At 37.9% G+C, this 288,358-nt stretch overlaps 1 protein-coding gene across 4 annotated transcripts; it reads left to right on the top strand.

Annotated features, from left to right (window-relative positions):
* The first annotated feature begins 95,152 nt into the window (after window positions 1-95,152).
* On the top strand, window positions 95,153-222,698 carry CABCOCO1 (ciliary associated calcium binding coiled-coil 1). 4 transcript variants are annotated; one of them, XM_082611051.1, is made up of 8 exons: window positions 95,153-95,445; window positions 105,625-105,728; window positions 111,909-112,078; window positions 127,636-127,780; window positions 133,032-133,104; window positions 215,130-215,252; window positions 215,664-215,804; window positions 222,622-222,698. In XM_082611051.1, exons 1-8 carry the CDS (start codon window positions 95,365-95,367, stop codon window positions 222,649-222,651), a joined length of 867 nt encoding a protein of 288 aa, XP_082467177.1. In that variant the 5' UTR covers window positions 95,153-95,364; the 3' UTR covers window positions 222,652-222,698. The 4 variants fall into 4 exon arrangements, with proteins under 4 accessions (XP_082467177.1, XP_082467176.1, XP_082467178.1 ...); XM_082611050.1 differs by lacking the exon at window positions 222,622-222,698 and adding an exon at window positions 220,778-222,542; XM_082611052.1 differs by lacking the exons at window positions 215,130-215,252; window positions 215,664-215,804; window positions 222,622-222,698 and adding an exon at window positions 200,830-201,033.
* The last annotated feature ends 65,660 nt before the right edge of the window (window positions 222,699-288,358 follow it).

Genomic DNA, 288,358 nt, shown 5'->3' with positions numbered 1-288,358 from the left:
GCATTTAGGTTGCTTCCATGACCTGGCTAATGTAAGTAGTGCTGCAATGAACATTGGGGTGCATGTGTCTTTTTGAATTATGTTTTTCTCTGGGTATATGCCCAGTAGTGGGATTGCTGGGTCATAAGGTAGTTCTATTTTTAGTTTTTTAAGAAACCTCCATACTGTTCTCCATAGTGGCTGTATCGATTTACATTCCCACCAACAGTGCAAGAGGATTCTCTTTTCTCCACACCCTCTCCAGCATTTATTGTTTGTACATTTTTTGATGATGGCCATTCTGACTGGTGTGAGGTGATACCACATTGTAGTTTTGATTTGCATTTCTCCAGTGATTAGGGATGTTGAGCATCCTTTCATGTGTTTGCTGGCCATCTGTATATCTTCTTTGGAGAAATGTCTATTTAGTTCTTCTGCCCATTTTTGGATTGGGTTGTTTGTTTTTTCGATATTGAGCTGCATGAGCTGCTTGTATATTTTGGAGATTAATCCTCTGTCAGTTGCTTCATTTGCAAATATTTTCTCCCATTCTGAGGGTTGTCTTTTCATCGTATTTATAGTTGCCTTTGCTGTGCAAAAGATTTTAAGTTTCATTAGGTCCCGTTTATTTTTGTTTTTATTTCCATTACTCTAGGAGGTGGGTCAAAAAAGACCTTTGTGTGATTTATGTCAAAGAGTGTTCTTCCTATGTTTTCCTCTAAGAGTTTTATAGTGTCCAGTCTTACATTTAGGTCTTTAATCCATCTTGAGTTTTTTTGTGTGTATGGTGTTAGGGAGTGTTCTAATTTCATTCTTTTACATGCAGCTGTCCAGTTTTCCCAGCACCACTTATCGAAGAGGCTGTCTTTTCTCCACTGTATATTCTTGCCTTCTTTATCAAGATAAGGTGACCATATGTGCATGGGTTTATCTGTGGGCTTTCTATTCTGTTCCACTGATCTATATTTCTGTTTTTGTGCCAGTACCATACTGTCTTGATTACTGTAGCTGTGTAGTATAGTCTGAAGTCAGGGAGTCTGATTCCTCCAGCTCCATTTTTTTCCCTCAAGATTGCTTTGGCTATTTGGGGTCTTCTGTGTCTCCATACAAATTTTAAGATTTTCTGTTCTACTTCTGTAAAAAATGCCGTTGGTAATGTGATAGGGATTGCACTGAATCTGTAGATTGCTTTGGGCAGTATAATCATTTTCACAATATTGATTCTCCCAATCCAAGAACATGGTATATCTCTCCATCTTTTTGTGTCATCTTTGATTTCCTTCATCAGTGTCTTATAGTTTTCTGCAAAGAGGTCTTTTACCTCCTTAGGTAGGTTTATTCCTACGTATTTTATTCTTTTTGTTGCAGTGGTGAATGGGATTGTTTCCTTAATTTCTCTTTCTGATCTTTCGTTGTTAGCATATAGGAATGCAAGAGATTTGCGTGCATTAATTTTGTATCCTGCTACTTTACCAGATTCATTGATTACCTCTAGTAGTTTTCTGGTGGCATCTTTAGGATTATCTATGTATAGTAACATGTCATCTGCAGTGACAGTTTTACTTCTTCTTTTCCAATTTGTATTCCCTTTATTTCTTTTTTTCCTCTGATTGCCGTGGCTAGGACTTCTAAAACTATGTTGAACAATAGTGGCAAGAGTGGACATCCTTGTCTTGTTCCTGATCTTAGAGGAAATGCTTTCGGTTTTTCACCATTGAGAATGATGTTTGCTGTGGGTTTGTTGTATATGGCCTTTATTATGTTGAGGTAGGTTCCCTCTATGCCCACTTTCTGGAGAGTTTTTATCATAAATGGGTGTTGAATTTTGTCAAAAGCTTTTTCTGCACCTATGGAGATGATCATAAGGTTTTTAATCTTCAATTTGTTAATATGGTGTATCACACTGAGTGGTTTGCGTATATTAAGAATCCTTGCATCCCTGGGATAAATCCCACTTGATCATAGTGTATGATCCTTTTAATGTGTTGTTGGACTCTGTTTGCTAGTATTTTGTATCCTGCATTTCTATACAAATAGTATCACTGTATAACCAAATAGTAGATGAGAAGTTTCTTTTACTTTATGGAAGAACTCTAGCTAAATATGAAGAAAGTAATGATAGAATTAAGTATCATTTTGCAGCCCCTAAATGACTTAATGGATCTAGGAGTTGATCACCAGAGACAGAGAAAGAAGAATCATGTAGTATATGCCTGCTGATTAAAGAACACAATACTACCTTTGAAGAAGTCTTAGCAAGACCCTATATCCAAACACCCATTTGCAAGGAATAGATTGATCAGGGAAGCACATTAAATGGCATCACAGGGACACAATCTATAAAATGCCAACTATCAGAAAATCTACAGGACAACCAATATAGCTTTATCGACAAAAGAAAAAAAATGGCACCAAATACAAAAAAAAAACTATGAAAAGGGAACCTGTAGATTGAAAATATTTTTAAAGAAAAAATTGCAGTAGGTGGACCTTATTTGTGTTCTAGTTCAAAAAGGGAATTCTGAAAATAAATGATGACCTGTAAGCTTAAAGTCTTTATATTTGCCGATTTAATAATTGTGTTTATTTTTTGAGATTCCTTATATTTTACTTGCTAAAGTATTTATGGATACAATAATTTAGTATTTTGGATTTTGCTTCAAAATAATACAAGAGGAGGAAAAATGAGTCAGGGGTGGGTAGAGATGAAAAACATGAGCCATTAGCAGATAATTGTGAGGTTGGTGGTGAGTCCAGGGCACTTCGTAAATTTTTCTTCTGTGTGATTTTAGTATGTTTTAAAATTTCCATGATCACACATTTTTATTTATATTACAAATGCATGGTAAAGAATACGTGTTCTCTGAGCTATTTTTTAAAATAAATCAATAACATTTGTCCAGTGATTTTAAAAAACATGTACTTATAAAAGTGAACGAGAATAATGGGAAAAAACAGGGATAGAAGCCAAACTTCTTAGATTTGTAGATTTAATGTTGGGGCCATAAAAATATTTTACATGATTGTAAAATAAAATTCAATCAAAAAGAAATCATTAAAACTCTAAACATGAAGCTAACTCAGTCTCCAGTTGGTGGCATAATCATGAAGAGAAGAGCTATTCCAAATAACTTTAAGACACAGTCATTTCATTTTACTCTCTCAGTGGGAAATAATCTGAGAATAAACCATTTTGGTAATTGTATTTTTGGTGGTAGTAATGGTATTATCATTCTACAACTGGTGTATTTGTAATCTGGGGTAGAGTAAATGAGTAATTTTTCTTTTTTTTTTTTTTTGTCACTGAGAACTGAAATTTTCAGCATGGGAGAAAACAAATACCGGTGTAAATTTAATGAGGATAAGTCAATACCCAGTAGTTCTAAATTTGACTTGGAAGTAACAGTACAAACACATAATGTATTTTGTATTCTAAAAATACATATATTGTGAAGCAATTATACTCCAATAAAGATCTATTTTTAAAAAACAAACAAAAAAATAAAAATAAAATCGTGCACTTCCCTGGTGGTGCAGTGGTTAAGAATCCACCTGCCAGTTCAAGGGACACGGGTTCGAGCCCTGGTCTGGGAAGACCCCACATGCCACAGAGCAACTAAGCCCACACACTACAACAACAACAACAAAATACCCATCTTTCTCTGCTCTAGCCATGAAAAGTCCTAGAAACAATGACCAGTATCAACAATGTATTAGATTCCTATTGCTGCTGTAACAAATTACCACAAACTTAGTAGCTTAAATAAGCACAAGTTTATTCTCTTACAGTTGTAGAGGTCAGATGTCCAAAATCACTTTAACTGAGCGAAATTCAAAGTGTCAGCATGGTTACTTCCAGAGTCTCTAGGAGAGGAAACGTTTCGTTCTTTTCCCCCCACTTTCTTTCAGGCTACCTGCGTAACTAGGTTTTGGGGTTCTTTTTTCCATCATTCCAACCTTTAGCTCTCTTGATCACAACTCCTACTGGTCATCTTGCCTTCTCTTATAAAGACCCTTGTGATTACATTGGATCCAGCAGCATAATTCAGCGTAATTTCATCATCTCAATTTCATCATCTCCTTTCACTACCTAAGAGAATATATTGCAGGTTCTAGGGATTGGGGTATGAATATTTTTGATGGGCTATTATTCAGCCTATTATAGTCTTCTCTCTAGCCCCCAAAGATTCATATCCCTCCCATATGCAAAAATACATTCACCCCCATCCCAAGATCACCAAAAGTCTCAACCCATTAGAGCATTTCTAAATCCAAAATTTCTTCTAAGTCTCATGAGTTCAAGTCAAATATCTCATCATCTATATTAGGTATGGGTGAGACCCTAGGTATGATCCATTTTGTAGAAAAATTCCTCTCCCCTTGTGAACCTGTGAAACTCAAGGGACAAGTCATCCTCTCCCAAAATACAGTAGTGGTACAGGCATTAGATAACAGTCATAGATATTCCCATTTGAAAGGGGAGAAAATGAAAGACAGAAAGGGAGTCATCAGTCCCAAGCAACTTTGAAATCCAACTGGGCAAACTCCTTTAGCTTTCAAGTCCTGGAAATAATCCTCTGTGACCCACAGCTCTACCCCCCAAACAGCTCTTCCCTAATCATCATCCTTCCTTCCTTATGAAGGGTAGCATATGTTTGCAACCAAGTAATTTTATCTGCCTGTTTCCTGCTTGTAGAACTTTAGGAGTCCAATAGCTTTCTTTCATTTTGTCCTTTCTCTATCCCATTCAGTCCAAGTTTGTCTCTAGGGTATAACATGCTCAAAAAACTTGGGGGTCTTTCCTGTATTTCATGGGGATTCACTAATGTTAGACAACAATGATAGTATCAGTGAGTCTCTCTAATACTCAGATTGTAGTCCTGAAACCATTTCACACCCAAAGACACCAGATTCATTGTAGAAATGGCTAGTGGTTTGGGATAGGAAAGTTTACGAGATTAACATACCAGGAAGCTTATCATACCAAGAAGCAGAGAAGTTACAAAAGCCTACTACATTTAAACCAAAAGGGTTGAGAAGCCAACCTGGTCTAAGATGGGACTATTTGAGCATCAGTAAGGATAGTAATGGAAATGTGTTGAAATACATCAAATGTGTTTAAATCCATGAGTTTATAATGATGCCAAAATGAATAAATAAAGAAATGAATGAAAGAAAAGCAAACAAAACAATACAAAATAAAAATGTCACTGGCCCTTTTTAAACAGATGCTGTTGATCAATTTCATATTTTGAAAACTGGTAAACAAAGTGAAAGAATCAATTTATTCTGCTTTTCCCATGTGATCTGTATCTCAGTTAACAGGCTTCACAAAAACAGACACAATCACATACTGTGTATCTCCAAATGAAAATACATACCATCACTTATGAAATTCTTTTTAAAAAACATGTACTTGAATGTAACCCAGACTCCAGATCTATCAATTTACATAAAATAGGAGGTTCAGAAAAACATATTAAGAATACCACAGGGAGTAATCATCAAAATCTAAACTGAAAAAGTTTATGGAAGAGGGACTTCCCTGGTGGTGCAGTGGTTAAGAATCCGCCTGCCAATTCAGAGGACACAGGTTCAAGCTCTGGTCCGGGAAGATCCCACATGCCGCGGAGCAACTAAGCCCGTGTGCCACAACTCCTGAGCCTGCGCTCTAGAGCCCGCGAGCCACAACTGCTGAGCCCGTGCACCACAACTACTGAAGCCCTCGTGCCTAGAGCCCATGCTCCACAACAAGAGAAGCCTGCACACCACAACAAAGAGTAGCCCCCACTCACCACAACTAGAGAAAGCCCACACACAACAAAGACGACCCAACGCAACCAAAAATAAATAAATAAATAAATTGATTTTTAAAAAAAGTCTGTGGAACAGATGACCCATTTACTTCAATTAAAAAATGAAGGAGAGAGAGAAACAGGAGGGGCTGATTGTAGTGTTTGTTATGTTTTAATATGTATTTTTAACAACTGGAGTTCCTATGAAAATGCAGACTCAGATTTGGTAGGTCTCATGTGGAGCCTAAGATTCTGCTTTTCTGCCTAACTTCCTTGTGATGCCAAATCTGCTACAACTCGGAGGAGCGTGGCCAAAAATATGAGACTTATAACCAGTCAAACACAAGCACATGATTTAGACTCTGATTTAAACATATTGTGAGGAAAAAAATTATAGACAATTAGGAAAATGTGAACACTGAGTACTTGATTACATAAAATAATTATTTGATTCTTTTAGCTCTTGATAATTGCATTGTGGTTATGTTTTTTTGTTTTTGTTTTTGAGGTATGCAGGCCTCTCACTGTTGTGGCCTCTCCCATTGCGGAGCACAGGCTCCGGACGCGCAGGCTCACCGGCCATGGCTCACAGGCCCAGCCACTCCATGGCATGTGGGATCTTCCTGGACCGGGGCACAAACCCGTGTCCCCTGCATCGGCAGGCAGACTCTCAACCACTGCACCACCAGGGAAGCCCTGTGGTTATGTTTTTTGAGTTCTTATCTTTTAGAGATAAGTCCTAAAATTTCATGGGTAAAATGATATGAAACCTTTGATTTGCTTCAAAATAATCTTGGGAGTCGCAGTGTGGTGGGCATGAGGATGTTAGAGATACAACAATATTGCCACTGTGTTGCTAACAGATGAAGGAGGATGGTGGTACATTGGTTTTATTATATTATTTTCTGTTTTTAACTTGATGGAAATTTACATAAGAGTTTTACAAAAATCATTAAGGATAAGTAAATGTAAGTATTATTTGTACGTTAAGGCAAGCACCATAGAAACAGAGAACCAGGTTACTAAATAAATTTTTTTAAAAGAATACATAGGTAAAATTTTAAACCAACAAAAGGAAGCCTGATCTACCCAATGGAAAATAGAAAGAAAAAAGTAAAACAAATAGAAATTATTAAATAATAGTATGAAAAGAAATCCTAACATAACACCAATAAAGAAGCTCAGCAATTAGAGTCAGAGTCTCAATTTGAAAAAGATAACATATTTTCTGTAAGAGACACATTTAAAGCAGAAGGAATCAAAAAGAGTCTAAATAATTGAAAAGTTACACAGCAAATATTATGGACCAGAAGTTGTGATAGCAATCTTAAATCCTGTCAAAATAAGATCAAGTCAAAAATTATCACAATTCAGTATGATGTAGGTGAAAACAGTAAAGAATATAATCCTAAACATAGCCTCATTATATAAAGTGACAACTGATAGAAAATGAAGATTTTTAATACACCTCTTTTAGAAATTAATAGATAAAGCAGATAAAGAATAAGTAAATGTACAGATTTCTTGATATTCTCTTGATTCATTTAACTGAATAATACAATTTATATGCTTGAGTTGTTAGCTATACAGAAATACGTATACATGAGAGAGAGAATACTAACCTCTATGAGGCCACATGGAACATTTGCATTTATGTTTCTTCTGCAAAGTAAGTCTAAAAAATCTAAACAGTCAACATCTTACAGATGTTTTCTGATCATAAAGCAATAAAAGTAGAAAATACTAAGAAACACATTGCTAAAAATCAAATTTTAGAAAGCAAATAATATATTACTTCATAACCCTTAGAATAATTAGCAATGAGAAGGGATATTGTAAGGTAAAAAATAAACAGTACATGTCAGCATTAACAACATTTAGAGCTAACACAATATTTAGAGGAAAAAACGTAGCTTTAAATACATGTATCAGAAAGCAAGAAAGGCTGGGAACAAACGAGCTAAGCATTTATTTCAAGAAGTTTTGGGGAAAGGCAATAGAGCTAACACACACACACACACACACACACACACACACACACACACACACATAAAATAATAATGGTAAGGACAGAACACATCCCCCAATGGAGAACAGAGAGAGAAAGTAAAAAAGAATGAAAAAAGCAGTTACAAAAAAATACAAAGTGAAAAGAGAAAAATTTTAAAGTGCTATTAAAAGAGCTGTATATGTGTAAATTAGAAAAAAAATCTATATAAAAACTGATGAATTTTTGGATACCCTAAAAAAATAGGACATGGAGAGACAAATGAGCATTTTAAAAATTGACATTGTAATCAAAGATACTTCCCTGAACCCACACACTTACAGAGGTAAATTCTACCAAGCTTTCAGCAACCAAGTAATTCTTACAAGTTGATCCAGATAATTGGAAAAAAAAAAGATAAATTTGTTTGGCTCACTTTATGAGGCTAGCATAACTTTTTCAACACAGGAAAAGGAAAAGAGGGGGAAAAGGAGAAAAAAGAAGAAAAGAAAACTTTCGGTGCACGCTACATGAAACATAGTTGTAAATATCCTCCATATAACATTAGCTATCTCAATTTCACATTGTATTAAAAGAAGACATCATGATCCTAAGAATTCAAATATAATTTTCATCAGAAAATCCATGAATACATTTCTCCAGATGGAAAAAAAATAAGAAAGAAAAATCATGTCATTACATCAATAGTTTGAGAAAAATAATTTAGAAACATCAATGCCTATTCATAATGTTAATACATTAACTCCATTGGAGAAACTTTAGATATCATCCTTTCAGGTTGGGAATACCACACAGATACCCAATTTTACTAGTGTTACTTAACAAAGTACTAGAGGATGTGGTGAATGTTTTAAAGAAAGAAAAATAAGTAGGAAGCATAAGGATCAGAAGAGTTCCTTCCTGTATTTACTTTCAGACTTTTTAATAATTTGAAAAATGAACAGATCCAAAAATTATAAAACTGAACATTCAAGAAAGTTAACTAGACAGAAGATCAACTTATGAAAATCTAAAGCATTTTTTATGAATACATATGGCCATCAAAAACATGTCTAAAAATGTTCATAGAAACTTTACTCTCAATGGACTCAAATCAACCAATCCAATCATCAATAGGAAGATAGAGAAACAAATTGTGGTATATACACCAATATATTACTCAAGAATCAAAAAGAATGAACCATCATAGATAAATCTCAAGGCATAATGTTGAACAAAAGAATGCAGACACAAAGGAGTACATAAGGTAAGGTTCCACTTGTATAAAACTCAGATAAATGGTACAAGACATGAAAGAGACCTTGGAATCCTACAAAGATTTCCTAAGTTGACCTCAGCAATAATTACATGGCTATATACAAAATAAAATTCATCAAGCTATAATATTAAGATTTATACAATTTACTATATGTAATTTATACCCCCATTAAAAATTGTTAAAAATCAGTAACATTTCTTTAATAAGCAATAATATAAAGTAAAATATAATAGGGCTTCCCTGGTGGTGCAGTGATTGAGAGTCTGCCTGCCAATGCAGAGGACATGGGTTCGAGCCCTGGTCTGGGAAGGTCCCACATGCCGTGGAGCAGCTAGGCCCGTGAGCCACACTACTGAGCCTGCGCGTCTGGAGCTTGTGCTCCACAACGGGAGAGGCCGCGACAGTGAGAGGCCCATGCACCGCGATGAGGAGTGGCCCCTGCTCGCCGCAACTGGAGAAAGCCCTCACACAGAGGCGAAGACCCGACACAGCCAAGAATGAATAAATAAATAAATAAAATTAAAGTAAAATATAATAAATGAAAGAGGGTATTCATAATACTGCAAAAAATACTATAAAATCTAGGAATTAACAAATAATACACAAGACATTTAAGAATTTTTTTTAATCATAAAAGGACATATAGATTTGAATACATGGGGAGACAGTCCCTATCCCTGGTTGTAAATAACTTACTAATATGAAGATAACCATGTTCCCAGAATTTTTTGAAGAATAAATTTATTCTATAATTCATATGCAAAACCAAATGTAAGCAAATAGCCAATAATCTAAAAATGAAAAGGAACAAAAGGGCTTCTTCATCTGTGGAGTTTGGAAGGCACTGCTGTGTCCTAGCAAGTAAAAAAGGTGAACATACTGAACAATCAACAGCTTTTCTTAGATCTGCAAGACAGGGGAGGACATAGGCAAACTACTGCCCTCAAGATTGGAGAGACAGATAGGCAAATACAGGGAGTCATGGCTTACCAGAGCAGAGATTCACAAGTGGAAGCCACCTCAGAAACCAGTGCTGGTAAGAAAACCTCAGCTGTAATTGATGAGTTGCTGAAGGTTCTGTGTACACAACTCTGAAAATTAAAGTCTCCAGGGGAACCCAGTCATATGGAGACTCCCACAATATTTTGGGATTTACCCCCAGGAGCTCTCCCAGGTTCCACAGTAAATGTGGGAGAAAAATCCCCTTCCCCTCATGTTTCTAGCAGGAGGAGAGGGGAATAAAATTTTGAAATATGCCAGAGCTCTTTGTTCTTCACAAGGCCTGTCCTCGGGAAACTAGTTAACTAGGGTCTAACCTGCTAGTATCTGGGTATCAGAGCCTGACTTGAATGAAGGGAAATACCCAACTCTAGTCTACTCTAGCCATCCTGCCCTACCTGGGGGTGGTGGGTGGGGGAAGGGAGAGAAAACTGAGAAACACTTGTGAAATTCAGTCAGATGTGTAGGCTTACTAAAAGACTGAGACTTAATCAGAGGACTATAAAACACTTCCCCTCTCCCCACACTTTACTACCACATTACTAAAGACCTATTTATAGCAGTTTCTTTTACCTGGTACACAATGTCCAGCTCTCAAGAAAATATAACAAGGCATACCAGAGGCAAAAACAAACAAAAAACATGATTTAAAGTGACAGACCAAGCATCTGAACAAGACATGGCATGGATGTTGGAATTATCAGAGAAGGAATTTAAAACAACTATGATTAATAGGCTAAGAGCCTAATGGATAAAGTACACAACATGCAAGAACAGACAGGAAATGTCAACAGAGAGACAGAAATCCTAAGAAAGAACCAAAATGAAATGCCAGAGATTTAAAACACTGTAACAGAAATGAAGGATGCCTTTGATGGGCTTATTAGTAGACTGGACATGGTTGAGGAAATGATCTCATAGAGAATATATCAATAGAATCCATGAAAACTGAAAAGCAAAAAGAATATGGGGGAAAAAAGAACAGAATATCTGAGGACTGTGAGGCAAATACAAAATGTGTAACATATACATAATGGGAATAACAGAAGGAGAAGGATGAGAAAACAGAACAGAAAAAATATTTGAAACAATAATTACTGAGAATTTCCCCAAATTAATGTCAGACACCAAACCATATATCCAGGAAGCACAGAGAAAACCAAGCAGGATAGATTAAAAAAAAAAAAAATGCACCTAGGCATATCATTTTCAAACTAGAGGAAATCAAAGATAAAAAAAAATTCTGAAAGAAGCCAGAGGGGAAAAAACTCTTACTTATGGAGGAACAAAGATAAGAACTACGTTCAACTTTTCCTAAGAAACCATGCAAGCAAGAAGACAGTGGAGACAGTGAAGTGAAATATTTAAAATATTGAGAGAAAGAAAACCAACCTATTATGTACCTTGTAAAATTATGCTTCAAAAATGGAGGAGAATAAAGACTTTCTCAGACCAGCAAAACTTGATGGAATCTGTTGTCAATAGACTGCCATGAAAGAAATGTTAAAGAAGTTCTTTAGTGAAAAGGAAAATAATATAAATCAGAAACTTAAATCTACATAAAGGAAGGAATACCATCAAGGAAGGAACAGATGAAGGCAAAATAAAACTTTTGCTTTTGTTTTTTTCAATTGACCTAAAAGACAGCAGTTTGTTCAAAATAATGTTTCCAGTAATGTGTGTGTGTGTATATATATTTATATATGTATATTTATGTATGCTTATATATAAGTAAATGGAATGACAACAATGATATGAGAGAAGAGGGAGGGATTATGACTTTTGTTGTTATAAGATACACTACCCATGAAGCAGTATAGTGTTCTTTGAAAGTGGACTTGCATTAGCTGTACATGTACATTGCAAACTCTAGGTAAGCAATTTTAAAAGTTTAAAAAGGAGAAAAACCAATATACTAAGAAAAAGAATACGAAATCATAAAATTCTCAGTTAAAACCATAGAAGGCTGAAATAAAGTGGAACACAAAAATAGGGAAAAAAAAACTAAAGACAGCAAGTAGAAAGCAGTAACAAAGATGGTAAATATTAATCCAGCTATATAAAAAAACAGTTTGAAAGTCAATGATCTAAATGTACCTTGAAAGAGAAAGATTTTCAGAGTAGATCAAAACAAACAAACAAACAAGAACTATATTGTCTATAAGAAATCCACTTTAAATTTCATTAGGTCCCATTTGTTTATTTTTGTTTTTATTTCCATTTCTCTAGGAGATGGGTCAAAAAGGATCTTGCTGTGATTTATGTCATAAAGTGTTCTGTTTTCCTCTAAGAGTTTGATGGTATCTGTCCTTACATTTAGGTCTTTAATCCATTTTGAGTTTATTTTTGTGTATTGTGTTAGGGAGTGTTCTAGGCTAATTTCATTCTTTTACATGTAGGTGTCCAGTTTTCCCAGCACCACTTATCGAAGAGGCTGTCTTTTCTCCACTGTATATTCTTGCCTGCTTTATCAAAGATAAGGTGACCATATGTGCATGGGTTTATCTGTGGGCTTTCTATTCTGTTCCACTGATCTATATTTCTGTTTTTGTGCCAGTACCATACTGTCTTGATTACTGTAGCTTTGTAGTATAGTCTGAAGTCAGGGAGCCTGATTCCTCCAGCTCTGTTTTTCTCAAGGTTGGTTTGGCTATTTGGGGTCTTTTGTGTTTCCGTACAAATTGTGCAATTTTTTGTTCTAGTTCTGTGAATAATGCCATTGGTAGTTTGATAGGGATTGCATTGAATCTGTAGATTGCTTTGGGTAGTAGAGTCATTTTCACAATGTTTATTCTTCCAATCCAAGAACATGGTGTATCTCTCCATCTATTTGTATCATCTTTAATTTCTTTCATCAGTGTCTTATAATTTTCTGCATACAGGTCTTTTGTCTCATTAGGTAGGTTTATTCCTAGATATTTTATTCTTTTTGTTGCAATGGTAAATGGGAGTGTTTTCTTAATTTCATTTTATTTTTGATCATTAGTGTATAGGAATGCAAGAGATTTCTGTGCATTAATTTTGTATCCTGCTACTTTACCAGATTCATTGATTAGCTCTAGTAGTTTTCTGGTAGCATCTTTAGTATTCTCTATGTGTAGTATCATGTCATCTGCAAACAATGACAGCTTTAATTCTTCTTTTCCAATTTGGATTCCTTTTATTTCTTTTTCTTCTCTGATTGCTGTGGCTAAAACTTCCAAAACTATGTTGAATAATAGTGGTGAGAGTGGGCAACCTTGTCTTGTTTCTGATCTTAGTGGAAATGGTTTCAGTTTTTCACCACTGAGGACAATGTTGGCTGTGGGTTTGTCATATATGGCCTTTATTATGTTGAGGAAAGTTCCCTCTATGCCTACTTTCTGGAGGGTTTTTTTTATCATAAATGGGTGTTGAATTTTGTCAAAAGCTTTCTCTGCATCTACTGAGATGATCATATGGTTTTTCTCCTTCAATTTGTTAATATGGTGTATCACATTGATTGATTTGCGTATACTGAAGAATCCTTGCATTCCTGGGATAAACCCCACTTGATCATAGTGTATGATCCTTTTAATGTGCTGTTGGATTCTAATGAAACTTAAAAGCTTTTGCACAGCAAAGGAAACCATAAACAAGATGAAAAGATAACCCTCAGAATGGGAGAAGATATTTGCAAATGAAGCAACTGACAAAGGATTAATCTCCAAAACATACAAGCAGCCCATGCAGCTCAATATCAAAAAAACAAACAACCCAATCCAAAAATGGGCAGAAGACATAAATAGACATTTCTCCAAAGAAGATATACAGATTGCCAACAAACACATGAAAGAATGCTCAACATCATTAATCATTAGAAAAATGCAAATCAAAACTACAATGAGATACCATCTCACACTGGTCAGAATGGCCATCACCAAAATATCTACAAACAATAAATGCTGGAGAGGGTGTGGAGAAAAGGGAACCCTCTTGCACTGTTGGTGGGAAGGTAAATTGATACAACCACTATGGAGAGCAGTATGGAGGTTCCTTAAGAAACTAAAAATAGAACTACCATACGACCCAGCAATCCCACTACTGGGCATATACCCTGAGAAAACCATAATTCAAAAAGAGACATGTACCAAAATGTTCATTGCAGCTCTATTTACAATAGCCAGGACATGGAAGCAACCTAAGTGTCCATCGACAGATGAATGGATAAAGAAGATGTGCCACATATATACAATGGAATATTACTCAGCCATTAAAAGGAATGAAACTGAGTTATTTGTAGTGAGGTGGATGGACCTAGAGACTGTCATACAGAGTGAAGTAAGTCAGAAAGAGAAAAACAAATACTGTAACGCTAACACATATATATGGAATCTAAAAAAAAAAAAGAAAGAGAATGGTCAGAAGAACCTAGGGGCAAGATGGGAATAAAGATGCAGACCTACTAGAGAAGGGACTTGAGGATACAGGGAGGGGGAAGGGTATGCTTGGACAAAGTGAGAGAGTGGCATGGACATATATACACTACCAAATGTAAAATAGGTAGCTAGTGGGAAGCAGCCACATAGCACAGGGAGATCAACTTGGTGCTTTGTGACCACCTAGAGAGGTAGGATAGGGAGGGTGGGAAGGAGGGAGACGCAAGAGGGAAGAGATATGGGGACATATGTATAACTGCTTCACTTTGTTATAAAGCAGAAACTGACACACCATTATAAAGCAATTATACTCTAATAAAGATGTTTAAAAAAAAGAAATCCACTTTAAATATACAGATACATGTAAATTTAATGTAAATGGATGGAGGAATATATAACATACCAGGACTAATCAAAAGAAGCAGGAGTAGCTATGTTCATTTAAGACAGAGTGGACTTCAAAGTAAGAAAATTATCAGGGATAAAGGGAATAACATAATAATAAAGGAATCAACTCACTAAGAAGATATTACAATCCTTAATGTGTATGCACCTAACAACAGAGCATGAAACTACGTGAGGCAAAAATTAGTAGAACTGCAAAAGAAATAGATGAATCTTCTATAATTGGAGACCTCAACACTCATCCCTCAGGAATGGACAGATTCAGCTGGCAGAATATCAGTGAAGTCATAGTTGAACTCAACAACATCATCAATCAACTGGATATAACTTACATCTATAGACTATTTCATCCAACAGCAGAAGAATACATATGCTTCTTAAGCTCACATAGGACATTTGAGATAGTCCGCATTCTGGCCCACAAAACACAACAAATTTAAAAGAATAGAAATCATACAATGTCTTCTCTCAGACCACAATGAAGTTAAACTAGAAATTAATAATGGAAAGTCCCACAGTATGAACAGATTAAACAACACACTTCTAAATAACTCATGGGTCAAAGAAGAAATCTCGAGAGAAACTTAGTGATATTTTAAACTAAATGAAAATGGAAGAAAAATCAAAATTTGTGAGATGCAGTGAAAGCAGTAGTTAGAGGGAAATTTATAGCCTTGAATGTGTATATTAGAAAAGAAGAAAGCGCTAAAAGTAGTCCTCTAAGTTTTCATCTTAGGAAATTAGAAAAGGAAGAGCAAATTAAATCCAAAGTAAGCAGAAAAAAAAGAATTAGAGCAGATATCAATGAAATTAAAAACAGGGAATCAATAGAGAAAATCAATAAAACCAAAAGCATGTTCTTTGTAAAGATCAGTAAAACCAAAAAACCTCTAGCTAACTGTGGTTAGCTAAGAAAAAAGAGAGAAGACACAAACTACTAATATCAGAAATGAAAGAGGGGCCATCACTACTGATCTTATGGACATTAATGGGATAATAAAGGAATACTATGAACAACTCTGTGCCCACAAACTTGGATAACCTAGATGAAATGGACTAGTTCCTGCAAAGACCCCATTTGCCAAAATTCATACAGAAGAAATAGACAGTATGAATAGACCTATATCACTTTAAAAATTAAATCAATAATTAATAACCATTCAAAACAGAAAAGACCAGGCCCAGGTGAATTCACTGGTGAATTCTAACAGTTAAGCAAGAAACTGTACCAATTCTTTACAGTCTCTTTCAGAAGTTCAAAGCAGAGGGAATACTTCTTAACTGACTCTATGACCCTAATACCAAAATTAGACAAAGACATTACAGGAAAAGAAAACTACACACCAACATCTTCATGCATATATATGTGAAAATTTCCAACAAAATATTAGCAAATTGAATCCAACAGTGTGTAAAAAAGACTTACACTCTATGTTCACGTGAGATTTATCCTGGGTATATAAGGCTTATTCAACATTTAAAAATCATTTAACATTATCCATCACATCAACAGGCTAAAGGAGAAAAATCACAAGTTTATATCAATAGATGCAGAAAAAGCATGTGACAAAATCCAAACACCCGTTCCTAATTGAAAAAACAAAACAAAACACTCTCAGTTAACTAGGAATAGAGAAGAACTTCAACTTGATAAAGAATATCTAGGGGCTTCCCTGGTGGCGCAGTCGTTGGGAGTCCGCCTGCCGATGCAGGGGACACGGGTTCGTGCCCCGGTCCGGGAAGATCCCACATGCCGTGGAGCGGCTGGGCCCGTGAGCCATGGCCGCTGGGCCTGCGCGTCCGGAGCCCGTGCTCCACAGTGGGAGAGGCCACAGCAGTGAGAGGCCCGCGTACCGCAAAAAAAAAAAAAAAAAAAAAAAAAAAGAATATCTACAAAAAAACTACAGATAACATTATACTTAATGGTGAGATATTGCAAGTTTTCCCTTTCAGATCAGGTACAACTCAAGGATTTCCCCTTTCACCACTTCTTTTCAACATTGTACTGGAAGTTCTAGTTAATGTAGTAAGAAAAAGAAACTAAAGGTATACATATTGGGAAGGAAGAAATAAAATTGTCTTTGTTCACAGATGACATGATCATCTATGTAGAAAATCCAAAAGAATAAAAAAAAAAACTCCACAGAACTAAAAAGTTATTATAGCAAGTTTGTAGGATTCAAGGTTAGTACAAAAAAAAAAAAAGTTAGGAAAGTGAATCACTTTCCAATGAACAGGTGCAATGTGTGCAGGTTATGTGGACATAAGTTTCACTCCTTTGGGTAAATAACAAGGAGCATGATTGCTGGATCATATGGTAAACGTATGTTTATTTTTTTTTAAGAAACTGCCAAACTGTCTTTCGAAGTGCCAATACCGTTTTGCATTCCCACCAGCAATCAATGAGAGTTCCTTCTATTCCACATCCTTGCCAGCATTTGGTGATTTCAATGTTCTGGAATTGGCCTTTCTAATAGGTGTAGGATGGTAACTCCTTGTTTTCAATTTTATTCCCCTAATGACATATGATGTGAAACATCTTTTCATATGCTTATTTGTGTATCTTCTTTGGAGAAGTGTCTTTTTTTTTTTTTTTTTTTTGCAGTACGCGGGCCTCCCACTGTTGTGGCCTCTCCCGTTGCAGAGCACAGGCTCTGGACGCGCAGGCCCAGCGGCCATGGCTCACTGGCCCAGCCGCTCTGCGGCATGTGGGATGCTCCCGGACTGGGGCATGAACCCATGTCCCCTGCATCAGCAGGCAGACTCTCAACCACTGTGCCACCAGGGAAGCCCTGGAGAAGTGTCTTTTAAGGTCTTTGGCCCATTTTAAAATCAGGTTTCTTGTTTTCTTATTGTGGAGTTTTAAGAATTCTTTGTATATTTTGGGTTACAGTCTTTTATCAGATGTGCCTTTTGAAATACTTTCTGCCAGTCTGTGGCTTGTATATCTAATCTCTTAACAGTGTTTTTTGCAAAGCACAAGTTTTTAAATTTAATGAAGTCTAGCTTATCGGTTATTTCTTTCATGGATTGTGCCTTTGGTGTTATATCTAAAAAGTCATCACCATACACAAAGTTATCTTAGTTTTCTCCTATATTATCTTCTAGGAGTTTAATAGTTTTGCATTTTATATGTAGCTCTGTGATCCATTTTCAATTAATTTTTGTGACAGGTATAAGGTCTGTGTCTAAATGTATTTTTGTATGTGGTTGTACAATTGTTCTAACACTATTTTTTGAAAAGATTATCTTTGCTCCATTGTATTGCCTTTGCTCTTGTCAAAGATTACTTGACTATATCTATGTGGGTCTATTTCTGAGCTCTCTATTCTCTTCCACTGACCTATTTGTCTGTTCTTTCACCAATGCCACACTGTCTTGATTACTGTAGCTTTATAGTAAGTCTTGAAGTCAGATAGTGTCAGTCACACAATTTTGTTCTTTTTCTTCAACATTGTATTGGTTGTTCCGGGTCTTTTGCCTCTTCATATAAACTTTAGAATGAGTTTTTTCAAGATACATAAGATAATTTGCAGGAATTTTTATAGTGATTGCATTGAATCTATAAATCAAGTTGGGAGGAATTTACTCCTTGACAATAGTGAGTCTTTCTATCCATTAACATGAAATATCTCTCTTCTTTGATGGAATATAACAGAACCCAGAGTCTCTACAACGTATCGCTCCCAACTCCCAAGATACAGTTCAAAATTACTTTTAAAAACAAACAAATTAATTCTACCCATTCTCAATAGAAGAGATAATCAATGGAGACCAAGCCTGAGCCAAGGTACTGGAATTATCAAAGAAGGATTTAAGAATATCTATTTTAATTATGCTCAACGATGTAAAGAAAAATATACTCACAATAAATGGAAATGTAGAAATTCTCAGCATAGAAATAGAAACTACAGGAAGAAATTCATGGAAATTCTAGAACTGAAAAATATAGTATTTGAAATAGCATTTCACTAGCTGGCTTAACATCATAATGTAAATGACAGAGAAAGAGGTGATTGGTAAATAGAAATTATTGTATCTGAAAATGAGAAAAAATTAGGGAAAAAAGGAACAGAGCTGTAAGGACCAGCAGGACAAATGCTGCTGGTCTAATGGTCTAATAGATGTGTATTTGTAGTTCCAGAAGGAGAAGAAAGAGAGAGTGGATTAGAGAAAGAGTTGATATGTAATGCTGGAACACATCCTTGTATGTTAAACTAAACCCCCAGAACACAAACCATATGTGGAAATTGCATACAAACACTGCATTGAGGGCATCACATACAGAAGCATTCAAGGTAAATACAATCAGTGAAATGGATGCACCTAGAGATTACTGAATCAAATGTGTCAACATCACAAACGGTCAAATGAGCATTACAAATAAATGGGGGAAAATACAGTTTATCTAGTAGGTGTTGTGGGGGAAACTATCTCACTCTAATTCTCAATCTCTTTATTTGCTGTTCTTTTTTATTTATACATAAATTTTAGGCAAAATCAATCACTGATTCATTACAGAGTTGCTTCCCTGAATTCCTTTACATATATATCACCCCTTTCCACTATCACCCTTGGCAAATGAGAGTAACTTTTCAAAACTTTCATCCAACTCATGTGGTAAATTAAGGAAAAAATTTGAGGATCCAGCAGAGATTGGGGCAAATTTAAGACATCCTCAGAATACAGAGCTAGGTCTAGAAAGGATTCAGACACCAGTTATCTAATTGTACTCCAAAATATTCCCAAGTGGACCTCCAAACCAAAGGTGCCCTGAAAGCCAAGATCTACACTGGGAAGTCTGAGCTCATTTTTCTTCCTTTCTGATGCACTCTCTTGGTCTCCCAGGCCATTGCCTGGGTAAAATAAGCTCTTAGAGAGTCTTCCATTTTAATGAGGCCTCTTACCAAATGGAGCAAAAGCTGTACTAGGTTGTCAAGCTTAGGAAATGCCTAAAAGTAAAGGCAGGTACCAGTCTTATTTCATAACCTTCCTCTCTTTCCATGATACTTCCCTCCCTTTGGCCTACATATGTTTTCCTATAACAAGTGTACTAAGATTGTTTCTCAACTGCTCAAGGTCCTCTTACTGTGTTAGCCTTTTCACGTTCTCTCTGACACAGCTTAATATGTTTTACTTTTCTCCTCAATCTCTCTCCAAATTACAGCTCATTTCTCCTCTTGCAGCCACTCTGGGCCCTGCTAGTTACTGGCTAACGAAAGAGAATAAAGGCAGGAATGGCTGATTAGTAATGGCAGAATGTGAAAGCCCTCCCAGATGTTTACATTGTAGCTAAGGCCTTCAGAGTCTAATCCAAATGAATGAATAATGAGCATATTCCCCAACCTCTGCAAGAGTTCAGAGAGGAACGGATTTGCCTTGGATAGGAGAGAGCTTCAAGGGCCGAAGTTCAAGGCTCTTACCACCATTTCAAAAGCAGCTTATCTGCTTTCGTGTTGGGGTTATGAATAAGATTTAAGAGGGCAAACAGCATTCTACTGTTTAAATTTTAAAAAGAACAAACATAAAGAAAACCATTGGGCTTCCCTGGTGGCGCAGTGGTTGAGAGTCCACCTGCCGATGCAGGGGACACGGGTTCATGCCCCAGTCTGGGAAGATCCCACATGCCGCGGAGTGGCTGGGCCCGTGAGCCATGGCCACTGAGCCTGCACGTCCGGAGCCTGTGCTCCGCAACGGGAGAGGCCACAACAGTGAGAAGCCCATGTACCGCAAAAAAAAAAGAAAAGAAAAAAAAAGAAAACCATTGAGGTAGAGGCTATGGATAGGAACTTCCTGACTATCCCTATAGAATCTCTGTAGATGTGAGCCCCACCAGCACCTCATTCTATGTTAGAAGGTCTGCATTCCCAGGCTGCCCCAGAATCAGCAATGGGGGGAGAAGCACTACTTTACACACTGGTCTCAATATTTCTATTTTTGCAGGTCACTACTGCGCAGCTTTTAAATGCCCTTGTAAATGTAAAGCATACACACACACACACACACAGACCAAATAATCATCTCTATAGCCAGTGTTGATCATTAACATTGTTCCTCAGAAGTATTATAGAATTGTCATTATGACAGAATGGGTTTTTCTTCTTTATCATTTAAAAACATCTCCATCTGCTTACCTGTTTCAAACCCCTATGGTGAACCAAGAAAACCTTGCAAAGTTTTATAGACACAGGTTGGACTCCCTAAGCAAAGAACACTGCTGGATGCTTTTATATGTAATGAGAACTCCCAAAATCCACAGTCTTAGAGCAATCTAGGTATCTAAATTACTGATGCATTAAATTCATTCAGGTAATAGAGTAGTAAATAATGCAAACTTTAACACAAACATCATTGGCCAGTTTATGGTTTTTATAAATTGAAATATATCTTCATAATCAAATTCCTTTGATTTTCCTTTGTACTGTTTCAACTTTATACATATAAATTAAGACCTAAAGCGTATAGGTAATAAACACTTAATGCAGAATGCTTGTCCTTAGAAGAAATGTTTGTCATTATATACCCAGCTCCTGTGTTAAGAACAGTAGCCAGAAATATTGTTTTCACTTCCTCAAATGTTGAAGTCAGAGCAGTCTGTGCATATAAGTAATGCTTAGTCTAGTTCAGCCAAAATATAGAAAGAACAAAGTAGAAAAGGAAGGAAGCAAGGAAGGGAGGATGGAAAGGAGAGAAGAAAAAGATTACCCACATTGAATTCCAGTTCTAATCAGCATTTTGGTTTACATTATTTAAAAATCCCCCACTGAGGGGTTTAGCTGAGGATAATTGCAATATTTGAGTCACTAAATCAATTTAAGTCACATTAATGACCTGTAAACTTTATAACTGTTAGTTTTAGCATTTGTGTAGCATTCCTGATTTCAGTGAACACATTTGTAATCATGAGAACCACTGCCTTGATGCAGAGGCAAAGGGAGCTAGAGATCAGCAGTGGTCACACTACATTATTATCCAATTGTGCTTAATGGAGAGTACATAGTGAATGGGAATGATAAGAATTCTTGTTTCAGCCTAAATCAATGTTTTGCTTTGCTTAAAAAGTTACTGTAGGGCTTCCCTGGTGGCGCAGTGGTTAAGAGTCTGCCTGCCGATGCAGGGGACACGGGTTCGTGCCCCAGTCTGGGAAGATCCCACATGCCACGGAGCGGCTGGGCCCGTGAGCCACGGCTGCTGAGCCTGCACATCCGGAGCCTGTGCTCCGCAATGGGAGAGGCCACAACAGTGAGAGGCCCGCATATCGCAAAAAACAAAAAAAAGTTACTGTAATATTGAGTAAGTGTTCTCCTTTAGAAGGAATTATGGAATATAATTATAATCTACTAAGTCAGTGAAGAGAAATCAGCTTGAAACAATTACATAACAATGTTCCTAACTTTTGTTTAATGCTTAGAGATTTTTTCAGTAATAAAAAGTATGTTTAACTTTAATAGTTAATAAACTGTCATGATTTCTTCTGCCCCTCAAATTTTTCTTTCCCTTTTTTCCTTTTCTCAATTAGTGGCATGACCCCCTATCAATACATAAATAGTCTCTGGAGGCATTGACTATAATTAGTTCATAAATGTATGAATGAAAAAATATAAAAATTATGAGTAACAATAACTATATACATCCATAGGCCATGCTCTGCATTAAGTACCATGCTCTGCATTAAGTACCAAGGATTCCTCCATGAATAAGATGTGGCAACTCCCTGGTGGAGCTGAGAGTTTAGAACCCCACTAAAGACATTCCTATTTCTACCAGTGTTCTCATTAGAGCAAGAGGATGGCAGCTCTTAATTCCTCATATAGCTATTCTGAAAGGATATTTCCCAGGTCCAGCAAACAACTAAATCAGTCTGTGGTCTCTAGTCTCCAGTAAACTGGCCACTGAATTCTGTAGCTTGGAAAGGATGGCTGCCATGTTAATAGTGGCCAGGTCACTTTCCAGGTGTCTTGCTCTTTATCAACGTCTTAAATCTTAGCCATCCAAAGTGATACTTAGAAAGAACAAGGGATATTCCTTTAATTTTCCCAATTTTATGACCATTGGAAAAAAGTCAAAGATGGGGTTTGGCTGCAGTCAACTTTTGAAAATACATTTTGAAGTATAGAAATATGCCGTACTTCCAGACATAGCTGAGGAAGAGGTAGAGTTTATGATAAGATGCTTTAGAATTATGGCCAGGTCAAGGACCCAAGAAGTCTCCACACAAAAACTATTAGAACTAATAAATGAATTCAGCAAGGTAGCAGGATACAATTTTAATATAGAGAAATCTGCTAGATTTCTATATGCTTATAATGAAATATAGAAAGAGAAAAGTAAAAAAAAAAAACACAAAAAAAACCTGGGAGTAACTTAACCAAAGAGGTGAAAGATCTATATGCTGAAAACTCTAAAACATTAATAAAGGAAATTGAAGATGGATCCCCCAAAATGGAAAGTTATCCCATGCTCTTGGATTGGAATAAATAATACTGTTAAAATGGCCATACTACCCAAAGCAATCTACAGATTTAATGCAATCCCTATCAAAATACCCATGACATTTTTCACAGAACTAGAACAAATAAATCCCCAAAATTATATGGAACTAAACATGTTTAAAAAAACTTTTTTAAATAAAATTTTCATACACCCCCCCAAAAAAAAATTATATGGAACCACAAAGACCCAGAATTGCCAAAGCAATCCTGAGTAAAAAGAACAATGCTGGAGGTACAACCCTCCCAGACTTCAGACTATACTAGAAAGCAACAGTAATCAAAACAGCATGGTACGGGTACAAAAAGAGACACAGAGATCTATGGAACAGAATAGAGATCCCAGAAATAAACCCATGCACCTACAGCCAATTAATCTTCAAAATGAGGCAAGATTACACAATGGAGAAGAGATAGTCTCTTCAACAAATGGTGCCGGGAAAGCTGGACAGCTACATGTAAACCAATGAAATTAGAACATCTGCTCACTGTATACAAAAATAAACTCAAAATGGTTTAAAGATCTAGATGTGAGACATGACACCATAAAACTCCTAGAACATAGGCAAAACGTTCTGACATAAATTATGGAAGTATTTTCTTAGATCAGTATCCCAAGGCAAAAGAAATAAATGCAAAAATAAACAAATGGAACCTAATCAAACTTAAAAGCTTTTGCACAGCAAAAGAAGTAATCAATAAAATGAAAAGACAACCTTTGTATGCACCAACACACAAATACCCCGGTTCACAATATGTACATCCTCAGCAATAATATCCGTGAATCAAGGTTTGATATGCCTGCTGTATACTTTCTACTACATGCTAACATGTATTCTTATTAAAATCTAAAATGCCCATTGGTGCACCTCCCTAAAACATTTCATCCATCTTACCCCAGAAACGTAAGGATCATTCCTAGAAAAGCAGCTTTAGTGCAATATGGTATCTGTTCCAGTCGAGAAAATGGCATTATAAAAATTTTTGTGATATTTTTTAAATGCAGGTATAACTGATTTTTTTAACACATGGAAAAACAATCTGTAAAGTGCTAATATGACTCAGTTTGAGTGTCCCAAGAGACTATGGAAAAGCAGCATTTGTCAGATACTTTGCTCAAACTATGATGTCAGGAACATTTTGTCTGAAAAAACTGGCCTTAAGAATTCTCATAATGTATTCACAATAAGTAAACAATCATTAACTTGTGACAACTTTCTTATGAATTTATTATAAGAGAAGCCTGTCATTTCTTATAATCTATTAACACTATGCTAAGTAATATTTTCAAGTAAATTCTTTGGGGGGCGGGGCTCTCTCTCAAGAAGGAGGATCTTCTCCTACTTCCTCAATCCCAACAAACCCACATGTGGAGATGTAGCACATAGTACACTATCACATGTCCAGCATCATGCTTGCTTTTAGGAAGAGGCTTTCATGGGAGATGCGGTCTTTGGTCTCTCAAGCAACCTTTTAGTCTAGCTGATGAGATGAAGGCTAACATATGTCAGACAAGAGAGAGACAGAAATAGAAGATAGTCTATAACCACGGGCTAAATCATGAGTCAGTGTCAATCAGCACTAAAGGAAAGGGAGATAAAAGGGACCAGAATCCTTCAGAAAGACTTCATGGAACAAATGGAACTCAGGCTGACCCTACGATTGGTCAGAGTCAGAGAAACAAAAAGAAGGAAAGGCACGCCAGAAAAGATAAAACATGAACAAGGATACAGATGCCAGTGGGAGTGAGCTGGTGTTTCCCATCCCCACAAGGGGCAACGCAGAGACTGGACTAATTGTTGCTGGGACTGCCACCAGCCCTGTGTTTGTTAAAATTCATCATTGCCTAGATAAAAGCAAAAGAGAGTTAGCTTTCACAAAATAAAAACTTCCAGAAAAACTGAATGCATTCCCTTAGGGTAAAACAAAGCGTGGAGAATTTCAACTCCAAATGCAGAATTTTTCCGAGTTGGAGATAATAGGGGAAACAGAATTGGGAGCCAGTCTGTAGCCCTAGGAAGGGGCTTGCCACTAAGTGCAGCAGCTACACATTTTTCCTTTCCTTTGTATTAAGCTACATCTGCACTCACATTTATTTCCTTGGGGATGAGGATCTGTTTCTCATTAGAACCCCCTACTTTATCTTCCTTTTTGGTACCGTTTCTCAATTATTAAATTTTATGCCAATTAATCTTATTAATAAAAGACCTCAGATTCAAATAACATCTTTTTCTTGGGTTTGGGATAGTTCAAGCCGACTAAGACTAGAGTGAAATCACTTGCTCCCATGGGTATTACTGAAGAAGTCAGGAAAGGGTGTTGTTGCCTGGGAACCCAGTTCATGTTACAGAGACCCTGAGACTGTGATTTTCCAAAGACTTTTTTCAGATGGGCCTTTGTCCTTCAATCTCTGTTGCTGATGAATTGGCTTGCTACAGAATTTTTAACCTCACAGCCAGATGCCCTGTTCACAAGATACCAAACATCTGGTTGAGAGGAGAAAATATCAACCCCAAATGGACATTTCCAAACAGTCAGGTAAAGTTTAGATACGTGTAGAGAAAACGTGGGATTTGGGGACCATGTTTATTCAAATGACAATCTTCACTGGTAAATTTGAATGGCCCTAGGAAAATGTGTATTCCTATTATTTGTCTATAATTTATCATTACTTTAGAATTACTACCTGAAGAATGGGAGTTTAGTCTTCAAATTAATGTTAACATTGTACCACAATCCAAATTTTAAAAAGCTTTTCTCGAGCAGGTTACCTAATTAGACTTCTCCCCGCTGAGTGCAAGAGCTACTCTGATATCATTCATACATAAATAGTTCCTCATCCTGGGGGCATAGCCTATGAACAGGCTTCACTGCCCAAGCATATACATAGGGGATACTATATTAACGCTTTCAATTCTGCTAACGTTGGCAGACATCTTGATATCGACCTGAGACACACCCTCTCTCTCCATTAAAAACAGATGCACCCCGACCACTTCAACTTCAAAATAAAAGTGCAGAATCCCTCAGTGAGCTTGTGCAAGTAATATAGTTCAAGGGGAAAAGCTATATCTATGAAGACTTTGGACTAAATTGAGCATAGGCTTCTGGACTCAAACCAAGAAGTAAGGCAAAGGAAATAAGGAAAACAGGCCCATTTATTATCACTACGTTTTAGAAAATACCCAATACTCTTTGCTTCAAGATATAAGAACACATTCGATGATTGATCTTGTTTCATGATGCTGGCAAGCAGCGGGTCCAGTATCCCGATAGGGATCTCAGCAATAGTCTAGGGAACTGTTTTCCTCTTTGGGAAGCCATAAATCTTGTGACTGTTTATCATGACCTAACAGGACCTCCGTCTGAAGGAATGACAGGAGCATGGTGACTCGAATCTCTGACAGCAGCCTGGGCTGGCTGGTAACGTGTGTTTACACAGAGCTGTCCCAGAGCTGTGGCATGCGACGAGTGTCATGGCCCTGCCGTCCTTGGGCAGCCTAATTGCCTCTGGCTACCTGATACAGTAGGGAAGGGGCCCCTTGCCAGGACGGGGAAACCCAGAAGGAGGAAGGGAAGAGCTTCTAAGACGAAGTCTGAAACCAAAGGAATGCAAACAAGAATTCAACCGATTTCCAATGCTTATCACCCATAAACTAGACAAAATCACAATGCTTGTAGATTCTATTCCGGGAAGATCTTAAAGAAATAAGATGACAACAGGAGGTAGCTATGCTGACAATGACTAACAGATTGAAATAACTGCACACGGCCTGGGATGCGGGCTGCGCGAGAAGCTGTGAGGAATCAGACCAGAAGAGCTTTCTCCTCGGATGAAGAGCACCTAGCAGACAGGAAGAGAGAAGGGGCTGGGAGGTGGATGAAAGCTTCCGGAACAAACCATAAAAGTGCGTAACTGGGCCTGCCAACGGCGGCATTAAGAAAAGTAGCTGGAAAATCAATATGGAAAGGAAAAAAATTTTTTAAAGAAGTCTTGAGAAAAATGAAAAACAGCCTCATTAAAACATTTGGAAGTGATTATAAAAACCACCTTGAAATAATCAGTGTTAAACACAGCTTCAGAAAAATGTACTGAGATTTAACTCAATTAACTCTTCCTGTCCTACACCTATGTCAGTTTTCACAGACACAACATTATGCTAAGTATAACCTCCTTCCCACTGTACCAGTTTTAAATAGGAACCATTAATGCAAAGGGGAAGTGACTCAAAACTGGGAGAGATATGAATTAAAGAATCCATGCAAATGAACTCTGATTTTTTCTTTAAATCTTGGTTTAGAAACCAAAAGAGAACCCCAAACAACTCCATCATGTTTTTACATAAAGGGAGCTGCTTAAAATAAATGTTTGTAATGAGCTGATGAAGAAAGCATTATTGGATCAGTCTCCTCTGATTTATTTGTTAAATGACCCCATTTCCTTGGCCAGAAAACAGATCACAATGGCAGTGAGGCTTGAGAAAACCAGCAACAGGACATGTGGACTTTCTGGCCCTTCCTCTAGCTCCACAGTCCCCTGACCAGGGGTCACTAATGCCCCAGGTCAGACTTCAGGGAGCCCTTGAACCTCAGGAATCCTGGACTAAATTCTGTATGTGTTTACTTATACACCTTTTTTCCTGGGCAAAAGGTCTGTTAACCTTTCATCAGCATCTCAAAAGGAGTTTGTGACTCAAAGGTTAAGATAAAGTTCTACAATGAATAAGTGACTGCTTTCACAATGTGACACAGGAGGGCAGTTAGCCCAAGGACCACAACCTAAAAATTCTGCTACCTCTTCCATTAATGCTAAAGAGTACAAAATTAGAATTTTATTCCTGTTAGCTTACTACTGTCTTATTAAAATAAAAATCATATACATACACACATACATATACATATATGCATACTCATGTATGTATACAATGTGTGTGGGTAACATTATATATATGTAATATGTATTATGTATTATGTATATATATATATATATATATATATATATATATATATATATATATATATATATATGATTTCAAGCATGCCTAGCACCAGGATCTTGGTTCTTAATACCATTCTCCAATAAAAGGAATCAGGGCTCTTTGTAGAAATAGCTGATTCTAGGACTGGTGCATGATAAGCCTAGAGCATTTCATAGTACCAGGAAATAAAGAAGTGCTTAAATAAATACACAAATGTTGGAAGTATGTCAAACTGAAAAGAGCCAGCTGAAAGAGCTCCCAATGACCAAAGCTGGAACAATCTGAGCAAAAAAATAAAATAGTATTGGGCTATAACTCAAAGTATAAAATAAATATCCATGAATCCATACTGACATAAATCAGTGATTGAATAATTAATTAATTAATTAGGGAGAAGAGACAAATCTCCCATGCAGAACTCCCATCGTCAAAAGGGGGAGCATAATTCCCCACTCCTTAAGTGTGAGCTGTGCATTAGTGACTTTTTTTCCTAAAAAGTACAGTATGAAAAGAGGAATAAAAAGAGGAACTTTCCAGTAGAGTTCCAGTAGAGAAATCTGACAAACACTTCCTCAGCCAGGTGATTAAGGTCAGTTTCAAAATAGTGATAAATCTTGTATATATTACGTACCCTTGATATGATGTAAAGAAAATGGCATTTTGCCTCTGTGGTCTTCCTCCCCAAAACCTATAACCCCAGTCTAATCATGAGACAATAACAGACAAATTCCGATAGAGGGGTAGTCTACAAAATACTTTACCCAATACTTATAACTGTCAAGGGCATCAATAACAAGGAAAGTATGATGATGTCACAGCCAAGAGGAGCCTAAGGAGACATAACTACTAAATGTAATATGGTAGCCTGGAAGGGGTCCTGGGACAGAAAAAAGTATATTAGGTAAAAACAAAAGAAGTAAAGTGTGGATTTGTTTTCAGGTGAACTAGAAGGCTAAACACCAATATTATGAAACAGGTTGGGGAGGAGAGAGTTGGACACAGAAACGGAGAAAGAGGAGAATGAGCCTGTGTGGTATTTTAAAGGAATTCTAGCTAAATCTGAAATGCTTTATTTCTTTAAAATAATACTAGGCCCACATGTGAGGTAGGTATACTACTATTGCCATACTATTCTTTCCATTTTTCTGTAAGTTTGAAATTTATCAGGAAAAATAAGTAAACTTTTTTTGTCAAAAGCAGGAAGCAGGTAACCATTTGAGTTGTGAGCTGTCATCTTTGTAGTATGGTTTTCAAACTGAGATTTGCAGTCCTGTATTTTTCAGCATTGCCTCAAGAACCACAGCAAAGGTGTAGAAAGCTGAGTGTACAGAACTCTAGAAAACCACCTATGCTTCAAACAGAGCTATGTGCTCCTACCTGTTTTATAAAATGAGGTGACTCTGTAATAAGTTAGGGTGTTTCCCTTAGAATGGGCACTACTGGTTTTGACAGCATCCCTCAATTTTAGCAGGACGTGTGACCACCTGGAATACAAGTCACATTTCCCATGTTCCCTTGCAGATAGGTGAGGTCTTTGGGCCATCTAAATTCTAGACAGGGGGATGTAAAGAAAGTAACCTTAAAAGGAGAGTCATTATCTTTCTTTCCTTTTGCCTTCCCTCTTGGCTGGAACATGAATTTGATGATTACAGCTTCCAGGTTTCGTGAACACCTCGGTCTACAAGTTGTCTTTGGGAAAGTAGGAACCACGTGATAGAGCAACAAGCTAGAACATGAGAAAGAAAGAAATTTGTGTCTGGTTCATGCCATTATTTGGTGTTATTTTTTTTGTTCCTTGCAACCTAATCTAATTCTAACACCTCTAAAGAAATATCACTTATTTGGATGCACCAAATGAGATAGACTTCGGGACCAAGAGAGGACTTTCTCCAGTATCATGGGCTAGGATGCTGATGTTATAAGAGAAGCTGGTTCAGGACATGAGCTGTTTCTAGGATAGGAAAACCTTCATCCACCAGCTCCCCAGACACTGGGGGAGGGTCAGCCTCGGGAAAATGGCAATTTCTTGGTAAAGCCGTAAGAACAGGAGCATGGGTGAGCATAGCTCTGCCTAACACTGCGTGAGAGGGGTTTCCGTTTACTCCTCACATCCAGAGCCCACCACCAGCCAAAGATGTTGGTGTGTGTATGTAGGTGTCTGCCCTGCTTCCTGCAGTGGACACGCACTGCTCCCGTCTCCAGCAGTGACATCTCGCGGCAACGACAGCAATAACAGCAGCGGAGATCTTAGCGCCTGGTAAACACGTTACACTATTTTGGATTTTTTCCCATTTTCCATGTTATGTCATGGACTGAATACACACTTCTACTGTTCTTGGGCTTGTAATGGGAAGGAGGGTCCAAGCAGGAAAGAAAGACATTTCTATGAGCGCAAGACAGAGCTAGGAATAATTTAATTTGAATATTAAAAGGGAGATGACCTTGTTTTGAACTCCTGGATGGTGAAATGGGACATATCGGTTACATGGGCAAGATTTCATTTAACATAAGGTTTTGCTGCTAAAGTGAGTTTGAAGAGTCACTGCCTTATTGTGAATGAAAGCTGAGGATTTTACAGTACACTGCTGAAAACCCGACTTCAAGTTAGACACACAGGGTTTGAATCCCAGCTCTCCACTTTTATGTTCATGGACAACTCATTTGATTTTTCTAAATCTCTACTTTCTTCTCCAGACAAAGAGGATAACTGCATCTAGCTGTCCTAGTTATGTGTCAGGATGACATGTGCACAATGGGTACTTGTGTGTAAAAGAGTGAAGACGAATTAGCGATCAAATGACTAAAAGTGATTGGCTATGAGTCATGGGTAGAATACAGATTCCTCAGAGGGACTTCCCTGGTGGTCCAGTGGCTGGGACTCTGTAATTCCAATGCAGGGGGCCCGGGTTCAGTCTTTGGTCAGGGAACTGGATCCCATATGCCACAACTAAGAGTTCACATGCTGCAACTAAAAGATCCCGCATGCCACAGCTGGGACCCGACACAGCTAAATAAAAAAAAAAAAAAAAAAAAAAGATTTCCCCAGAGATATCCACATCTTAATCCCAGGAACCTGTGAATATTTCACCTTATGTGGCGAACGGGACTTTATAGATGTATTAAATTAACCTTGAGAAGGAAAGATTATCTTGGATTATCTAGGTGGGCTCACTCTAATCACAAGGATCTTTATAGGAGTGCCAGAGTCAGAGAGAAATTTGAAGACATCCCATTGCTGGCTTTGAAGATGGAAGAAGGGGTCACAAGCCAAGGAATACAGGTGACCTCAGGTAGCAAGAAAAGGCAAGGAAATGGATTCTCCCCTGGAGCCTCCAGAAGGAAAGCAGCCCTGACAATACTTTGATTTTAGGATTTCTGACCTCCAGAACTCTAAGAAAATGCATTCTTTTTGTTTTAACCCACTATGTGTGTGGTCGTTTGTTATGGCAGCAACAAGAAACTATTATAGTAGTTACATATGAGGTAGCATTTTATGGGAATATTTTGTCAGTTTTCTCCTAATTTTAAAGGAAACACATTCCTATTTTATGAGACAGGAAACTCGAATGAGATTACCCGCTCACTACTAGTACTGAGGAGACTGCATGGATTATGGATCCAGGCAGGTTCAAGACCATAACTAGACACAAATTATTTTGTGGAGCCATCTCCCAGAAGAACATTCCTCATGCCCTTGAAAGAGAAACTCAGACTTCCTGAAGACAAAGGTGTATCTCTGGATACACAAAGCTTTAGCCCAGTCTGTGTCCAAGGAATAGTGTACCAAGCTTCACACCTATTCAATTGTTGGCAAATGACTTTCATCTTGAGTCTCAATTCAAATATTTTTGCTGCCACCCTTGGAGAATTATGTTGAAGAAGATCTTGAGGGAGCCTAATTTCAGTGGGAAAGTGCCCTGAGTCCCAGGAATGAACAACACGGGTACCTGTGTGGAAAGGGAGTCAGGAGGTCCAGTACCTGCCATGTATTTAGCATTCTTGTTCCAGACACAGACAATCATTTGCATGGAAATGCAAGTATCTTGTAAAGTCAGGTGAATACAAGAAAGAAACCAGAAAATTGGCCACGTAGAGCAGACATTTCCCAAAGAGGAAATTCAGGTAAAAACGAAGATTCTGGCAACAGAAGCTCAAACATGGATTTTAACCACTCATTTACACAGATTCTAAAAGGAAGTATGTAAATACATATTTGTGTGTATGTTATCGAAATGAACATGGCTGATAGCTAAATGAATATACATAGTTGAATGCCACCTATAAATATGCAAATCCATAAACCATGTTGATTAACTTCATATCAACTCTCACCCACCTCTATCTTAGAAATTCCTTGATGGTCACCATTTTGGGGCACGTAAGAGGGGAAGGACTAGGAAACCTCGAAAAGAGGATACAGTTTATCACAATTTTTCTCAAGTTCATTTTAACTATCAAGCTCACATGCGACTTCCCATGGGATTAAAAGTTAAGGCGTGGAACAAGACAAATTACCAAGAACAAAAATGGGGTTCGGTTCTCTTCTTCCGATATTGCTCCTCTGTGGCTGTCCCTGCAGAGTGTAATACATGAACGCAATTATGAGGTAGAGCAAGAAACAAGGTGATTTGGGAATCTCGTGAAAACTGCAAGTTTAATTGCACTTCTAGTTCAAACCCGCTTTATGATCTGCACCAGAACGAACTAAGACAGTTTAGAAACATTCTGTACTGCTTTATATATCTTTGATGAGCTGGTGAGACCAAACTACAGAATCCCTGCAGTATCATTCAAGTTGTTCCTCTGCCCCAGGTGTCTCCAGTTTCCATTTGCCTGCAGTGTCATACCCACCCTTACGAAGAAAAACAGAAAGCCTAAGGAACCCTCAGATATCATCAGTCAGATTCATCTCTTCTTCCATATTCATGGAATTCTTTAGAATCACACCTATCACTAGAGATTAAATATATATACTATATATTATTTACATATACATTATATATACACATATGTGTGTGTCTATATATATATATATATATATATATATATATATATATATCTCCCTCAGGAGACTTAGAAACCCTTAGAAGTCTTTCTATACACCCAGTAAGATTTAGCGCTTAGCACATAGTATACACTCATATCCCTGAAGATGTGTTCAGCCACAGTAATAGAAGCAATCCCCCCAAGATAGCTTAGACAAATTAGAAGCTCTATGTTCTTTACTGAATGAGAAGCCTGGAGGCAAGGAATCCACGGCTGGTGTGACGTCTCACAATGTCACTTGGAACCGAGGCTCGATCCAGCTCTCCACACTGCCATACTTAGGATGTAATATTCACAGAACTACTTTGTGAATTCAACATGGATGTCCTACATCCAGCACTGCATCCACATCTCAGAAAAGGAGAAGGATGAAAGCAAAGAGCATGTGCCATTTGGGTCAGCCTCTTCCTTAACTTTAGTGAGCTTTATGGGAGCCCAGTCCTGTGGTTTATCTTTCTATCTCATTGGATAGGATTATGTCACATGGCTGGCTACCTCTGGTACAAGAGAAACTGGTAAATGTAATTTCTCAAAGCCATGTACATTGCCAATCCAAGTGAAACTGGAGATCATTTAGTTATTTAAAAAAGTGGTGGGGGGAGTGGGCAAATAGATGACCTACGTGACTAGCAGTGTTGCCATTTCTAGAATGTTATTCAGTAGTTACATATGAACCTAGCCAATCATTCTACCTGCTCTGTTTTAATTAGTATGTGGTTTGAGGACAGTGTTAGCATAGTCCAAAAAAAAAAGAGCTATATATAACACATATTTCCTTACACATAATCATTGGAATTATTTCTTTCCCACAGCCTTCATCACTAGAGTCAAATGCCAAGAATTCTTTTTTTTTAATCTGAGAATTATCTCAAAGAAAACAAGAGAGAATTATTCACTGCTGTATGAGTCAACTCTTAATAGATTTGTTTAAACCATGATAAAGAGTTTAAAGATCAGAAATCCTCAATATAGGAGAATTAAGTGGTTAAATAAAAACAGGCTACAAACTGTAATTATTCTCCAAATCACTCTTTTGTCATTTAATTAAATGTGCCCTCAATCACAATTCTCTTCTCTTCAACAGCACTATAAGCTCTCCTGAGGACCCCAACCAAACTCTGTGGTTTGAGTACCAAGAGTACCTTGCACTCAGTTGGTGTTTAAGGATTGCTTGTTGAGGATTCTGGAAAGTATTTCCCAAAATTACTGTTCTAAGCACTGAACAAATAGACTGTTAACACACATTAAACTGAAAAGCATTCAGATTTTTGTAAGGGACTAAAGCCCAATGGGAAACCATATAAATGAGGTTAATCTTAGCTGAGAGAAGTACTGCTATCAGGATCCAAAAAAAATGATCAGTCTGTATCATTTTTTTTTTTTTTTTTCTTTTTGCGGTATGCGGGCCTCTCACTGTTGTGGCCTCTCCCGTTGCGGAGCACAGGCTCCGGACGCGCAGGCCCAGCGGCCATGGCTCACGGGCCCAGCCGCTCCGCGGCATATGGGATCCTCCCAGACCGGGGCACGAACCCGTATCCCCTGCATCGGCAGGCGGACTCTCAACCACTGCGCCACCAGGGAGGCCCCCAGTCTGTATCATTTTATCAATTCTTCCCATGCTTCAAAGATGCTAACAGTGCTGTCTATGTTTTGTTTTGTTTTGTTTTGTTTTGTTTTTTGCGGTAAGCGGGCCTCTCACTGTTGTGGCCTCTCCCGTTGCAGAGCACAGGCTCCGGACGCGCAGGCTCAGCGGCCATGGCTCATGGGCCCAGCCGCTCCGCGGCATGCGGGATCTTCCCAGACTGGGGCATGAACCTGTGTCCCCTGCATTGGCAGGTGGACTCTCAACCACTGCGCCACCAGGGAAGCCCCGCTGTCTATGTTTTAAAGGAGCTTGCTAGAACACAAAGGGACTTAAGCAATAACCTAATCCAAACCATTTGTTTACAGATGAAGAAACTAAGACTTGGAGAAATCAAGGGGCTTGAAGCCATTTAGCTCTTCAGTAGAACAGGTCTCCTGGCTTCTGGGGCTCTTGGTAAAATCAGTGCAGTGAACTGAATATTCCATCTCTACTCAAATGTTTGCTTTGTTCCACATGGCCTAATTGTTTTACGTCAACATGTTTCATCCGCAAGTGAGAAATGCCTTTCATAAATGCAGCAGTGAGGTACGTAGAACCATCTGCCTTTGCTAACCCTTGTCAGTGCCACTCCCCCAGCTTTGAGGAAGCACACTTCTGGGCTCAGTTACCATAATAAAGGAGCCAGATCTACCTACAGAGGGTGATGCCACTAATAATGATGCCACTATAATGTGTGGCAATGGCTAAGATCACTCAAAAGAGCAGAGGCACGTGCTGTAAACACCAAAATTAAATTCAAAGAAAGAGACTCAAGGGCAGTGACAACTACTTGACACATAAGTGCTCCTAAGAGGAAACTGGGAGACATAATGGCATGAAAAGAAAGGAAATACCTTTTCTAACTCAGCCAGTACCACTGTGACCCTTGGCATGACAAACTCTGTGTCTGAGCTGTAGTCTCAACATCTTTGAAATGGAGTTGAACAATGCATGTGGCTCTAAGGTCCCAACCAGGTCTAACTTTAAAGACCATAAGAGGTAAGAGCTCCCTTTTGCTGCCAAAGGGCTCACTCTATTAACATTTCTTTCTTTATGGGTAAACATGTAAAAAGGCTTATAATCAAGTCACTTTCCTCTTGATGGGCTTTTTAATGTGTTTTCTTACTTTCCAAGAAAAGTGCTGTATTTTACCAAATCTTACAGTTGTAATTCCAAACATGAGCCATGACTGTCTAGGTCCATTTGGCCTATTGGACTACTCCCTAAGGTATTGTAAAAAAAAATCCTTGGTTCTTATTCTCATCTGTTCTTTCATCCAACATTTTTTCTCCTCCAGCATTTTGTTTGCTACAGCCAAGCCAGTTGGGCAGAAACTGATTCACAAACCCTCTCATCTGTGAGGCATTGAGGTTTCTGACCCACATACCAAAAACATGGGATTCTGGGTTGTGTTGGAATGAAAACAAGGTAATTCCCCATGCCTGTTTAAACTGCTGAAATGATACCGCCATTGCAAAAACCAAATATTTAAATTCTAAAATATTGAGAGATAATAGAGTCATTATTATTAAAGTGAAAATTTTAAGCCTCCTCTTCTTTTGTTTGTTGATTCATTCTTTCTAGTCCATCACTCAGCCTGTGAATCAGACCTCCCAGAATAACCTGATTGGGGCAAATTCAACACATTTTAGTTTCATTTTCTCCAATTCAAACACAACTTGCACAATGAGGTGAGTGACTAACAATTCAAAGGAGCAAACCATTAAATTAAAATTCCTAACTTGATTGTTTGAATCACACTGAGCTAAATTTACATCCTCCATAACACTGTGGGAATTCACTCTGTGGGAGATTTTTCTAGCTACACTTTTCTAAGCAAACCTTTTGTTTTCTTTTTTAAGGGTGAATTACTTGTCTCTGTACCTTTAACGATAAGAAGAAAGAAATAAAACTGGGCTCTAGGAGAAAACAATGAGGCAATAATTTTGAAATTAAAATACAGCACATGATATATCAATATAATTGTCTTGCGTATGTGAAGACAACTCTGCTTTGATGGTGTTATTTCCCGAGCGCGCAAAACCTAATAAAATCCAGAGGGCTGAAGTGATGAGAAATTCAGCATTAGAGATTATGAAAAACACACGTTAAAATAGCCAAACAAAATTACTGAAAAACAATTTTAGTGGCAAATTATTTATCTAGGTAATGTAGGAAGATTTATAAAGATCTCCCAACATTAAAATAAATTAGTTACTTAAAACACTGAACTTCTTTGACAAAGGAAAATGTGTTTATATAACTATCTGTTTGACCTTGAGCAAGTCAGTCAACATATCTGTGCCTCAGGTTTCTTCATTCTTTATTATTGATCCTAAAGGAACCTTTTTCTAAAATTTCTATAATTATATTTTTGTGTGACAAGTTTTTTTCCTTCTCCTTTATTTATCTCATTTCTTCAAAATGAAGTCATTAACTATAAAATAGAAAAGAAAGGTTTGGTAGTGACCAGCTCACTAGCTGATGTTAGAAATACCGAATTGCAACAGAATCAACCACGGAAGCATCTAGAAGGATGCTTCAAAGCCTCCCAGCAAGCATGAAGCATCTAAGGAACAAAACCCTTATGATGCTAGCCTTCACTACACAAATAACAGTTTGACCACATATAGGCTTGATTTGACCTTAAGCATGTCATGTAACTGTTCTGTGTCTGTTTCCTTTTCTTCAGCTCTAAAAATGGAGATATGTAATAACAGACTCTGTTGCAGAATTGCTGAGAGACTTATATGAGATAATGCTTACATAAAGCCAACTGCCTGCCATACAATAAAAGCTCAAGAAATATTTCCCATTGTTACCATCATCATCATAATTATTACAGATAAGCTGTCACCTATGATCACCATTTGGGGAATAAATTTGAATGAACAGAATATTCACTTCAACATAAACATTATAATTTAACATTAGTAAGAGACATTTGATAGGAGAAGTTCTTCAGTTCTTTCCTTATAAATAGTAAAATGGTCACCCAAATCAGAACTAATTGTCTTATAAGAAAGCAATGCACCTTGATTGCATAGTCATAAAAAGGGAATTTGCAAGCTATGGCTCTGTTATGAAGAAAAAGATGAAGGAGAAGGAGGAAGAATTTTCTTTCCACCTCTTGGCATCTGTCCCTAGGTTTTGAATGATTTTCCCAGCAAGTTAGTTCCTTCTATGTATAAACCCCAAAATCACACTTTATAAAAACTCCAAAGGTTTTTTTAAAAGATTTTTTTTTACAATTTTTATAACTTCTCTTTCCACTCACCCTCATACACACATACTAGGTTTTACCAGCTCACCTTGGAGTCAGGAAGGTATGGTTCTTCTTGCTGCTTCTGTCAGATGTTGATGTGTTAGACCAAAGAATTCCCCTAGCCTCAATATGCACTGCTAATGCCTAACCCCAAATTATTTTAGTAGATCAGATTTATTTACCTGACATTAATAAGAGAGATAGTTCAGAGGTGGTTCTAAGTATTAAATAAAATAACAAATTTTTGGCAGATAGTTCAGGCAAGGAAAGTGCTCAGGGTGGAGGGGAGAGAAGAAACCTAGCAAGATGGAGGTTTGTAGGCCATGGCAGCAGAAGGAAGAACGGCCAACAAGAACAGCTGAGAGACTTTTAATGGACCACAGATGCCGTATGTCCATATAAAGACATTTATCATGCAAAAATGCAAATGTAAAATGCTCCCTGCTCATGTACTGGCTCCATTCTGCACCCACACCCAATTTTTGTCCAAATCTTTTACATACTGCATTTTGTGTCATTAGTCCTCTGATGAGAAACCAAAGTGGAATCTAGTGTAGGGGGTGACAAATCAGTAACAAAAAACTCAGATTTTTTTTTAATCAATGGAAGAAAATGATCAGAGTCAGAGAAACCTAGGCCCCCAACACCAAGAACTTTTGGAGAAGTTAAGAAGGGTTCTTGAGTTTCACCCCCATACATGGAATGAGAAGTGCATTTTAGGTGGCAAGTACTTACTCAGAATGCTTAAGTGCTCAATATCAGCTAATATCAATATTAGTGATGGTTTTCTTTGCTTTGATTTCAGGTGATTTTAGTAATAATGACAACAATGAAGTCAGTCATAGACTAAGCATGTCACATGCCACTTCCTAAAAGTTGCTGACCTTTTTCATATTCCAAGCGTGAAAGAATGAGACAATGCTCTGGTTATTTGCTCTAATATCTGCACTCTATCTTTTCCCCTCATACCACTTACTAAAATTTGTAACCATGTATTTAATTTCATAGCCTAATTGATTGTTTTCCTTTAATCTGGTTAGATTTTGTAGAATAAATATGCCAAACGTCACATATTGCCACATACACAGTAACAAACCTGTTTGTACTACTCAATTTTCCTCTTTGCCAGATACAGAAAGACACCATTTACCCACAATTGAATTAATCTACAGCTTTCTTTACCTTGTCATTTCTCCTGACTATACTCTGGTCACCTCAGGTAGATTCCAAAAATGCTCTAGTCCTAGAAAAGACAATCACAGGCTTGTACCCAAAAGGGAAACTTCAGCAAATGCTGATAGAGTGGCATGAGACAACTATATTTGATGAAGGGATAAAGGAAAGATTTCATAATCATAAATCTGCATCAACCTCTAAGTAACTGAGTTGGTTTCTAAGTTTTAGGCTTCTTTACTTGCAAGCAACAGAAACCAACTCTGGCTAACTCAGTCACACACTAAAAAGAAAATGGGACAGGGAAATTGTAATTTGCTGGCACATAAAACTGAAAGTTCAGAGTAATGTCTTTGTACTGTTTGATCTAGAGGCTTACATGTTATCATTAGTGTCTGGTTTCTCTCCACCTTCTTGTTCTGCTCTGTTCCATGGTGGTTTCGATATCTGCTCCAAATAGTGACAAGAAGATTACCAGGAACTCTATCTATAGGGCTACATCAACTCTGGTTCAGTTCTAATAGAAAAGAGAACATGAATCTCAAAAGCCCTAGAAAGGACTTTGATTGAACTTGATTGACTTGCTTTTGTCCTAACTTGACGAATCACCGTGACTAAGAACAATGAACTATGCTATTATATTAAGCTTAAGGCACAAGTGCACATGAAGGCCAAAACTTAGCCTGAGAATGGAGAGGAGGTTGTTCCCTAAAGGAGAGTTAAGAATCTGATACCTGGAAAATAGTGCCTAATAATAACAACAATAATAATAGTTAACATTTTAATGGTCTATCTTATTGGTCCAAAGTAATTCCTATGTGCCAAGAATTATTCTATATACTTTATGTATACTAACCCATTTAATCTTCACATTACAGTGTATACGACTATGTCTTATATCACAGATGAAGACGTTTGGCTCATAGCAGTTAAAAGTAACTTGCCCAGAAATAACCAGATAGTACATGACAGATTTGAGATTTAAATGAAGGCAACGTGAAGCCAGAGTGTCTTCATAACGATTCTAATACACCAACTGTGCTATGTCTAGGTGGAAAAAAAAGTCAGTTATAATTGTAAATTTTCATAGATTCTAGCTATGTACTTCTGCTCATTGAGTTACCCCCAGTCACTAAGGATAATATTTGGCATTAAGAAGCATTTGTTAAATAAACATGTTAATAAGTGAGCAAAAGAATGAATGAATGGTATATGAATCCTGTTGCAATATATCTGAGCAAACTCTAAACTTCAACTAAATAATAAACTCTTGAGGACAGTCATGTCTTATGAGCTTTCTGTGTCCTATCCAAAGGTAAGCACAAGTGTTAAAAACATAAGAAGTTCTTAAAAATAATAATTTCTAATTATTGAAAGCCTACTTTGCACAGTATATTCTACAGATTAATTAAGTCTTTACAATAGGTGTCCCATTTTACAGATGATAAAAACTGATGCTAAAAAAGTGTTAAGCCATTCTCAAGGTCATATAGCTAGTAATGAAAGAGCTGGTATTAAAACTCTTGTCTGTCCTACCATCATTGATGTTTTTCACAACGTCATTCTCCAGTATACTTCTTCCCGAAGAGCTCCAACTTACAAGAGGTCATTTAGACAACCAAGCATTTCTGTATTTACAAGCTCTCATGTAGGTGGAGCTGTCTGTGCATGTATGAAAGTCCAAAAAATTCATATTCAATATTTAAATTTAAAAAGAAAATTTTTGGAACCATACGCTGGTGGGAGGAAGGTGTGTTTTCTTTCATTATAGTGATAGAAAAAGAAAAGAGGAATTTTTAAACAGAGAAGAAACAGTCAAACTAATGTGATACTGTGTTGGGAAGGTGAACAAAAGGCTTTGTCAAGTGAGGAGATTCAAAGACAAGCACCCTTTATTGAGAGTGATTTGACCTGCCTTAAGTCTCCTAAATTCAAATCTGGAATCTGCCAAGGGTACTCAAATGTATTCAGCCAGTCAACTGCAATAAAGACAATGAATGGGTTCCAGAACTTTCTGTTACTTAACTCATTGTGAAAAATTTTAGGGTTTTGTTTCTGTATTAGATTACTTGTCAGCTGAATCAAAAGTTCAGAACTAACAGTAAGGAATAAATCAGTAGAGAATGAATGCCTTTCTCCTCAGAAACTCCAATAATATAAAATTACTAGAGCTAGCTAAGTTGGAATATACTGAATATACTGTATATATTTATACATTACAGATGGTGTGGAATGCTGCCAGTGATACCTTGGGGATAACTTAAACTCTGGCTTTCCTAGGGGCAGAGAGATAAAATAGCCAAAATAGAATCCCTTCAAACTTGCATCAAAGAGACGGAATGAAAATGTAAACTCATTAAAAAACTCGAAGGACTTATCTACCCTAATACAAACCAAGGGAATAACTCAATACCTTTGGAAAAAAAATATTGTTTCTTATCAAATAATCAGAGTAAAAGGTCTTTGGAAAAATAAATAGGCCCACAATGCCACCATACAGATGAAAAATCTGAAACTGTGTGTTCAAAGGCAAAGTGGAAAGGAGAAGAGATGAATCAATTTTTTGTATAATTCACATAAACTATTCTCCATTTTAAAGGGGCTGGAGGCCCAGAATTAACCAGATTGGCAATGTTGATTTAACTCACAGAGCAATTTAGAATTTTATTTTTATTAGAACCAAAAGGAGACTTTAAAAATCTAGTCCAACCAATTCATTGTATAGCTCACACGATCCAGGTTCAAAGGGATTAATCTGCCTGCCCAAGGTCACACCACTAGTCTAACTGTAGAAGAAGAAGAAATATCTAGGATGATTAACTCCTAGTCAACTGTTTTTTTCCAACACACTATACTTGACTTGATTTCTGTGTCTTGATTTCTGTGTCTATTATATTTTTTCTGGGCAGCTATATTTATAAAGATATATCTAAATATAAGCAGAAAACAGAATTTTAGGGAGTTCAATTTAGTTGCAAAAGAAAACGCTAAATCTGAATTTCCCTAAAATGTATTAAGGCAATATTTTATCATCATTTTCATCAAGATATCTATTGGACATCTGTGACGCTCATGGCATACTTAAATATTTTACCTTGTTTTCATTCAGGAGTAACTTGGAACTAATGTTTCCTTAATATTAATCTTACTTATCTATATAATAATATAACAAATTAATTAATTTAATAGGGCAAAAAATTCCTGAAGTGTATGAATATATATATATATGTGTGTGTATATATATATGTGTGTGTGTGTGTATATATATATCCTCTTTGCTGAGATCATGTTTTTCCTGACTTTTCCATTTATGACCTCATTGTTATTACAGGGTTTCTTGACATGTTTGGAGTGTAATCATTATACATGTTTAATTTCACAAAGATTATGCTCCGGTAAGAAATGTATTTTATTCTTCCTTTCATTGGTATAAAGCTTAAATATTCTTTTCATAAGTCTGACTCCTTGTCATCAGATAATCTATTTTAAATGAATTTTCCTTCTCTTGGTTCCAAAATGCAAATTGAGGCAGGCACTCATGAAAGATTATTCCCTTGTTTTTAGACTGCCTTTTTCAAAGAAGATGTAGATTTGTCTTGCCACCCATAAGGGCCTTTGAGAACACTAGGTCACTTGTCCCATTAATATTCTGACTAAATGCTGATACTCTAGTTAAGGGAAAGTATCCTATGGTTTGAAATAGAAAGGATAGTCTTCATTTCCTGCTCTAATTTGTAGTTACATGTTCTCTCTGGACAGTGTTGTGTATCACAGAACCCCTGTGACTGGGTCAACAGCTTCATCCAGAAGCTGGACACCCTGGGCACAACTGTTACTAGTGAAAGGTAAAGGGATTAAAGTTCAGATGCATCTTCAGTGTCAATGTGAAAAGTCCAGTTGATCCCCTAAGATGGCCAGGGTTAATCTTTTACTATTATCTATTGATATATTCTACTGCCTTTAATGGTATCACATTTTGTTTTTTAGGGCTAAAAATTCCTTTCCTCCTAATGAGTCAAGAGACCAGAATTAATAAAACATGGAGTTACACAAATAACAACAATCTCCAAGGAACTGCCATCCCCAGAATCTGACTCTATTCTGGGTTTCTCCAAATAACAGCTCATTAGATCACAAAATACTTTTCACTTGTAAGGGTTCATCTCTCTAAGAAGGTTAATGGAAAGTGAATGGATGGATCCAAGCTGTTTCCAGCATGCCAAATGCATCTTTTTGTGTGAATTTAAATGATCTCCAGCATTTCCTCAGATACAGAGCCACACAACTGCATCCTTAAAAGTAACTCTAAAAGCTATCATTTAAATTTTCTAATTTAGGCACTTCCACATTCGTGACGGCCTACAAGGATATGGGACTTCTGGACATGCTGAGTCTCATATGGGACATACAGTCTTCTCCCTACATTTATGCCTTTACTGAACAGTTAGGGTGCTAGTGGGGTCTTCAGTGGAATAATCACTGTTTGGCCAAAAACTTGAGTAAAATAAGAGAAGCAGGTATTTGTTAACTTCATTCATTCATTCAAATATTGATCTGTGCCTGGCCTTTTAAAGTTTCTGATCAGATAAGAACACATGAGGGGAAAAAAACATTATATTCAAAGAACTTCACTGGCTCTTCTTGTCAAACTCTCAAATCACTGGTTTGTAACCTCTTAGAGGGGAAGGGTCGCAGACTTCTCAGTGAAATTGTTGAAGCTATGAACCTTCAAAAAAATAAAAACCTAAGTTCAGGCAAACACAAATTCTTTACATGCTACTTCAAAGGTTTCAGGTGTTCCTAAAATTTCCCTAAGGACACATGCTTAAGAACCACTGCTCTAGACCAAAATCCTCCTAATTAATTAGCTGCTGACACTTCATGCCCAGTCAGTGCCATACTTCTCCCATCCTCAGCATTCACTTTAACACCGTACACACCAGTGATGTAAAATTGTGGGATGAAAACACTAATTTGAGTAACACAGATACACACCAGAATATTTGCTAAATTTGCTACAAGTTCATTGCTCTATTCCTGGACAAAATACACACTCTCAAAAACCATAACCAGGGTATATGCCCAGTAGTGGGATTGCTGGGTCATATGGTAGTTCTATTTGTAGTTTTTTAAGGAACCTCCATACTGTTCTCCATAGTGGCTGTACCAATTCACATTCCCACCAGCAGTGCAAGAGCGTTCCCTTTTCTCCACACCCTCTCCAGCATTTATTGTTTCTAGATTTTTTGATGATGGCCATTCTGACTGGTGTGAGAAAACCATAATTCAAAAAGAGTCATGTACCAAAATGTTCATTGCAGCTCTATTTACAATAGCCCGGAGATGGAAACAACCTAAGTGTCCATCATCAGATGAATGGATAAAGAAGATGTGGCACATATCTACAATGGAATATTACTCAGCCATAAAAAGAAACGAAATTGAGCTATTTGTAATGAGGTGGATAGATCTAGAGTCTGTCATACAGAATAAAGTAAGTCAGAAAGAGAAAGACAAATACCGTATGCTAACACATATATATGGAATTTAAGAAAAAAACAAACGTCATGAAGAACTTAGGGGTAAAACAGACCTACTTGAGAATGGACTTGAGGATATGGGGAGGGGGAAGGGTAAGCTGTGACAAAGCGAGAGAGAGGCATGGACATATATACACTACCAAACGTAAAGTAGATAGCTAGTGGGAAGCAGCCGCATAGCACAGGGAGATCAGCTCGGTGCTTTGTGACCACCTAGAGGGGTGGGATAGGGAGGGTGGGAGGGAGGGAGACCCAAGAGGGAAGGGATATGGGAACAGATGTATACGTATAACTGATTCACTTTGTTATAAAGCAGAAACTAATACACCATTGTGAAGCAATTATACTCCAATAAAGTTGTAAAAAAAAAAACCCACAACCATTCAATAGAGTAGACGAGCAGTTTCTCTCTTCATACAGGTTAAACACAAATGTCTAGGTGCCCAAGTAATTTTAAAGGTCTTTAAGAGTCATTTTAAAGACAAAGTTACAATTTCAATGACAAATAGTACAATTTTTCTCCAAGAAAGTAAGAAAGAAAAAACATCAACATAAGGATAAGTTGATAAAATCAATGAGTTCTAGATATTTTGCCTAAGACAGCAGATTGTATCCTATTTGAAACCTTTGTTTTCACTCATTTCCCCGATCCAAGCCAGTGGTACAGCTTCTACCCTCATGGCTATGGCCTCGGCCCAGACTACACTCTATGACCCGGAAGTATGGAAAGGATCCGTGGCTGGCAGGTCACTGCTTCTACAGCAGATCAACATCACCTTGCCCCAATCTATGGAGTCGTGGCACAACTTGTCTCTGTCAGATCTCAGCATACTGATCTCGCTGAGCTCTACGCTCATGACCTCTAAATCTGGGGAAGGGCATTTGGGGGATCCAGGAATAACAGATGGAGGCAGATTCTGCACGTGAATGATAGCTCTCACCATGCAACGTCTTCATGTCGAACGATTTCAAAGAAAGAGAAGCATTTTCCTCTAACATATTAAATGTTCCTATATAAAAATCAATTGGCTTTGACATTTCAATATCCACTAAGTAAATCAAATCTAATATAGGAAGATAAACATCTTGGTGAACATTAAGGCATCAGTGAATCATATATCTGATGGAATTAAGGAATTGTGGGTTTTTTATTGTTTATTTTTTAGGTGTGGTAATGATGATTTTTTTTTTAAAAGGAGTACTTACCATTTACAAACATATACTGAAATACTCATGGATGAAATGATGTCTTGGATTTGTTTCAAGTAACCTAGAAAGCAATGGAATGCTGAACTATGGATGAAACTAGATGGGTCAAAAGTTGATAAACTATGAGATTCTACTTGGGGGTTTATTGTACTATTCTCTAGATTTTTTTTACAAAAAAGAAACCACCCAAATGAATAATATGTGGTATATCCATACAGTGGAATGTTGTTTGGCTGTAAAAACAGTTACGTACCAATACATGTACAACATGGATGAAGCATGAAAATATTAGGCTAAGTGGAAGAAGCCAGGACAAAGGACTACATGTTGCATGATTCCGTTTGTACGAAATGTCCAAAATAGGCAAATCTCCAGAAACAGAAAGTGGATTAGTGGTTGCCTAAAGCTGCGGAGGATGTGGAGATTTGGGAGTGATGGCTAAGGAGAGCAGGATTTCTTTAGGGGGTAATAAAAATATTCTAAAATTGATTGCGGTGATGGATGCACAACTCTACGGATAGACGAAAAGCTATTAAATTGTACACTTAATAAAGGAGACGTGGGGAACAATTTAGAAAATCTGAATATCAATTATGTGTAAAGAAGTAGCATTAATTTTGTTAGAGGGGATAATGGCATGATAGATATGTAAAAAAAAAGTCTTATTTGTTTATAATAGCATACTGAAATATATAAGGATAAAACATTATGTTGTCTTGGATTTGCTTTAAGTCACCCCTCCCCCCAAATAAGTGAAGTAATATGGCAAAACCTACATAGTTGTTATATCAAAGCAATAGGTATATTGGATTCATTATTTTGCAGAAAAAAAGTAGAGAAAAAAGAAATTAATGGGATATGGGGAAAGTAGATATTTTGTACCAGAATGATTATTCCCATATGAACCTTGCTGTTTTCCACAGAATACTAGTGTTAATGGTTACTGAAAATGGTATTATATGGTCAAATAAGCTTGAGAAACACTGTTAAGAAAGACTGTAAAACTTTTCAGCATCCTTACTATGTAAAGGTACAAGGTGAGTCTCCAAAACTGAGGATATACTATGTATCCCAAAAGTATTTTTCCGTGTACATGCTATTTACTAGATAATAAAAATGGCGAGGTGGCAAGATCATTCTGTAAAATATAGCCTATCGCTGTTGATAACTGACCTGTCTTTTTGCAAGCATCCTGATCTCACACTACTACTAGTCCTTCAATCCAGAGGCAGGAACCTAATAACAGACTAGCTCAATTTTTTCAAATTTCTCAAACTTCCATTTATTTGAAAATTTGTTTGTATGGCCCGGAACAAGCTATAGTTCAGACCAGCGGTGCCCGGTCTGAATCATATATTGCATATTGCAGAACTTTAACCCCACCCAATTCCTAAAGTTCTCACTCCATGTGTTCAGTAGGAGGACTTGTGATGTTGGAGTACGTGGTTTTGGTTGACCAAGCCAGGGATCCAGGCTTCACAACTCCTGAGCTCCAAGCCACTCCAGTCCTTCAGAGTATAAAGCACATCCATGGCACAAACAGGTGGACAAATTCAACATCCATAACCCCCCAGAAATGATATCACGCTAGAAACTATGCTGTCAATCATGGGGTGAGGACCTTGAAGTACTATTCTATGAACCACACTTTTGCCTTCAGCTTCCCTGATCTTTTGGTGACCCCCTTAGCATTCAAGGCTTTTTTGAAGCAGCACAGAACTTGAATTGGAAATGAGTTGTCACAGTTCTAGATGCTGCAGTTCACTCAGCTGTAATAAAATACACCTAAAAGATACTGAATCTTAGGTACATTAAAATTTGCTTCAAGGTGATTCCAAGAACCGATATAAATAATTCAACTTTCACATTAAAACCGAGAATCAACTAAACTGATCCTTCATGGGAAATAACTGTTGAGGCCCTCTAGACACACCATTGTGTTACAGGGTTAAAAGTGCCAGGTCTAAAATCAGATGGCATTCAAAGCTCAACTTCACCATATGTTACCTACAGGACCTGGAACACCTTAATTAACCTTTTGAATCCTCAATGACCCTCCTGAAAAAGGGACTCTAATAGTACCTACTTCTAAAGCTTTTGTGAGGAGTAAATGAAATGATAGGGAATGGATAATAGTATGAAGTGTTTAGTACATTGTTTGCACATGGTATATCTCCATGTTAGCTGTCACTGTTGGTTTTTATATAGATTCCCACATTTATATTATTCAAAAATTAGTGTTCTACTAAACACACTTGAGGATAACATTTATTTAAATAAAATCAACTTCTGTCCTCAGGGTCAAGCACAGTACCCCTTATATGGTAGGTGCTCAAAAGTTTATTACTGAAGATGATAATGAATGAATAAAACAGTCTTCTAAGCCTATAGAAAAGTCTTGTAGGAGTTTTTGAGCTGGTGGCAGACAGGAAGTCTCTTCTCATCCCACTGAGGATTCGAAGTGCATCCCTCTAAACAGAATTTGAACACATTTATCTAAATAAAGGTTAGTATGGGGAATTCCCTGGTGGTGCAGTGGTTAGGACTTGGCACTTTCACTACCCTGGGCCTGGGGTCGATCCCTGGTCAGGGAACTAAGATCCTGCAAGCCTCGCGGTGCCACGGCCAAAAAAAAAAGGGGGGGGGGGGTAGTATGTTACTGAAAAGAACATCATGACCAAATTCCATACTATACTGGCATCAGAATTTCTTTGAATCTGATTATTAAGCCACATTCCAATGAGCCCAGAGTGTCTTAAGGGGAAAATAATTACTCAATTACTAGTAGTTGGCAGATATCCCATTAAAAAAAAAAAGACTTTAAACTTGCCTTTGCATTCCTCATTTCAATACCAGTTAAATCAAAAGTGGATTGTGATTAAAACGGAGGCATTTTAGGCACTAGCATTTACAGTATCCATTTTCTAAATTACATTCTGTTTGGTCTTGTTTAACAGAAGGTTTAGTTGTTCTTGGTTTTTCCTTTCCACATGAATTACATTTTAAACCTTTCTTTTTCCAGTGAGAAAAGTATTAAAGTTCTACACATGCCCCTAAATGACATATGATCTATGGATGACTTCACTTCTCCTCATTTACAGACTTTACATTCGGAAACTACTTAAATAAATGGAAAAGACTGCTTAAAAACTGACCTCTTTGCTTAAAATGTTCAAAGAACACAGAAGTTGAAGAAGTACAAGTTTGTTTCAAATTCAGAAGCACACAAATGATGATTTGATTTAAAAGTTATGTATTTCAAGAAAAGTCACAATAAAACAGCTTTAATTTGAAGTCATTCTTAGAATTTTGGAACATCTTTCTGGGTTGGACTTAGACTATAGTGTATAAATAAGAGAAATGGTTTTTTTAATAAGTTCAAAAATATTTTAGTGGTCAACCATGTAGTATTCAAGCTTGCAGTGGCCTGGGGGAATGAGATCCATGGTTTCTTCCTAGATTTGCCAAATACTGGCTGTATTACTAGCATTGGTCACAAAGTCTCCCAAGGGTTCAGTTTCCTCGTCTCTAACACAGGGGATTAGACTAAATGACCTCTGAAGTCCCCTTCAGTGCTATAAACCTGTGTTGGAACCAAATAGATTATGGGAAAATTAAATCACTGTGATCTGAAAGGAATGTGAAAGAAGTTTTGATAGTAAAATACTCTGAAATACCCAAACCTTATTGGATGAGAATTAGGCTATAATGCAAACAACATCTGGATGTGATTGTTAAAAATCAAATGCAAAAGGGGAATCCAAATTATGTTAGATGTTACACTGGCTAACATCAGAACCTTGGGAAAAGAAACAATTTAAAAGAAAAAACAAGACAGAAACAGCCCATAAGAAGAGTGGTTACTATAAACTAGGGTATATTCAAAATAGGGGAAATGACACTGAAGTCAAGGAAACTGACAAAGCCAGGAAGGTACAATACTCCAGCAATATAACCCTTCATGTTGGGCCTAATTGACTTCATAATGTTTTATCCTGAATATAATACAAATTTATATCTCCATGAAAGTCTAAATGATAGGCATCACCCAGACAAGAGTTCTGTCTTAAAAATGTTAAATTAGATTTACTGCAATTGTCAGCCTGTTAAGCATTTTTATCTACCCTTTCCAGTAAAAACAGTTTTAGGGGTTATGGCTACTAAATGTTCCCAAATTAGATGGGAACATATTCAGTGATGGGGTTTAAATATTTGCTAAAATTTTCTTTGTTCTAAATTGACAAAAATTGAAAATCTCCCTGGGGATTTTTTTTTTTATCCATGCATCACTCAAAGTTCCCCAACAGCAGAATCTTTTGAGGCATACAGCAAGTCAGAACCTCAGGGCTATGGAAAACAAAGGTAATGATAAAAATAGTGAAAACAACTACTACTCCTACCATTTACTGGGAACCTAATATATAAGCCCACCATATACCAAGATCTATTAGGCAGGTGTTATCTCTGTATAGAGCCGAAGAAACTTAACTGAAGTTCAAAGATGTTAAGTAACTTACCTAAACTCATGGCCCTGGTAAGTAGCAGGGCTAGAACTTTAACCCAAGTTGACCAGTCCATGCTCACTCCACTATGCTGTGTGGGCACTGACAGAGGCAGACAGGACATGAAGTCATATACGCATGTAAAATTGTGTGTGTGTGTGTGTGTGTGTGCGCGCACGCCCATGGGCACAGGCCTGTTTCTCTGCAATGAGAGGCCACTGCTTGAATCAACTTCTTGTAAAGTCCCATGACCCCCAAAGAATTAATTACTCCAGTAGTGAATCCAGCAGCAGATCCTGGCTGGATACTTCACTTGGGGAAAAAAACAAAAAAGAACTACATTAGAAGTTCCCGTCTAAATTACTTCATATATGTTACCATCTGCAAACTTCATATGTGCACAGTACTTGAAAATGTACACAGCTCTTTCCTCATCCTCAGAGCCTTTCTAGAATCTCCGTTTTTTCACAGGAGGAAACAGGCTCAGAGCAAATACGTATCTCATGTAAGAGCTCTGCACAAGTGAAGGCTGAACTCCCTCCCAGTCCACACTTCAGATCTGGTCCTCTTCTTCTGAGCGTGACATCCCGGTGGTGTGCCATCGGGCAAGGCATGCAGGCTCTCACAGCCTCTGCTCTCTCCCTTGATGGGGTCTCCCAAGTTCCCTTTAACTCTAACTTTCTGAATTACTGAGGTCCCTGCCAAATGCTCTAGAAAATATTACAGAATCCAAGCAAGAATTTCCCAACCCTTTCTGCTGCCCACCAAGGAAAGAAAGAACTTGAGTTTCCATTGAAATAATATTTTAATGTGTGGGTTTTAAAAAAATACAAGTAAACTCAATCCCTTTCCCCCTGATTAGAAACAGAGTGATTCTAAAGTAATTGCAAACTACTGTCCCCACCCCAAAAAATATGATTTCCCTTTCCAGGCCACTAAAGGATCCAACTATTCAAGAAAACACTCTTGTTCCAACAATTGTCCACCAAAACAGAATTGCAATATTGGCAGATGCCTAATTTATGAATCTGCTTAGTCTCACATTTCTCTGACCCTTTCCAAAGTATTTTTTATATATATCTATGTATCCTTCAGGCCCTGTTCAATTTCCAAAAATAGTCAAATATTTCACTACAAAGCTTAAACATGCCAAATATACACAAATCTTATCACAGTTGCTAGTCCAAAAAGAGGGGGAGGGAGGCAATGGGGAGGAATGGAGGGAAGCATACAGAATATATACTGTAAGATTACGGTGTCTTCCTAAGTCTTCTGGAGGGAGAGAATGAGAAAAAGAAAGAGAAAGGAAGAGACAGAGAGGGAAAATTATTTTGGATAACCTGGAATAGCTGGAGATCACAGCTAACAAGGAAGTAAAGCAGGCAAATGATTCCGTTGGAAAGATCTCCTTGGAGTTATTCTATTGCCTTTCCTCCACCTATCCTATGGTGCAGCGTGGTGGTACACGCCTTGGGGAATATGTTCAGGTTTGTGGCCCTACAAAAGCTATGACCATCTGCCTACTTTCCTATTTGTTCTATAGCCAAATTAAACAATTAAATCTCTACACCCTACTTGTCCCTTGCACATTCCAATAAATCAAACTCCTCCAAAAGCCATTCCAGATTTCCATCTTGGGAAGACAGAGATCAGCTCTTAAGTTGCCTGTGTCAGGGCTCCCTTGCTTCTCAGCATGTCAGAAACATGAGGCATAACGTCTACCAATGACTACTGAACATTTTCAATGGGAGGATTTTGACTCTCAGATTCATGCCTTTTACAGGCTCTTAATTGACTCTCTTTAAGTGAAAAGCAAAGCAGACTAATTTAAATCTTAAACAAATTCTAATTATTATCTCTTAACAGCAGGACTCTCCCTTTAGGCTCTCCCTTGAGGTGATATCTCTAATCTAAGTCATGGTCCCTGCTTCAGCCCCTCACTCAAATACGTCATTCATTTTCCTATATAAACTTCCCTAGATGCTGTCTCATGTTTCTGGGCTGTTTATAAAAACAGATAAAGGAAATGACTCCTCACTTTGTTCTTTTACCCATATGGCATAGATGTATCTAAGAATGGAAGTCACAGGTCCCATGGGCAGAGAACAGAGGAAGGGAGAGAGAGTGATTTATGATGGTCAAAGTGTGGGATTGTGCGGGAAGATAAGAGAATAAAGCAATCTCTTGCATGAGCCTTGTTCTCAAGGATGATTAAAAATAAACAGCTAATCTTTTCTTCTGCTTGAGTGAAAGACTTGTACTGACACGTGGGTGGAGGGGGCGGCCATTTCTTCCCATAAGCACCCTTGAAATCAAATTAGTCAAAACAAATGTTCATTGAATATTTACTGTGTACAAGACTATTATTAATTTCACCTTCTGGACTTGAACTAGTTCAGATTTACCTAATGTCTACCTAATTTGTATCTCTCTTCTTATCACTCCTGGATCTTAAAACCTAGAATCTTGCTCAGCTCCTATTTTTCCACTTAATTCTGTGATAACGTAAGATTAAACATTTGCCGTAAGTCCTCAAAGCTGTTTCCCCCCATATGTTCATTGGGTAGTTACCGCAGCACATATTTACCAAGCTACACACCATGGTTCCCTGCACACCCCTTTTAACTAGCAAGCTGACCTACTGTGTGAGTCCAGAGTTCTGTGCAAGCCTCAAGGGACATGGGACTCATCTGCTCAAAAGTTTTCTCTCAATGCCCAGGCCACCACAACTTTAATAACTGTCAACTTCTTAATGGTGAGCCTGGGTCTTGAATTTCACTTCTGTTCTTCACAAGCACAGGGATATTAATAAACCAGCAACCCAGTAGATGTATATTAAATAGACTTGATTCATTCCTCTTCTAGATGTTTTTCTTTCTCAGAAGCTGAGTTCATTTTCTCCCTTTTTTAGCTGGTATATAAAATTGACTTTCGTCTAGCTTCATGGCTGGTATTATCTGAGATTTGTCCAACAAGAATAGCCCAGCTTCACAAGAGAAAGGATAAATCCCTCGGGTTGCGTGTGTGAGTGATATTATTATTAGATAAAAATAAACATATATAATAAACAAGCAAACAATCAAGAATAAACAACAGTTCTGTGGTGGACTTGGCAAAGAAAACACATTTAAATGGCAGGCAGTGGAGCTGCAGGATGGAGAATGAAAAGAGCCAGCCACCTCCCTCTGAGCCTAATGTGAGCAGAGAGTCACGGTGAGGGTTAAATGAGATAATAAGTGTAAAGTGTTTGCAAGGATGCCTAACCCACAGCAAGTTCTCAGTCAAGGTTAGTATTACTATTGGATTTTGTGCACTCACTGTGTGTCTGGCACTATGGGAGATGCTGGGGTGGACTGGGAATCAGGCCTCATGGAGTTCACAGTGTAATGAGCAAAATAAACGTGGAACAAAATGTATGTAAATGAAAAATTTCAAAATTGGACAGGTCACGTGACAGGATCAACAGAATGTGGAGAGAAAAAAGAATGTGCAGGTGCTCCTTTCCATAGAGCGGCAAAAGAAGGTCTGAGGAGGAGGCATTTACACTGGTTTGTGGACCTTAGCTAGGAAAGTGCCTTGCCCACGACCTCTTGTGTTCCTTCTCCAAGAAAAGAAAAATGCTGTCTTCCCCTCTCCTTTAATTATACCATCCAAGTTACACATGAGCTCTATTTCCTTAGTTACAATTCCATATAAACCAAGCACAGTCCTCAGTTATCCCTGTATTTTTTTCTAACTAGTGATTAAGTACTATGGGTTTTGGCATCAGACAGATCTGGGTTAATATCCCACTTATGAGCTGTGTGCCTTTGGCCATTTTCTTCATCTGTAAAAATGTGGAAAATAAAATCGCCTACTTCACAAAGATGGAGTTAGATAAGTGAAATAATTTACGTAATGCCATTATCACAGTTACTGACACAGAGCAAGTGCTCAATAGGGAGTATTTATAGTAAAAATTAGACATTTTCGATTATTCAGAAACTTTAAGTGAGTTTATTATTGAACAACCTTGGTGATACCGCCTTTTGTGTTATTCCTGATTATACTTATTTCACCTTCATCAATCCAAGCTCCTTCAAAAAAAAGAAAGAAAGAAAGAAAGAAAGCTGGAAACTCATATGCATATATATTCCTCAAGTTGCTTAACTAGGAACCTAATTTGTGGACACCTTGAGGAGCTACATAGGTCTCAATTGTTTGTTTTCTTTATGTGGCTGTCAATCTCCCCAGTATCACCAAGTAGTTGCTGATCACTAGAAAAATCCATGCCATTGTCCACATAAATGCTAACCATTTCCAAAAACAAAGATTGCAAAAAGCAAGGAAAAGGGATCATTCTCTCTGCCAACTCTTTTCATAGGAGGACAGCTCAACTTCTTCCAGTCTCGTTAGGATGACAACATACTACTTCTTCTACATCTTTTCTTAAAAAACAGGGATAACTATTTGCATAAGAAAGTGGCAGTTCTCACTGTGAGGCATTTGGATTCAAAGCCAACATCCACTCTTGCCATATTTCCTCACAGTGTGCCTGAGGGTCTTCACTCCGCTTTTACAGTGCATATAGATTCACCCTCCAACAGTTCCAGACTGTTCTACAATGACTATAATGAACAATATGAACTGTTGACAATACTGTCCTGTGCTATTTTAATATTTAGAATCCTACTTTGCTGCATCCGCTCACCAAGCCCATGTATACACGTAGGGAGTGTGTATCATTACCTGACCCCAAACAATTTAAACAGTACCTTTACCAACAAGAGTTGTTTAGCCCTCTGAACTTACCAAGGCTTTTGGGTGTCTACTTGTTTATTTAGCTTCTCAGTTCTGTGGAATATGGTAGCTGTCACAGTCCCACTTCACAGTTGGAGAGAGACCAAATTCTAGAGAGTTTACAGAATTTCTGAAAGCCACTATCGATAGTATTTATTATTTGCACCTCGCTCATTAACAAGCCATCTGAAAGAATTTAGACTAGAAAGGTCTCCTCATTTTGATGAAATATAAAGCAAGTATTTTCAAGAAATGTTCAGTTGGAATATGTGCATGCAAACCAAAAAATAAAAGCTTGTAGCACAACAGTTTAGTCTGCAGAACCACTGATTTTTGTCTGGTGTGGACACCCCTTTAGATTAAAATAGGGAGGAAAAGAAGCTTCGATCACAGGTGTGACCTTCTCCCAGGTGAGTTATATTCTCCAAGGACCAAATCTGTTTCCCTTCTGAAAATTCCCACCCCTGGAGCCCAGTGGGCTGTCCACGTTTCTGATCACAGGAACAACTAGGTGAGACAGTGTGAACACTTCAAAGCAAACTCATAACTTCTGGAAGTCTCTTCTAAGTATGTGCCCTTTTCCCTCTTGGCAGTAAGAAGGGGCAGAACTTTTTAAATACACCAGAAGAGAGAAAATAAAGTTTTTGTTCACAGAAGTCTTCCCTTAAAAATAGTAACTTGTAGTTCTTTTACATCGCCATGAAGGAGAGGATATCTTTAAAAGTACAATAGAACAGCAAACCACAGCCTGCCATCTGTTTTTTGTAAATAAAGTTTTGTTGGAACCCAACCATGCCCACTGATTTATGGTTTGTCTATGACTTTCATGCTGTAATGGCAGAGACTGTATGGCCCACAAAGCCTAAAATATTTACTATCTGGCCTTTTACAGAAAAAGTTTGCTGACCCCTGGTATATAATGTGGTCCCAAAGTTTGAGGCAGAACAACATCCTGGTTTAAAGCACAGGCTCTGAAGTCAATATTCTGTGTTTAAAGCCTGGTTCTGCTGTTGAGTAACTGAAACCTTGTGCAAAATAATTTAACTTCTCTGGGCCTCAATGTCCTCATCTGTAAAACAGGAAGATTAATAGCATCGACCTCAGAGAAGTGTGGAAAAGATTAATTGAGATAATACATCTAAAAGGTTTTGAATATTGTCTGGCATAAAACATCATTATTAGTATCACATTGGGAACAGCTGTATAAGCTGAACGCAAACAGAAAAGCTTCAGCTGAGTTTCAAATGGCACTTAAACATGCTTGTAATAATTTCTAAGATTCATTGCTCTGTTATACAAAGGGGATCCTCAGCTTATTTCCAGTGACAAGCAATAGGCTGACATAAATGACAGCTTAAGAACACAGCCATTTTATATCCTTCCCTCACTCTATCCCCAAACCGTTGCTTTTGATTTCAATAGCTTGTGTCTACATATGTCATATGTTAGTCAGTACCCAGACGTTCAGACTTTAAATTATTTGATCTTCAGACTTGTTATTCTTCATGTTTTTCTTCCTCATCTCATCGCCCTTATGTTTTTCTTCCTCATCTCATCTCCCTTGGATGTCTTCTACTCCCAGCACTCACTCCTTAATACTGATTTCACAGCACCCACAAATTCTAGAGGCTATGGAGGATGCTGGAGAAGGGAACCCTCACACTTCCACTTAAGCCAACAATACTCGAAAGATAATATGCTAAAATCCTAGTGAGATTATTTAAAATGCAGGACCAACCCCTACAGAGTCTTCTTTCACAGGACTGGGATGATTCTAGAAAACTGCTTTCATAGGAAACAAAACAGCTGATTCTTACATAGGATCATATTTTGAAATACACTGGCCTGCTCCTCCTCTTTCCCCTTCTTCATCGAGAGAGCAGCTTTTTGAAGTCAGTATATGCATCACCATGTCCTCCTTCTCTCTGAAAAACTGGCTTATGTGTTTGAGGGGTTGGAAAGGGTGGAAGTGGGGTTAATATTTTATGGGCCTACATTGGTCCCAAATGGATAGCATGAATGGACTTACCCAAAAGAAAACAGATTTTTATGTCTGCGTGTAGGAACAGTATAGATTTTCTGAGATGCATAATGATGTGTGCCCTGTACCAGAGGGTAAAATTAAGCTCATAAGGCTTTTCAGCTGTATTTGATACTTTGGAACATGAGGGTCCTTATAGATCAATTTAAACTATCTGGTTGAACTATCTGCTTTAGAAATTAGAGGACTTTTTTCTGACTTAGCCAGTTTCGATTTGTAACTCCAAGTTTGGGAAAACCATCTCAAGTTAAAGGCTGGTTTTTAAAATCATTCTGTTTACCAGTACCCCTCCCCTCTCCCCCTTCTCAGCAATGGAATGAATTACTAGTAATATGCTGAGGGCATACAGCTCTGCCAAGATTTACTTCCTGTTTCTACTTGGGCTGGTTTAGTATTATTTTCCAATGTTCTGAAATTGCATGTCAGAATTTATTTGAAAACATGATGATTTGGAAATGGATATCTTGCTAATTAGAGCATCTGCCTCTAGCTACAGCTCTTTTCTTCTCTTTGTAACATCCAGATTTATAACGATCATCTCACCTTTGCAGGTATTGCAGTATTTAGAAACAATGCTCAACCCCGTTCTGTCTCTGGAATAACAAAGTCATCTTGGGTTATGCTATTATTCTACTACCTAAGAATTATCTCTATGCTTCCTTCCCTATCGGGTTGGTTTGTTGCCAAAATGATGATTTATGTTTGCTTGCTTCTAGACTGTATTATGCAATGCTTTCATATACAGACTGATTAGACTCTGCACAGAAAGAAAGGAGCACAGTTCAGTTAATCAAGTACGTTACACATCATTCCCTGTTTCCTTAGGCTTCCTCGTGGCTTCCCTTCCTGAGGTGGGATATGGAATCCACACCACCAATGTCAAAACCCTGACAACTCCATTGATGGCTTTTAAACTTACAGAGCTTCTGTTTCTAGAATTAAAATACACCTTCTATCTGGCATAGCAAAAGAGCTGCTGATATTCTGATAATTGGAAATTTTAACCAAACAGCTGTACAAACCACAAATGATTTTGTTTCTACTCTTAGCTTTTATTCAGATGTCATTTAAGTTTCTGCATGATGTGTGCATACAACATTATCCATATAGAGTTGGGCTCTTTGGATTGCGTGGAATAAAGGAAATATGGTCCTGCAGAAGGAAGGGGCTTCTCACATAGTCTAACGTTTCTCCCCATGCAGCCAACCCTTCTCTAGCATCCCTGAACAACAGCCATTCAGTGTCCCCTTGGTCACCTTCAATGATGAGGGGTTCAGTACTGGAAACATAACTGATCCCACTGTTGAATATTTCTAGTTGCTGATTCCTTCTTCCTTTTCAATAGGCTTCCAAGCTTCCTGTGTGGTACTCTCCACCCTGTAACCTAGTTTTCTTTTTCTTTTTTTCTAGAGCACTTGCTATCAACTGGATGTTTGTGTCCCTCAAAATTCACATGTTGAAACTTTAATCCCCAATGTGATGCTATGTGGAGGTGGGGTCTTTGGGAGGTAATTAGGTCATGAGGGTGGAGCCTTCATGATGAAATTAGTGCCCTTATAAGAAGAGACAGGGACAGTCTTGCTTCCTTTCTCTCTACCAGATGAGGATACAAGGAGGTGGTCTTCCGTGAACCAGGAAGAGGGCCTTCACCAAGAACCCCACCATGCTTGCACTCTGGTCTCTGAATCCCATATTCCAGAATTGTGAGAAATAAATGTCTGTTGTTTAAGCCGCACAGTCTCTGGTATTTGTTACAGCAGCCCAAACCAAGACAGCACTCATGAAACATTTGATATGGCAACCATTCAAATAAAAAGACAGATATCAAATTTCTCTTAAGCTCTTTCTCCAACTAAGTTTCTTTTGCTATCCTTCACATCCATAGTTTTCAAATATTTCACCTTTGTGTTGAAATTTTTAGCAATTACTTCTCTTTGTCAGTTTCTCTTTCTGCCACTAAGCAGCCCATGTAATTCTGGTAATATTACTTAATCATTTCCTAACTTGTGTTGTAACAAACATGCATACCTTCCTACTCAAAAATGCTAGATTCTAATAAATCCACAGAAGAAACCCACTGCAGAAAAATACTTATCAAACAAAGCACTCTGTACAACTCTATGGGAGAAAAAATTAAACATATATATTTACTTCCTAAAAGAATGAACGTACTATAATTTTTTAAAGTTTGAAAAGATAGAATCCAAATGATAATAATTATTCTGGCATGAAAATATTATAGATACGTTTTGTTGCTTTTGCTTATTTGAAACTTCTGATTTTTTTCTACAATGAGCCAGCATTATTTAGGCAACTCTTTTTAAGACAGTCATAAGAAAGACCTTATATTCTTAAAACAATTTATCAGTTAATAATTATGGCATAGACAACTTCCAAGTGTTTAAACTCTGGGCATTTAAAACCTGGAAATTATATTTCAAAACCATTTAGTGTAAAACAATTACAGTTTTGTAATTGATGCAGAATCGTGAGAAATTATCCATGATCCGAAAGTAAAGCCATGGATTCTGAACAAAGAATTCATTGGAAACATTCGAGCAAAAGCACTGCCTCTGGGTACATTGTTTTAAATACATTTCTTTGAGAACCTTAATGTGGAAGATACACATACAGTGATGTTAGCCTACGGTAACACACAACAGAAAATGTATTGTTAAACTTGGAATACTTATAAGCATCCTTAGACAAAACTGCCCAAAGTAGCTGCCTAAATTGAGACATCTGGAAAATGAAGGCATTATGTGTTGACCTACAATAATTTGCTATGATGCTGGTGATTTTCTATTCATTTTCTTCAGTACTTTTCAAAAGACTATTGTATTTAAAAGCCAAATTGCTGGCACCATGCAATTTGAAAAAAAAAAAACCATCAAGTACACAAATTACTGAAGAAAAATGCTGCCTGTAGTTGCAAGCCAAGTTAGATCCACAGAAAATGTCATATCAAAATCCTGCAAGGTCATCCTTTAAACATTTGTGGATGAATTTACTACCTTATTACCCAGACCATCCCCACATTACAAAGCAAAGCTGCCTGTGTAATGAAAGCTTATGCAAACATTGATTTCTTGTGGTTAACTCCCAAACGTCTTCAGATTATTCTTGTGCACTTTGAGAGTTTATCTCTTCCCCCAGCAGCAGACAAGCAAGTTAATATAGAATGCTTGTGTGTCCATTTCTGTTGATACAATGCCGAGACTATCAGTCACTATTAATTCCAAGAGAGTAGGGGCAGGGCAGAGGCCAGGCAAAGCAGAATCCCAATGAAACGGGAAAAGGATAAGCACTGTTGGATCTCTTTTTGACGAATAGTTCAGTGGGACACCACTGATCCTTTAAAATCTGTGTTTGCACTACCTTCAATTACTTGCTAAAAGGAGCACAGATTGGCTCGTACGTGTCATTGTTTGTATAGCACAGAAACATGAATTAAATCTGTCAGTCTTTTGATCTGCATGCCAAGTCAACAGTGTAGTCATTGTAAGTACTTATCAAACAAAACCCAAAAAACTCCTATATTCTGCCATGAAGAAGAGAGGGAACAATTTTTGCCCTTTTGCCTAATTTTATCACTCTTCCTGTTACATTCCTTTTAAAAGTGACATTTATTTGTCAGTTAAAAAAAAAAAACCCTCTGTCAGATACAGTCTTAATTATAGATTTTGAGGTCTGTGAAGGGTTGTGTTACCTCTTTCCATTCTGTACATAACCACACGAGTAATAGAGAGAGAAAGGTAAATAGTAACACAAGGAAAATACTGTTTTGCATTGGCCTTGGTAGGATGCTGTGCAATTTCTTCCCTTAGAATTTTTTATAAAATCAAATACTGTGGTAGCAGGCAGAATATAAAACAATCTTTTAGGAGGAAAATGGAGGGGATACTAAGTTCCATGCAAGCTGAAGTTCAACATTAAAAAAAAACATCTACTGGAAAAAATTAAGCTGGTATTCTCCATTTTGTTTAATCACCATATATATATATATTCTTATTATGTAAAATGCTTCAAGAAAAAGAAAGTTTCTCTCCAAATCATGTCTTTGAAAACTCAAAATTTGAAGACAAAGAGTAGAAGCTCCCTAATTTTTTACTTAGCTTGTATTATGGTAATATTAATAGAAAGGAAAATGAGCAAAAAATTTATATTTCAGTAGCCACAAATAATTAGGAGATGGATATCAACAGTTGAACAATCTCTAAACCCCATTAACTGTTCCTTAGATAACTAATAAATAGAGGATTCATGTCATCCAGCCATTTGTTGTAGAAAGGGATGAGGAAAGCTACGAGGAAGACAAGAAAGGGTAGACCAAAGGATCTCAATAATAATTTATATAATCAAACACTGAATACAGAATAGGTACTTTATGATTGAAAATCATTTTGAATTCCTAACTAATCCTTATCCCCACAAAACAACTTGGAGGTAAACCAATCAGTGTTCAGTGTAGAACGTTTAGTCATTTATCTCTGGAGCTTTGGGGTTATCAACTTTAATGAAAGCTACATTTATTTTATTGGATGAGCTTGAAAGAACTCCTCTATCTGACCAACAATTAATATTCAAACCAATGATGTGTTGAAAAATCACTATGACCATAATTGGAAGTCACTGAAAGTTACCTCTTTTAGACTGAGCTGAGAACAAAGATGCTACTGAATGTGTTGTCTTGGGTCTTTTTGTCTGGCTGACCTTACTGTAGATGAAAAATCGGTGACAGCTGTAGCTGTGCATGACACAGAGATCGCTCTCAGTATTCTGTGTAACACACACACTTCAGCTCTCTTTGCTTTGTTTCCAGAGGCGTTTTATTCTCAAGTTTCAAAGCTGAGAGGCAAAAAAAGCGCCAATTGGAAGTCAAAAACAAAAGAGCGAGGAGATATACTTTAATAGATTCATCTGCATTGCTTTGTTAGCAATCTGTGATTCAGATTTTTTTCTCCATTACTTGAATGAAGTACATCTGAGTCACATAGAGATGTAGTCTCTGAATAGCAAATTGTCATAGAAGGGTGAATAATTTGGGGGCCCCTCATTTCCAACAAAGTTTCCAAGTAGCCACGGAAGAATTGCAGATTTTGTTTGGACTGGTTCTACTGCCAGCTTCCAGGGTTTAATTATCTATTTAAACCAAATATTTCATCCTTCAAAAGTAGGGCAGAAATGTGTGTGTGTGCGTGTGTGTAGTTGTTTCCTTTCACAAATAGTTCTGGCCAGAACTTAAAGCAATGTGAATCTGAAAAATAGTCTTTTGTGCTTTTGTCAATCAGCAATGCCTCAGTTTGAAATTACTTGCTAAACATCACATATCTGATTTCCCTCATATAAAAACAGTAAGTATTAAAAACATTCAATCTGACAGATTTGGGCAATGTAAAATTTCAGGGTTCACAATGTATGGACAGTTTTTTTTACTGAATTAATACCAATGCGTTAAAGGTGTACTTTTACAAAATGTACTAGTCAGCAGAAAATCAGGGAACTTTGAGTTTGAAAATAAAGGTGATCCTATTTTCTCTGCCTCGGTGGAAGGCCTAACATGTAACAGAACCTTCTATATAAGTAACGCAGAAAATCTGGCCATTAATTAAGATAGCAGCTGCCATATTTGTGAGACTGTTCTCTAAGCTTCTCCGTCAGCATTACAGTGGTTGATTTAGTAACCAGTCAAGATTCTGGGGAATCTTGCTGCAACATCCCATACTCAAATTTTAGATAGATTGAGGCCCTATAGCTAAGTAGTTATAAATTTAGAATCTGGAGCCAGACCTACCTGAGTTAAAGTTCCAATTCTGTCACTTACTAGCTGTGTGGCCTTAGGCAAATGACTTTATTCTCTGAACCTGTGTACTCAACCATTAGAAGTGGAAAATAAAAGAGCTTTCCAAGTTTGTACAAGAGAGCTTTTGAGCTTGCTGGAAGGATTAAGAGAGAGAATTCTTATAAAGCACTGGCAGGTAGTGTGTACTCAGCAGAGGGCAATATTGCATTAAAGGTTGTCAGGTGACACCATGGGGAATGTGGTTCATTGACTGATCACAAATTAGTCCTTCACACACACTGAGTGAAACTTCCAGGAGTTCCTAGAAGAAGAAACACAAGCAGGAGGAGGGAGGCAGAGAGAAGAGCCAGGAAGGAAGGAAGTGAAGGTGGAAGAGAACACTCCACTAATCAACTAATGTGATGTTGACTCTGAACCTTTCCACCAAAATGATAAATTGAAGCTTCGGCTTTTGAATTCTAAACTGTGAAAAGAAGCTATAAAAGTCTCCAGGACATTTTCCCACTTGCCACTCCAGAGATCCTGAGGAAGACTACCAGAATTCTAGTTGTTTTAGAAACACAAAAGAGTAATGAGGGAACCACAGCTGGGCAAAGCCTTAGCTCCACAAGGACTATACACAGTGTAGGATGGTGCAAGAGGCAACTTGGAGACCGGCTCTGTCCTTGAATGTCACTCATGCCAGCAGGACTCGGCAGCCTCAAGAACACATTACACATGCACACACACACATTCACACATACAGGCACATAATGCCATTCTGATTTCAGAAATGATTCCAGCACAACCATTTAATTATCTAATAGACCGTCAAGACGTAAAGCCAAGAATTTGACCCCAAACTAGCACTTAGTACACAAACACTTTAATTATCAGTAGTCACCCCAGAAACCCTTTATGCTATAACACCTAACATCTCACCAAATGGCTTCTCAGAAAAAAATATTATAATTGTAACTAAATATCAGTAAATGTCAAGCCAGTAAGTAACACCTAGTTGTTGAAGCCAAAAAATGATTTCTCTGTCCCTTGCCACAACCAAACTGTTGGCAGTTCTGTTTTCTCTGCTGCAAAATAGATCCCACATCTGGCCATGTTTCATCATCTCTAATTCCTACCATCCTAGTCCAAGCACCACTATGTCTCACCTAGTGTCCCCGTAGCTTCTCTTGTCCCTGGAGAATCCAGACTTTACACAGAAGTCAAAGAAATTGTTTTAAATGTGAATCAGAACGCTTCATCCCACACTTAATTTCCTCCAGGCTCTTCCCATAGGGAAGACATGTTGCCCTGCTGTTGAGCTTTCCAAGGTCACATCTTAATCATCTCTCCCAGCCTTTGGTTCCTCCGACGGAACTCCTCTTCCACTTTGGGTCCTTTGCACATGCTGTCCTCTGTGCCTGGAACACTTGACTCCAAACCTTCCCAGGGCTATTTCCTTGCCATTATCTAGGTGCCATTTAATTTTTTTATTATTTTTTAAAGTACTTATTAATTTATCTATTTGGTTGTGCTGGGTCTTAGTTGCAGTAGGTGGGCTCCTTAGTTGTGGCCCACCAGCTCCTTAGTTGTGGCACGTGGGCTTAGTTGTGGCAGGCGGGCTCCTTAGTTGTGGCATGCTAAATCTTAGTTGTGGCATGCATGTGGGATCTAGTTCCCTGACCAGGGATCGAACCCGGGCCCCCTGCATTGGGAGCATGGAATCTTAACCACTGCACCACAGGGAAGTCCCTAGGTGTCATTTTAAATGACACTTCCTCACAGCATTCTTTGTTGACCACTCAGGGAAAGGGTCACCCTTCTCAAGTCAATATCACCTAGAAGAACACTGTTTGGCACATATTTTTTTGAATAAGCGTGTGTTGAGTGCTTACTCTGGACAAGAACAATGGTAAGCTCTTTGTATAGATTATCTTATTGGAGGTGGGTACAACTAGTATCTCCACTTTCACAGAAGGAGCATGAGACTGAGATCAGTTAAGTAACTTGCCCAATCAGACAGCAGGTAGATGATGGTACCTGTATTTTAAAAAGTCAAATCTATTGAGACATACTTTATTTATAGTAAAATGTCCCCCTTTTAAGTGTAGAGAGTGAGTTTTGACAAATACATGTACCTTGTAACCAGCCCCACAATTAAGACAGAGCATTGCCATCACCTCCAAGGTTCCCCTGTGCCTTTTCCAAGCTAACCCCCAACTAAGCCTGGCCCCCAGCAATCAATGATCTGCTTTCTGTCGTGATAGATTAGATACAACCTGCACTCCCTGTGACATCTATATTTAAACCCTCATTAAAAGCCATACTTGGCTCCTTTTTTGGCCCTAAGGCCATTTCTGAAATTAACATCTTCTTTGATGCATGACCAGGTGACATTCAGTAGTTTAGATCAAATTACTATGTATTCCAAAAATTTTATAACAAAATTTATAACAAAATTTATAACAAAATTTTTATAAAATTTTATAACAAAAGCTAATTGTGCAAACATGAATATAGATGAGGAACAATGACTATAAATAAATGAATAGCCATCATTTTTTAAGGTAAAAAAATACTCAAAGACTCACAAACTAGGTTTTGTCTATTACTTTGGTGACTATAAATTAGTTTCTCACATACCAAGTCTTAGTTTCCTGATGTACATGTAAAAATAGAGATAATTATACCCACATTGCATTCACAGTGAAAAGATTATGAGAGCATGGAATTAACACAAAGCACAAGTTGCCTGCACCTAGTAGGGCACTGACGACCACAGCGCTCATTACTATTTCTATTCCAGAAGCTAGGCCACACTGTCTTAAATTCTTAGTAGTGTTTGTCTTTTCAAAGTGTCACAGTTGCCTTTTGAGACCCAGGCATCTCTGTGAAATAGGTAGAGGAAGAAAAGTATTACTCAGATTGTTCAGATGGAGAAACCAAAGCAAAGAACAGTCAAAGTGACTTGCACAGGCTGCAAATAATGCTGTTGGCAGAGTCAGGTCAAGAACCCAGGTTTTTCCAAAGACTCTCAGAGTAATTCACGTGCATTATTCATTGCCATTATAGTTTTGCTAAGCTGGTAGGAGGAAGCTGCCTTCGTTGCATTCGGTAAGTGAGGAATGAAAGCATGAGTGTGCTAAGTGACTTACACAAATTGTAAACGTTAAATAATGACAGAGCAGGGACAAAAACTTCAGCCTGCGGATTTGCCATTTTCTTAGTTCTGAGCTTGCCTATCCCACCAACTTTAAAAGTGGAGCTTTACAAAAACGAATTACCACTAGTCAGCACATGCAAGAGAAATGGAGAATAAAGAGACAGAAGGGAAATGGAAAAAAAAAAAAACTCTGAAGAAATTTGATGGAATAAAGATAAACACTGAAAATGGTTAGAAGTTGTGAATATGGTCCATATGTTCCTTTGGAGCCAGAAATTACCCAGACAAATAGGTGGGAATATATGCCTGCTAGACAGACAATGTACCAGAAATACCCATTTAGGGATATAGTAATCACTGTGTTATCAAGAAATGTGTCTTTGGGATCATGGAGAATATGCTATTTCCAGTCATGCCTCCGAAATTTCATAATTCTTGGTCTGTGGCTGCATAAAATGATTTATTGGCTTGAACCAGAGCAGAAGAGACAGACTTGCAATGAAGAAAAAACTTTACTCCCTTTTAGCCAGCTTCTTGCAAAAGAATGTTGTGATAGTTAGTGAAGAAGCACTTTCTAAAATGCGATTATCTGTTTTGGGTATGGAACAATTCTTAATACTTCAATGTTTTAAAGCCGTAGTTTCCAGCAGTGTTTAAAAATTAATAGGGTAAGATATTCCAGAATTCTTGTGCCCCTTTTCCAAAAACACAGAGTGGGGAGGAGGGATTTGCTGATGTAAGTCATGAGCAATGTAAGCCTTACCTCTTGAATACTTGCTGGCACGGAATAAACTTCACTCCTTACATGCTAACCTACTTTTCTTACCCTTTCAGATAGAGCAGAGTGAAGGCTATACCTTCACCTTTTTGACGGAGATACAGAACTCCGTTCTTTTAGAGATACTTTCTGAGTATTTTAAAGGAGATCTTATTTCCAGGAGAGCTTAATGAATACCACAGGTGTTCATATGTCAAGAACACTTTAAGAACAGTCCTGCCTAGAGGTAGAATGACAAATCTTAGTGGGAGGTGTTTGAATTATGCTGGAATTCAGAACATGCATTGACACACTGTAATATTTTACTTCAGTTCAATCCCATGCCCAACTCTAAGTAATAAAAAGAGCAAAACAGTACTCCATGTTTCAGATGTGTGGAATGTATGTGTGTATGTGGTTAGGATTGGAGAGAGAATGTCTTCACCACTTATTGGAGCAACCTCTCAGTGTTGGAGCTCCACAGTTCAATTTTAACAATTGATCTAAGAGAGAATAAATAGCTGGGAAAAGATAGACACTCAGCAAAACTTAGAAATCAGCAAGAGTTATCATCAATGGCTTTTTAGGGGACCACAGCCACCCTTCTTCTCCAATGTGTGACTGTGATTCTCTGGATGCTCAGTTTCCCCATCCTAAGCATCACACCCCGCCACCGCACCCGCCACCACACCCGGCACCACACCCACACAGTGTTGTGTTCCACCCAAGAGCCATATGCCTGAACTTTCCTGAGCTCTTGTCAAAATACTGAACTAGACCCTTTCCCCTTCAAGGCAAAATGACATGTGATTGCAAATGCATCTATTGTGACTTGCATAGTGTCTTTTCAGATGTGATTTCGTGCCAATCATTAAAAATAGTGTTCACATACAAACCTGAATTTTGCAGTTTTCTAGAAGAACTGAAAGATCTAAAAATACTGGGCTCACCATCCTGCAACACAACAGTCTCCAAAGCAGCTGCCCCCCTTTTAAGAGGGTGGGCACACTGCCTTTCCCCAAGCTCCCGGGGGTACCCTCCACTTTTTTTTTTAACTATTTACTGTGTATGGGGGTTCAGGGAAACAGAGTGGGTTGTTTCCCATCCAGAAGCACAGAGGGATCTGAGAGGCCTTGCGGAGGGACCTCTGTGACCAGAAGATGTGTCATTATTGGCTGTACACATATAGGTACAGCTAAATCCATGCAGATTCAGGGAAATCCTTTTTCATTATTTTACCTTAGAGCAAAAACTAAACGAGCAAAAGGAAGGAATTCGAGACCAAAACTACCCACAGCCCCATCAACTAAACAAATCGGTGTTGTCTTTGAATGTGTGACCTGATGACCTTGTCCATGGGCACATTCACTGATTCCGTATTTTCGGTAATGTTATAGAATGAACTGTGTTACTACCCATGTTCCCTTCACGTTACACTAGGAATGACTTCATGTTCTGCCCTTTTTTTTTTTCCTCTCCCTCCAGTACCCAAGATACCTATATAAACACATAACATCTATAAATGTAGATATAAGAACATTTTGTTAGGGAAAATTGGGATTATGCTATGAACATTTCTCTGCAATGTGCTTCTCTCATTTAACAATATACCATAGATGTAGGGAAGATTTATGCCGCTTAAAAACCTGTGACAGTTTCAGAGCGTCCTAGGTAGCCTTTTGCCTCTACATAGAAATTCTGTCTCCACCTAAAGGGCCTCTCCTAGTGATACGCAGGTTCCCTCTCAGAGAACACACCCCCAGGACTAGGATGCACCTCAAGCATGTCTCACTGGGAAAGCCACATTATCAAAAGCCTGAGCATTGGCATCAGACACACCTAAATTTGAATCTGTTCTCTGCCACTTACTGGCTCTCTCACCTTGGGCACAGTGCTGACCATATATTGCTAATTAAGGCACAGCAGAACAAGAGCCACTCAAATGTGATACAAGTCCACCTCCAAGTAACTTACCCAAGATTTAGCCATAAGAAAATCTGAAGATAATCTATTTTAACCCTAGCATATATGTGAATATTGTGTGATGTTTTATTTTACTTTGAATTATATCTAAGAAGGGATGCCATAATCTTTTTGTTTAGTTGTTCTTCAAATCTTAATGTCTCATGTATGTGTGTGTGTGTTATTATCTTTCCTAAATAAAGCTGTTTGCATTTGGGCTCACAGAGGTAACATGAAGCTTGCAGGAGACAAATTTATGGAAAGTTTTCAGTTCCATTCAGGCACACGATAGGTGTTGGAACAGTTTTCCCTCATGCAGCCTCTATTCCTTTCCATTCTTCCCATTTTCCCTATCCCAGCCCTCAGGGTCTGCCCCCTGACAGCCTCGCTGCATTAACTTTCCTAATCTCCCTCTTTCCTTCCTCCTCATCTCCCTTTTGTTCTCAGTCATTTTCTGCCTTTTTCGTTACCTTATATTCACTGCCAGTTGGAAAGCTCCGTGAAGGCAGGAACTGAGTCACTCCATCCCCAACACCTAACTTCTACTCACTAACTGAAATACAGCAAAGCGGACGGTGAGCAAAGAGAGAGACCTTCCAAGTGTAAATGCTGAAGGTGGCTGCCATCTTCAGCTGTCGCTGCTCTGGTTCCCACTCCCTCTTTTTTCACCTTGGCTACCTCTGGCTATTTTCTCTTTTAGTCTATTTTTTTTAGCTCAGGGGTTGGAGTCCAAGTGTTAAATGCCCCATGAGCACATTTCTTCTAGTGATTTGGAAGAGTAGATGTCCTCAAGTGTCTCTTAAGGTGACCGAGGGGCCTGGCTGTGGCAATGGGGCAGGAACCCGCCCACTGGGCTCTGAAGTGTGTGGAGAAAACAAAGGGTGTTGCAACTTTTGTTTCTGTCCTAGCTCTTCCAAGAGCTATCATCTGGGGCTTTTCCCAGTTACCAGTTGTACCATCTGGCATTTTGGTTTTTGGTTTTTTTTTTTAAGGGGCCAATGTGTATTCTCTACGCAGTGTTTAAAAGAATATATGGCCCTAAACACTCAATAGGGCATCTCTATAACTTTGTGGTTGCTCAAAATAAAATTAGGTAGCTATGCAACGATAAAAGGGATTTTAATATATAAAAAGACTCATTTTATAATTTTCCTCCTAAATAGTAACAACCGGTGAGCTCTAGCCTCTTTTATCTGAAGTTCTGGCTGTCTTCGTTTATTCCATGACACAGGGCCCAAGACCTACATTATTGCATTAAGTTTGCAAAGCTCTCAAGATGCCCTTGAGTAAGATTCATCATCTTGTCCTACATTCTCCACACGCTCCACTAAAAGCCTAGTGGCAGACTGAAGGGATTGTCAGAAAGCATAAAAGGCAAAATAAAAATTTTATGCTCTTTTAGGCAAGTGAAGATTTGCCCTCTAGCAATTTCTGATATTAATTCATTAATCCTCACAACCTATCTAGAGGATAGATTTCGGGAATGAACAGCCTTGTCACCTCAATCGCCTTCAAAACTTGCACCAAACAGAGTGCTGGCTATTTTCCTGGGGGTCTGAGCTTCACCTCAGAACCCGGGAAGAGCTGGGACTCGGACAGACAGGATTCGGAAGAATCTCTACAACTCCCTTCTTGTCCCATCACCAGGGCTAGCAGCTGCACAGGACACCGTGCTTGGTTTAATGCACTGCTGTTGCCATCTTGATTGGTTTTTTTTTTTTCAAGTGAATATTGATCAAGAAGCCCTGCATTTTCATTCTGCACTGGGTCCCACCAACTATATAGCCAGTCTAGCCTGTCACACATGCTAGGAGAAAAGACATCAGTAGTATAACATTTAGGCCAGGACATGTTTCCTTCATCTCCATACTGATGCCCATAATGAAGGAGTAAAGTCCACATTCTCTGTTTCCCCATCAGTACTCTAGTTTTGCTGTGCTTGGTCAAAATGAAATTGGACTATGTACTTAGAATTTTATCTAAAACTTAAGACTAGATATTTTCCTTCTCAATTGTATTTATGCCACATTTACTTTAGGCTTTCTCGATTTGAAATCCTGTTTAATTTACTTTATAGTGTTTTAAATTATTGCCATATAATACCATACCTTCTTTGCATGTGGCATCTCAACAATGTGTAATTTCTAATAGTCAGCATGAAATCATAACTTAGAGAAACATTGCTGAGCTAATTACAGGGACTATCAAAATACATCCACATCTTTTCTGGGCCACAGTCCATATCTGAATCATAATAAGTGTGAAAATATATATGAATCATTACAAGTTTTCCACATAGTTTTGCTCAGTGTTAGGACCAATCGTGTTTTTTCAGTGATTTGAGTCGACATGCTGGATCATCTCCAGTGAGAATGCTGATTTTAGAAAACAGCTTATTAGAGATTATAAAAATCAAAAGACAGAATTAAACAGCCCTGAAAATGCAAAATGTAAGGAACATTCTTCATGAAACGATTGGAATACACCCATCAACACAATATTATTTTGAAAAACATTTCACTGAAGTTAGAAAGGCAAGAAATGGAAGGAAAGTAGCCAGGTACTTTATTTTGTATATCTTAATGAACACACAAGTTTTAAAAAATCCTACTTAGAAGCCTAAAAATTAGATAGTAAGGAAGTAATTTATGACAAAATAAAGAAGAATTATTTTAATAAGTATTCACCTAATATTACCTTTATGACATTGGAATTGAGCTGCTACATCAGCAGAATTCTAAGACTGATTTTTCATTACTTTACACAAGATTCATTGTACCTACTATGTGCAGGGCATTGGAAGAATCCATTCATGCTCCAAATTTCTTACTCCTTCACATGTTCTTAGGCCTTAATGACTGAGCTCCTAGAAATATATTTTGAAGAATAATGAACCAAGTTCTTTCAAATCTTTAAAGCTATGCCTCTATGAAATTAGATATTAAATTTTGAAATTCAAGGAAGTAGGGTTTAGTTTTTGTATTCTTATAAAAATGGTGTATATATATGCTTGAATCTAAAAATGAGCTTTAGATATAACTGATTCACTTTGCTGTATACCTGAAACTAACACAACATTGCAAATCAACTATATGTCAATTAAAAATTTTTTTAATAAAAAAATAAAAATGAGCTATAGGGAGTCCATGAACCCCCAAAATTATACATGAAATTTTGGATGGAGGACCATTTTTCTGGTGTGAGCATTTGTAGTTGTCATCTGATTCTCAAAGAATTCATGATTCCAAGCCCTAACAGACTTAACACAGTACTGTTGTCTTCTAAGCTACTCAGTCACTATCCTGAGACCTTGGTGCACTTAAAAACCATGAAGTTCAAAATAAGTCAAATTCCTTATTCTGAAAGTTCTCTGAGATTATCTGGTTGTAGCATTTTGTTGTACTTGGCATCGTTTGGTTCTATGATTATTTTTCCTATGAGTGAGCTGTATATTCTCCATGAGGATGCAAATGACTTTGGAGCCATAATTATTTTTAGTCTACTGCAGCTTAGATACATGTTGTATCCTCAGACATTCCTGCAGTGTGATCCACAGTGTTTAGAGGATGTCAGAATTGAGAGCATAAAATTCCTTGATACAGAAAAGAACTTAAAGCGAATTTTTTCTATAGAAGAAATTCAGTTACATTTCAATACAAAATAATGCAAATTATTTGCCTTTGGCTTCAAAGTTTCAAACACTACCCTCCAGAGATTCTGCAATGTGCTATATTTAATATAATTAACATAGACCTCCTGTCCAACCAGCGATAGCAAACTCTTCCATAGGTCACTGCTTTGGGATGAGATTGAGAAAATTTGAATAGAAATAAGCGTAATTCTTTAAATATCTCCATGCTGACGTGCTTATATCCGTAACTATTATTTATCTGTACAAAAGCAAAGAATTTTATGATATCTAAAGAACTGTGGTTACATCTAACAGTCTATCTCAAACTTGGGACATACCACTAGCTTGGGGAGATGTAGTAAACATGTTGGCCTTCTTCCCATTATCCATTGTCTTTTTCTCTTAGTAACTAGACTCTAATTTCCTTTCGAATATCCTCCTCTCCTCAGCCCAGCAACATTTTCTGATGAGAAGCTGACTCATCCCCAACACCAGACATGCTGCTGGCTGGCTAAAACCACTCAGCATGTCCAATCTCTGACATAATAACCAGAGCCCAGCAAGTGTCAATGAAACACAAGATCTTTGCTGAGAATTTCTGAAGAATTAAGTTTCCACCCTCTTCTTTGAGAACTACCAGGGATATCTCTCTTTTATTGCTTAAGGTGAATTAGGAAGCTTTCGGTTCCCCAAAGCGGAGCCTTTCTTGGTTGAAGCAGACACTTTCGCAGGCAGAGAGGATAGTCAGAAAGAAAACGGAATCTTTGATAACACTGTTTAATTTCTGAATCAAACGTCACTTGAACTCTAACCTACTTTTGACTCACTAGCAAGTCAGTAAGATACCTTTTGAGTTGTTTTTTCCTCCATGATACAGATGAGGTCATGAAGTCTATAAATCTAGAAAGCTACAAACAAGCAACATAGTTGAACAGGTTCACAAATTTTGTCTCTAAATACTATTGGTATCACTTTTTCAATAATATAGAGTAAGAAATATTTTTAGAGCTAGTAATATAGCCTCAGATATCTTTCCTAGATTCAACTGACCAATAAGCATTTATTGAATGATAAATAATGGGATCAATATTTATTGACACCTCAATATGTTCAATAAATAAACAAAAGCTGTTTTTCTTATGAGGAAACAGGCTTAGGTTAAGGTACTTGTCAAATGTCACCAAGTCAGTGGCAGAGTCAGGACTTGAACACATGTCTGCCAGACAGCAAAGCTCATGCTCTGAATCCATCATGTATCCAAACTCAGTAGCCTTCAGTAATTAACAGAATTACTGCTTACAAGTATTGGGTGGGCCAAAAAGTGCCTTAGGTTTAAGTAAAAATAAGACACATTTTTCATTTTCACCAAGAACTTTATTGAACAATATATTCACCCTTTTGTTCCACTACCTTCTGCCATTTTTCAGGCAAATTCATAATTCCATCTTCCCAAAACTTTTTATCTTTTTGAGCAAAAAACTGTTCCAAGTGCCTTTTACAGTCTTCCAGGGAACTGAAATTTTTTCCACTAAGAGAATTTTGTAAAGACTGAAATAAATAGAAATCCGAAGGTGCAATGTCTGGTGAATATGGAAGATAAATCAGAACTTCCCAGCTAAGCTGTAACAGTTTTTGCCTCATCATCAAAGAAAAATGCAGTCTTACGTTATCCTGATGGAAGATTATACATTTTCTGTTGACTAATTCTGGACACTTCATCGATTGCTGCTCTCAGTTGGTCTAATTGGGAGAAGTACTTGTTGGAATTACTTGTTTGGTTTTCTGGAAGGAGCTCATAATAGAGAACTCCCTTCCAATCCCACCATATACACACCACCACCTTCTTTGGACGAAGACTGGCCTTTGGTGTGGTTGGTGGTGGTTCATTTCGCTTGCCCCATGATCTCTTCCATTCCACATTATTGTACAGTATCCACTTTTCATCACCTGTCACAATTTGTTTTAAAAACGGAACGTTTTTCATTACATTTCAGTAGAGAATCGCATGCGGAGATACGGTCAAGAAGATTTTTTTCGCTTAACTTACACGGAACCCAAACATCAAAGCATTTAACATAACCAAGCTGGTGCAAATGATTTTCAGCGCTTGATTTGGATATTATAAGTATGTCAGCTACCTCCTTTGTGGTATAACGTTGATTGTTCTCAATTATTGTTTCGATTTGATCGCTATCAACTTCAACTGGTCTACCCAACCGTGGAGCATCGTCCAGTGAGAAATCTCCAGCACGAAACTACACAAACCACTTTTGACACGTTCAGTTACAGCACCTTCTCCGTACACTGCACAAATCTTTTATTGTGTTTCAGTTGCGTTTTTACCTTTCTTGAAATAATAAACCATAATATGCCGAAACGTTGCTTTCTTTCTTTCATCTCCAATATTAAAATGGCTACACAAAAATTCACCAATTTTGATGTTTTTTTTTGTTTGTTTTTTTGTGTTTTTTGCGGTATGTGGGCCTCTCACTGTTGTGGCCTCTCCCGTTGCGGAGCACAGGCTCCGGACGCGCAGGCTCAGCAGCCATGGCTCACGAGCCCAGCCGCTCCGCGGCATGTGGGATCTTCCCGGACCGGGGCACAAACCCGTGTCCCCTGCATTGGCAGGCAGACTCTCAATCACTGCACCACCAGGGAAGCCCTTGATGTCTTTTTTTAAATGCATACTGATATGACAGCTGTCACGTACAATCTATTAAAATTGTTTCGAATGAAGTTAAAGACACCTAAGTGCTACTAGAGCCATCTTACAGAAAAAAACAAATGAAACTTTTGACCCACCCAATAGTTTGCATCCCTATTAGAAATATATGCCTCACTCACAAGAAAAAAAAAAATCAAAGAATCAAATGATACCATAGCACAATAATGGACCTGTAGAATCTCAGAGAATTTTCAGAATCCCATACCCTGAAACAAGTGGCGACGTGGTTCCAAGAAGAGATGTGGCCTAGTTGTAAGAAGCTGAGTAATTCAATTACCTCTGGGTTTCAGTTTCCTCAACTTGCAAATAGCCTGGTAAACTGAAAAATTCTTAAATTCCCTTCCAGCTCGTAAAATCTGGTAAGCCTCCATCAGAGGAAGATTTCAGAGAAACTGCATTTTTAGTCTTTAAATATGGAAGTAAACTCATCTATTCTGAGTTATAATTAAGTAGATATTCCTCATATAACTTCATTATTAGGATTTTGAACCATGGTTAAACAATTTCAATCCCCAGAAAATTAGTCCATGTTATAATAGAATCAAGAAAAATAAGATGGGCTTCCATGTATATAACACTGTTTGGTCTAGCTCTGATTTTTCTTATCCACTGCTGGCTCATTCTGTTAGATTACATTATGTAGATCTTTAAAATATGTTACTTATAACACTGGGCATTTTCCTGCCAATAACTTCATGATTTTGAGTTTCCAATAGGAAAATCAGGAAGAAGATGAGTATTCTATGTTAAGTCTCATTATTTTTGTCTTAATACACTGTTTTCCAAATTGGCTCAAGAGCTCTAGGTCAAATTCAGATGTTAAATGGAAATTCTACCCTGATTGACTGCTTTCAAAGGATCAGAGTTGGATAAATATGTCACAGTGTCCCTTTGATGATGATGTTTTGGATGAAACGCTAATATCAAGTCACTAAATTAAGACCTGGTCTAAGGTTTTCAATAAAAATACTCCATGTTCCTCAGACACCTACCAGTGTGCATGAAACCAGCAAACCTGTCTACATCTTCCACCCCCAGAGCTGTAGCCCCCTCCTCCATCAACTCTCAAAATTACTAATGGATGGGTATTACACAGAAGCTCTTTAGAGGAACACAGGCTTTCAGAAGGTAAAAAAAAAAAAATCAGGAATATTTTGCAGCATTACACAGAATGACCCAAACTGACAAATTGACATATAGTATATCAATAAAATATTGCCATAGAGCAATAAATAAGCACAGGAAGTCAGTGGATGACTAGAAGCCACATGAACAATTTCCAGTCTCTTGGGTCCTATCTAGTGCACAGAAGAAGTCATTTATTAAATGAACCTCCAGCCATGTAAAATCTGATATGTAGCTTTGAAGAGTAAGTTACATCCTGGGAAAGTTAGGCTAATTGAACCCATTTATGGCTCTATTTTGATCCATTTAATGAACTTTGCAGAATTTTAAAATGATGCAAGACCTGTGAGACCTCTCTAGTAATTTATAAATTTGGTGTAATTCCTCACTAACTTTGCCCCACAGAGTACCACATAACACAGATATTTATTGAAATAGTCCATGGTAAAAATTGGGTTGACATGAAGAGCCTTCAAATATTAAAATAACATTCAAGAGACCCAGAATTCTGCACTGAATGTAGCACTGCATAGTCACTATTAGTTCATTAAATAGCAAGTGCCAGTTAATTATTTACATAGACACTGATAGATCACCTAAAGGCCCGGAAGAATTAAGGCAATTGCCTCATTTACACTAAGGTCAGACTGGAACTATGAGAACGTGGTCCTCCAGCATTCATTCATTGAGAGAGCCGCTTGTCACTACTTCTAAAAGAACCAGCTACGTTAGTCCTTATTTCCTCCCACTTTCCAGGAACATATTTACTGAAGAAAGCGCATATTAACATTTTTGCATTGGCTTGCACCACTCTCCCACGAGAATTTTCTTTCCTAGACAGATTGTTCATCTCTGTCTACCAAACATATTTCACCTTTTCCCATCACTAACCATATTTACGTAGTATTTCCTCACCTGGAGCTGTATCTCCTCAACCTTCCCACATTCGACCCACCCTTTACACCCAGCTCTGATCTTGTCATCACCTCCCCTCCTAACCAAGGACCCTCCCTTTCATTCTGTTACCTTTCTATGTGTGTGGTCCTCTCCACAACTAGTTCGTAAGCAGCTTGGGGAAAGAAACCACCCGTTGCCTCTCTTGGCATCCCCACAGTAGGTAAGACTATTTCTTACAACCCGTGCTCACAATTTAGATCCTGGGAGGCTGACTTTGAGGGACAGCATCTTCTTTTTCTGATTAACACTCGATGTGCAATTGGTCCCAGATTTGCTGGACACGCCGCTCTGTATTTGTTCTGCCACACCACTTGCTGCTTTTCAAATTATATAGGGAGTTGGGAGATGACATCAAGTAGATGCCTTTTAAAAGAAGTTTGGCTATGAAGGAAAGAATCAAACTAAGTCAACTGCTTAAAGAGGTGCTTAGATCAAGGAAAGTATTATGTTTTATGGATAGGATTTGGAGGGGACTTTAGAGTGTTTACAGATTGCAGAAAAGAGGATGGTGGGCAAGAGAGACCGAAGTGACACCTAATGGAGCAAAGTCTAGGAAACAGTGAGAGACGATGAGATCAAGGGAAAGAGTTTTATGTCCTTTCTTAAGGATACACATTTGTGTGCTGGAAAAAAAAAGAAAGGAGAGGCACAGCTAAGTTTTCAAAAACAGCCATTTAGGTGGATGCCCATTTGAAACTTCATGTGTGATGTGAACACGGTCAATAGCCAGCATCATCGCTGGATCCTTAGCATGTGCAGAGTTCTCATCATCTACCAGGAACTGTACCAAAGCACTCACGTAGATCATCCCGTTCAATTACCACCCTGGCACCTTAGCATGATAACACCATGAAGATATTAAATGCAGCATAAACAACTTCTACTAGGAAAGCTTATCCAAAGGGTCATCTTTTTTAACTGAATTGTAACAGGAATGTCTTGGTGCCACTTACAGCAATTGAAGGGAGGTGTTCAAAACACGTCTGCCTCCAGAATACTCCCTCTGACAAAGTTCCCACGAGGCAGTTACTGGAGTAACTGGCAGTACTTTTCTGGAGTCGTAATAAAGCAAATGATTCAGTCAGCTGATTCTTTCCACTGTGTGATTAACGGAGGCACAGAACATTACATAGATCACCAAATTGCGGCGTGATTAGAGCGAAGCCCGGAAGCCTTAGCTTGAGAGCCTAGAGGACCGTATATATACCACTGTCCCGAGAAAAACCAGCCTCGCCAGTAAAAATACTTCATTAGAACAGAGTCTAGAAACAGGGTTGTTTTTTTTTATTGTTGCTGTTTTGTTTTATTTACTATTTTTCCTTTATTGCACAGGTAAACCAAGCATCATTTTAAGTCTTTTTTTTAAAAAACAAGGTATACATTACTCAGGTAACCCTTTTATATTTTTAAACAATATTATTGAGAAATACTTGTCACAAAGATATCAGGTACCTGGATATCTGTCACTGATGAGTCTCAGTCATATTAAGTATTTATGTTCTGAGATCATAAATTTTAAAAAAAATCCTAATCATTGGGTTAATATACAGACATGCAGCAAAGCAGAAAGGGTTAACAATAATAATAATCGTAGCACCAACAATAATAAAAGCTATGGAATATTTCATAATATACAGAAAGAAGTAGAAACAAATTAAATGAAATTTTAAAAGACAGCCTAAAACCAAGAAAGTGTGTCTAAGAAGCAAGGCATCTCATCCAGATCACTTTACTCAGAACATCACTATCCATTCAAACTGCCCTATATTATCCCAAAATGCCAGAGTTTCAAAAACCAAACCCTAAACTCAAGAGGTTAGTCTCACCTCACACCTCAGACACAACTTCACTTATCAGTGCACAGGGAGTCTTAAAACAAAATCTAAAGAGAGAGGGACTTCCCTGGTGGCTCAGTGGTTAAGAATCCGCCTGCCAATGCAGGGGACACAGGTTCGAGCCCTGGTCTGGGAAGATCCCACATGCATCGGAGCAACTAAGCCCGTGCACCACAACTACTGAGCCCGCACTCCTGGAGCCCGCGCACCACAACAAGAGAAGCCACCGCAGTGAGAAGCCTGTGCACTGCAACAAAGAGTGGCCCCTGCTCACTGCAACTACAGAAAGCCTGCACCCAGCAGCAAAGATCCAACGCAGCCAAAAAAAAAAAAAAAAAAAAAAAAAAAACTAATGTAAACAGAGACTGAGACATTAAAACACAGAGAATGAAATGAGTCCTGACAATAACTATAGCATTCCAAAATCCAAAAGAAACAAAGCTAAATTGTGATGAAACTGACTATATATATACATATATATATGTATATATTTGCTTTAACTCGTACAGTAGAAAGATTATATTACAGCCAGATTTTATTATTCTATTGAATTCGCATAGATTGAGGTATTCTATCTACCTTGTATCAATAAATAACATTAAATGAAGTAGGACTGATTCACAGTTGGCATAATTTTTTTCTGTATTACTATCAATACTTTCCATGGACATTGCTGTCTGATACCAACACACACACCACAATCATAACGGTAAACTAAATGACTGCATACTCAGAATAGGTGGCTGTTAGAAAATACTCAGACTAATTGATAATGACATCATGCTGGTATGCACATTACAATGTAAATGAGGCTTCCAGAATCATTTATGGCTCTTTTATTCAAAGTTTAGTACTTATTACTTTTTTTCATGCTTTAGAAGTTTCTTCTTAAGGCTGTGGGATTACTTATTCCTGCTGATTTTGCCCCTTGGAATTGGACCAAGAGTACCAATTTTTAACTGTATTTTAAAACAGATGCTTACCAGCAATGAAACAGAATTGAAATGTCTAATGGAAACCACATTACTAAAAGAAAACAAGCAAAGAGAAAAACTGATTAACAGATTTACCCAGGCAGCCATTTGGCTTTATTAAAAATTTGAATTACTCTTTGCATCAAAATAGAAGAATAGTTTCCATGCTTTTGTCTGAGTATGTGTGAAGAGAAACCACCCAAATGAACACTTTTCTTTAATGATGTATGTTGAAAGGTGGCTTAAAATCCATCTCAAACAAGTCTGTAAACTTAAGTGACTTCTCGGGGTCATATGAAAGATCTAGGAATAAGATGCAGAACTCTGAACTTCCCCTGAAGTGTTTGTAAAACTTAGCCAGATTTAGCAAAACCTGGAAAGAAAACAATGCTTGATATAATGCCCAACTTTTCTTTGGCTCCTATTAGAGATAATTCACAGCAAGACCACATGATTTCCTAATGTCTCAACTCCTTTTTCTAAAAGCTCATGTTTCTAGAGCCTCCATTATTCTCCATTCTTTCTCACTAGAAAGTATAGAGGAAAATTAAAGAAATAGAGTTGGGGCCCTGATGAAGATGTAGAAAAAAATTTTTTTCTTTAAATTACAGAAAGCTGATCAATCACAATATATGGTAGTAAATTTTTAAATGCAAGAAGGCTTACTTTTGCTGAGTTTTACCCATAAGAACATTCCTCTATGTTTAAAATAATTGCACATTACATATATAAATCATAGCATGTAATTCACTGCCTAGATATTGTTTACCTATTACACTGTTCCTGATGAAGGTGGGAGAAGACTTCATGTGTTTTCAATTTCAAAGAGCTGAATAGGTTTTTTTTTAAATTAATAGACCATCTACCAACAATTAATGTAATGAAGGAGGAGAAAACACTTTACTACCACAAGTAATTTACTGAGATGTAAAATCGGGATCAGGAATGCTGGAAACATTAAGAGAAGCAGGCTGTGATGATCTCACCAACTGATATCACTGTAGGCATTTTTCAGTGTACTAGTAATTTGGCAGAGGGATGGTCTGACAGTAGCTCTACATGTTGCTTAGCTGAGAGCTTCCCTTGTAGCATAATACATCACGGAACTGAAAGCATTCAGCTTTGTTTTACAATTCACAATTCAGCCCAGGTGGGCCACTATTACACAATAACTGTGCAGCTGTTAGTATCATTGCCTAAATTGCCCTTCCTTTTTAAAATTTACAGTATAATCTGCTCACCCAATAGATACGAACGTCCAAAAACTCAGCTCTTATTTACCATTAACTCCCTATAAAGGTCCAAAATAACTAACAAATCATTCTCAAAGGAATTCCAATTATGCTGCTTGTTCCCTTAAAGAGTATAAAGGAGTAAAATGTCAGCATTGTAAGAAATACAGTACTCACAACACCTGCTAACAATACATACTGTATAAAGTACTTAGGCTGTAATGCGTTTCTGGAAATCATTTCAAAAATTTACAAACATAATTTTTGGCCTATCTTCCCACCATTGTAAAGACTCTGCCATATGCTACAATTTTTATCTGAATTGCACGATTCTCTGTTCCTGACGTTAACGGGGGGGAGGGTCCTACAGACACATAGGTTATGTCAAATACATAGATTTTTGTCAGTTAATGCTCATAAAAATTAATAGCTTCTGCTGAAACTTTCTGATCCCAATGAAACTGTTCATTTATTTAACTGATCATGTTTGTCTCCATCCAGGAGCTGTTGAGCACATCCAAAGAACTTTCTTCAGTCTGACAAAATGATAAGTAGAACATGTGTTTACTCATTTGTTTTTAAGGCTTTTAAAACATTTTTTTGGATGTTCTAAGTGCCTTCAGAGAGGACAATAAATTAAACAAATTAGTGAGTGAGAACTGAAAGGTCAGACTCAAGTGCAGCCTATGACTTGTTAATAGATAGTAGCTAAAATAACACAGACTACTATTCTGTATATTATACAGGTGAGACTGACTACAAGCTAAAGAAGCTGTTACAGAACCAAAACCTGGGTCCGCTCACCTGCGTGCAGTAAAGTCAATCTACTGACCCCAGGTTGTGGTGAAGGAAAGTGCAGTGTTTATTGCAGGGCCCCAGACTAGGAGTCCAGGACAGCTAATGCTCAAAAAGCCCGAACTCCTGATGGGGTTTCAGCAAAGCATTTTTAAAGGCAAGTTGAGAGAGGAGAGTCCGAGAGTATGTGATCAGCTCATGCACAATTCTCTGATTGGTTGATGGTGAGGTAACAGGGTGTTGTCACAAGGGTTAACAATATCAATCCTTAGATTCTAGTAGGTCTGGGGGTTATGGTCATCAAGTAGTTAATTCCTTCCATTTGGTGGGGGTTTTAGCATCTGTAAAACAACTCAGGAAAGGTACAGCAGGTACAACAAGTCTACAAACAATAAATGCTGGAGGAGGTGTGGAGATAAGGGAACACTCCTACACTGTTGGTGGGAACGTAAATTGGTGCAATCACTGTGGAGAACAGTATGGAGATTTCTCAAGAAACTAAAAATAGAACTACCAGATGACCCAGCAGTATGCATCCAAAAAAACCAAAATCATTAATTTGAAAAGATACATGCACCTATATTCACAGGAGCATTACTTACAATAGCCAAGATATGGAAGCAATCTAAGTGTCCATCAAAAGATGAATGGATAAAGATGTGGTGTGTATATATATATATATATATATATATATATATACACAATGGAATATTAGCCATAAAAAAGAATGAAATTTTGCCATTTGCAGCAACATAGATGGACTTGGAGGGCATTATGCTATGTGAAATGTCAGACAGAGAAAGACAAATACTATATGATATCACTTATATGTAGAATCTAAAAAATACAACAAACTAGTGAATATAACAAAAAAGAAGCAGACTCACAGACAGAGAACAAACTAGTGGTTACGAGTGCGGGAGAGGGGGGGAGGTACAACCAACGCTCCGGCAGTCAGAGATGCAGCCGTGTGACCATGCTTTATCTAAAAGGGAGAACCCCAACTAATGCCCATCGGAGATGAAGCCAAAATGACTGTCCAAAAGGGAAAATCCCAACCAATGTTCTGCCGTAGGCGAGGGCAATGCAATAAGGAAGGATACCGTGGTGTCATCACACGCGAGACCCCATTACTCACCAAAGACGTCTCAAGCGGCCGATGTGAGTGCCTTGTTTTCTTCACCACAGAAGCTCTGTGGGCCAAGGATGCCAGTGTGGCAGCAAGAGCTGGGGACCATCCCTGAGGAAAAGATGCTTAGGTAGCTGCTGGACAGGTCCTGGGAGCCACGAAGAGTCAGGGTCAATGTGCCAAGGGGAGACATCCACTCGGGACCGTCCGTAGCCCACTTTGGGTACCAAAATTATTACCAAACCAAACTTGGGTCCGCTCGCCTGTGAGCAGTAAAACCAATCTACTGGCCCCGGGTTGTAGTGAAGCAAAGTGCAGCGTTCCTTGCAGGACTAAGAGTCGGGCACAGCTAATGCTCGAAAAGCCGGAACTCGTCCGGCAAGTCACTTTTAAAGGCAAGGTGGGGGAGGAACGTCCCAGGGTATGTGATCAGCTCGTGCACAACTCTCTGATTGGTTGATGGAGAGGTAACAGGGCGGAGTCACAGGTGTTAACATTACCAGTCCTCGGATCCCAGTAGGTCTGGGGCTGTGGTGCTCGTGGACATTAAGTAGTTAATTCCCTACATTTGGTAGGGGTTTTAGTACCTGTAATACAACTCAGGAGATGTGCATCAGATACTATTATCTAGGTACTTCAGAAAGGAGCTAAAGCAGAGGATATGGGGGAGGGGTCTACCCCAGGGAAGTCCCATAAGGTCCTGCTCAGTTACAAAGACTTCAGCCAATATATTCTCTCTTAACTAGTCTTTTTGGCAACTTTTGTGGGATTTATCAGAAGGGGAACATGTTTCTCATGAAATTTCTGCAATATCATGTTTAAAATCAGTTCAGAAACAGATTTACTCAGGCTTGCGCCTTATATGCATCTTCCTTTATTGCTCACACTGGCCAGGTGGGCTCAATATCTGTTTTCTTACTGAAGTAATGTTTCCCTCTGATATAAGTATTTCTACTCTGAAGTATTTTACTAAAAAGCCTATGAACATACCTGACACAGTTTGTGGCTATAATCTCAATGAGCGGTTTCTCAGTTTGTGTTATTAAAAAGTTATCTGATCCTGATTCTGTTGTTTTCTGCTTCTCCAAAACAACTTTTCTTCATTAATTATTTATTTTATATATATGAAATGTGCTCACTGCCCAAGGACTTCTGGGCTTGTGCATAAAACTTAAACTAATTCAGCAGCTAAAATCCCTCAAACTAAAATGAAATTACCAAGTTAATGGAGCAGTGTAATCAACCCAGAGTTAATAAATATGGTGTGGCCTTAATAGATGCCGTAAGAACAAATGTCAATACATATTGACGATTTGCCACGTGAAAGCATGACATTTATTATGTTTATATTCACGTTGTCACACATTTATTATTTTTATGGTCCAGCTCTACTGAGTGCATTGGAAGCATAGTATTGGGCCTTATGGAAATAAAAGAAATAAACAATTTTCCACTTTCCAAAAGTTTGTTATCTAGGATTTTAAAAAATAGCACACATTTAAAGTTCACCAGAGGGGTTAGTCCATCAAAATACACACACTCCCACTAACATACAGTGTGAAAATGTGCCTTTAAAGCTGATACAAAAACAGGAGTCTGGAAGAGAGGTTTTTAGTTATAAACATACTAGATGGTGGTTTTTTGCACCTCTTTGGGTCGTTCATTCTTCAGTGGGGAAAATATTTAAACTGGTGGGAATCTGTTTTTTGCATGGAAGCACATAATCCTTTGGAGCAGACATGGCTGGCTCTTAACTTCTCCTAAAATCTGCTTATCAACATCTGCTTGCACAGCACGTTCTGTATTTCAGATTCTGAGTTCAAGAATGAAAGTGCTCCCCAAACTGATTGCAGAGTATATGGACCCTTTAACTTAAATATGCTTTACCAAATTCTGCCTAATCCCTAAACTAAATGAAGAAAGAGATGCAAGGACCTCACACAACCAGCCACGTCGCCTTTTGGATCTCATTTTTCATAAGCTTCTTGTTTATATATTCAGAGAAACAGTGATAAACTGCCAGAAACAGAGACGTGGCTTTTACTTGGGTAAAAAAATTAAAAATCACATTATTGATTATTTTCATTAACAACACTGAAATGCTTTGAGCTTTCTGTAACAAAAATTTTTGGTGACTAAGCCAATGTTTTAGAAACAGGATTTGGGCAGTGGAAACAAAATATTTTTCGAGGGAAGATATGAGAAATCCTCCATGAAGAATCACAGTAAGTAGCTCCAGGAGCTTTGGGTACAATGGTTTGTGGGTAATTGAACTTCAAAAAAAATTTTTTTTTTAAACTTTTGTTGATAGTTGTTGAAATGGAGTGATAGATACATGGAGGTTCATTATACTGTTCTCTGTACTGTTGTGTAAGGTTGAAATTTTCCATTAAAGTGTAAAAAATCATGCTGCCTGTTTATTATGGAGAATTTGCAAAGTACAAAAAAGCAAAAAAAAAGACAAATCACACAAAGACACCACATATTTTAGTGAACATTCCTCCAGTTCTTTTACTAAATATGTATATAATACATACTATATATATTATACGTATATGTATACAGACAGATACATAAATGAGTATCATGCTGTGTATATCTTTGTGCTGTGCTTTCTTTTTATTAATCATGAACAATTTCTCAAACATGATACTTCATAACCATATAGAATTTCATTTTATGGATCTAACAATTTATCTTTGCCCCATTATTTGACATTATTTTATTTCTCTCCCCAACCCCACGATTATAAACAATGTTATACCAAAAATTACAGATGAGTTTTTCAGATATTTATGATTATGTCCATAGGACACATTTCTAAAAATGTAATTTCCAGGTCAAGGAGTATGCGAATCTTTATATTTTGATGCATATTGTCATATGAACTTCCAGAAACTCTATTAATTCACAGGTCCACAAGAAGTACCTGAGAATTTGTGAATTTTGATTGGCAAGAGATACTATGATTGTTTTAACTTGCATTTCTTTTATCTTTATTGAGGTTGAACCTTTTTCATGTGTTTCTTTTCATTAATGTTTCTTCTTTTAAGATGTGCCAGTACACACCTTTGTTTATTTTTCTAGCTGGGGCATTTTTGTTTTTCTTATTACCTCAATCCATTTCAATAATTCCACTAATTCAATACAAATTTTGGGTTAATATTTTTTCTCAATCTTTCCACATGAAGACATGGCTTCCATATAAATGAAGCTATTTTCAACATATTAATCAACCACTGAAGATAATTTTCTCTAGTGGCTAAAGTAATACTCATGGAAATAAATATTATGAATGCCCACCTCTCATATTCCTCGCAGAAAACAACTTACATTCTGTCTACATAAGAAGGTGAACTTCAGGTGTAAGTCACCAAGTGAGTTGAGGGGTAAGGGGTAAAATTTGGAGACCTGTAGTCACAGCAGTGGCAATCTCAAACTCAAGTGAATTGTCCCTTTACCACCAACACCTCAGCAATCACCTCCTTCCAAGTTCAGTCACCTAAAGTCAACGAGTGAGTAATGAAATCATGAAGGTTTTTATGCTATTCTGTTTCCTTGATGTCACGATTATATAGATTGAAATAAATGAGAAAACACATTATTTTGTTTATTGGACTATTCATATTTAAAAATGGAGCAGTATTTCCTACTTTCATTTAGGGCAACTATGGGCACAGTCTAACGTTATTTCCTAATTCCCTAGGTAATTTTCATTATAGAAACTACTTCCATGTTTATATCAATAGATTTCAACCTATACCCCCTCCTACTGAATTTTTAAAAATTAAGCTTCAATAGGTAAATAGATGAAAGTATTGTATTATTTATATAAATGTATGGTATATAGTCTATTTTAACATGCATTTATTATAACTATAAACATATTTACTTAGTATAACATATTTGTTTCTAACTATAAAAACTAACATAATGAGACTATTCCAGCCATGTCAGTCTCAATATTGAATTTATTCCAATATTCTGACTTGGCTTCATAATATTAATTTAAAAACTTGACCTACATTAAGTAATTGCAGATGGTAGATTAAAATAAAGAAAAAGCTTCCCTGTAGTCTCCCCTGTAGTAATTCAGAGCTCAAAATAAAAGTAATTATATATATATCTCAATTATAAGTCAGGCAAAAAAGCATCTGAACCTAACCAATGGTGCTAGGATTACCATTCATATAACATTATATAAACATGTTATTGGTTCTTTTTTTCAATGAGTTGTCAATGATTCCACTATGATAAGAACACACAATCAGCAGACATTCCCGATCCTACCTTGTGCTACACGAGCTGTTTTACAATTTTATGTTGAACAGGCCTGCTAACACCTGAATTTTCTTAATCATACAAAATTTAAACATTCCTAGACAATGAAACATTTGTACAATGTTCAAATATATGCACAGAAGTGGAAAAATTTTGCACATGTGCAAAAAGTACCTAACCCATAGTTTAATAGGTTGAGACCCTCCAATATGTCAACATGTGAATTATTATATATTTGAGTACATGGTTTTAAACTGAGTTTTAAAGATATGGCTAATAATAGATGCTTTGAAAAACTAATGTCAAATCAAATGTCACTGCAACCTCCAAATACAGTTAGGAAACCACTGCTTTGAGACACAGTACAGGATGCACAACGTGGCCCTTGATCAGATAGTCCTGAATTTAAATTCCATAGCCTCCACTAAATAGCTATGTTACACGGGGTAAATAATTAACTTCTTTAAGCTTCGGTGACTATATCTGTTATGAAATTTAAATAAGAAATGCACAGAAAGCAGTTAGCCAGAATGCTAGTTATGATAATGGTGATGATAAGCTTGCTCAATTGTCATCTCTTTCCAAGGCCTATCCTGACCATTCTACTTGAAATTTCAATATGTACAGATTCTCCCAACCCCACACTTCTGATCCCCCTTCAAGCTGCTCTGTTTTTCCCCATAGCACTTATCACTTTTTAACAAACTATTAACCATCAACCAGTAGGATATGATTTCCAGTTAAAGAAACATCACATATAATATCAGGCTCTTTGCAGATCTTAAGTTCTCAAATTTGCATAGACAAAAAGCCTTCCAATATACTAATTAGTGGGTTCTTATGTCTTGAAATGGAATCTAGGTTTAGTACCTCATTAAAATGGAATTTTTGAGCAGACAGAGAGAGTTTTTGTCTTTTTGTTTTTTCTGTTTAGTCTTCTTGATATCCTGTAACTTGAAAACTGTGATATAAAATTAATAATACATAAATACTGTGATATAAAGTCAATACACCTTATATTACATAAGGGAATAAGAGAGGAAAGAAAACACACACACACACACACACACAAACACATTCATAACAAAGTAAGTAGAAAATACTCATGACAATTATAATCTTTGTTTCTGTAACTCATCAGTGGTGGTAGTATTTATAACTACCTTCTTCCACTACCTGTTACATATTCTTTTTGCCTTCAGCAAGCACTTCAGCTGGTCATGGTTTCTTTTCTGGTGGGGTGACCTAAACCTTCATTCCAGAAGGGTCTGGGCCATTAGTAGTCCTGCCTGGATTGGGTTTTGGTGGTTTTCTATTGACCTTAATCACAGGGCCTGGTAATACTAACAGAGGCCCTGAGGGGTCTCCTATATACAAGATATACTCTTCTTTACCTCTGTTGTGGAGTAGTAGCCTAATTTCCCCTTGGTAGTCAGGGCCAATCACCCCAGCCAACACTGTAAGTCCCATCTTCGCCTGTTGATTCAGAAGTATGGGGTTCAAAGTGGCTCGGTGGCTGTCTTAACATCCAGTTCAATGGAATCATTGTTGTGTCTCCTCGTAGAACCATTCCTCCCTCTGGAACTAAGACCTCTAGGCTAACAGAGCATAAGGACATGGGAACAGGAAGCAAAATTTTGCCAGTGGGTCATTAAGGTAGTAATAGTTTTGCCACTCCCATTTCCACTCCTTGGTTCCTGGACCCATGAATCCTGACTGTGGGAGAAACAATACCATATACTGGATGCTGATTCAGAGCACGTACAACCATCTGGATAACCTTGCCCCAGGCCTGCAAAGTAACTGAGTCTTCAAAAGGCCATTCCACTGTTCCATCAAGCCAGCTACTTCAGGATGATAGGGGGAATATGGTAAGGCCAGTGAATTCCATGAGCGTGGGCCCAGTGCTGCACTTCTTTTGCTGTGTAGTAAGTTCCTCCATCAAAAGCAATGCTATGTGGAATACCATGACAGTGGATTCTGATGATTAAATGAGATAATGAATGTTATTTTCCTTCCCTAGAATCATAAACACGCATATACATCAGAAATGTTTAATAACAGTAATACTGTGTGTTTGCCAAAGTGATCATTTCAGCCTATGAATGCTTTGGGAAATTATATTGTACTAGAATTTTCAGAGATGAAGTTTCCTTAGAGATTACCTAATGGCTTTCAAACTTTTTAAAGCTCAAAATCCTAAATTCACAAGAAAGCTATTATGTAAAACAGGTAAAATTAGACTTGCTATATTTAAAAGTAGAGTGGGGCGGGATGCAGCACAGAGAAGGGGGCAATACTTGCTCAGCCAAGGCCCTTCCCAGAACCCCCAGGATAAATTTTCTCAAAAATATATTCAAAGTGCAATGGAGCCCCCTGCCATTAATTAAATGGCACCCAGTCACTTTTAGGCAGTCTTAGGAGGAAAAAAAAATCAGTGAAACTGTTTTGATCATACATATTTCACAAATGTAAAACATAGGATAAATTTTGAGTTTCACAAAAATTGTTTATGACTAACTCAAATCATGTGTTTAAAGATTCTGCTTGCACTTCAGGAATTTGCATCCGTTTGCCTGGATGAACGTTCTGGAAACGGTGCAGTTTTTTTCAGTGGAAGCATTTTCACTTAAGGTGTGTATCGTTGCTTAGGTTTGTTAACTTGTTTTTTGCATTAAACTACTAGTCCACAAATATGGATCAAGGACTCAAAAGTAGTTCCCTGAGGTGTAAAAGGAGTGGTAAAAATACTAACGTAAATGCTACAATAAAGAACAATTTTTAAATGAAAACAATTAATGTGCAAATTATAAATCTACACACCCAGGGAGAAGTGAATCTGTGAATGACATGCATTCTCACAAGCATGCTCCCCTGCCAGGTGTGTCCCTCCCGGTTTCCAGGTGAATTCCCCAACACCACAGGGCACAGGGGAGGTTTTACTGGGAAAGGTCAAACCTTGAAGGCCAGGATCAACAAGAAGAGAAGAGGAAGGCACTGCTCCTCCCCCACACTCCCTCATCATCCATGGAGAGGGATGGCCGGGCCCAGGTTATCTGTTATTTTGCCTTTTTTAGAGGGCAAGTTTAAAAGAAGTCTTGTCAAGACTGGGACAGACAGCTGCCCAGGACATAGATAGCACAGGACCCATGGGGAGTTCTAATCCCCGCTGTTGGCTGCGAGTCCTGAGGCAAACCATCAGTTCCTCCACATGCAGAATGGATGGCAGTGAGATACAGTCTTACCTGGGTAATTGTTCAAGGTCACTTACAGACAGTACTGCTCATTGCACAACTAAGTAGAGGACAGCAATGGTGTTGATCAAGCCAGGCTTAGTCTTCCACACTAAATGTTTTGGAGTTAATTTTTGCTGATGTCAGCCAAGGTACCAACAGGAAACAGATGGCACAAAGGTGGGAACTGAGGGAATTTTGGTAATGGAGCTATGTATAAACACGTGGGCAGACAACAGGGAAGCCAACAAGGGATGGGGAAGCAGCCTGGGGCTCCGCAGCAGGGGGAAGCCATTACTACCCTTAGGCCTGAAGAGGAGATGGCGGGGCTGAGGGACCAGAAGCAGCCATCAAGTCCTTTGGTGTAGGAACCCGGCCACTCCCAACTTGTAATCCTGCAGGAAGGAAACAGGGAGAATAAATGACCCTGACCTCACTTTCCTACCATTAAGCTGATGGTGTTCCCACTGGCCAAACCCAATCACAAGTCTGAGGGTGAGGAACTTGGCAAATCCAGCTGATGGGTCAGCCTTCCAGGGTACAAGGTCAAGTGGAGAAGGCAGGAAGTGGACATTAGGGACAAACAGAGAATGTCCACACACCAAGGAAGACAGGACCCAGGGGCAGCCCTTGAGAGGAGAGCTTTAGGAGAGCAAAGGAGGTAAGAGACCAATTGCAGGGCATGGAGTGGTTAAGGAGAGGTGATGAGTAAGAGACCCTTTCTCTTTTTTTAAAAGATTATCAGGAAGAAAAGGAACAAGTTACAAAACTGACTTAAAGAGGGCTCTGGGTTAGGAAAAGAGAGTATTTTCTGATTTGGGAAAAAGACAGAATTTTCATCTGAAGGGCCTAAGGATCCACTGTAAAGGGAATAACTGGAGAAAGAAAGAATAACAGATATGCCCACCATGGGAGAGTACAGAGTTTTGAAGACAGGACACAGTATTACATGAACAAGGTCAAAATCATACCAACTGTTAATAGAAAATCATTACACTCCCCTCCCCCCAACCAATAATAGTCAGTCATAGAATGCATTCTACTGCAGTAGGTTTACTATGCCGTCTCCTAAAAGTGCTTTATTAAGGTGAGACTTTTAAATGTTCTCAAATATGACTTGAACAGATTAAGGCACTTGATTGAAATGAGAAGACCAGATGTGAGAATTATGTAAAGGTTAAGAAAATGAAATATATTTCAAATCTGATTAGCAATTGCAATACTTTCTTGGCTAAAAATTAAATATGTAACCAAGAGTGAAGGCGATTATTCACAAATTAAAATGCTTCTTATAGTTTTTCTTTCTACATCTAACAAATGTATCTGAAGGCTTGAATACAGAGTGTTATCTAAATTCCACCTCCACAATTTTATGGTCTCTCAGTACTATTTCAAATTGGAATTTTTCCAGCCTGATCCTCTTAGACTATCACGGGTGTCACCTAATAGATTGAAGACCTCAGGAATCACAGTGTTAGAACTACTACTATGTCATTAATCTCATTAGTGACATTATTTCATTTATTGTTAAAGAACTTCACTTATACTTAAAATGAGCCAGTAACACATAAATCATGAGTGGAGTAGAAACGTTTCCCTACCCTAAGAAGACAGCTGAAATCTCACCATCGGTTTTCATTGTCTTATGTTTCCACACCAGACCATCAATGCCCATTATAAAATTATCTAGCCCTTTCCTGAATGTTTCTCTGGTATGGTTTATTTTAAACATCCAATACCTCAATTGGTAAAATTATGAAAATATCCCTCTTCAAGAAAATCTGATTCCATTTGTAAAATCTGCTACTTATAGGTTTATAGGTGTGTAGATTGAAGTACTTTCATTAGAACAAGGGCCAATCCAATTGAGCAAATAATAGTATCAAGCTACCCCATATTTCACTGTGATGTGCTAAAAGTCAGAGGTCTTTTAAAAGAAAATAATTGTAAACTACCAGACCCATATGTTTCCTTTTCTCTGCTAGCCTTAAAACAATAAACTAAGATAACGAATGGAATTTTCAGGCTTCAGTGAGAAGCCTTTATCTTCAAAAGAGACTTGAGAAGGAAGACTTAACTGACCTTTCCATGTAAGAAAGCATATCACCTACTGAGAAGTATCTTTCTTGTTGGCACCTCCGTACAAAAGAAGTGAGAAGCTAAAATCAGCTTCAACTTGTGCAAATTAAAAGTAACCTTCAGGCTAATGGGTTTTCAACACCACTCCTTACTGGGCAAAAAAATTGTGCCCCGTAAAATTAAATTACCTCCTCAAAACTGACTTCTCCAATAAATTATGATATTAAATACAGTAAAATTGAAATTCCTACAAAACAATTCCCCCCTCCCTGGGGTAACCCTCCTGTCACTGTTAGAACTGATTCCATCTTTAATGGAGTCCTCCATCTAGCTCCGGGGTCCAAAACCAAAAAGGGGTGAAGAAAACATAAAAACTGTCAAAGAAATGGCAGAACTATTAAAAGCCAGGAAAATAAATCAGACATTTGAGAAAACGAGAATTACAGTTTAGAGAAATAAATGCTTTAGCAATGTACCAAAGGCTAAATTTAAAGAATGTGAAGGGTTCTTACTTAGCAGAAGATGACCCGTTGTTTTCCATTTCTTTGAAGTAGCGATCAGAAGGAAAAAATCAAATAATTAAGCATTGTAATGAGTTTGTAAGGTGGTAGCACTTAAGTATTAACTCTGGCAATCACTAAAAATTGACTATATTTTCACTAACTGAGGAAGTCTAACATAGTCCTTTTTAAACAGTGTTAGAAATCATAAACTCATTGTTGAGTGAATATTCTGTACTAAGAGCTAAACCAGTTTCTTTAGGCATGAAAATATCAAGGAAAGGAGGACTCCACAGTCCACTTAAAAGACTAATCAGGGCTTCCCTGGTGGTGCAGTGGTTGAGAGTCCGCCTGCCGATGCAGGGGACACGGGTTCGGGCCCCGGTCCGGGAGGATCCCACATGTCATGGAGCAGCTGGGCCCGTGAGCCATGGCCGCTGGGCCTGCGCGTCCGGAGCCTGTGCTCCGCAACGGGAGAGGCCACAACAGTGAGAGGCCCGCGTACCGCAAAAAAAAAAAAAAAAGACTAATCAAACATATACAAAAGTAGAGACAATTCATAAACACCAGTTAGTACAAATTGTGTGCAAAATCTTAACAGTAAGACAAGATAAGGCACAATTATCCTGAGGTTATATAAAGCTAAAGTGTTAAATTCGGTTTGAAAGGCAGTGGGCAAATGTAAGAAGAAGTCTGTAATGGAAATATTATTTTGGCAGGTGTTGTACAGGATGGACTAAAGTCAAGAGAAACGTACACATTAATACTAATCCTAATAATATCTGACTACAGGTACCAGATACTATTCTAAACATTCCCATATATTAACATGTTAAATCCTCACAGTAATGCAATGAGCCCGACACTGTCATTATCTCATTTTACAGATGGCGAAAGTGAAGCATTTAAATAATGTCTGATTTTTTGCAGTAAGCTTCCTGCATAGCAACTCCCACACAGGTTAATATAAGCAAAGCACATTTCATTATCAAAGCAGGTACTATCATCCAGAGAAGACTACTGATACTATTACTAAATATATTGTTTTTCAATGTTTTTATTATGGAAAAATTCAAATATATATAAAGTAGAAATAATAGTATAATGACCACACCCCCTCCATGTACCCAATCTTGATTCTTCCACTATACCTCCACTCATTATCCATCTACCCCTCATGATTTTGCAGTAAATCGCTGGCATTTTACCATTTCATCATCACTAAATCTTTCAGCATGTTGTCTCTAGAAGATAAAGACGGTTTTTTCTTGTAAACATGACAATAACCTCCTAATCTCCTAACACTTAAAAATGACAATTCCTTAATATCAAATATCAATCAAGGGTCAATTCCAATCATATATCTCACTTTAATACTTATTGAGAACTTGCTATGTGTTCGCAGTGGTCACTTCCACGTACACTAGTTCGTTTAAATTGCTTTTTTTTTTTTTTTTTTTTCGCTCTTACTAACAGGAACGTCTGTCTCTACTCGGTGATTCAAGGCACCGCCGCGGGCCTTCCCGGCAGAGCGCCCCGCAGCGGCCGGGCCCGGATCTCCCGCCCCCACCGCCACCGGGTCCCAGCCCTCTCCCAGCTGCGGACGCGGCTCCGGACCGGAAGCCGCTGTGCGTGGTGCTCACTTCCCCAGCCCAGCGACCCCGGCCCCGCCCCGGTTGCCCCGGCGACGAGGGGCCGCCGTGCGGCGGCTGGATCATGGCGGCGTCTGTGGGGACGACTCCCGGGGGGACGACCCCCGCGGGGATGACTCCGGCGGGAACCACGCCCGAGTCGGAGGTACGCCGTCCCTGCCCGGTACCCGCGACCCCCGAGCGCCCGCCCCCTGCCCGCGGCCGAGGCTGGTCCTGGGGAGGCGCCTCCCGCTGGGGGTTGGGTGCGCGGACCCGAGTGGCGGAGGGTTTTGGAGCGGGTCCCGGGCGGCGCGGGCTCCGGGGGAGTGAGAGGGGGTCCCGGAGCCACCGCCCCGCGCTCCCCGAGCCCTGCCGCTCGACGCGCCTCGTGCTCTCGAGTGTAAACTAGAAATCCTTCCGTTGGACGGTTCCTTCGTTGCCCCAAAGGCCTCACAAGGACGCGCTTTCCCCCGGATTCTCAGCACTTGAAAGGGAATTCTGGCAATCTTAAATGGGCCCGACTCTTTTGGAAATTACTACTAATTCACTTCAGATGATCACAGTTCCTGTTGCTCAAAAGCTGTCGTGGAATAATTACTCTTCATTGGTAGTGGATAGATTAATATTTGAAGACAAGTGTTTCCCTTATTATTTTGCTGTTTCTCTAAATAATAAATACATAATAGGAGATGGGACAAAGGAGGAACGCCTGGAAAAATCGACCTTCCAGTTTTGGCTTAGTTGCTCATCAGCCCCTTGTTTTTAGGAAAAGTATTTAACGTCCTAGGGCCTCCAGTGGTTTCCTGTGTAAAATAAAGATTTTTCCTCAGGCCCCTCCGAACACCAGTTCTCAGTAATAAATGGGTTCTAGGTAACTTGAGTTACTCACAAGCTTTGTATCCTGAGATTTTAATTAAGAATATATGCCAGATATTACTAAAAATGTTTAAATCTTCACATACTTGAGTCAATCATGTTGTCCTAAGAAGTTTTTTCTTGTTTTTTTAAGACTCTGAAGGTGAATAATGTTATAATTAACATTGCTAGGCTCAACTTACTTATTTGTGTAAATAACATTTTTTTTTTTGTACAGAAGATAAGTATAGCTGCAGTTGTTTTGTTTGTTTGTTTTGTTTTTTTAGCTGCAGTTTTATAAATGAGGAAACGCAGAGCCAGTGAATTCAGTGCCTTGCCCAGAGATGTGCAGGTCATTCCCAAGCCATTCTTCCCAATACTGTGTGCAGACCACTAAAGTTTGCGGATTCTCCTATGAGCCTTTTGAAATTAGCATACATTAAAAATACATTTTAATGTGATAAACTGGTTACTAACCCAGTTACTCCCTTGTGATCTCTAATGTAAGTAATATAGTTTCAAAAGTGGCATAGGAAATTCCCCAATTAAATCGTGTTATTTAAATATATACAAAAACTTATGAGAATGTACAGTTGTCAGTGTACACCCACATATATAGTTTCCCATGTAGATAATGTCCTTTGTAAGAAAGACTGATAATTTGAGGTTAATGAGCCTGTACTTCAAAAAAAAAAATACCCCATAATTTTTTTTTTAAAGATGCGAAGAAGTGCCATGTTCCAGGAAAAAAATAATCACTTTTTATAATGGACGAGTCAAACGAATACATATAGACGTTAGGTGATTATCTGCCATCTTAGCCCTGTCAGTGGGCACTTTTGTAAACTTCTTGGAGAAGCAGGTATTCCCCATGACAATCAATAGTCTTTTAGTTAGTAACAAACCGAACAAATCAAGTTGGAATTTGGACTCACTTAACTGTGCTCATTTACTAAGATTAACACACTGCATGGTCAAAACTCCATTTTCCATTCTAATGAAAGCAGAGTTCCTATAATTCATGGAGTAGACAGTTGATCCTTAGTGTTACATCATTCATTAGAATAAGTCCTTCATGCCACTCATTTGTGCCCACTGTGGGTTTCAGCGGTTAGATAGAAAAGACAGCAAAAATCTCTCTCGGTGTGTCTGTTCCCAAGGCTACATCTTTTCAGTTAGGTACTGAAAGGTTCTTCTCAGGTCAGATTCTTTCCTGAGTTGATCCCCCAAGACCTAGTCCCTTATAGTATTATTTCTTAATAATTCTTTATCCAAATTGACTTAGTCAGTGCACCATCCAGTCATCTGAGCCAAGCAGTAGTGAAATATTTCTTTTCTTGCCAAGTCTGTTGGAAATAAAGCATAAGCTTCCAATAGTCTGAGGTTTCCCATTTGTTGTTTGTTCTCAGTACCTAAAATAAAAACAGCAAATTATCCCAGTCGTATAGTAGGCACTCAGTAAAAATATAGCTTAACTAATTGAAATCATAGAGGGTCTGAGGTATGCCAGGAATGTAGTTATAGCTCAAAATCTGCTCTATAAGATACCTTGAACAAGCAGACATGAGATGCAGGTCCAGGAAAATATTTCTTATGTAATATTGCTTAAACTTTTTTTTTGCCAACTTTCTGAATTCAACAATCCAGTTTCTTTAGTAACATGGGAGTAAATGCCTCCTTCTAAAAGGTAAGACTAAGCATTTGGGAGATATCTATTTAAATGCACAAGACCAGAGAAATGACGACAGTCTGAAAATAAGTATTTCCTATGTATAGATCTGTAACTGAAAGGAGTTTATAAATGCTCCTAAGTTAATTTATAAGTGAGTTTGTAAATGAATACTTAGAATTCAATCATCAGTCTTTTATCAATAGTTTGCTCATAAGCTGACTTTCTTAATATCTTCAAAAATACTATTTGGGACATGTAATCATTTAAGTATTATATGTAAAAGGACTATACTTCAACTCATATCAGAGACCTAAAAGAAAATGTAAATGATTATTTCCCAGTTGCTTCTTTTGAATAATTTCCCTTAGTGTTAACAAATCCCCTAACAGATGACATTTATTCAATGCCTTTGGGACTTTCTCAGGACAAGGGGACACTTACATAATCCTGAGTGGAAAGATGATATCACTTGTGGTAAAAGCCTCAGTGTGTTTGGGGGAGGCCATAGACAATTCTCTCGACATTAGGCGGTCCCTATGGACCATGAAAATAGCCCCTGCCCCGTCATTGGCAGGTTAGAGAGAAACACTTGGGGCTCAGCTTGGGCACCAAGATGACCAGTTTCCTGCAGTTGCAATGTCATTCATGAGGTATTTATTGAAGCCATTTACAGCACATGGTGTAGATCAACCTGTGCAGGGCTATGAGGAGGATGCCAAAAAGTTGCTCAAAATATTGTTGAAAAAACAGTGCTAATATTCCTTAAAATGTGAATATACAGTAGCATTATTTATCAGACACTTAGAACCTCTGGAAATATTGGCCTTGGGCGTGGAGGTATTGACAGACATTTGGGCTTGTCTTTCATCTTACCATTAGTCTTTGGGTTTCCTATCTTATTCTTATTTCCTGCTTCTCCCCACTCCATCCTCCCTTTCAGGTTGCACAAATCATCTTCAATTTTTTTCTAATATTTAAAGTTTTATTTTACTAAAGTTAGGTCTTTAACACAGCTAAAATTAATTTTTGATGGATGTACTGTATATTTGAAATGAGGATCTAATTTTGTTTTCTTCTAGACATGAACCATCAATTATGCCAGTTTCATTTACTATAAATAAGCCATACTCTCTTCCCATGGAGAATGGACTGACTGCCGCTCTCACATTACATATGTACATGAATGGGCACAAGAATGGCTGAAGAGTCAGTGGAATAGAATAGAGAATCCAACATTTATATATGTATATGTATAAATTTATACATGTAGGTATATTTTTGAATTTACATTCTCTATTTTTTTACACTGACTAGTTTGTCCATTCTTGTGTTACTGCCAAACTATTTTATATTTAACTTTAATGTCTGATTTGGAAAGGTCCCTCTCACTATTTTTCTTTTTCAAAATGTATGTATTCTTCCATAAGAATTTGAAAAAATGATTTTGATAGTTACAAAATGATACAGAATGATACAGTTGAGATTTGAGATTGTCATTGCATTATACTTGTAAGTGGGAAGGATTTAATTTTTAAAACTTTATTTATTTTATTTTTGGCTGCATTGGGTCTTTGTTGCGGTGCGCGGGCTTCTTATTGCGGTGGCTTCTCTTGTTGCGGAGCACCGGCTCTAGGCGCACGGGCTTCAGTAGTTGTGGCTCGCGGGCTCTAGAGCGCAGGCTCAGTAGTTGTGGCGCACAGTCTTAGTTGCTCCGTGGCATGTGGGATCTTCCCGGACCAGGGCTCGAACTCGTGTCCCTTGCATTGGCAGGTGGATTCCTAACCACTGCGCCACCAGGGAAGCATAATATTTTTTAATTTGAAGGTTTCTAATCTCTTATCAAATCTTGTTATTAAACTTTGATAAAGTTTATAATTTCTTTAGGTACTATACCTTATTATATTTTTAATCAAGTTTTAATCAAGTTTAATCAATTTTAATGCCATTTACATTTATAATTAGTTTCTAATACAGAGGAGAGCAGTTAGCCTTTGTATGTTTATGTTATATGTAACCATCTTACAAGTTTCTTATTAGCTCAAACCATGTTAGTACAATGTCATGTTTGTTAGGTGCTCAGCCATGTAATCTTCAAGTAAAGATTTTTTAATTTCCTCATTTCTAATATTTAAGCTACATATTTCATTTTCTTATTATATTATTAGACCCTCTATAGTGAGTTTAATTACAATAATGTTACTAGCCAGAATCCCTTTTTAGTTCCTGGTTTTCATAAGAATACATCAGTGTTCCTTCATTCAATATAATGTTTTGGCATATAATCTTTTTTATGTTTAGCTATTCTTTTTTTTAAATATTATTTTTATTTTTTGGCTGCGTTGGGTCTTAGTTGTGGACACGGGATCTTTTGTTGTGGCACGTGGGCTTCTCTCTGGCTGTGGCATGCAGGCTTAGTTGCCCTGTGGCATGTGGGATCTTAGTTCCCCAACTAGAGATTGAACCAGCATCCCCTGCATTGTAAAGAGGATTCTTTTTTTTTTTTTTTTTTTGGTGGTACGCGGGCCTCTCACTGTTGTGGCCTCTCCTGTTGCGGAGCACAGGCTCCAGACTCGCAGGCTCAGCGACCATGGCTCACAGGCCCAGCCGCTCCACGGCATATGGGATCTTCCCAGACCAGGGCACGAACCCATGTCCCCTGCATCGGCAGGTGGACTCTCAACCACTGTGCCACCAGGGAAGCCCTAAAGAGGATTCTTAACCACTGGACCACCAGAAAGTCCCTAGCTTTTCTTTTTTTAATTCATATTTTACTGAGAGTTTTGCTGCTGAATTCTTACAAATGCCTGTTTATTATTTATTTTTATAATCATATTATTTTATCATTTAATTTGACTTAAGTATATGAGACTTGTTAATGATAATCTGTCCTTGCATTTCTGAAATTAACCTATTTGGTCATAATGATAGCTTATTATTCTTTTAGTACAATGCTGGATTCAGTGTTCTAAGATATTATTTTAACTAGAATTTTTGCATCTGAATTCATTAATGATTTTGACTTATAATTTCCTTTCTGTGCTAATTCAGGTTTTTGTGTATAGCCTGTGCTGGCTTCTAAAAAATGAATTATCTACGGTCTATAATTATTAGACTAACAGAATTTATGTGTTCTTGATTGTTCAGTAGAACTTTAAGTGTAAACTGTCTGGACATGGTGACCTTTTAAAAAGTAGACTTCCAGTTTAGCTCATGTTTGGTCAGGTCCGTTTCTTCCCTTACCCTTGGTCAAATTTGAGAACGTATATATTCCTAGGAAATCACCCATTTCCTTGTAGTTTTCGAATGTATTTCTATTTAATGTGGCATGTATTTATTTTTTCTTTAATTGCATTTGCCCAAGATTTGCCTATTTTATTCATTATTTTAAAGAACTAGCTCTTGCTTTTATTTATCCTTCTTTCATCTACTTTTTGTCTTAAATTGGCTCCTTATGTTGTCCAGGACTGTAGTGAGGTGAGTGAGGGGTGCCAAAAAATTCAGTAGTCAAGAGAAACTATATTTTAATGCAATATTTTAAAAACCAAAATTAATGCAAAAAACCCATAATGGATCTAAATTTTAAATAAAGACAGCATCACTATTACTGATTTTTCCTTTTTGCCTCAGACTCCAACATGACTCGACACAGCGCTGCTTCTTAGTTCAGGCTTTATTTTCAGGCTTGAAGAAAGCCTTTCAAAGTGTGGAAATTATAGACCATTCTCTGTTCTCTAAGACTGTGAAACACCTCAGACTGTGAAACACCTCTTAGGCATCTTTGGTGAACTGTGCTATCTTTCTTTAGTGGACATTTATTAAGAGTCTTGTAAGACATACCACTGATGGATACAAAGGTGACCCCAAAAGCTTAAATTCTAGAGGAAAGACATGTACAAATGTGGAAAGTTTAGGTGACATTAGAGAAAAAAATTCAGAGAAAAAGTTATCTGACAATATCAGGCTTACAATTTTAATGCTTCTGGAATAACAGCTAAAATCCAGCAGGTGGTGGAATAAAATGAGTTACAGTGCAGTTTAGCTTACGTATTTTCCTAGTCAGAGATGTAATTTTACAGAGAAAGTGATAATTACATATTTACATTTTTATTAACCTATTCATGAATTTTCCATTGTATCTTTAATTTTCACAAATCAGAACATATGTATCAAAAGATTAAAGATTTTTAACCACCTTATATCCTTTCTAGGTACATGGCAGTATATAAACAAACAAAAGAAAAGCTCTCGTTTAAAATAGGTCCAGGAATTCAATTTAAGACAAAAGAAAACAAAAAACCAGAGGCAAACCCTCCTACAAGATGATTATCTTAAGCTATCAAGTTTTAATAAAAAATGAGGCACTAATATTAGGCACCTTAGCTAGAATTATTATTGTACAAAAGATTAAGATTATTGTATTCTCTTTCAGTGCTTGTGTGACCTATTTTCTCCTGTTCAGAAAATTTTCAAATCTAATACAATTGATCTGAATGTCTATATAATGTACCTTTCATATATATCTTTATTCATTATGAATAATGATAGCAATCTTGTATGTAGTAAAACATATCAGAATGATTTTTTAACATGAATCCAAATTTAGGTTCAAATGCCTTGCTCTAAGTCACAGAATTCATCAATATTCAAACCATCATGAGATCTCCAAATCCAGGTCCTGCTTTTTATCATGCTCCGTCATCTAACAATGTCATCACAGGATGGAGATAAATTCAAACAGTTGATAAACAACCTATGTTGACCTAACTAGGACCTGCAGAATTCTAAAAAGAAGTAAAAGATTGAATGACTGTCCCTGAGGAATTTACAATCTAATGGGATTAACAGTAGTAATAATTATACTTTACTGCTAATAATAATAAAAAATACATGTAACTAACAAATATTTAAACAAATATATAGCCATACATTATGGACTAAAATACTATTCTGTCTAAAAACTGAGTGCATTTAATTCGATTTACAAGTGTCTGAGTGCCTACTAGGTGCGAGGTATTATATTAGATACTAAAATATTTTTTCTCACTAAATTTATAATCTAATAGTATGACCTACTTTAGGTTAATTTGCTAACTCTAAGATTATGAAAAGATAGCTAATAAAATAGCATATTTTATTTCTAAGTTGGATTTTTAAAAATAAAAATATAATATACTAATATTAAATTACAAACGTTAAACTGATTTTCATTACCAATGAGTATTAGCTTTGGGATTTTTCTGTTCTTGAAATAAGGCAGGTTTGGGATGTGATCTTGTTTACTATAGCAAAATGTTTCCTACTCTTACTTATTGGAGCTTATTCACATGGAAAATTAAATAACTGTTGAATTAAAAACATTTGTGCCATCTCTCCCCCAAATCTCACAATCCTTTTTAAAATTTATTTTTTTTAAAATTTTGTTGAATTATAGTTGACTTACAATGTTGTGTTAATTTCTTCTGTACAGCAAAGTGACTCAGTTATACATATATATATTCTTTTTCATATTCTTTTCCGTTATGGTTTGTCACAAGATATTGAATATAGTTCCCTGTGCTATACAATAGGACCTTGCTGTTTATCCATCCTGTGTATAATAGTTTGCCTCTACTAATCCCAAACTCCCAGTTCTTTTCTCCCTACCCCTCTTCCCCATTGGCAACCACAAGTCTGTTCTATATATCTGTGAGTCTCTTTTTGTTTCATAGATATGTTGATTTGTGTCATTTTAGATTCCACATATAAGTGTTATCATATGGTATTTGTCTTTCTCTTTCTGACTTCACTTAGTATGATAATCCTTAGGTCTATCCATGTTGCTACAAATGGTATTATTTCATTCTTTTTTATGGCTGAGTAATAGTCCATCAGACACACACACACACACACACACACACACACACACACACCACATCTGCTTTATCCATTCATCTGTCAATGAACATTAGGTTGTTTCCATGTCTTGGCTATTGTGAATAGTGCTGCTGTGAACATAGGGGGGCATGTATCTTTTTGAATTATATTTTTTTCTGAGTATATGCCCAGGAGTGGGGTTGCTGGGTCATATGGCAACTCTGTTTTTAGTTTTTTGAGGACCCTCCATACTGTTTTCCATAGTGGCTGCACCAATTTACATTCCCACCAATAGTAGAGGAGGGTTCCCTTTTCTCCACACCCTCTCCAGCATTTGTTATTTGTAGACTTTTAATGATGGCCATTCTGGCTGGCATAAATCTCACAATCCTTTATTTTCATGGAGCTACTGGTGTCTTATCTCTTTTTCAGTCTTCTTTTCCATCCCCCATTCACAGCTCTTCTCTTTATGCTCTAGCTTTGGGCAGTTTCATCCATTCTTATACTTGTAGTGACTCCTAAACCAACATCTGTAAACTTGACCTTTCTTGACTCTAGCATTTCTAATTAACCTCTAAACATTTCTTCTATGTGTATTCCACCTAAAATTCAACCACTGAAACCAAATTCATCATCTTGCCTTCTTAAAACTAGCATCATCTTCCAAAACTCTTATTTCTGTTGGTGTGATAAGAGTGTCACATATGCTTTTACAGATTGTACTGTGAACAAAAGGACTCAGCTGAGGGTTGAGCAGGAGCTGAAACTATACTCTGTTCACAAGTGGTGCACTTGGGTGCAGGACTGCGTCAGCCTTAAGCCTTTTAGTACTTCCTCCACCCAGAGAGGTTGCCTTTGTCTAGTTCACACAAAGGTGGCACATATATGCTGTTGGAGGCCCTATCAACACCTTTTTCTTCTAGTCACCTATTTCAGAAACTCAGACTCTCCATTCATTCTTCCCTCTTTTAGTCCCCCAAATGTAATATGTTGTATTTATCCCTTTCTGTTCTGCACACTGCTGGGAGCCCAGTGCAGCCCAATGCCTCATTCCTGAACTATTCTAACAACCTTTTCATTTAACTCTTCCTTTTTGTCCTTCACCCTGCTACAGAGTACCCTTCATTAAAGCATAGTTTTGTCATTTCATTGCTCAAAAACTTAATGGTCCCTTATTGCCTCTAAAGAACAAACTCTTCAGCCTGTCATTCTTCAACCAGCCATGGTTTAAAATATGTATTGTGCCTTGTGCAGTATCTTGTGTATTGTGATCACTCAGTAAATCTTTATTAAATTATTTAAGATCTCCTGTGATATTTTTCCAATGCCCACCTTCCACTTAGGTCCAGCTAGTCCCCTGTGTGTGCCCTAGGCACCACTGTGAACTACTTTATATTTACAGAACCGGTACCCAACTGTCCTGTCTTTATCACCTTGGTGTTGCTGAGTCGTTCACCTGGGACATTATCCATGCTCAGTCTCGCAAAGGCTATTTCTCTCTGTAGACTTTCCTTGTCGTGTTGCTGTCCTTGTCCCTTCCTTCCTTTAGACTGAATGACATCTTTATTATGGCTCACTTATTCTGTTTTCTTGTTTTAAAGTCACTTTTAGTTTGTTCCTTCCACAAGATGTTAAGCTTCTTGAGGGTAACAAGTCTTTCTTACTTGTCTTTGCCTCCTCTTGTGCCCGAAGTTCAATGAGGAATATATAGATATTCAAAAATGTTTGTTAATTGAAAACCATCACCTCACCCAGTTTTACATAGGTTGACTAACCATTCAGCTTTTCAGAAGAGAGGTACCATTACTTAAAGACGGAAAGGAAAAGAGATTATCTAGGAGACTGTTGTTTTTAAATTTTTTCCTGATAGCAGTGAGACAAAAGTAAGAAAAGATTTTGATATCGTTTGGATTAATATGTGAAACGTGATTGAAATAACTTATTCCACTTTTTTTTTTTTGGTAGAAAGATACTGAATTCCAGGAGCATGAAAAGATTCTGTGTCCAGATTTTCTTTCAGTTGCCCAGATCACCGAAATGCTAGCAGAGGATGTAGATGGAGTTCAACAGTAAGTACTTCAATATTACAACCAAATATGGAACAGTTCTAGTTCTGCATCTATACATGGTCATGATATGTTATTACACATTTTAAACTTTTCTCCAAAATATTTGTTATTATATTTTGCACAGATATATATATCCAGACTGTGGAACACAAAAATTCTCAAACAACTGACTTTTTCCACTGCTCAGCAGTCTTCTTTGTGAGAGAAATGGATTTCAACCAACTTGCTAATCTTAACAGAGAATAGGGATTTATTGTTAAAAGCAGCCATTAGTATATGCCATCTTCTTTTCTCTTTCATTTGTAAAACTGTCAGTATGCACAAGAACCTTTAGGTCTTCTTTCTTATCATGACAAGAGTAAGATGTATTTTCTGTAATATTAATAGTGAATACATTTTATAATTTTGGAAATCCTGAATATTAGCCATCCACCTGTGATTTTTATTGGATATGAAGCTATGCTAAGTATTCTAATCCCATACATTTTGCTTAAATATGTGAATATAACTGAATTTATAGGCATCAGTTCTAATATACGTACATCCTGTTCTTAAGGCCATTGATTTCTACAGTAGATCATTTTCTTAGAACTCTAATATATACTCAGATACATCCACCACACAAATTCTGAAAAGGTGTTTTTAGTAATCATTCATTTAAAAAATTATCTCACTCTAATAATGGAAGCCTGATCGGTTATAATGTGTGGAGTGTGGGGACGATGTGATGATGTTCTGGACTGTAATGTTCCAGGGTAAGATTTCTGTAGGCCAGTCGTCTGGATGTAAGCAGGGCATTGTCGACCATAATGGGCAAATGGAAAATAACTTTGTCAGTGGTTATCATTTGCAAATCTTACAAATATTTTGGAATAGAGGTGATTTACTGCTGAGAAGGAAATATGACAGATGTACTTGCTGGAAGAGAGATTTGAGAAGGGAAGGCATATTAAGAGCAGGCAAATGGCACTGACAGGCCTTTTCCTGAAATGCTCTTCACCTCCACTGCCTTCAAATCCTGCTAGAAATCCTGGTGATCTGTGATTTGGTCATACTGCTTACTATCTGCATTTTTAGAAGTATTACTCAATTAAAAATTTCACAGGTTTAAGGATTTCATGGTGATGTTACCATATTTATAGAAATGAATGGTCATTGGGAATTCTTATTTTTTAGTGTCAGAATTGATTAGAAAAATGCATTTATTGTATTAATATCACTGATTAAGCTTCAAGTAACTATTATCTTCAATTTCTAGGTAACCCCAAATGTTGTTGGTCATTGAAATGCAAAAAATAGGTATTTAAAACTAGGCAGGGAGCTTCCCTGGTGGCGCAGTGTTTGAGAGTCTGCCTGCAATGCAGGGGACACGGGTTCGTGTCCCGGTCTGGGAAGATCCCACATGCTGTGGAGCAGCTGGGCCCGTGAGCCATGGCCGCTGAGCCTGCGTGTCTGGAGCCTGTGCTCCGCAACAGGAGAGGCCACAACAGTGAGAGGCCTGCATACGGCAAAACAAAAACAAAAACAACTAGGCAGATGGTAGATTAATACGATGTAAATGACATATATTTAATATAGTTTATAATTTATTTGTATTGAATAATAAATACAAGATGTTATATTAAATGCAGTTAATATTAAATAAAATTTATTGCAAACAAGTGCTTTTTAAGACTTGTGTATTTCTCATCACATCTTAAGTTGTACTGTGTATGACCATCTTTTGTGACAATCTTTTTCTCTTTTTCAATTACTGGCTCTCTTTTTTGTTAAATATCTAAATTCTGAAAGTATTTTTAATCTCTAAGAGGTGAGGTCTAGAAGAATGTAAATGATACAGAGGGTGATACAGAAGTTAGCTGTATAGAAACAACCAGCTTTAACAGCAGGTTGACTTAAAAGGTCATTCTTTTAGGATGTGCCTATGACCATCTCATTAATAGAATTCACCTGAAGTAATCTCAAATTTTAGGGCATCAATTTTGGATAAATGATACCAGTTTTATGTCAGGAGCCATTTCTTTGAAAAGTAATTTTCTTGAGGTTTTTTACATGATTTTTGTAACAGTAATCCTGAATTATTTGTAGCCAGTCATTAATTTTCCATTTAAAATAGCATTATTATAAATGGGGATTATACACCTTTCAAAATGACAGAAATATAATTGAGGTATCCCGTCACCAAGTGGCAAAAGTATGCCAAAATCATACAGTCTACGAAGTTATAAACCTAGTAAAATAAATTATGGGACATTAGCACATTTCCCTACCTTTAAAAATTTTGTTGCATAAAAGCAACCAACCAAATGAAACATTAAAGTATCATTAAAATATATTTCTGGAATACACTTCAAGGAAAGTTAAATGTCTGGGTACATTTCTCATCATTTCCTAACTACTATCTATGATTCATGTTTTAATGTAACCCTGATTTTATTTACAGATCCACCCAAATCCCTTTTGCAAAAAGGATAGGGACTAAATTGAAAATAACTATTTAAACACAGAAGTAAGGTGGAGAGATCTTTTAATAACCTTTCTATAATTGGTTTCCATGAGCTGTTCAGCTCTTGCCTTAAGGCTTATTTCTGCATGTCATCATATTTAAAAAATAAAAGGCACTCCAATTTCAAGAGCAGGCAAGAATAATGTAATATTTTTACTGAAATTCTTGGTGAGACAAAGTAGGTAGTTACATCACCTATCACTATAGCAAAACTTCCTAAATCACTATTAAGCATCTTTTTCTTGTTCCTTACATTCTCTCATGCTACATCTGTGGCCATCTCTCCCCTCTCCCCTGTTCCATCTCCCTTTATTCCCAAAGGAAAAGCTTACAAATTTACCAGTAAAATGCATGGAAACTTTGCATTCAAACCACAGCAGTGTCTTGCTCCTAACGCCTCCCTGCTTAGTTTCCTTTGGAGTGAAATAACTGAATGAAGGATAGAAATGTTAAATATTTAGCCTGCAGTTCAAATTGAAGGTTAAGATTCAAATGTTACTATGGAAAGTGATGGAGGGGACATTAGGGAAAGAGAGCGAAGGTGGAGGAAACTTAAAGAGACTTCACCATATTATTCTTAGGCAATTGTCTATTAATGTATAGTTAAAACATTGAAAAAATAAAAATGTAAAGTAAAGAATACATGCCACTATTCAGGTCAGATATTTAATTAAAACAATAACATGCAGATGAAGAATACACTTAGAAGGAAGACTAACTTCTGGAAACAGAAGAAAATGTTCGGCAAAAGCTGATGATTAAAGAGGGTGTTGATTTCATAAAACAGATAAAAGAAGAGATTATAAAATACATAAATTAAGAAGCTTTTAGCACTAAGGCAAGAAACTAAGGTAAAGAGTAAATCCAATATAGAACTTATCTTGCTGAAAATCAAGGCAGTAATGGAAAACAAATTTAAGAAAACATTCAAAATGCATATTAAAGCGATTGGAAGATGCTAGAATATACATCTAACTTAGTGTATCAGAAAAAAATACTTTAAACTTCATAAAATAAAAGTTTGATAGAAGATAAAATAAGAAAAGTTGCTGTTCAAAACTATGTATCAAACAAATATACTTTTATTGTAAACTGCCCCCAAAAAGCTTTGATTTAAATATTTTAATAGAATAAAACTTCATGTATTACCTCATCTCTGGGATAAAGAAAGTCATCTAGAGAGGAAAATTATCAGGCAGGCCTCAGACTTTTCCTTAGCAACATTAGGTAGCAGAAATCAGTAGAGTGAAAAATAGGTAAATTTAGGGAGTCAAAAGAATATAATTCAGAATAAAATACTAATGGGGTTGTTTTAGTTAATCCATGTATTAGGTGAGGTAGTATTTTATTTTCTATGTGGATAGTCAATGCTGCCAGCATCATTTTGGAGAATTCATACTTCCCTCACTGATTTGAAATACTACCTCTGTCATATACCAATTCCCATATATATTGGGTCTGTTTCTGGGCTTTCTGTTCCATTGGCCTATTTGTTGATTCCATTAAAATACCACAAGTTTTTATTACTATAGACATTTTCTTACTGACTTTTACTTAAGACTAAATGGTATTATACATTAAACATTGGAGAATAAATCTTGCTGACTGATATCCAGTGCAAATGGAAGATGCCTGGCTAGTGAGGTAACCTTCTTCCCCAGATTGCCTCCCCATTCATTTCTGCATCTACCATTTGATTTGTGTGCTTGACAAAATGTATCAGTTGGGATGCTTTTAATTGCATGTAACATAAAAAACTGATCATACTGACCTAAAAATAAAGTATACACACATTTACACACACACACACGTATATGTAAAATATCACATAACGGGACATTCATAGATAAATTGACTCCAGGGTTGGTTGACTCAAGTCCTCAATAGTATCAAGAAGTAAGGCTTAGTCTTAGGACTGATTTTTCTTATGGTTATAAAATAACTGCCAGTAGCAGCCAAAGCTACTTACTTAACTCTTCTGATTTTTGTTCCACAGAAGAAAATGAACCTTACCATTAGTTATGAATTAACTAGAACAATTTAGGAGAGTGTTCACTGTAGATCAATAATTATTATGGAGAATACCATATACTGAAAGGCATTATACGGCATTATGAGAAGGGAGATGAGAATCATGACTGGCTGAAAAGACTCAGATTTCACTTTGGGTGTTGGGGTCTATGCAGATACTACTGTAAATGAAATGTATGTTAGAGAGTGAGTTAAATGCAACATCAGCTTTATTTGTTCCCAGACTTGTTTAATCTTGCTGTATTCATTATTCTGATTGTGTAATTTATTTCAGTATTGTAAATAATGACTCTTTTTTTTGTAAATGGCAGTATAAAGTTGTCACACACACAAACACACACAGACATTCCCCCAGAAATCACATATAAGCATCTAGGAAATACCAATTCCATTTCTACTAACAAGGAGATGCTGAAAGCACAGACCACAAAATGTGAGGATGCCCACCAGAAACACTGTAGATCAAGCAGAAGTGCAGGAGAAATTACAAAGAGGATGTACATAGTGGAAGATCTGAGAATAAGCTTAAAAATATACTTATTCTCCCAGGTGAGGAGAAAACCCTGAAGTGCCATTTCAAGAACCCTTGTTTGCAATAGCAAGACCAGAATACACAGGCTTAGAGCAGATACTTTCCATGTTTACAAGAAATAGATTGTTTATGTGATAGTGAAGAGAACCTATTCTACTTTTTCCCTTTTTCCCACTAACTGAAAAAAGAATAAAAACTAGAGTAATTGACATAAAATTATATCATATAGAAAACATCTTGTAATATGGCCAGGTTTGAGCGTTAAGCAAGGAGTTTACATACAAAGACACTGCAAGAAAAAAATTGAAGAATAGAAAAAAGAAATGGCAGGCAAAGAAAATACACCAGAAGAATATGGCCACGAACAAACAAACGAAAAATGATCAAATATTTACCATGAGTTAAGAACACTTATGAAGCAATTACAAGAGCATAAGACAGATACAGAAATTCAAGGTAGAGATAAGAAAAGGTGATGAAACATTTTTTAAAGAAGTAGAAAAGGAGAGATCTCACAGAGGTGAAATTTAAAAGCAGCCCAAGGGAGAATTAACACTGCTGAAAACACAAGGGGCATAGAAGACAGTAACAAGAAAAGCATATAAAATGAAAAGGAAATTGACTTAAAATTTTTTTGAAGTTCAAAGAGAAAATTACAGTTATAGAAAAAAATGAGTAAAATATACATAATTGGAATTCTTTAAAAAAGAAAGAATGAATATTTAACAATCTAGTTCCAGAACATTGTCAGAAATAAAAGAAACTTGATTGTATACATGGAAGAAGACATTGAATTTGAGGGAAAAGGAAAACATGAAAAGTTACTATACTTCAAAGATAAAATGAAGAAAGAGGGGAGGAGAAAGAGATTTAGAAGAAGTAGAGAAAGAAGACCAATAAGAGTTTGCACGCATGCTCGCTCTCTCGCTCTCTCTCTGTTTCTCTTTTGAATGCCATTTTTGTCTTAGGCTTTCGATATAACCATGGATATTTTCAGATTATGAGCATTATAGAATTTGCATTCAAGAAAAATACCTGTTTTCAAAACTTAGAAAAGGGACTGTTCATTATTTAATCAATTTTAATATCTGGATTTTTCTTTTTGTTACAGGAAACTGGAAAAGTTTTTGAATTTCAGAAATCTTCAAACCTGTTTAAAGGAAGCCAGTCTACTAGATTATTATGTATCTGGATTTTTATGGGCAAGAGGAATGGACTTTTCTATTATTCAATATTCAAAATTTATGACTTTACTGGATATGTTACTTCATAATCTTAGAAGTAAGTACCTTATTTTTTCTTTTTTTAAGAAAAGAAAATTTAGTCCACTGTCTAAATTAATCTTCTTTTGTCTAAATGAATGTTCTGCAAAAGTTCCTAATTTTATTGTTTTTTAGCAAAAATATAGTTCATATCTTCATTAAGTTATAAAGCTTCAAATAATACTTTACAAGGCTAAAGTTCTCATAGTAATTAATTTGCCAGATATATTACTTTCATTTTGAAATCTTATTAGTGCCATCCATCCCCAAAATGTCAAGTAGCTCAGATTTATCTAGATATTTTTTCATTTTTTGAGCTGTTTTCATGTCATCTTACCTGTAATTATTATTGGGATATCTCAGGATTACTGTTAAGAGGAGGTACTTTGGTCAATATCAAAACCCCATGAAATAGACATTATTCACATACACATATTTTGTGACTTTTTTTCTTACATAAAATTGAAATGAGTTACTACAGGAAATTTGGAAATTCTTCCTTGGAGCAATTTTCAATGTGATGACTTTTGTTTGAGAATAAACAGAATTGCTACTTGGAAGGAGGAAAAGAAAGAAATCTATTGTTTATTTATTGCCAAGTCTGCGCTAGGCAGTATGTTTGGTTCTAATCTTTAACATACATTATGGAATGCAGAGCAACTCCTGCAGGGGAGGTATCATAATCAATATTTCAGAGTTGAGCAAGCAGTCCAGAGAACAAAGTTGCATAGCTGGGAAGTGGAAGAACTAGAACTTCAATCTTAGAGTATATAATCAAAAGACCTTGAGCACAATAAACGTAAAGGTGTTTCTGACTCAGTTGAAAGACATGCTTGTGTCTATGAGAGAGAGCTTCCTTCCTTCCTCCCTCCCTCCTTCCTTCCCTCCCTTCCTCCTTTCCTCCCTTCCTCCCTTCCTCCCTTCCTTCCTTCCTTTCTTCCTTCCTCCTTCCTTCCTTTCTGTCTCTTCTTTTCTTTTTTGGTTGTTTGCTTGTTTTTAGTTTCTTTTTTTTTAATTTGGGCAGGTAGAAGACCTTGTCATCCCTAGAGAATTGTCACCATAATCCTAGTAAAATTTATGCATGGCTTTTGGTCACAAAAAGCTTATTCTGTTCTATATATCAATTTCTAACTATACGGATGCAGGGAAAATATTAAGTGAGTTAGCAAAATTAGTAGAGAAGCCACTTCTGCCCCACATGTTCTTCTTGCTCCTCATCACCCTTAACAAGGGAAGAATTGGTAGTTCTTGTATGTGAGGAGAAGAAATCATTATTTTCCTTCTCTACAAATAGGAGAATTTCATCTTTGCTTTTACTTAGGTATGGGTGCTATGTTAAACATAAATAACTGTACCAACAGAAGAAAAATATAATTATAATTGATAATGAAAAAAATGTATGATATTAACTGACTGATTTCAAATTATCCTGCACATAATAACATAGTATAAAACTAACACAAAAACTGAAGTCTCAGGTAGTTAGTCCTGAGAATTCAGTCTTTTCCAGTATTACAATTAAAAATACATATTTTATTAAGACACCTGATAAATAATATAACATTGTTTCAGTTTCAGTTGTTGAACTACAACCTTGCAAAAAAGAATTCTTAGTAAATCATCAAAAAGACAGACTTTGGCTGTTTTTTTCCTCATACACAAATATTTGTAGAATCTTTGAGTACTACATGTCTTGAAACATATTCTTTTAACACTGTTGCCGAAATTACTGGGCAAAGAACAATGTCAATATCAACTTGCATGGAAAATAATAATATTATTATTACCAACAATAAGATGAAGTAGATATGGAGATTATATGGCTTCAAAATAGCTATTATAAAAGAACTTAAATGAAAAGTTATGCACATTGTTGAAACATGTTAAAATATGAAGAATCATGAAAGAAATGGAAGGTATAAAGAAGAAACATTAAAATTTTAGAACCAAATTATACAGTGACCAAAATTAAAATCTCGCTGGATGGAATCAATAGCGGAATGGAGAAATCAGTGAACTTGAAGATAGAACAATAGAAATTATCCAATCTGCACAATACAGAGAAAAAAAGACTGGCAAGCTAATGAACAAAACCTCAGGGACCTGTGGGACAATAGAAGTTCTAATATACATACCATCAGAGTCCCAAAAGGAGAAAGACTACAGTGCTAAACAAACATTTGAAGAAACAATGGATGAAAGCTTCCCAAATTTAGCAAAAGACATAAGCCTATAAATTCACGATGCTGACTAGGCCACAAACAGGGTAAACCAAAAGAAAAACAACATCAACTAACTGGATCTAATTGACATTCAGAGAACAGTACACCCCAAAACAACAGAATAGTCATTCTTTTCAAGGGTGTATGGAACATTCACCAAGGTAGACTGTATCCTGGGTCATAAAACAACCTTAAATGTAAAGTAACTGACTTACTTCACTCTGTATGACAGACTCTACGTCCCTCCACCTCACTACAAATAACTCAATTTCGGTTCTTTTTATGGCTGAGTAATACTCCATTGTATATATGTGCCACATCTTCTTTATCCATTCATCTGTTGATGGACACTTCAGTTGCTTCCATGTCCTGGCTATTGTAAATAGAGCTGCAATTAACATTTTGGCACATGACTCTTTTTCAATTATGGTTTTCTCAGGGTATATGACCAGTAGTGGGATTGCTGGGTCATATGGAGGTTCTATTTTTAGTTTTTTAAGGAATCTCCATACTGTTCTCCATAGTGGCTGTATCAGTTTACATTCCCACCAACAGTGCAAGAGGGTTCCCTTTTCTCCACACCCTCTCCAGCATTTATTGTTTGTAGATTTTTTGATGATGGCCATTCTGACTGGCATGAGGTGATACATCATTGTAGTTTTGATTTGCATTTCTCTAATGATTAATGATGTTGAGCATTCTTTCATGTGTTTGTTGACAATCTGTATATCTTCTTCGGAGAAATGTCTGTTTAGGTCTTCAGCCCATTTTTGTATTGGGTTGTTTGTTTTTTTGATATTGAACTGCATGAGCTGCTTATAAATTTTGGAGATTAATCCTTTGTCAGTTGCTTCATTTGCAAATATTTTCTCCCATTCTGAGGGTTGTCTTTTGGTCTTGTTTATGGTTTCCTTTGCTGTGCAAAAGCTTTGAAGTTTCATTAGGTCCCATTTGTTTATTTTTGGTTTTATTTCCATTTCTCTAGGAGGTGGGTCAAAAAGGATCTTGCTGTGATTAAAGTGTTCTGTCTATGTTTTCCTCTAAGAGTTTTATAGTGTCTGGCCTTACATTTAGGTCTTTAATCCATTTTGAGTTTACTTTTGTGTATGGTGTTAGGGAGTGTTCTGATTTCATTCTTTTACATGTAGCTGTCCAGTTTTCCCAGCACCACTTATTGAAGAGGCTGTCTTTTCTCCACTGTATATTCTTGCCTCCTTTATCAAAGATAATGTGACCATATGTGCAGTTTATCTCTGGGCTTTCTATCCTGTTTCACTGATCTGTATTTCTGTTTTTGTTCCAGTACCATACTGTCTTGATTACTGTAGTTTTGTAGTATAGTCTGAAGTCAGGGAGCCTGATTCCTCCAGCTCCGTTTTTCTTTCTCAAGATTGCTTTGGCTATTTGGGGTCTTTTGTGTTTCCATACAAACTGTGAAATTTTTTGTTCTAGTTCTGTGAAAAAATGCCAGTGGTAGTTTGATAGGGATTGCATTGAATCTGTAGATTGCTTTGGGTAGTATAGTCATTTTCACAATGTTGATTCTTCCAATCCAAGAACATGGTATATCTCTCCATCTATTTGTATCATCTTTAATTTCTTTCATCAGTGTCTTATAATTTTCTGCATACAGGTCTTTTGTCTCCTTAGGTAGGAGTGAAGTAAGTCAGAAAGAGAAAAACAAATACCGTATGCTAACACATATATATATATGGAATCTTATTTAAAAACAATGGTCACGAAGAACCTAGGGGCAAGACGGGAATAATGACACAGACCTACTAGAGAATGAACTTGAGGATACGGGAAGAGGGAAGGGTAAGCTGGGACAAAGTGAGAGAGTGGCATGGACATATATACAGTACCAAACGTAAGGTAGATAGCTAGTGGGAAGCAGCAGCATAGCACAGAGATCAGCTCAGTGCTTTGTGACCACCTAGAGGGGTGGGATAGGGAGGGTGGGAGGGAGGGAGATGCAAGATGAAAGAGATATGGGAACATATGTATATGTATAACTGATTCACTTTGTTATAAAGCAGAAACTAACACACCATTGTAAAGCAATTATACTCCAATAAAGATGTTTAAAAATAAATAAGTAAATAAAATAAAGTAATTGAAATTATACAGATATATTTTCTGACTATAATGGAATGAAACAAGAAATTAATGATAGAAATATGTCAGGAAAATCTCTGAACACTTGGATATTAAACAGCACAGTTCTTAACAGTCCGTGAGTCAAAGAGAAAGTCTCAATAGATATTAGAAAAGATTTTTAAGTAAATGATAATAAAACATGAAAATTTGTGTGATACAATTGAGCCGATGATAAGAGGGAAGTTTCTATCAGTAAATGCTTATATTAGAAAAGAATACAGTCTAAAATGAATAAGCTTAAACTTTAGGAAGCCAGAAAAAAAGAACATGGATCAAGCAGAAAAGAAAGAAATAACAAACAGAAATCAATGAAATTGAAAATGGAAAACCAATGGAGAAAAATCAATGAAACAAAAATCAGGATCTGTGAAAAGATCAATAAAATTGATAAACATGAAGCAAAACTAAGAAAAAAGAAGGAACAGGTTATCATTATCAGATATAAAAAAGGGATATCATTAAAGATCCTGCAGACATTAACAGAATATTAAGAGAATGCTAATTATATACATACATTAGAAAACAAAAAGGAACTGACTAATTCTCAAAAACCACAAACTAACGAAACTCACCCAAGATGAAATAGGCAACCTGATATTCCCATAATGATTTAAGAAATTGAGTTCGTTGCTAAAAACTTTTGGAAAAACTTCTTCAGTCCCAGATGTTTTCACTGGAAAATTCTATTAAACATTTAATGAAGAAATACCACCAATTATATATAACCTCTTCCAGAAATAGTGGAGGAAAGAACTCTTCCTAACTCATTTTATGAGGCTAAAATCATCTTCATACCAAAACCTGACAAAGAGAAAGAGAGAAGGAGAGGTGAGGGGAGAGGGAGAAGAAAGAGAAGGAGAAGAAAAAGTAGAGGAAAGGTGGGGGAGTAGGGATAGGAGAAGGAGAAGAAATTACAGAGCAGTATCCCTAATGAACATAAAAAACATTCCCAACAAAATGTCATCAAAATGAATCAGGCAATTTATAAAAAGAATAATATGCATGACCATTTGGGCTTTATCCCAGAAATTCAATGCTGGTTCAGTATTGAAAACCTGATCAATGTAAATAGTTGAAAGAAGAAAAAAACACATGATCATGTAAATACATGCAGAGAAAGCATTTGACTAAATACAACATCCATTCATTATGTTTTTAAAGTCCGAAAATTAAGAAAAGAAGTGATATTTGTCAACCTCATAAAAGACATCTACAAAAAAGCCACCAACATGCTTAGTGGTAGAAAGACCAGATTCTTTCCCCATAAGATCAGGGTCAAGGTAAGAATGTCTTCTCTCACCACTCCTATTCAACATAAGAATAGGAGTCTTAGCAATAAGTGCAGTATGGTGAGAAAAAGAAATAAAACACATGCAGATTGGAAAGGAAGTAATCAAGCAGTCCCTGTTCCTATATATATATATATATATATATATATATATATATATACAAAATTATACAGAATCAAAACAATTCCTAGAACTAATGAGTTTAGCAAGGTTGCAGGAATAAGGTCAAAACAGACAACTCAGTTGTATTTCACTATGCTAGCAATGTACATTGGTTACCAAAATTTTAACAGATAATTCATTTACAATAACTCAAAAAATAATAGAAGTACTTGAGTATAAATCTAACAAAGTGTATGCAATCTATATGCTAAAATGATGATAAAAGAAATAAAACCTAAACAAATGAAAAAACATACTGTGTCCTTGGATTAGAAGTCTCCACATGGTAAAGATGTCTTCTAGGGCTTCCCTGGTGGCGCAGTGGTTGAGAGTCCGCCTGCCGATGCAGGGGACATGGGTTCGTGCCCCAGTCCTGGAAGATCCCACATGCCACAGAGCGGCTGGGCCCGTGAGCCATGTCTGTTGAGCCTGCGCGTCCAGAGCCTGTGCTCTGCAACGGGAGAGGCCACAACAGTGAGAGGCCCGCATACCGCAAAAAAAAAAAAAAAAAAAAGATATCTTCTAAATTGATCTGTAGATTTAATGCAGTATCAATCCAAATCCCAGCAGGATTTTTTCTAGACATACTTGTTGATTTTTTAAAATTTATATGGAAAGGCTAAGGACCTAAAATAGCTAAAATTATTTTGAAAAATAAGAGTAAAGCTGCATCCGTCTTACCACTCAATTTAAGAATTACTATAAAGTTACAGTAATGAAGTCAGTGTGGAATTAGTGAAGAGATGAACACATAAATTGATGGAACAGAAGACAGAATTCAGAAATAGACTCACAAAAATGGTCATCTGATTTTTTTTTATAAATATGCAAAAGCAATTCAGTGGAACCAGGTAGCCTTTTCAATAAATGTTGTTGGAACAACTGCTCATCTATTTTGAAAAAAATACACTTCAACCTGAACTTTCACTTGATGCAATTAAATCTAAATGGCTCAGATTTAAATTTAAAATATAAAACAATAAATCTTTTAGAAGAAAACATAGGAGAAAATCTTCATGACCTTGGGTTATCAAGAACTTGTTAGACATGAACCCCAAAACATGACCCATAAAAAAAATTGGAGTTCATCAAATTTTAAAACTTTTGTTTTATGAACGTCATTGTTAAAAGAATGAAAAGACAAACTACAGACAGGGAAAAATATATTTGCAAATCACATATCTGAAAAAGGAGTTGTAGTTGTAATATATAAAGAACTCTCAAAACTCAACAATAAGAAAACAAACAACCCTATTAATAATGAGCAAAGCCATGAAAACCCATAACTTATGTTTAACCATCAGACAAACCCAAATTGAGGAACATTGTACAAAATATTTGACCAGTCCTTTTCAAACTGATAAGGTTATCAAAAACAAGAAAAGTCAGAGAAACTATCAATCTAGGGGAACCTCAGGAGACATGACTACCAAGTGTAATGTGGTATCCTGGATGTGATCCTGGAACAGAAAAAGGACACTAAGTAAAAATTAAGGAAATCTAATAAAATATGGGCTTTAGTTAATTGTAATGTATAAAATTGGTTTATTAGTAGTAAATAAAGGTACCATGATAATGTTTGATGTTAAAAATAAGAGAAACTGTGTGGAGTATGCAGGAATTCTCAATACTATTTTTGTAATTTTTCTATAAATATAAATCTTTTCCAAAATAAAGTTTATCTTATTTTAAAAATGGGCAAAGAATTTGAATAAACCCTTCACCAAAGAAGATATAAGGATAGCAAATAAACTCCTGAAAAGTTGTTCAACATCATTTGTCATTAGGGAAATATAAAATAAAACCACTATGACTAATATGTATAAAATAGATAACTAATAAGAAGCTGTTGTATAAAAAATAAATAAAATAAAGATGTTCAAAGAAAAGAAAAACACCACTACACAACTATTAGAATGGCTAAACTAAAAAATACTGGCAATCCCAAATGCTGACAAAGACACAGAGCACCTAGAACCCTTATGCTTTGCTTTTGGAAATGCAAAATGGCACAGCCACTCTGGACAATAGTTGGCAGTGTCTTATAAAATTATATCCCATCCATTCTACTCCTAGGAATTACTCTAAAGAAAGAAAAACATATGTTCACCCAAAAACCTGTGCACGAATGTTGTCTAGCAGCTCTATTCATAAGAGCTCAAAACTGAAAACTGAATGTCTATCAATAGATGAACAGGTAAACAAACTATGGTATATCCATACAATGGAACACTGCTCAGCAATAAAAGTGATTGAACCATGATTCAACAATTTGGATCCGTCTCAGTAGCATCACACTGAGTTGAAGTCAGTCTCAAAAGATTGTATACTGTATCATTACCTTTATGGGAAATTCTCAACAGGACACAACTATAGCAGTGGAGAACAAATCAGTGTTTGCCAGAGGTTAGGGTGAGGAGAGGACATAAAAGGATAGCATGAGGGAGTTTTTTGAGGTGATGTAACTGTTCTGTATCACAATTGTAGTAGTGGTTACATGATCTTTACAAGTGCTTAAGTTCATAGAACTGTACACCAAAAGGAAAAGTCAATTTCACTGTATAATTTTTAATAATATTTATGTATGAAAACAAAGATAAAAGATTTAGTGAAAGAAAATATATATGCTCTAACAAGAAATAGAAACTATGCAGGATAAACTTTAAAGAAAGTAACGTGCAAGCTCTATATGAAGAAAACTTCAAAGAATTTTAAAGCCACAAAGGAAGTTTTTAACATTTGGAAAAAACTTACAATGTTCTTTGAAAGACCTAACATCATCAAAATGCTAAATCTCACCAAGTTAATTTATAATATAAATATGCCAATAAAACTGCCAACAGTTTTTTGTTAATGTTTTTGCCTAGGGGTGGGTTACTAGGCAAGTGATTCTAACAAAAAAATGTGGAAAATAAAAAAATAGAAATAGCCAGAAAAACTGTCTTTTAAAAGTGTAACAAGCTTTAGCACATCTTAGTAGTAGTAGTGCTAGTGGTAGTGGTGTAAAATCTCAAGTATTTTAACACAGTGGTGAACCACTAAGTAGACCACAGGAACACAACGGAAAGTTAAGCAGTTGACCCAATCACTGGAATGCAGTATTTGGTAAAATGTCATTTCAAATCTGTGGTGAAAAGATAATTATTCAATAAATAATACTGGGGGCTTCCCTGGTGGCGCAGTGGTTGGGAGTCCGCCTGCCGACGCAGGGGACACGGGTTCGTGCCCCGGTCCGGGAAGATCCCACATGCCGCGGAGCGGCTGGGCCCGTGAGCCATGGCCGCTGAGCCTGCGCATCCGGAGCCTGTGCTCTGCAACGGGAGAGGCCACAACAGTGAGAGGCCCGCGTACCACAAAAAAACAAACAAACAAACAAAAAAAAAAAACAAATAATACTGGGACGACTGGGTATCCATCAAGAAAAAAATAAAATGAAGTTGGATTCAAACCTGTCTTTGTTGATAAACCAGAATACATCCAAATGGATCAAACCCTTAAATGTAAAATAAGTGGAGCCATAAAAATGTTAAGAGAAAAACATGGGTTAATTTATTTATAGCCTTGGGTGGGGAAGACCTTTATAATTATGCTTCAAAATTCTGAAGCCGTACAGACAAAGATAGTTAAATTTGATATATGAAAGCCAGAAGTCTGCAATGAAAAAATACCAGCATCAAAATAAAATAAGAATTAGAAACTGGGAAAAGCATTGCATCTCAGACATCAACAAACAATTAAGTTCTGTAATGTAAAAAGAGCATGCAGAAGCAAGAAGAAAAAGACCAATAGTGCAATAGAAGAGTATGCCAAGGGTATGACTAAAGAAATACAAATGATTCTTAAACAAATGAAAAGTTCAGCCTTAAAGATAATAAGAAAATGTTAATTAAAACTATACAGAAATGTCATTTGTCATATATCAAATTGACAAAACTGTAAAATTTTGGTAGCATTCTCAGCTGTTAAAGCTGTAAGAAAACAAGTACTCTCTATATGTCTAATGGAAGTTAAAAACCCCTTGTGGAATGTAGGTTAGCAGCTGTCTATCAAATTTACAAGTGTATTGTCTCTTTGACAAATGTATTGTCTCTTCCTAGCAATCCAACTTTTGGGAATTTATCCTGCATATCCACTGGCACACGTATAACCTGACATGTATGTAAAGTCATTACTTGCAGTAATGTTTGAAAAAAGCAAAAGATTAGACACATCAACTGAAAACATCAGTGTGAATTCTTGTTTAACTTAATAGATATACAGATGAATAGTTGTATAGTTAAGTGTAAACACATATATACACATACTTCTTAGCTCTGTTCACAAAGAGAGCCAAAAAGCAATGACATCCAGTGGCAGTGAGCATACCATCCAGGACCCAGTTCTTGGATTATAATTTCATTCTCCAAGAAAAGGAACCAGGACTCCTTAGAAATATGGCTGATTGTAGACCTAGAGCAGGGAACATAAAAGGTGAGCCTGGGGGTATCTTGTAGTGGCCGAAAGAAAGGGCTAAAAAAACAGAATGATGGGGGTATGTCAAAGAAATAGAGAAGCCAACTGAAAAAGCACCCAGTGCCCAAAGTTAGAATAATTTGAACGAAATAACATAGTATTGAATTATAATCCAAAGTATAAAATTAACATCCATGAATCCATACTGATGGAAATTAATGATTGAATAAATAATTAACTGGGGTAAAAGAGACAAATCTCCCATGTAAAATTCCCAATAATTTATGTAGATACCTCACCCTCAACAAGTTGAACACCATTCGCCACCCCTTAAGTGAGGGCTGCAAACCTCCTTCCAAAGAGGACAGTATGGAAAGGGGGAAAAATAGTAACTTTATAGTAGAGAAGCCTGACAGATACAACCTCAGCCAGGTGACTAAGGCTAACACCACTAGTGATGAGCCAGGTTAAATAGCAATACCCTAGATATAATGTGATGAGAATGGCACCGTAGTCTTCCTCTCCAAAACATTTAACCCCTGTCTAATCATGACAGAAGTATCAGATAAACCCAAATTTAAGGACATACTACAAAATATCTGACCAGTACTTTTCAAAACTGTCAAAGCCTTTAAAAACAAGGAAAATATGAGAAACCGTGCTAAGGAGACGTGACGACTAAACGTAATGTGTCCTGGAGGGGATCCTGGGACAGAAAAAAGGCTTTAATAAAAACTGAAGAAATCCAAAGGGTGAACTTAAATAATAATATATCACTATTTGCTCATTAGGTGTGTCAAATGTACCATAGCTATATTAACAATGGGGGAAACTGTGTATGAGATATATGGGGACTCTCTGTGATATTCTTGCAACTTTTCTGTAAGTCTAAAACTACTCCAAAATTAAAACTTTACCTGTAGGGATTAGCCTATCCCTAAATTGGAATACTGTGCAGCGGTAAAAAAGGAAAGAATGAGGAAGGTTTTCTAGGTATCATATGTTGTTACTGAGTAGAGTAAGGTGCAGAATTGTATTCTTTTGTTTATGAAACAGACAGAATTAGTATTTATCTATGTCTTTGTTATATATACAAAGAAATGCTGGAAGAATACAGAAAAAACTAATAAAATTTTCTGTGTGAAGGATGTAGGAACTGGGCACATGGACAACAGGATTGGAGGAAGTCTTCTCACAATACACCTTCACATATATTTTTTGAACCATATGAATATGTCATCTATGACTTAAATTGTAAAAAGAAATGCATGACATGAACAGTCTTAAGCTTTGCAACCTCTGAGCTGAGAATTCACAAACTAGAAACAGAGTAAAGGAAAGTAGAAAAATTTCATGGATCTCACATTACAAATTTGACAAGAGATTTCCATTTTAAATGTTTTCCATAACATAACTTATGAATATTTCTTTTATGTGAAACTTTATATTGTTGATATCAGTTCAAAAATGAATTTTTAAAACTTGAGCACAATCAATCCAAGTACTCATAAACTATGACAGAGTGAAAGTACGTATGTAAAACCTAACCAGAAAAAAGCAAGGGATCTCGTTTTCCTTCTGGCAGAAAAAAAAAAAAATCCTCTCAAGCCTTTCGACCTAACAAGGTTATAGTTACCATCAGGAAAGAATGTAATCTTAGCTAAGTGTGCCAGGGAAGGAGGTGAAGTATGTTTATACTTAAACTAAGAGGTAGTGGAGGCCTGAGCACATAGTGAGCACTCCCATCCCATCCGGCAACATCTTCATAGAAAAAGTACCGAAGAGCACAGTTTGTGCTGTGAGCTGTAGTGTGGCCGACGGTTACTAATAAAATTCTAGTGTGGGGACTGTTACTTTATACTGACTCAGTTTCCGATCTATCCCTTGTCTCAGATTGTACTACATTATCCACAAGATATTCTGCAGACAACCCACCTGGAATCAAAGTAGATCAAACTAAAAGATTATGGAACATAGAATTTATACAGTTATCTTAACAGTATATATGTATTTTTTTAAGATTTTTTTTTGATGTGGACCATTTTTAAAGTCTTTATTGAGTTTGTTACAATATTGCTTTCTGTTTTATGTTTTGATTTTTTGGCCTCCAGGTGTGTGGGATCTTAGCTCCCTGATCAGGGATCGAACCTGCACCCCCTGCATTGGTAGGCAAACTCTTAACCACTGGACCGACCACCAGGGAAGTCCCTTAACAATATACATTTTGAGTTTCAGTTTTTCCAGGGCCTGACGAAGGACAGGATGTAGAGTATTAGACTGGGTATTTGGCCTCTATCTAGGTCGATGGGCCAAGGTTGATTCTCCTCTATATAACATGAATGTGGTAAATAACCATAGAATGCTTTTTAGTTCTATGAAGTTGAATTGTTTTTCCTCCAAACAGGAATGGTTATGATGATAATGATAATAATAATAATAATTAACATTTATATAGAATTAACTTGTGTCACTCACAGTGCCATTTGCTTTCCAAATACTTTTGCACTTAATTCATGCACAGTCTTATAAGATAGTTCCATTATTCTCCTCATTTTAAAAATGAGAAGAATATATGAGATTCAGAGAGGTTAAATCTGAACCCCAGAGAGCAAGAGCCCATCCTCCTGTCTACATGAGATGTGCCTGGCTTTGGGCTAAATTCTAGAAAGCACTATATACATGTAATATATATGTATCTTTTCAGTTTACCAAGAGTTTCCCATGCATTCCTTATTTGATCTTCACAACAGCACTATTATTTTGAGAATTGGTATTATTCTCATTCACAGATAAAGAAAATGAAACTCAGATTACCTAGGTAGTAAATGGCAGTTATGAGGTACCAATCTAAATCTTCCAGCTAATTATAAGTATAGTATGTCCTTTCATTACCCTAAATTTTCAAGGATAAATTTTATTTCTAACAGCGCTTAGTATTTAATTGGTTTAGTCTTTCATATTTTAATCACATCACTAAATGTGATTTTTAAAAGGGCAAACATTTCAGTTAGATAAGTGAAATGATAACTTTCCTAATTTTTAAAGCCATTATGTGTAGAAAGACATTAGACATAGAAAAACAGCTTTAAAGAGTCAGTTATATTTTAATATAAGGAAATAGTAATATAAATTTATTTTTGTGCTTGATAAGTATAATCACATCTAGAATTAGAATCATCTAAATTTTTTCTCTGCATTTCTAATTAATACCATTTTATTAATAAAATGATTCAGATTTTAATCCATTCATTTCTTAATTGCTTTTATCCAACAGATTTTTCATTTCTGAAATTACTCTTACTACTTTCAAAAGAAGTTTATCATAGAAAAAGAAATAGGGACTTCCCTGGTGGTGCAGTGGTTAAGAATCCACCTGCCAGTTCAGGGGACACAGGTTCAGTCCCTGGTCCGGGAAGATCCCTCATGCTGCAGAGCAACTAAGTCCGTGCACCACAACTACTGAGCCTGAGCTCTAGAGCCTGAGCGCCACAACCCCTGAAGCCGATGCACTTAGAGCCCGTGCTCCGCAACAAGAGAAGCCACCACAATGAGAAGCACATACACCGCAACCAAGTAGCCCCCGCTCACCACAACTAGAGAAAGCCCGCGCGCAGCAACGAAGACCCCAATGCAGCAAAAAATAAATAAATTTAAAAATAAATTAAAAAAAAAGAAAAAGAAATGTTCAGTAATAATTGAACTCCACTTAGAATGATACAGGAAAGCCTAGTTATCCAGTAATAATTCTATGTATCTGACAGACATAAAACAGGATCTGGAAGGAAGCCATGAGAATTGGACTAGTTGTCATTCATTAAACCAGATTTTAATTGTTATATAGTTTTATGCTTTTCTAATGCCTACACATAGAAAAGAATCTAGACTAAACAAGTTACAAGTTGGTGTTTATAGTGTCTTCCAAAATTTTAAATTACTTTACTGTCATTTTATTAGTAATTTGGGGACCTAGCACTTATAGCCCAGAAAGAGAAGCTATGTAACCCAGAAATAATTGGATCTGACAATCAGCCTGTGTCCTCATAACTCCTCTGCACTCTCCCCTTCTACCTCCCTGAAAGAGCCACCCCATTAACAAGACGTGGAAAGTTTACTAATGGTCTCCTAAGAGAGACAGAAGTTTGGTTGGGATTGGGAAGGTGGGATTCACATTGTTCAGCACAGTTCTCCCCCAGGCCCTCATCCTGGCCACCAGCTGACAATCACCTCCTCCAAGCAACCAATCCAACCTTGTTTTTTCTAGAGCCTTTCAACTCTCCACCTCCATGCTGTTCAGTCTCGTGTCCATACACCTCTCACTTGTCAGCAAAGGACAGTTGGGACACTCCAGTTACCTGGATTCTCCTCAGGATGCAGGGAGCTGTGTGTGTGTTATAAATAATATTTGTCTGCCACAAGTAAAAATATGAAAAGAAGATGGAGGTTAATATTTGTATTATACACGTTATAAAATTTAAGTCCAAGGCTTTTGACACTTATCTACTTCTTTTTCAACTAGACAGATGCCTTAGAAGATAGTTTTGCCTTGTTGTTTGTTTGCTTTTAATTGCGAGAGAATAGACCACAATCATTGACTTGTTTATTTTTGGTAATGGTGGCAAAGCGGTGTCAGTGTCACTCTTTTTGCACTGTCATCTGGCTCTCACCACCACCACCAGGCATACATTTGAGAAACAGCTTACATAAGTTATGTCTGTAGCTTGGAAAAGAAAATAATAAAATCTTGATTTTTATATAAAAATCCATATTTCTGGCATCCACTGAAAATCTTCAGGTCCAAATTCCCACATGGTAACAATCAACTAAAGCCGAGTGTTAGTTGACTCTGTTCGTTTACATTTTCAGCTCTGGGTTTGGTTCTGCTGTCTACAGTGGCTGAGTCTACCTTGTAGGCCTTCCTTACCAGCTAATCCAACCAACCTTGTGTCGTTTCTATCTATACTCTTAATCTAAGATCATAAAAAATTTTTCTTTTCCATTCTAAAGTAATCTTTAGATAGATTGAGGGTGCTTTTTTTTTTGCATCTTAAAATGCAAACAAACTCTTTAGACAATTGTATAGCATTAAGGTAATTTACAGTTGTTGGGTGTGTAAGCTCCTGTTCTTTTACATAAAATGTAATTATTAACATAAACAAACAGCAATAGTTTTACCATTTGTCCTCACAAATACTGAAAAATGGAATTTTTACACATTAAGGACATCTTGGGTTATTTTGTTGCCAAAACATCTATGAAAATAATGCTTTAGACTTCTTTGGATTTTATTTCAGCACTGCATATGTCCTTAGAAGACAGCATAAAATGGCTCAGAGAAGTTATGGCTGAAATAGGACCATCCCATTTACAAAAAAATGAGGAATGGAATATCTTTGATGTAAAACAAGCCAATGCTATTGTTGATTACTTGAAAATCAGGTATGGACTTTTTTCAGTAGCATTTAGTTTTCACTTTATGTTTTCTAGAAAATGTCTATTAAATAGAAGCTCATTCAATTTTTAATGAAGTTAGATATTTACAAAATTTTTGCAGTAATTAACCAACCGATAATTAGATAATATTCAAATCATCCATCCAATAAATAAAAACCAGGCCATTGAACATTTTGGCTTTCTTTGCATTCTTAAAAAGAAGTTTGTGTTTGATAAGCATAATTTCATTTAGATCTATAATTCTTATCTAAGAATTTTTTCTCTGAATCTCTAAATAATACTGTTCTTATTAATCAAATGATTCTTTCAGATTATTCAGATTTGATTACAATAGACTATACTATAGGTAGTTGACCTTGACCTTAAAATTTTACATTTTAAAGAGTAACATTTCCATTTAAACGTTTATTTTAAATGCTTTGTATTAAAAATTGAAGAGATTTATGTACATACTTCCTCAAATTTATTATATACCCTGAAATATTTGTAGTATTGACCAGTTAAACTCATTAATTCTTTCTTTGTGCTTCGAAACTGATGGTGGATGGAGGGAAAGTATTTAGTGATTCTTCATTGTTGAACTAAGAAATCTGTCTTTTTATATGACCTGTCACAAGGTCTGCATTAGAGTTTTGCATCTCTCCTAAGGGACATTTTTAAAGTTAGCAAATATTTAAACAAGATTTGGTAAAAATCTTTCTTTTGCCTAACCAAAAGTTTCTGCAGAATTTCTTTGTTCCTCTATTACTATATACTGCAGTACTTTCCAACTTTAAGTTTTACAATTCTAAAATAAATGGTGCTGTATGATGGTCTAGACATGCTCATGATTTGCTTGGCAAGGATCCTGGTTGTAGCCTGGAAGTTTTAAAAAAACTAATGTGTTTAATATGATAAGGTTTATATACTGGTTTCTGGCATGAATTAATAATGGTGTATGATATATTCTTATGTAATAGCATTTGATATAATATGACTTCTTAACGTTACAGTATACCTCCTAATGTGTGTCTCTCACTAAAAGCCACAGTAGTCTTCATATCAATTAAAGGGAGATCCTTGTATGGGGGGGAGGGAAGGGAGTGGAAATCCAGAGCTGGAGGAGAACTTGTTCCCCAAGGTATTTCTGCCCATCCGAATTTGGAAATCACTGGGCAAGGGGAATTCTCTGCACATTTGTAGAGCATCCTTCTTTCCCTTCTCTCTCCATTTGAGCCTTCCAGGTCTCTCTTGCAGAATACGTTTTTCAGCTGAGCTCTCAGTGCAAGAGTTTTATAATGGGCACCAGGACTGATAGTTAACCACAGCAGCAAAACCCATGCACTTTCTAGATGGTGAAAGATGGCAGCTCTTTTCTCTTTCATCATCTTTCTGGAATGTTCATCAGCGTATTTCTTGACATTTTATTGACTTTCAGAAAATGGTTAAGTGAAGAGGGAATATCAGTGTTAGTCACCTTTTGACCCTAACCAGGGTAACTTCACACACCAAAAATACCTAGTCTTACTTCTCCAAAAAAAAAAAAAAGTAATATTTGAAAGTTTAGTCAAATAAAGTAAATCAGAACTAGCTTTTATGCTGTTTAATCTTTATATTGTGATTTCAAAGAAATTACATGTTTTAAGTGTCTCTGTCACAGAAATTAAAGTATCAGTTGGTAAGTAGGATATCTGGAATTGATTCTTAAGTTGTGTAAAGACAAATGTGCTTTTCCGCAACACCTGTTCAGAATGTCTCATGTGTCCACAAATGCAAGTTTAATGTCAATTAAATCATATAATACTTTTCATTTTAATGACTGCAAAGAAGTTTTCTAAATATGAAGCTAGCTCAATTATCAAAAAAAAAGTATAACCATTTTTCAGTTTAACCTGATAATTAAGTTTAATCAACCAGTGAAAGCCCTAGTCAGTTTTGGGAGTGCGTGTTTTGGAACATGACCTATAGCACGTGAAACTTAACTGACAATAAAATTGAAATTTTGGGGACTTCCCTGGCAGTCCAGTGGTTAAGACTCCATGCTTCCAATGCAGGGGGCATGGGTTAGATCCCTGGTCAGGGAACTAAGATCCCAAATGCTGCGTGGCCAAAAATTTTTTAAATAAATAAATAAAGTTTAAAAAAATTGAAATTTCATTTGATGCTCTTAATAGAGTCTACACTGTATATTCCATGATGTGTCTGTGAATTGAAAAAACGAATACCAAAATTCCTCCCCAGCATTTCTATGAGTAATTCCTCCCCAGCATTGCTACTGAGTAATCTACTTATGCAACATATACATAACTTTTTAATATAGGACGTCATTTAGACATGTATCTGGTTCAAGGACATTATATCATTGTATATTCTATGTATTCCCTGGAAATCAGGTGAAGATAAAGTGCACGGTCATATACTCAATATAAGAAAACACTTATAGGGCTTTCCTGGTGGCGCAGTGGTTGAGAATCTGCCTGCTAATGCAGGGGACACGGGTTCGAGCCCTGGTCTGGGAGGATTCCACATGCCGCAGAGCAACTAGGCCCATGAGCCACAACTACTGAGCCTGCGCGTCTGGAGCCTGTGCTCCGCAACAAGAGAGGCCACGATAGTGAGAGGCCCGTGCACCGCGATGAAGGGTGGCCCCCGCTTGCCACAACTAGAGAAAGCCCTCGCACAGAAATGAAGACCCAACACAGCAAAAATAAATAAATTAATTAAAAAAGAAGAAAAGAAAGAAAACACTTATAAAACACCTCTTCAGGGGCTTCCCTGGTGGCTCAGTGGTTGAGAGTCTGCCTGCCGATGCAGGGGACACAGGTTCGTGCCCTGGTCTGGGAAGATCCCACATGCCACGGAGCAGCTGGGCCCGTGAGCCGTGGCCGCTGAGCCTGTGTGTCCGGAGCCTGTGCTCTGCAACGGGAGAGGCCACAACAGTGAGAGGCCCGCATACCGCAAAAAAACAAAAAAACAAAAAAACACCTCTTCACACAAATGTACTTCCTGGCGTGGAACCAGATGTCTTGACTGTTTTCATTCTGAGTAGTCTCCCTTTGATTTAGGACCAAGACAAGATGTTTAACAAAAATAGTTTAGGGGCTTGACTCAGCTGGGAGTCCAAAGGAAGAGGAAAAAAATACACTCCCATAACAGAAGTGTCACCTTGTTCCCATGTGAGGCCATTTAATATCTCCCTGGTAATGTGAGAGAACCTCAGCTGTTGGTGGGGACCAGAGCAAGGCAATGGTGGTATGACTTGACCTGCCCCTGAGTAAGTGCCTCCCTTTGGTGGCCCCCCTCCCCCTCCCCCCTGGCCTTGCCCAACCCTGTATCTTTGGCCACTGCATCCAAGTCATGCATTTTATTTTCATTGTAAGAAGTGAATTTCTTTTTTGGTATGAGATAATCTAATAACTGTATGCAATAAGGAGAATAACATGGAAAGATTATGAAATTGCAGGAAGGAAGATTTATGAATTGACTTCGTTGTGTGACACAAGATGGGGAAAGGAAGGTTTTAGACTAGTTAACTGAGAAGAAGCCAAGCTATTTCCAAAATATTCTACAGTCTTTAATTTTTCTACTCAAAGTCAGTTATTGATAAAGTAATAGTTTTAACCTTGAAGCTTTCTCTAGGTAACCAATGTAAGGGAAGGAGAATTTGAATTTATTTTGCTTCATTGAATCATCAAACTTCACTAATCTTTTTGTATTTTCTAGCCAACAAATCAAAGTAATGTCAAAAGCTAAGCTAGGGGCTTCCCTGGTGGCGCAGTGGTTGAGAATCTGCCTGCTAATGCAGGGGACACGGGTTCGAGCCCTGGTCTGGGAGGATCCCACATGCTGCAGGGCAACTAGGCCCATGAGCCACAACTACTGAGCCTGCACGTCTGGAGCCTGTGCTCCGCAACAAGTGAGATAGTGAGAAGGCCCGTGCACTGCGATGAAGAGTGGCCCCCGCTTGCCGCAACTAGAGAAAGCCCTTGCACAGAAACGAAGACCCAACCCAGCAAAAATAAATAAATAAATAAATAAAATTAGGAATTAAAATCATTTAAAAAAAAAAAAAAAAAAAGCTAAGCTAGTTTTCTGTATGTTGATGACTAATTTGAATGTAGTCAAAAACAAAACAAAACAAAACAAACCATGACTGAGTCTGTACACCCATCACTTTTTTAATGGATTGTGTTAGTAGTGAGATCAACTGCTAATATAACTCAGAGAGACCCAGCTGCCTGAGGATTTCTTCGTTGATTTCAAATGAATTGAAACTTTGATCCATTACAGCATTCAGGAGAAGCCATTATTATACATGCTCTGTAGCTACATTTTGCAAATGTTAATTTCTCAGTTATATTAAAATCAATTTTCTTAAATAGCAAAAGGCACCAGAGTGAAAGAGAAACCACTAAGACAATTTTTTGTTCTTTGGCATTTTGCTGTATTATGAGTCTATTAATTTTCCCAACCAGCAGGAAGAGAATTAGAAAAATTCAAATATTATCACAAACAGGATATTAGAAGTCAACCCTTCAGTAAATTTTTAACTCTCAGTAACACATTGCTGAGATCTTTAATCTTATTTGAACTATATATTTTTAAGCTCTTTTAGCTCTTTATAGTTTTTATACACTGACCATTTAGTCTTTCGGGTAGGAACTAAAGAAATTATCTTTCTCAGATTAATTCTTCTCTTTGATGTGTAATGGAATATTCTTCAAGAAAATCATTCATCTAAAAAGTATTTCAGTTAATGTTGCATCATTCTTCAGGTGTTATCAGAAATTACTTTAATCTTGAAACAGTTTGAGAACGTGAGAAGTAATTTATATGGAAGTAGCCTATAGAATTCAGTGCTATTCATATGAGAGGAAATTGACTCCAGTTTGGAGCAAAACATGAAAAAGAATGTGAAGTTTGGTGTTATTTAGAGGCAGTGCAATATTTGGTTGTGAGCCAGGAAAAGTCCAGATGAAATCTATCCCAAACCTATCCACTCATCACAGATTAGTTTACTGATATTAATTTAGGTACTGTGTTATATTGTCAGTGTCTCAAAAAAAATAAACCTGTAATTTCTTATCATTTCTGGGCAACTTATTTTGGAGTAAAAGAGGTGGCTAACTTCATATTAGTGTTTAATATCTTTAGCTTGGTCAATTCAAACATCTTTCCTGTAATAAATATTCTTACATATTTGCTCTTTTTTCCTGAAATAAATTTATCAGCTTTCCACATTTATTTTGTATTTCAGCTTATTTCAACACTACAAGCTATATGAGTTTCTGTTCTTTTCTGCCAGGGAAGAAATTGTGATAGGAACTGAGGTAAGTAGTTTATCTAGATGGAACCAATTAAGCTGAATCACTTAATGCATGCTGATCAGCATCTGGATCTTTAACAGCTTAAAGCAACTTCTTGTCAAGATTACTCAAGTGTTAATATAACCAACTAGTAGTTTGCAAAAAGAATAATTACATAGAGTGAGCTTTGGATTAAGAAAGTAAGCTGTCTTTTGGCATTAAAAGCATTGTTAATCATGTATACTTTATGTACTTACGGATTATTTGACAAAGCTCAGTTGGATAGAGTATGTACGTCTTCATACAAATAAAATCAGGAAAAGTGAGATAAATTAATTCTGTTAAATCTCTTCTAATTTCACATTTATTTTCAGTATACTCATTGTTTAAGGCCTAATTCAAATCCCACTTCCTCAATGAAGCAGACCTTCCTTAATTGCATCACATCTCAAAGGAAGGGCTTAGATAAACTCTTTAATCATGGTCTATTATTTTATTCCAATAGATCTCTTTCTGCTGAATACTGGCTACTCTTAGCACACCAATAAGCATGTAAATCTGTACCATGTTATATGGTTTTCTAATTGTTTCCTGTGGATTGATATAGTTAACATAATCCAACTGCAATTTCCTTGAAGGCAAGGATCATGTGCTATTTTTCTACACAGCATATAGTATAATGCAAGACATAGTAACCCCTCTTAATACAACATAAGTGATTCAGTGACAGTGCATATAATATCAGTTCTACAAGAAATGGCCTACTTAAAGATACTTTTGAACAGCCTTACATATAATCACATATATGTATTTACTAGAAATGAATCCTGGGTAAGAGAACATCTTAAGGAGGCTAAAGATGCCATCAGAAGTGCTCCTTAGATTCTCAACAGCTTGAGGAGGCTGTATTGCCTAGAAATATAGGAGATGGGAATGGCCATGGTCAGACATAAAGTGAATAAGGGATGGGACTTCCATGGTGGCGCAGTGGTTAAGAATCTGCCTGCCAGTGCAGGGGACACAGGTTCAAGCCCTGATCCGGGAAGATCCCTCATGCTGCGGAGCAACTAAGCCCATGCGCCACAACTACTGAGCCTGCACTCTAGAGCCCGCAAGCCACAACTACTGAAGCAGTGGGCCACAACTACTGAAATCCACATGCCTAGAGCCCATGCTCCACAACAAGAGAAGCCACCACAATGAGAAGCCCGCACACCACAATGAAGAGTAGCCCCCGCTCGCCGCAATGAGAGAAAGCCCGTGTGCAGCAACAAAGACCCAACACAGCCAAAAATAAATAAATAAAAAATAAAATAAATTTATTAAAAAATAAATAAAGTGAATAAGGGGATATTTACATTACCTTTATAATTTCCCTGATATTAAGAACCACATGGAATGTGCCAAATGTTCTGTCTTCCCTAGTATTGTTATTCTGCAGTTTATAAATTGCTTACTTCATTAAACACCTCAGTCACTGTGTGTCAGTCGCCACTTGGGTACTTGTTCTAATGCTGGCCTTTTAAATGAGCTGAAAGAAAACAAGGAACCCTTTTTGCTTTTGACTTTCCTTAAAATTTCTTCTTTGCAGTCTGCTCATACTGTAGCTTAAATTAGGTGTCACTTGACAAAGTTTCACTGACAACGTTTCCATGTCAGAATTACATCATACAGTGTGACAGCATTGCAGTAATTATCTGTTAGGAATACAATCCTATTTCATCTATTCAGCAAAACTTAGGGAAAATGATAGTGGCTTCAATAGCAGCATATGCAGACATTTAGAATCATCAAGGAAAAAGTTTCATAAAGAACTCCCTTATCCCTTTGTTAATTACACAATTGTGCCTTTCTTCTCCATTGTAAGGTTATATTTAGGTGACATTTATGCTTATGGAAAGATAAAATGGAGAAAGCAGGCAAGGATTGGCTCATTTATTTTCTATTGTCTTTTGTATTTTCCCCAAGCTGACCAGAGCTATAAAAAAAAAAGTCCTTAAGGAAGGGATATTGGGTTTTAAAGAATTAGACCGTTCATAGAATTTTGAAGGATTAACCAAAGCAAGTGTTACACTACAATATTTTATGGCATTTTAGAAGTGTCTGATAACCTTTGGTGCAAATACCGTTTTTTAAATTAACAACCTTTCATTGAGGAAGTGGAGGCCTGCCCCACTAATGTAATTATTCATACTGACCTCAGGGCTCTGGAACCAAACAAGGGCCATACAACAGCCATATAAATGTTCCAAATTTAAATCTCAGGCAAGCATTCAAGGTAGATAACACTGACGAAATTTAGCTTCTTTCTTAGTTGTGGATAGATGATGATAAGAAAACATGTAAATTGCCTCTAAGAATAATGGCTAAATTTTAATTCTGATTACTAATAGAGAATAAATAAATCATATTCATACTTTTCTTGGGTTTTAGTTTATAGAAAATTGAATTTGTATTTTTGAATTTAACAATTGTTTCTAGCAATTTCTACTCACCTCAAGATATTTCATGTTACACCTTAGAGGCATATTTTCGGTAAGTCATTATTCTTGACCTGAGATTTTTCGTAATCTAGAAATCTAATAGGTATAGTTCTATATGCAGAATGTGTTGTAGTTCATTCAGTGGTTTGCATATAATAGTGTTGTTCACAATATACATTGAAAAAGGCAGTAAACAACTAGAATGAGCTAGAATAATGACCAAATGGAGCAGAAAATGAAGGCAGCAGATACTTGTAGTTCTAGCCATCTTAGTGGATGAAGTACTGTGTGACACTTATTTTATTTATAGAGATGAGGATTCCCTTTTAAGCACCCAAGCCAGGAGCTCTCCAAATCTATTGTTTTGACAATGCAATTACACCACAGATCCAGAGACTTAAGAACTGTAAGGGAACCAGAATCTCCTTAAGGAATATATTTTTTCTTTGGCCTTAAGGACCCACCCAGAAACCTGGAAACTGCTATGTCCTTTGCTTTTGTTACCTGAAAACTAGAAGAAACAGTGAATACTTGCACACAAAGAACGCTATTAGATATTAGCAATGATGATGGTCAAAAAACTCATAGCAGATACCCTAAGTCGTGGTTCTAACCAGGTATCTACTGCCAGGCATCTACTAAAATGAGATGATGCAGCTATAACAATTATATATTCATTATTCCACATATGTTATCCAGTTCCTATTGTGCTCTAGGCCTATGCTAAGTTCTCGGGGTACACAGTGACGAGCAATGATTCTTGTCCTCAAGGAGTTTATTGTCGAATGAGAGGAGAGAGATGATTACATAAGTAATTACAAAATAGGGTGGTTTCCAGTAACAAGTGAAATCTAAGAGGAAATCTAAAGATTGTGAATGAGTTAGCCAGAGGTGCATTTTATATTTTCGGTGCAAGTGAAAGGAATTCCACTCAAAATAATTAATTAAAAAGTGTGTGGGGGGATATTATTAGATCACTAATTGGTAAATGCAGGGGATGAAAGCTGGACTAAAGCCAACTGGATCTAAGTAGTCAACAATGTTATTGAGTGTGTATGTAAATACATGTGGGTGTGTGTATGCATGCACGTGGTTCAGTCTCATCTCTCCTAGACTTTTTTCATTTCTTTTTTCTGAAGGGCCTTGTTCCCTTATACTGCAGACAGGCTTCCAGCTGGTGGTAGACATGAAAGAGGCAGCTCCTGTTTAGCAACTCCAAAAGAAAGAGACATTCTTCCTCCCAGTATTATTGTCTGTGCTTGTGTCATGCATCCACTCTCAATTAATCATCATGACCAGAGGAGTAATGTTATTAGAAGACCCAAGTTGACTGTATTGAATGGGTGACAGAGGATGCATAGGTCCCCCAAAGCAGCAGGAAGAACTTTTGCAAAAGGGAATAGTGATTTTATCAAAAGAGTGAACTAAGCACACATGTACAACTCCTCTTCCATCTAAAATCCCATAAAAGACCAAAATTTTCAAAATTCATAATGCTGTAGATAAGAGCTTTTATGACATCTAAAATTATAGATTACTGATTAGATGAAACTACAGCCCCATATGTACTGAGAAGATGCTACAGAGTTAATGCTGCATTTATTTAGGCATCCTCGATACAGAAATGGGAGAAAGCTTTAGAGGGAAAATAATGAAAGCAAGCAGAGCAACTGCACCATTTAGTCCGTTTACCTTCTGCTGTTTATATAGAGCAGTGGGACTCCATGACATTTGCTCCAAAGCTAAAGAAACTATTGTGGACATTGATGCCAAAGAGAAGAGCAGTTCTAGAGTGACCACTGATGTTCAGAAGGGACAGTGAATACACCCTGAATATAAGCTACTGGCACACCTACCTACCATCATTCTTTACCCCTCCCCTACAGTCTCTAGAGGCAAGCTATGGCAAACAAACATCCACAGACAAATGAACCAGGATCATCTAATGTAAAGATAAATCAACAAGCAGTTGAGGAAAATAAAATCATAAGAGAGGGATTCCCTGGTGGCACAGTGGTTGAAAATCCACCTGCCAATGCAGGGGACACGGGTTTGCTCCCTGGTCTGGGAAGATCCCACATGCCACAGAGCAACTAAGCCCATGCGCCACAACTACTGAGCCTGTGCTCTAGAGCTTGCGTGCCACAACTACTGAGCCCATGTTCTGCAACTACTGAGCCCATGTTCTGCAACTACTGAAGCCGCATGCCTAGAGCCTTTGCTCCACAACAAGAGAAGCCACCACAATGAGAAGCCTGTGCACTGCAACGAAGAGTAGCCCCTGCTCACCGCAGCTAGAGGAAAGCCCATGAGCAGCAATGAAGAGCCAACACAGCCAAAAATAAATAAATAAATTTATTAAAAAATAAATAATTTTTAGGGGGATTGGAACCAAGATGGCAGAGTAGAAGGACATGCTCTCACTCCCTCTTGCGAGAGCACCAGGATCGCAACTAGCTGCTGGACAATCATCAACAGGAGGACACTGGAACTCACCAAAAAAATACCCCACGTCCAAGGACAAAGGAGAAGCCACAGTGAGACGGTAGAAGGGGTGCAATCACAGGAAAATCAAGTCCCATAACTGCTGGGTGGGTGACTCACAGACTGGAGAACACTTATACCACAGAAGGTCACCCACTGGAGTGAAGCTTCTGAGCCCCACATCAGGCTTCCCAACCTGGGGGTCCAGCAATGGGAGGAGGAATTCCTAGAGAATCAGATTTTGAAGGCTACTGGGATTTGATTGCAGGACTTCAGCAGAACTGGAGGAAACAGAGACTCCACTCTTGGAGGGCACACACAAAGTGATGTGCACATTGGGACCCAGGGGAAGGAGCAGTGACCCCAGGGGAGACTGAAGCAGGCCTACCTGCTAGTGTTGGAGGGTCTCCTGCGGAGGCGGGGTGGGGGGGTGGCTGTGGCTCACCATGGGGACAGGGACACTGGCAGTGGAAGTTCTGGGAAGTACTCCTTGGTGTGAGCCCTCCCAGAGTCCGCCATTAGCCCCACCAAAGAGCCCAGGTAGGCTCCAGTGTTGGGTTTCCTCAGACCAAACAACCAACAGGGAGGGAACCCAACCACCCATCAGCAGTCAAGCAGATTAAAGTTTTACTGAGCTCCACCCACCAGAGCAACACTCAGCTCTACACACCACCAGTCGCTCCCATCAGGAAACTTGCATAAGCCTCTTACATAACCTCATCCACCAGAGGTCAGACAGCAGAAGCAAGAAGAACTACAGTCCTGCAGTTTGTGGAACAAAAACCACATTCAAAGAAAGACAGACAAGATGAAAAGGCAGAGGGCTATGTACCAGATGAAGGAACAAGATAAAACCCCAGAAAAACAGCTAAATGAAGTGGAGATAGGCAACCTTCCAGAAAACGAATTCAGAATAGTAATAGTGAAGATGATCCAGAACCTTGGGAAAAGAATGGAGACAAAGATCGAGAAGATGCAAGAAATGTTTAACAAAGACCTAGAAGAATTAAAGAACAAACAAACAGAGATGAACAATACAATAACTGAAATGAAGACTACACTAGAAGGAATCAATAGCAGAATAACTGAGGCAGAAGAACGGATAAGTGACCTGGAAGACAGAATGGTGGAATTCACTGCTGTGGAACAGAATAAAGAAAACAGAATGAAAAGAAAAAAAGACAGCCTAAGAGACCTCTGGGACAACATTAAATGCAACAACATTCACATTATAGGGGTCCCAGAAGGAGAAGAGAGAGAGAAAGGACCTGAGAAAATATTTGAAGAGATTATAGTTGAAAACTTCCCTGACATGGGAAAGGAAAAAGCCACCCAACTCCAGGAAGTGCAGAGAGTCCCATATAGGATAAACCCAAGGAGAAACATGCCAAGACACATAGTAATCAATTTGGCAAAAATTAAAGACAAAAATTATTAAAAGCAGCAAGGGAAAAATGACAAATAACATACAAGGGAACTCCCATAAGGTTAACAGCTGATTTCTCAGCAGGAACTCTACAAGCCAGAAGGGAGTGGCATGATATACTTAAAGTGATGAAAGGGAAGACCCAAGATTACTCTACCCAGCAAGGACCTCATTCAGATTCAATGGAGATATCAAAAGCTTTACCAACAAGCAAAAGCTAACAGAATTCAGCACCACCAAACCAGCTCTACAACAAATGCTAAAGGAACTTCTCTAAGTGGGAAACACAAGGGAAGAAAAGGACCTAGAAAAACAAACCCAAAACAATTAAGGAAATGGTAATAGGAACATACATATCAATAATTACCTTAAACGTGAATGGATTAAATGCTCCAACCAAAAGACACAGACTTGCTGAATGGATACAAAAACAAGACCCATATATATGCTGTCTACAAGAGACCCACTTCAGACCTAGGGACACATTCAGACTGAAAGTGAGGGGATGGAAAAAGATATTCCATGCAAATGGAAATCAAATGAAAGCTGGAGTAGCAATACTCATATCAGATAAAATAGACTTTAAAATAAAGAATGTTACAAGAGACAAGGAAGGACACTACATAATGATCAAGGGATCAATCCAAGAAGAAGATATAACAATTATAAATATATATGCACCCAACGTAGGAGCACCTCAATACATAAGGCAAGTGCTAACAGCTATAAAAAGGGAAATCGACAGTAACACAATAATAGTGGGCGACGTTAACACCTCACTTACACCAATGGACAGATCATCCAAAATGAAAATAAATAAGGAAACAGAAGCTTTAAATGACACAATACACCAGATAGATTTAATTGATATTTATAGGACATTCCACCAAAAACAGGCGATTACACTTTCTTCTCAAGTGCGCACAGAACATTCTCCAGGATAGATCACATCTTGGGTCACAAGCCAAGCCTCAGTAAATTTAAGAAAATTGAAATCATATCAAGCATCTTTTCTGACCACAACGCTATGAGATTAGAAATGAATTACAGGGAAAAAAATGTAAAAAACACAAACACATGGAGGCTAAACAATACATTACTAAATAACCAAGATATCACTGAAGAAATGAACGAGGAAATCAAAAACTACCTAGAGACAAATGACAAAACACAATGATCCAAAATCTATGGGATGCAGCAAAAGCACTTCTAAGAGGAAAGTTTATAGCTATACAAGCCTACCTCAAGAGACAAGAAAAATCTCAAATAAGGAATCTAACCTTACACCTAAAGGAACTAGAGAAAGAAGAACAAACAAAACCCAAAGTTAACAGAAAGAAAGAAATCATAAAGATCAGAGTAGAAATAAATGAAATAGAAGCTAAGAAAACAATAGCAAAGATCAATAAAACTAAAAGCTGGTTCTTTGAGAAGATAAACAAAATTGATAAACCATTAACCAGACTCATCAAGAAAAAGAGGGAGAGGACTCAAATCAATAAAATTAGAAATGAAAAAGGAGAAGTTACAACAGACACCACAGAAATACAAAGCATCCTAAGAGACTACTAGAAGCAACTGTATGGCAATAAAATGGACAACCTGGAAGAAATGGACAAATTCTTAGAAAGGTATAACCTTCCAAGACTGAACCAGGAAGAAATAGAAAATATGAACGGACCCATCACAAGCAATGAAATTGAAACTGTGATTAAAAATCTTCCAACAAACAAAAGTCCAGGACTAGATGGCTTCACAGGTGAATTCTATCAAACATTTAGAGAAGAGCTAACACCCCTCCTTCTCAAACTCTTGCAAAAAATTGCGGAGGAAGGAACACTCCCAAACTCATTCTATGAGGCCACCATCACCCTGATACCAAAACCAGACAAAGATACTACAAAAAAAGAAAATTACAGACCAGTATCAGTGATGAATATAGATGCAAAAATCCTCAACAAAATACTAGCAAACAGAGTCCAACAACACATTAAAAGGATCATACACCATGACCAAGCGGGATTTATCCCAGGGATGCAAGGATTCTTAATATATGCAAATCAATCAATGTGATATACCATATTAACAATTGAAGAATAAAAACCATATGATCATCTCAATAGATGCAGAAAAACCTTTTGACAAAATTCAAAACCCATGTATGATAAAAACTCTCCAGAAAGTGGGCATAGAGGGAAACTACCTCAACATAATAAAGGCCATATATGACAAACCCACAGCAAACATCATTCTCAATGGTGAAAAATTGAAAGCATTTCCTCTAAGATTGGGAACAAGACAAGGATGTCCACTCTCACCACTATTATTCAACATAGTTTTGGAAGTCCTAGCCACAGCAATCAGAGAAGAAAAAAGAAATAAAAGGAGCACAAATTGGAAAAGAAGTTAAACTGTCACTGTTTTCAGAGGACATGATACTATACATAGAGAATCCTAAAGGTGCCACCAGAAAACTACTAGAGCTCATCAATGAATTTGGGAAAGTTGCCGGGTACAAAATTAATGCACGGAAATCTCTTGCATTCCTATACACTAATGTTGAAAAATGTGAAAGAGAAATTAAGGAAACACTCCCATTTACCACTGCAACATAAAGAATAAAATACCTAGGAATAAACCTACCTAGGGTGACAAAAGACCTGTATGCAGAAAACTATAAGACACTGATGAATGAAATTAAAGATGATACCAACAGATGGAGAGATATACCATGTTCTTGGACTGGAAGAATCAATATTGTGAAAATGACTGTACTACCCAAAGCAATCTACAGATTCAATGCAATCCCTATCAAATTACCAATGGCCTTTTTTATGGAACTAGAACAAAAATCTTAAAATTTGTATGGAGACACAAAAGACCCAGAATAGCCAAAGCAGTCTTGAGGGAAAAACAAGGAGCTGGAGGAATCAGACTCCCTGACTTCAGACTATACTATAAAACTACAGTAATCAAGACAATATGGTACTCGCACAAAAACAGAAACATAGATCAATGGAACAAAATAGGAAGCCTAGAAGTAAACCCACGCACCTATGGTCAACTAATCTATGAAAAAGGAGGCAAGGATATACAATGGAGAAAAGACAGTCTCTTCAATAAGTGGTGCTGGGAAAACTGGACAGCTACATGTAAAAGAATGAAATTACAACACTCCCTAACACCATACACAAAAATAAAATGGATTAGAGAGCTAAATGCAAGACTGGACACTATAAAACTCTTAGAGGGAAACATAGGAAGAACACTTTTTGACATAAATCACAGCAAGGTCTTTTTTGATCCACCTCCTAGAGTAATGGAAATAAAAACAAAAATAAACAAATGGGACCTAATGAAACTTCAAAGCTTTTGCACAGAAAAGGAAACCATAAAGAAGACGAAAAGACAACCCTCAGAATGGGAGAAAATATTTGCAAACGGATCAACGGACAAAGGATTAATCTCCAAAATATATAAACAGCTCATGCAGCTCAATATTAAAAAGACAAACAACCCAATCCAGAAATTGGCAGAACACCTAAATAGACATTTCTCCAAAGAAGACATACAGGTGGCCAGGAAGGAATGAAAAGCTGCTCAACATCACTAATTTTTAGAGAAATGCAAATGAACACTACAATGAGGTATCACCTCACACCAGTCAGAATGGGCATCATCAGAAAATCTACAAACAATAAATGCTAGAGAGGGTGTGGAGAAAAGGGAACCCTCTTGCACTGTTGGTGGGAATGTAAATTGATACAGCCACTATGGAGAACAGTATGGAGGTTCCTTAAAAAACTAAAAATAGAAATACCATATGATCCAGCAATCCCACTACTGGGCATATACCCAGAGAAAACCATATTTCAAAAAAGCACATGCACCCCAATGTTCATTGCAGCACTATTTACAATAGCCAAGTCATGGAAGCAACCTAAATGCCCATCGACAGACGAATGGATAAAGAAGAGGTGGTACATATATACAATGGATTATTACTCAGCCATAAAAGGGAATGTAATTGGGTCATTTGTAGAGACATGGATGGATCTAGAGACTGTCATACAGAGTGAAGTAAGTCAGAAAGAGAAAAACAAATATTGTATATTAACGCACATATGTGGAACCTAGAAAAATGGTACAGATGAACTGGTTTGCAGGGCAGAAATTGAGACACAGATGTAGAGAACAAATGTATGGACACCAAGGAGGGAAAGCGGCAGGGTGGTGGGGGTGGTGGTGTGATGAATTGGGCGATTGGGATTAACATGTATACACTGATATGTATAAAATTAATGACTAATAAGAACCTGCTGTATAAAAAAAATAAATATTATTCAAGTCATCCAATGAAAAATAAATAAATAAATAAATAAAATTTAAAACTTTGAAAAACAATCATAAGAAAGGTGTGTGGCTTCCCTGGTAGTGCAGTGGTTGAGAGTCCGCCTGCCGATGCAGGGGACATGGGTTCGTGCCCCGGTCCGGGAAGATCCCCCATGCCATGGAGCGGCTGGCCCCGTGAGCCATGGCCGCTCAGCCTGCGCATCTGGAGCCTGTGCTCTGCAACGGGAGAGGCCACAACAGTGAGAGGCCCATGTACCGCAAAAAAAAATAATAAAAAGAAAGGTATGAAACTCTATGAACAGATCAAACAATGGCTAAGGAACAGAGTTGACAGAGCAAATGGTAGAAGACCTAAACTCTGATTAATATTCTCAGAAAAGTTTGAAAGTTTGTTTTCTTGATAAATGAACTGATAGAGATCTTGTTTATTAAAAATAAGATTTGAAAACTTTTACTAAAATATCAATTTTATGTTGATAGGCTTGAAAATCTAGGAAAAACTATTCAGGGAAGTGTAAATTTTACTTGAGAAACTATAAATTTACTTGAGAGAGTGTAGAAAACCTTAATAAAAAGATAACCATATAAGATATTGAAAAATCTACATGTAAAAATGGCATCAGATGTGGAAGGTTTTACAGGCTATTTCTACCAAAATTTCGAAGAGTAGATAATTCCCTTTTATATAAATTATTATAAAGCATAGAGATGGAAAGCTTTCAACTCCTCCTCTGAAGTTAGTATAATCCTGAGAAAGTTTTAAATGTACTCTGTGAATTGATAATGAATTATAAGCAAAAATGGAAAAGAATAATACAAAGTCATAGGCAACCTCAGTTACGAAAATAGATGCAGTAATCTTAAATAAGATATTAGGAAGTGAAATATAGCAAAGGATCAGATGTTCAAATAGTGTTTATTCCAGATATGGAAGGATGATTTAACACTGGGATATCTATTAATATAATTCAGTACATTATCAGATTAGGGGAAGAAAAAACCAAGTGATTATCTCAATAAATATGGTCAAGCATTTGATAAACATCCATTTCTCATTTTAGAAAGACTCTAGTTAGTCAGTAATATAGAATTACACTCTTAACTCATAGAATATACCAAAAATTAAGATCTCACTAAAATATCTTAATGAAAACATTAAAATACCCAAAGGAACAAGACAAGCCTGATTACTTTTACCCAACATTGGATTTTTAGTTCCTAGCTAATGTGATAAAACAAAAAAGAAGTCAAAAGTAGAAGAAAAAGAAAGGTATTGAAAGACAAGATACAAAGCTGCCATTGTTTGCAGGTGGTATGATAAGAAACCAACATGAAGAAAATATTGCCCTGTATTTTAGTAATAACCTGGTAGAAAAGGATTACATTGGTAATAATGAAAATCATAAAATGTCTAGGAATGAATCTAACAAAATGTGCAAGAATAATGCAAAGAAAATTAAGCAGTTTTAGTAAAAATAAAAAATTTTAAATCATGAATAAATGGAGAGCAAATTTGTTCCCAGTTGAGGAGACTCGATTTTATGAAGATGTCATGTTACTCTAATCTGTAAACTCAGTATAATCACAATCAACATGCCATGATTTTTGTAGCATTTTACCAAGTAATTCTTTAAAACAATTTTTTTTATTGCAGAACATTTCAATCATATACAAAGTAGAAGGAATAATATTAACTCTCATATATCCATTACCTAGCTTCAACAGTTATGAACTTATGTCCATAATTGTTAAGTATTTTAATGTATGACTCTAAAATGTATTGAATTAAAGTAACTCTATAAGATCATCAAATACACAGTTAGTGTTCAAAAGCCCCTGATTATAACTGGTTTGTGTCTGTGTTTTGGTTTATTTATATATTTGTTTGTTTGTTTGTATGTTTTAGTAGCATCCAAATAAGATACCTACATTGCAATTAGATTGTTATTTTTAAGTTATAGATTCATTATTTGTATTTTTTTCTATTTCCTTGCACTTTATTTGTTGAAGACTCCAGGTCTTCTATGCTATAGAATTTCCCACAGTCTTGTTTGCTAATTGCATTTCTGTGGTATCCTTAAGATGTCCCTTTATCTTCCATATTTCCAGTACATGGGTAGTTAATGTTGGAAGACTGACTAGATTTCAGTTCAAATGTTTAGCAAGAATGATTTGTAGGTGGTTTTGTACAATTTTATTAGGAGGTAATGTCTCGTTTTCTCTCTTTTTCTCTCTTTATATTTTGTCATTCTTTTTTCATTCATGAGCTGGATATTTCTATAAGCAGAAACTTACACTGTTCAATTACTTGATTAAAGTGAGATATGTGTTATATAGAAAAGACAGGATAAGTTCTTGATTTTCCTCCTTTCTCTAAGTTTTCAGAATAATAAGTTGGGTTTTTAGTATCCTCCAAAAGTGATCGTGGTAGACTGAATAATTTTCCTTCTAAGAGGAGAAGGGAGGAAGGAGAGTCAGAGTCAGTTAAAAGGAGAGAAACTTGAAGATGGAGGAAGAGGCAAGGAGCCAAGGAATTCAGGTGCCCTCTAAGAGCTGGATAAGGCAAGGAAACAGATTCTCTACAGATTCTTTGGTAGAGGCTCTAGAATGAATGCAGCCCTGTCAACACATTAAGTTGAGGACTTCTGACTCCCAGAACTATAAAATAAATTTGTACTGATTTAAGCCACTGTTTGTGGTAATTTGCTATAGCAGGAATAGGAAACTAAAATAGATTTTATTGTGTTTTGTTTTGTTGTGTTTTGATCCATTTTAATTACTATTCTTAATGCTCAATTTGACTCATTTTGACCAGGGATCCCATTGGTTTATTTGCCAATTCCTGTCAGAATATCACCCTGCTTTAATTACCATACCATTATAGAATTTCTTGATATCTGCTATGGCAATGCCTTCTTACTGATCTCCTTCTTCAATGTTTGGCTGATTATATAGTTCATACTAAAATGCTGTAAAAGAAATGAAGAATATCTTTGATGGGCTTATTAGTAGACTGGAAACAGCTGAGGAAAGAATCTCTGAGCTAGAGAATATTATCAAAAGAATACTCAAACCAAAAACCAAAGAGAACAAACACTGAAAAAGAAAAACACAGAACAGACTATCCAAGGTCTGTGGGACAACTACAAGAGGTATAACTTACATACAGTGGGAAAAGCAGAGTAGAAGGAGAGAAAGGAACAGAGGAAATATTTGAAATAATAGTGAATGAAAAATTTCCCAAATTAATTTTCTTACATCCTGGGAGCCCAGAGAACACCAAAGATGATAAATGCCAAAAAAAATTACAACTATGCATATCATTTTTAAATTATATAAAATCAAAGATAAAGAAATATCCTGAAAGAAGTTAGGAGGGTAAAACTAACTCAACCCAAAGAGGAAACAATATAAGAATTATTTCCAACTTCTTCTGTAAAACCATACAAGCAAGAAATGTGTGGAGTGAAATGTTAAGTGTTGAGAGAAAAAAAACTACCAACCTAGAATTCCGTACCCTGTGAAATTATCCTTCAAAGGTGAAAGAGAAATAAAAACTTTCTCAAACAAACAAAACTTGAGGGAATTTATTGCCAGTAGACCTCCCTTGCAAGAAATGTTAAAAGAAGTTATTTAGAGAGAGGTAAAATAATACAGGTCAGAAACTTGGGTCTGCATAAAGTAAGGAAGTGCATCAAAGAGGGAATAAGTGAAGGTAAAATAAAAACTTTTGTTTTTCTTATTATTGATTTATCTAACAAGAGAAGTTGGTTTAAATAATAATAATAATGTATTTGATTATATATATATATATGCTTATCTACAAGTGACATAAATTTCATCACTGATACAAGGGACAACAGGAAGAAAATAGGTTTATTTTGTTATTATAAGGTCCTCACACTACCCATGAAGCAGTATAGTGCTATTTGAAATTGGACTTGGATTAGATATAAATGGATATTGCTCTAGAGAAGGCACTGAAAGAGTAACTATATATGTGATATGGTAAGAAATGGAAAGAAAAATTACAACCAGAAAGGCAGAGAAAGAGTGGAAGACAAAAATAGGAACAAAGAACAAAGGCAACAAATGGAAAACAGAAACAAATATGGTACATATTAATCCAACTATATCAGTAATCACTTTTAATGTCAGTGGTCTAAATGCATCAATAAAAGATATTGTCTTAAAAACCAAATGATCATCTCAATAGATGCAGAAAAACCTTTTGACAAAATTCAGCACCTATTTATGATAAAAAACTGTCCAGAAAGTAGGCATAGAGAGAACCTACCTCAACATAATAAAGGCCATATACGACAAACCCACAGCAAACGTCATTCTCAATGGTGAAAAATTGAAAGCATTTCCTCTAGGATCGGGAAAAAGACAAGGATGTCCACTCTCGCCACTATTATTCAACATAGTTTTGGAAGTCCTAGCCACAGCAATCAGAGAAGAAAAAAGAAATAAAAGGAGCACAAATTGGAAAAGAAGAAGTAAAACTGTCACTGTTTTCAGATGACATGATACTATACATAGAGAATCCTAATGATGCCACCAGAAAACTACTAGAGCTCATCAATGAATTCAGTAAAGTTGCAGGATACAAAATTAATACACAGAAATCTGTTGCATTTCTATACATTAACAACGAAATAGCAGAAAGAGAAATTAAAGAAACAATCCCATTTACCATCACATCAAAAAGAATAAAATACCTAGGAATAAACCTGTGTAAGGAGACAAAAGACCTGTACTCTGAAAACTATAAGATGCTGATGAAAGAAATCGAAGATAACACAAACAGATGGAAAGGTATACCATGTTCTTGGATTGGAAGAATCAATATTGTCAAGATGACTATACTACCCAAGGCAATCTACAGATTCAGTCCAATCCCTATCAAGTTACCTATGGCATTTTTCACAGAACTAGAACAAAAAATACTAAAATTTATATAGAAACACAAACGATCACAAGTAGCCAAAGCAATCCTGATAAAGAAAAACGGAGGTGGAGGAATCAGACTCCCTGACTTCAGATTATACTACAAAGCTACAGAAATCAAAACACTATGGTACTGGCACAAAGACAGAAATATAGATCAATGGAACAGGATAGAAAGTGCAGAAATAAACTCATGTACCTATGGTCAATTAGTCTATGACAAAGGAGGCAAGATTATACAATGGAGAAAAGACAGTCTCTTCAATAAATGGTGCTGGGAAAACTGGACAGCTACATGTAAAGACGGAAATTAGAACATTCTTTAACACCATACACAAAAATAAACTCAAAATGGATTAAATATCAAAATGTTAGACCAGATACAATAAAACTCTTAGAGGAAAACATAGGCAGAACATCTTTGACATAAATCACAGCAATATCTTTTTCAGTCCATCTCCTAGAGTAATGGAAATGAAAAGAAAAATAAATGGGACCTAATTAAGCTCAAAAGCTTTTGCACAGCAAAGGAAACCATAAACAAAACGAAAAGACAACCTGCAGAATGGGGGAAAATATTTGCAAACAACACAACTGACGAGGAATTAGTCTCCAAAATTTACAAACAGCTCATGTGGCTCAATATCAGAAAAACCAACAATGTAATCAAAAAATGGACAGAAGACCTAAAAAGACATTTCTCCAAAGAAGACTTACAGATGGCCAAGAGGCAAATGAAAAGATGCTCAACATTGCTATTATTAGTCAGAATGGTCATCATCAAAAATCTACAAACAGTAAGTGCTGGATAGGTTGTGGAAAAAAGGGAATCCGCATACACTGTTGTTGGGAATGTAAATTGGTATAGCCACCAAGGAGAACAGTATGGAGGTTCCTTAAGAAACTAAAAAATAGAGCTACCATATGATCCAGCAATCCCACTCCTGGGCATATATCCAGAGAAAAACATGGTTCAAAAGGATAGATGCACCTCAGTGTTCATTGCAGCCCTATTTACTATAGCCAAGACAGGGAAGCATCCTACATGTACATTGACAGGTGAATGGATAAAGATGTGGTACACATATACAATGGCCTATTACTCAGCCATTAAAAAGAATGAAATAATGCCATTTGCAGCAACATGGATGGACCTGGAGATTATCATGCTAGGAGAAGTAAGTCAGAAAGAGAAAGACAAATAACATATGATACCACTTACATGTGGTATCTAAAATGTGACACAAATGAACTTATCTACAGAACAGAAACACACAGACATAAAGAATAGACTTGTGGTTGCCAAGGTGGAATGGGATGTGGGAGGGAAGGATTGGGAGTTTGGGATTAGCAGATCCAAACTATTGGGTTGGCCAAAAAGTTCACTCAGGTTTTTCTGTAAAAGGTTACGAACATTTTGGCCAACCCAATATTATAGAGAAAATGGATAAATGACAAGGTTCTACTGTATATCACAGGGAACTATATTCAATATCCTGTGATAAGCCATAATGGAAAAGGATATGAAAAGAATGTATATATTTATAACTAAATCACTTCACTGTACAGTAGAAATTAGCACATTGTAAATCATCTGTACTTCAGTTAAATGAATTAAAAAATTTTTATGTGGTTTAAAATACATAGAGAATTAAAATAAACAATGATAATACCTTATAAATTGAAAGGAAGGTAAGGTAAATGGGTTAATGTATTTTGTTTCTGTCATTTTATTGAGAAAAGTAAAAGTACTGATTTATAAACATTTAATAAGTTAAGGATGTATATTGTAATCTCTAGGGCAAGCATTGCATAAATAATAAATGCTAAGCTAGTAGAGGAGGAAATGGAATAATAAAATCCATTGGTTTAAAGTGCTAAATTTAAAATTTCTCATGTAAAAACATGAGAAAAATATGGAGGAAATTTTTTTTAATTTTGAGATTAAATTTAGTCGTATGATTGGCTGCCTAAATTTTTCTAACGGCTTAATAAAGATACTATGAAGAAAAATGTTTTTAAAAAGGAACTTGGAGGGACTTCTCTGGTGGTCCAGTGGTTAACAATCTGCTTCCCAATTCAGGGGACTCAGGTTCGATCCCTGGTTGGGGAATTAAGGTCCCACATGCTGTGGGGAAACTGAGCCCACACGCCACAACTAGAGAGAAACCCACGTGCCACAATGAAGAGCCCGTGCGTTGCAATGAAAGATCCCACATGCCGCAGCTAAGACCCAACACAGCCAAATAAATAAATATTTTTTAAAAAATAAAAAGGATCTTGGGAGACACCCCTGGTGGTGCAGTGGTTAAGAATCCGCCTGCCAATGCTGGGGACACGGGTTCAAGCCCTGGTCTGGGAAGATCCCACATGCTGCGGAGCAACTAAGCCCATGGACCACGACTACTGAGCCTGTACTCTAGAGCCCATGAGCCACAACTACTGAGCCTGTGTGCCACAACTACTGAAGCCTGTGAGCCTAGAGCCCATGCTCCGCAACAAGGGAAGGACCTGCAATGAGAAGCCGATGCACCACAGCGAAGAGTAGCCCATACCCTCCGCAACTAGAGAAAGCCCACACACAGCAATGAAGACCCAATGCAGCCGTAAATAAATAAATACATTTATTTAAAAAAAAACAGAACTTGGAGAAAATTTTTGCAAACTACTGTATAAAGGTCAAAATTATTTTATGTACAAATAGTTCTTAGAGAATAAGTAAGAGACCAACAAGACAACAGAAACATGACAAAGAATTTGAACAGACCATAAATATTACAGATGAACAGATATAAAGATAATTAACCTTACTATTTATCAAGGAGCTACAGAAAAGAAAAGCTACTTTTCAACTATAATATTGGCTCATAACAACAAGGTTGATTAACTGCCGGTATTAATGAAGGTGCAAGAAAACACAACTCTATGGCGAGAGGTTGATGAGAAGTTAAATTTATAAAGCCATTCTGGAGAGCAGATTAGCAAAATCAAATGGGAATATCCTTTGTCTCCCCAAGTCTACTTATATGAATCATCTGTTTGTACATACTCATATTATATAAAGCTTTTTATTCATGGATATTCATTAAAGCATGGTTTATAGCAGCTAATAATTTCAGAAAGTGAATAAGAAGGGGAATGGTTAAATAAAATGAAGTATAATCACACTATAGAAAACTATCCAGTCTTTAGAAAGAATCCAACAGATCCTGATGTATGGTTATCTTAAGATCTCAAACATATGTTTAGTGAAAAAACTATAGAAGTAGAAAACTATGAATAGTGTTTCCATTTATTTTTAAATACAGATAAACATGAAAATATATAGACATGCATATGAATTTAAATGATAGGAAAGGGCTTCCCTCGTGGCGCAGTGGTTGAGAATCTGCCTGCCAATGCAGGGGACACGGGTTTGAGCCCTGGTCTGGGAAGATCCCACATGCTGCGGAGCAACTAGGCCTGTGAGCCACAACTACTGAGCCTGCGCGTCTGGAGCTGTGCTCTGCAACAAGAGAGGCTGCTATAGTAAGAGGCCCGTGCACCGCAATGAAGAGTGGCCCCCACTCGCCGCAACTAGAGAAAGCTGTCGCACAGAAACGAAGACCCAACACAGCCTAAAATACATAAATAAATAAATAATTATAAAAAGAAAGAGTAAAGCTAAAGAAGCATTTCCTTCTAAAAAAAAGAAAGAATCCGCCTGCCAATGTAGGGGACACGGGTTCGAGCTCTGGTCTGGGAAGATCCCACACGCCGCAGAGCAACTAAGCTCGTGTGCCACAACTACTGAGCCTGCACTGTAGAGCCCGCGAGCCACAAGTACTGAACCCGCATGCTACAACTACTGAAGCCTGCGTGTCTAGACCCTGTGCTCCACAATAAGAGAAGCCACCACAATGAGAAGCCCACACACTGCACCGAAGAGTAGCCCCTGCTAACCACAACTAGAGAAAGCCCGTGTGCAGCAACAAAAGACCCAGTGCAGCCAAAAATAAATAAATTAAATAAATAAATTTTTTTTAAAAAAGTAAATGATAGTAAAGACTCAAAGGGCTAGAAGGATTTGAACTAATCTTTAACATGACATACCTTTGGGCAAGTGAGTGAAAAAGTAGGAGTTGGTTAGGATATGAAGATGGACATTTTATTCTGTATATTTCAGATTTATGTTAATCTTCTACAATTTGGATGTCTTCATCCACGTTATATTACTTGTACAATAATAAAATTGTCCCCTAGTTCATTCCTGAGAAGTAGTGAGGCACATTTTGTAAATTAAGTGCAGGCATATAAACATGCTTCCATACTAATATATTGACAGATAGAGAGTTATCATCTGGGTGTTTACAAAATTAAAGACTGAATAGAAAAAAAGTAGGTGAACTCTAGATCCATAAAATTACTTTACGAATGTGTTGCTGCCATATTTTAATTTTAAGTATAAACTTGGTTTAGCTGAAAAGTCATTTATAGATTAAAAATCTGGTATTGTGCTATAACATCCCAAAATTTCCCTAAGAAAATAAAATTGATATCATGAATTATGTATAAATAGCACATTTAAAAAATATTTATTCAGTTTAATTTCACCGAAGTGACAACACATCAAATCTTGGATCATTTGTACTTTCAAAGGTTATATTATATATACGTATTTAAACAGACACACACACACATATACATATTTGTGTTTGAATATAAAAAACTTCATAAGATTAAGTCTGCTTTAATAGTTTTCCTAATTTACAAATGTAATAGATGTAATTTTATCTCTAACTGTTTAGGCCAAAATACTTAATGTTTCAGACTTTTACCTTATAACATGGACATTTTCACACAATCCCCCTTTGCACAACTCCAGGGGGCACCTTTCACATTGTGGTCTGTGTGATTAATGGAGTTGTGCATTACACAGCTGGCACAGCCGCTGGTGGAGTCCCTGTTTTCACAAGTGGTACTGTAGCAGAATCTGATTATTATAAATATGGCATACTTAGAAAGATATTTAAAGAGAATGATAAATATACCTAAGTGGTTACCTTGCCTAGAGTCATATTTTGGCAGCCTTTCATAACCCAAAATAATACCACTTAACATCAGCAAATATAGAAAATTCAAACGTCTCTAAAAATCAGTGCATGTCAATTGTATATAATTTTATGTTCTGAGCACTTATTCCTAAAGCAAAAACAAAATAAAGAAAACACTTTTTCTTCATTATTTCAAACCCCACACAGATTATGGGTGTTAATGACACTGTACTTTAAAAATGTTAGCTTTTGGGGGGAAAGATAACCAGATAGAAGTATAAATTTTATTTTCTTTCTTTAAACTATAAAGTTATGGTGTCCTGAATAAACAAAATATGAGGCTTATGTAAACACTCACCCTTTGAAGGAAAAAAAAAGCAAAAACAACATTTGTGTGTCTGTTCATATTTTGGAACGGAGTAAGTCAACTGAAGCATAGCTATAAAGATATCTTTTTTCTCTTTAGTTTACCCTTGAGATGTACCTATCAAAATAATCTAAATTTATCCAGATGATGTTTTTAATCTTGAAAAAGGCTTTTTTTGTTGTTGTTGGATGATCCTATTAGCAAACTGCTAGAAGGGAAAATCATATAGGACGTAATTTGTAGTTTGACCTGCTCACATTGGGTGTTGCTAAAGAAAATCAATCAGAAATTGTTGTGTTAAAATAACTATCTGCTCTGCCTGGCATGTGTGCCTGACTTTAGAATCTATCATTTAAAGCAAATGGTTGTTGCTTGAGTATACAATTTATCAGACTTCTAGTCCTCTTTCTCCAAAGCACAGAAAAATAATTATCCCTCCCTAAATATAAATCTTTTAAGAGAAATTCAGGGAATCTGTCTCTAGTAAAATAATTGGTAAATGGCAGGGGCATAATTTAAAGATGGTTTCCATCACAGATCGCATGGCACCTAAACTCTTAAACCTATCACTCAAGTCTTTCCATCTGTTGGCCCACTAACATTAATCTCAGTTCCTCTGTGACCAGTTCTCTGATTGAACTAGGTTGGTCTTTTCATACAGGTTTTCTACTTACTTTTGCCTTGAAGTAAGCTTCTCCTGCTGCCTAAAATGCTCTTCAACATTTTTTCTGCCAACCCAAATCTATTATTCCCTCATAGCTGTTTGAGGGACACGTCTTTAAAGAATGAGAAAAAAGAAGGAAGGAAGGGGAACACCATAGACGAAAATCAAACACACTCTAAAAATAAAATTTACAGCATGGGTGGAAGAAAGGCATAAGAGTGTTAATATTGTATGTAATGATTTCTTACAAAGCAATGAGAAAAAGGTAACCATACTAATGGAAAAAATAACAAAGCATATTTAGAAGAGAAAATGTAGATATAGACAATAAACTTATACAGATTTCACCCTTTGTAGAACTCAAAGAAATGCAAATTAAACAAAAATTATCGGATTCTCAAAAATTAAAATGGTAACACCTTGTCTTAAGAGTGTGGTGGGCTTCCCTGGTGGCACAGTGGTTGAGAGTCCGCCTACCGATGCAGGGAACACGGGTTTGTTCCCCGGTCCGGGAAGATCCCACATTCCGCGGAGCGGCTGGGCCCATGAGCCATGGCCGCTGAGCCTGCGCGTCTGGAGCCTGTGCTCCGCAACGGGAGAGGCCACAACAGTGAGAGGCCCGCATACCGCAAAAAAAAAAACAAACCCAAAAACAAACCAAAAAAAAAAAAAAAAGAGTGTGGTAAACTGGCACTCACATATGCTGATGGTAGGAGTGTAAATTTGTAAACTTTCCAGAGAGCACTTTGGCAAGGTATATCAAATTTTAAAATATGTTTACCTTTTGAGCCAACAGTTATACTTCTTTGAGTTTATTCCAAGAAGATAATCAGACGATGGGCAGTGCTATCAGTGCAGGGTTTTTTTTTATGATAGGAAAAAAAACAAAAACCCTCTAACTGTGAAATACCTAAAGGTCTATTAGAAGGAAGTGTTCAAAATTTGTGGTGTCTCTATGTAATATAACTCTGTAATCATTAAAAGTACTCATACAGTATTATACTCATGATGGAAAGTTATTCACACTATGTTAAGGAAGTGAAAAAAACAGGCTACTAAATGTGTCTATTGTGATTGCAATTTATAATTCTATATCCATATCTATGTTGGTATATATAGACCATAGATCCTGAAGGACATACATCAAATTGTTAGCAGTAGTCATTTGATGTTGATAGTATACCAGATAATCTTTGTTTGCCCTTTACACTTGTCTATATGTCCTGAATTTATTTTTTACAATCAGCATGTATTATAACACGCAGCTGTTTTCTAACAGTAAAGACTTAAATTAGCAAAGTTTTATTCCATTTCCCTTTATTTTCCTTATTCAGCATTATTTCTTTTTTCTTGCTTATTTAACTTTAAAAGATTGCATAACATTATGAAAATGTCTGTTCTGTTTTGAAGAGATGCATTTCATGTTTATGTAATTAGGCAGTGTTCTTTTTCCCTAAAGCAAAAGGTTCTACTGCAAATGAAGATTTAATTGTTACATAGGATGAACATCTTATTATTCGTGAGTTATATAAATCACCAAAATGTCCAAGGTGATCACAATAAGACCTAGAAAACAAAGACTCTAGCTATAGGGATTTACTCTATAATTTAAGATACTTACCTAGCCAATAGATGGCAAGAAATGAGGGGATGAATGGAGTCTAAGAAAAATCAATATGTCTCTATTCTGTGATTACATACTTAGCAGAACCCATTAAAAATCCAAGCTTCTGGTTTAAAGAAAAAGTCATCTTTTCAATCTTCTCTAAGATGTGCAGACATGTCTAAAATAGACTATATAAGGTTCAGTAATGCACATTTGAAAAGGGACATATTCAAATCAAACTGCGTTCAGAGGAAAATAACCTGGATTTTCTAGGACCAGAGGTCTCTGAAGAAGAAAAAACTCAGAGAAGATATAATAGCTGTCTTCAAATCTAGCAGTCTGACAGGATAAAAAAAGAGATATGTCTTGTCTGCATAACTTCCAGATGCAGACAAAAGGCCATTGGCTAGCTCTTCTGGGGAAAGGTCTTGTGTAGGTATATGCAGTCACTTTCTCAATAATGAATGGCATACCCAGAAATGGAAGGGATAAGATGTGGGAGTGCAGGGCCCATGTCTTCCTCACTTTTATACTACCAACTTTAGCGCAGATCCGGGCAAACAAAAGGCACTTAATAAATTTTATTGAATGAATTGAGAGGTAATAAATTATATCGTCATTAAATATATTCTAAATTTAACTATATGATTTTTGAAAGATATTTTGTAAAGTTGTTTAAAGTAATAAATGTGAGATTGAGCCAGATCATCTATGGGTATGTGACCATCTATCCTAGATTTTTCTAGAATTTTCTAGGACCATTCGAATTTAAGCTATTTTGTCCTATTCTTCCCTTAAGTATACTTCTAAATATTCTTCTTGGTGGTAAAGTCCCAAATTTATGATAAGCCTGTCTTATTCTGGGTAGCATATCTAGTAGAATGACAAAATAGATTCCATTCTACAGACTGAAAATCATGTTGGACTGCTACAGTTGGTGTGGATAGAAAACTGCAGTTGTTTATAACTAGGAAGTCATTTATTATAAATATAGAGCTAGCTCTATCTTGGTGAATGCAGACTTAACTGTTAATAAATTTATGTAATCAAATGTAAGTCAACCAAGACTGTAGGATGATATATTTTTATTGATTATTTTCTTAAAAAGAAGATTTTGGTCACAGTTCTATAATATTGGGCCACATGGCAACGTTTCCTGAGTGTTCAAGTTTGATTACAAGGCCAGCCTTAAGGCTTGGTGAGTGTTTGACAGATGGCTGAGAATATGCAAGTAAGTATGCATTGTGCAGAAAAGCATGCAAGTGAAGAGTCAATCAAGAGAGAATAAACATGCTTAGAAAGAGGCCACCTTATTGGTATTCTGACTACAGAATCGAGCAACTTTCTATGCAAATTATGCAGCTGCATCAGCACCATTGACACTATAGGAGTGAAGAGGGAAAAAAACCCAAAGTTTTCTGTGGCAAACTAGCTCTGTGCTTGATCAGGGAAATAATATAAGGGTAGATGAGGTAGAGTGGGCTTTTTGTTTTCTGTGTTTTTTTAGTTGCTTATTTCTTCTCTTTGCTTGAAGCACTAATGACCACAGCAAACATGGCAAGTTTAAGTGATGAATATGGAGTTTCATACCTCCCAGAGCTTGGCTTTTGGACTAATAAGAATTTAGATGGGGGCAGCAACCTACTTTCCTTTACTTCAGGATTTGCATGCCCAGTACACACAGGATCATATAAATGTGCCAATGCTTGTGGGAAGATACACACACACACACACACACACACACACTTTAAAAAGAGGAAGAACCAACAGTAGACTCTCCATTATTCAGAGAATGTTTTTCTGCCCTTATTCAATACACAGTAGCTTAAATAATTAGGCTTTCAGCTAAAGAGATCAAGTATTTTAAATGGGAAAAAAATGACACATGCAGCTAGCAAGTGAATACAGATAATTTTGCTCCACGTAAACAATGGAAATCTGACTTAAATTATCTTTTCCTTAACAAAAAGCAAAATATATTAAATAAATGTCACATATTAATATTTATAATCTGGAACAACTCACGTTTATTTTGTGAAGCCATCCCTGACTTCCATAGGCCATGCTGAATTCTCCCTATTGTAAACCACTGTTGGGATTTGACACTGAGGCGTTGTGCCTTGAAATGTTAGTAGATATGTCATCTGACTATAGCTGGGTTGCCTTGAGGCCTGCCCGTGCCTTTTGACACACACTCATACCCACGCATACATACACATAAACTCGCAGTTGATTCCTAGGAGCTTGAGGGAAATGGTGACTCTTTATATCTTTAGCTTTCTTTAAAAGGTCAGCCCCGACATTATCCATAAGGCGTCACAAAGAGATCATCATATTCCTGTATCCCTCCAAGTTTCTGCTGTTGCTTTTAAAAATACGTGCACAGGGAATTCACTGGCGGTCCAGTGGTTAGGACTCTGCGCTTCCAGTGCAGGGGGCACGGGTTCGATCCCTGGTGGGGGAACTAAGAGCCCGCATGCCACACGGTGAGGGCACAAATTCTTTTAATCTTTTCCTCTCAAGAGGTGGAGCTTAATTCCCCTCCCCCTGAATGTTGGCTGGGCTTAGTGACTCACTTACAGAGAATGGAATATGGCAGAAGTGATGGGATGTCACTTCCAAGATTAGGCTGTTAGAAAACTGTGGCTTCTGTCTTGTCTCCACGAGGCTTGTTTGGGGGAAGCCAGCTGCTGTGTCATGAGGACACTCGAGTGGCTCATGGGCAAAGACCCAGGGCCTGCCACCAGCGACAGAATGAGCCAGGAAGAGGATCCTCCCCCAGGTGGCCTTGATATGACTGCAGCCGGACTGCAGCGTGGCGAGCAACCCTGAGCCAGAACTGCTCAGCCAAGCCACTCCATGGCTCCTGACTCACAGAATGATGTTATTCTGTTTGTTTTCTTGAGCCTCCAAATTTGGGGTAATTTGTTACCTAGCACCAGATAACTTATACATTTCCCACTCACCACAGTAGCTGAACACTCTCTCTTTTGCCCCTTATTTCAGTCACCCTCCAAGTGCTCACTTCTTCATCTTTCATTTTTCCTCCCCTGTGCCAGGCTGCTCCTGTTCATAATAGGTGCTTAATCAATATCTGTTCATAGTGTAACCAAATTTTAATTTGTTTTGATGTGTGCAAACAAAAATTATTTAAAAAACAGTATTTTTTTTAACAGTTCAGACTAGCATTATAGAGAGACATGTTTAAGTGTGTGAAGCTAAGACTTTTATAAGCAAAGCTTACTACTGATAACTATATAACTTCACCAGGAGACATTGGACTCAATGTGCTCTTTGGCTTCAGGAACAGGACTAGTTATGCATTTCAGCTCCAGTGGGCAAAGCTGATGTGCAGTTTAAGCTTATCAAGTACTTTGCCCTAAGGAACAAATTATAGGCTCAAGATCACTGCCTTCTAAATGCATTTCCAGTTGTAGATGTTGCCTGTAATCTTCAGGTTGTTGTCTATTGTCGCCTTTAATAATCAAGATATTTATGAAACAAGTGCAGTGCACCTACCACATTAAGTACTCTGGGAACTTACTGTTTGTTTGTTTGTTTACAAATATTACTTTTACTACCAATATGTGGCATTGGTTAGCAAAATAAACACAAGTGCTCATAATGCTAAACAGTCTAGCAAGAAAAATGGACATTAATTTAATAAACTCACAGGCATATAATTACAAGCCAAGTACTATAAAGGAAAAATACAGATTATTGTAAAAAAGGAGATTAGAGAGTGCTCTCTAATCTGAGGATTAGTGGATCACAGAAGGCTCCTCTAAGCTAGTTATCTTTTTGGGTGGAGACCTGGAGATAGCAGGAGTTAACTAGGCAAAAGGGTAGAGGGAAGGGAAGTTAAGTTAGTCGAGCATTTACTATATGCCAGGAACTGTCTGAGAACTTTAAGTCAACAATCTTCACAACAACTATAGGACGGAGGCAACATTTTTTTTTTTTTTTGCGGTATGCGGGCCTCTCACTGTTGTGGCCTCCCCCGTTGCGGAGCACAGGCTCCGGATGCGCAGGCCCAGCGGCCATGGCTCACGGGCCCAGCCGCTCCGCGGCATATGGGATCCTCCCAGACCGGGGCACGAACCCGTATCCCCTGCATCGGCAGGCGGACTCTCAACCACTGCGCCACCAGGGAGGCCCCGGAGGCAACATTTTAACCATGTCTTAGAGATATGAAACCTGAGGACTAAGGTCCACATGCTTAAAGAGTGTCCCAAACTTCTGCAAAGGCTTTGATTTAATCCCTAGGGGCACCAAAGAAAGCCTTGAATGAAAGAGACAGTTTAGACCACTTTTAAGTTAAGCAGCATGTCATAATATTGATTACCCACAAAAGTTCAAGCAATTAAAACACAAACAAAATAGGACACAGTTTAACTTTATTACCTTCCAAACACACACACACACACAAGATAATAGAAATAATATTACAACAAAGTTATTTTAAATTAGTCATTACTTTTATAATCCTTTCAAATTCTTTATGCTTTCTATGCAGGAACCCCATAATGTTCTTTTTTTATGTGATAAATACTGCTAACCAAATATGTATCTTTGGCTTATATAGTTTATGAAAATGGATGCTGTACTGTATATTAAGTTACAACCAATACTGAGAAAAGAGAAGTGAAAATACTTCATTATTCTTTGTTAAATAATGAATGTTTTGAAGTAATGTGATCATTAAATGAATATAACTCGGATATAAATGTAAATTTTTCAAAACTTGAAATGTTCCTTTAGGTAAACTCTGGCTGAAGCTCTGAATATTTAATTGTTCTGTTTTCACAAAATGAGTGCAGTCACCTATTCAACATAATCAGTTATCTAGTTACCTAAAAAATCCTGCATTAAATATTTGGCCTAGTGCTTAGATGTTTTCTGTTTGCCCCCCCAGATCCACTTTCTGCCCTTTTCTACCCCACTCTGTGCCTTAGAAAACCAACATTTTTGGAAATCATCAATAGGCTCCTTACCCTCTGACTTCTAGCTGGGCCAGTACAGGGACATGGGTGGGAGGAGAGAGGCTGAGGTGGTCTGACTCCCAGCTCCCTCCCTGTTGGGTCACTGCATGTTGGGTGTGGCCTTTACTGAAGGTTAGAGTTCCTGTCCTGTCTATACAGCTCTTCCCTCTGTACTCAGAACTGCTCCCTGCCTTCCCCACTTGGCCCCAGGATGAGAACAGTTAGAGTGCCAAACCATCCTTGTCACTTTCCCCCAAGCCAGCCTGCTCTTTTGTAAATAGCCCCCTTTTTAAGCCCTCCTCAGTTACCAAGCATGCCATTTTCTCATAGAACCCTGACTGTATAGTAATCGATAACAAGAGTGGCCTCAGGAAACAGACCCTCAAAATGGGATTCTGAACTGACTGTTCACATATGTGTGTGATAACTTACTGTCCAGATAACTTATTGGGCAGGAGTTGGGGGAAATAGGGATGCAACATGAAGGAACATGGTTGAGTTGACTTTAAGAGAATGGAACAAATGATGAAACGAGGCTGAGCAGGATGAATGTATTGATATATTCACTCAGGATTCAGGACTCGAAAGTATGACTTGAATGCCGAGGAATGGCTTTATTAGTCTGCTGGGCTGGCTAACCGATGGATGAATTCAGTGGTGGCCTACAGTCAGTTAGAATGATGTGCTAGAACTTCCATGCTATAATGTAGGGCAAGAATTCAGATAGTTCAGGGTGATGAAATAATGTACAACCTATTTAGCCACTTGCTATCCATTACCCCTGGGAGTGTCCAGAGGACATACACTCTTCATCAAGGCATTAAGAAATGCATTGGTGAGGGGTCACTACCATCACTGATCACCCGATGGTGGTGGTTCTCTGTAGGCTGACTTCTGAGCAGGGGAGTAAGAGGCTGGGGACCATGTTTGGTATGTAGATCACACTTGCTGTTCCTATGACACGTTTATACTTTCTTAACCACTAAATGAATTTCTAATAATATTAGGGAGAAAAGAATGCTGCAACAGAACCCCCTTTTTAAAGAAATCTCTAGTAAAATCTATACTGGTTACTAACGCTTTAATGAATGTTCTCTGTTTAATTGATACAAAAAAGTACTGGGTCTTATTTCAAGTTTGGCACAAGGTAGAAACAGAAGCTGATACATAAGCTTGGTTCAAAGGTAAGCACTCCCCACTTACAGGTTGGGTTATCATTGACAATTCTCTTAATCTCTATGCAGCTCAATTTCTTCATCTACAAAATGAGGGAAATAATATCTGCCTCCTTTAGTTGTGAGGATTAGCAAAATAGAGGACAGTGCCTCAACTAGCAAGCTAACTAAGTTTATCTTCTCCTGGGTTCAAGCACTTTGGGCTTTCCTCTCTCATAGCTCTTATAACTTCATATCTCATACTGTATTGCAGACGACTTGAGTTTAGGATGCATGTCTACTTGTCTCATTATATAAATCCCCAGTGCTCAACATGTAGACAGACACCAGCCATGTGAGCAATTGAATGAATAAGTGTGTTCTTTTGAAAATGAAATGGAAGTGGTCAGTTTATTATTTACCTTCCTTTTCATTCCTCTACCTATGTTTAAACTCAGTCTCCATCTGCTGCCTTTAGAACCGTGGACAAACTACTTAGCTCTACTGAGCTGTGCGTTCCTCATCTGTAAAATTAGATAACACCTCTTATTCTCATAGGAGTGCTGTAAGAAAAAAATTAGATAACAATTAAAATATCTGGAAAATAGGAGGTACTACATACATTTTATTTCCCTCTTTGTATCTCAAGTGTCTGGCACATTATAAGCACTGAAATAATGTTTTTTATGGTGGATCACACATGAAGTTCTAATTTTGAAAGCTTATACCCCATTCATTCCTTAAAAAAACCTGAATATCAGATTACTGCCCATGAGTTTGCAAAATATTTTTAAGCCTTTTATGGTTAAAATGCTCTAAGAATTTGGAAGAGCTGCACTTCTGAACCTTATTTTAATAAATCCAAAATGGATAGATGTGGAAAATATTTAACGTTCAACAGTTAATTTTGAATAGAAGAGATAGTTAATTTTATCCCTTTTATTTCTACAAATCATAAGGAGAGACACTTTAGATAGGTTATTCAAAAGAGACTCCCCAAATCATTTCTAATGGGATACATCAACTCAAGTGTGGCCCAAAGATTATTCTTAACAAATGCACATATTGTTTGACTTTACTTGGAATAAACAAAAAGCTTAAAATTAGATTATTGCTTAGACATAGAACCATTAAGTTAAAATAAGGCCAGACATTTGGAATTAATTCAGTTTACGATTGTCACCTTTAATTAAAACATGGCTAAAATATATGGATTGCTTTATTAGCTTTATGCCATAACCATAAAAACTTACTTAAATTTTCACAGTAAATGCATAGTGCCTTTACACACATTCACAAATACACTAATCAATGCCTTTCAACAAATTCATTCTACATACCTAGAGGGACTCTGACAACCAATAAACCACTAAAAACAAAAGACAAAAAAAGGAAAAATTTGTTTTAAACTCATTTAAATCACTATTGGCCTGACTTCCTTTCTTCCCTTCAAAAAGAGAAAAATATATATATAATTAACAAAACTCAATGCTATTTCTCTCATTTTTCTTAGGGCTCCAGCACTGTATCACTATCTAAAATATAGCTAATGTAAACTGATTTAGAAAAAGAAGCTTTACTTAGAGCCTTATTTGCGTCGAGTGGCTTTTCAAAAAACACATTTTTCAGATTAGAGGAAATGTTTGTGGTAACATAAGCTCCACTTGCCATTTCAAAATGATAAAATGAATTAAAGGGTGAAGGACATGAATTAAAGCATGAGTGACTTCATAAAATAAGCATTTTACATAATTTGTACATTTAAATTTTTGTTACCTCAAAATGAAGACAGAATGATTTAAGAATGTAATGCATTTATTCACCAAAAACAAGAAGAAACTCACTTAATTACTATTTTAAATAAATTTTCCAGTGAGTTTTTTGTGTATATAGTCATGGAAACCTTTTGTTCTGTGCCACAGATTTCCAATTCCTAATACAGCATTGTGCCTGGAGGCTTGAGATGCTGAATTTGTGTGTGTGTGTGTGTCAGTGTGTGTGTGTGTGTGTGTGTGTGTGTGTGTGTGTGTGGAGAGATATAGATATAGAGAAAGATATGATAGAGACTTTATTACAATAGCTTCTTTAAGGAGCTCTTATAGTTAACTAGAGAAACCCTAAGTTTCTGTTGAACACAGTTTGGATCCTAAAAGCAGTTGTGATGCTTTTGATATTCCCTGAATATAAAGTAAACTCAAAAATATTCTCACTTTTCAAAACAGTGAATATATGTTCTTTGGGGGCATTAAACAATAAAGCATAAATTTTACAAATAATTATGTATCTTTCTAATGTAAAAAATACTTCATCAAAAAATAATCATTTTGGCACATCTGCTTATAGCTCTGATGGAGTATCTTGTAACAGATCATGCTGTAATCAGGAACAAATAAAAAAGTGGATAAATTTTTTAAAATCCATTTGAAGGATTTGGAGATCTTCCAAGGCAGTCAAGACTTAAGAGGCCATGATCCCAGAGAGAAGTGAGCCCAGTATTTTTGAAGTAAGCCCAAGTATGTGTGCTGCTTGTGTCCTGGGGCATTTGTTTTAGGAAGTACAAGGCAAGAAGTTGAGAAGCAGGCAGAGAGCAGTCCCTAAGAAGCAAAGAAGCCAACAGAACTTTTGGCAAGTTCATAAGACTAAGAAAACAAAAATTAGAGTATGGGCATGCCACAGGTGCCAGGATTAGGAGATAAAGATCAAAGGAAGAAGGTAGGTGTATAGAAATGAGCCTAACATTCTATAACAGCCATCCACTCCAGGTATATGCTAATTCTTGAGCTGTGGCAGGAAAAATGACTCAAGTGCTGTGCAGAGAGCATCCATAGAGCATAGCAGAGCTTTTAGAGTCTTATGTTGCTGAGAGCATAACAAATTAAAGTTCAGAAACCAAGAGAGGGAAGGGTCCTGGTCAGTTGGGATCCTGGAGTGGAGTGTGAATTAAAGGTACACCTAGCCTTATATCCTAGGAGTGAAGATGAATTAAAGGTACACTTAGCCTTACAATGTTTGAAAACCAGACCCATGATTTTCTAGTCCATAATTGGATTGAGGTGTTCTGCTCCTACTCTATGCTTGTCTGGAGGAAGATAAAACAAGTCAGTGATCTGTGGGATAACTTCAGGAGGCCCAGTATATGTGTAATTGGATTCCCAGAAAGAGAAAGGGAGGAGTAGGAAAAGTATTTGAAGAAATAGTTGCAAATTTTTATCCAAATTTCCTGAAAACTAGAAACTCACAGATCCAAGAAACTCAGCAAACTTCAAACACAAGACACAAAAAGAAAACTAATCTATGATACATCAAATTGCTAAAAACTAGTGATAAAGAGAAATCTTTTTAAAAGCAGCCAGAGAATAAAAACATATTATCTTTGTTTCTCACAGAGGAACAAAGGTAAGAATGAGAACAGAGTTCTCCTTGGAAACATTGCAAACCAGAAGGCAGTGGAGCACTAAAAGAAAATAAACTATCAACCTAAACTTCTATATCCAGTGAAGATATCTTTCAAAACTGCTGGTGAAATAAATATTTTCCAGATATACAAAAGCTTAAAAATCCATCATGAGCAGACCTTCATTACAAGAAATGTTAAGGGGAGTCTTTCAGGCAGAGGAAAATGATACAAAATGGAAATACGGATTTATGCAAAGGAATGAAAGCACTGGAAGGGTAAATATGTGAGGCAATATACAATAATTTTTAAAAATTTTAAACATTTGACTGTTTTGAGAAAAAATAAAAACAATGTATTGTTGGATTTATAGCATATAAAGAAACTAGAATATATGACAACAATAGCACAGAGGCCAAGAAGGGAGAGATGGAAGTATATATCGCTATAAGTTTCTGTACACGAAGTGGTACGGTATCACTTAGGGTAGACTGGATTAAGGGTGTGTACTGTTAAACACTAAATCAACTGCCAAAAACGCACCAAAAAATTATAGCTAATAAGCAAGTGGAGGAGATGAAATGAAATAAAAGTATACTCAATCCAAAAGAAGATAGAAAAAGGAGAAAAAGAGAACAAAGGACTTATGGGACAAATAGAAACAAATAGCAAGATGGTAGATCTAAACTATATCAGTTTTCACATTAAATGGAAATGTAAACCTAACTATTTGAATTATCACACTAAATGTAACCACCCAAATAAAAGGCAAAGATCATAAAATTGCCAACTATATGATGCCTACAAGAAACACACCTTGAATATAAAGACACATATAGGTTAAAAGTAAAAAGATGGAAAGTGTATATACCATGCTAAAAATAATGAAAAGCAAGGAGGAATGGCTTTGTAAATATCAGATAAAACAGAGGTCAGAGCAAGGAATTGACCAGTGAGAAAGAAGATCATTTCATAATGATACAGAGGTCAATTCAAGCGGACAGACAATCCTAAATATTTATGTGCCTAATAGGGATTCGAAATACATGAAACAGGGACTTCCCTGGTGGCGCAGTTGGTTAAGAATCCACCTGCCAATGCAGGGGACTCAGGTTCGATCCCTGGTCTAGGAAGATCCCAGAAGATCCCACATGCCGCGGAGCAACTAAGCCCATGTGCCACAACTACTGAGCCTGGAGCCACAACTACTAAAGCCTGCGCACCTAGAGCCCGTGCTCCACAACAAGAGAAGCCACCACAATGAGAAGCACGCTCACTGTGTGTAGCCCTCATTCTCCTCAACTAGAGAAAGCCTACGCACAGCAACAAAGACCCAATACAGCCAAAAATAAATAAATTAAAAAAAATTTAATTTAAAAGTTATTAATAAAAGATACATGAAACAAAAACGAGTAGACCTATAAGGAGAAATAGATAAATTCACAATTATAGTGGGAGATTTCAACACCAAGAAAACTAAGTTGGTAAAAATATAGAAGACTTGAACAATATTATGAAATAGCTTGACATAATTGAACAACAGAAAACATTTCTTTTAAAAGTACACAAAGAATATTTACAAGGTAGTCCATTTCTGGACTATAAACAAGTCTAACTAATTTCAAAGGATTCAAATTATACAAAATATGTCTTCTGATTATAATTGAATTAAATTAGAAATCAGTAAGAGAAATACCCAAATATGTATAAACTCAGTAACACAGTTCTCAATATAACCCATGGATCAAGGAAAAATCAAAAAGGAATTTTAAAAGTATTTTGAATGAAATGAAAATGAAAACAAAATCAAAATTTGTAGGATAGAGCTAAAGCAGTATTTACAGGGAGATTTACAGCATTAAACAAAAAGTCCTACATCTCTGACCTCAACTTCCACCTTAAGAAACTAGCAAAGAAGAGAAGATTAAGCATAAAAGAAACAGAAGAAAACCAGTAATCAGGAACAGAAACCAATAAAACAAAACAAAACAAAACAAAAAAGGCTGAGCTGTTATTTAAAAGGTCAATAAAAATTGATAAATCTGTATCAAGACTGAGTAGAGAAAAAAGAGAAGACAAAATTACCAATATCAGCAATAATAGAGGTTACATCACTAAAATTTCTACAAATATTGAAAGCATAATAAGGGAATAGTATTGTCAAGATCTGTTAAAGGACTGAAATTTTACATACTTTACAAGTTAGCTGTCATGGTTTTATGGATGCTTGCAGAAGGCTCCCAGACAGCTGAGCCAGAGACCAAGTTAAAGAAATAAAAATGTTAAATACCAGATTACACTCAAAGGAAGGATAAGCAAGGAAATAAAAAAACTAAGAGCAGAAATTAATGAAATAGAAAATATACAACCAGTAGAGAAAATTAAGAAATCTATGAGGTAATTCTTTAGAAAAACTAATAAAATTGATAATCTCCTAGCAATACTAAGAAAAATAAAAGAGAGAGAGATGGCACAAAATACAATGTCAGTAATAAATTGGGCATCTCTGAAGATCATTTAGACATTAAAAAATAATAAGACAATATAAGCAACATTGAACCTAAATTTTCATACTAGATAAAATGACAAAATTTGGAAAATTCTAATAGCTCTATATCAAAGAAATTGAATTTAATTAAAATATTTTTTTAATTAAAATATTTTCCACAAGGACATTTCCAAGGCCAGGTATCTTCATGTTTAAGAAAGAAATAAAACTCATCTTATATGAACTTTCAGAGTTCAGAAAAAGATCAACATACTTAAACCTAACAAGGACATTACAAGAAAGGAAAATTCTTGACGTATCTCCCTTTAACATACATGCAAAAATTCTAAATAAGTTGTTAACAAATCAAATCCAATGATATATGAAAAGATAGTACACAATGAACAAGTTGTTTATTTCAAGAATGCAAGGTTTGTTTAATATTTGAGAATCAGTGAAATTTACCACATTAAACTAGAGGAGGGCAATCATATGATCTTCTCATTAGAAGCAGAAAAATCATTTCATAAATCTGACACCCAGTCATTGTAAAATCTGTTAGCAAATCTGGAATAGAAGAATTAATGGTCATAATCATCATAATTAATGGTCAAATATTGAAACCTTTCCTCCTGAGAATGGGAATAAGGATGTCTCCTCTCATTACTTCTGTTCAGGATATGCTGCCCATCCTAGCCAGTGCAATAAGGCAGGGAAAAATTGAGAGTATAGAAATAGGAAAGTAAGATTTAAAACTCTTATTTTTCACATTTGATGACCCAGTTGTATATGTAGAATCTACAGAAGAATTATTGCAACTTATAAAAGAATTTTGTAAATCAATGGACATGTGACCAATATACAAAATATGTTTTTTCTGTATATCATCAAGAAATAATTAGGAAATAAAACTTAGCATCAAAAAGCATGAGATATCAAACTGGAAGTTTGTAAAGCATATATACATAGAATACTGCAAAACATTATTGAATGAAATTAAAAGAATATATAAACAAATGGAGAAATATACAATGGCCATGGACTGGAGGCCTCAACATAATAAAGATATCAGTTCTCTCCAAATTTATCTACATATTCAGGGTGATCTCATTAAGGGTTCCAGCAGGTTTTGTACATATAATTGATAATCTGATTCTAAAATATATAAAGAATCTCAAAAGGAAAAAAGAACTGAAACAATCTTGAAGAACAAAATTGAAGGGTTTATACTACCATGTTTCAATGTTTCAAGATTTATAAATCTACAGGAATTAAAACAACTTGTGTTTGACTTAATGATGGACAAATAGACCACTAGAAGAGAATTAAAAAGTATAAGAAGGGAACCATACTTACAAGGTCATTTGCTTTTTTGACAAAGATGGCAATACAGTGCAGAGGGGGAAACATGGTCTTTTCAATAAGTGATGCTGGGTGAAGTGTATATTCCATAAGAAAAATAGGACTTCCCTGGTGGCGCAGTGGTTAAGAATCTGCCTGCCAATGCAGGAGACATGGGTTTGAGCCCTGGTCCGGGAAGATCCCACATGCCACAGAGAAACTCCTGAGCACAAGCTCACAACTTAGCTCAACAACTGAATAGTTGCTCACAACTACTGAGCCTGTGCTCTAGAGCCTGCACACCACAACTACTGAGCCCCCACGCCGCAATTACTGAAGCCCACATGCCTAGATCCCATGCTACGCAACAAGAGAAGCCACCGCAATGAAAAACATGCACACCACAACAAAGAGTAGCCCCCGCTCACCACAACTAGAGAAAGCCTACACGCAGCAATGAAGACCCAACGCAGCCAAAAATAATTTAAAAAAAAAAAGAAAAATAATGAATCTGGACCCTTAGCTCACAATATAAACAACGGTCAATTCCAAGTGAATTGTAGATCTGAACATGAAGGTAAAATATTTAAGCTTATAGAAGATAACAAAAATATATCATCATGGCCTTAAACAGGTCACAAAAAATAATAACATAAAAGAAAATGTTGATAAACTGTACTACATTAATATTAAGGAATTTTTTTCAACAAAAGACATAATTTAAAGGATAAAACTTTAGATTGGGAGAGAATATTTGCCATAAAATGTATGTGATAAAAGACATATTCACAAATAGATAAAGAACTACAAATCAGTAAGATATGAGACAGATAAACCAATAGGAACAAATGGGCAAAAATTTGAACATACACTTCACAAAAAAAAGATATCCAAATGAAAAGGTATGTCCATCTTTATTAGTCATCAGGAAAATGCAGACTGCTGGAAGCTGACCTCTCTCCACATGGTCTCTACACATAGTCTCTCATGTAGCTAGCTGGGCTCACTGAAGGGTCCTTGGATCCCAAAAGTGAGGGTTGCAAGAAGAAGGAAGCGGAAGCGCTCAGTCCTCTTGGAGGTTAGGCTCAGAACTGGCAGTGTCACTTCGACCATGTCGCATTAGGGAAAGCAGTCACAGGACCAGCTAGGATTCCAAAGGGAGGGGAAGTAAACTCCACCTCTCAATGCAGGGAGTGACAGAGGATTTGCAGCCATCCATAACCCATCACATCTTCCCACCTCCCTCAAATGTATGCTTGTCCAAAACTAGCTCTGTCATCAAAGTTCATTTCAAATCCTCTCTCTTTTATGAATTATTAACCCCCTAAACTGAAAATAGTTCTTCCATTTCCCCCAGATAAAACAGATGAACTCTCATTTTATCTGTACCTTTCTTGGGGCACTTTTAACTTTAAACCTTGAATTATTTATGTAAGTCTTATCTCCTCTACATTTTAAATAACATTATTTCTAGTTGCTTAAAGAAGAAATTCATACTGTAGAAAATAACCAGCATCTATTTCTGAATAACATATGCCTCCCCCACATTGCTTTACACATGTGACATAATTAGTATCATTTATTGAGGAAGATTAGAATAAAATTTAAACTTTCTAATAGGCTGATATTAGGTACTTCTGAGGGCATTTGTCTTGCCTCTTTCTTCCTTATCCTTAATTATATTTTTAAAATACAAATAGGCAAAATGACAGTAATGTTTGTATATATTTTACCAGGCTCATGTTGGTGACGGGCTGGGGGGCAGGGGATGTCATAATAAAAGAAACAAAAGAAAATAACACATAACGCAATGGCTAAAGCTTACGCAGCTCTTAACTATATGCCAGGCACATCTCTGAGAACTTTATCCTCCTAACTGCCCTACAAGGTTTTGAAGAAAAGGAAGAAATAACCAAGGAATGAAGAACAAAGGAAACTAAAGAGGCAGAAAAAGAAAATGTAACCTGTATAACCCCAAACAGTTCCAAGACTTCTGAAATTCTAACATAAGTTGGCTACATGATGAGGAAAGCCAGACTCTAAGAACATACTCAAGAAATGACTTTAGAAAAAAAAAAAAGGCATCTTTCCTCCCAGATTAGAATCTACATTTCCCATTTTTATATGGAGTATGGTCTATCTCATTAATTCTAATTTTTGAAAGCAAAATCATCCATTTTCTGACTTATTGGAACTTCCAGGGTTTCAAATTACCTTAGAATAGTTTTTAATATAATGTTAAACCCTTTAACCACCCATACAGGAGAAGCAAAGCCTGACAATAATTTAGTTTTTTTTAAAAATAAATTTATTTATTTATTTATTTTTGGCTGCGTTGGGTCTTTGTTGCTGTGCACGGGCTTTCTCTAGTTGCAGCGAGTGGGAGCTACTCTTTGTTGTAGTGTGTGGGCTTCTCATTGTGGTGGCTTCTCTTGTTGCAGAGCACGGGCTCTAGGTACACAGGCTTCAGTAGTTGTGGCATGTGGACCCAGTAATTGTGGCTCACAGGCTCTAGAGCACAGGCTAAGTAGTTGTGGCACACGGGCTTAGTTGCTCCATGGCATGTGGGATCTTCCTGGACCAGGGCTCAAACCCATGTCCCCTGCATTGGCAGGCAGATTCTTACCCACTGCGCCACCAGGGAAGTCCCAATAATTTAGTTTTAAAAAATTGTGTTCTACCTAGAGGTAATAGTCTACTACTATAATTAGAAAAAAGTAAACACATTACTGATACCTTTGTTTGAAAGCCAAAAAGTATTATGTGTTCAGTGCTATGCTCTTTATGACTATTGAAAAATAAAAAAGTGTAATATGGTACCTGACATCAGAGAATATACAGTCTATTTGAAAAGATAAAACTAAATATTTAGGGAATTAAAAGGAAGGCTTTAGTTTAAAAAATAAAATAAAAGGTCAGGAAAGAGAGGAATCACTGTGAAATATAACAGCAAAATAAAATTTTGTTTGAGGAGTTGGGAATTGAGGTGAACCTACAAGAAGGGCAGAATTTAGAAAGGTTAGCAAAGAACATTCCAGATTTGAGAAAGTGGAAATTAGTATGAGCAAGGTCATGGAAGCAAGATCATTGTTACATTTTTAACCAGATAACAGGGAAGAGACTATTCATCTTGAGCAAGGCTACATATTGGAGAGTGTTGGAAAATACAATTTAATGGGTAAGGTAGACTAGATTATGACAATCTCTAAATGGATGCTAGTCTGTGTGGTTCAAGCTTGGTGCAATAAGCAACTTGAAGCCATTTTCAAACTTGACTGTGAGAGTATTTAATGAACTGAAAGGAACTTTACTGAGTTTTAACATAGGAAAATTCTTCCCAAAGCACATTTGGAATGAAATCTTCATACTTGTTTGCCATAAATTCAGCATGATTTTTCCATAAAGAGATTATTATTTTTGACATAAAGCAAACGTCAGTGTTTGGGTGTATATTTGTGTCCATGAACACGATGATGTGTGTAGGTGTTTTAGTTTCCAAAGTCAGGGTCATGAGGCAGGTTAGGGCTGCACAGTGCCACAGCAACTAAGCCTGCTGTTCATTTCAGTCCAAAAAGTAGTCAATTCACTGGAAAACAATCAACAAATTTTAAATTAAAACAGTTACAAGTTATTTGTGAAAGTAACCTCGGTTTGTTTAAAGAATTATAAAAATAGCATGGTTTTCCATAAAGAGATTATTATTTAAACATGAAGCAAAGGTCAGAATTTGCATGTGTATGTGTGTACATATGTGTGTATGTGTGTGCATGTGTTTTAATTTCCGAAATGGGGAATCAATTTGGTCATGTCAGTTCATGAAGTAGACAGTTTACTGGAAAAAGTTCAAAAAACTAAGTTTAAAACAAAATATTTACCAGTTCATTGTGAAAAGCTCCTGTAAGTTTATCTAATGAAAAGTATTAAATACAGGTGTTATTTCATGAGACCTAACAGCTTGTCACTCTGTTATGGAAATAAATTTGATTACTCTGATGGGATACATTTCTCACAAAAAATGTTAATTTCTACCCAATGCCTATATCTTCTGCGTGCTGAGAAATTGATTTCCAATTCATAATAAGAAGTCCAGCAAAACTGCCAATGAAAAACTTTCATCAGTTACTTTTCATTTCATAAATATGCTTTGAAAACACTTTGTTAATTTTACAGAAAGTCATTAGGTTAAATAAATTACCTTTTGGATACACTTACTGATGGAGCAAAATAATTCCAATATATAATTTACTTCTAAGTGCCTCAGAGTTTCAGGAAGTATTAATAAAGCCCTGACTTCCTGTATCTTAAACCAAACATTAAGTCTGATCTTTGCTTTCCTGGGTCTTAATAAAACAAATTACAAAAGTTATAATGGACTTCTTGGAAAGGTAATGACATATAGGCATGTTTACAGAATTCCTTTCTTTGATTTCCAACTTAAATTTTAAAAGGTTAGACCTAAACAGAAAACTATAATGCCACCAAACAACTATTAGATACAATTCTATTTAGACCACATTGAGAAAGGATACTGAGAGCCAAGCCTAAAATCTCTAGTTTATGAACACAGAACAGAGTTGTAGGTGACATATGACAGAAAATCTAAAGATTCCCACTTTTTTGTCGTTGTTAGCTTTGAAAAGCCAGAAAATACTCAGCATAGGTTCTAGTCTTCTACTGCTGATAAGCAAGATTGGCAGTAGCTGGGAAATGGCTTCTCCAAGCAGCAGGCTGTTATCTCTGACTTGTCCTTTTAATCAAAAACATTGCTATCTTGGGGCAAACATTAAGCTGTAGGGTATGAGACCCTTCCTCCCATGTTTTTCTCTAGCTCTTTCTTAAACTCCTGAACTGGAGGATGCTTCTCTGTGTTAGGAGTTTATCCTGTTTTGTGATTTGCTCCTTAGTTTCCAGTTACTGATTTGAGGGGACATTAATGGGCATCAGAGAGAAATTCCCTCAATCAAAAATAAGTAAGCAATTTTTAAAAAATGGATCTATAATTAACAATAACAACCAAAAAAATCAGAATAAAGGAAGAGAAGGAGGAGGTGGAGGGAAGGAAGAGAGGTAGATAAGAAAGAAAGAAGACAGGGAAGAGAGGGAGGGGAAAAAGGAATGAAAAAAAATAGACCCACTAAAGATAGATGAAGAAGATATACCCTAAAGGAAAAAGTTTAAACTTAATGCTTTGTTCTCCCCTCCCCCCAAATTAAGGAAACACATGTCATTTAAAGATATAAAACAGAATGAAAAGGAAACAGATATTCTAAAGAGGGAGAAAAATGATGACACTGAAAAACTGGAAAATATTTAGAAATAGTGAAGAGTAGAAATGACACTGTAGAAAAACCAATCCATGACATCAAAAGCCAACTTTAGAAAATCATGCTAGAACTGTGAGGGAAAAGACACAGAGACAAGAATTACAAGAGATGCAATGGAGATCTGATGCACATAGGACTGCTACATCTGAAGAAAATAGCAGAATGAATGGAATAAAAAAATTATTTAAGAAAAGTTGAAATAACATTTCTGGAGTGAAGGAAGACAGGAAATTAGTCCAGATCATATGACGTGGACCAAATATGCTCATGGATGTTTGGATAAGATCAAATTTCAAGGACCTTTTGGCATGGACCAAATGTCTTATGGATGTTTTAGACAGGACCAAATGTCCTGCAAGGTGAAGAACAAAAGGTGTCAATGTCCTAGAAGGAAAAGGTAAAGAATGACAAACCCCAAGACATCTCCATGTGAAGTTATTGAACTTCAAGGTTAAAGCATTCAAGCAGTAAAACTAAGTCACCAATAAAGGAAGAGGTAGAAACCAACAAACACAGACTTAATAATTCTCCTTAGCAGTTTTAGATGCCAAGGAATGTAGAATAATGTCAATGGAGTTTTGGGAGAAAAGAGATTTGACTCTAGAATTGCACACTCAGTCAAACTGGTATTCAAACATCCAGACAATACGAAATCAGCTCAAACATACAAAGTTTGAGGAAGCATATATCCCAGGTATCCAGGTAATGTTTTTGAAAAACCATTTGTCAACACAATCCAGCTGACATAGATGATCATCCAAATAAAAACTACAGAAATGGCAAAGTCACATGATGAAAGATGGTTGGTGAGTACTGAATTCAGTTGAGCATAAAATTAAGGCCAAATTACTAATTAATGAAGTATAAAACAATGTAATTTTTATTATTCCTGAAAGAAAAACTACCTTATGTTGAAGTTTCAGAAATAGTGGTAAAAGACTCAGTGAACACCACAGTATTTATCAGAATTCTGGGCATGAAACAGACAACATCTTCAAAAAACTTAAAGGTCTACTTACATAGGGATGAGAATCTCCACAGCCTGGTGAGCACCTATTAACAATCAACAGCAGGGAAGGCATTATTAATACCTTTGGCAGATTGTAATACTGTTCACCCATTTCTGTTTCTACCTGGGGAGGCTTATACTTCCCTGTTTCATTGAAATTAGACTTGGCCATTACCTGTCTGAGCCAATAAAATATGAGTTGAAATGTCATGAAACAGATGGGAAGAAGCTCTTAAAACCAGTTTGTGCTTCTCCATCACCTGAATCCCAGAGTAAATATCAGGAAGCAGCACCACAACCAATAATTAACAATAATTAACCATTGCAGTTGTAAGTCGCTGAGGTTTGGGAGTAAGTTTTTGACAGCAGCAAATTCATCCTTTCTCACTAGTATACTAGCCTTAAGGCTGACAAGGAAAGGTAAGGGCAAGGTATCGCTAGAAATGAGAAGTGAAATCATGGAAGGGCAGCCACAAAGTTGGAGCTGAAGTCTTAAAGAAGCACAGTGCAGTCCAGAACCATAACAAAGCAATAGGGAATGGGGCAGTAAATACCCTGACTTTTCTTTCCTCCTTGCCCTCTCTCTTACATCCTACTTGTAGCTCCATTTGCCCAAATCCAACTGGAAGCAGAAAAGTAAGGAATTAAGAATTCATGGTCACAATATGGGTATCCCATAATTGTTCTGAGATAGAGTTTGGGTGCAAAATCTTTACTAGGGAATCAACACCTGTGAAGGGAAAGAGGATGAAGCAGGATTGGACCGAGAAAGGCACTGAACAACAAGGCAGACAGTGAGCTCCAAAACTTCAGCCAACCCATCAGAGAGCTCTAGAGTGAGAATTATCCATCAGATCCTGTCACATAAGGTCAAAATGGCCAGCCATGTGCCCATCATGCCAGCACTGAGAAGATCGATGTCAACTGGCTGGGTCATTTTGTCTACTTGGTTGTTTATTAGTTCATAAATGATGGAGAGCCTCTGGTGGGCATTAACATGTGATATATACACACAGACACAAATTATATTTATAATTAATCTTCATTTCTTTATATTTCTTGTCTACAGAAAAGACATTAATTTAAAAAATCACCAAAAATTTTAAAGATAATATTTTAGTCCCAAAGAAAACCTCAACAAATTTCTATATTAGAAATAGTACATAATACACTGTCTGACAATAATGCATTAAAATTAGGAACGAAAAACAAATGTACAAAGAAACAATACAGTAGCTGTTTGCAAATGTTAAAATTCTCTGGAATGATTCTAGCCAAAGATTAAATCTAAACCAAATTGCTAAAAAAAATAACAATCCAAATACTAATTGCCAAACCTGGGGGACACAACCAAAGCTCTACACAGGACCTTAAAGTTGTTTTAATATGAAACAATTAAAAAATCAAAAGAGGTTAATAAAGCATTCTACTCAAGGGTTTAGGAAACAAACAACAGTAACAGCAAAACAAATCAGAAGAAAATCATTAATTAAGATAAAAGCAGGGCTTCCCTGTTGGAGCAGTGGTTAAGAATCCGCCTGCTAATGCATGGGACAAGTGTTCAAGCCCAGGTCCAGGAAGATCCCACATGCCACAGAGCAGCAAAGCCCGTGAACCACAACTATTTAGCCCACGTGCCACAGCTAGTGAAGCCCACGCACCTAGAGACCATGCTCCACAAGAAGAAAAGCACTGCAATGAGAAGCCTGTGCACCACAACAAGAGTAGCCCCCGCTCGCCGCAACTTAGAGAAAGCCCATGTGCAGCAATGAAGACCCAACACAGCCAAAAATAAATAAATAAAATAAATAAATAAATTTAAAAAATAATAAAAACAATCTTCAAAAGAAAAGCAGTAGAATTAATAATTGCTCTTTACTAGGTAAAATACTAGGTAGCCTAAATTTTAAAAACATAAAGGACTAAAGCACCAATACAAAAATAAATATGAATTCGAAAGCAGGAATAACCATAGATCACTACAGAGAAATGTGGTTGAAAGGGAAGAAAAAATTATCAAATTAGACAAAAGATGATATTGAAATCCTAAACCAGCTAATAACTATAAGGTGAAAACTAAAAACATAGACGTCTTCAGAGATGAAATTTTTTTAACCTTCAAGGGATAGAGGTTGACATGTATTTAAACTCTTCTAGGGGTAGAGAAAGAAGAAAGTCTGCTCATATTTTTTATGAAGGCAAATAATGATTCCAAATCTTGTCAAAAGTAATCTAAGAGAGAAAACTACAAATCAATTCACTCATGAATATTGGTGCAAGTTACCTAAGTAAAATTTGATCAAGTAGAATTCAGTGATACATAAAAGAATAACACACTGTGATCAAATAGAGTTATTACAGGAATGCAAGGATGGTCCTTTGACATGCATCCCTTAATAGACAAGAAGAAAAAATATGTTATCTTCTTGATAAATATTAAAAAGCATTTGATAAAATTTAATATTCACACATATTATTGATAGGACCTGTTATTAAAATAGGAGTAGAAGGATACCTAATATTTTTAAAACACGCATTTCCCAAACCAAAAGCTAAGATACAAAATACTACAAGCATTCCCATTAAAAATAGTCACAAGATGAGGGTTCCTGGGTTGGGGGGGGGATAAATTAGGAGTATGAAATTAAAATATACATAGTACTATATATAAAATAGATAACCAACAAGGACTTACTATATAGCACAGGGAACTATACTCAATATCTTATAATAACCTATAATGTAAGAGAATCTCAAAAAGAATGTATATATGAATCACTTTGCTGTACACTGGAAACTAACACAACACTGTAAATCAACTATATTTCAATTAAAAAAAAATTTTTAAATGAGGGCTCCTGCTATTATTTACCATTTTTATGGCTTATAGCCAATCTAATAAGGGAATGAAATAAGAAGTATATTATTCTGCTTGGGCTGCCATAACAAAACTCCACATGGCTTAAACAATAGAAATTTATTTTCTCTCACTTCTGGAGGCTAGAAGTCCAAGATCAGAGTGCCAGGATGCTCACTTTCTGTTAAGAGCTCTCTTCCTGGCCTGCAGACTGCCACCTTCTCTCTGTGTCCTCACATGGCAGAGAAGGAGAGGGAGTGCTCTGGTGTCTCTTCTGATATGGACACTAATGGTATTAGTGCTTATTACCTCATTTAACCTTAATTTCTTACTCCAACCTCAGTCACATTGGGGTTTAGACCTTCAACATATGAATTTGGCAGGGGGAGGCATAATTCAGTCCAAGAAGTATCAATATTGGAAATCAGAAGGCAAAAGTATGATTGGCTTCAAATTGTATAACTATTTATCTGAAAAATCCAAGAGAATCAATTGAAAATGAGAAAAAAGTAGCATTCTGTATGGTGACAAGTAAAAATTAAAATATAAAAGTCAATAGCATTTTTATGTTTAAACAATATAATTAGAAAATGTATTGGAATAAAAACTCCATCACAAAAATAAGACATATTTTAGATAGCCATGAAAAAAGTCAAAAGAATATGATAAACCCAAATGTATAAACTATAAATTATTGAAGAACGTAAAGGAAGGCTTGAACAAAAGAAGAAACATACTTTCTTCTTTCATGGAAATACTCAATAGTGTGAAAATTCAAGCTCTTAATGTTTAAATGCAATGCAATGCCACTCAAAACCCATTAAAATTTGTGGCTGGGTGCCCTTATGGTGAGCTATGTAGACTGACAAGAGAGAATATAACAAAATTATCCTTCCAGTTGGAAGAATAAAAATATGATGTTAATGAGGAGAAACGTATCCTACCAGAACAATGATGGAGGATCTGAAAAAGGCCAACAGATCAGTGTAACACAACCAAGAGTTTAGAAAGAGCTGTGAGCATATATAGGATTTTAATATATGATAAAGATGGCATTCAAATGAATGATTGAAATATAGAAAATGGAAAAATACTCATCACCAGCTTACTCCTTCCATCAAAGAAAATGACAGATAAATAAAATATATAAAGTTAAAAAATTAAACCGTACTAGAACTAGATGCAAATATGAGCAAACTCATTTCTAATTTTGTTTATAATTTTGGATGGGAAGTCCCTTCTGAGCATGTCATGTAAATCATAAAGAAAAATATTGATAATTATAAAACATCAAAATTACATTTTAACAGAAAGGTAACACCGAAAACAAGTTTGAAATTTTTTTTCAAAAAGAAATGTTATTTTTAACAAATGTTAAACAAAGGATTAACATTTGTAGCATCCCATAAATCAATAAGAAAAACATCTCAACAGTAAAATAAATGACACAAACAGCATTTTATAAAAGAGGAAACAAAATGGCCACTAAATATATGAAAAATACATTGAGGTTCACTAATAATGAAAGAAATACAGACAAGATAATGTGATACCATCCTCTCTTTATTGGATTGGCAATGCTGAGAGTTAGCCTATCTATGTGTGAGAAACTGTTTGTGGAAATCTAAACTGCTACTCTGCGAGAGTGCAAAATTTGTTAAAATGTATCAAAATTTTAGAATGCATACCCTTTGACCTGGTAATTCTAATTTTATGGCTTTATTCCAAGAAGATAATTCAGTGTGGGCAGAGATATATCTATGAGGATTTTCCTCCTAGTGTTGCTTTCTATAATCATGAAAATTGGAAAATCGTGTCCCTGAATAAGAATTGATTAAGCACATACTGGTACATCCATCCAATTTTTTTTTAATTAATTAATTTATTTATTTATTTTTGGCTGCATTTGGTCTTCATTGCTGCGTGCAGGCTTTCTCTAGTTGCGGCGAGCGGGGGCCACTCTTTGTTGTGGTGCGCAGGCTTCTCACTGCGGTGGCTTCTCTTGTTGTGGTGTGCGGGTTCTAGGCACGCGGGCTTCAGTAGTTGTGGCAGGCAAGCTCAGTAGTTGTGGCTCACGGGCTGTAGAGGGCAGGCTCAGTAGTTGTGGCGCATGGGCTTAGTTGCTCTGTGGCATGTGGGCTCTTCCCAGACCAGGGCTCGAACCCATGTTCCCTGCATTGGCAGGCAGATTCTCAACTACTGCACCACCAGGGAAGCTACATCCATCCAATTTAAGACTACATACCCATTAAAAAAGGTGAGCTCATGAATTTTCACATGAGATTGACAAGGAAAGATTACAAAATATCTATATCATATCATCCTATTTCTTAAAATAAATATAATACACGTATAATATTAAATGTAGCAATATATAAGATATGGCTTTATTTTATGTACGTATTTGATTACATAGAAAAATATCTGGGAAAATGTTTATCTAAATGTTAATAGTTTATGGGATTTTGGTGATTTTAGTTTTTTAAAAATATTTTTACTATTTCATATTGCTTGATCTCTCTTAAGATGATTCTGTTTATTTTTATGATCAAAAAGCAGTAAAATCATTTTCATTGGTGAGGAAATTACTATGATAGGGGCCATGTTACTTACAATATTTAGAAAATACTATTATTCACGAAATCATATATGATTGCCCAGAATTGGATGACTTCCTTTAAACTCTCACATCACATTATGACACTTGTATAACTTCAAATTAGATTTTTAAGTTATTACCTTCTGTTAGATTATATACTCCATGAAGTTAGGACATTTACTTATTTAGCTGACTTTCCTACAGTTCTTAACATAGGGAAGTACTCAGCAAACATTTATTCAGTTGAACCAGTTGGACTTATGCAACTGTTTTTTTAAAACCATAATATTTATACCAATACTAATAAAACTGGAATTTTCAAAGATCCTAAATTTTCAAATCATTCTGGTTTCAAAAACCAGACTCTGCATGCTGAATAAAACAAAGCAGAAAGATGAGTTTATTGCAGGGTTTTCACCCTGCAAGCCAGGAAACTCAAGGCCACAGGAACAAGGAGTTCTGAGTTGCTCACAGACTAAGGAATTTTTATGGGAAAAATACATAAGTTAATCTGGCTTTTTCAGTGGATTTGTTGCCTAGTGGTTTTCTTTTTTGGATCAGGGTAGCTGAGTTAGGAAACTAGAAAATCCAGAGATGGCATGAACAGACTTGGTATTTGGGTATTGGCTAGTTGTCCTCTGCTAATTTCTAAGAAGAGCTGTGAGGTTAGGTTAAGATTCATTTTTGCGCTTGTGTTGACTGACTCCATTTTGTCCTTGACATAAGTGACTCCATTTTGGTTTGTTTCTACACTAGTTAAAAAGGGAGAGACGTATAAATTGGCCATTGCATAAATCTCAAGAATAATTTTTACAATAGTTATGATTTTCATTGGTGTTCTCAGAATATTGAAGAAAGAAATTTAAACTGTTTCAAGTTAATTAAAATGCACCTTAAAAGAGCCCTAGAGTTCAAAGAATGTACAATCAAACCCCTTACACATAGCATTTCTCTCCAGCAAAAAAAAAAACAACTAGAAATGTCTGTTTTCATCCATAACTCTCTTCAAATAGCACAAGCTCAGTTTTTTAAAAAAATGATTTTTGAGTATATCTGGGATGAAAGAAAAGCAGAAATGTTTTCCTGATAATTGTGTGTCATTCTGTTCCTTTTCTGTATTTTCTCTAATATGCATCTATGATGATCAAGAACATTTTCTAATTTTGTAAATGATCAGCATGACTCAATAAAAAATAAACCAAAATAATTTTGAACACCTAACTGGTAATATTTTTAAATATTCCTTGAGCTGGAACAATTAGATGTTTGAATTACTTACTCTGAATGCTAATGTATGAATACTTTTCTCCTGTTCCACATTCATCTCTCTATATATAAACTATTTAAATCACAGTATAATTATGGAATATGTTAGTAGAAGGAAGGCAGAGTGTTTTATCAATGCCTGTAAGCATCATTTACATTAGCATCTGTTACAGAATTGGTCTTAAATTTTATTTCTAGAGCCTTAAAATCTGTGGGTCACACACATTCAATGTTTTTAGACTGTAATGTCATAGGACTAAAACCATTTTTCAACCTTCCTTTGTTTTTCAACATGCTTTTGAATGCATCTGAAGAAATGGATATTGTGTTTTTCTGGTTTCTTTAGATCCTTTCAGCTCTGGAAGTCTTGTAATGTGTTGTTGAAATTTTTCTTTCTATTTTTGTTGTTTTAAACACACAAACTTAGCTCTTATTCATGTTTATATTACAAGACCTTTAACAATTGGCATATCAGTTCTCAAATGTTTGGCAATAAAAATATCTTTCTTGAAATATGGAAGTAGGAGATAGATCTGCCACTGTAGCAATTGGCCTGTCAGTATTTACAAAGCAGCACTTAATGTCACCAGGTGATTGCAGATTTCTGGGCAAAAACATATCAGTAGGGGGCTACCCTCATAAGTGAATTTATTAGATATCCCCTTGTCAATTAAAAAGAAAGAATAATCTATAATATTTTTATTCATTTTATAGAATATAAAGGGAATACAACAATATTAGTTTCTTCTATATGCTTATATAGCTAACCTGATCGTTTCAGTTAATATAGAATAGACTCCAAAAGATTACTTCAGAATTTAGATTTTCAAAAGTTTTTGACAAAGCTAACCTTCAGCCAGTGCACCCAGCAGGGGGCTGGAGAGATACAGTGTGTCTATCCAGGGTCTAGGTTTCAGTTCAGTATAGAGGACTGTAATGGCCAGAGCCAAGATTGTTAATTTCCTCCTTCCTTCTTCTTCATCTACTTCCCATTCCCCTTCTTAGGGCCTGGCTGGGAGCAAGAGGAGAGAGGGAGGGCAGCATATATCTGGGGTTGAATTTTTGACTGACACAGCTTTGAAAATTGGTTACATGTGGGGGAAGACATGGAGAACATAAGTAAATATATCAAGAACAATGGGCTTTGTCACTATAGGAGAGGAAGGTATATAAGTAGAAAGGGGGAAGACTACAATAAGCCACATGGTGTTGGAGTTATCAGTGTGAACTAATGGGTTTTAAGATAGGTGGATGGATGGATAGCTAGCTAGCTAGATAGACAGATAGATAGACAGATATAGAATAATATAGTGTAATGTAATGTAATTTTTTTTTCTAATTTTGTCTGCTGAGAGGACCCAGAGCAATGATACCTTAGTAACAATGAGCACAATAAGCAATCAGCTCTTGGTTTCTAAATACCATTGCCCAACAAAAAAAAGTAAGGCTCCATAGAGAAACGTCTAACTTGGGTATGGGGAAGGAAAAAATTCGGTGGTTCTGGGATGTGTTATTGTGTTAGAAAGCAAAGAAGTATACAATGAGTGATGGGACCTTGTCCAAAGGACACAGGATCAAGCTTGAAGGGTCACCTGCTAGCCAAATGGAACATAAAAATAAGTTATGATAGTAATGAATGGTCTGCTAGCTAATTTGAACATCAAAATAACCATGATAGTTATGGACTGTAACTATTTGAGTAAAATACATATCTATGAAGCATTACTGTCATAAATGCATGAATTTTTAAAATAGATATATGAGGGGAAATAGGACACATCAGTGGAATGACAACTCATAAATCAAAAAGAATAATGAAATTAGAATATTACTATTTGGTAGCTATCATCACAATAATAATAATTGATTTAGGTGTGAGTGAACAAAAAATGCTGAAACTGAAGGTGTAAGTTTGATAAGGAACTGAATCTTTATATAGTCTCAGTGTATCTTCCCACAAAAATTGTTACTAATTTTTTATTAAATGAGCACAACATGCTGAATAATTAACTTCAAAGCAGAGAAATTTAACTGATACTATCTCATCCAAATAATAAACATTAATGTTAAAAGAATGCAAATTAACATTGTTGCCTCCTGATATGTTCTAATGAGAAGGATATAACATAAATTCTGGTGCAGTCCTGTCAAAAATGCATAAATCATGAGAAACATCAGAAAAATATTCTTGGGGCTTCCCTGGTAGCGCAGTGGTTAAGAATCCGCCTGCCAATGCAGGAGACACAGGTTCGAGCCCTGGTCCAGGAAGATCCCACATGCCTCAGAGCAACTAAACCCATGTGCCACATCTACTGAGCCTGCGCTCTAGAGCCCACACGCTACAACTACTGAAGCCTGTGTGCCTAGAGCCCGTGCTCCCCAACAAGAGAAGCCACCACAATGAGAAGACCGCACCCCACAACGAAAAGCAGCCCCCGCTCGCCTCAACTAGAGAAAGCCCACACGCAGCACCAAAGACCCAACGCAGCCAAAAATAAATAAATAAAATTTTTTTAAAAAAAGAAAAATATTCTTAAAAGTTACTGTTCTAGGCTCTTCAAAAATGTCAAGTTCAAGAAAAATAAGGAAAGACTGAGGAACTCTATTATAAACTGCAAGAGACTAAAGAAACACTTAAATACAAAACATTCTTCTGGATTGGATCCTGGACCTACAAATGACATTATTAGGATAACTGGCAAAACTCTATTGCAGTCTGGGGATTATATGGCAATATTAGATCAAAGTTAGTTTTAATAGCTGTTCTTTGGCTATATAAGAAAGTGTCATTGTGCCTAAAAGCATATTGAAGTCTGATGAGAAATGCAGCATTGGTCTGCAGCTTAATCCGATGGTTTTATCGCTGGTTCTACAGGAACTCTATGGATTATTTTTATAACTTATGTGAAAATTAGAAGTTATTTCAAAAATAAAGTAAAACAAAAAGCAATTTTGATCAAAATTCTATGTAATATTTTAAAAATCTTAATGTCTGAATCATGGAAACACTGAGAATGTTGATGTGGGCCATTAGGAGAATCTGCTTCCACATGTTCTGGCTCCCTTTTCTTTGGATTTTGTTACATAATTCTGCCCAAGGAAGCACAGTGTGTCATTTCATTCACTTAAGGATGAAACCCATATAAAATCCAGGGTTATAAATTTCTCATTATCTTCCTCTTTTCCCTGTTGTATTGTGGAGGTTTCTAGTACTCACCTAATGTCTTATTTCCCCTTCTGATTATTCTTGCTTTAAAATAGAAACATCAGTCACCCTCAAAATACTGATTTTTTGTTGGAGTCAAAGTTAGAAATTAAATTGATTTTTGCAGGAAAATTTTGATTAGTACTTAAGAAATGAAGCATTCTGGTTAACCAAAATTTGCTTTTTTTGACAGATTTTGTGAAAAATCTTATTATTACCTCTTCCTGACTTTGGTAAAAATAGAAAAAGGAAGTGAGGAAAAATGAAGAGGAGGGAGGGAGGAGAAAGAGAAAGAAGTGGAAAAGTCAATAGAAACTTGGCCCATCCCTAACATAGATCCCAGAACTTGCATTTTTTCAAGTTACTAACGTAAAGTCATTTGACTACAACTGAAACAATCCCACACACTTATGGGCAACCGATCTTCAACAAGGGTGCCAAGAATACACAATTAAGAATGGATAGTCTCAACAAATGGTGTTGGGAAAACTGGATATTTACAAGCAAACGGGTGAAATTGGACCCCTATCTTATACCATACACAAAAATCAACTCAAAGTGGATTAAAGACTAAATGTAATACCTGAAACTGTAAAAGTCTTAGAAGAAAACGTAGGGGAAATGATATTGATCCTGGCAGTGACTTCATGGCTATGATGCCAAAAGCACAGACAAAAAAGCAAAAATAGACAAGTGGGACTACATCAAACTGAAAAGCTTCTGCACAGCAAAGGAAACAAAACAGAGTGAAAAGGCAACCTATGGAATGGGAGGAAATATTTACAAATCATATATCTGATAAAGGGTTAATTACAATATAAGAAACTTCTATAAATAGAAAAAAAAAAGCAACCTGATTTAAAAGTGGGCAAGGAGCTTGAACAGATATTTCTCCAAAGAAGACATACAAATGGACAGCAGGTATATGAAAGATGCTCAACATCACTAATCATCAGAGAAATGCAAACCAAAACCACGTTGAGCTGTCACCTCACACCTGTTAGGAAGGTTATTATTAAAAATTTAATAACAAGATATATTTATGTGAAGAAATTGAAACTTTTATATACTGCTGGTGGGAATGTTAAACGGCACAGCCACTTTAGCAGATAATAAGGACGTTCCTCCAAAAATTTTTAAATAGAACTACCATATGACCCAGGAATCCCACTTCTGATTATATAGCCAAAAAAATTGAAATCAGGATTTCAAAGAGATATCTGCACTCCCATATTTATTGTAGCATTATTCACAATAGCCAATGTATGGAAACCACCCAAATGTACATCAACAAATGAATGGGTAAAGGGAATATGGTATAGACATATAATGGAATATTATTCAGCCTTTAAAAAGAAGGAAATCTTACCATTTGCAACAACATATGGATGGACCTGGAGGACATTGTGCTAAGTGAAATAAGCCAGTCACAGAAGGACAATTACTGAATGATTCCACTTATATAAGGTATATAAAATAGTCAGACTCATAGAACAGAGTGGTAGTTGCCAGGGATGAAGGGAGAGGTAGGTGGGGAGTTGTTCAATGGGTATGTTTCAGGTGTGCAAGATGAGTAAATTCTGGAGAGCTGCTGTGCAGCATAGTGCCTGTACTTAGCAGTATGGTATTATACACTTAAAACTTGTTAAGAGGATAGAGCTCACACTAAATGTTGCTACCACAAAAATAAATAAATAAATAAAAGAAGCAAGGAAGACACAAGAAATCTTTTAGAGGTGATGGATATGTTTATTACCTCGATTGTAGTGATGGTATAACAAGTGTTTGCATATGTCCAAATTCATCAAAATGTATTCATTTAATATATGCAATTTTTGGTATTTAAAAAGTATACCTCAGTAAAGCTGGAAAAAAAATTTTTAATGGAAGTTTCAAAAAAACAAAAAATCCAATAAGTTGTGTTCTGGTTAGCTAGATTCCAGATTTAAAAAGCAAAGGAAAACCTTGATCTTATATGATTCTATTATTTAAGTATCTGACTATATAATTTGCCAATTTTACTTGAGTAATATATAAAAGTAATTTTTATTATGTGCAAACCGATTATCCAAGCCTTACTTTCTGATTTTTTTATTACTTTTAAATCTACTGTCTGAGTTCTTTATTGGCTAAAGAATCTGTAAGTATGAGCTAGAAGAAAAGATATTTAAATTAAAACAGTCTGCTTTGAGTCCCCAGGGGAGTGATGAACTAGCATTTTAATTACCAACAAATTTAATTATTCAACCCAGGTGTGAACCATAAAAAGTTTAGCTAACTCCTCTGTTTTAAGTGCTTTGCATTTGTATGAATATATGATGCCATCCATCCATTTCTAATATAGAATGCAGATTCAGAAAACTGTCAAGACTCATACTGTGGTTACAACACTTCAACAATTTATAAATTCCCAGAACATTGCAGCTATCAGTATTAGACTATAAAGAGGGACATGTACCACCCAAAAGTTAAGCCCATTGATACGGGGATTTTCATCACTGCAGCTTTCTACCAGTCTTTCCCTTCATTATTAGGATTTATCTAAATGCCATTTTTTGGCAGAACTATAATGAAACAAGTAATTTCTTTAATGGAAACAGATTTGTTATGTAAAGTTATAGAACTACATCTATAACCACTGCTCTTATTGCTCTTTAAATTTAATGAAACTTACTATTCAGTAAAGCTTTCTTGGACTTGTACAGCATTCTGTTAGTCCTCAGAATAATAAGGCAAGGCCCACAAAGACACTTGGCAATTATCAAGATTACAATTACTTTTATATTGATTTAACTCTAGTAAAATATCAGGGTATTGTTATCTCCTGGAGAACAACTTGAAAATACACTAGTGAAACTGAAATTTAGGACCAGAGGCATTTAAAAAATCTTAATTTGGACCAAATCTCCATCTTTATCATTACAGCGAACGTTTTCAGATCCTTACTGGGATGAGGTGAACCAGTTTGGAAATGCTTTGGTATTTATGTTTTGATTCTATTTCTATATTCGCTAAGATTGATTTACCTATCTACTGTCTAGTTAGCTAGACATACCATTATAAGCAATGTATACCATTTTTAAGTAACACCAATTTTATATACCATTTACATATACTATTTATAAATACATACCACTAATAAGTAGTAAATGCATTTATCTGTTGTAATGTCTTTTGGTTTTGATTGCTTAGCCTGATAGTTCTAAAATATTCCTGTTGTTACAATATAATATAATTTTAACCTCTCTAGATTTAGGTTCATCCAGCCCATACATCTTGCCAATTTTGCTGTATTTTATGATAAGATTTTATGTTGAATGTTTGCCACAAAAGAAAGATTAAATTACCTATACTCTTTTTTTCTTTAACCAAGAAAAAAATTTGCCACATGTGAAATCTACCTATCTTGAGTTTTGAAAACTAGAATTTTCTAATTCAGGAGAAGGACTCACTATTTTAGGTGCTTAATCAAGGGTCAGATAATGATAGAATGGGTTGCTGTAGTTACAATTTATACCAGAGTCACACTATAGTGCCCTCCTGTGGAGGTTTCATTAAAACTTTATTTTTGTGCTGATGAGAATGATTTTCAAAATAAGTGACAAAATCATTGCATTCAAATTACTGAAGTTTGATATAGTTTGGTCATTTTTTTCATTTGTAACTAGATGTTAAATTACTTTTAAAATATAAAAGCATTCACAGTTCAGAAGATTTGCAGTTCAAAATACAAACTGAGGAATGGCCGCTTTTTATCTATATTTCTTCATTATTTTATTGAAATGATTTCTTTCCTTGATTTTTCCTTAAATAATTAAATAATAAAGGGGAAAGAGAATAATCATATCCTTAACTAGAAAGATAAATTTTTCAGCTAAGACATTCTCAGATTTATGTCATGAAAAAGTTTCATTGTTAGAAGCATAAAGACTATAATATTTTAAAATTACAACAGAAAAATTAACAATAAAAGTTTAGAATGTACACTCGTTTATATATACAAAAAAACTGTGCAAGAGGTGACTTTTTTTTATCTCAAGCTTTTTTTTCCCAGTTTAAGATTTAAACTTTTTTCTGAGGGTAAATTAATGTCACATATTAAGGTATTTATTTCAAAATAATTTGGTTTGTTTATCCTTTCAGCTCTAAACTTTCTTTTTCTTAATTTCAGGAGTACAGTAACGTAATTTAATTACCATATGTGGCATGCACATGCATATATATGTGTGTGTGTAAAAAAATAAAAATAAAATTAAAAATATATATATATCCCAAGACCTTTTTACTCTTGGTCCACATTTATAATCAAGTTCACGTACAAAAGTCTCAGATCAGTGGATTTAGGTGTCCCGTAGTCCCTGTTGTATTGATATTTAGTCTTTTCCTCTGGTGGCCTACTGCTTTACTACCCAACCTTTTTCATTTGCTAATGCCTGCTCACTACTCAAAACACACCTTACTTCTTTAATGGGAAATTAAACAGGTGTTAAGAACCACTAGAACCTAATTAAAACTTTTCTGAAGAAGTAGGAGAGAAAAAAAAAAAAAACACTAAAAAGAGTTGAGACAAAAGCCAGAAAGCTATCTGCAGCATTTTATGTCAACAACAAATACAATGGATTTTTGTCTCCTTACATAAATCTCTTTAAATCTGTTTCCTGCAAATGGAAAGGGAAAAACACTGGTTTTTCAAAGTTTAAACATCTGTAATTACAGACTATCAGGCAACTGGCAACATTCATAACTAGAGAAGTAAGGGGAGCTCTTTCTGAAGCAATAGCCATGATCAAAGAGATTATGAGTAAGCTCATCCAAACTACAAGTGTTGGACACAATCTTAAAATAAAAACAAAAATAAGATGAGATAACATGGATCAGAGTGGAGGATGGCATTTGTTTCCTTTAGTAAAAATAGTTTCATTAGTGAGACCAGGTGAGATTCGAACCATACTTAAGAAACTCAACCTAACCTAAAAGTAACCTTAAATTTTTAGTTGAAGCATGTTAGTACTGAGTGTCCTTCTGTGGTGAGCATTCTTCTATGTCCTAAAGAGAATCCAGGAGAAGAATGTGATTTTCCAAGGTCAGAAATATAGGGAGTTCCACTAACAAGCAACAACATTTCTGGAGCTTCCATCATGGCATAGGCCCTGGAGGTCCTCCTGAAAAAGATGAAGGCCTTGCCTTCAGGTAATTCATTTCATAGCTGTGAATGTTGTCATTGTCTGTCACCTAAGTTCCTTGCAGGAAACTTTTTTTTTAAGTCATAAATTCCTATTCCCCTCTCTACCATGTGAACTGTGGCAAAACTGCTCTGAAGGCTTGGTGAAAGTCAAGGAAGACAAGAATAGGTAACGAAGTCAGATAAATGATGGATGAAAGGAATATGTGAGGAGATGCTAACAGTTCTGAGTCAATCTTTCCTATAGTCCCTTCTCTTAGTTCTAAAATAATGTGGTTCAGATATCCCACCAAGGGAACCCTATCCAAACCTGACCGTGTACCTGAATCACCTATAGTGCTTTTAAAAATTAACTTTTGATCCACCACCACCCCCCGCCATAATTCTAGTTCAAGTAAGTCTAGATAGGACTTGACATCTCTAGTTCTTAAAAGTTCCATGGTGATTTTGATGTACAAGCATGGTTGAAAACCAGCAGATTAAACTTTGTCTGCCCAGCTGGGTGTAATTTGCTGGCATAGATTCTACCCTCTCCTCCCCCAAAGAGATAAGAATTTAGTATATATGGTAGAGTCTCTGAATTGTCTCCCAACATCCATTCTTCCCTTTTTCCCTTAACAGAAGATTTTTAGCTGGGCACATAGTTGACTAGGATAGACTTCATTTCCCAGCCTCCTTTCCAGTAAATGTGTAAGTAAACTTGGCCACAAGAGTTTTGGCTGATGAGATGTAAGCAGAAGTAAAGTGTGGATCTTAACGGAATTGTCCTTAAAAGGAAGGAGTGTACCCTTCTTTTTTGCCCTACTCCTATTTTTCTGGGTAGAATATGAAAGGGATGGCTTCACATGGAGCAACCATTTTGGACCATGAGGTAATCTCAGGAATGGAGGCCAGCATAGAGGAGCAACAAGCTAGAAAGAGCCCAGACCCCAAAAGGCTTCATACAAAGCAGAGTCAAAGTAGCAGCTTTCTTTTGCTTACTTCTGGACTTTTATGAGAAGACAAGATAAAATACTACCTTGTTAAAGCTGCTGAATTTTGGGTTTTCTGACACGTTAACAGCCAAATGCTATCCCAGTACACCAATGTCACTACTTTACAGTGTTAACAAACAAATATTATCCATTTTTCATTTTGAAAATTAAATTAAATTAGATTTAAAACATTTTTAATGATAGCTCCAGAATCAAAATGTTTTTTATAGTTTCTCTTCTCAAAATATTTGTATTTTTCATATAATTCTAACGTGAAAATTTTTGGAGTATACATTATATTACCTAACAATTATATTGGACAGTATATGTTGTAGCAGTTTGAAACTTCTTGCAGATTATATTCAGTTAAAAGCCTCATTAATTCAAACCCAAATAATTTAGAATTTCAGACACATCAACCTGGTCTGCACTAATAGTAAAACTTTAGTCTATAAAAGAACAAAGACACATAATGTAGACAATATTACATGGAGGCTGTTTATAAACAGCCTCTGTTCTCTTAAGTAGGACAGGGTTTGAATTTGGCAGCATTTACTGTTTATATGCAAATGGACATTGCTAATTATAAATGAAGTGGTTTTTTTCCTAAGTCATTAAGGTAGATCCAGAATCTCTACTTGTAACATTTTATTAACAGTTTATTTCAGTTAATCTAGCAGTCTTTTTAACAGGGGTTCTGCAAGAGAACAAAGTCCTGCAGAAAATTATTTAAATGATTATTAATTTTCTCAAGGATGGTACATAGCTAGTAAGAGTCTAGATGCACAGGAGAGAAGTTAATTCATTATAAACAGTAGATGCCTTGGGCATGAGGGCTAAATTCTCTGGAAATCCTGGTTGAGAGGCTGAGAACTGCTATGGCTTGGAAGTAAAGTTCTATTTAGAAAATATGCTATAAATCAGACAGCTGTCAAATTCAGAATGGCTTTCCACTCAATTCATCCAAATTAATATTTGATAGATATAAAAGTAACTTTAATTTTTCAGAAATTTGAACTCTTTTTTTATTCCATCTTTGGTAAGAACTATGATCTAAATGTTATAAAAAGCAATTGATAAAAGCAGTATTTTGAGCAAAGTAACTTGGCAATGTTATACACAACATCGCGAAATGAAAAGCGATTGGGGAACAGAAAGCTAAAGTAGGAAATTGAGAAATGTTAAAAAAAAAATAGGACTAGGATATAGCAATGGCAGTGGAAACGAATGGACATATGTAAGACGTACTATAAAGAAAATTTAACATAGAAGTTGATGAAAATTTGGATATGAAAAACTAAGAAGTTAAGACGAATCAAAACTTGTACAGATTTGAACAAAAGAATATAAAAGTAATTGTGCCGATATGGAGGGCCAACTGTAAATTATATGTGAATTTTTGACTGCATGAAGTGTCAGTGCCCATTACCCCTGTCTTGTTCAAAGGTCAACTGTACATTCCTACCAGCATTGCATGAGGGTTCCATTTTCTCCACATCCTAACCAACACTTGTTATTGTCTGTATTTTTTATTATAGCCATCCTAGTAGGTATGAAGTGTATCTCATTGTGGTTTTGATTTGCATTTGCTTGATGGCTAATGATGTTGAGCATCTTTTCTTCATGTGCTTATTAGCCAGTTGTATATTCTTTTTGGAAGAGAGCTTTTCTACTTTATTACAAAGAGAAGAAGCCTTTATGTGGTCAGAAAAATACAAGGTTGATCTTTTTTCCCTTCCTGTGAAACACTACTGTTCAAACAGCAAAGCGACTCATCTCAGTTCACCTCTTTATGTTCTATCACATTCACTTTGGAATGGCTGCCTTTGGCTGTTGAAAATCTAACCCTTTAGTGAAAAGGGTGACAAAGTCCCCTGACCAGCAGTTCTAGAATATCCATTTTTACTTGGTGCTTCGATGTATACCTCCAATATACATCTCTTCTTTGGAGAAATTGTTCACATCTTTTGCCCATTAGAAAAATTGGGCTATTTGTCTTTTTATTGTTGAATTGTAAAAGTTCTTTACATAGTCTAGATACAGGGTTTTTAAAAAAATATTTATTTATTTATTTATTTGGCTGCACCGTATCTTAGTTGTGGCACGCAGGATTTTCGTTGCCCCATTCAGGATCTTTAGTTGTGGTGTGCAGGCTCTTACTGGCAGCGTGTGGGATCTAGTTCCCTGACCAGGGATTGAACCCAGGCCCCCTGCATTGGGAGCGCGGAGTCTTAACCACTGGACCACCAAGGATGTCCTTTGATACGGGATCTTTATCAGATATATGATTTGCAAATCATTTCTCCCATTCTGTGGGTTGTCTTTTCACTTCATTGATGGTGTCCTTTGAGGCACAAGAGTTTTTAATTTTGATGAAGTTCAGTTTATCTATTTTTTTTCTTTTGGTTGCTTGTCCTTTTGGTGTCATATCTAAGAAATCATTGCCTAAATCAAGATCATGAAGTTTTATACCTATGTTTTCTTCTAAGAATTCTGTAGTTTTATAAAATTCTTGCATTTGGGTCTTTGATCCATTTGGGTTAATTTTTGTGTATGGCGTGAGGTGCTAGAGGTCTGACTTAATTCTTTTGGATGTGGATGTCCATGTGTCCCAGCTCCATTTGTTGAGCAGCTTCCTTTTTGAAAGCAATGGACACTATATCCCAACCTTACCCACCTTGGTTCCACTAGGCTGCTATGAAAGAAAACGTAGTTCTTGAATCACCAAGAAATCCCAGCTCCATCTTTTTAAAACCCCTTTCACAAATCTACCAAGGTGACTTTTCAAAAGTTTTTCCTACTTTTATCTGAGATGCTAATTTCTCTATTTTATGCTTCACTCTGTCCAAATATGTTACTTTTTCCCAGTATATGGGAAAATACCATATATGTTCCTTTTTTATTGTAAAAATTATACAACTTTTTATGTTAGTGTTTCTTTTTTATGTCTTTGTTGGGTTTTTTTTCACAGATTACAAATTTCCTAGAAGTTAAGGAGGTGCCTGATAAAAGTTTGGTTATTTACACTATTGAGAGAATACTTAGATAGTTTTTGAAATTAAAAGATGTAGCTTTATTCTCAAAAGCCACAAATAAAAGTATTTTCTTCTGACATAACTGCCAAATCTAAACAAATGTAAATGTTTCATAACAAACCCTTTAATGATTGCTTTTAGATTTAAAACTAATATCTTTAATGATTGTGTATTACCTTCATATAAAAATAAATGTTCACTAATAATTATTCAGTTGTAAAAATGTTTCCTGCCTTCCAAATTTAAAAAATTGTCAGTGTGCATTAAAAGCATGATGAAATTCAAAAAAAAAACAGTAATTGTGCCATTGACATAATTAGAAAAGACAATTTTCATAATGATATTAAGGGTTGTGGTGACAAGTTTAGTGTTAAATATATTAAATTTAATGTGATACTAGAATGACAAAATATAAACTTCCTACAGACAGTTGGAGATTTATGGCTAAACAAGTACATTAGAAAGTAGATTGAACTGGGAGAGAGAACTCTTATATAATAGTCTTTATCTAGCCATCTTAGTGCAAGTGTGGCTTCTACCATCCACTGTGACATCATGATACAAGATTGCATCATGATACAAGGTCATATTGTGATGTGAGTGTGTCCTTTAGGGCCAGGTCCTGGACATGTGTGAGTAGTGGTGGAGAAACCAGGTTTGAAATGTATGGAGGAAGAAGCTAGTCTATGGAAAATTCTAATAGTCATCAGCTATGTAAAAAGTTATTTAAGTCTTGTAATAGGAGTTAAATGACATTTTAAGAATGCAAATATATTTTTGAAGACCTGGAATAAAAACCCAAGTGCAAATGAAATGCAAACATTTTATTCAACAAATTTTGAATATATCATTTTAACTGTAATTTGGGCAGACTTTTGGAATGTTTTAGTTCAACAATTGAGAAATTGCAACTTCTGATTCGGACTTATATTCAGAGAACCTTCTTTTGTCATTTTTAAATTGATTTATTAAAGAACTGAGAAAAATTCAAAATATAGTAGAATATGAAATAAGAGCAATGCAGAGGAGAAATTAAATCAATAGAAATTATTCTGACACCAGTGAGTAAATTGTAACCCCCCCCAAATTCAGATCATAGCAAAAGTAGTAATTCAGTAAGAGGCACAAAAGTTTTTAATTTTGTTGAAGTTCCGTTTATCTACTTCTCTTTTAAATAGAAGCAATGAATAGGCTAGATTGCTTGATAGTCCAGTTAGTGAAGAGGAGTGAATCACATGAACACGTTGTAAAAAGATTTTAATTTCTTGCCTTTTTACAAAAAATACTAATATCATTGAAGATAACATCAAATGTATAATATTACTCTACAGTGGAGACATTGACACAAATTGGTTAATGAGTGCCATCTTTATAAGGAGTAAGATTATTTTAAATTGTTCACTGCCTAAGAGAACCTGAAAAGAACCTTAAGTCTTACAGTTCATATATGGAGGAAACTTGCCACAGGTTTTTTGAAATTTGACATCAATCCTAAAATGCACATGATATTACCAATAATGAGTTGTGAAGCTGAAATTTTTCTAAACTATATCAATAATAATAATTTCTATTAACCAAGCTAGAGGAAAGCCTAAGTAATCTTTCTAGTCTTTCTTTGGAAAATAATATTACAAAATGTTTGTCATATGAAGAGCTGGTTGGAGTATGAAGCCCAAGAAATAAAGTGAAATGTATTATAGATATAGGTCAAGCAGTTGACAATTTTTAACTTATTTTAAAATTTTGTGATACTTGTGGAATTTGTCAGCTTTTTAATATATCTAATTTGTTGTTAATTCCTTAATCATTCTATGTATTCACTTGTGTGATTTCTATACATTCACTTGTATACACGATTTTTTTCATAATTTAGCTTTAGGCTCCACAAAGCCTGCTCTGGCTTCTCCTTGTACCTGGTTCTGACTGGGTAGGCAGAGAAGGGAGACGAATGAGAAGATGATGGCTCCAGTCTGGGTGGCTTGGAAAGGGTGGTGGCAGGAAAGGTAGGGAGAAGTAGATTCCAAATATATTTCAGAGCAGATCTGGCAGGAGTGGCTGAAGCATTGGATGTAAAGGGTGAGGGAAAGGGAGGAACCAAGGATGCTGTGCACCCGGCCTCCCACCCCCCCGATTCTGATTTGAACAGTTGGGTGGATATTAGCACCATTACCTGGAAGCCTGGAGAAGGAACAGGTTTAAGGGAAGAAATATAGAGCTCTTTCAGACATGTTGAGTTTGTCCTGATTTCCTCACTGTACTACACTGCCTTTCCATGCTGCTTATACCTTATACTGTAGTCATGCCCACATTAGACTATAAATTCAAAGAGGGCAACAACTGACTCTTCTTTGCACTCGTGAGCATAAAATTTTCACTCAACTGAATTTAACATGTGTTGCACCAACTATATGCAAGATGCTTTACCAGAGCTATTTTTAAATCTTTTAAATCAAACTCTACCTACAAAAAAAATGCAAATCTCTAAGAACCCAGGTTTAGAATGGAATAGACCAGGGTTAGCACCTTAGTTCTGTCACCTGCTAATTGTGGGCTCTTTGAACCATAGCATAACCTCTCAGAGCCTCTTGTTCCTCATCTGAAAATAAGAATAGGATTATCACAAGTAAAAATAGAACAATGTATGCAAATGCTTATTGCAGTGCCTAGCATACATGAGCACTCAATAATGCTAGGATGCACTTGCATTTGGTTTTCTTGCCAATACAGATAATATCTACAGCACAGCCACCACAAAATCAGTGTACTAGAAGACATTAATAGAGAGAAGTTACATTTTCAGCCTAAGAACATACCTTAAATAATTTCAGGAGGAGATAATAGGTTTCTGAACTCTTCCAGTCCCAAATAGGGGGAGGGGGACTAAAAGGCACTGTGAGCAAAAATAGAATGAATTTACCCAATTCTTTGGTGCACTGTTTAACCTCCGCTTTCTTAATCATATGCACAGCAGGGGAAAGGATGTGCTAAAACAATTCATGTGTCATGAACAAGCAGCCACAGATTTTAGCTCAAAAATCACACTAGGAAAACCACCAGTTGGAAGTAAAGCAATAAGGCCAAATTTATTTTTTTGAGTCTTGAGTTACAAGCGACCCTTTAATTACATTAATCAAGCAGCCTTCCCCTCAGCAAATGATGAGGGAAATACATCGTTCTAACTTTTGCTAAACTTGTTTTAAAAATTGCTGGATATTATTTGGACATATGGAAAATAAATCCCTTGATTTCTTTTTTATTTTTTTCTGCATCATTTCAGTGTAGCTATAGCAAAAAACAAATATACACTTGCTTCTAGACATGATTTACTCTAAAAGACTATAAATCACATTTTAAATTTAAAACCTTTACAACATTTAAATATTTAAAACATTAGCACCCCTCAAACAAAATTTCATTTTGTCATTGTTAGACTTTAACATGATAACTCTTATTTCCATTGTTCTCATTTTTGACTCTTTGATATATGTTCCCACAAAATCCCCAAGAAAATGGGCTCTACCAATTGGATGACTGTCAGTCAGAAGGTTACTTGCCCCATGTGACAGATGGAAAACCTAAGGCTTATAGGAAATTAAATGACTTAAATGTGCGAGCCGGAACTAAACCTAGGCCTACTTGACCCCAACTTTCACCAACACCACGTGCATCTCCTGTCCTGTAATGCTCTCCTACTCCCTATGCTTTTGAACATGCACTTTCCCTGTCTGTAATGTCTGTCTGTCTTTCTGTATGGGATTCTCTCTCTCTGTCAACCACATCTGCATGCTGACTCCTATTTATCCTTCAAAACTTAATACAGGTACCCTCTCCCCTTTACAGTTTCCCTGAATCTCTTCCTCTCTTGCCTCCCACCAGAATGAAGTAGCTGTCTTTCCTCTCTACTTCTAGAACACCCTACATATACTTCTAGCAATTATTTCACTCTGCAAATTATCTTGTATGTCACCCCTACCAAGACCCCCATGCACACTCTAGATTGTGACCTCCTTGAAAGTAGAGGAATATTTCATGATCATCCCTGAATACCCAGGGCTTAGACAGTGATGGTTTATAGTGCATACTTAGTAAAGGCACACTAAAAATTATTGTATAATTGAGAGTTTTAAAAACATAGAGTGCCTTACTTGCTGAAAAAATTATGAAAGTTTTAAGGAGGACCTGGGAGTTTAGCTGAACTTTTGAAGATATATAGGATTTATAGAGGAGAAAGGAATGTTAAAATTTAAAGCAAGTGATTTGTAATAATCCCTGAATCGAAAATTTCCAAAATACAACATTGTTAAAGGAAACATCAAGAAATTTAAATTATATTCCTGTCATTGCCAGAATGCAATGAAATTGAGGATGCAATAAAATAATATTTTACAGTAAGAGCCCTAAGAGTGTACATTAAACGTTTTCTGGTCTTTAAAAATGATTATTGCTGTGTAATTTACATTTTGTTCAAGTAAGTAACAACAAACATGGCATCCTTTCAATCAGTGTCACCAAGCAGCCCAGCACCAGTTCATTTAATCTAATATTTCGTAAATGAAACTTGTTTGAGCCAGATAGTTCTTCTCAGATAACTAATAACAATCTTGGTTCGTGGTGAAACAAAACTAGCCCTTCCGTAGGAGGCACTCCTGTGTTGCACTGGCCTATCAGCCCTCCTCACGCTAGGAGGCACTGAAGAGTCAGAGCTGATGTCCTCAGAAAGGAGGCGCCATTAGCCCTGGTATTCACTGCCGTACAACAATCATAAACCAGCATCTAAGAATAAATACAGAACCTTAAGTGTCTTACTAAGAGAATGGAGCTTGAAAAGCCCAGTAATTCAATAAAGTTGAAATAAAATATGGTAAACATTTTGGAAGGGAGGTGCTGTGGTCTGAGTTTTTATTTCTAAATGCACACCTATATTCTGCAGACCTATATTTAAGTAGATCAGCCATTTGCTACTTTTGTCTTGGATTAGTATCTAGGCATTTGCAAGAGTAGCAGTATTTCAGTGCTATTCTTGTGTATATATATAGTCAGTAATGTTTGTCCAGGGCTTTGGGAGGAAAGGGCTACATAAATGTCAGTAGTTATTAATGTTTGGATTTTTTTATATTTAGCTATCAAATGTGTTTTTCATAATCTGTGACCAGAGGTCTATTTGTGTCCCTCCAACTGTAAACATTTTAAGCAAAAATAACCATCAACCAACAATAGTATTTGTTCTGTTCTTCTTTATTATTAAAGTAGTCTTTATCAGTAATTAGCAATTATGCTCAATTTCTTCAAGAGCCAAGTTTATTTTAACATGTTTTCATATGAAGGTGGTTTAATGCCACTTACTCCTCTGCCTTTGGGTGATTATTATGAAGAGTAGCTAGCTGACGTGGTGTCCACCTACATACTCCACCATGCCCTTCCCTTCTCTGCTCTTGTCTTTGGCTTATTCCCTAACCAGCACATCATTCAGTCATTCTGTCGTCAGCTAAATAAAGTGTGACTAACCCAATAGTCTTCTCTTCTAACCTAACTGTAGCCATTTTCACATATCATTATAATTGATTGTACAGGTGTTTGTATCCCCTGCCTTCCAACTCCACCTTCAGACTGACTCCTGTGAGAGCAGAAATCCTGCCTGTGATGGGGCTGCCTGGATGGAATGCGTCCAGATCAATTGAATTGAACTGAAATCTAAACTTACACAAGAAGCAAAACTTCTTTTAAATGTGATCTGGTACAGCATGAAGCTTACTAGCGGAAAATCAGAGCAAAGCCAGCAAAATGGCTTTTTACTTTTCTCTTAAATGGTATTTCCACTCTATTTCTTTGGAAGATCCAATGTATTTTTTTTTTAAAGGGGTCAGGAGTATGAAATAGTTGGGTTGACCTACAACTGGTTCTTGAGACTAGAGTTCAACTTCCAGTTTAGGTTAAAAAAAATAGATTTGGGGTCCTCTTACCACAGGCCTATCCACTAATACATTTTTTTAAGAATCATACAAATTCCCGTGTTTGGCATTAACTCATAAGAACAAGAATGGTCGAAATTTACTGGCAGGGCTACATAAAGCAGTCTACAAATACAGGCCTATACTCTTTCTGGCTCAAGCTAGCAACATTACCCCTTCACTTTTATGAGCACTAAATTCCACTCTAGTTTTAATAATAATAATAATAAATATAATAATAAAATCTTGCTTATATAAGAGGTTCATCTTGTTAAAAATACGTTGAGTCTCATGGTACTTTATAGGACCCAATTTATACTCTTGATGATTTAAAGGTGATAACTTCATGTGATTCATTGCCAACTAGTTCTGAATTTTAATAATATAATGACTCATCATGATTTTTTCATTTCTTAGAGAACCAGCTTGGTTAAAACCATTATAGTTGTTTTTACTGGGGTCATCTGAACTACGGTTCCCAGAATGCTCATTAAGGGGACATGCTTGTGCGTTCTGAACAGCCGTAATCTATCATGGCTGGTGCCAGGTCGACACATTATGAGTTTACAGTGTCAGCCCAGTGAATTAAAGCTTTGTTGTAGACCAGCTTGCTATGCAGTTATTTCCAGTTCATATCCTATAAATCATCACTCTTCACATGACAATCGGCAATTTCCATTTAGCATTCTAAGCATCCATGTTTTGTCTTAATTGTGCTGTCTGATTCTGCACCTAGAACAGTGTGACATGACTGGTACCGATAGCTTAGAAAATAAATTTCACTGTCACCAGAACCTATTTAAGGAATATTCTATGTTCTCACTTTTTTTGTTGTTGAGCCGTTTGGTATTTATGTTAAAATAATAGGAAATGAGTTTAAATAGAAACACTTCTCATGTCTTATCTCTGCAAACAAAAAAACATAATTTACAATAAATTAGCACAACAGTTGTTAGTGTAGTTCAGCTTTATTTTGCAATTCTCACACCTAAGCTCACAAGATGACACTTTTTCTGATAAGGTAATCTTTATATGGTAGTCCTGTAGTTGATTAAATCTGACAGATGCTAGTGAGATGGTGAAGTTCAGAGATATAACAGCAAACACTTTTTAAAAATTCTCGTTAAAATAATAAAATGTCTTATGATATACCAGTAGAAAAATTGATCTGACAAAGGAATAAGTTAGTTACAATGCTATATTTCTGTATCCAATTATTTACCAATAAGCAAGTAAACAAACCAATAAATTGTAAGGAAAATGGTATTTTTTGGAATAAAGAATTACTGTAAAAGATTATCTTCCCAGTCATTTCTTAGTATTTACCATCACTGCTGAGCCGAACGAGAATAAAATTTTCAAATACAAACAGAGGCTACAGAGACTTCTCTGGTGGCATGGTGGTTAAGAATCTGCCTGCCAATGCACAGAACACGGGTTCAAGCCCTGGTCCGGGAAGATCCCACATGCCGTGGAGCAACTAGGCCCGTGTGCCACAACTACTGAGCCTGCACTCTAGAGCCCGCAAGCCACAACTACTGAGCCCACATGCCACAACTACTGAGCTCGTGTGCCACAACTTCTGAAGCCCGTGTGCCTAGAGCCTGTGCTCCACAACAAGAGAAGCCACCTAGATGAGAAGTCCACTCACCGCAACTAGAGAAAGCCCGTGTGCAGCAACAAAGACCCAACGCAGCTAAAAAATAAATAAAATTTAAAAGAAAAAACAAAACAGAAGCTACAGAAATAAAATATGTCTTTTCATAACACTTTGATACTCTATGTGTTCTTCCGGACATGCCTTGAACTCCAAATCCTTCAGAGGTAAAACCTTCATCTTCTCCTAGGGCAATGATGATAATCAATGGGCTGATGTTTCCAATGATACTCCAATCCTGAATCTGTTAAGGCCTAGTTGTAGACTGAATAATTAGACTAACCTAATTAATACTATGACTTAGTTTTGCAGTGTACCTTTATTATTTGAAAGGGTTTAGTTCTGGTTTCTTATACCTAGCAGAATTTTGAAACAGTAGCTCATTGTCCTTGCTTGTTTTTGATTACTTAAATGATGTTAGCTTTGTTAAAATCGATTTATATTACAACCTATTGAAGCACTATATTATAACACGTGCTGTTTTCTGATTTTCTCATCTAAATATCAGTTGCCTAATGTACAGAGTTCATGTATAAATACCAGGAAGTTCCCTGGATCGAGTAAATTAACATGCTGGGCCAGATTCTCTGGCTTCATTAGCAACCCCTCATACCAAGGCTGTGTTCATACAAGTGTGAAAACCAGAACGATCCTTCAAGGGTTTTCCTGGCCTGAATAATTTCCTCATCAGAAAACAGGCTACACTCATCCTAGTATTCTGGTCTTACCGCCACAATCTATTCATTTTGCATAATTCCATGGACACCCCCTGGAAGAATCTAACCATTAGCATTGCAGGAAAATGTAAAGTCAAGGAGCCAAGGTGGACACCCAGATGAGGAGCAGCCTGAGTTATAGGTCATAGTGGGAGGGCAGGGGAGAGATACAGAAAAAAATTTCATAAACTTTGGCACCCTCTATGTCAATAGACTATATAACAGGGGGAAATAGTAATAGAATGATTTACTGACCATATGAGACCACAGTGATCTCCTACATTCAATTATTCAATAAATATTTATTACTTTCCCACTGTTTATCAGTCACCTGCCAGGCATTCAAGTAGGGAACAAAACAACAAAACAGACCAAGTCCCTACCCTCAAAGAGCCTTGTTTAGGCTTTGTTTATTGTAGACTTAAATATGTGACATGAACATCTAAAAATAAAAACAAGCTTCACACTTTTTTTTTTTTTCTTTTTTTTTGGTACGCGGGCCTCTCACTGTTGTGGCCTCTCCCGTTGTGGAGCACAGGCTCCGGACGCGCAGGCTCAGCGGCCATGGCTCACGGGCCCGCTCCGCGGCATGTGGGATCCTCCCGGACCGGGGCACGAACCCGTGTCCCCTGCATTGGCAGGCGGACTCTCAACCACTGCGCCACCGGGGACAAGCTTCACACTTTTAAGCTCTTCCGACATGCCAGGCACTGTGTAAGTGCTCTACACACGTTGATTTAATCCTCACAAAAACGCATGCAGTGGGTAACTAGTGTTATCCCCATGTTTTAGATGAGGACAGCGACCCTTGCTGGGGGACGATGGATGAATAAGCATCCTCAGAGAGCTGCAGTTATGCCTTTTGCTTGTGACAATGACAGTGTTTTCAATGTAGCAGATGACATAGGTTTTTTTGCTGCAAAGAATTTTAAAATAATATTTGTGCATTCTCTGTTTCTCACTCAAAGAAATGAAAGATTCAAACTATGAAAATAGGGGCCTAAAATCTGCAGGACAGAAGCAGCACTATATAGTCCCTATAGGACAGCTGTTGAGATAAAGCCAAAGCACCATGGGTTTGTGCTAGAAAGGTAACTTGGCACAGCTGCCTAATTCTTTTTATGAAATGGTTGGAACTGATCAGAAACTAGAGCCGCAGGATGGACAATGAAAGTCGTCCACAACAGACCTAATATCTTATTCACCCAAGTTGACTTTAAAATTATATCAGTCATGAAAATTATTTCACTGTCTTCTGTCGTGAGTCACTGGGCTATATTTAATTTTAATCATTAAAATGTAAAAATAATAAAAGCCACCAAAATAGTCTATAGTCAATTTTCTGATAAAGCAAATTTGTTTTTTCCCCATTTGTGATGTAAATGGCCTCCAGAAAGTTTTTCAGAGCTAAGTGTTAATTAGAAATATGGAAATGGATTTAAAGTACATTACAGCACACGGTGGAAGAATAATCACAAGAGATTTATTCACACAGCCATACCCATTTCTCAATGTGTTTTTTAACTATCTAGGTTATTGGTTGTTTTTCTGCGTGCCTGTTCCTAGAAGAAAAAAGACAACTGTGATTCCAATGAAAACAGTAATTACAATTACAACAAATAGGACAAATTGCTATTTGATCAGGAACATGCAGTTTTAGTCACCAAAAGCAAACTGATGCTCCTAGACTTTCCTCTTTACTCAGATGAATTAAGCACGTTCTCAGATTTCTTTATAAACCAAATGCTTTTTATATCTTGCCATCTTAAAAAAAAAAGTTCAATTCTCCATGCCTTACTTTTGTTAACTTATTTTGGAACAATGCACTGTGGTGCTGTGAGGAACCAGTGAACACATTCTCTTTCTGAAATGCCCTGAGAACTTATGCTTTCAGATGCTTATGCTTTCTAGTAAGCATATATCATTTTACTTTTCTGAACTTCTATTTCCTCACTTATAAACTGGAGAGAAACATTTTGGGGGAATCCATAAAGAACCAGTGGGGTTTCACTTGCCCCTAAGCATTGGGTACATGGACTTTGGAGTCAAATAGATCTGGGTTCAAGTTCTGAGGGAATTCCACATTCTCTAACTATGTGACCTTGACCAAGTTACTTAACCCCTTTGAACTTTAGGTTCTTCACCAAAAAATGAGATCAATAAAACCTCTCCTCACAGCGTAGTGTGAATTGAAGGACCTAATATTTGTAATGTGCTTTCTAATTAGCCCAATGCCAAGCTCAGAGCAAGTTCCCTATGAATGAGAGCTGCTTTTTTTCTTCATCAATGTGCATCTTCCTGGTGGTGGCCAGGACTGCCACAAGTCCAATGGGTACCATTCACATTGTTTTGGGGGTCGAGGGTGCCAGCAGACAACCCATGGAGAGCAATGTGAATCATGACCCCTAGAGTCAGGCAACTCAGAAAGTCTAACAGTTGTCTGATGTTACTCCCATCAGGAACTACATGGGGGGAGTGGTATCTCTGAGGAGTTCTTTAGAATTTTAAACTGCTCTTTGTCTATGAGGCAACTATTAGTCAGTTTAAGCAATACAGTCCAGTCTGTGAAAAGCCGTTTAGTTGTTTGGCATTGTGCTAATCAAACAAATACTCTAGGGCTCCATTCATCAACTGAGAAATACAAGCATTGCCCTGATGCAACAATAAACCATCAGGTTGGCTTCTCGAAGTGGTATCATTTTTCAGGACACACTTTTTAAACTGAATCGGAGCTGATCAGACTGGCAGCCCTGAAAAATTTTAAATTAATGGTTACCCTAACGGAAGACTCAACACCTAACGAATGCCTCCTGCCTACAAAGACCTGATCTGGGGTCTCACGATCAGTAAGACATGGTCCCTGCCCTCAAGAAGTTTCCACGAAGTGGTGGGAGATCACTCATCCACGGCTGTAATTCAGGGCACAATGTAACACGTACCATAAGAAGAACAAGCAAATACTCTGAAGCACAAGAAGAAGGTCACTGAGGTGAATGAGCTGGACTGGAAGCCCAGATGGAATATCAGCTGACAGGGATGAGGGAGAAATGCCCTCCCAGCAGAGGAGGTAACACAGGCAAGACCCTGGCTGGGAAAGCACCTCCATCTATGCTTTTTTTTTTTTCTTATAATAAATATTTATTGAGCACCCACTGTATGCCAGGCATTGTGCATATTGGGCACAAGCCAAGTAGTCCAGTATGGCTGGAGCTCAAGATCTCTAAGGCAAGAACTTGGACCCAAAGCCTACCCAATGGGCATTGTCATGAAAAAGAAGGGAGCAGGTCTGGCAGACATCACGGAGGTGCCCCCAACACGTTTTGTGACTGATTTAATGTTAGGGACAAGGGAGAGTTAACAACTGAAGACAACCTCAAGATTTTGAGTCTGGTAACCAAGAAGCTGGTGACGCCATTGAGAGATAAAACAAATGGAGGAGGAGCGGGTTTGGAGAAGATAATTAAGTAGAAATAAATGGACAAGCTTCAGCCTGTCTAAGATTCCAGTAAGTACTGAGTGTGTAATCCAAATATTCTTCTACATCATGACATAAAAATACTGAATCTGAGGTTCTGTATAGGCTGGCGACTGTGAGTCTTGTATAAATAGAGAAAAAACCACTTGAAATATAGTAACATAGGATAGAACATCTGTAACTAGACTAGAGATGACCTAGTCCAACCCCCTAATTTTACAAATAAAGAAACCACATCTCAGACATACTCTCTACTGAGTGGCAGAGCCAGTCTAGGACTCTGACTACACATTTAAGGGGAAAAAAAAATCCAGATTTCTAAAACATTCAAATCTGGAATACAGATACCACCTAAATTTTTCAGAGTTGCTGTTATTTCAGTTTGTTTGTTTTTAACTAAACTAGCATGATTTACAGCTTATAGGTGAAAGATCTTTTCTGATAAAATTCTATTGCCATATACGCCATTGTCCACAAAGTCAGTTTCATAGTTAATTTCCAAGAATTCAGATTCCATGAAAAGCCTCAGAACTTTAGGGTACCTAGAGCTGTTCCTTGCAGGGGAAGACATGCCTCTTCTTAGGTCACTGAAACAATGACACCCCTGTGTACATAACAAGGGCTGCCCTGCATGGAAGGAAGGGCTTGGGTGCTTCCTGAAAAGAGCCCTGTTTGTAGAGTGCTGAGCACATAAGTGTAATCAACAGCAGTTTCCTCTGAAGCAAGAAAATCCTGCCCTGCTGACCAGAGTGCCTAATACAGTTACAGAATCAGTTAGTGTAGATTTTAAAAAGGAGGGGCGAGGGAGGTGGCGGGAGCTAAGCAGAGAGGGAAATATTTATAGCTGTGACAACATGTTTCCTTGTAATAATTTATGAGCCCACTGGAGAAAAAGGAAACATACAAACTATGAATAAAATATCCAAAATATAAACATTATGCCTTCTGCAAATTTTCTTTAGTTAAAAATTAAGGTTGAGGTTGACTAAAGTAAATGAGTATATTTTCGTGGTCTCCTATTTCCTTGATGCTAAGGCTTACCAACTGATTTACAACTTCCTGTGTTGTTTTTTAATCTATATTTGTCAGCACATTTTTAATGTCAGATTACTTAAAATAGACATCTTGGGTCTAAGAGGTCAGGAATAATAATATTATGTTGACTTCTCTAAATATTTCACAGCACTTACAAACATTCTAGTTTAAGCCAAAAAAGCTTTATATTTCTAAATGAAATAAATTTCAATATAGTTTTAAGATTTCTTTTTCTTTCAACTGATGTCTTCAGGGCTGAAGTGCAGTTCAATCCATATACTTTGAAGTTAAGTAAATTACATGTATAGATTTATCCAAATAGTTTCAACCTCCTTTTACTCAGATAACTTAAATTGGGAAAATAACAGGAAGTCCATAAAAAGAGAAAGACAAGAACCAAGGACTTAGGGTTCTTCCACTGTATTTTCTCTTCTAACTATTATGATTTGTAGTCTCTTATAATTTCTGCAAATTACAGGTACTTGTTCAAAAAGAGTATTATCAAGTATAAAAGCCATGAAATAGCTTAATCTTCATATAAGCTACCATAAGATGTAATTAAAATGCAACATTTATAAAATCAAAATTTTAAGTTTATATTTCATAATTCAAAATAGGCTCTCCACAAAGATAATTGCATAACTCATTATTCTAACTGATACCTAATTTCCTAATTCTTAAAACAAGAGATAATTTAGAGTATTTCCTCAATTTTAAATACTAAAAACCTCAAATTTAAATAGAACACCCTAGATGAAACCAAACAAAAATTCACCCATGATCAGAACTGTTTGAAATACTTTATTCTGAGTTCAAGGATATGCCTTTTAGAGTATAACTTAGTAAGCTAAACAAATATATCCTGAGTGGCTTCTAGAAGATATTTTTGAAAAGAATTAGTTATTTTCTAACTGTTTTTAATGGAACCAACCGTATTTTCAGTCTCTCACCCTGAGGAAGTTGCAAGATAAGGTCAATCCAAGAATCGAAACTAAGTACAGTGTTGAACTTAGTAGTTGTAAGAGCTCTGGTATTTCAATTTTCACAAGAAAGACATGTTGAATGTTTGCCCTAACTTTGCTTTTGACGAAATTTGTTAAAGGAAATCTTTTTTGAATTGAACTCAATCTGGGAAACCACAGGCCACATAGGATGCTGAAAAACAAAAGATAAAAAGAGTGAGAAATTGTGGGGGAGGGGAGAAGCAGGTTTTCTCATTTTGGAAGTTGGGCATAAACACTCTCCTTTTCTAAATGAGGTGGTTTGCAGGAGTCCTGACCAGGCCGCCTACCTACCTAATTATGTCATGCTAGTCCCAAAGGAGAAGTTGTTTGGATCCAAGGAATTCGTCAAATCAAAGGGCATTGGATATATGTTTGAGAGTTTAAAAATTGAGACTATATGGAAACAGGGTGATGACATGTCCTCATTGACAAATTCTTCTGAGTTAATTGGATTTCTTGGGCGATGTTAACAATTAAATATAGAAATAGCATGAACCAGTATCCCCAGCATGGCTACTCTAATCTGTCTTCCAGTGCTGCCATTAGAAAGATGATCCTTTCAATAATAACAGTAATTATAAATGATAATAATAATACACCTTTGGGTTTAATAATACTTTCCCTTTGAAGAACTCCCAACATTTTTACCCACATTATCTAATTTGTACCCTGAAACAATTCGATGAAGTAGCCAGGTAGCGATTATCATTACCTTCCTTTTACAGATAAATAAACTGAGGCCTAGGGATTTCTTAGCATCACACAATTAGGAATAGAGCCAAGTCTAAAGCCTATCATTCAGTGGTCTTCCACATTATTGCCATCTTTAGAAACTCTGGGTATCTGAAGTACTGTTCTAGCTTTCACGAAGTGTTTGCACCAGAGCCGGATCAAAACATCTTTTCCTGTTAAATTGTATTTACATTACAAGAAGATATCCTTTTTCAAATTCATTAGAGAGGGTTTTGTTGTCTGAGGTCATTAAGTTAGGAGTACTCAATTTCTTTTCAAATTATAGTGTTTCTTTTCAAATTATAGTGTTTTCTTATGCAGAAGTACACTTAGAAATACTAAAGATGTCTTAAATGCTCTGGAATCAGTTTAACTATCTAACTTTTTTAGAAAAAATATCAAGCCCATGTTAAACAATATCAAATCAAGAGATACAAATAAAATGGGCACAAGGTGTTAACTGGAGTGCCCTAGCCAGATTGCAAATTGGTTTACTGGGGCCCGCCAACTTAAATTCCTCTTTGCAGCTTCAGCTGGACGGGGTAGTCTTCATGTCCTGTCCTCACTTGTACTGTGTTACCGTTCACTGTCTAGGTGATTAACTTGTGAATCTGATGGTCTCAGAGCTCTATTAAGTTATAAATGTTCAAACTACCAGTATGCTGTGGATAAAAATAAAAGTTGCTATTAGATGTCTATTCATACCCTGCAGAAGCCTGGCAACATTTTGAACCTTTCAAAACGTAAATACTGCATATTAAGCATAGGAAAGAAAATTAATGTGCTGCATTTGTGAATTCATTTCCAAGTCAAAAATGCAAAGCGGGAGGAGGACTCTTGTAGCAGAATTGATCTTCTACATTTATGTTAAGAAGTTTGAAATGGCCTGAACACAAAAGAAAAACACTTTAGAAATGGATTAATTTTAGTTTCTCTGATAATCTCAGCATTTGAATTTCCTCTTTTGATTTTAAATTTATGGCTTCAGTATGACATTACTAGAGTTGATTGCATTTTGCAGGTGGCATTCATGTGTTGTTGCTTTATGTGTAGTATATTGTGGGCAATGGGTTACAATTTGTGTTAAAATTTTCCAAAATGACACAGTACTTCTTAATTAGACTTGCAAATGAGTAGTGCCCTTTTTTCAAGGAGAGAAAATAGTTAAAACATTACAGGAAGTTTTGTGCTTTTTTTTCCTTAGTTAGTATTGGGAGAAGTTTTCCATAAAGTTTTCTTCCTGAAACTTTGACAGTTTGTAGTAAGTTTTGATTTACATATGAAGTCATCATCTGACAATTCCAAATAAGTGTCTTTTTAAGCATACCAGTTTTTATGTGTCTATAGCTCAAAAAGAGTTTAACAGATTTATCTTGTTTTCTGTCATTCAAAACAGTAAAAAGTTGTCATCTCAATGGCATTTTTAATATTTTGAATAACCTAATAACTAAATGTAATAAGTTAATAATTGCCATCTTAATCATAGGTTTCAGTGATACAAACAGTACCCACAAATCACCTACACTCTTTTCAAAGAAAAACAATCATAAATAACAATAAACAAAAAAATAAGAAAACAATAAACTACAGTTAATGCTACCAATGTTAACACATAAAGTAGAAAAAGAAAACATGCAGTAACACAATTTTCAGATAAAATCTTTATACTTCTTCTCAGACACAGTAAGATCTAGAAGCAGATTCTAATTCTTATAAGTATTTTTCAGACCTAAACTGACCCTGTCTTTAGTTCCAGGAGGTTCAAAATTCCTATCATTTATTCCCATGGTAAATGTCCATTTCATACTGAATATGTAAATTCTTAAAAGAGCTCTAGTGATTTCATTTGGCTTGTAAGTAAAGATCTTGGATGTTTTTAAAGCTACATAATGTTTGGTGATGACATTTTGTACTTATGAGTATTAAATTATGCCAAAAAGCCATTTACTTGATATTCTTTAAATACCATGGCACAATGCAACTAAACTCAGATTATAAACCATCTTAAATAACACTAATGCAATGTGCACTTAATGAACACTATAACTAACTTAATTTTCATGTAACAGATAACATCTGGGGGAAATGTATATTGGTAAGTTATGCAAAACTAATTTCTAGTGACCACATCTGTAGATGTTATTTATTGTATGTTCACTTAACAGTTCATTATTCTGTTTAGAAATCTATTCTCTTCTTTATTAGAGCTTTTAATGTACTCACCTTAGTTCAAATGGTCTGCTCATTATCAGAAAAAATATAAATGGCATTCACATGGAACAACATGATTGTTTTTATTATATCCATTTGTGTGCAAGCACTCAAAAATGGCAAGAGAAACACATTTATTGCTTTACATTCAAAGTAATATTTAGGAGGTATTTGAAAGTCAAGCAAAACCAATCATTTGGCCAAATGATGTACGTGTATAATCAGAAACTCCTGATTTTTAATCTCAGCATTAGGCCTCAGGCAAGTCACTTAAAGTCTTTCTCTTTGTTTTCTGATCTGAAGATTATGGGTGCTATTCTCTTATAGACTAAAAGAGGGGGTTGCTAAATCAGAGTCCCAAATAGGAGTGTTTTTTTAATAAACATACTTGATCCTTTTTCTGTTTTTATTTTAAAGATTTAAGAGGTAACATATTATACTTTTGAGGAAAAAATATGAGACAATTACAGTTCTACAGGAATGTATAAAATAGTTATAAAACTAGCTTTATTTAATTTGCTTCAACTATTCATAGACTTGAGGAAATTATAACGTTCTTTCAGAAAATCTAACTTAATAAAGCTGACCATGTCTTTCTGTTTTAAATAGATTTTATTACAGAACCAGTGATGTTGTAAAACATGAGGTTTTGTTAAAAAAAATACAAAGGCCTAATTGTATTTTTTAAAGAAAGTATTGCATCAGACGGTTTCATTTAAACATATTTGCTGGCTCTGTGCTCTCACCACAATTATTGATTCTAATTTTCCTTCAACTTGTTTTTTAAAAAGACTACTTAATGGGGGAAAAAATCACTATGATGCTTCTGGGCACTATGTTTATTTCAAACTATGTATTTGACAGTGTACCTTCTTACTACTAATGAAATGACTTTATATTTACCCTTATCTGAAATTGGGACATTCCTTTCCCTTACGGTATCTTACTAATGTAGCCAAATGTAACTCTTTGTGAAAGAGAAAAATGTAGCTGTGGTTTGGTTCATTGATAGTATGCAAAACACCCTGAAGTAAAGAAATTCTTACTGCCAGTTTTTGTGCATGAATTAAATCAAATGAATAGCTGTATGAGCTACACTCATAAAAATCAAGGAAAAGAAAAGCCCAACTCTCAGTCAGAGCTTCAGGTTCTTGGGATAAATAGGAGCTTCACTCCACCAAAGAAATGATGATGTGGAGCTGAGGAGTACACACACACACACACACACACACACACACACACACACACACCTTATTTATTTTACCTATAATATTTCAGAGGATTTAAAATATATTTAGCAGTTTCATTTTTCTAGCTTGGTAAAATAAAGAGCAATATAAGGTGCAGGAGGCTAAAAAAGAAGTGTGGTGAAAAAATGGTACAAATAATTTTGTGGGAAGATGAAAATGCTTGTATGTCCCATTTCGGAAAAAAAAACAGTATCTTATGAAAGTGAAGAGAGAAAAGGATTGTTCTCATAAGTTTTTTTGATCTTCTATTTCGATTAACATTTAGTCAACTTAAGATAGACAATCTGTAATGATGTCATCTAATAGAATAAAGATTAAGTGCTTAATAATATCAGTTAGTATTGGGAAACTAACTAATGTTAGTTAGTTGCCACAAATGTGCCAACATGATGACATATTACAGTTTACTGAAAACTGCATCAGCCACAAAGTCAGCACACCAGGGTTTAACTTCCATCCCTGTCACCATGTAATTATTTGACCTTAAGACAATCATTAAATCTCTTGATTTCCAAATTGCCTTGACTGTAAAGTTACGACACTTCAGTCCTTCTATATATTTATACTATGCAGCAACTTCCTATAAAATCAAATTAAAATTAGTAGTATGAATTCAAGGCAAAATACATTGCTATGACCAAGCAATAACCTAGCCTCCAGTTCATTCCAAAACCTATCTAAATCAAAAATATTAATATGTAAAAGATGAAGTATTATAACATGTAAGTTTATTTGAAATATTGTAGAGAAGTTAGAAATGAATATGATGATTTCAGGGTGTTTCCAGGCCCCATGGGATGGTAATTATTTGGTGAGTTTACACATTTCTAGATTTTTGTCTTAAAACTTGTAGGCTTAAAGACTGTCAGCATACAGTGGGTGGCTTCATCTCAGGGCCACAAAAACAAGCTCCCAAGACCTCACTAAATAAACTAGAACATGGATTTATTGATTTCCAATGAGGAATGTAACAGGCATGAAGATCAGAGCACTCAACTGGGTGTGTCTATAGATCATCTGAGATGGGAAGGCACAGATTACTATCAGAATGTTGCCTTTTAAACATGAAATCAGAGCAAGAGGAACCATTTAGATGCATCAGATGTTTAATGCCATCAATACCCTCATCTCCGCTCTCTCCCCCAAGTCATGGTGAGATGGACACCACATAAGGTGACTTCTTTAACTCATTTCTTCATTTCCACTGTTGACCACCCGTCACTCTTCCTCTGGTTGGCACTCTTGCCACAGAATTATTAAAATGCTCACAGTGGCATCTTGCCTTGCCCTGGGTGTTTCTGCTTGACTTTTCAAATCTCCTCTCTGATTTACTGTATGCTGACTATATACATTAACCGTTAGAGCCTTTATTGTCCTCCTCACCAGGTTCTCTTGGCCACTTCACCATTGTTTCCAAGAACAGCTATGCTCTACTAGTAATATCAATCACCATTAGGCTGTTATTGAGTGTTTTAAGCACGAAACCCTCTGCCAGAACTGGAGAAGATGCACAGAGGATCTAAAACATGGTCTCTATCTCCAGAGAGCTGGTAGACAGGAGGAAGGGGACACTGACCCATGAAACAAATCAAGATCAAGGCCGTACAAAATGAAGTTCTAAACTACATGGTACAGAAAAATTAGACAGTGGGTGAAAGTAAAACGCAAATTATCAGGTACAGAACACAAAAAGCACTAGAGAACTAAGAGGTCAGCGACGTCAAGAATTCAGAGACGATGGCACTTAAAAAATAATAGACTTGGAACTTTATAAATATTGCCTGAAATTGTGATTACTCACCAAAGACTTTGTCATAATACAGCTCTTCTCTTCCCCACTAGCAAGTGATAGAGGTTGTGAAGCCTGCAGGTCACCCTTTCCCTGATCCTCTAGAAGAAGGAATCTCATTTGATATTTACTCAACATTCATAGAGCCGCCTCCAATACTGGATATGGAAATGAAGGTATATTTCCTTTTGTCTCTTAATTCACCCTATCTGAGCATTATATTCTCTAGAGGATAGGAGAAGAAGAACAAAATGCTCTTCTGTCTTCTTTCCCTCTGATTTTTCCTAGCTAAATATAAATATTTCTTTTGGCATTGATTCACAAGTGGGCCAGCTGAGGGTGGTTCAGCAATTTTAATTACTTCTACTCCATCTTCCCCAATCTCCACCTTCATTTTCCCCAGAGTAGGTAAAAGCAGAATTCTTGATATGTCATGATGCTCATGAATAATGAAAATGCAGGAAAACGTCAAATCAAAATCCTTCCAGATTGACATCATTTCTGATAGAAAACTATCCAAGAGAAGACTTTACTATCAGTAAAGGCTCCAGAAATCACTTGAGTGTTGTTTACTTTTAATATTCTAGGGGTTGAATCAAGAACAAGGCCCTGAAGAGTCCCAGCCAGAAGCTGACACTTCAGAGACTGATCCATTAGTTGGTTTCACCATTGAAGATATAAAATTGGTGCTGGGTCAAGTCACAGATGACATTTTGATCAGCATTCAGGTACTCAGCCTTGATAGTGTGCTCACTTACTTTATTACTGGTTAATTAGCCAACCTCAACCTTAATGTCTATAAACACTACCCACGCTCTGCCAGCAGGAGTGATGCTGATGATGGAGGAGTTCAATATAACATCTCCATGTAACTCTCAGTTGAGTCATCTAAGACTCAGTAAGATCACAAAATAAATTCACCAATAGCACATAGTGTGGTGCGTTATCAGTTTACAAATCATTCAGCATTGAGACCCAAAAAATAACATGATAAAGACTTCGTGCCCAGTCACACTGTAAGCAATTGCTCATGCAAGAGTAATGGGAGGACATTTCTAAATAGTAAACACTAAAGCTCAGACCATAATTCTTAGCTAAGACCTTTCACCGACTTCCTACAGAGAAGCTTTCATATCTTTGAACTCCTTCTCAGATGGTTTGCTCCTTTTCACATACCACTAATAGCTAATGGCTATGTATATTAATGGTGTTATCACTGAAACCAGTGGCTGCATGAAAATGGTGATGGCAACAGCCATCTCAGTAGCAACTGCCAATGATGAATCAGTTGGCTAAGTTTTATGCTTAATGTATTTTCCCCATCCAAAAACAAACAAACAAACAAAAAACATTTCTACCTCAACACAAAGGCTTGCATCATTTCCTAGGCAAAATGATTAAATGAGTGATTTCCATATTTTGAGAGGATTTATAATTTCTTGTGGCAATAACAATGAATCAGTAGGACAATATACTGCATGGTTAAAATATGAATGCATCTCAGGGAAAGATTTAGTTGTTCTCTGGACATGAGACTATATATAAAAAGCACACTGTATTAACAACTAATTTAGAAGGAGCAAAAGATTAGCTTGGCAATAGCATACCTTGTTAGTTGTTTAATCATCAAATGTTAATGTGCTATTTACATGAATATTTAATGATTCAATGCCAACAGAATCAGCCAAAGTCCTCGGCTTAATAAGGGGTGTTTAGTGTTTACCAGAAATAGTGAAAGGACACATTTTACACAAAGCTTTATTGTTAACAACCCTATGAATGTAATAACTGGTTACTGTGTAGAAGGGCAGAATGCAGTTGAACTAAGCTAAGTTCAGAATATATCTCCTTTTTAGATTTGATAACATTTCATCTAAATATAGTTTATGTATAATCATGGCCCTGGGCTCCTTTGTGATCCTGCGGCTCTGAAATTATCACCGAAGGACTACTAGACAGTAATAGAATTGTTTGCAGGCCCCCAAAATTGAAAACATCTTTACCAAGGCCATGTTCCATGTAGTGAGCAGTATGTTTTTAACTATTCATTGAAAAAAAAATTTTAAATTAAGGCCTGCAGCATTTATATCACTACTCTCTATAGCAGAAAGAATATGATTGCTATGTGTGTGTTATTGTCCCACTGGCCTGCAGCCATCTTTACTGAGCTTGGAAGTCCATTAGCTGGCTCATCTAAATGTAATTAGGCATAGAAAGAACTTGGACCAGAGGTGAGGGATACAGATCTTTCAGGTGCCTTGATCACTTCCATGTTAAGTAGATTCATGGACATTAGCCTGGGCCAAATTATTGCCAATTTTTCAATAAAATTGCATGGTGACGTGGATTGATACAGTGTTTTAAGATAGCAAACCCCTTTATATATTTTCTCTCAAAAATCCTAGTAAACTCCATGCAAATTAGGCAGGTACTTACCTGATAAATAAATTGAAAACTTAGAGACACAGAAAGATTGTCGTTTGTCCAAGGTTTCCAGGGTCAGAAACTGATGAAAGGCCCTGATTGGGAGCTGTGAACTGGGTTCTAGTTCTAATTCCAGTGTTATCCACAGAAACCACATAACATCTAATATCATGACCAGACTACTTTGGTGTTTAATACTCCAGTGGTGTGGCACTTTTTCAGTGTTTACTCTTGTGTCTTGGTCAAATTCCAAGTCGGGTAATTGCTCTCTGCTTACCTAAATTTCTCCCCCTGTTTTAGATGGGTAAGTTATTTTCTACTTCTAAAAACTCCTTCCAGTGTTCTTGGCTCTTAAAACTGTCTCATCGCTGTTCAAAGGTAGTCACTTGTCAGTGGTCAGTGTATATAAACCTTCTGAAGACACTGACTTGCTGTAGGAACATTTAATGAATTATTATTTGTAAAATGTTTTACATTTTCCAATAGTTTTTTCTCCTTCTTTATTTAAAAATCATACTCTTATTATAATTTTTGTAGGAAAAGGCAGTAGAGAATTCATGTTTTAAGTAGTTTTTTCAGAGCTTCTCCTCCAGCATGGTTACAGGCATATTTCACTTTCTGTAATTCAGAAATTTCTGACAATAGTGTGAATCCTTAAATTTTTTATGTTAATCTACTTACTTTCCCATTGACTCACTTTATAATTTTAGAAATTTATTAAGAATGAAGTTATCTTGGCCCTGAGATGTTAATTAAAATTATACTGAATAGAGCAAACATTTTAAGCTTATATAGTTTAGGTATTTTAATTTTAAAGATACATTCAAAATGAAATTAGTTTGGCCCTGAGTTGTGTAATAAAAATTATACCCAATGGAGCAAACCTTAATATATTTAAAGAATTATATTTCAGAGAAATATGAATGCTAGCACTCAATTCTTACATTAAATGTTGGCTGTTGGCCCTGTCTAAGCAATAGGGCAAAATAATGTGAAAACCTTGAGGGAAGTTTGCCATCTTGGGACCATAGGTATTTTTAGGTCAGCTTGAATTTCCAGGTTAGAAAAGCTGAGTGGGAAATCACCTCAAGGAGTGATCACTGAAAAGGTATTGAACTCAGGTCATGGATTTTCCATTCTTTCCTAAAAGGAAGTAGAACCATACCCTATCCTGGGGGTTGTAGGATAGCATGTCTGGTCAGCAGTGTTCTGAGGTTTAACACGGAGACACCATAGACCAATGACAACCTGTTCTTGCCCAGACGGGGAGTCTTGTCATCTAGCGCCCTATCATCATGGTCTAGAGATCTGAGACATGTCCCTCTGTCAGCTCTAGCAGGTGTGCACCTGACCTTCAGGAGCCTTTTCCCCAGAGCACACACTTGTGTCAGTGAATTCTGTCTCAGTGAAATACCAGAAAGACCTCCAGGTTAATGTGAAAGCCTTGATGAGACAGTGAAACAGAAGCTGGAAGATGATAATACATCTGTTCTTAGTTGAAAAGAAATGAGATTATTGGTGGATATAGAATACATTAATTGCAAGCGGGGAGAGTCAATTGTCTAGTTAGAGCAGTGCTTCCCGATCCTTTGGAATTGTAACAAGATCATTTCTTCAAACCATTTCATTCCCTGTATGGTCTAATATATAGCATGCCATAAAGAAGCAGAAGTAATCTATTTTTAAAACATATCACAACATCCTATTAATGAAATAGTATAACGTTGGTGAATATATCACAAAATTAGGAGTTGGAATTATGAATTTAAAAGCTAACATATGTGAAATTTAACATACTTAATTTTAAACTACTTAACTTTTCAGATAAGAACTAAAGGTGGCTGAGTGGCTTGCCCAAGGCCACAGAGCTAAACTAATCCCTAGGTCTCCACACTTCTAGACCCTGGCTCCTTTCAGCTCTTCCAAAATTATGCCTGCGGGGATTAGTGGCCCCTGAAATATGACAGTTCTTTTGTAACCTGGAGGACCATGTTCATCCCTCATTGCCTCCTTCACCCAGCCACCAAGAAAGGAAAAGATGAGAAGCTAGAGGCGAGACTTGACCCCAGGGCTTAATAATCAAACTTGAGCCAAAAAAGATCGATATTCACACGAGAACCCAGAATTATTGACACCAATGTGATCTTTTCAGAAATAGCAACTCTGAACTGAAAATCTCATCAGATAAGGCAACCAGGTGAACCTTTGAAAACTACCTATTATAATTACATTTATAAATAAAGAAATAAGAATGAAGTTATATCTGGACCAAAAACAGTATTTGGTTTTTAAAATTTCTTCTATATAAGCTAAAATAATACATTTCTCAAAATACAGCTACCCTGATGTCCTCAAATTAGGTTATAGACATTAATATTTTAAACTTCAAATTACTTGTTAACATTTATATGTATGAACTACTCTTCATACACTTGTCAGCTATTTTAAATCACCTGAACTACTTCTCATACACTTGTCAACTATTTTAAATCACCTCAACAAAAACACCAGTTTTACCATGCCCCACCACTGGTTTCTCTATACATAGTTTTATAACCCATCATGAAAAAAGGAAGACATTTCCAGGGCTACAAATGTTCAGATAATGTGAAAATATTTTTGGAATTATGCAGGTAGCAATGTTAGTCCACAGAATATCTCTGCCAGAAGCTAAATGCTATCACAGCCATTGCAAACACTAAAACCTGTCAACAACTGCTTACTTTTTTCTACCAAAACTGTACCACAAAGTGGCATAATTCCAAGAGTTATATGTGTGAAGAATACTCTTTAATTATGAGAATCATTCTAATTGTGAAATTATTTGTGTTGTTATTTCACAACAGAAGGTTTCCGGGATCTCATTTAGAATGTATTACACAGGAGACAAAAACATCCATTGCAAAGGGGTGGCAGTACCCACAACACTGCAATAACTGAGCCTAGAGCAGTTATTCTGATTCGGTGCTTATTGGTAAAGTCTGTCTGAAAATGCAGATAAATTAGCCTATCTTCTAACACAAGGCTATGTGAAAAATGGCTGTCCAAATACCACTTCCTGTTCACAGCAGACATGCTATACATTGGGAATGTGCAGAGAAATATGATAAAGTGTTATCACATCACTCCAGGCTGAAACACGGCTATGTCTGCAAAACAGGAAGGTGTGTGAGGGATAATGTGTGTCTTTAGGCACTATAGTATGTCAAAACCGCAAAGACAATGTGCACCAAAAGATAGCTCCATCATAACCACTTTTTTATGATTGTCTTCACAGACCAAGATAAACAAAAAGCTGCGAATACAGGAAGAGGCCTTTAATGCACGAATAGAAAAATTGAAAAAGGCCTGAGGGCTCCAAACAAGGAGAGTGATGCTAAACTTCACAGAAACAAACAAAACCAGCCAGAATAATAGACTCTCTAGAGCACCAGATCGCCTTCATTTAGCTGGGAGAGGAAAACCAAGCCCCAATTTTTATTATCCTAACTAATTAGAAAAGTATTGGGCCCAATTTTGCTACCTCCTGTCCCATAACAGCCTCTGAATTTATTACACTGTGTGTAATAAGAACATTTTGTATGTAAGAGTTTGGAGAATTATATATAAAAATACAATTACTTTTACAATACTCCTTTGACATTTTGACTAGTAAATGTTAATCATCTTCAAGGAGAATGAAGTCAACTTTTTAAAATAAAGAAAAAAATAATAATTTTATCCACACTGACCCAAATGAACTGCCACATTGCTGAAGCTTTGTGAACATAGACCACCACCGCACTGCTGAGGATAAAACTTGCTAAACAATAGGGATTCAAGTGCATCTACTAGGGGTTTTTTTTCCTCCTTAAATCAGTTGGTTTTCTTATTTAAATGTTTCAGTGTGAAACCAATTTTCTGAAATTATATAATGTAGTTTGAAGCACTTTAATTTATTCTGTACTGTATTTGTTATTTCTAATCTTGTTACTCTCCCAGGAGAATACATGACCTATATAAAAAGAAGCAATGTATAAATGGTTATTAAAGACCAACCTATATATAGATTGTAAAAATCTTAAATACAAATCAAACTCACAGAGCTCTTAAAATTAACCATTATATTGCAGTAGAATGATTGAAAATATCTCAAGCCTTTAAATATCTTTATTAAAATATAATTTCAAAAGAAAATATCCATTTGTTGACTGATTGTCCCTAGTTGGACAAACTAAATTAACTACTACCTCGGCCCTTTCCCAATTTCTGAGACTTCCGAGTATTCTAGAGTGTAGAGCCTTGCTAGGAGGGGGCCATTCCTCCAAGAAGTTTCCAGTTTATACTGGAACCAGATGTACTTGCATCTGGGTGGCACTTGGTCGAATATGTTCTGTCCGTGCTCTGCCCTTGTGCTATAACCTTACATACTTACTCTATCTGTACCAAAGGGATTTGCCCAAAATGTATTCATCTGGGGCCGAGACAGATCTGGCAGCATTTGATATTTTTTTAACTACATTGATCATCAAAATAAGAGAAGTCCTTAAGATGAAACCGTGTTTACTGTTCACGAAGTTCCGAGTCTGGAAGGCCGGGAGATGTGCCGAGATGTTTCTTCCTTGAGCTGTCATGCCTAACTGAAAATGCTGATGGCCATAGAAGATCACTAGGAGGGCTCACAAGTCTTGATTTCGCCAAGCAGTCTTTTTCCAGAGAAAATAGAGGTGAAACTAGAGAAACCACAAATAGGGAATAAAGGAGCTTCTCAAATCACCAAACGCAGCTTCAAATGCAATCGTTGGCACAGAGTGGACCTCCATTTCCAATAAAGTGTTCTTATTTTGAGCAAGGGTACCAAGAGTTTAAAACTGAATAAAAAATAGCAGTAAGATCCCTAAAAGCTACACAAAGACAATATCCTATAAGCATGCCAAAAGCCTGCCTCTGGAGTAAGACTCCTAGGGTCTGATGGTAGGGTAGCTTCACCTGACTTGTGTGTGACTTTGGACAGGCTGTTCACCCTCTAATTGCTCATCTATTAAATGAGGATAATACTTATTTTTGAGGTAGTTATGAGAACTCAATAAATTCGTTTTAAATGATGTTTGTTCTAAGGTTTGGTTTCCGTTTACCTCCTAGGATAACCCCAAAACCACTGCCCATCCCTAATACCCACTGTCCAGTTATTGGATCAGCCTCTTTGCCAGAATTCCCAGCCATCTCTGTCTCTCCACTGGAACTTGTGGATCGATACATCCTCCCATGGTAACTACTTTGCCACCCTGTTTTCATACATCTTTCATGTTGGAGCACCCCGGGGATCCCTGAGGCAGCCTGGCTGTAACATCTAATAATGATAGGAGAAAGAACAATTGTAGTGGCAGTAGCTAATTCACAGTCACTGCTCTTTAAATTAATTTTGTTGATAAAGGAATATATGCACTCCATTACCAAAAAAAGAAAAAAGTGTAGACGATGAAAAATAAATTTCAGGGCTTCCCTGGTGGCACAGTGGTTAAGAATCCGCCTGACGATGCAGGGGGACACGGGTTCAAGCCCTGGGCCGGGAAGATCCCACATGTCACAGAGCGACTAAGCCTGTGCGCCACAACTACTGAGCCTGTGCTCTAGAGCCCATGAGCCACAACTACTGAGTCCATGTGCCACGACTACTGAAGCCCACGCGCCTAGAGCCCATGCTTCGCAACAGAAGAAGCCACCGCAGTGAGAAGCCCATGCACCGCAAGGAGGAGTAGCCCCAGCTCACCGCAACTAGAGCAGCAACGAAGACCCAACGCAGCCAAAAAATAAAAAAATAAAAATAAATTTCACCTTAGCTAGGTACCTTCATTTCTCTTCCCATGAGGCAACCACAGCTTCCAGTAAGTCCGTAGGAAAGTGTTTGCCCATTTAAACAATTTTTTGCCCATTTAAACAATTGGATGCTTGTATAGGGGGGTCTTTTTTTTTAAACACAATTTGAATTGTTCTTTACATTGCTTTTTTTGTCAAACAACATATCTTAAGATAATTCTCTATCAGTACTTTTTACGACCATACAGTATTTTATTTTAGCAATTCCATAACTTTTTAACTAGTTCTACCTATGAACTTTTTATTGTTTTCAGTACTTTTCTATCACAATCTGTGTGAACATGTATGATTATACCTAAAGGATGACTTCCTAGAGAGGGAAATTTCTAGGTCAAATTTAGTTGCGTTTCCAGTTTTGATAGACTGTCAAAGTGCCTTCCAAGGATATTTTACCAACAGCATATGATAACTCTTTCTCTACATCATTACTAACAGATGCATTGGCCAAATTTTTAGTATTCTGATAGATAGAAAATACTGTCAAACTATTGTTTTAATTTGCTTTTATTGTTTTACTCCACAAGGACTGAGCACCTTCCATATGTTTATAAGCAGATTTAAATATATACATATATGTGTGTGTATGTGTATTAATCCCCCTAATAACCCTAAGAGATAAACAGATAGATATTATTGGCCTCATTTTATAGTTAAGGAGGCTGAAGCTTAGAGAGATTTTTTTTTTTTTTTTTTAATTTTTGGCTGCTTTGGGTCTTCATTGCTGCGCGCGGGCTTTTCTCTAGTTGCGGTGAGCGGGGGTTACTGTTCGTTGCAGTGCGCAGGCTTCTCATTGCCGTGGCTTCTCTTGTTGCGAAACATGGGCTCTCGGCACGCAGGCTTCAGTAGCTGTGGCATGAGGGCTCAGTAGTTGTGGCTCGCAGGCTCTAGAGCGCAGGCTCAGTATTTGTGGCACACGGGCTTGGTTGCCCCCGTGGCATGTGGGATCTTCCTGGACCAAGGGTCGAACCCATGCCCCCTGCATTGGCAGGCGGATTGTTAACCACTGCACCACCAGGGAAGTCACTTTTTTTAAAAATTTATTTATTGGGAGATTATTAACTTGAACCAAATTGCACAATTGAAAATTGATAGATGGATCAGGGCTTGAAATCCAGGTCTGACCTATTTTACAGATGAGGAAACTGGAACATAGAAAAAAATTAAGTAACTTTCCCATGATTACACAGCAAGTAAAGTGGTAGAACCAGGTTTTGAACTTAGGCCTGTGTGATGACAAAACCCATATACTTTACCTTTACCTTCATCTAACTATTTCGCAGTCGATATGAAACGAAGTGAAAACTGACCTTTCTTTTTGTTTTTAATTATAATAAGGTAACAAACTTGTTTGTATTGTAAGCATATTAAATATTTAGAAAATTTATGCAGGGATGGAATGTATAACCCAGATCCATTCATTCTTTCATTTGTGTGCTGTATATTCATTGAGTACCTACCACGTGCCAGGGCATTTAGCAGTGAGCCAAACAGACATGGTCTCTGCCCTAATAATTTAGGAGAGGGAGACAGCTAATACTAACTGTGATAAAGACAAGCTTCAGGGAATTATAAGAATATTGAACAAAGGAGCTTGATCTGGTCTGGGAAGTCAGGTAAGCTTCCTATGAGTTTTGCCACTTGTGCTGCGATCTCAGGGATAGGTAGAATTTAACTAGACAGAAGAAGGTGGAGGAAGATAGATTTCAGGCAGAGAAGGAAGCATGTGCCAAGTCCCTGGGACACAGGGTGAGGCTGAACGATTGGTCACAGCCAGAGCTTTCTCGGGGACCTGTAGCCCACATTACAGATTTTTACTTTTAACCTAAAAGCAGTGGGAACTTGTTGATAAGTTTTAAATAGCAAGTGACGTCAGATTAGTATTTTTAAAAAGGTCATCTCCCTGGTGCCAGGACTTCTATACATTGGAGACGTGGAAGAGAGAGTATTCTCATAAAAGCTATAGCTCCACTTTTTAGCAATTTCTAAGAGAGAGAGAAATAAAGAAAATTTTGGGCTTTTTTAAAGTCACAGGGTCCGCCTACCCTAAGCACTCTTTGGCACAAAGGCAGCCCTCTGAGGAGCCAGCTGAAAAACCATCCCCAACCTCTCACTTAGACAAGTAGCAACCTTTCTCTTATCATCCACAGTGAGATAGCTTCTTTCCATTTGCAGGAATAATTTGGGGTGATTTTTTACTCACCCCCATGAAAAGTTTCAAAGAGAAAATATATTCACTATGTTACAGACAAGCCACAGACTGCCACTATTTCAGGTACTTGCAGGCACCGTTGTGCCTAAATATAGCTGCGGAGTCATTTTTCCAAAATCCAAATATAAAGCCCCTATTTCTCTCCTCCATTTGATTGGAACCATTCAACCATCCTGCTAGATAATAAGTTTGCATGTTCTTAGATTGCATTTCATTATGCTTCAGTTCCCCTAGAGAAGAAACGTGCTCCTTTTCCCAACAGTTGTAGAGGAGAAATACTTGTGACATCTCAAATTTCAGTCTCAGGAAGCCGGCCCTCTTCTGGACATCAAAGTCTTATTTTTTCCTGGACATTGATTTGTTAAATAAGAAAAGTCAGGACCTCTTTGCAGCAGCCAAAATACCTATTAATTTAGGTTTCCTAAGCAAAAAGGAATCTAAATCAAAATAATACCATCTTGTTGGAATTCAAATTTCAAAACGAAGAGAGAATACTAAAAATTTATTTTGCTTTTAGGCTCCCTCTCTCGTTCATGGAAGTACCCTCAGTGGAGATCAGTTCATCACTTTTTTGTCAGAGCTGCCAGAGTTTTGTGTGATTTAATTTTTAGCTTCAGGGAGTGTTGAGTGCAGATGTCTCCAATGGTCATTTTGGTGTTTGTTTCTTTTTTTTTTTTTTTTTTAATTTAACCTGTTATTTATTCAGGGCACCTTCTAGGTACTGGGATGAAATAAGACAGATAAGGTCCTTGACTTCATGGAATTCATGGAATTGAGGCTATCCAGCAACTTGAAATCAAGCTTGGTAATGGTCATCTGTCATCCTATCATCTAGAAAGGGTTAAATAGCCTAGATATTAATATTTTCATTGAATACCAATCTTAAAATCAAAAGGAGGAAAAAGCAGCCCTTGTTCTTATACCAGTGAACATTTATGTTCGGTCACCGTCAAAACATGACCTTCATAAAACCAAGGCCCAAATTCAAACAGAATAAAAGTAACATAGTACTCATCTTCCAGTCCCATAGGGAGTTAATTCCACAATGACTAACAAAATATTTAGGATTTTATTTCCTTATCTTTTTCTGTATAACCATTGATTCTCTTATTTTTTATTAACGTTATCCAATCCCTTTCAGCTGTGATTGGACTTCAAGGATTAGGATAAAGTTAAAGTTTGCACTGAATTTGTAATAATTAAAAATTCAGGACGAAAGAATAAAATATGTTTCTACTCTACTTGCCAGATCCAGAACTTGTAACATCTGCTTAGGAAACATAGCTGAGTGATTGAACAACCATAATGACCCACAGGATTCAATTTTAAAGTAGTTGGACCATAGGACCATGGTGACGAAAGTCTTAAACATCATCTAGTTCAATCCTTTCCAGATGAAGAAACTAAGGCCCCAAATGGTAAAAACCTCTGTGATGACATGGCTAATTTGTGGCAGGGCCCAAACTATCAGTTCTTCATTCATTCATTCATTCAAATATGCTTATATTCAACAAATATTTACTGAGTATCTTTTGTGGGTAAGAAACAGACATAACCGCTGACCTCATGGAGTTTATAATCTAGTGGAAGAGGTGGATTTTAATCAATCACACAAACAATTTTAAAAGAATAACTATAATGGGTGCTGTTGGGCAGGGAGTTATACTCCACAATGAGAGCTGATTTAGAGGAATTTGAACAAATCAAGGGAAGTTCCCCTGGGAGAGTCAGATTTAAAGGGTGAGTAGGCACTAATTAGGCAAAGAAGGGAGAAGAGAGTTTTTAGGCAAAGGGAATAGCAAGTGCAAAATCCCTATGAAAAGAGAATATGGGATGATATCTCATTGTAGTTTTGATTTGCATTTCTCTAATGATTAATGATGTTGAGCATTCTTTCATGTGTTTGTTGGCAGTCTGTATATCTTCTTTGGAGAAATGTCTGTTTAGGTCTTCTGCCCATTTTCACACTGGTCAGAATGGCCATCATCAAAAAATCGAGAAACAATAAATGCTGGTGAGGGTGTGGAGAAAAGGGAACACTCTTGCACTGTTGCTGGGAATGTAAATTGATACAGCCACTGTGGATAACAGTATGGAGGTTCCTTAAAAAACTAAAAATAGAACTACCATATGACTCAGCAATCCCACTACTGGGCATATACCCTGAGAAAACCATAATTCAGAAAGAGTCATGTAGGGCTTCCCTGGTGGCGCAGTGGCTGAGAATCCGCCTGCCGATGCAGGGGCACAGGTTTGTGCCCCGGTCCGGGAAGATCCCACATGCTGCACAGTGGCTGGGCCCGTGAGCCATGGCCGCTGAGCCTGCGCGTCCGGAGCCTGTGCTCCGCAACAGGAGAGGCCACAACAGTGAGAGGCCCGCGTACCCCCCCCCCAAAAAAAAAAGAGTCATGTACCAAAATGTTCACTGCAGCTCTATCTACAATAGCCAGGACATGGAAGCAACCTAAGTGTCCATCATCGGATGAATGGATAAAGAAGATGTGGCACATATATACAATGGAATATTACTCAGCCATAAAAAGAAACAAAATTGAGATATTTGTAGTGAGGTGGATGGACCTAGAGTCTGTCATACAGAGTGAAGTAAGTCAGAAAGAGAAAGACAAATACTGTATGCTAACACATATATATGGAATCTAAGAGAAAAAAAAAAGTCATAAAGAACCTAGGGGTAAGACGGGAATAAAGACACAGACCTACTAGAGAATGGACTTGAGGATATGGGGAGGGGGGAGGGTAAGCTGGGACAAAGTGAGAGAGTGGCATGGACGTATATACACTACCAAACGTAAAATAGATAGCTAGTGGGAAGCAGCTCAGCTCGGTGCTTTGTGACCACCTAGAGGGGTGGGATAGGGAGGGTGGGAGGGAGGGAGACGCAAGAGGGAAGAGATGTGGGAACATATGTATATGTATAGCTGATTCACTTTGTTATACAGCAGAAACTAACACACCATTGTAACACACTCACACCATTGCAATTATACTGCAATAAAGATGTTAAAAAAAAAAAGACAACATGGGAAACAGAGGATGCGAAAGGGGGCCTGTGTGGCTAGAGCCTTGAAAGGGAGAAGGGGCATTTTCCAAAGTTGCAAACGAATAGGTTAAGGATATTAGATTATGCAGAGCCTGTATGTCAGGATAAAGAGTTTTGTCTTTATCCTGAATACAGTAAGTTATTGAAGGGTTTTCAGCAGAGACTTGCGGGTGGCTGGTGACGGACAAGCACCTTTGAACTATGCAAAGAGGACTCTAACTGCAGTAGGGAGAAGGGACCAGGGAGGACGAGGTCCCTGGTCCTCTTTCCGTGACACCACACATGTCAGAAGTGGTCCAGCAAACCCATTCTCCTATTATTGCTAAGCAAAAGGCTGATCTGCATTTTCCAGATCCCTTTGCAGTGAGGTGTGACTATGGGACCATGTTCCAGCCAGCGGAATGTGAGTACAAGTGAAATGTGCTGCTTGAAGGGTATGGCTCAGGACCAGACCATACCTCTTCCACGTTCTCTCCCCTCCCTCTCTGCTGGCTGGATGGCAGCAAGGAGAGCGATGACTCAAAGGTGATAGAGCAGCTGTCTGCCTGGGTTCCTGAAGGGCCACATGACAGGTGACCCTTATCCACTCAGAGCACATGCCCAGACTGTCATATGAGGGGGAAAGGAACTTCCATTTCTGAGAGTGACTTTGCTCTTGGGTCTGTCTGTTGCTGCAATTAAGCCTGCCCTAATTAACTCAATGAATATATCTCTCTGTGTTTATGCGTATGTAGCATGTCTCATATGGGTCAATGTCTTTAAACTGGGAGAACAACCAGCAAATTCATTACCTAGGGACCTGCTTATAGTTTTATTGCATAAAGTAATTACTTCTTAGTTTATATAAGCCCACAGTCCCTCCTAAACTGACATTCTATGAAATAATTGACAGAGCCTCATAAGTATGATGAACTACACACTCAGGAAACTCCCACGAGAGGCCACACCTTCAATACTTCCCACTTTAAGTGAGGCTAGGAATTTTTTAAATGTCTATGGATGGCTTGGGATTTCTCTAATATAATAAGTATAAACAAGACTCTAGACTATTAGTTTGCTAATAGTTTTTCCCTTAGGCCAAGGTTATTTCCTCAGCTGAAATACTCCTTGATTCACTAAAAATTATTTACTAGATGCCTACTCTAGAACCTGGCTAAGACCCCTACTAGAGCAAATATTGATATGTTGGCTAATTGATGCTAACTATATATCCAGTTCTAAAGACTAATATTTATTTCAGAAGTATTATTTCTGATTTGGGTAGTTCGCAGTCCATAGGTTAAAATAAACAGCACAGTCAGATCACAGACAGAGTTGGAAATAGAAGGAGCTTATTTTTTCCCTCTCTTAAACATGTTCAGTCACCAGTTGTTTACTTGCTATTGGTGATCACCTGCGTCAGTTAGGATGCTTTTGGCTACAAATCAATAAAATCCTGAACTCAAAATGACTCAAAAAATTATAAAAATACACTACATAATCTTACAAAAAAGAAGTTCAGAGGCAGGGAGCCTCAGTGACATCATAGAAGACCCAGATCATTTCTGTCTGTGGTGTCCTCTTCAGCACCTTGGCTTTTGTCCTGAGTTGTCCCCTCCTAATCCCAAGATGACAATTACGTCCTCACAAATTTTTTCTTCTCTTATATTTCATTTTAACAGGAAGAAAAACTTTTCCCAAAGCCTGCCAGTAGAGTTTCTCCTGTGTCCGTTTGGCCAGAGTTGTATCACATGATCAATCCTAAACCAGATACTGGTAAGGGAAGTAGAATGATCAGGATTGACTTAGGTGAGTCAGGATGCACCAACTGGGGTGGGGGGAGTGGCCCTGAAACACATGGTCAGCCAACAGCTGAACAAAATTGGGATTCCCTTCAAGAGGAAAAAAGACATAGAATGGTTTTTGGGCAGGTCACTGCCATTTCTACTCCACCAAATGATCTTTCCTCCATAACATTTTTTTTTTAATATTTTAAAAAACTTATTTATTTTATTTTTATTTATTTTGGGCTGTGTTGGGTCTTTGTTGCTGTGCGTGGACTTTCCCTAGTTGCAGCGAGTGGGGGCTACTCTTCGCTGCAGTGCACAGGCTTCTCATTGCAGGGGCTTCTCCCGTTGCAGAGCATGGGCTCTAGGCGTGCGGGCCCAGTAGTTGTGTCACGCGGGCTCTCGAGTGCAGGCTCCATGGCATGTGGGATCTTCCCAGACCGGGGCTCAAACCCATGTCCCCAGCATTGGCAGGTGGATTCTCAACCACTGCCCCACAAGGGAAGCCCCCATAACGTTTTATACCTTGGAATGTCCTAGCATTCTCAGCATTCTTCAATTCAAAATTTAGGTGGATAGATAGGTAGGTAAATAGACAACAGGTATTTTTTTCTTCTTTTTCAAAGATTGTGCTACTGGTGCTGATTATTATCTCTATGTGTGGGTGTGGTTTTTTAAATGTTTGCCACAGAAGGAGCTACTGCATTCCAACATGTCTATGAAAATTAGCTAGAAATTTTTGAAAACAAATCTATTCATCTCTTAAGGCGCTAGACTCATATTGAATTATTAGTACCATTTCCTTTCTGCTGAAATTTTGATGACAAGGTCGTCATTCATTCAACCAAGTGTGACCATTTTAGATTCAGTTAAGTGTCTTTATTCAAGGTGTCCTCATAGGCTCCTTTATTTGTTAGAACCATTTCAAAATGAATAGACTGATGAATCACCAGAGCACTGCAAAGCCAACCTCAAGGACCAGGGCTAAACTGAGGAGACAAAACAAGCAAAAAGATGATGCAATTACAGACTTGGGAAATTGTTCATGATTTAGAGGGAAAATCTATCATTAAATATGATATGTGTTTTGTGGGAAAAAATGATATGCAAAGACAAAGCATTTGAATAAAATGGGAGTTATCTGTTGATGGTAAGGTTGCACGTGATTTTTAAATTTTTTCTGTATTTTCCATAAATTCTCTATTAACTTTTTAACTAACAAGAAGTACACATCACTTCTGAGAGGTTGATGCTGCACCCTAGCCTTTCAGTGTCATTGCCCTTTTGCCAGCTTCTGGACCAACCCACTGGAAGCCTGGTTACCCATTTTCCCTGCCCTCTCTGGTAGGGAGTCTTTACAGCAGCAACCATTAGAAGGCATAGGGTACCGTTTGGACCCAGGGAAGCACAGAACGCTTCCCAGAAACAGCTCCTACTCTGAAAAAGCTCCCAATCTGAGTTGAATACACTGGTGCCTAGCTTTGGGTGAATAGACCCATCGCCCTGATGGCACTGAGATGACTTCTAGAAGGTGGATTCCACGGAAGATTCTGTCACAAAAACTGTAGGATGTTGGGCGTGCTGCATTACCCATCTGAGCCTTGGGTTTATTGCTTATAAAATGGATGGACTGACAATAGGTTAAAAAAAAAGGCAACATTGAGAAGCCTTTTCTTAAAATTCCAGGGACATCCCTGACTTTAAAAAACTACAAACTAGCCTTAGAAGAACACAGCAGGTTAAAGAAGATCTCAAATTGGCTTAGATTGAAACGCCAGATGCATTTCCATTAGAGTCAAAAGTGAGATAAGGGTTGGAATTAATGAATTAGTCATATAATTTACCTGTTTAATGTTTGTCTCCCTGCCCAGGCTGTACCTCAAGGAGGGCAGGAGCTGTTTCTATCTTGTTCTGTGCTCTATCTGCAAGATCTAGCACAGTGCCTGGCACAGAGTAGGAACTTCATGAATGTTTTGTAGAAGGAAGAGGAGAAGGCAAGTAGACAACACAGGCTGGCTGTTTTCACCACTGCTATTTTGCTTTTCCTACCCCTGTAATAAGACAACATAAGGAAGTTAAAAGTATAATTAACACAAAGCTAAAATAATTATTATTTGTAGATTATAAGATTATATACATTGAAAACTCATGAGAAAATCTATTCTAAAAAAATAAGTCAGATTTAAAAATAAAGACTAAAAATAGATTTTTTACAAATTAATAATGGTTAGAAAATATAATAGGAAAAAATCTCTTACAGTAGTAACAAACATACAAAATATTTAAGGTGAAAATAGGAAATGTAAAGGACCCATGTGAAAAAAAATATAAAACTGTCCTAATGGGCATTTTGCTTGATACAAAATTTAAATACTATAAAGATGTCATTTTAAGTGTAATTCCACTGAAAAATCTTAGGATTTGTATTTACTAATGCTAGTCTGAGGTCAACATGAATACTGAAACAGTAACAAGGGGACATGGCTTTCTGATTTTAAAACATTACAAAGCTAAAATACTATAAAGTATGATATTAGTGCAAAAATAGCAGCCAAATTAGTAAAACAGAATAAAGAAACCCAAAGAGCCATAATACTCAGAATCTGTCTTGTGAAATTTACTTGGGCGGCTGAGTCTATGAATTTGGAGGCATTTAAATCCTGAGATTCCCTTCTCAGATCTGCCTTTTGTAGACAAGCATTATTAGCTATCTAAGCCTCAGTTCACTCATCTGTAAAATGGGAATAAAAATAACTATACAAGAATTTTATTGTAAGGATCAAATGAAATCCACATTCATTAAAATTTAAAATTCATTAAAAATATTTAGCACAGTATCTCAGTGTACAATAAAGGGTACTTATGATATACTTGATAAACCAATGGGAAAGTGAAGGAATCTATAAGAAATGATGCTGGGACAATTAATTATTTAAGGAAAAATGTTTATATGTTATATGTTTGTGTTTTATATGTTACATTTCACAGAATATACCAATGAGTTAAAGCATTAAATGCAAATATTAAAACTACAAAATAACTAGAAGAAAGTATGAGTGACTCTTTTCCTGATCTCGTGATACAGAGGGCTTAACAAATAAAAGAAATGAAATAACATTACAAAGACAAGAACAGGCAAGAAGAATAATTTTAACAACAGAAGAATTCTGAACTTCATGTAAGAGAAAATTTACCATAAATAAAAATAAAACAAAAAACTGAGAAAAATACTTTCAGCAAGATGTGTGACAGATATGAAGTTAATAACTTTAATATATAAACAGCTCTTAAAAATCAATACAAAAAATGCTAACAGTGCAATAGGAAGTTAGAAGGAATCTGAAAAAATAATTCACAAATTTAAAAAATTAAAGAATAAGTACAAATGAAAAAGTTTTTAATTTCATCAATTCTGGAATTTCCAAATGCTATATATTTGTAGGGTATTTGAAGCCAAAGAAATCCATAAAGAGAAATGCAGAAATGAAAGTATTTTATACATGACTATGTCAGGAACTGCCTAAAATTGATTCAAATATATGAAGAAGCATTGCACAGCTCCCATTTAACACCTCAGGAGTACCTTAAACTTTTAGATATCAAAATTCATTTTTGGTAAATGGCAAGCAATATGCCACTCACTCATTCACTCACTCTCTCTCTGCCACTCCATATTTTTCTCTACTTTTTCTAACATGGTACATGTGGCTTTCAAACCTGACAATTTCCATGTCATAAATATTGATCTTGATGAGCGTGAACTAAGTAGCTGATAAAAGATCCCTGAAGGGGCTTCCCTGGTGGCGCAGTGGTTGAGAGTCCGCCTGCCGATGCAGGGGACACGGGTTCGTGCCCCGGTCTGGGAAGATCCCACATGCCGCGGAGCGGCTGGGCCCGTGAGCCATGGCCGCTGAGCCTGTGCGTCTGGAGCCTGTGCTCCGCAACGGGAGAAGCCCCAACAGTGAGAGGCCCGCATACCGCAAAAAAAAAAAAAAAAAAAAAAAAGATCCCTGAAGAAAATGTAAAGAGATCTAGTTCTGGGTCTTGTTCTCTTACCAATAGCTTCATTCCAGGCCATAGGTGAGCCACAGATGTAAGAGAATTAAGTCAGTTTCTCCCAAGGAGGTCCATAATTCCTGCACCCCACTCCAGCCCTTCAGAATCAGAAAGCAGGACTTGGAAAGTGGGATTCTTAACAAGCACCCCAGTTAATGCTTAGGTACTTTAAAGTTTGAAAAACACCCTAATGGCAGACCACCAAGTCCCTTCTAATGTCAAAAATCGAGTATTCTGAAGGAAAAAATATGCATGCTGAATAGTGCTCCACTCTGCATATCTGAGAGTGAGTCTGAGAGTGAGTGTCCACCTCAACTCTCAAATTTTGGGTTGTTAGATCCTTGTTATATTTGAACTAATATCTTTTCAGGTTTTGTTCTCCTAATCCCATGCATCAGATTACACTCATTGAAGCTACCAATCTTGTAAAGTGCTTTCAGGCACATAAGTTCAACCCAGAGTCCGTATGATTCAGACATTTAATCACACCATAAAGTTAATGGAATCCAATTTGAATGTAGACACCTCAACAGCTACATTGCATTGAATTCACAGCATTCATAAAATGTAGGTCTCAAAATGTATCACCAGTCTGACGGAAAGTTCAGAGGAGAACTCCACACTCTCATTGGTCACTGTCCTAATCTTCAGCTGCCAGGAAAACAACGAGAGCTGTCAACACAACACTGTAGCCCAGGCAACCAGCCATGCCACTAGAAACTTTTCAGCACTTAAAAAAATAAAAGTTACCATAGAAACTCTCAGATACTCTTTAGATTGTTTGCACAGCCCATGGTTTGGACAGCCCAAGGTAATGATACCTTGGGGTCAGACACTGCCTGTCAACCTAGGACCTCCCATCATTCACAGCCCAGAAATGGGTTGCTTTTTGGATGCTCCAGACTTTTCCTCCATTAAAGTATGTTCCTCCGGTGGCAAATGTACTCTGGGGTAAGAGAAAATAGATACTATGTTTCCAAGATCCCAATGATCCATTACTTAACAAAATAATAATGGCAGTAGCCCTCCAAACATCCAGATGTGGTGTCAATGATGTTTGACTTCCACTAGGTGAAGACATCTGGATGACTGATTCTGAGCTTTCCATTCAGTTGTTCAACCATAGTGGCAAGTCCATTTTGTACAGAAGCTGGGAGCATTTTCAGTCATTGCAGAGGTACCTGTATGAGTTCCTTTTATTGGGAATGTCGCTTCACGTTAGTATTTCCACCTTGGATAGGGTGGCTTTGCCTGAAAGAACCTCAGGAACTGCAGAACTGCTTACATCAACCTTCTCAATTATGCTTTATGTTCTTCAAGATTCTGTAGCCATTGCTAAGCTAAGTGGATGGAAGACCCAATCCTTTCTTAATTTTTTTTTCAAGACAGCTGCTGGAATCCACCCGTTCTTAAAAAGTTACTTACCTGAAGTAGGAACTTTGCACATAAGGAATGAGGCAGGGCTCAGTAATGTCTTGTATACTTTTCGAGTCTAATGTGCTGAACTACAAATTTAATCCACTGAAGTGGTTTCATGCAAATGCTCCTCTCAAATTCCTTTTGTACAAAATCTTGATGCATAATGTATAGAGTCTGAAAATGGATTAAGCTACATTTGGAGGATGGTTTAAGTTGTTTTTTTTTTTAAGCTAGCAAAAACGAGCAGATTTTTTGTTGTTGCCTTTTTTAACCCTTCTTGCTCAAGCAACCACATGGATTGTGTCTTCTCAAAGCTGCCTTCTACACAATGTTTCCTGTCTTTTTTTTTCTGTCAAAAAGCTTGAAATGTAACAAGTTTTAATTAGAAATGTAAAGAGTGAATTGGACTCATTTCCCTCAGATTTCCCAACTAAAGTAAGCAAATAGAATGGTAAAACCTTCTGATTTACTCCTGGAAGATAATTCAGCAATCGAATAAGCAAATGAGTGAAATCTTACTGAATAAGTGTTTCCTGGTACTCCACGATCGTAATTACCCATAGGACTGAGGCTGTAGATAGAATGCCAGTCTGTATGTTGAGGGGAGCAGACGTAGTGGATGCTCAGTGACACATTTCCTCCAGTGCCAATCAAGTCCAGAAAGATGAAAAAGGAGACGGCGGCCAGGGGGATTGCCAACGTCTCCAAAGGAATCTCAGAGACTTGGCTTAACAACCGCAGGTTTCAGGGGGTCAATCCGTTTATAATGCTGTGCTTCATTATTGCTTATTTTTACATAGCATTTGAATACTATGTAAATTGTACTGGAAAGAGAATTGCAGCTAAAATGAGGAGCTCTGGACTCAAGCTCTCAGTCTGACCCTACACAGTCATGTGACGTTAAACTCACTTGCTCTCGCTGGTTTGAGTTTCATCATCCGTCAAGTGAGAAGAACCATCCTCCCTCCAGCCACCCGTCTGCATCCGGGGCCGTCGGGAGGAACAGGTGAGATGGGTGGGAAAGTACTTTGTAAAGTTTCAGCTTTAGGGATGCTGCTGAACTCCTTGTTTTGGGTTAACCACTGTTTTCCCCTGAGAAGACGGTGGCATTGTTGGCTCTTCTCCCACATCCTTCCTCATCCAGGTTTCCCCCAAGCCACAGGAGAAGTGAACAGGCTGTTCTGAGGCCAGCCTTCCTGCTGCTGCACAGCTCACCACTTGTGGTGAGCTCTGTGTGCATGGCCCCAACAAGGGCTTTTAAGCTGACAAGGCCTTACCCGTGACACTTGACAACATGGCTTCACATAAATAGAAAAACAATATCCTGCAGCGCAACGTCTCACAGCCTCCATTCCAAGCCCTCGCCTTGACCTACTTGTTCCTGACCTTGTGACTAGCACTTATTGCCGTTATTTGCCTCACCTTTCCAGATAGTTCCAGTTACCTAGTTCTTGCCTTTTGAGTCTCTTCTCCATCATGATTTAAATGATTCACTTAATCACAGTCCCTTTACCCACTCCCCCTTGGTCCCAGCGCCTTGCACCCCAGCCCTGATAACAGGACACAGAGAGAAGATTTTACATACACTGTAGTAGCAAAGATGTGTCTCCCCAAACAGGCAGTGCAAAGATTTCTGCCAGCACATTTTCTCTTTTGGAGCTACAGACTTAGAACAGTTGGACAATTTCAAATTCTATGGAACAGGTACCTTGGGAGAAGGTGACAAGAGGAAAAGTAGTAGTTTTTCCCCCCCACTCACCTCATCTTCCAACTTTAAATGTTACCACACACCAACAGAACGCAGAGGAACCATAACCTGTTTGTGTCTCTCCATTTGACCTTGATTTTTATTGAATGGGAAAGGAAGACTAATTCAAATTCAAATTCATTCCTCCTGATTTCACAACAATATAGACTTTACCAAATTTTTTATTTAAATTTCTACACTGTAGCGAGAGCAAGACTTTGCCAGTCTTGTTCATTGGAGTATTTCTAGAACTTAGCACACAGAAGGTGTTTAAAAAATACTTGTTGCCTGAATGAATGCGCAAGAAGAAAAAAAAAGTGACATTTGAAAGATTTTTTATTATCTGAGGCTGATAGTGAAGTTAATGATTTAGAGAACAAGTGTCCAGCAGCAGAGCCCACTAATACCTTTTAAAATGTGTTGATGCTCATAAATCCAAAATAAGCAACCTGTAAAATCACTTAAGAAGAAATAATACGCATTTAATCAGGCTTCCAGAGGAACGTCTGAGGGAAAAGCTGAGAATTTCAAGAAGAATTATTAAATCCCTTCAAATTCAATCACATGTGGCCGATCACAGACACGCCACATGTTCTTCTGCCCACAGGGCTGTCACTTTAGGAAGTCTCGCTCAGCCCTTCGTTATGAAACTCCTAAATTACAGCCACCTCCTGCAGCCAGAGGGAAAAGCTTTGGATCAGCTGAAAAGGGTAAGTCCTCTTACAGGTCTACCCAGCACGTTGTGCCACATTCCACAGAAAGATCTTAAGTACAGAGGGAGAATTGAACACATCACCCACATCCTAAAGCCAGCATCTTCAAAGTCTTATGCACGGCTTTAGCTTCAAGTCAAAGGGCTCTTCCCCTGGCCAATAAAATTCAAAACACTGTGAAATGCCAGTCTGTGCCTCTGCTTTATAATCCTGTTGAAGTTTTTGGGCTCTTACTGTGTTCTGGAACCTTCTATCCCATCCTGGATTTTAGCTCTTAGTCTACTAATGAGAGTCACTTTACCTTTCCCGGAGTGTGATTAAGGTCCTGAGGGTGGTAGTAAAATGGATCCATCTTTTTTGTTACAAACTCAGTTAGCAGAAGTTGGAATTGCTCTCTTCAACAAAGTTATGTAAATTGTTAATGAGAAATTTACGTTCACTTGATGCGCTAGTTGCCTTATTAGCTTGGAGTCAATGCTATTAAAAGAGAAGATGTTTATTAAAGCTTAAGGTGTTTGCTGGATTGAATGTTCAAAAGAAGATGGCAGGATAGCGCCACTGACTGCCTGCTTCCAAAACCCAGAGGGGTTTCCATGATCCATCCAAAAGTGAACAACTTTGAGACCTCATTTGGAGTCTCCTCATCAGAGAAATAGCGATTTACCTGGAAGGTAGAAGTGCCACCTATTCCTGGGGTGCATCTAAAGCTTCTCTTTTCAACAACTGTAGTGAGAGTGTTTTCTCAGTCCAGTGGACACCAGCCTGAAGAAAGGCCACCCAGTTGCAGATGAGTCTGAACACCTTTCCTCTTCTGGTAAGGAAGGAACTAAAACACCCCCCATAAATGTCAGGGGCATAGAAGAAGGAGGCTATTTATTTACTCAAGAAAATAAATAGGTCAACATGCAGACCTCAAAACCACCGCCCAACGAAAACTCCAATGTCTCCCTGATGTGGCATTCCTAAAATGCCTCCTCTGAATAACCAGGACCAGCTCTAAGCAAAGTGGCGAGGTCAGTCGAGGTTGTTTTCGGCCCCTTCTCCTTTTCTCTCAGAAATGCTCTCCTGCACCCCCACCATGTAGCCCGTAGGCTGGCTCACCCTCATCCATTCCAACCCCTTACAAGCCACTGTTTGGCCCTGCAGAGGTTGACAAGCTAAATGGTCCCATATCCCGGGGTGCTCTGCAGCTTAGGTTTGACATGAAACCTGACTTCAGCCAAGCAGACACTCCCCCAGGACATTCTGAAGCTGAAAGTGAGTGTCGAGGTGGAGGCTGCACCTACCCTTTCTGCTAGCCAGCACAGGGAGGAGACATGTGGGTCCACACCCTAGCACTGTGACTACTGAGAGGCAAGTCAAGGGTTGCTTTGTTGGTGCAGGTTGGGGTAGATGTGGTGAGGTGCAAGAGCCAGCAGTTGTCGAGGCGACTTACTTCTTCACCGGCTTGATCATGGCAGAGGCAGCAGCCGCCTCAGTGGGTCAGTTCTGAGGTGTTGTTCTAGGGTGTGACTCCTGGAAATTCTGCTGAAAGCCTCCTCCTCCAGCCTTTCTAGGGATTTTTGTAAGCTCCTCATTTCTTGCATGAAATCCATTTTTGCTTTAAAAAGAATAGCTAGACTGAATTCTATTATCTACAACTAAACTCTGGCAGAGACACTTCCTGCCTACATAAGCAACCAAGTCCCTTAATGCTTGCTCCCCCACCACCATCTTCACAGACTAAATGAATTGATAAACTAATTTACAATAAGTAGTTAATAACTAATAAAATAATCTCTTATGAGTCTTTGCCTTAACCCAAGGAAAAAGATCCTAATGGTGAATTTCCAACCATAAGTGGCTTATAGTGTTGATGGGAATTTTTTTTTTTCCTGCAGAGGGAGGCAACGGTTTTTTTATACTATAGAGGAAGTTTTAGCTCTTAATGGTGATGGAGATGATAACGGTGGTGATGATGTTTAAAAGTTAAAAGCTTTTAAACATATATATAACTTGTAAGCCTCACTGGGCTGATTTCTCCAGCTCCTCCCAACCCCCATTCAACACTTTAACCATTGCTGGACACACCAGGGTCATTGCCCAGTTTCTTGCCTCTCACTGCAGACCTCTCCTAGGGAGGTCTCTGTGAAATCAGAAGAATCATCCCAGGAAAGAGAAAACCTGCATCATAAGGGGATGAACAAGGGTTCCAATAATATGCTCTCAGAGAGAAGACAAAGAAACAGGCAGGTGAAGTACGCAGTTGGCTGGAGAGATGATCGATGATGTCTGTCTGCACATCCACAGACGTTCCCGGATCAGCTACTCTGTCAAGGCTCCACCTCAACACTGTGGAGAGGCAAGGCTCACCCTGGCCCCCAGGAGCTCACAGTACAGGGGAATAGTAGGAATTGCCATTTCTTGATCACGTTATCTCCATTAATTTCATTCACTCAACAAACGTTTTGTTTGTGTTTCTGTCTTAGTTGTAGACATGGGTGAATAAGCTAGGTTCCCTACCCCTTATAGAGGGAGCCAGATATATGACACCAGTACTCACACAGAATGTTCTCCATTACAGTTAAGGCAACTGCAACAAAGGAAAACCATAGCACACTGTCTTATAGGAGAAAAGAAGTGGTATAACTTGGTCTGGGAGTTCATGGAATGCTTCCCAGAAGAAAAGCCATTCCTGCTGAATCCTGGAGGCTGAGCACAAGTTAGCTTGAAGAAATAGCCTGAGCAAAGGCCCCGAGGTAGGAAGGAGCTTAAGTCAATGAACTGCATATTATTATCCCCACTTAACACATGAAGCAATAGAGACGTGGGGAGATTAGACAACTTCCTAAGGTTTTGCAGAACTGAGGGTAGTGTGAACCCAAAGATAACCTCCTGATATATAATCCAGCCTCTCTGAGAAACAAAGATACTCACAGGCTTTAAAAACAATTATCAAGAGACCCTCTCATGTCCTTCAAGGCTACCCCTCCTCCTGAAGGAACCGAGGACAGGTTTTCATTTTCTCTCTCTACTGGGCTCGAGACTACATTAAATGAAAAACCTGCTATTCCAGACACAAACGTCCTGGGTGCTTTTGGGGGATTGAAACCATCTCCCCTCCTCCCCAGGGCTTCTCATACCAATATGGTGCAGTCCCAAGCTATCAATGATAGTGAAAAAAAGGGGCTTTGCGGTGGAGGAAAGAGGCTATTCAAACCACTCCTGATTTCTATAAAAGAGAGATCTTTTGATCTTTGGAACAGCCAAAAGGGCATTTTGATCCTCCTCAAGCTCATTTATTTTAGATTCTTGCAAATTTCTTTTCTGTAGGTTTACTTCCTTAGGAAACTCAATATTCAATTGAACAGTGACTTTTATATATTGAAATGCAATATTGAATAGCTGAAGCCTAATAAATGCCATCCCGGCTATATAGGATATTTTAAAAATCATAAAAGGGCCGATTGAGCCCAATCCAGGCAAATATGACAAAGCGAATTCAATGCTTCTTTTGAAAATGAGTCATGGTCAGAAATACTCTCTTTGACCAAAAGCCTTTCTTTGAATGCCAGAGGTAAATTTGCTCACTTTCATTTTCTGCCTGGGTTTCAAGTGAGAGCTGCCGAACTGAACAAAGTCAACTCCGAGAGGCCCTGGCAGCTGTTCCAGATGTATATGTGAGCAAGATAGTGAGGTTGGTCCTATTCCCTTCAGTGTGTTATTTTCAAATTATGCAGATGATATTCAGATAGGGATTGATCAGGTTTTGTATGTTTTTTCAGGCAGGAGTCAATCATTGCTCTTCTCTGATGCCTTAACATTCCGCAGGACCACCCTTTCCTTTGCATAGAAAAAGGATGTTTTATTATCATAAGCCTCCAAATTACTGGCAAAGGGAGAATCTGACATATGTTCCCAGTCTTGGGGGGCTCGGGGGAGGACAGGCACAGCATACTCAATCGATTAGCCAAAAGGAACAGCCTTTGATGTCAGGGAACCTTTCCAAATTTCATTTAAGACTCAAACAATCTGTGGGAAATCAAAGTTCTCAATCAGAACCTCTGCCCCACTCCTCTAGGTGCAGTCGTGGCTGGAGGAACTTTTGTTTTAACTATTTGTAGATGATTACTCAGTTTGAGAATGTGTTCCTCTTGTGGCCTTTTCAATACGAGGCCCTTTAAGAAGATGGATAATTTTGTTCTGCATCTTCTTCTTGTCACATGCACTTTTTCCCTCTTGCATATATGTCTTAAGAAAATGCAGATTAGCACTGCCAAAGAGCCGGTTGTTTTGTCGCAACCTGAAGGAGGTCTGATGGTATAAACTAGTACAGGAATGCCCTATGTTTTGCACACTCCTAGTATTGGCTGGAAGGTGGATTGCACTTGGGAAAGGAACTGGGGCCAGGAAGAACAGGATGCGCTATGGGGAAGAAGTAACTATTTGGAGGAAGATGGTGGAGAAAAGGAAGGCAGAGATTCATGGAAGAGTTTGGCTTCCACTCAGAAACAGCAAAGTTAAGAGGAGGAGCCAAAGGTGGTATCAGTTTAGAAATCACGGTTTGGATTTTGAATAAATTTGACTTTACATGGTTCTTTGTATATCCCAGCAAATATCAAATCTTAGGTACTGCCTGTGAGCTGGGATTACTTTGGCATTTAGAGGCAGATGTTCCTCCTATAAACAAGAACATGAAAAGCTTCCAGAAGGGGATTCCTTAGCCCCAGCCCGCTCTGCACTGGTTAGACCACATCTAGGATACCATATCCCTGTCAGCGTGGATACGCATTTCTATCACCTGAACACCCTCAGTTCTTCACGTTGTTTTCTAATATAGACCCTGACTAGTTGGAGTTTCTACAGACAAGAGTGGTCAAGATGATAAAATGTCTGGACAACAGTTAACACCATAGAGATGTTTAGCCCCCCAAAGAATGACTTAAAGAAGATAGGACAGCACTGAAGAACTGTAATGTGAAGAGAGATTTGATGGGTCCCTTCTGCTCCGAAGAGAGGCTCCATGGGAGTTCCAGGGAGTGGGGAGATAACCTTCACAATTACAGAAACCCCAAAGAATGCTTTGCTTAGGGAGTGAGCTCTCTATCGTGGAAGACACTCAGGCAAAAGCTAGATGTCTTCCACCTGGAAGGGAGGTTGTAGAAAAAGGAACTCTCACATTCCTGGATAATATCAGAACTGGAAGTGACCCTCTGTGTCACATAGTTCAAGTGTCTTTGGTGTGTAAGGAAATCCTGACAATCTCCCTTAAGGCTTGTTCCCCTACCAGCAAGTACACACTTTCCCTATGGGGTTAGCATTTCAAGAATATTCTCTGGGAGCCAGTTACAAAAGTGGCTTCAGTATCTCAGAGCCTTTTTGATTTGAGTAGTTTTCCATCCTGAGACCATCAAAAACAATTCCTAGGGGCTTCCCTGGTGGCGCAGTGGTTGAGAGTCCGCCTGCTGATGCAGGGGACACGGGTTCGTGCCCCGGTCTGGGAACATCCCACATGCCGCGGAGCGGCTGGGCCTGTGAGCCATGGCCGCTGAGCCTGCACCTCCGGAGCCTGTGCTCCGCAACGGCAGAGGTCGCAACAGTGAGAGGCCCGTGTACCACACACACAAAAAAAAAACAATTCCTAGAATAAAGTCTTTCTTAATCAAGCAATCCCATTCTGGGTATATATCAAAAAGAAATAAAATCAGTATCTCAGAGAGATATCTGCACTCCCATGTTCATTGCAACAATATTCACAATAGCTGAGATATGGAAACAGCCTGAGTGTCCATCAATGGACGAGTGGATAAAGAAAATGTGACATAGATAGATAGATAATGAAATATTATTCAACCATAAAAAGGAAGGAAATTCTGCCATTTGTGACAACATGAATGAAACTGGAGAACATTATGTTAAGTGAAATCAGACACAAAGACAAATATGATCTCACTTATATGTGGAATCTAAAAAAGTTGAACTCATAGAATCAATAGAATGGTGGTTACCAGGGATCTGGGAAAGGGGGAAATGCTGGTCAGTTATGAGTAAGTTCTGGGGATCTAAGACACAGCATGGTGACTATAGTTAACAATACTGTATTGGATACTTGAAATTTGCTAAGAGAGTAGGTCTTAAGTGTTCTCACCACACACACACACACACACACACACACACATGGTAACTTATGTGTGATGATGGATGTGCTAATTAACTTGACTTTGGTAATCATTTCACAATGTATACACATTCAAACCATCACATTGTACATCTTAGATATTTACAATTTTATCTGTCAGTTATATCTCAATAAAGCTGAGAAAAAAAAGTGTCTCTTAGGGTTGGGTAAACTATCTACAACTTAAAAAAAAAATGGTTGATAATTAATGTCCAAGAAAGAGCTCGAAATAGAGGATATCGAACAACTCAGACAAAATTCTGAGCTAAAATAACTGAATATCCATAGAGTACCCACACCGGTTTCTAGGGCTATTAGCTCTCCAACAGGCATTTGGGAAAATGGGCTATTTTCTTCTTCTTAGAAGCAAATGGAAGGTTCTATTCCTTTCTTTAAAGGACATTTTAAAACAAACAAAAAACAATACCTGGATTTCCAGACACTCGCAAGTAGGCTTCTTACACTCCAAGGCCTAGAACGTAGGTTAACATGTTCCAAGAGGAGCACAAGATATCCAACTGGTAATTGCATGCAAGGCATGGTAATAAAAATCAAAGACAAAACAGCACCAGGCACATCTCAGCACAGGCATGTGCTCTGCATCCAGGCTCACAGCGGTTAGGATAACACCACTGTGACAAGATTGCCTTTGTCACTAAGTTAGCACCTCTTCTCTCCTTTTATTCACTTTGTTGTTTTTCCGCTTGTAGTTTTATCAGGAGATTGAATCAAGCTGTAGGCTTCTTATGGAATAGCACCCCCAGACACTCACCCAAGAGTAGTTTGGGGGCTTCCCTGGTGGCGCAGTGGTTGAGAGTCCGCCTGCCGATGCAGGGGACGCGGGTTCGTGCCCCGGTCCGGGAGGATCCTGCATGGCGCGGAGCGGCTGGGTCCGTGAGCCATGGCCGCTGGGCCTGCGCTTCCGGAGCCTGTGCTCTGCGGCGGGAGAGGCCACAGCAGTGGGAGGCCCGCATACCACACACACACAAAAAAGAGTAGTTTGGGCAAAGTTTTCAGTGCCAAGAAATAAAAATGTTGGAATTGAAAGAGAAGTGGAACCAGGTGGAAAGATATACATGGCAAAGAGAGGCTGCCCACCTAATTTAGAGTGGAGAAAAAAATTAGGAAGCAAGACGCTAAATACGAGGAGAAAAACGGAGGAACCTGGCTTCAAATAAGTAGGACCCACTCTCCTAACAGCATTTTTCCCTTTCTGCTGCAATCCTCTACAAGACAGACCATCTGCCAGTTGCTCTGGCAGGAGTGTGTCACCAAGCAGAATGGGTTTATCGGCACAGCTGTTTGTTGTCCTCATTAATTCTGGGATAAAGTTATAGAAAATCCCTCCAATGTAGAAATCAACACTCATCTCAGTGGCTGCAACCCTTAAATATCCTACGTGCTTCTAGGTAAGCAAGAGAGAAAGCAGCGATGAAGTTCCAAAGCAAAAATATATTACGGTTTGTAAATAAAGCAACAAGGTAAGAATTGGGGAAAATAATGTTCACTGATAATAAACCAAAAATTAGGTATTTGTTTGCCCCCTTAAACCCTTCTTCCCAAACGTCCTATCAGTAAAATGGTATCAAAACAACCAAGTAAAAATACATTCCTATTTCAGTTTCTATTTCAATGCAAAATACTCTTCTCCAAATGTCAGGTTCCTCTAGTTTGGCCTTTCCAAGAGCGTGCATAGTCAGACTTCAATGAACTGTACTGTTTGGAAGAGGCCGTTTAATTGAATTTTCAGGTTAACTGGGTGTATGGTCAGGCCACTCAAGATGACTCTTCTCTTGCTCTCTGTACATCCTCTGCTCCACCAGTGCCTGCTTCACCTACACCTGCTCCCATGACTGACCTTCCTATGTACTTGCCCCATCCCCAGCTAGAGACTGTTCTCATCTATAGAGCAAAACATCTCCACCTGTAACCTATCAAAGGGGTGACGAGGGGCGTGCACGCCCCCCCCCGCCAGTTTCCCTGGTAACCAATGAGCCAATCTGATGTCAGTTCCCCCTGTAACCGGTGTTCCCCCCTCCCATCACGCACCGGGAGCAAAGATGGCGGCCACGTCCTGCCTGCTATCTACCTCACACGGGGTGGCGTTGCTCCAGGACCTTGCTTCAAACGGGTGAGCTCCCCCCTCCAACCATGAAACCACGGTTGTCTCTGTCGCTGACTCCGGGCTCTCTCTTCGGTCTCAAGGCTGGGCAAGTACAGGGCTTGCAGGCCTGTGGGGTGCAGCCCAGCAATTGGCGGAGCTGCCCGGAGACGGAGACGGAGGAAACTCCCTCGAGCGCCGGGATGCCGGGAATTGAGGGCGGGAGTGGGAAGGTGCAGGGCCTCCGCTAACACGTGGGGCCTGAAAGTTGCAGGACAGATCCCGGGGTGGCCGCCCCTAGTATGTGGTGCCCCGTGGTGGCTGTCCTTGAGGAGTGGGGACCACCAGGAGAGTGCGGAGAACTCACAGACGGCCCTGAGGCTGTGGTGGAGATGTTGGCCGCCATTACAGTGGGAAAATGAGGTGAGACCTTGAGGCGGTGGCCGCAGCTGTGGGCTGGCCGTTGCTTTTAGTATTAAGAAAGGCCACATACGCTGAGCTAACAGCTGAGGTGGAGGTTAACTTGAATGCTGATTCTTGTTCCTCTGCAAGTGAGGCATGTGAATGTGAGTGAATGATTTGTATTATTACCTATTACTGTTATTCGTTTAAACTGAAAAAAAAAAAATCCCTGAAAATGGCCAAGATGGGAATCTTTTAACATTCTAAAACTGGTTTTTGCACATGCAGTTAGAGGAAGCTAGCTTCCTAGAAGGAATTGGTATTTCTCTTCTTGTGCGTTTGAGATGTAAATGATATACCTGTACCTCAGGAGCTTTAATCATCTGATCCCTGAGAGTGAAGAAAAAAAAAAGGCATTTAAAAACTCTATAGGAATAATAATGTTTGGGGACTGTCTATTTGTAATAGTCTCTCCAGATTTTGGTAACTTGAAACTAAACTAAATTAAATGAAGAGAATTCATTGACGATCTGGGTCATTTCAAATAGGGTAGAATATTGGAACATTAATTGCTGGGTGGGTCTAAGTTTACCGGCCTTTGCCTTCTTAGAAGAGGAAGAATAAAGCGTAAGTTTTCTAGTCAGGAAATGCTGATATGACAGTTCACAATTACTTGCTTCTTGGTTTTTACCAGAGATTTAAGGTTTTTAAGGGTCAAGATTATAATCGGTCATAATTCTAGTTATGTAACCAAGTTTCTGTATCAATTACACTGTAATTAGGTGTTTAACTGTGCCTTTTTAAGTCGTTTATCATTTACAGACAGTTGTACTCTGATGCTTTTGCAAAAGTGCTTCATCTTCAAGAAGATTCATAGGAAGGACCTTCTGACAAGTACAGATCTCTGATAAATTTCATATCATATCACTGAACTGGGTACAAAATTAAAGAATCTTAGGGGAAAACCTGATGGCTTCATAAAAAGTTAACAAAAGGATTGATTACTGAGTAAACTGACGAATATGGTTATAATTTTTATGGTTTTTGTCTAGAATATTACTGGTTTTGATCTGTGTTTTCCAGATATAGAAAAGCCCTTCCCCACAAGTTAGTTATGACTTACAGCATTGAAACATTTTTCTTTTCTCTCTGCCTGATCCCTCCAGAAATTGGAGACTCTTGGGTTCTGAGCAGCCTTATCAGGTGAATGGGAAAGACGTGTTTCCCGCAAGTGCAGGAATCTCGATATTTGGGGTATCTCTAGAAGAGAGAAGTCCACCTAGGCAGAATCTGATGGCAGGCCTTTGGCATGGCTTTCCTGGCCTTGAGAGGCTTTTTGGGAATTCAGTCTGAGACTCCTTTTGAGGAATGCGACCACAGCCAGTTTGGAGGAGCCTATGTGGTCACTTGACCAGACTTATTTTGCAAACAAATTTAGTCTTGATTTGGCTATGTTTGATGGAGATGAGGGTAATTTAGAGGGAAAAAATATTATGTTTCAACAGATATTAAATTCTAGTCCTATTAATTGAGAGGTCTACATTTATAAAAGTTAATGTGTTAGCCAAACTTTTGCCCTGAATGTTCAAGAGGAAGAGAAAATTTTCTAGTGAAGTTGTCACAGAGTATAACTACTCATGATGTGTAACACTGCTTGCTTTAAGTCTGCTGCCAAAAACACATGTACAATGCTTGTGTAACAATTCAGTATAATTGATAAAATGTATAGCCTCTAAAGTGTTTCCCCATCAACATACCTCTGAACTTGTTCACAATATCTGATCAGTTTTCCCCAAAGATGGATAACTAGGCAAATATAAAGGAGGCCTAGCACCGAGGGACATGATCTGGATGAGGGCAGGCAGGCAGTATTCACCCTGGCTTTGAGGGACATATACTTTGGTCTGTTGAAAGATTTGCAATCAAAAGGGGAAATGATGGGGAAATCTTCACATATGGAGGTATGGGAAAGTCATTATGGCTTGTACAAGGTTTAACTTAAACTAAACTGACCAGAGTGGCCTGTTGTTTGACCTGTTGAACATGCATTGTACGTCTGCTTTGGCCATTGTGGAGGGGAATGCATTTGAAAGTCAAAATGGAGTAGCTGTGGTTCAGACATTCAACGTAAAACTAGGTGGCCATTGTAGATGTGATTTTGGATACATTTGTGTATTACTGAAAACTTGAGTTTTCTGAAATGTATTGTAGACCAGGACAAAAACCACAGGCAGGTGTGGTATTATCTCAGAATGCAGGTACTGGTTGCATTTTGATTAATTGTCATTACCTCCCCTGTGTTGTGCCTGTTAGATGTTTTACATTTCATCCCTAGTCTGAGTGGAGAAAATCTCATCAAGGACTGGGAAGCAACGATGGCCTCATTGCAAAATGAGTCTAATTGCTGGGTCTACAGTGAGATGCCGTTGTCATCCTTCTCTGTACTTCCATGAAAAATAGACCCAGCTAATGTGACTATGTGGGGATGACTGAGAAAGCAGGGAAAAGGCTCTCACCATCTCTTTGTCCCACATGCCAATACGTCAGAAGGACTCCTGTCGGTAAATGTTACTGTACAACTGACTGCCCATGAGGCCCCCTGGGCTCTGTGGAATAGAATAGGCTGGTTTCTGGACATGCAAGTCTGACTAATGGGATTAACTGTTTTCTGTTTGAAAAGACCTAATGGGTCCACCCCTTATGTGACTCAACATAACGTGGGGACGCAGACCTGTACTCTGACTGCTGACTCCTGGCTAGGCCATCAGGATGTTTCTTTTAGAGCCAGGGCCTTCCCCTCCCCATAGGGGTGGCTCTGGGTTTGTGAAAACTAGGCGTGGCCTTACTTTCCTTGTAATTGGACAGGACGCTTCTGCCATTGACTCCCTCTCCATTGACCCCGTAAGTGCTTAGCTCCAAAATTTGCCCACATTCTGGCGAATGACTGTTCTTAGCATACTAGGTATCTTACTCTTGGTACGCTTTAGCTGCTGGTGTCTGTATTGTATTCGTGATATCTGGTTGCAGTGCCCCTTTACATACCTGACCCCAGGGATATTGAGGAAGATGGGGGGAACAAGATTGTAAGGGTCGTGCAGGGTATGTAGGGGTGGAGTATATGATCAGGCCACCCATGATGGCTGTTCTCTTGCTCTCTGTACATCCCCTGCTAGACCAGTGCTTGCTTCACCTACACCTGCTCACATCACTGACCTTCGTACAACCTTACCCCTACCACAGCTAGTGCTTGTTCTAACCTTTAGGTCAGAACGTCTCCATCTGATAACTTAACAAAGGGGTGGTAAGGGGCGTGCCCCTCTGCTAGTTTCCCTGGTAACCCATGAGCCAACCTGATGTCAATTCCTCCTATAACTGGTATCCCCCCCTGGAAGTGAAGACTGCCACCATGTCCTGCCCACTCGCTACTGCAAATAGTGGGAAGTCACTCCAGGACCTTGATTCAGATGGGTAAGATCCCCCATCCAGTAAACCACTGATGTCTCTGCTGCTGACTCTGGGCTTGCAGCTCAGCAAGTATAGGGCTTGCAGGCCTGCGGGGTGCGGCCCAACACTGGGGGCCAGGCAGAAGACTGTTTTTCTCTTTTAAAGAGTGAAGTGAAAGCATAAGGCCAAGCCACAAAGGAACAAAAAGCACTAATGTCAGTAATTAAAATACCGTGGTGTTTTGTTTTCCGTTGAATTAGAACTCTTTCAGTTGTTCATGACTGACCAAAATGTAACTCAAACTAGTTGCAGCCAAAAGGGAAATCTGTAGTTCATAAATTTGGAAATTCACAGGATCGGATACTGCTGAATCCAGGTATTCATTGATGTCTTCATCAGCCTTCACTCTATCACCATCTCTTGACTCTGGTGGTTCTGTGATGGCTTCTTGGATCTCTCCACAGGCTCCCAAAGAATCAGAAGTTCTGTGCTGTTTCTGTTGCTTGCAACCGTCAAAGGAAAACAAGACCCTCTCTTAATTAAGAGTTTCAGCAAAAGTCACAGTTACCAGGCTTCCCTGGTGGCGCAGTGGTTGAGAGTCCGCCTGCCGATGGAGGAGACATGGGTTCGTGCCCCGGTCCAGGAAGATCCCACATGCCATGGAGCAGCTGGGCCCATGAGCCATGGCCGCTGAGCCTGCGCGTCCGGAGCCTGTGCTCTGCAATGGGAGAGGCCACAACAGTGAGAGGCCCACGTACTGGAAAAAAAAAAAAAAAAAAAATGTCACAGTTACCAACCTGGGTTAAGTCATTGGACCTTGGGGATAGACTGTGTTTATTAGGCCTACTCCTGATCCCAAGATGTGGGCAGCCCCACCTGAATAACACTAATCAAAACTGGGAAAAAGGACAGTTCCCCAAAAGGAAAAGGAAAAGACAAAGTAAGGGACAAGGACGTTTTGTAGGACAAACATCAGATAGCCACATTAGCTATCAACATTCAGATGGTGTTACAAGGAATGAACTTGTAAATACCTCAAATTTCCTGGACCTTCTTGGAGCCCTTTCTGTTCTTGAACTCAAGGATCCAAAGCTATACCAACCAGAAAACACAATAAGCATCATTCGTTTATTTAACCACTATAGAGCACCATCCCAGAGCTAGGTAGTGGGGATACAATGGCAAGCAGGAGAGGCACAGTACAGTAAGAGATAGGAAGGGGAATGACAGTAACAAGTGAATGCTAGTCAAGTAATCATTAGGTGGCAGACAGTATGATAAACTTATTTATGTGTATTTATGTATTTTTAAGTATGATAAACTTATTTATGTATTTTTAAGGGTGTTATGGGCACACAAAGGAAGAAATCCTAGCCCAGACTTGGGGGACCAGGGAATGCTTCTAGAGGAAGTAAAACTTGAAGCTGACATTTGAAAAATGGGTAGGAGTTTAGCTGGTCAAAAGGAGAAGTTGCGTAGTTCAAGCAAAAGAAACAGCACATGCAATGTCCCCAAATCAAGAAAAAATACAGTGTTTCACAGGAACAGAAAGACTTACATAAAACTAAATCATTTATTAATATAAATATCCTCGAAGGCAAAAACTGTGGTTTACTCAGATCCCTTTGTAATCTCAGGAAGGTCACTTCTGGGTCTTTCTCACAAAATAGTTACGAGGATCAAATGTAATAATGAATGTGAAATACTGTGTAAATTTTAGATCCTCTATGACTGTAAGCCACGTGTAGAGTACTGAGGGAAACACAGAATCACAAAATGCTAAGCAATTAAGGAAAGAGGGCTGGCTGTATATAAGTGGGTTTCTCAAGAAAAATGTGCTGTAGCTTTATGGTGTCATGTTGACCACTGGGGCCTTCTTTTAGTAATTGAGGGGTTTAAATGAAAGTCTTTAGACAACAAAGATGGGGTTATGTGTTCTCTGTATCGGCAACCAGAAATTCAACAAGCAGAAGAGTGGTCTTTGGGGAAACAATGGGCGTGTTCAAGGAAGGTGGGTACAATGCCATGTTCTAAAAGCATCCTTGGCAGGACGGAGGGATCCGGGGACCATAAAAGGAGGGGAAGAAAAAGTTCACTGGCTCATGTTCCAAGAGTATGCTCAACGAAACAGAAGCGCTTGGAAGATCCCCGAAAGGAAAAGAAAATACAGGGCGTGAAGTGAGTATGGAAGGTTACAAGTTCTGAATCTATGAGAAGTAGAGGAAATAGTTTGGGGGACTCAAGCTCTTAAAACTTCAGCATAAGGTATGTTTAAATTGTAAAGCAGGCCAGAGGGTCATGAATAATCAGTTTGTCTTGGAGAATTCTGGAATTATAAACAAAAGGATACAAAGCATTGTCCAAGGTAAATATTGACATGACTGAAGAGGAACTAGAAAAACTTTTAATGAAGCCAAAAATACTGCATCTGGGGAAGATGTTTCACATTCTTATAACAAACCCTCGGTACAAGAAGCTGAAGGACGATGGGTAAGAATGATTGTCCACTAGGTTGGAAAATTGAGTTAGAACAAAGGCTTTCTCCAATTTAGAACAGTAATACTATAAAAACATAAATATTAATTTTTAAGACCATGTTATTTCTTAAAGACAGTTCTGTCTGCAAACAATGATTTGCCCACAAATATGAGGGGTTTAGTGCTCTTACCCCGAAGCATCCATCCAGTTTATATTGTAGCAGATGTACAGAGGTTTCTTTCCCCAACTCCCAGGTGCCCATGGCAGAGGGGTCAGGGAAGTCCCTCCCCGCCAGCTGGGTCTCTCCTAGGCCTTCCCACCCCTGCAATGACAAATCTCCTTGTCTGCTGAGATTCACCCCCATCAAGGAGAACGAGGGAAGGACTTCACTAATTCCTTCCAGTTCCTACCTTGCTTCCTTGGAGATGTTCAGGTGGGGTCACCTGAAACTTGGAATAAACAGAAGCCCATTACTGTTGCTTAGTGAGAGCAAGTGAAGGATCTTGTCAGCAGAACAGCACCATGGCAACCAGTTCTTCAAAGCATTTTTTTAAAAATACAAGTCGAATTTCATCTGGAAACATCCCAATTACACAATTAGCCTAAGCTGCAAAGTCTTTTTAGAATAATCTCAGATCATAAGTGAGCGAATAGCTCAAACCCCAACCAGTGCTTTCTGATACTCAGAAGATGCAAGTTTGTTGGTACTGTCTTCTGGTAGGCAGATAGTTTTTTATTAGCAGGAGGAGTGAAACAAGTCTGCGTTTCCACAGGATTCTCGATGGTAACATAACATATGATTGTATCCCATTGGGAGCCATGAGATTCTGGCTTTATTTTTCCCACTTAACAGATGGGAAAACTAAGGAGCTCTAAGTAGACTCATCCCTTGAGGACACAGAAAGAGGCCAGGATGGGTGAATCTGGATTTCTCTTGTGTGTAGCTCCAAGGAGTTGGTGAAATCAGGCTTGAAACCGTGTAGATGCCACCTCTGCTCTGTCTCTCTCCCTCACCTCCCCTGTCCACCCTTTCCTGTGCTCGGTCACCCGGACCATGGTACTGTTCTCCTCGTGTGGCTGCTGGGCACGTCTGTGAAAGCACAGGTCAGGTCACAGGCTCCCCGTGCTCAAAGGATCAAAGCTTCCCAGGGCCTCTTAAAAAAAAAAAGAAGTTCCCTGTGCTTAGGATGGCCATCAAGGTCTCCTCAATGTCACAAATTAACAGAATTAAAAGAACTGTCCACTACACTCTCACCCACCATCCGTCCAGCCATACCATGAGCTTTCAACACTGTTTAATTTCCTAAGAGGTGCTCTGTCAACCTAAAATTAACGTATGCTTCCTGCCACTCAGCCCTCAAGGCCCAGGCCCAGGGCGGCCAGTTCATGACACATTTTCCTAACCTCTGTGGGTGTATCGCTAAGACTTGAGAGATTTGTCAAGTGCCAGGCTCTGTGCAAAAGCATTTCCTGTACGCGGTTCTCAGGACTATCCTATGGCGGGGATGCCCCACCTGACCCCATTTCAGGGATGAGGAAACGGAAGCACAAGGAGCAGAGGCGGTGTGGCCGCCGTCACAGAGAGTAGGTGGCAGCGTCCCTCCAGAGTGAATCCCGTGGCTGCGTTCGCCTTGTTTGGCATAATGTTTGCTCTGCGTGCCCTCTGCACTTTGAACCTCAAAGGGAGCACATTTATTTCACTCTCCTTTTTTTCAGAGGTGAGAGGTGGTAAGCTGTGCCCCCAGCTTCCTCATCTGAAAAATGGGGATAATTGATCATACACTTTTATAAGGACTACATCAGCTACTGCATTAAAAGAAAACACTTGTAAATATGCCTGGCACATAGCAAGTACATGATGAACATTAGGTATTAATTGATTAGACTGCTGTTTCTCTAACAAGAATTTGAACCCATCTGTGCAGCTTATCTTTGTATTGCCAAAACCTGGGAGGCTAATGCAGTGCTGGACACATGTTACTAGGTAACGTGGACTAGTAACTAGGTAACCAGATTTACTAGGTCAGTCAGTATTCAAATATTAATTGAACTGGTCATTATGAATATATACAATGTACTGAACACTCCTCATCCTGTCACAGTTAAAATAAAACCCAAGGTGTTTACTGTACCCTACTAGGCACTCTCTACCCCATCATCTGACTTCCTGTTCCAATCATTTCCTCCTTTTTCCCTCTCCCTCCATCCACTTCCACCACACAGTGACTGCCTTGCTTTTCCTCAGACACACCTGACACATTCGTGTCTCAGAAGTTTTGCTCTAACCTCTCCCTCATCGGCTGTATTTTTCTTAGCATTTGAGTTTCTTCTGTATAGATCTATGCATTTGGTGCCTGGGTCCACCCCCCAGTAGAATGGGAGCTCCATGAAGTCAGAGACTTTGGTTCACTGCTGTATTCCCTGTGCCCAGACAGTGAGTGGCACTTAACCAACACTTAATAGATATTTAATGACTGAATAAAGACATGAATGAACAAATGAATCTCTAAACCCCACAACAATGCTGAAAGGTGGTTTTACATGCCCATTTCACAGATTTAAAAAAACAGATGCAGAGATATTAAGTAATTTTCCAACTGGCACACGTTTACAAAAAGTCAGAGCTTGAATTTTATCCATGTCGCTCTGATCCCAAAATTCATTCCAGTGTCTCCTAATATTAAGGCATTCAGGCACCACCTTCAAGAGATTTGCCAACTTCCACATAACAGCTGAACCAATATTTACCTAACATTCTTATTTAAGTCACTTATATATTATGCCAATAATTTTATTTTAAAAGAAAGGGGATCATTTCCATGAAATAAATCACACTGAAATAGACGTATGTCCATTAAAATTCAAAATATTCATCAATGTATTTTGGAGCAGAAATATACCTCCTGCTTTTGGAAACACTGATTCTAAAAACCCTTGGGGCTGGTCCTAAATCCAGGAATCAGAAACCCCTACAACCATCCGTACATCTTCTCAGTTCTTCCTGTTCAGTCAGCTTTTTGCTCTTTCATGGGACATTCCTCATTGAGAGAAGGCTTCAGATGCCTTTAAAACACACACACAACTGCACGGGAAGTTCATGTGAGCCTATGAACACTACAGCTCCCCAGCTGAAAGCAAAAGCAAGATGCAGAAAGTGGGGAGAGAGAAATTAATTGAAAACTTGAGGCTGTCAAGCCATACTGAAGAAAATCTCTCCCTGAGTTAAAGATCGTGGACATAATCAAGGAAAGTGGCTTCTATAAAAGCTTGATTGGTTGATCGAAATCTCCAGTCGTCCCGAAAATAATTGCCTGGAAGAAAGTACTGAGTGACCTGTCTGCTTGGAAAGGAGCAGCCAATGCTGACACTGGAAGGAGCCCCCAACTGGCCCCCCCTTCTGCTGGGGCCCCAGCAGTGATGGGCTGAATCTGTTTAAGGACGTACACTGCCTCATTATTTTCTACTCTGACATACGTGCATATTTCTTGCGGATGTTAACTCTCAACAACATAGAGGAAGTGTTTGTGCTCTTTGTTTCTGCAGCTTTTTCATTTCCATGTCAGTGTTTATATTCGCTCTGTCCTCCTGTTGGCAAGGCATGAAGAATGACAGATAGGGCCACGGTCCCCCCTGTGGGCAAAGCTACTGGAATCAAGACTGTGCTGGGGTCCCCAAACATCCTCCCAAGCGGGTCTTCCCCTGCCCTTACCCCCTTCCGTCCCACCTACTGCCTGGCACCACAGTGCTATCAAAAAGGAGAACGTGACCACATCTCTTTTTAAGCTCAAACTCTTCAACAATTCTGTTGCCTACAGAAGAAAAGCAGTCTTCCTTAGTGTGATGTACGAGCCCCTTTCATGATCTAGGCCCTGCCCACCTCAGCTCATCTCCCACATCTTTCCTGCATCAACTAAAAGCCCTTCATGTTCTCTCACATCTCTGGACCTGCTTATATTCTTCCCACTGCCTAAAAGACCCACTTAGTTCCTCTCCTCACAGCCCTTGTCTGCCTTGGACATTCCTTTCATCCTTTAAGACCCTGCTCTGTGAAACCTTCTCTCACCTTGACCCTGCCCAAGACTTACAGAAGGTCGATGCCCAGAGCCTTAGAGAAACTCTCCCTCCTCAGGCTCCGGCCTCTCATTGTCCAAGGCTGGCTCGTACTCCACCCACCTTCTTAAGGAAGTCTTCCCTGATTGTTTTTGTTTTTGTTTTTGTTTTTGCTCAGCCCACACAGATCTCTAACTTTCCTGAGTTTTTGTTATTTAAATATGTGCCACACATCTGAACACCTTTAATAACCACCATAGGTTTGAAGAAATGCCAAAAATTCTGACCAAGTCATTCTCTTTCAGGAATCTGTCCTGAGGAAATAATCAGAAAGTAGATCAAAGGTTTATGTATACAGACATTCACTGCGTCATTTTTTTATAATTACAAAAAAGATGGAAACAACTTAAGTGTGTAACAGTGGGAGGTGGTTATATAAAATATATCCATACGGCTGTTAAAAATATTTTGAAGAACATGTAAGGATGTGGAAAAATGCCCATGAAATAATGTTCACTTAAAAAGCAGAATCTAAAATTGTATGTAAAATGTGATCCCAGGTTTATAAAAGAATATATACATCTCTTTTTATAGCGAGAGGGAATAGCAGGATGATGGGTAGTGTGGTCTCCAGAACCAGGCTGCCTGGGTTGGTTTGATTTTATGGTCTTAAGAATGTTACTTAACCATTTTTTTACTTCACTTTCCTTGTCTATAATATAGTGATAATAATAGTACCTTCCATGTAGGGTTACTGTGATGATTAAATCAGTTAATACAATGTAAGTTATGTGGAAATACACCTGGCACATCATAAGTGTTATGTAAGTGTCAGTTACCTTTGTTATTATATATTGAAAAAATACGGCACTTTCTGGGTGATAGAACTATAAGTGATTTTTATTCTCGTCTTTACATTTCTCTATCCTTTTTTTCCCCCAAATTGCCTATAATGAGCACAAATCACTTTTTAAATCTGAAAGACATGTGATATTTTTAAAGAAGTAAAACACCATTCAAAATCCCTGTTATTCTTGACTCCCAGGCTCCAGTCACGGATGTTTTATCCTTCTCCTGCTCCTTTTTCAGAGATAGAGAAAGACAGAATGTCCCATCAGCCCATCCACATTACCTAAGCCTCTGTTCCCAAGGAGAGCACAACCCCTCAGGCTCTGAGAAGAAAGATCAGCTATAAAATCTAGCTGCTAGGGACATGCACATTGGGGGCTGAAGAGAAACTGTACTGTGTCACCTTGGGCAAGTCTCAAACTTCTCTTGTGTCTCAGGTTCCTCATCTGCAAAATGGGGGAAAAACGATTCCTACTTCATGAGGTAGCTAAAGAAACACATAAAATTGAATAGGGCCTGGCACATAGTAGGGACTCAGGAAATGTTAGCCATCATAGTCATGATGAAAACTCAGAAGGGAGTTGCCCAGCTGATACAAATGTAATGGAAGGAACAGCTTTGGGACCAGACTAACTTGGGTTTGAATCAAGGCTCTGGTCCCTACTTGCATTGTGCCATCCAAGGTCAAGGAAGTTCCACCTACCCTGCACCACCAGTTCTTCTCTCTCTTAACCCCCTATTTATTGCCTTTGGAGCACTTACCACTATTTATTTTTCATTGATTTATTTCTTTGGTTATATTTTTTCTGTCCTCCTAATTATATGGCAAGCCCCATAAAGGCAGGGATCACCTGTTTCACATTCAGCATGCTATCCTAAGTGCCTGGCACAATGCCTACAAAAAAACAGTGCTCATTAAATAATTTTTTGGTAAAAGGATGCATGGTCAAATGAATGAATGAACTTGGGCAAATTACTTTAGTTGCCTTGTCTACTAAGAAAACTAAATGATACAAGGCACACATGGCGCCTGACACACAGTAGGTGCTCCTTCATTATTCTTTCTGGGTATTCATCAAATTGACTTTTATCAGAACCACACATTTTCTAAAATTACTTTGTCTGGACAAATGCTGTTAGTGATGCATCTTAAACTGTTATCCCTTGTGCCTGAGCAATTTCTTGTTAAAGGGAATTTTTTTCCACAGAATAGAGCAAAAGAAGCTTTGAAGCTAGAATTTTTATAGTTCACACTCCATGCATGCCAGACGCAAAAATCACTTTGAGGCGCTAATTGGTGACGTAAAAAAAAAAAAAAAAAAAAAAAAAGAGAAAGAAAAATGTAAAAATACAACAGTGGGTTTTGGCAGTAAGGAGAAGAGGTTCTTTTCAATCTAAAATTGGTTGTCATCTCAATTTTTCCTGCCTTAATTCATTTCTTAAGCAAAGGGCAAAAAAAAATTGATGATTAAGATATGTAATGGAAAATTTTCAGAGCAGAGTGAGGAGGTGACTAGAGACCATATGTTGCCCAAGAACAGAGCCTTCAGCAAAAGCTGAAGAAGAACGAATGTGCTGATTTGCATACTACTGGCAATTATGTCCCGATGAAAGAATACATCCCATTAGTACTAATGGGCATTACGTACACATACGATTGAAACAACATATAACCTTTCCTGAAACCAAGAGCAAAGGAGAAGCTGATAATATATTGCCAGAGGAAAAAGGAAGAGCAAAATAAACTGCTGGATAAGAATATTTCACACACATCCACATTAGAAAAGGCCAAATTCCTAATATTAGCCAAGCAATGACTCTCCTAGCATCCTATGTGGGATCAGCCCCCTCCATCAGAAATGCAGAATGCATGTGGCTATAGCAGTGAACGAACCTACAAAAGAAGCCCTAATGGACCTTGTTATTTACTTTGATTCTTGGAGTTCAACCCAACCAGTAAAACTTAGTTAAATCATGCAGTAAATGGAAGCCCGGCACTTGCTCAAGTATTCAGCAAACATGCTGGCACAAACTACCAGGTGAAGTGCAACACAATTCACCTAAGAGTAGTTTGGGTCAAGTTTTCAGTGTTGGGAATGAAAATGTGGCCATGTACTTCCATCAGCCAGTGGTATAAACTTGAGCAGCGCTGGCCTGTAAATTCCACCTGAGCCAGTGCTCAAGGTCCACGGCAGGAGGAGTCCAGAAGTCAAGCCTTTTATAGTCAAGGTCCAGGGAAATGACCACTGGGTAGAACCACTGGACCCACTATTAACCAGACAGAAATAGGATTCCATTTATTACTTTCCTCCTAAACTCTCTCACTCTAATAAGGAGACCAAGATGATGTTTTGTGTCCCTGGCCATCGACATCAATTCCAACCCTTATGTCCAACGTTCCTCAAAATGCCTGGGCCATCCCCTTACCTCAGTGTACCCCCAAAGATCTGAAAGAATTAATACTGCATAATCTTACCGTGATGTCATAGGCTTCTTCCTCAATGAGACCAGACCTCTCCTTTAGTCAGTGGGCTTCAGGTCTAAGAACCAGATCAAGTCAAGAAAATAGGTAAAGAATCATGACCTTTTTTTTCGCCTGTGGTGACTGCCTTCCGCTTCCTCTCCATCTATCCTTTATTTCTTTTATTGTATAAATTAAGTAATACCCTGTTGGTTTCCTGTCTATCTTGTCCCTAAAGAACACCATATTCTTTTTTTTAACTGAAGTGTAGTTGACTTACAAGAACACCATTTTCTTTTTTTTTAATTAACTTTTATTGGAGTATAGTTGCTTTACAATGTTGTATTAGTTTCTTCTGTACAACAAAGTGAATCAGTTATACGTATATACATATCCCCTCTTTTTAAAATTTCCTTCCCATTAGGTCACCACAGAGCACTGAGTAGAGTTCCCTGTGCTATACAGTTGGTTCTCATTAGTTATCTGTTTTATACATAGTGTATATATGTCAATCCCAATCTCCCAATTCATCCCACCCCCCCTTCACCCCCCTCATATCCGTACGTCCGAAGAACACCATATTCTACTTAATGTCTCCAAAGCTCTCTGCAAGCCAGATCCCCCAGTGGCCGCTCTGATCTTTCTACTCTTTACAGTAACTGCACCTGCCTTGCTCCTGGCGTTAAGCATCACCACGTGGCCTCTGTTATTTGAGGGTCCTACCATCCTTGTTACTACTAGGGAGCCCAGTTCTGTAACAGCATCTCTTACTTCAGTCCTGGCCACAAAGGACTAACACCACTGAACTTCTCAGCGATACCTGTGCTTACCTCACGAGCACATTCCTTACTGCTTGGGTAAAAGAGTGTTCGCCTCACCCTTCCATGGAAAATCGTCAGCTAATTGGGTTTTCTGGCCTTATGTAGTATATCCATTCCAGCGGACTCATTTCTCTGAGCCCTCCCATCACTTCCTCTACCATCTGCCTGGGAAGTTCTGACATTTCTACTTCATTTGGTGTGGGCATTCTCCAAGGTTCCAAACGCCATCCTAGCACTGTCCCCAGGAGTCCTTGCCAGTGTGTTAAATCCTGTGTCCGGGGAAAGTGTTCTCATTTCAGTAAACTCTCCCTTATCCAGCTTTTTATTCCATCCCGTGGTTCAGCACCCTCAAAATCCAGTCTGTCTTGGGTGGTATTCCCTGTAACGTAAGCTCTGAGACAGAGATTTGCACCCAGGATGTTTATTGTGGTTTGCTCTCAGGAACAATGCCTCTACGAAGGTGGGGAATGTAGAATTGAGCTTAGGGAGATGTTCCACGGATTCAGTTGCAATAGAGGCCTCCACTGGTCCCATGGGAAGAACTAGAGCTGGTGTAGCCCTTCAGGATTGCTCTTGAACCCCTGTACAGACAGTCCCTGAGTACACACTGTCCTTGGAGTGGGGACATACCATGGGCAAGACAGCTCCCTTCCACCAGAGGCAATTCCTGAAGAGCAGCCTATACTGCCAGCATTGGTGGTGGTGGGGGGGGTGGCAGGAACCAGGGGTCCACAGCCCCTATAGAGTCCATTAGACACAAACCCTCATCATAAAATGAAAACCTTCAGTAAGGCTAGGTTAGCAACTTCACCTTTAGGAGGAAAACAGATACTGAGAATTCCAGAGGATAAAAGCCCCAAATCATAAGTTATGAGGGGAAATATTTGAAAGAAATATGAATACTTGATATGTCTCTGTAAAACAATGAACTTTCCTTTAAAAAGGTTCATAGCTCCAAGAAGAGTGTTTCCATGGCCTCTGTCATAGTGCAGCTTTCACAGACAAAGCAGATAGGTGTTATTTCCATCCCTGCTGAAACAAAAGCAAAAGAAAGTTTATGATGTGACTCAAAGTGGGGTGTTTGTGTGTCGTCACATGCCAGTCATTCCCAGCTTCAGGTTTCTCTACACACTTTGTGAATATCCTCTGGAACAGAGGCCCTTTGAAAGTAGCTCCCAACATGGCAAGGTGTCATTACTTTAGGAATCAGAGAAAGGAGACCTGGGTTTCTTCCCAGCTGCCTAGCAAGCTATGTGACATCGGGCAGGTCACTTCCTCTTGTAACCTCAACTTTCTCTCTAAAATCAGGCGAATACACAGCTTGCACACCCTGGACCCTTCTCACTCATTGGAGACATTGCTAATCCGTGAAGGTACTCTCTTCTCCTGAGCCTAGATAAGAAACTTAGAATCCTTCTCAACAGAGTGTTCCAGGAAATCACTACTAATGAATCAATGTTGATAGTCAACATGAAACCTGCAGGCCCCCTCTGGACTAAGAGGTCCCTTCTTGCATCCCCAGGATATGATTGCATGCTCGGAGCCATGTACAGAGAATCACAAGACAATGTAGCCCCAATGACTCTTATGTACAGATGTCCTAGGAGCACATAGCATCCGCAGACCCTGAGGACCCTCAGCTACTGAGGCAGAAGTTTCAGACTGTGTCCCTAGTTCTTCCAATGCCCTTCATCCTTTCTGCCTCTTACCAGGCTAGGGCCAGGGGTCTCATCCATCCCTAACCTGGTCCTCTAAGGAACTCCTCTGTAGAGGTGGCCCTAGGGCATGACAAACAATCACACAGGGTGAGGCTATCACAGGGAAAGCCAATGTTAGAAAGTGTCATCACATTAGTGCAAATTAGCTCTCGTCCTTACTTGTTCTTAATAGGTCTTTTGTTTTACAGGAGTGAAATCTTTTGTTTCCACAAGCAACATAGAGACCAACCACCCCCAACCTTTCCTACCCTCACAATTTCATCAACATCACTCTCCTCCCCTCCCAACAGACACACACGAATAAGTAATCAACTAATCTATTAAGAGCAAGAGTAACAGGCCCCCTGCCTCGCCCACCTGCGCCCTGTCCCTCCCACAGTCTCCCCTCCTAACCCTTTTCCCTTCATACCACCTCCCTCTCTGTCTTTAAGCAGCTCATGCTACATAATGAGAGTTTTGCAAGGCAAACCCTGTGGTTCTTAAAAGAAGCTACTGTCCTCATTAGGGTCAATCTTTTAAAGCCCTTCAACTATTTTGAAATTCTTAACTCTGTCCTTGTTCCCTGCTTCATCAGTAATGCTGCCAGATGCAATGTATCATTCAATAAATCCAACGGCTTGTCAAAAATAGTAACTGAATTCCCCATATTGCCAACTCAAAGCTTGATCTCCTGAAACCCAGATACAAAAATACATTAAGCTCCACTGGGTTCAGATTGCATTTGGAGATCTTTTGCTGATAGCTTCCAGTTCCCAGGACCTCAAGGCCTAAAACCAAGCCAGAGTTAGTATCTCATTAGGTGAAAAGAATGACAGAATATAGAATGTCAGAGCTAGAGGGGACATCAAAGTTCATGTAGTACAACCCCCCTTGTTTTACAAATAGGGAAAATATACCCAGGAAGGTTAAGTGATTTACCCAGAGTCACACAGCAACTTAGTGACAGGGCCTATGGGTACCCCACACATACATACGCACACACATGTCTTTCATCTTCTGTTATTCCAGATAGTAACAAGGCACCATCTTTGGGGCCACAGGAAATAAATGGAGCCAAATCTCTAATGCTGACTCTCCTCTGGCAGTGTTATAGGTTATATGTTAATGGCCTACCCAATAGCCGCTTGCACTCCACCTCATGTTCCTTCATCCTGAAAGAACAAAAAAAATTCATAGCAAAAAAAAACACAAAACCCACATTAAAAAAATTTTTAAGGGGAATTCGCTGTAGGTCCAGTGGTTAGGACTCTGTGCTCTCACTGCTGAGGGCCCGGGTTCAATCCCTGGTCAGGGAACTACAGTCCCACAAGCTGCACAGCGCAACCAAAAAAGAAAAGTTTTAAAAAAAACAGATCTGGGCTTCCCTGGTGGTGCAGTGGTTGAGAGTCCGCCTGCCGATGCAGGGGACATGGGTTCGTGCCCCGGTCCGGGAAGATCCCACATGCTGCGGAGCAGCTGGGCCCGTGAGCCATGGCCGCTGAGCCTGCGCGTCCGGAGCCTGTGCTCTGCAACGGGAGAGGCCACAACAGTGAGAGGCCTGCATACCGCAAAAAAAAAAAAAAAAAAAAAAACAGATCTGAGACCTAAAATTTAAAAACCAAATTTTTTTTAAGTAGCAAGTCTGTCAAGGCCATAGGCAGTGTAGACCTTATCAGGAGGTATAGACTGCTGAATTCATGTGGCTTGGGGTACCTACTGAAAGGTCTCCCTCCCCCAGTACTTCCGTTTGCTGGCTGTGGTGTGTAAGGGAGAGGTGCGAGGGAGGGCTCTGAGCTAATGGTGCTCAGGGAGGACCTCACTGACAAGGTGGCAATTGAACAGAGACCCGGAGCAGGTGAGGGAAAAAGCCAGGTGGGTATCTGAAGGAAACACGCTCTAGGCAGAGGGAACAGTAACTACAAAGGCTGTGTGGCCAAAATGAGCAGAAAGAGAAAAAGGCAAAGAGGCAGGTAAAAGAGTTGGGCTGGGAAGGGTGGGGAGCAAATCAGGGCCTTATACTAGGACCTTAAAAGCCATTGTAAGGACTTTGGATTTCATTGATACTATGAGTGATGTGCCATCAGGGCACTTAGAAAAGGGGAGTGACACAGTTTTACTTACATTTTGAAAGGAACAGTTTATATAATGAGAAATCACTTCACACTCACTAGGATGGCTATAAACAAAATGTCAGATAATAACAAGTGTTGGCAAAGATGTGGAAAAATTGGAACCTCATACATTGCTGGTAGGAATGTAAGATGATGCAGTCTCTTTGGAAAACACTCTGGCAGTTCCTCAAAAGGTTCAACCTAGAGTTGCCATATGACTCAGCAGTTCTGCTCCTCCTTATATACCCAGGAGAAATGAAAATGTTATGTCCAATATGAGCATTGTACACAAATGTTCATAGCAGCATTACTCACAATCAAAAGTGGAAACAACACAAGTGCCCATTAACTGATGAATAAATGAACAAAATGTAATAGATCTACATAACAGAACATTATTTGGTAATTAAAAAAAGCAATGAAATACTGATACATGCTGTAACATGGATGAACCCTGAGCACATTAAGTGAAAGAGCCCAGTTACAAAGGGTCACGTATCGTATGATTCTGTTTATATGAAATGTCCAAAATAGGCAAATCTATAGAAACAGAAACTAGATTAGTGTTTGCTTAAGGATGGGGGGTTGGCAGGGGAAGTTAGGATGAAATCAGAAGTGATTATTAATGGGCATGGGGTTTCTTTGGGGGGCAATGAAAATGTTCCAAAGTTTATTGTGCTGACAGCTGCACAACTCTGTAAATATACTAAAAAATATTAGATTATACACTTTAAATACAGTATGTGAATAATATCTCAAGTAGACTCTTATAAAAGTAAGTTCAGTCTATCATCAGGGCTGCTTGGGTAGGACTGTATAGTGACAAGGGCAGAAACATTGAAATCAATTTGAAGGCTATTGCAAAAACCAGGTATGAAATGATGGTGGCTTGAACCAAAGAGTGAATGGTAAACGTGGGAGAAGTCATTGAGTATTATATATCTCCTAAAGGAAGAGGCAATATCCTTTATTAATTAATTTATTTATTTATTTATTTTTGTGGTACGCGGGCCTCTCACTGTTGTGGCCTCTCCTGTTGCGGAGCACAGGCTCCAGACGCGCAGTCTCAGCGGCCATGGCTCACGGGCCCAGCCGCTCCGCGGCATGTGGGATCCTCCCGGGCCAGGGCACGAACCCGTGTCCCCTGCATCGGCAGGCAGACTCTCAACCACTGCGCCACCAGGGAAGCCCCAACATTTAGATATTTGAACCATGAGATGGAATGGTATCACCTAGAGAATGAGAGCAGATGTAGAAGATAAGAATTCCAAGGACTGAGTCCTGGGATGTGCCAATATTTAGACGTTTGGGAAATGAGGAGAAAGCATTAGAGGACATGGAGAAGGAATGGCTATGGAGATAGGGGAAAAAGCAGGTGATTAAGGAGTCTGGGAGCCAAAGAAAGATAATATTTCAATGAGAAGGAAGTAATCACTGTAACAGGTACTTCTGATAACTCACGTATGATGAGGACTGAGAATTGACCGATGGACTTACCAGCTTGGAGGTCTTTGGACCTTCACAGGATTAGTCTTGGTGGAGTGATGGGGCAAAAAGACTGATTGGAGTGACTTCAAGAGAGAATGAAAGGAGAGAAATTGGAGAAAAACCTGAAGACAATTTGTTCAACTGGCTTTCCTGTAAACAAGATCTTAGAAACGGAGAGGCAGCTGGAAGAAGCATGTGTCAGGAGAGGTTCTTTTTTTAAAAATGTGAAAACTCACAGTATGTTTGTATGCTGATGGGAAATATCTGGTAGATGAGTAAACAGGGAACACGGAGGATGCAGGGAGAGAAGAAGGCAATGGCAGGGAGAAGAGCTGAGTCCTGGCGCCCAGGAGGAGGCGCCGGCCTTAGACAGGTGTGTGGACGGCCCAGCCACAGTTCAAGGAGGCTAGTCAGGGCACTAGCACAGGTTCAGGTAGACATGGAAATTGGAGTGTTTAGACGTCTTCTTTTCATTGCTTCACTGTGAAACAAGCAGCAAGATCATTTGCTGAGAGTGAAGAGTGGAAGAGGAGAGGAGGGGATACCAGAATTTTGAGGAGGGAGAAGAAGTTAAATAATCCTTTGTAGAGGGAGGGAAGGACTGGACCAGGTAGTTCAGGTTAGTGGCTGTTAATTAAAGTGTTATTGTTCAGGCTTCCCTGGTGGCACAGTGGTTAAGAATCTGCCTGTCAGTGCAGGGGACACGGGTTCAACCCCTGGTCTGGGAAGATCCCACATGCTGTGGAGCAACTAAGCCTGTGCGCCACAGCTACTGAGCCTGCACTCTAGAGCCCGCGAGCCACAACTACTGAAGCCCGCACGCTTAGAGCCCATGCTCCGCAACAAGAGAAGCCACTCCAATGAGAAGCCGGTGCACCGCAATGAAGAGTAGCCCCCGCTTGCCGCAACTAGAGAAAGCCCACGCACAGCAGTGAAGACCCAACACAGCCAAAGCTAAATAAAATAAAATAAAATAAATTAATTTTTTTTAAAAAGCTTTAAAAAAAAAGTGTTATTGTTCAACATGTGTGTTTTTCCTGACCACATTTAATTGTATGGGTAGAGGCAGAGTGGGATTTAATCAAGGTTGAGGTTTTCCAGAAGAATAATGAGGGGAGAGAGGGTGAGGTAGCTGATGGAATGCAAGAAAATGCTTCTAATGATGGCCATGGTAGAGTGAACTGAGGACATGGAGGGGATTTAGGGACAGTGAGAGGATGGGAGAATAAATGGAGTGTAGGTCCCAGAGGGGAAGAGGAGACTTGGAGAGCTTGAGGAGGGAGAAACACATTAAGCCATTATCAGATATCACCACCTCTGCCTGAATTCATTTACAAGCACTTGTTAAATTGAATTAAATTTTAATGAATTAATACCACTGCCAAAGTTACATGGTATATTAGTTTCCTGGGGCTGCTGTAACTGGGTGGCTTAACCAACAGAAATGTATTGTCTCACAGTTCTGGAGGCTAAAAGTTCCAAATCAAGGTACTGTCAGGGTCAGTTCCTTCCTAGGGGTATAAAGGAGAATCTGCTCCTTGCCTGTCCCCTGGCGTCCGGTGGCCTCAGGCATTCCTTGACTTGTAGATGGTGCCCTCCCTGTGTCTTCAGTAGTCTTCCCTCTGTGCATGTCTGTCTCCAGGTGCAAACTTCTTCCTTGTATACGTACATCAGTCGTATTGGACTAGAGCCTATCCTAGTGACCTCATTTAACGTGATCACCTCTGTAAAGACCCTGTCTCCAAATAAGATCACAACCTGAGGTCCTGGGGAGTTAGGACTTCAATATATTTGTTCTGGGGGACATGATCCAACACAGAGTATCCTAAGTAGTAATATATATGATGAGAAAATACACAGGCAGCTGTACCAGCAGGATTCAAACTGAGAATGATCAAACTAGAACCTTAGAAAATGAGATCTTCAGTTGTTTAGTGTTCACTGGAACAAGAACCAGGTCACCCATTACCCTTCACTTCTACTTGGGGTCAAGGGGGTGCAAGACTGGGGGTGAGGGAATAGAGAGGAAGGCCAGCAAAATTACCTGGATAGTGGTCCAGACAGGAGCCCTGGGAAAAAAAGTCACACAAAGGCTTTTAGCCAGGCTGTCCCAGCTAAGGATCCAAAAAGCATTTCTCCACCAGGTTCTGAAGCACCCTTTCCTCTCTTGGCCCTGTATCTATGAAGCAGTTTGGTCGTGCTGTTCTATTGGTCCACGAATGGGCTGGCATCGTCCCAGCCTTAGGAAACGTGATGCTAACCACTGCGTCAGGGTGAACCATGCAAGCCCTCGATACAGGGCACTTCTCTCTCTGTACTAAGGCACCTGGCAAAACAGATGCCTTCTCAGAGGTGAGCAGTAGGTCCCCAAAGACCTTTTTGAAAATGTGTAGGAAGCAGATGCCTAGTGCCTGGGATCTCAAGTACAGAGGTATTTGCCAGAAGATCTGTCCAAAGAGAGGGTCTCAGTAGGAAAAGTTGGGCAGTCTGTTTCACCAGGCATTTTAGAACAGTGATTATCAAACTATGACCAGTGAGACCCATTGATTGGCTGCCATTTCAGTGGATGAAAACTGATCCTGATTTAATTCACAGGGGTCACTAAATTTTAGTCTTCATAAATTCACGTTAGCACATTATAAGTTTATTGAGGCTGCTAATTCATTGCTCTGCTAACAGTTCTGGCTCTCACACAGTGCTTGCCAACATTGCAAGCTCCAGCACAAGCTCACGTTCACTCAGCTGGAATTCCCACAAGTGTCGGGAAGGATCCTTTGTTGTCAGTGTATTATGCATGTTGTCTTGGGTGGGTTGGTTGTGGTTTTGAAATTGCTGCTATTCTTGTTTTTTAATTACAAATGACTGTGTTTTTGTTGTATCATTATTAATTTAGTTTGTTGTCAGTTCTTTGTTGAACCCTACTGTGTGTAATGGTGCATACTTGTACCAAGAGTATTTTTGGCCTGTAATTATCTAATAACAAGGCTTTAAGGCATATGCATGTTGTGGTTCAAATATGAATCATCCAGACCATTATTTCTAAAGGAGATTAGATATAGATACAGATATATACACATATATGTGTATTTATAAATATATATTATATATAAATATATAATTAAAAATGTTTGTAAACATGCATATGTAATATGTTTATGTATTAAATATTCTCCCCACATTTGCTTATACAGTGGCATTTTTTTTTGGTGATAAATATTTGTGCTCTTTATATAACTTCCAACATACTATCAAGTTAGTGTAATACAATTATTGGGTTATTTCTATAGGTGTAGGTCATTGTTTTATAATGAGAAATCATTGTATATATGACTCTTGTCTTCTCTTATATTATAAATAATGTTTTTATAAATTATAAGCAATAGATCAGCTACATTTTCATATTTTGTCCCCCAGATTATGGGAGACCATGCCTTGCTTTTGTAAGTTTGTTGCCTACAGGGACCCATATCCAAGGGTTCTGAGAATCTGAAGCCTTGGCCCTTACATGAGACAACAGCTTAACAACAGTTACTGGGATCTGGATGTACAATAAAGTGAAGCAGCTAAGAGCAAGGGTCAGTTCACATCCTGATCACACACTCGTGGTGCACACATAAGAAACCTTTTCAACCTGCTTGAATTTGAACTTCCTCATCTGTAAATTGAGGAAATATATCTCCCTTACAAGGTTGTTACCAAATTAAAAGAGATAGAGTATGTAAAATGCTTAGCACAGGGTTTGACGCTTAGTATGTTCTTAAATAGGGCAATTTTCTTATTGCTGAGGTTATCGTTACTAATTCATCAGCCAGGATGGGCTAGAATGTACTGCCATTAACAAACAACGCCAAAAAATCTCAGTGATTTACAGTAACAAAGATATATTTCTTGAATTCACTATCTATTGAAGGTCTGCTGTGCCTTTTCTCCAAGTCATTTTTTCTCTGGGACCCAAGCTGGAACATTGCTGACTACTGGGGCAGAGGAAGAAGAGAGAAAAATCACTGCTGGCTCTTTTAAGCTTTTGCCTAGGAGTTATATATCATTTTGGCCCATGTTTCATTGGCTAAAGCATCATATGGCCCCTCGCATATTTAACAAGTAGAAGTGTATGACTGCCCTGCAGAAAAGGTACCACAAGGAAAATGAATATTTGCTTAGCAATAATACCATCAACCATACAATTATTACTAACTTACTAAGGGTATAATCTTTAGCCCCACTTTCTTTAATCTAAGAGTTGACCCAGCTTAACTAGTAGGGTCCAGAGCCAGTGCAATCCAAATGTAGTATCTAAATAGATCCTACATTTAAGGCAGCTATCCAGATTTCTCTCTCATATGCAGATACAAGTATGAGAAAACTTCAGCTACCATATTTCACTAATGCTGGCACAGTGAGTCTAGGCTATCCTCACTGCTAGGACTTCGTTTCCAGCCAGTCTCCCCACTTGAAGCTACTCCAGCGTTTTAACCAATGCCAAGCGCTCTGCAGTACCCATCCACACTGTGCTTCCTGTCTACATTTCTTTCTTCCCTTGCTTCCTGTAGTAGCACGTCTTACTGAAACATAAAAATCCCGAAGAATATATTACTAAATGATTTGTAGGAGGAGACATATAAAACAGTAATGCAATTTCCTGAGAGCTGAACTTCCGTAAGCAGACTTATGTCCACTCTCAGGGTCTTTGTTTCTACCTCCACCATGGACCTATGGTGAGCTAGACTGGCAGCTGAACTCGGCCTGTGCACAAGTCAGTCAGCCCACAGTCTGAGCATGAGTGGCCAGGAACTCAAGGGAAGGATTTATGGATGGGAAAGCTGGAGGGTGCCACACTGAGCGAGGGAGCAGACCCATAGCTAGAGCAAATCAAAATTTGAGTTTAAATCATTTATCAAATGCAAAAACACACCCACCCATGAAGATCCCTTCCCCAAAGGCCACTCAGATGCAGATCCACATTTAAAGATGGATAACTCGGGGGTCCTACATTTCCCAGACGTGGCTGACTAATGAAGATGAATAGATTAGATTCTCCAAAATTCACAAGCCGTCTTGGCAAGCTTGGCAAACCAATTGAAGACACCACAAGTAGTCTCATCTTGGCCCTGGTTTCAGGGGTTTTCATACCCCTTTAAAGTATGAGGTTGAGGCCCATGGAGTTAAAGACAGGTAGGCATTGAGTGAAGCCCTGTTCTCCTCCCTCTGTGTAGGAGCTTTCCCAGACTCCAGCAGTTCCTCTGCTACCTTCAGAAACCACGCCACAGCTCTATGCCACTTACTGTATTCTTTCCTAATGCTTTTAATGTTGAAGTGTTCCTTTCAAACTGAACCTAACTTAACCATTTTTTCTAAACAATAACAGCTGTGAACTCACAGCTTTGATGTGCTAATTATTTTGTCTGATATACATTGCAATAAATAACTTTTAAAAATGTTAAGGCCATTCATAAACCCTTAAAATCACTTGTGTCCTACCAGTGATGCACCCACAGAGCTCGGAAGGTCAACTCTGCAACCTTCTGCCCCCATCAGTTCTGCTCACCTGGGTCTTTGTGAGGATGGTCATTCTTCTGTCCTTTCTCCCATTCTTTCTTTATCCATAACTCATACCCAAACCAGGGTTGATTTTTTTAAATTCAAAGGTGCTTCAGGGAATGATTTAACAACTTTGCCTTCTCTGGTAGACTTCTTTGCCTTCTCTGGTAGATTTCTTTTTGAATGTTTAGCTCATCTGAACACCACATGTATGTTGGGAGATTCTCCACCTTCTTGGTCCATCTCACCACAAAACTGATGCCAGAAACTCACTTTACCAGCCTCCCTTGCAGCTAGGACACAGCCATTTATTTTAGACTCTGCTCATCTGATGATGAATTCAAAATTTTGTTACACAAAGAAGTGCCACCTGGAGCTTGTCTATACGAGGTGGCAGATATTGATACATCCAGGCCCTCTCCTCATCAAGTTCATGATCTACTGTGTGTTAATTAGATGTCATTGGACAGTTGCCATACAGTGAGATAACTACTCTAATTCGGGTATCTACAGAGGACTCAGTGCAGAGGTTTGCAGGTAAAATTATCAGGGAAGTGATGCTTGGCCTGACTTATGAAAGATGGGGTTTCCCAAAAGGGTAAGGAAGAAGATAGCTCATTAAATGTTACCTATTATGATTATCATTTACCAGATTTAAGTCAGAAAGACATTCAGGTCACAGCTCTACTGAGAACATGAGTCTCCTCAGCTTTAATCTTATCCTATTTGGTTCTGCAAAGAATAAATAAGATGATTTAAGTAAAGCACATATTAAATACTTGACACACAGTTTGATTCTTCATAAATGCTATCTCTCTTCTCAGCTCGAATTTTTACTTTTTTGGAATGCCCTTCTCTCCATTTCCATTCTAGAAAAAAATCCCACCCATTATTCAAGTTCTACTTGAAACATTGCCTGTTCTGTGAAGCTATTATTTACCTAAAAGACATAATCTTCCTTCCTTTGAAATGCTGTTGAAGTTCATCTTGACCTCCATAATACGTGGCTCACGGTTGGCACATATTTGAATTCAGTTGCCCCCCATTCTGATCCCTGTTCCTAGTCTTAATGTCTGCTTGTTTTCTTTTATTCTTAATTCTTGCTCTCTGCCTAGCCAACATTATGACCATGCCAAAGCAAGGCTCTGACTTTTTAAAAGGGCTTGTCTGGTGGTCTGGACAACTGAATTACTACATGTCTTTGATCCCAAGGTTCTGCATATGCCTCCACTCTGGGCCAGTCCCATTACAAACTTGCCTTCCTCTCTATCTGGGACACATATCTACTGAGCCCCTTCTAATTGTCATACAGGGTCAAAGGCACTAAAGATGTGTCAATGAATAAAACAGACCTCGTTCCTGGCCCCTGCTTTCAAGGAGCTTACACTCCAGTTGGGGGAGACAGTCAGCAAATAATAACACGATGACAGCTATAATGATGCTACAGTAGAAAGGTACAGACAGGCTTGTCCTAGGCCCAGTCTGTCCCTTATCTTGCCTCACCTAACCTCTCCCCCCTACCTTTTCGTTCTCTCCACTCTCATCCCAATGTCCATATGTTCAGATTATTCTCCTTTAAGTCCTAGATCCAATGCCATCTTTGTGAATGTAAGACAAGATAGAGAAAGAAGTGTGTACCGTCTAAGCATACAAAGAGATTTTTGTGCACATCTTCTCACCCATGCCTCGAGCTCCTGAGGGCAAGGCTTAACATACTTTATCTTAATAGTGCCAAGGGCTAAGCCAGAAAAGGAAGTACTTAGTAACTCCTTATGAAATGGACAAAGGGTCCTCTCCCTTGTCCTAATAGACTGTACTAAGAGAACCATCATCCACGCTCCTTACAGGAAATCCTGTTCTGTTTCTGCCTCCATTCAGGAACATAACCTCACACAAAAGGTAAATAAACACTCTCAATCCAGAGATGACAGGAACTTAGAATCTACATCACGATTCCCATAGTAACTAAGGTTGTGCACCAAGAACTCTGCCATGATAGTATCTTAATCTGGAAAAGCTGAGCATTTTCTCATACTGTTAATTCTGTTATTCTGGTCATAATAAATCGTTACCTGGATTGCAAGCTGCTGAATGATATTCTGCATTTCTAAACCCACCACTCCCCTGCATAGTTACCATGAATATAAAGTGCTCTTTACCAACAGAAGTTCTGAGATGGATGGGAGCCCTGGATCAGGTCAGCACTTGGTGCTGTCAGTAATAAGCAGAAACTTCCAGCATATTGGGCTGGGGTGCATACACATTTATTCCTCCGTTCGTACAGCTTGCTACTTTCCAGCATACACTTGGTTTTTATCTTAGGTGCCATGTGCAGTGCTATGAGGGTTGCTGAATGTGCACGCCTGTGTTTACTTGGCGAATGTAAGAGCTGTGGGGTTTTAATTACCCTGAGCTGGTAGAGATCAATTTGAAAAACAAACATATTAGTAAAAAAAAAACAAGTACTCTTTTGCTGCCAGAGGATTACAGCTTGAAATCATAGCATCCTCGAGCTTTAGAGCTAGAAGAAACAGCAGAGATGAGGGAGGCCAAGCCCCTCATTTTGCACATTGGAAAACTGAACCCCAAAAGGCAAAGTAGCATGAAGAGCGGATAAGAGCTTGGGTTCTGCTATAAGACAGACCTTGCTCAAATCCCAGGTCCACAACTTACCAAATGACCTTGACAAGCCACTTGACCTTTCTGGGTCTCAGTGTCCTCATCTGGAAAATGGTGACAGCGACAGAGAGGTGGGGATTAAATGGGATAAAGGATGTTAGGTGCTCAGCACAATACCTGACATAGTGAATAATCAGTCATGCTAACTTTCATCATTGTCATCATCACCACCACCACTGTGTGAGGTCACACAGGTTGTTAGTAACATTGCTCTTGTCTAAACTAATTCTCCCTTACACATACCTAGGTTTGTTATCATGCATAGTAAGAAATAAATATTTTTATAAGTCTTGTCCCAATAATCACATGGTCCAAATTAGCTTCCAAGTTAAGTTTTACAGTAGTTCAGTGTTCTCCAGTGCTCACTGAATCTTCCAGTAATTGTACATTCTACATAGTCGCAGTTCTGGAAATGTAGTTCACTCAGCAGGAATATATTCTTGTCCTAAATGTGTAGTCACTCAAGAACTATTAATGATTTACCAAGATGTTTTACTTTGAAGAGTACAGCATGTCTTAAGATATTTGACTAGAATTCTTTTACCCTTCCCTAAGGCCCCAAATGAACAAAACATGGTGCTTTTTGTGGCTTGATCTAAATAGGTAATCTGTGACTCAGAAAAAGGTGATTTCAGAGCGTGACATGCAAATGCTGAATTCATGGATGTTTGTTTAAAATCTGGGCCCTTTTCCTTGACTACATTTACTATAATTAGAAGACTGGCCCTTGTTCTCACAAGGAGTTACACACACACCATTGGCAATGTCATATGTGAGATGCTAGAGAAAAGATTAATATTTTTTATTGAGTGGCTGGAAGCTGTCGGCACCCAACACAACTTGATTTCTAAAAAAATGAGATTTCAGAAAAAGAAAAGACTGGGAATTGGATGATGAATAATACCCAGAAGAAGATAAGGCTCTACTAGATTTTCTGTGGGCTGGTGGGAGATAAGAATGGAAGGATGATGTGATGATCCAGTCTAGAATGACATGGTGCTTTCCATGCAGATTCAGGTTTTGTGGGGCCCAAAGCTTATGTATTTGAGGGCAGCCTCTTTAAGTAAGTGAATATAAAATTATGAATTAAAAACTCCTGGGGCCTTTCCCAGGGTCTTAGAAAGGATCCCTGAAGCTTAAGCTTCATTAGCTTCATAGTAAATTTGGGTTTTGGTGCTTGATGGTTTAAACCATTTTCACATAGGTCAGATGTACTAAATTAAGAGCCTTAGGGGTTAAGAAACCATGGTTTGACTCCTGGGTTGACCATTTATAGCTGTGTCATCTTAGGCAAGTGTCTTAACTTCTCTGATCCTCACTTTCCCCCACTATAAAAGAGAAAAAAATAATATCAACCTTATAGGTTATGCAAATTTTTTAACCCATGAAAAGCACTTAAAGTATCTACCACATAGTAAGAGCTCAATAAATAGTATTATTGTTTTATTTCCTATTCTTCTCATTCAATCTGCACCTTAGTTCTGTGAATATTTGCTCCGAAAATGAGCTTTTTCCCTTAAGAGTCAACTCCTGATTTGGGGGGAATTATGATACTCTAAGTCCATGTTTCTTGCTTCTCTTTTCTAGTGCTTACCTTGTCCTCTTGTCTGTTTTACCAAAAAAATGAGTACGGGGCAGGATGAGAAATGAAATTCAAATGAGCTAATTAACTTCCCTGGAAAAAGAAAAAGATATTAGTGTTCCAAGCACTTAATCCCTTTCCTCCAGGCCAACTCTTCTATATCAGCTCTTGCCTCCCTGTCATGGTCACAGACATTGGAGGTTGGGTTGGGGGGTGGATGCAGGTACAGACACCTGGGCCGCCACATCTTGTTTCTTCCTCTGTCTGATTAAGAAGATGGAACGTGAGCTTGAGGGGTCATCCAGATCTATCCTTTCTCCTGGAAATACAGATGATGTCTTCAGGTTTAGATATAAGAGAGTGAAGTTTCCATTGAGAAGAACAGCCCTACTTCCTGGGAGTGACAGTCTCCCGTTTCTGACCCTGCAGGCAGGGATAAAGTTCAGCTTTGGGATCAGACACATGGTGTGGATTTGAATTCAGTTTCCACTACTTACTACTGGTGGGACCTCAGGCAAGTTAGATTCAGGAGACAGTAATAGCACCTACCTGACTGGATTACTGTGAGGATTAAATAAAATATGTATGTAAGCACATAGTATAGTGTGTGGGTGAGAGAGAGAGAGAGAGAGAGAGAGAGAGAGAGAGAGAGCGAGAGAGCAAAAGAAAGTCAAGGTATTGAGTTGTTTCTCATAGTGTGAAGGGTTGGGGCAGATCCCAAGGGCCCAGGGCATTCAGAGGGCAAAAAACCTTCATCTTTATGTGCCAAGACCACCCCTGATCACCTGGCATAGCAGGAAAAAGTGCTGTGATCTATTAGTAATGTCTGCCTTGGACATGGGACAGAAGGTTTGGCAACATACTCTATATACCTGCTATCTCTAGATTCTCTTCTCCTGGAGATTCAGATCATTCATCAAGGCTCTGCCAATAGATAAGGTGTGAGATCACTATTTTAGGTAGCCAGCAATCTCAGTCTTCAAAACTAAGAAAACCTTATCCTTTATGTAAAATTGAATAGTTATTCGTAATAAGTATACCAAGAAATAGCCCAAGAAAGAAAACAAATCTCTAAGTTCTGGCCTGTTTCTCTTCCTGTTGCTTTATCACATATCTACTTGGACCCTGTCTAATTCCATTTAATCTCTGGTTCTCTGTGGTCTTTGTGTTAATCCTCTTTTGAGACAAAACAACAACAACAACAAAACCTTCTGATTTACAGATTTCTAATTTAACATTTCAAAACAGATTGTGTTCATTTTAGTTCATTGCACTGTGTACCTCACCTGGCACTAGACTTGGAACATAATAAGTGCTCAATAAATACCTTTAATGCATTAATAAGATTTCTTTTATGCCAGCTCCCCCATTAGGACGTATGCTTCTGAAAGACAGATATGATGAATTACTCATTATTTCCTCCCTTGCCCCCATTCCCTCAAGTGATTGGCATAGTATCTAGTACATGGTAATGACTCTATAAATATTTGTTAAATGAATGAAGTATTAATGGCAGGACTGCCAACCTTCATAGTTTCAAATTTCTTCTGCTATCTGTTCTGGCTTCTCGCTATATAAATCTTTCATATCAGTGCATTACAGTATTTGAGAGTTTTCCATTTGAAGAGCTCGCCAGAGGATATTTCTCATAAAGAGGAATGGGTTCTCTGTTGTCTTATTACACACTAATTTCATAAGAAGTGCTGTTTGCTGAATTCCCTCAACCTACTTCATTCTTTTTTTTTTTTAACATCTTTACTGGAGTATAATTGCTTTACAATGTTGTGTTAGTTTCTGCTGTATAACAAAGCAAATCAGCTGTATGCATACATATATCCCCATATCTCTTCCCTCTTGCATCTCCCTCCCAATCTCCCTTTCCCACCCCTCTAGGTGGCCACAAAGCACTGAGCTGATCTCCCTGTGCGATGTAGCTGCTTCCCACTAGCTAGCTAGTTTAGGTTTGGTAGTGTATATATGTCAGTGCCACTCTCTCACTTCGTCCCAGCTTACCCTTACCCCCTCCCCATGTCCTCAAGTCCATTCTCTACATCTGTGTCTTTATTCCTGTCCTGCCCCTAGGTTCTTCAGGACCTTTTTTTTTGTTTTTTTTTAGATTCCATATATATGTGTTAGCATATGGTATTTGTTTTTCTCTTTCTGACTTACTTCACTCTGTATGACAGACTCTAGGTCCATCCACCTCACTACAGATATCTCAATTTTGTTTCTTTTTATGACTGAGTAATATTCCATTGTATATATGTGCCACATCTTCTTTATCGATTCATCTGTTGATGGACACTTAGGTTGTTTCCATGACCTGGCTATTGTTAAGTAGAGCTGCAATGAACATTGTGGTACATGACTCTTTTTGATTATGGTTTTCTCAGGGTATATGCCCAGTAGTGGGATTGCTGCATCGTATGGTAGTTCTATTTTTAGTTTTTTAAGGAATCTCCGTACTGTTCTCCCTAGTGGCTGTATCAATTTACATTCCCACCAACAGTGTCAACCTGCTTCATTCTTGTTTTTTACTTTTCCTGCTACTCTCTGCTTTGCTGTCTGAGAGGTTCCCCATTCTGTGGGAGCCACAGTCAGCCATCAGGAGCCAAAACTTCTTCCCAGTGAAACACGATCCTTCTGAAAGGAAATCTCTCTTCTTCTTGTTCCATTGTGGCAAATCTACTGAAGTTCCATACTGCCCTTTTGGACTGGAGGAATTTCCATTTACTACATCCAGTAAGCACCTTTATAGATCAATGACTCAGCAACTGACTTTTAACACCCAGTCAGTACATGCTTTGTTTCCATTATGCATGGGTTAAATTTAAGACAAAGAGATTTCTTCACACTTTTATTCCATTTGCTTCAGTTTCCAAGGCAATTTGTGTTTGTGCAAAAACCAAATGTGCTCCCTGCAGGCAGATGGATGCTAGGGTTTTATTAAACAGGTGCCTACCTTCTACCTACCTACCAACCTATCTGTGTACCGTCTCATGTTTCTAGTCTTAATTACTTTTTCCCCTCTGTGTACAACTGTTTTTTATTTAGTCTAAATTTATTTCATCTTTTTCTTGTATTCATCTTTGTAAACTACCTTAAATACATTTGAAATAATGTAGTTTGAATAACTCAATGAATATATCTATGCATAGATATTGATATGCTTGGCACAGACACAGGACCAAGCCTGCATATAGCTCCTGACACCCAGATGCTTAGAGTCTTGCTAGAAGAGTGAGACTTATTGAGGAGCAGTAAGTCACTTAGCAGACGTGCAGTCACTGGTCATCATAGAGCAAACACATGTATCCTCTAAGAGTTACCAAAGCAAATATCTGTCCTTAATCATAAAGTTTTTTTCAACATTTTTTCCTGAGTCTAATGGAACTTAGGTTATTATTTTGAGAGGCTGAAAGACTCTACTTTGATTCTGAATCAATTCAATTTAAAAATTTTTTTCTAACACTTATCTCGCTCCAAGAAGTATTTGAAACAGCTATGGGAGGAAAAATAAAATTAATAAAATAGTAGCAAAAGGAGATACAGCCTTGAAAACGTTTGGTAGTAAGTGACAATAGTTGTCTTTGCATTTTAAACACACTCTGAGCTTCCTGGAAACCCAATCATAAAGGGAAACACAGTTAGTTGCAGGGTTCTCTTTAGCTGAGGAGCAGAATCATATTTTCTCAGAAGACAATTTTTCTTAGGTCAGATTCTGAGGTAATTTTCTCGTGGGAAGCAATATATGGAGGAATGTAATAAACAGTATTTTCAATAACAACTCTCAGCTAAGGAGCAAAATTTACGCAATTTTTTTGTAGCACGTCTAGCAAAGAGGTCCAGATGATGTCTGAAATTATACGAGGTAGATTCTGTGAGTGACTCAGCAGTCAACTTGATCAAAGGAAAAAAAGTAGGTAATCTAGAGAAAAAGGCAAATTACACGAGCCTTAAATTATCTTCCCTCAGTTTTTTCTCTTCCAGGATCTTGACAGGTTGTAGATAACACTCAATTTCTAGACCTTCCTCTGTAGCAAGAACACAGAGTCCAAGTATCCCTGAAGACTGTTAATTGAAAGTAAATTTTAAACTTTGACAACATGTAAGCAAATGTTAAATTTGTCACTGTCTCGTTCAAACTCGCAGGCCTAGGCAATATTCTTGCCTTGAGTAGAAGGCCTTCACCCAGAGATTGATTAAACTTTCTCGTCAGAAAGAAAGTTTAACAACTCCAAATTGCCCTATGAGGGGGTTCCTGTTTCCTCATTTGTAAAATGGGAATAAGAGTTGCCCAACTCACAAAGTTGCCAGTGGAGAGTGATTGTCATAATAATATGCGAACATACTTTGCACCTAGCTGGTTCTCGATAAAATGTTGCATGCATGAATAAATAAATAGGTTTCAGTTGATAGCATAAATTTCCACTGAATATTGAACATTCATCGTTCCTAAAGACAAAACAAAATCAGCCTTTAAAGGACATATATGCTCTCTCTCCTTTTAACAAATGGTTGTATCATATATCCAATTATCTAGAGCAGAAGTTGGCAAACTACAGCTCTTAAACCAAATCCAGCTTGCTGCTCGTTTTTTTTGTAAAGGTTTATTGGAGTAAAGCCACACCCATTCATTTACATATTGCCTACAGCTGCTCTCCTGATATAACAGCAGAGTTGAGTAGTTACAACAGAGCAGTTGGCCCACAAAGACTAAAATATTTACTTCTGGCCCTTTACAGGAAAAGTTTGCTGACCTCTGAATAGAGCACATGTCCTCTCAGATACTAAACATCATTTCAAATGCAAGACGTCCCAAGCTAAGATTTTCATCTGAGCATTTGCTTTCATGCAGGGGTCCCCAGCCCCTGGTCCAGAGACCAGTACCTGTCCATGGCCTGTTAGGAACCGAGCCGCACAGCAGGAGGTGTGAAGCGAAGCTTCATCTTTGGCTCCCCATCGCTCATATTACTGCCTGAACCATCCCCCAACCCTGGCTGTGGAAAAATCGTCTTCCGCGAAACCGGTCCCTGGTGCCAGAAAGGTTGGGGACCGCTGCTTTCATGCACACCTGTGTGCACACCTTTCCCTTCTCAACTTCACCATCAATTCAGGTCCCTATCATCAACGCTCCCGCCTTCTGAACCCAGTTAATTAATCAAAGCCTACCATCTTCTTTTCCTTTAAAAACCCTCACAGCCTTTCCACTCCCCTCCCACTGTTATCCTAGATGCCAGTTAGTCCCCCTGCCACTGACAGTACTCTGCAGTCCATCCTCTACACCACTGCCTGAGCCTTTGTCCTAAAATGCCATTTTAACAGTATTACAGCCCAGCTCAAAGAGTCTATGGTGACTCCCACTTGCCATCTACACCGAGTCTCAATTTACTCTGCCTGGCTTTTAAAACAGCCCACAGTCTGGCTCCACAGTACCTGTGAAACTTCAAGCCCCACCTTTTCCCCTTGTCCACTGAGCACTCTGGTCTGGCCCATCTCTGCTAGCATCACCTTGCTAATTCCCACCTCTGTTCTACACTCCCACCAAGCCTCTGCTCTGGATTGAATTGAGTCCCCCAAAATTCATACATTGAAGTCTGGGCCCCCCAATACCTTATATGACCTTATTTAGAAACAGGGTCATTGCAGATGTAATTAATTAGGAGGAGATCACACTGGAGAAGGGTGGGCCTTATAAGTATTTTTATAAAAAGGGGCAAATTTGGAACCAGAGACACAGGGAAAACACCATGTGAAGATGAAGGCATAGATGCATCTACAAGCCAAGGAACACCAGAAGTGGCCAGAAAACTACTAGAAGCAAAGAGAGAGGCGTGGAACAGATTCTCCCTCAAAGCCCTCAGCAGGAATCAAATCCGCCAACACCCTGATCTTGGACTTCTGGACTCCAGGACTGTGGAACAATAAATTTCTATTGCTTAAGCCACCCAGTCTCTGCCACTTGGTTAGGGCAGCCCTAGAAAACTAATACAGCCTCCTCCCTGCCTGAGGCTCAGAAGGTTTTCTGGAAGAAAGTGATTCTGAAGGTCCTGTGATGTGTGGCCGCACAGCGGAGAGAAGCGAAGACAGCTGAGGACAGCAGCTCGCGATCAGTGAGCCCGGCTCACCTGGCTGGGTCCGCCCCTCCAGGAGGAAGCCCAGCCAGCTTCCTCACAAGCCTGCAAGGAGGCTCTCCGGACTTCATCTCACTCCTGCCGGGTCAGTGGGAGAGCAGGGGTGAGGAAAGCCCAGATGAAGTTTTGCAGCCCAGGGATCTGCCTTTGCTGAGTTGCTTTGGAACGTCTACTCTCCCTGCCCCTTTCTTTCCTCACTGAAGACTTAAGCCACAGCTTTTGTAAAGAGCAACCTCGGAGCCAAGCAAATCCACTTCGGGAGTTCAGCGGCCACCCTCCCTCTGCTTCTGTCCTGGAAGTCTGGACATCTGACTGGAGAGTCCGCAGTCCTTGAACGGAGGCCGCCTGAGAGAGGCTGCCAAGACCCAAGCAATGTCCAGGAACCTCAAGGAGGCTAAACTGGGACTTATCAACTCATTAAGGAGACTTCTTGCAGGGAATGTGGCCCAGGAGATGGGTGAGAGGCCAGGTGGAGCCCTGCAGCTCTGTTATGCTCTGACATGCAAGCCCACGTGGCTCTGTCTGGTTGTCGGTGAGAAAATGAAATCCCCTCCAAGTCCCTCGACTCCAGGAGGCCAAAGCCCAAGCCAGCCCTTCAGCCATCAAGTCATCACAGATTGTGTGTCTCAGAGACTATTACCCTCTTCCCTGCAGACATTTGGTAAGCGCAAATGGCTTGGTAAACTTATCTCAAGTGATGTAGGGTGAACAGTGATCAGATTTTTTTTGTCCCAGAGTAAAAAGAAACACACATGGAAGTGAGGATTAGGTGGAGGGAGAAGGAGGGCCAGCTTCACGGGTGTGCAGTGTGTGCTCAGACCCCTGCAGTTGGTTTATGCTCTGTTCCTGCCACTTTCAGTTCTTCATAATGATTGAACAAGAGACCTTGCATTTTCCTTTTGCTCTGAATTCTAAAAATGATGTAAGCAGCTCTGGGGAGAAGCCTGTGTGTGTGTGTGTGTGTGTGCGCACGCGTGTGCGTGCACACATGTGAGTGTGTTGCTGTGTGTGTGCACATGCCTGCCTACGTGCACACCTGTGTATGTGTGTGTGTTTAGCCAAGGGGAGGCAGTTGATGATGAGTGATGAGTAGAGAAGGAATGGTCCAATTTGAAACCTGGGAATAGACAATAATAAGCACCATCAGTTCTCGTTTTTTGCAGTCTTGTGTTCAATGAAGTTGCCGCCAACACTGAATTAGTGAATACTGAGCCACTGCTCTTAGGGGTTAGGTTCCTGTGAGCCTCTGATCACAACATTTTCTTCTACTTACCAATATACAACCTACTTTTTTAAAAAAATTATTTAAAGTTTTTTTTTATGGACCATTTTTAAAGTCTTTATTGAATTTGTTACAATATTGCTTCTGTTTTATGTTTTGGGTTTTGGCCCCGAGGCATGTGGGATCTTAGCTCCCCGACCAGGGATCGAACCCACACCCCCTGCATTGGAAGGCGAAGTCTTAACCATTGGACCGCCAGGGAAGTCCCTACAACCTACTTTTATAGGTTTGTTTGAAGACACCTTATTTAATATATGTTGTTGATTCATTAACATCAAACTCACCGCCAACAGCACTGTAACTCAAGGCTGAACAAAGCTTATCTAACACAAGGCACATAAGGCACATCACAGCCTTTTTGCACTTAGGAACACTTGTCTAGTCAGCACCTCAGCACTATGCTTGGGGACATTTTTACACAGTGAAATCACCCACCAAAAAGCACCAACATGTGAAAACATGGCACTTAACACACTGTGAAAAGGACACTTGTTTACAGCATGAGAGGAAACAGGAAGGCGGAGCATCACCTTGTTTGACCTCAGCTGGGCACATGCCTGTCCAGTGACGCAAATTTTTCACCACCCCGCACAGGTCCACGAAAGCCTGCGAAAATGCCCCAACTGTTGGTCTGGAGTTACAAATAAATTTTAATGAGTAGGCAAATTTGCACATTCACAATCCACAAATAAGGAAGACCGAATGTACAGTATATTCAACTAGGGTGAGGAGCCTATGATTCAATTTTTGCTCCATCACTGCTGTGTGACATCCAACAAGTTACTTATCCTCTCCGTTGGCTTCCTCCTCTCCATCTACTGAATTGCTGTTCAACCTTTAAGACACATGAACCACTACTTCCTCCATGAGGATTTTCCAGTGACCTCAGTTGAAAATGAATTGTTTCTTTTTTTCCCTCCCCATGTCACCTCTCTTTCATGGACACCTGCCACTCGTCAGTCACTGTGCCTCAGAAGATGGCCATGTTGCTGGAGCACAGGGAAGCTTTATCCTACTCTCACTGTGTTGCTTGGTTCTTGCTCTTCACCTTCTTTGGTTCCATTGCCTGCTACTTCTTGGCCGTCGTGGCCTATGACAGCTGTGTGGCTGTGTGCCAGCCACTGTTTTATGTCACCATTGTGACACAGAAGGTTCTTTTGGTTTTGTGACTGGGGCTTACGTTGATGGTGTCTTCAGTGCCTTGGTGATGAATTGTTTCTTTCTCCCAAGTATTCGTCATCATTTTGCCTGTTCTGCCACTGTGATGCTGATGTAATTGTGCTTCATTATAATGCATTGTTGATCTTCTATCATTCCAATAAGTAGGTCCTAAAATCTGTCAGGACATGGACTACATCTTATTCACCTTTACATCCGCAGCGGTGCTGAGCCCATTTTTTCTTAGCGCAGGTGATGAATAGGAATTTATTAACTTGAAATGGGAACAGTAAGTCTGGCCTTATCTATCATCACTATTTTTTTATTGCGGTAAAATTCACATAGCATAAAATTTACCATTAGTGACATTTATTACATTTACACTGCTGTGCAACCATCACAGAATATTTCATCACTCCAAAAAGTAACTCTGTCCCCATCAAGTAGTCAATCCCCATTCTCCCCTTCCCTTAGGTCCTGGCAAGCACTTAATCTGTTTTCTCTCTCTATGGGTTTGCCTCTTCTGGGCATTTTGTATAAATGGAATCATATAATATGTGGCCTTGGTATCTGGCTTCTTTCACTTAACATGATGTTTTGGGGTTCATCCATGTTGTACCATATATCAGTTTTTCATTTCCTTTTATGGCTGCATATTATTCCATTGTGTGAATATACCACATTTTGTTTATTTCATTCATCAGTTGATGGGCATTTGGGTTGCTTCTACCTTTTGGCTTTTTTGAACAGTCTGTGATAATATTTTAATAATAAGACTCAATATAGAAGTGTTAGTGATAATTAATATTTTTGTTACATAGATGGACTGCCTATTTACTTGTGCCCACCCCCATCCCCACTAGACTGTAAGGTCCTGAGGGCGGGGACTTTGCCTTGTTCCCTGTGGGTTCCCCAGGCCCTTGGCTAATTCTGGCACAGAGTATATACTCAGTAAATCCGTTGACAGATGAATGATTTTCACTTAAAGGATTGACTGCCCAATCACAATAGATACAAGAGAAAGCAAAAATTACTCTTGTAAAATCAGAATATTAGATCTTGAAGAAGGGACCATCTGTTCCAAGACTGTCATTTTAATATTCTTGGCACCATCACCTTCTAGCTGCGTGACCTTGGGCGAGTTTCTTAAAGTATCTGTTAATCAGATTCCTTACCTATAAAATGGAGGCAGTAACATGACCTACCTCATAAAGCTGTTTTGATGTTTAAATGACTTAATACAGCTTCAGTGCTGATTATTAGGAATGAGAAATTAAGGTCAAAAAGGGTGGGCAAAGTACTCAAGATTACACAGCAGCTTAGAGGCAGAGCTGGGACCAGAACCCACAGCTTAGCTTCCCCTTCTTCCCATGTCATTTGAAGGCTACTCAGAACCAGATGGGGAACAGACCTTTCCTCTGTAATGAGATCAGTACTTCTTCTACAGTCACATTCTCTGGGGCAGACCTCTCCTTCCTCAGACAGGTGACCTTCAAGTTCTGGGTTTTGTGCCTCCTTCCACATTCCAATCTAACCTCATGTCTACCTCAGGAAGGAGAAAGATTCTGAATGTCCACCACTCAAAACAGTTTTCCCCGAAGTATGTTCCTCAGAATATTCACTTCTATCTAGGGTAATATCTAGGTTGGAAAGAAAAAAAGATTCCTTAGCCAAATACATTTGAGAAATAGGACATCTCTTGGAAAGAAACAATGCAGGGCTTCCCTGGTGGCACAGTGGTTAAGAATCCGCCTGCCAGTGCAGGGCACACGGGTTCAATCCCTGGCCTGGGAAGATCCCACATGCTGTGGAGCAACTAAGCCCGTGCGCCACAACCACTAAAGCCCGTGTGCCTAGAGCCCGTGCTCCACAACAAGAGAAGCCACCACAATGAGAAGCCCACGCACCGCAAAGAAGAGTAGGCCCCACTCGCTGCAACTAGAGAAAGCCTGCACGCAGCAACAGATGCAACGCAGCCAAAAATAAAAATAAAAATAAATTCTAAAGAGACGATGCAAATTAGTATATAAAGGCTACTAAGAAGTTTTCATCTAGATACCTGTTTGCCCAGCAGTTCCAGAGCATAATGAGATATGAAATCTTTTCTCAGCACAATAACCATATTTGGAATGTCATGAAACACATTTTGGAAAACACTGGCCTCAATTGTTACCCTTGGCATCAAATGGAAGGGTCATATTTTCATTCAAGCTCTATGAGAGAGCAGGTTTTGTCTAGTTTTTTCACTGCTTGGGCAGTACCTGGCACACACTAGAGATTAAACGGTTATTTGTTAAAGAAATGAATACATGTTTATGGAAATAACAACTTGGAAGTTGTGATCGAAGTATCATCCATTGGTAGAAGAAGCCAACACATCAGCTGCTGGGTCTTCAGTCTAGTTGTCTCCAAAGAAAAAGTCCCCATGGAGCAGGCCCTGCCACAAGAAGAAGGCTCCCATCCACCTAGTACTGGTCTCTTGCCTTCCAAGGTGGCGAGTCCCTATCAAAGTAGACCAAGAATGTGACCTGGGCCACCGCCACCTGGTTCACTAGACTCCCTGCCCCGCATACCAGGGGGTGCTGGTCTTCGTGACTTCCACACAAAATTCAGGCTCCCTTACAGACGTGACCTGAGTAAACAGGCTCTACCTGCACACTCAGCCAAAAACGAACTCCCCCCAACCCCCAGCCAGCCCTTCTGGGCTCATCAGGCAGCAGCTGAGAGCATTAGGGAACGGAAGGCTGCTTCAACTTTTCCTGGCAAAGCGGCCTTCCTTTGCAGAACATTTAGCTCAGCTAAGTGGAGACACCTGGTGTTTGTTGTTGCAACTTCAAGAACAATACATCAAAGATTCCAGGCAGAAAGTCAGGCTCCTCATAAAAATTGTATAGTCACAAAGACACTTTGAGGAGAGGAAATGCAGATGGTAGCCCATCTCACCCCAGCGAGACTTTCTTCCCTCTCAAATTTTCTACCGTGTGGGTAGTTTTTCTCCACATTCTTGCCTTTAAAACTTGGAGCAAAACACAATGGCAAGGCACCCACAATTTGTGAGGAGCCAGGAAGGAGGAGAAGTACTCTTTCCCGATTGCTTCATTTTGTCAGGTTTTAAATCGGAGTGCTAACTTTTGTGCAATAACTGTTTGGTAATACTTAATAAGTAGCTGGTGTAGCACAGTTCCAAAAAGAGATTTTTTTAAGCCTATAACAAGGCCAAAGGAATATTAAAGTTCCGCTACGGAAGAAATATGGCCGCTGCCAAGAACTGATTAGTCATAAAATCCACAGCATTATCATCATCCATCATTGCCTTTCTTTTAATGACTGAACTAAAAAGAGAGACATCAAAGTTTTCAAAATAAGGTTATAAAAATGCTGTACGCAGATGAGGCCTCCAAATATTTTGATAGAACCTGAACTATATATATATATATATATATATATATAAATCATTGAAACAAATCACAAAACATATGTTATGTTTTGCTCTAAAAACCATGAAGTTTATCCAGAACCCTATTATGGTAACTGCTTAGCTTTTCATGCATTCCTAAATTACCATGTAATCTAAAACCTTGTTTTCAGCTGCCCTATAT

The sequence above is a fragment of the Mesoplodon mirus genome, assembly GCF_964341445.2.
Source record: "Mesoplodon mirus genome assembly, chromosome: 2".
Classification (NCBI taxonomy): domain Eukaryota; kingdom Metazoa; phylum Chordata; class Mammalia; order Artiodactyla; family Ziphiidae; genus Mesoplodon; species Mesoplodon mirus.
The sequence above is the reverse complement of the archived record's forward strand: the minus strand, read 5'-3'. Positions and strand labels throughout refer to the sequence as shown.

What these genes read in the sequence shown, in the direction of transcription:
- CABCOCO1 (XM_082611050.1), top strand. Translation starts at nt 95,365, where the DNA reads ATGGCGGCGTCTGTGGGGACGACTCCCGGGGGGACGACCCCCGCGGGG. An exon ending in GATGTAGATGGAGTTCAACA is followed by an intron (nt 105,729 to 111,908) that starts GTAAGTACTTCA and finishes TTTTTGTTACAG; the next exon opens with GAAACTGGAAAAGTTTTTGA. An exon ending in AAATTGTGATAGGAACTGAG is followed by an intron (nt 133,105 to 215,129) that starts GTAAGTAGTTTA and finishes CTTCCCCACTAG; the next exon opens with CAAGTGATAGAGGTTGTGAA.